Here is a 286,730-nt window from a genome sequence, read left to right as displayed (position 1 = left end):
ACTTCTCCTCCCAGAGCGAGTTGCAAACTCCAGGAGCAACTTCTCCACGCTGCCTTCTGCAAAGTTACGGAAAGGCCGCGGGGCCGCGCGGAGGATGCGCGCGCCGGGGCGGGCGCGGGCACGACAACGGAGCCTCGCGGCAGCGGCGGCCTGCGGCGCGCGCGCGCACGTCCTCGTCACCCCCCACCCCCGACCCGGCCGGCGCGGCGCAAGCTCCGTGGCGCGCCCGTGACCCCGGCGTGCGCGGTCCGCGACCCCGCAGGCGCCAACGGCCGCGGCGCCGGGGGCGCGCCCTCCCCGCCCGCGCGCCGCCCCGGCGCTCTCCCCGCCCGCGCGGGGCCGGGCCGCGGCCGGGCCGCCCTCACGCCCACCCTTGCCCGCGGCGCCGCCTCTTCCGCCGGGCCCGCCGGGCGTCCTTCCCGCGCCGCTGCGGCTGTGCGTCAGCGCCGCCGGCCCGCCCTCCGCCCCGCCCGCCCGCCGAGCGGCAGCCTCAGCCTCGGCCTCGGAGCGGCGGCAGCGGCGGCGGCGGCAGATCCCTCCCCAGACGCGGCCCTGGGAGGCAGCCGCACATGGCGGCCATGAGCGCGCCCCCGACGCGCCCCAGCCCCCCCTAGAGCGCCGCCGCCCGCGCGCCCCGGCCCTCGCCCGCCGCCGCCGCCGCCCCGGCCTCCGCGCCCCCCACCGCCGCCGCCGCCGCCGCCGCCCGCCGGGCCGCGGAGAGCCGAGCGCCACGGGCCCGCCGCCGCCTTGGGCCCGCCCGCCTCCCGCCGCCGCCAGCGCCGCCGCCGCCATGGGCGTGCAGGGCTTCCAGGACTACATCGAGAAACACTGCCCGAGCGCCGTGGTGCCGGTGGAGCTGCAGAAGCTGGCCCGGGGCAGCCTGGTGGGCGGCGGGCGGCAGCGGCCCCCGCAGACGCCGTTGCGCCTGCTCGTCGACGCCGACAACTGCCTGCACCGCCTCTACGGCGGCTTCTACACGGACTGGGTGAGCGGCGGCCAGTGGAACCACATGCTCGGCTACCTGGCGGCGCTGGCCAAGGCCTGCTTCCACGGCAACATCGAGCTCTTCGTTTTCTTCAACGGCGCTCTGGAGAAGGCCCGGCTGCACGAGTGGGTCAAGCGGCAGGGCAACGAGCGCCAGACGGCGCAGCAGATCGTCAGCCATGTCCAGAACAAGGGCACGCCGCCGCCCAAGGTCTGGTTCCTGCCGCCCGTCTGCATGGCCCACTGCATCCGCCTGGCGCTCATCCGCTTCCACATCAAGGTAGGGCCCTGGCCCGGGGGTCTCCGCCGTGCGCAGGACGCGGCGAGGGACGAGGGGAGAGGGGGCAGCCCGCGGGCGCGCCCGCCAACTCCTTTTGCTCTTTCCACTCTTGGAAGTGGGGTGGTGGAGCTCCCCGACGGAAAAGTTTCCCCTAGGCCTTCAGGGGCCCCGAGAAGGATGGAGGACACCTTGGCCGGGGTCCCCCCCCGCCACCTCCCCCGAGGACCTCGGGGCCGGCAGCCTTGCAAGTTTTCTCTCGTGGTCTTTTGTGCTCGGTGGGTCAACAGGTTTCCCTGGGAGCGCCCGCGGGTTGGTAAATAAGCCCCCAGGTCAAAACGTGGGGAAGGCAGGGTCATGGTCTCTAATAAACCGGAGGGTCCACCTTGCGCCCCGAGGCGGCCGCGTTGGCCAAGCTGCAGCTGCAAGGAAACGTATGTGCGGAATTTCGCACTTTTTTCTGTCTCAGCAACAGGTTTGTTGGTTGGAGCGAGAGGTACATAGTCCTAGGCAGGGCGGACTCCCCTAGGCCGGCGGCGAGAAGCTGGATCCCGTGCGGGAGAGCTGCTGCGTTCCCGGACGGCCTCAGCGTGGGTGACAGCGAAACTCGCACAAGGGTCAGTGGGTTATTCTCATCATCGCAGGGCTGTAGAGAGTCTCTGCGATTTCATGTTCGAGCTGAAGAATTGATAGAATGTTGTGAATTCTGGGGCTTAGAGGCTGTTTGAGAAGAGGGGGAAAAAGAGCCCTTTAAAAATGTTTCGGTTTTGTGGAGTTAATGTGACAGAAGTAGTTGGTAATCAGAAGCTAAGAGACCATGAATTTGGAGACGTTTGCACCAGGAGAGGCAGGCACGAATTTGCAGGACTTCTTTTCCTTGTGCCTGGTAAATGCTCAGTGACCTTCAGTAATCAGAGCTTAACGTTATCAGGCTCTCTGCTGTCCTTCTGGCAGAGGGCCCCTCAGCTGAAACCGGGCCAAAGGAGAACTTTAGGACCCAGGAGTGACTGGAAAGTTACATGTAGATCAGTGAGCTCTTGACTTCAGGTTTTGATTGCTTTCTCCTCTGCAGTGTTTTGTTTAGAAAACAGTTTTGGGGGGCTGTTTGGGGTTTCCAACTTTGGCCACTCTGTGCCTTCCAGCTTGTTTGTCTTTCTTTTATTTCTGCCTGAGAGTGTGGCTGAGCTCAAAGTTTAATGAGATTTTTTGCTCTCCATGATTGCCTCTGCTGGAGATGATATGGTAGTAGTTGAGCCTAAAATGAAAGCGGAAGTCCCACCCTGGAGCCTGTTGCAATTGGTGAGTGGATTTTAAGTCTGTGGGTCGAGGCGCCCGGGAGAGTAGTGATTGGCCTATGAGCATGGCAGCCACCCAGCCTTGCCGATCCTCCAGGCAAGTCGGGATGGCAGGGAGGGTTGTCCGGGTGGGATTGTGTTTGCTGAATTTGAGCCTGTCTCCCAGAAATAAGAAGTAAGGCAGGGTCATTTATCAGAGGTGATACACCTCCAGGAGATAGAGAAGCACTTCTAATTTCCTCGTGTTCATGGCTGAATACTTAAAAGACACGGTGAGCTTCAGTTATTTTGCTTTTGCTAATACGCTGCCTGTCGCCTTCCCTTAGTCAAGGGACATTCAGAGGAGCAGTGTAATACTACTTATGATCAGAGTCAGTGTCTACGTGGCCACTGTATGTTTTTAAAGAACTGTTGAATAATTTCTAATTGTCAAGTTGTGTTTTATTTATCTTTGTGCCCCTTAGAATGTCTCGTAGACCAAGTAAATACTTGGAATTTTGACCAGTGTGTGAATAAGTGTTTGGAAACTAAGTTTAAGAGAATCTCTTAGACTTAGGTTTTGGGATACAATCTTATTTTGTCTATAAGTGTTTTGCATTTCATCAACTCTTAACACCTGGTCTAGAATCACTGTGTAGTGTTCCTTATCCAGATTAATTTAGTAGTGACCCACTTACCTGGCATGCTTACCTTTTTGGAAAACACTTAAGATATTTAACTGCTAGAAATTTCTCAGCAGCCAAATGAGAGGTCAGAAAGTTTAGGTACAAGGACCAAGAAAAAAGTAAAAAAAAGTTCGCTTTCCTGGTTGAAGAATCCTTTAAAGTTCTCTCCCTCAGAGACTGCACAGAGAGAGAGAGAGAAAGAGAAAGAGAGAAAGAAAGAAAGAAAAGCGATAAAAAGCCGACATAATTCTGGGGCTATTTTAGAAAAAAGGAAACCCGCCCTGTGTACTTCAGCAGCCCCCAAGGGTGGTGCAGTGTTTATTCTCTAAGGATGGTCTTGAGTCAGTTAGAAAACTTTGTCTTGAGGTCTCTGTTGAAGGGCCTGAAGCAGCGGGTGCTGTTAAAAGCTGCCTATTGCCAGTGGATATGGCCCTGCTGCTGACCCTTGTCAGGTAGCACTGGACAAGGTTGGAGCTGGGTGCCCAGGCCTCTGGGCCCATGGAAAGGGCTTGTGGTGTTTCCTGCTTATTCATTAACTGGTGGCCACACTGGAAGCCTCCTCCCTACTGCCTCCAGGCTGGGGCCGCGGGGCCTGTCGGGAAGAGCCAGGCCTCCACCAACAGGGTGACTTGGCAACTCTGGTCTGTTTTGCTTTGTTTGCTGGGTTCCCCCCCACCCTGCCCCGCCTGCCCTAGTAGAACCCACTTTATTCTTATTTGTTGGATATCAAATGTGAAAACAGGGGAAGCTCTAAAAAAGGATGCCCATTAAGTGGACGAGATCTCACTACACACTGAGGAGAATGGCTAAGGTTAAAACTACTGTCAATACCAAGTGCTAGCGAGGATGTGGAGTTAGAATTCTCTCACACAGTGCTGAGAGGAATGCAAAGAGGCACAGCTGCTATGCAGCACAGGATAAAGTGAAACACTCATTTCCCACATCATCTGGCAGCGTCCCTCTGAGAGATCTGCCCAGTGAAGACTTCTCTTCCCTCCAAAAGGACACTTGAATGTTGTCATCAGCTGCTTTGGTGGGTGCCTGGTTAAACCGTGGTACGTTGCAACTGTGGAATACGCCTCAGCCATAAGAAGGATGGCCAACTGATCCATGCAGCAACTCACACGGACCTTTAAGGCTTCATGCTGCGGGAAAGAAGCTAGGCTCAACAGGTTACATACTGTAGGAGTCTGTCTGTGTGACTTTCTCCTAAAGATGGAGCTGTGGTGATGGAGACCAGAGGATGCAGTTATCTGTCTCTGCCAGAGGCTGGGTAGGAGGAGAGGACGCCTTTGAAAGGATGGCAGGAGGAGGTTTTGGGGGTGATGACACTGTTCTGTATCCTGATTGTCATGGTAGTAACTTGTATTAAAGTTCATAGAGCTACATACCAAAAGTAAACAAATTTACTTTTACTGTATGAAGATATATATATATATATATATACACACACACACACACACACACACACACACACACACATATATGCACACTTTTTTTTTTACCAATAAAATGAAATTTAAAATTTGGCAAAGGAATGGACCTTTACCCCTCACTATACATAATGTTGGGTAAATGGGACATTCCTGTTAACGAAAATGTACCCTCCTACTGCCTTTCTCTAGTGTTTTGTAAATTGGCAGAAAGACCTGACTTCCTGTCACCTTTGCTTACAGAAATCTCTTTTTGATTTGGAAGACTGTTTCTTGGAAAGAATAATAATTGTTTTTTTTTTTTCTGTAGAGTAATAATTTTATTTTTTTATTAGAAATTGGCCTGCACGTCAGCTAATTTGGTTTCTGTCACTCAACAGCATAACCTCGGTTTGGCTTTTGCTAGTTACTGGAAGAGACTCTCCTTGTGCTTTAAGCAGTCAAAACCTTTGCAACTTTGGTGAGTGACTTCTGTTTATTTAAACATCTTGGTGGCATTGGATCACCGGAGCCTGCGTCCACTTTCCTGCTGCAGGACTTGGGGTGTCGATGTGGGGTCACGGCGTAGCCCTCTGCTTCTTGTCCTGAATTTGCTTCTGGGGGAGGTAGGTGAAGTCAGTACTCTGGTGGCTCTGTTTAGATTTTAAATAAAGCCGAGTTCATTTTTCAAGTCAGCGGAAGAATGTGAGATTGGACTATGGTGTAAGAGTTTCACGGTTAGCATGTATGTTTGGGGATGACAGTCTCTTTACTCGTGTACTTGGTGGGAAAGGAGGAACTTGTGTGGTACCAGGTCCTTCCCAGTCCTCCTTCATGCACGTCTGCTCATTTACTCCTCATAGCACCATGGGACCCCATTTTACAGGGGAGAGAAAAAGGGGTTCTGCACATCAAGCGATATCTGGACACAGGAACTAGAAACCTTCAAGAGGGAAGTGCGACACGAGTCAAAGTTCAGTGTCATTATGTAAGCATACTCGGGAGGCTTGCCGCCCACAGTTCACCCCCAGGTCAGTGCCAAAAGCGGAACACTCTACAGGTTTTCCATTGGAGTGGGAAAGCACCCCTCAGTCAACACCGAAACTGACAGCACCTTAAAGACCTTTAATCCCCCAGGGAGTTCTTGAGGTTCACAGGTGACAATATTATAACTCCATCTAATCATCCAGTTAGTGTATTTCATTTATTTCCCCCACTCTACCAGTTTTAACACACATAAGGTCAACAAATGCATATTTGTACAACTGCATTTTTTTAGGCAGTTTGGATGAAACACTTGTTGAGTCCTGCCTGACTACTTCAGAACCCAAAGTAAAGAAAAAAGTAGCAAGGAAACTGCATTGTTATTACAAAATTTTAGTATTCGCTATTCAAAATTTGTTTCTCCCAATGGAGAATCTGATTTCTTTATTCATAAATAACCACTGGGAATAGTTTGGTTGTAGATCTTTCCATATCTTTTCCAATATATGTTTTATACATTATATTTTACCAAAAATATAGTTCTAATTTTAACATTGGGATCACACTACACATTATTCAGTAGTTTCTACCTGTGTGTAAAAAAAAAAAAAATCGGTCCGTGTTTATATGTATTGTTCTAATTTTTTTTGAAAGCCTGCACAGTGTTCCATAAGTTAGCCAACCTCTGTGCTTGGTGTACAGGCATGCACACACATTTGGTAGATCCAAGGGTGTGCATGTTTTAAAAGACATACAGGACTATTGAGCCAGTATTGCCAGGCTTTCAGATTTTTCAAGAAAGATTCAGATTATTATTTGAAATCATCCCATTTTAAGAATATTGTTGGAGCTGAACAAAACAGGGCTCCGGGCTGGAGTCAGTTTGGGGGCCACTAATTCTGTGATTTCAGCACTAATCTTTATCCACGGTTATGCTAGTTAAAATTCCCCAAGTTAAAAGTAGACTTAATCAAATCCCACTCTGTCTCTTCCCACCTGCCTCTTTGAACCCTTTTCTGTTATCCAAACACTCCAATTTCCTGGGATGACTGAAATACGACTTTCCATAAGTGTCATGATTCTCTTGGCCTTCTCTATTATACATTGTTCCTTCTCATAGTCCTTTTGAGGGTGATACCACCTAATAGAAGTTGATTTTATTCAGCAGCTAACAGCTTCTCACTGTTTCCACAACTTTACTACCTTCAGCAAGCTTAGAAAGAAAGTTTCCCCCAGGTCCCATTCTCCCTAACAAACTGACAGTTCTCCTCCCTGATCTGGCCTCCAGATTCCTTAACTCCAGCCACTGTTTTAGTTTCACTTTAGCTGTCCCACAGTTTAGACCCTATAATTAGATTTTAAAAAGACACCACCTGTAAGACCTCCAAACTCAAAATCCCCTTCTGTTTCCTGTATCTCTTCTAATCTTACCCATACTGAGTTACTCTTCATTCTCTTTTTTGCTTTTCACCATCCTCCACTCACCCCATCTGTTTTGATTTCACTTTCAGCCCTTGCCCTTCTGAACGTAGTGGTCCCCCACTTCAGAGTTACCCCACATTCACCCTTGGCGTTTCATCACCCCATCCGGCCAGTCCGTAGAATAACGGCAAGTCCACCTCAGTTCGTTCTGCCTCACTAGTCTCTCCCTCCTCATTCTGTTCCTCATTTCTGATATCCTCGACATACAAACTTAGCGGGTTTACCAAAATGGTCTCACAAATATTTTGCAAACCCACTGGTGGGTCACGAAATCAAAGTATTGAGTGTATACCAGCATTCTTTTTTTCTTTAATGATATAGAATAAAATAGAACAGAAAATAGAGTGCAAAACATATAGTAAGAGTAAATACCATTTCATGAAACGTTTTTCTTACTGTGGGTAGCAGTCAAAATTGCCGCTGGAGCCCCCAGGTCTCCCCACTTCCTGTGTCCCCACCAGTCAGACTCATCTTATACACCGTTATCAGTGTGACCTGCCAACTCTTCAGTTAGGTCACTCTCCTGCTCAGAAGCTTTGGACAGATTCTGTAAGTCCAAACTTATTCTGGCTTTTAGGGCCCTCCTACCATCTGACCCCATCCTACCTTCCTTTCTGCCTCACAGTTCCTCTCCTTTACCAACCAAACTGCCACTAGGTCCCCAAGAAATGTCCGGCTTCCCACCTTTTGGTTATGCCATTTCGTCTTGCCTGTCAAAATTCTACTCGTACTTCAAAGCCCATCTCAAATGCCATCTTCCCACAGGGAGTCTCTTCTGATACTCCAAAAAGTGGGCCAGAAGCAACTGTAAAGCACCACCTATATTTGCGATGGGACTTCACTGTGGTCTGTGTACCCCTACCTACCCGTGCGTGGATCTCCCCGTAACTACGCAAGGCCACTGGGTATTTTGACAGTGAAGGCCGGTGAGTGGTTCTCAGCGGGGGGTGATTTTTGCCCTCCAGGGGACATTTGACAATGTCTGCAGACATTCTTAGTGGTCACGACTGAGGGGTGCCCCTGGCATCTGGTGGGTCGAGGCCAGGGGTGCTGCTGAACACCTTTAGTGCACAGGGTAAACCCCACAGCAGAGAATCAACCAGCCCCAAATGCCAACAGTGCTGAGGTTAGCAACCCTGTGTTACTGACCCAAGGATCCTAAACTTAACGCCCTTGTAAAGCCATGTAAATGTTTGAAATAGGGATTTTTAAGCCCACTAGGAAAAGAAGTAATCAAAATCACAACTTAGTTTCCTGAATTAAAATACTAATTTTACACACCCTATCTTTGGCTCCAGATTATTCTTCATTTTGTTTTCTGAAACGTGTACTGAAGGAAAGAAACTTACACTAATGGAAACATGTATTCCAGCCTTTGACCCTAGGAATAAATGTCAAATACCATGTAATATGGAAAGAAGTTATTTCAAATTTTGAAAAATTAGACTTATTTTCTAATGGATTTATAGATCAAAACTTCTAAATAAAGCAATTAAACATATAATTGAATCAGTTCAGGTAAAAAAAGTATTATACAATTCTCCGGACATCTCATGATATAGCTGGTCTCATTTCATTTTTACTTCTTTTCCTGTTTTCTCTAGAAAATAAGTCCCTTGAAGACTTTGCCTGTGAATCTGCCTCTTAAAACAATACCTGATGTATGATAGGTGTTCAAAAAATATTTGGTGAATGGATGAATAAGTCAATTCCAGACTCAATTGTTACGGTCCTCCTGTGCAAGGCAACATAATGACAGAGAGATTAAATTTTCCAATCCACAGAGTCAGAGTCAATTCTAAAGATAAGTTAGTAGTCTTAGCTTGGCCACTTGGTGCAGCTGTTTTATCTTTGATTAACCTTTTTATGCTTCTTAATTTAGGAGCTATGTGGGAGCCATAAAAGGGGCGACAGCTTAGGGAGATTGGCTGCATGTAGCCATCTTTTCTCATTATACCTGGCTGTATCAAACATTGTTTCTAGGCTTCTTAGCAACAGTATAGAGTTGAACTTGACACCCTGAATTATCTGCCAAGATGGTAAGTTTATATTTCAATGTGGATGATAAATCTGCATATATATCATCTCTGTATAATCCATACTGGAGTCATTAAGGAACTGCGATTTAGAAACATTGCTTCTGTGCCCCACTCATTTGGCATTTCCCAGTTGTGTCTGGAATGGATTAACTTCCTTGGACTGAATGAACTTATCTTATTGGTATTTTACCTGTGGGGTGGAGGGCTGACTTCTTATAGGTCTGGGGTGAATTGCTCATCGTTCAAGGCAGAACATCTCAGCGAGCTGTGGCCACAAGCCAGTGCAGGCTGTGGGTTGGACAGTCCCTTGTCCACTGACTACGTGGTGCTCGGTGCCACTGCATTCTGTCTCCTGTACCTAGATTAGCCAGAAAATGCTCCAGTAAGGAGTTGGCAGGTGTCACCACCTTGAAATAAATGGTGTCATTGTGAGGTTCAACTTCCTAAAGTCTGTAATTTAAGTTTTCATGTCATAGTGTGTTCTGGAATTAAGTTTTGGACAAGAATACTATCATTGGGATTCAGCTGAGTCCTTAGGAGATCAGTACAGTAGGCTAAATAGATACCAAATAGAAATGATATGTTCATTCCCTTTTGCTCTCCTTTTGTCATTTTATTTATTTTCAAAGCTTGTAATGTCTAATACACATTTCTCTTATGACATCCATTCCTTTATTTGAAAAGATATTATTTTTCCTTGCTTTTAAGACCAACGTAACCAATTCTTACAGAATAAATGAAAGATATGTAAGATAAGCTTGTTCAGCTATGATTTCAGTTTTCCTGAGGGGGAGATATTTCTTACGTAGAGACGTTGCTAACGTATGCCGTAATGTTTAAATTGACCTTGTAAAATAAACAAAAATCTTCCACCAAATTAGAGTTGACTTTTATGTTCTCACTGTTCAGCTGGATTAGGATAGACAGTAAGTAGTCTGAGAGTAAGTTTTACCTTCCTAATACCTGTTGATTAGAATTTAGCTGTATGTTGGATAAAGATCAAAGCCTGAGATTTTTTAACAAAGTAATTTAGGTTGACTCATTGTCTTATGTTCAGTTTGACTTTTTTTTTTAATTGTTATTTGTTTATTCATTTTTTAAATTTTGAAATAAATTCAAAGTTATAGGAACAGTTGCAAAAACAATGCTAACCCCATACAAAGAATTCCATCATACCCTGACCCCCCTCCCCCGATAGCTCAATCCACCAACCTTAACATGCTGTCACATCGCTATTTCTTTCCCTCCCTCCCTGTCTGTCATCCATCATCATTGCTCTGTCTTCTGAACATATGAGAGCTAGCCACAAACATCCTTGAACATACACTATAATTCACGTATCCACTTCCCATGAACAAGAACATTCTTTTATGCAATCCCATTAAGCGTAGCTATGAAGTACAAGAGATTCAACAATGATACAAAGCTTACATTCTATATTTCCTTTACCTTATGTCTCAACTGTGTCCCTTTGGGCCACCTGTCCTCTATCCTCCAATCTCATCCAATTTCATCCTTGGCATTCAGTCATCATCTATTTAGACTGTCTTTTTTAAATTTTTATTTATTTATTTATTTTTTCAGCTGTGGAAACATATATACAGCCTAAATCTTCCCATTCCACCCCCTCCCTAGCCTTCCATTAGTGGGATTAATCACCTTTAGAATGTTATAATGCTCTTTCCCACCATCTATTACTAGAAATTTCCCTTCACCTCAAACAGCAACTCCACCCTCATTTCTTAACTTTCCATTGCCCCTTCCCCCATTTCTCTTAACCCAAACTCTACATTTCATCTCTATGGTTATATTCTCTGGTAATTTCTTTGTGTTTGCTGTGGGGGTTAAAATTAACCTCTTAAATCCATATCAATCTTTTTTTTCTTTGATACCACCTTCATTTCAATAGGACACATAAACTATGTTCCTGTACTCTTCCATTCCCCCACCTTTATATAGTGGTCTAAAATTACATATTTTACATTGAGTTCAAAACCACTGATTTGTCATTAGAGTTTGTGTAATTTATATCATGTAGGAAGTAAATAGTGGAGTTACAGTTCAAAAATTATTGACTTCTATTTGTATTCCATTGTGGTTAGAGAATGTGCTTTGAGAATATTCTTTTTTTTTTTTTTTTTTCCTTAAATTTCTTGAGGCTTGTTTTATGTCCCAGCTTATGGTCCCTTCTGGAGAAAGATCCGTGACCACTAGAGAAAAATGAGTCTCCTGGTGCTTTGGGATGTAAGGTACTATATATTTCTCTTAAAATTCTCTATATCTCTTTCTCCTTTCTGTTGTTTCTCTGTCGGTAGGGCTCCCTTTAGAATCTGAAGTAGGGCAGGTCTTTTATTGGCAAAGTCTCTCAGCATTTGTTTGTCTGTGAAAAATTTAAGCTCTCCCTCAAATTTGAAGGAGAGTTTTGCTGGATAAAGTATTCTTGGTTGGAAATTTTTCTCTCTCAGAATTTTAAATATGTCATGCCACTGCCTTCTCGCCTCCATGGTGGCCGCTGAGTAGTCACAACTTAGTCTTATGTTGTTTCCTTTGTATGTGGTGAATTGCTTTTCTCTTGCTGCTTTCAGAACTTGCTCCTTCTCTTCAGTATTTGAGAGTCTGATCGAAATATGTCTCAGAGTGGGTTTATTTGGATTTATTCTATTTGGAGTTCGCTGGGCATTTTTGCTTTGTGTATTTATATTGTGTAGAAGGTTGGGGAAGTTTTCCCCAACAATTTCTTTGAATACTCTTTCTAGACCTTTACCCTTCTCTTCCTTTTTTGGGACACCAATGAGTCTTAAGTTTGGACGTTTTATTTTATCTGTTGTTTCCCTGAGATCCATTTCAATTTTTTCAATTTTTTTCTCCATTCTTTCTTTTGTTCTTTCATTTTCTGTTCTGTGGACTTCTAGGACACTGAGACATTGTTCAGCTTCCTCTAGTCTTGTATTGTGAATATCCAGAGTCTTTTTAATTTGGCCAACAGTTTCTTTTATTTCCATGAGATCTTCTATTTTTTTATTTACTCTTGCAATGTCTTCTTTATGCTCTTCTAGGGTCTTCTTTATGTCACTTATATCTTGGGCCATGGTCTTCTTGATGTCCTTTAAATCCTTTGCCATGTTTTCATTTCTCGATTGTATTTCTTTGATTAATTCTGCGAGGAACTTTGTTTCTTCTGATAAGTTGATTTGTGTGTTTGGAGTTGGATTCTCCGTATAGTCTGGTTTTATCATATGCACTGAGATTTTCTGTTGTTTTTGGCCTCTTGGCATTTGCTCTGCTCGACAGGGTTCTTTCAATTTGTAAAAAAAAAAAGACCTATCTAATTTTTCAGAAACACAGTTTGGTGACGTACACTTTCTCTAACTAACCAGCAGATGGCATCTGTGAGTCACCTATACCTCTCAAGTCATTCTCCACCTTGTCCCTGCAGTGTGTGGGGAAATGATTCTTGTGGGGTCCAGCCGGAGAACTCAGCCTGGGTGTGTTGCTGGAGCCGTCCTCCCTGAATGCGGGGCACTTGTATGGGTGGCCAGGGAGGAAGGACAGCCTCAATATTCAAATCCCCCCGGTTCCCGGAGATTCAAGGCCACCACGAGAGTCCAAGCCTTCATTTCATTTCAGCCCCAGCCCCTCTCTCTTGCTGTCCCACAAACCACCGGACTTGGCGTAGTGTCCCTGGGTTCTTCGAGCGGGTCCCCCCGCCCAGACATGATCCTCCAGGACCTCTGCCGAGGGAATGCCATGCTACGTCACCAGTGCGCGCTGTCCGTCAAGGGAAGCCCCAGGCCGCCGGGCCGAGCCGGCTCGCTTTCAGCCTGATGCAAAAATGGCCGAACGGGGCATCTCCACACCCCCCTCCTCTCATAGTTCCTCCTTCCCAGATCTGGGACAACTGGCGGGGCTCTGGGCTGTGGGCACGGTCCCAGGCAGGAGTTTATCCAGTCCTCCTAGGAGCGAGCTGCTAGCCACGGGGTTTCTTTCAGCTTCTGGCTCTCCCCTCCGTTCCCCCCGGCCCCAGGGATATCTGCAGCAGGCTATCTTCCAGGCCAGACACCGAAAGGCCGGCCCAGCCCCCTCTTGCTGTGTTTTACTGCGTGGTTCCCACAATCGCAGCTGCAGCCGCTTCTGGGTTTTTCCCTTTTATTTTTTTTTTTTTATTAAAAGAGCCCGTCAGTCTCCAGACGCCAAACCCTGGCTTCCCCAGATCACTGCGCGGCTGCGGGACTTCCAGCCAGATTACTCACTCGTTTCAGAATGCAGGCTCCCAGTTTCACCAAGTATACAGCCCCTGGGAACTAGCAGATCTCGTCCAGCTGGCGCATCGCTGTAACCGGTCTTCTGGGTCACTCTCTGGTCCTTATCTAGTGTTTCTCACAGAGATGTTCCTTCGTCCTGTCTCACCTAGCCGCCATCTTAGTTTCTCTCGTTCAGTTTGACTTTTATTTTATAAATCTGGTTAGCTGGCTAGAGGGTATGTCATGTTATTCCTGAGCTGGTGTAAAATTATTCTAAAGAAAAACTGCATTCAGTATTTTGCTTTATGTCTTTATGTCACACAACCCATAGTGTTTCAAATCCTTTGTGAAAAATGTGAAGAGGCAGATCCTTTTTCATATAAGCTTGCTTGAAAATAAATTTATCTGACGTTTACACGGTGCTTACCATTCGTGAATGATTCTGAGCTGTGTGGGAGACACTCCTAAACCATCAATGCACACTATGAGTTGGGGGAATACTGTTATTTTTGCAGGTGAAGAAATGGAGGTGCAGAAAGGAAGTAAGCCTTGGAGTTGTTCATCCTTCTGGTGCCAGAGGCATAAAAACTTCATTGTAGGAATGTTTCTTCACTGAAGATTAGGAGTAAGAAAGAGTGTTAGGCTTTAGTTCTGATTGTCCTCATAGCTGCTTTTCAAAGCATTAATAAATAATTGGACTTGGAAAGTAAGTGTGAGAAATTTCAGGCATTATTTCTGCTAAAAGTACTGAGCTTTGGTATATCTTCTTTTTTCATGATGAAACAAAGCTACTGAGGTTTTGAGAAAGATTTACCTAGAATTCTGTGGCAAATTTGCAGTAGCGTAAAATTATCATTATGAGATACTTCATTGGGACCAAAAACAGGACGGTTTTGCCAGCCGCATGAGGTTTTCTACACATGTTGCCTCTGTCCTGTTTCCAGAGAGGGTAAAGCTGAGGGGCTTCGTGACTCCTACACACCCCCGTACCTGTCTGGGGTGTTGGGTTGGATCGCAGCTCCCTCATCCCCTACGAGGTGGTGCTCCGTATCGTTTACATAAGGAGTTTTATTAGCACGTCACTTCCTTAATCGAAAGCTTGCACTTTGATACAGTGGTAATGGCAGCCATAAGAAAAATTCATCCGAGCACATGCTTTTAGAATGCCATAGAGTCTCCACAGTTATAGCCTGGGATGGAGGTTCCACAGTCAGGCAGCTCGTAATTCAAATTCTGGTTCGCATTATGGTTTTACCCTCTTCTGAGGGCTACCTATAAGTAAGTAGTTTCTGGCCTTCATTTTTTAAAGTTTCTTTACACTTTTTGGGAGTTCAGAATGAAAATTTTCTCAACTTTATCTTTAATAAGCTTTACTTCTAAAATTAAAGAACTCGAAATACGAACTTCATTGTATTATGGCAGTCAGAGCCAGGAGTTGGAAGGCCTGGAAGAGGAGAAACATAAATAAGTGTGCGAGTAGAATGACACTGGAGGGGACGGGAGGGTGAAGGACATTCGGAAGGACAAGAGAAAGACCAACTTGTCAGACCCTGACTCCCCAGATCTTAGGCCTTTTTTTTTTTTTTTTTATCATCATTTTATTGAGATATATTCACATACCACGCAGTCATACAAAACAAATTGTACTTTCGACTGTTTACAGTAACATTACATAGTTGTACATTCATCACCTAAATCAATCCCTGACACCTTCATTAGCACACACACAAAAATAACAAGAATAATAATTAGAGTGAAAAAGAGCAACTGAAGTAAAAAAGAACACTGGGTACCTTTGTCTGTTTGTTTCCTTCCCCTACTTTTTTTTTTTTTTTTTTTAATCATCATTTTATTGAGATATATTCACATACCACGCAGTCATACAAAACAAATCGTACTTTCGATTGTTTACAGTACCATTACATAGTTGTACATTCATCACCTAAATCAATCCCTGACACCTTCATTAGCACACACACAAAAATAACAAGAATAATAATTAGAGTGAAAAAGAGCAATTGAAGTAAAAAAGAACACTGGGTACCTTTGTCTGTTTGTTTCCTTCCCCTACTTTTTTACACATCCATCTATAAACTAGACAAAGTGGAGTTTGGTCCTTATGGCTTTCCCAATCCCATTGTCACCCCTCATAAGCTACATTTTTATACAACTGTCTTCGAGATTCCTGGGTTCTGGGTTGTAGTTTGATAGTTCCAGGTATCCACCACCAGCTACCCCAATTCTTTAGAACCTAAAAAGGGTTGTCTAAAGTGTGCGTAAGAGTGCCCACCAGAGTGATCTCTCGGCTCGTTTTGGAATCTCTCTGCCACTGAAGCTTATTTCATTTCCTTTCACATCCCCCTTTTGGTCAAGAAGATGTTCTCCGTCCCACGATGCCGGGTCTACATTCCTCCCCGGGAGTCATATTCCACGTTGCCAGGGAGATTCACTCCCCTGGGTGTCTGATCCCACGTAGGGGGGAGGGCAGTGATTTCACCTTTCAAGTTGGCTTAGCCAGAGAGAGAGGGCCACATCTGAGCAACAAAGAGGCATTCAGGAGGAGACTCTTAGGCACAAATATAGGGAGGCCTAGCCTCTCCTTTGCAGCAACCGTCTTCCCAAGGGTAAAACTTATGGTAGAGGGCTCAACCCATCCAACCACCAGTCCCCTATGTCTGTGGTCATGTTAGCAACCATCGAGGTGGGGTAGGCAAATACCCCTGCATTCTCCACAGGCTCCTCAAGGGGGCACTACATCTTTTTTTTTTTTCCTTGTTTTTCTTTTTTTTTTTTTTTTTAACTTTCCCTTCTTTTTTAAATCAACTGTATGAAAAAAAAAGTTAAAAAGAAAACAAACATACAATAAAAGAACATTTCAAAGAGACCATAACAAGGGAGTAAGAAAAAGACAACTAACCTAAGATAACTGCTTAACTTCCAACATGTTCCTACTTTACCCCAAGAAAGTTACATAATATAGCAACATTTCTGTGAACTTGTTCCTACTATATCCATCAGAAATTAACAGACCATAGTCATTTCTGGGCATCCCCAGAACGTTAAATAGCTTATCTGTTCTTTTTGGATTATTGTTCCCCCTTCCTTAATTGCTCTGTAATGCTAGTTCCCCTACATTCTACATTATAAACCATTTGTTTTACATTTTTCAAAGTTCACATTAGTGGTAGCATATAATATTTCTCTTTTTGTGCCTGGCTTATTTCGCTCAGCATTATGTCTTCAAGGTTCATCCATGTTGTCATATGTTTCACCAGATCGTTCCTTCTTACTGCCGCGTAGTATTCCATCGTGTGTATATACCACATTTTATTTATCCACTCATCTGTTGAAGGACATTTGGGTTGTTTCCATCTCTTGGCAATTGTGAATAATGCTGCTATGAACATTGGCGTGCAGATATCTGTTCGTGTCACTGCTTTCCGATCTTCCGGGTATATCCCGAGAAGTGCAATCGCTGGATCGAATGGTAACTCTATATCTAGTTTTCTAAGGAACTGCCAGACTGACTTCCAGAGTGGCTGAACCATTATACAGTCCCACCAACAATGAATAAGAGTTCCAATTTCTCCACATCCCCTCCAGCATTTGTAGTTTCCTGTTTGATTAATGGCAGCCATTCTAACCGGTGTTAGATGGTATCTCATTGTGGTCTTAATTTGCATCTCTCTAATAGCTAGTGAAGCTGAACATTTTTTCATGTGTTTCTTGGCCATTTGTATTTCCTCTTCAGAGAACTGTCTTTTCATATCTTTTGCCCATTTTATAATTGGGCCGTCTGTACTATTGTCATTGAGTTGTAGGATTTCTTTGTATATGCAAGATATCAGTCTTTTGTCAGATACATGGTTTCCAAAAATTTTTTCCCATTGAGTTGGCTGCCTCTTTACCTTTTTGAGAAATTCCTTTGAGGTGCAGAAACTTCTAAGCTTGAGGAGTTCCCATTTATCTATTTTCTCTTTTGTTGCTTGTGCTTTGGGTGTACAGTCTAGGAAGTGGCCGCCTAATACAAGGTCTTGAAGATGTTTTCCTACATTATCTTCTAGGAGTTTTATGGTACTTTCTTTTATATTGAGATCTTTGGTCCATTTTGAGTTAATTTTTGTGTAGGGGGTGAGGTAGGGGTCCTCTTTCATTCTTTTGGAGATGGATATCCAACTCTCCCAGCCCCATTTGTTGAAAAGACCATTATGGCTCAGTTCAGTGACTTTGGGGGCCTTATCAAAGATCAGTCGGCCATAGATCTGAGGGTCTATCTCTGAATTCTCAATTTGATTCCATTGATCTATATGTCTATATCTGTGCCAGTACCATGCTGTTTTGGCAACTGTGGCTTTATAATAAGCTTCAAAGTCAGGGAGTGTAAGTCCTCCCACTTCGTTTTCTTTTTTAGAGTGTCTTTAGCAATTCGAGGCATCTTCCCTTTCCAAATAAATTTGATAACTAGCTTTTCCAAGTCTGCAAAGTAGGTTGTTGGAATTTTGATTGGGATTGCATTGAATCTGTAGATGAGTTTGGGTAGAGTTGACATCTTAATGACATTTAGCCTTCCTATCCATGAACATGGAATATTTTTCCATCTTTTAAGGTCCCCTTCTATTTCTTTTAGTAGAGTTATGTAGTTTTCTTTGTATAGGTCTTTTACATCTTTGGTTAAGTTTATTCCTAGGTACTTGATTTTTTTAGTTGCTATTGAAAATGGTATCTTTTTCTTGAGTGTCTCTTCAGTTTGTTCATTTCTAGCATATAGAAACATTACTGACTTATGTGCATTAACCTTGTATCCCGCTACTTTGCTAAATTTGTTTATTAGCTCTAGTAGGTGTATCGTCGATTTCTCAGGGTTTTCTAGATATAAGATCATATCATCTGCAAACAATGACAGTTTTACTTCTTCTTTTCCAATTTGGATGCCTTTTATTTCTTTGTCTTGCCGGATTGCCCTGGCTAGCACTTCCAGCACAATGTTGAATAACAGTGGTGACAGCAGGCATCCTTGTCTTGTTCCTGATCTTAGAGGGAAGGCTTTCAGTCTCTCACCATTGAGTACTGTGCTGGCTATGGGTTTTTCATATATGCTCTTTATCATGTTGAGGAAGTTTCCTTCAATTCCTACCTTTTGAAGTGTTTTTATCAAAAAGGGATGTTGGATTTTGTCAAATGCTTTTTCAGCATCTATTGAGATGATCAATTGATTTTTCCCTTTCGAGTTTTTAATGTGTTGTAATACATTGATTGATTTTCTTATGTTGAACCATCCTTGCATGCCTGGAATGAACCCCACTTGGTCATGGTGTATGATTTTTTTAATGTGTCTTTGGATTCGATTTGCAAGTATTTTGTTGAGGATTTTTGCATCTATATTCATTAGGGAGATTGGCCGGTAGTTTTCCTTTTTTGTAGCATCTTTGCCTGGTTTTGGTATTAGATTGATGTTAGCTTCATAAAATGAGTTAGGTAGTGTTCCATTTTCTTCAATGTTTTGAAAGAGTTTGAGTAAGATTGGTGTCAGTTCTTTCTGGAAAGTTTGGTAGAATTCCCCTGTGAAGCCATCTGGCCCTGGGCATTTATTTGTGGGAAGATTTTTGATGACTGATTGGATCTCTTTGCTTGTGATGGGTTGGTTGAGGTCTTCTATTTCTTCTCTGGTCAGCCTAGGTTGTTCATATGTTTCCAGGAAATTGTCCATTTCTTCTACATTATCCAGTTTGTTGCCATACAGTTGTTCATAATATCCTCTTATAATTTTTTTAATTTCTTCAGGATCTGCAGTTATGTCACCTTTTTTATTCATTATTTTGTTTATATGGGTCTTCTCTCTTTTTGATTTTGTCAGTCTAGCTAGGGGCTTGTCAATCTTGTTGATCTTCTCAAAGAACCAACTTTTGGTGATATTTATCCTTTCTATTGTTTTTTTGTTCTCTATGACATTTATTTCTGCTTTAATCCTTGTTATTTCTTTTCTTGTACTTGGTTTAGGATTGGTTTGCTGTTCATTTTCTAGCTTCTTCAGTTGATCCATTAGTTCTTTGATTTTGGCTCTTTCTTCCTTTTTAATATATGCGTTTAGTGCTATAAATTTCCCCCTTAGCACTGCTTTTGCTGCATCCCATAGGTTTTGGTATGTTGTGTTCTCATTTTCATTCGTCTCTATATATTTAGCAATTTCTCTTGCTATTTCTTCGTTAACCCACTGATTGTTTAGGAGTGTGTTGTTTAACCTCCAGGTATTTGTGAATTTTCTAAGTCTCTGATGGTTATTGACTTCTAATTGTATTCCATTGTGGTCATAGAATGTGCTTTGAATAATTTCAATCTTTTTAAATTTATTGAGCCTTGTTTTATGTCCCAGCATATGATCTATTCTGGAAAAAGTTCCATGAGCACTAGAACAGTATGTGTATCCTGGTGATTTGGGATGTAATGTCCTGTATATGTCTGTTAAATCTAATTCATTTATCAGATTGTTTAGGTTTTCAATTTCCTTATTGGTCTTCTGTCTGGTTGATCTATCTATAGGAGAGAGTGATGTGTTGAAGTCTCCCACAATTATTGTGGAAACATCAATTGCTTCCTTTAGTTTTGCCAGTGTTTCTCTCATGTATTTTGTGGCACCTTGATTGGGTGCATAGACATTTACGATTGTTATTTCTTCTTGCTGAATTGCCCCTTTTATTAGTATGTAGTGGCCTTCTTTGTCTCTCAAAACATCCCTGCATTTGAAGTCTATTTTATCTGAGATTAATATTGCTACACCTGCTTTCTTTTGGCTGTAGCTTGCATGAAATATTTTTTCCATCCTTTCACTTTCAGTTTCTTTGTGTCCCTGTGTCTAAGATGAGTCTCTTGTATGCAACATATTGATGGTTCATTTTTTTTTGATCCATTCTGCGAATCTATATGTTTTAATTGGGGAGTTTAATCCATTTACATTCAACGTTAAAACCGTGAAGGCATTTCTTGAATCGGCCATCTTATCCTTTGGTTTATGTTTGCCATATTTTTCTCTCTCTCTATTAATATCCTTTATTGTACCCATACCGAATCTCTTTAGTACTGAACCTTTCTCCAAGTCTCTCTGTCCTGTCTTTGTTTCTCTGTCTGTAGGGCTCCCTTTAGTATCTCCAGTAGGGCAGGTCTCTTGTTAGCAAATTCTCTCAGCATTTGTTTGTCTGTGAAAAATTTAAGCTCTCCCTCAAATTTGAAGGAGAGCTTTGCTGGATAAAGTATTCTTGGCTGGAAATTTTTCTCACTCAGAATTTTAAATATATCGTGCCACTGCCTTCTTGCCTCCATGGTGGCTGCTGAGTAGTCACTACTTAGTCTTATGCTGTTTCCTTTGTATGTGGTGAATTGCTTTTCTCTTGCTGCTTTCAGAACTTGCTCCTTCTCTTCTGTGTTTGACAGTGTGATCAGTATATGTCTCGGAGTGGGTTTATTTGGATTTATTCTATTTGGAGTTCGCTGAGCATTTATGATTTGTGTATTTATGTTGTTTAGAAGATTTGGGAAGTTTTCCCCAACAATTTCTTTGAATACTCTTCCTAGACCTTTACCCTTTTCTTCCCCTTCTGGGACACCAATGAGTCTTATATTTGGACGTTTCATGTTATCTATCATATCCCTGAGGTCCGTTTCGATTTTTTCAATTTTTTTCCCCATTCTTTCTTTTATGCTTTCATTTTCCATTCTGTCATCTTCCAGGTCACTGATTCGTTGTTCAACTTCCTCTAGTCTTGTACTATGAGTGTCCAGAATCTTTTTAATTTGGTCAACAGTTTCTTTAATTTCCATAAGATCATCCATTTTTTTATTTAGTCTTGCAATGTCTTCTTTATGCTCTTCTAGAGTCTTCTTGATTTCCTTCATATCCCGTACTATGGTCTCATTGTTCATCTTTAGTTCTTTGAGTAGCTGCTCTAGGTGCTGTGTCTCTTCTGGTCTTTTGATTTGGGTGCTTGGGCTTGGGTTATCCATATCGTCTGGTTTTTTCATATGCTTTATAATTTTCTGTTGTTTTTGGCCTCGTGGCATTTGCTGAACTTGATAGGGTTCTTTTAGGGTTTGTAGACCTATTGAAGTCCTTATCTCTAATTTATCAGATCTACAGCTTCGTGGAGTACACTTTCTCTAACTAACCAGCAGGTGGTATCCACGAGCCACCTGTTCTCCACGAGCCAGTTCTCCCCTGCTTAGTCTTTTTGGTGAGTGGGGGAGTGAGTCTTGTGGGGTCCAATTGGTGTACCAAGCTTGCGTGTGTAGTTGGTGTTGCCTGCCCTGTATGTGGGGTGTGTTTCTTGGCAGTCGGGGAGGGGGGGTGGCCCTAACAATCAAATCTCCCTGGTGATCCTAGAGTTTTAAAGCTGCTGCAATAGTCTAATCCTTCAGTTCAGTCCTGCCAGAGTTTGTCTCTGCCACTGACCCACAAGTCTTTGGTATTGGCGTATGGCTCCTGAGACTTGCAAGTGGGCCCCTCTTCCAGGCTGTGCACCCCGGGTCCTCTGTTGAGGGATGACTGTGCTATGTCACAGGTGAGTGCCGTCCCCCCAGGGCAGTTCTGGGCTGCTGGGCTGTGTAGGGAGGCTCCCAGTCTGCTGAAATGATGGCTGAATGGGGCTTTGTTAATTCACACTGCTCCACCTTCCCAGCTCTGGGACAATCAGCTGAGGTTGCAGGGAAGGCTAATGTCCACGCCCAGCTTTGTGGTGTGTGCCTGTTATTTGAAGCACTTCCGTCACACTGGGTTGTCTGGGGCAGCTCTGGGGTATGGGGCTGGCGATGGGCAGGAGTGTTTCCTGTCCACCAGGATGGTGGCTGTGAGTGGACACCCCGCTTTTCTTGGGAAGTTGTGGTGTTTAGTGAATTTTCTCAGCCACTGGATTATTGCCTTTTGTCTCAGAGCTCTCCTAGTTCTGCTCTTGACTTGACGTGCCCAAATTGCAGTTGTTTGAAGCTTTCTGTATTGGGCTTCTTAGAGTAATTGTTTTAGAAAAAGAAAAAAGTATTAAAAAAAAAAAAAAAAAAAAAGGGCCCTCCTCAGAGATCTAATGGGTTATTGAAATGCTAATAGACAAAGCAACCAGGGCCATTAAGGAAAGGTCCACAGGGCAGAGAGATCAGCTTTTCTTCAGGATTTGCATATGCGCCTCAAGGCCTGAGCTCCGCCCTTCCCCTTTCTGTGTTCACCAGAACTCCAAAAATCCTCTGCTTTTATTTTGGAGTTTTTCGTGTTATTTTTTTTTTTTTCTATGCCTGTCTCCTCTCTGCTGGGCTGGCAGCTCTCAGATTCTCTGGTGTCTGGTCTCAGTCTATCTATGGTTGGAGTATGGATCAGTAGAATGAGTTTCCGAGAAGGGCTACCACTGCAGTTCTCCCTTCTCCTTCCCGGAGCTGGCAGCCCCTCCTCCCGCGGGACTGAGCCTGGCAGGAAGGGGCGCTGGTCCCCTGGCCGCAAAAACTTACAGATTTCGCTGATCTCAGCAGTTCGACATTTTCATGAGTGTTGTATGAAGTATGCCCAAAGACAGATTGCTCTGTGGTGTCCAGTCCACGCAGTTCCTGGCTTTTTACCTACTTTCCTGGAGGAGTAACTAAAACTTACAGCTCACCAGTCCTCCATCTTGCCCCGCCAAGGATCTTAGGCCTTTTAAGTCTTGTTTTGACGGCATAATTCAGAGTCTTTTTTTAATCCCCATCCAAACCTTACATCCTATGATCTTTCCATCCCCAAGCAAATCCTCTGTATCAGGTTTTTTATCCAGCTTTCCTTGATTTAAATTGTAAAGGAATTATTTATGTGGTCTCTAGTAGTCTTTGTTGTTGGACTCCATTTCATTCGTTCATTCATAAATTTATGATTGACCTAATTTTAAATTTATACCTAATCTGCCATGCATGGTAGGCTTCCCTGTTTTGCTCAGTTGGACTCTCTGGAAGCATTTGTGTTTTCATGTAATCAGCTGTTTGCCTTTAGGCTGGGGTTCTTTTTTGGGTGTCTGTTAGTAGTTTGTTCATCTAATGAAGTGATTTAAAATAGTCTTTTAGGTGGTCACTTGTGTACTATGGACTTTTTAAAAAATAAAATTTAAATTTTGGAATAATTGTAGATTTATAGAAGAATTGCAGAGGCAGTAGAGAGGGTTCTCTGACATCCTTGTTACTCTCTGTGAAAGCTGACCTCATACATGGCTATAGTCTGGTTATCAGAACTATGAAACGGACATCGGTGCAGTACCACTAGCTGTGTTACGAGCTTGATTCAGTTACGGTGGTTGTCCTGTCCCTTAGTCTCCCATGGGCTGGACGGGTTTTCTGTGCTTCCTTCTCTCGCTATCTGGGCCCCCTTGAGGAGTCCTGGCCAGCTGTTTTGCAGACTGTCCCTAGTCTGGGTTTGCGTGGTGCTTTCTCATGATTCAATCCAGGTTGTGCATTTGGGGGAGAGGACCCTGGAGGTGAGGTGCCCTTTGCTCCACATGGGCAGGGGGTGGGTGCTGCCAGTGCGAGTGCAGGGGACCTTGACCTGCATCTCTTGATAATTGGGGTCTGCAGGGGACCTTGACCTGCATCTCTTGATAATTGGGGTCTGCCAGGTCTCTGCTCTGGGAGCGCCTGTTTTCCCTTGGCTTCTGCGTAGGGGCCTGATGTCCAGCCACACTCGGGGAGAGGGGTGTGGAGGGGGAGTATCTGTATATATTTTTTGGAATTCTTCTGTACTGAAAAGTTGCTACTCCCCACCCCCCTTATTTATTCAATTGTTTGTTTATATCAGTATGGACTCATGTATTTATTTTCTACTTCGGGTTATAATCCAGTCTGTTATTTATTTTGTTGTGCTGATAGTTCAGCTTTGGCCATTGGGTGCTTTTTCATATTGGTTCCTGTCTTTGTGACCTTTGGTCACACCTCCTTTTTGTTTGTTTGCTTTCTGAATACTTCCTTACTTTCCAGCACCACAAGATGCTTCAGGCTCAGCTTGTATTTTCCCTGCCCAAGAATTGGCCGCTGCTCCCGAGAGCCCTGGCACTTTGTAGCGGAGAATGGTATCTAAAAACCCAGATTTGGAGGCAGTTATTACTCCTTGTCTCAGGGCTGTCACTGCTTCTAGGCTGTTTCAGCAGAGAGAGCTGGGAAATATGCCTGTGTAGTAACCTGCGTGTGCATACACATGCATACACATGCATCTGTCGGGTGTGTTTCAGACTGAACCCCAGTTCTTACTGCCATCTACCTTGCTGACCCAGGGCCCAGGGGCTTGTGCCAGCCCTCTCTGGGGGCTTGTTTGTCACTTCTTTCTGACTTTGAGAAGCCTCTCTCTCACCCTCTGTTGACTTCAACTTTAGTATACATGTGAAGTAGTTTCAGAATTGCTAACTCATACCCCCGTGAGAAACAAATTTACCAAGTAGAGTACAGTGTTTATGTACAGTTATTTTTATCTTTAACCTTAACAGTTTCCAGTCAAAACATCCTTTTCCAAAGTTACTTAGGTCAGCTCCTTTTGTCCCCACCTGCTTCAGTGAGGTTGCTTCATATATTTTGTAATACAATTAGATTCATTTGTTAGTGTTGAATGATTTTTAAAAATCATTCTGAATGATTTTTAAAAATTTGTGTACAATTTAAGTTCCTTCTTGTTCTTCGTGAGGTACAGTTGTGTGGGTTTTAACAAATGTGTAAGGGTTGGGTGTCCAGCACCCCTAGACTGGACTGTGAACTTGTAGATCTTTTCATTCAGTTTTTTGTTGTTTTGACCCCTGCCCCCAAGTGAATAACTGCTGAACCACACTCCTTTACTCAGCTATGAAAAAGGATACTGTCTCTGTTCCCTCGTGGTTGTCATGCCATTTTGCACTCCCTCGGATAAAGGCCTAATGGGTTTTAACAGTGGGGGAAGACTGCTAGAATTTTAGAAATGGAAGGGCCCTGAAAGATACATCTAGTCTGACTTTTCCTGCTGGGCAGGTTGGTCTCAGCAGGTCAGCCGTCAAGCCAGAGCTGGGATCCGGATGAGTCTCATGTGTCCGTGCCTGTGACTCAGGTCGGGGGGCTCGGGGTAGGAACAGGGCCATGGTCAGGACACAGCCTCCCCCACTTTGCCCTGGGTGTGAAGCCTAGCCTTTGTGGTGGGGTTCTTTGACCCCTTGCTTCAGGAGATCAGTTCTAGGAGCCAGCTGTTTGCTTTCCGCCCTGTGTGCTTTTGGAGAGGGCGAGGTATCAGTGATCACTGGCAGTGAGTGTTGCTGTGAGATGTGAGAAGTTGGTTTGCTTTGCTTTTTCATGCCAGTCTGAAGTCACATGTTCTGATGAGCAGAGGTGAACTCCACATCCCACTGTGCAGTCAGGTGACGGGTGGTGGAACAAAGCGTGTCTGGTTCTGCTGGGTGTTGGTGTCATTTTAGTCTTTATAAGTTCCTTAAGGGGTCTTTGGGGACCCGTGGAGTGGGATCCCCCAGTGGTGGTCACTTTCAGAGCTTCCTGTGTGCCGGGCACCAGCCGAGACCCTCCATGCAAGGGTGAGTGGGCTGTCCTTGTCCGTCACAGAGCAGGGAGAGAGAAACAGCTCGTGGCCCGAGCACAGGTATGACTTTATAAAAGTATTTCTCTAGCATTTTCCTCGATTTCCTTTTAAAGGTTTTTTTGTAAAGCATTATTGAACCACCCTGGCACCACCATATTTCCCTTCCAGTCTTTTTCCACACAGTTTTACATAGCTCTATGTGTAGGGTATTGCATCCTAAAATGTTTTGTTTAATATTTTATCATGAACCTTTCCCAGGTTTCTCCCGTCTTACCAACACCGTATAGCTGCGGTATTCACCCATCTCCTTAATGTGGATTTATCTTTTTCCCCTGTAGATTAGTGTTCTCTGACCCTGTTTATGCTTCTAATGTTTTTTTATTTGGCAGATTGCTTTCTTAGGGGATATTTCCCAGAGTACGATTACTGGGTCAAAGAGTATTAACGTTTTGCCGCTCTTGAAATACATTGCCTATTGTTTCACAGGGCTAACAGTGTTCTTTGAAACCCTGCCAGATTAGATCTGATCCTGGCCTACTCTGGTTTTATTTTGACCGTTTTCCCCCTTGATCACCCTGACCCGATGGCTTTGGTGTTTGCCCCGGCTGCAGACATTCCCGCCTTGCCGCTGACTCTTTGCTCCTGGCTTTTCCTCTGCTGGCTCTTGGAAATCTTCCTATGGCTGGCCTGTCTGGGGCCTGGTGGGAAAGCCCCCTTATGAAGGGCCTGCCTGGGCCACGCTGGCTAAAGCAGTGCCACCATTGACCCAGCGTCTTTACCCTAGGGGTGGTGGTGAGGATCAGTGAGGTGGCAGGGCTGTTGGAAGCACGCAGCACAGTGGCTGGACAGAGCACGCATGCGGTCATCTCCGTGGCCACGTGTGAGCGTGGGGCTGGGGAGATGGGCAGGGCAAGGGTCTGCACTGAACAGGGTCATAGGCTGTCTCACGGTGTGGATGACATCAGTAGATGCAAGTGTCGAGTGTGCCCTGCTCACCCCACTGTGTTTAATCCTTGATCACCTCCGCGGGGCATATGGATCTTGGGAAACAGGTGGTCGTGCCGTGCTGTCTCGTCCAGAGCTCCTTCAAGGGGTGATGGAGGGGCGGGCAGGGAAGGGCACGGTGCCTACCCCCTTTCGTTTAAAGATCTCTGAATAAATTTCATACTTACTATTAAAGACGTCTGGAAAAAAGCCAATAATGTCTAGCGATTTGAAATGCTTTAAAACATCACTGTAAATATAAAGTTCTACATAGTAAAATGACTTGAGGTAAAGAACTTGAGCTGTTTACGGTTCAGGAATGTGAGAGGATGAATGAAGATGGCCTAGTTTTAGAATTTTTTGTTTAACTATTCTATTTTAGTTTAAGGTACAGTGTTTTCAATTAAGAAATAAAGCAGCATCCTCTTAAGAAATAGAGCATTATTTGACTAATTAGATGTCATTGTTTTGTTTTTTCTTATAAAGTACTTCTTGAAATATTTATGAATAGAAGTCTTTCTTTAAATATGCCTCTTTAACAGGTTGCGTTGCCTCCAAGTGAGATTTCCTTATAGCTAACTTTCCAACAAAATTTGGTAAACCCCGTTACTGTGGAAGCTGATGAGAAATGGGGTGACTCGATGGTGGTGCCGGTAGAACTTTCCGCTGTGCTGGAGGTTGTCTGTGTGTGTCCAGTCACACTCTCCCTAGCCACGCTTGAAAGGTGACCAATACAACCACGGAATATCATATTCGGTTTTATTTAATTTTAGTGTAAATTCAGTATCGCTGCACATTGCACTTCTACTGTTCTAGAAACTTAAGTTTTAAGGGCACGTGTTTTTCTCTTTTCAGACTGTAGAGTATTTGTTTTCTGTAATTGACAACACTTGATCTAGCTTAAAATTCTATTCTCTGAAGTGCCTTATCGCAGAAATGAAACACTTGACAAAATTTTAGTTGAATGAATGAGTGTGAAAAATAGCAGGGGAGAAATAGGTTGTCTTTGGGAAGGATTGACTGAATATTTTCAGAAAATATTTTCTTCATTGCTTTTTGGAGTAGAGAGATTGCGGTGAGTTTATACTTTTTTAGAGATCTTGTTCCTTGGCTTCCTTAGCATGTCATAGAAATCTGAGATAGTATTGACATTTTGTAATGTGAGATTAAATAGAAGTAAAGAAGCTTTAACTTATTTTTTAATCACTAAAAAAAAGGCAGTAAATGTAGACTAGTTTAAAGGTAGTCCTAAGTTTTCTATTATGCACATGGGAGAATTATTTTTAAGGTAAATGTGTTCATTCTTATTATCCCTGGGTGTATGGTAGTAGGTGGTGAGGTGATGGGCAGCACTCAGCTTTTATTTTTTGATATCCTTCTGATTATTTCCAAAACCAATTTGACACAGTTATTCTAATTTGAAGAAATTTAAAATTATTTTGGTTTCCTTGAGGGTGTGTGGCTTCTCTGCCTTGCTCCTCCGATTCTTATTTTCCGCTCACCTCTCTTCCTTCCACATACTCTTACAAGGGTTGCCGGGGACTGTGTCTTTTCAAGCAGGTGATCTTTGAACCTGACGAGAAATCGTAAGTGAAATTGCTGTGTGGCTGAATTCATAAGTCACTGACCAGAAGAGAATTGTAAAAAATCTGTTTTCCCACAGAGATTTCATATGTGAGCAACATGCTGCACACTTTATCATGGTACTTTTTGGCTGTCTGGCTTTTGTGGATATTTTTAATGTCATAATTTTTCATGTCCTCTGTAAGCATGCCATGCTTGCCCCAGTTTTACACTGCATTAGATGAAGTTTTCTTTCTCATTTGTGTAGGTTGCACAGAGCATCGAGGATCATCATCAGGAAGTCATTGGTTTCTGCAGAGAGAACGGCTTCCACGGCCTGGTTGCCTATGACTCTGATTATGCGTTGTGCAACATCCCCTACTATTTCAGTGCCCATGCCCTAAAACTGAGCCGAAACGGGAAGAGTCTCACGACAAGCCAATACCTGATGCATGAGGTTGCCAAGCAACTAGACCTGAACCCAAATCGCTTTCCTATTTTTGCTGCTCTATTAGGTAGGTGGAGTCATGTGAAAAGTCTGTTTTATGAAGGAGTTGCTATGCTATGACCATAAAGACCATTTTATAAAATTTCTGTGCTTGAATGTTTTGGATTTATATTTTAGATTTAAAAGAACCAAGAAATGGGCTTTTCCTTAGCATTTCTTGCTTAGTATTGTTTGATGTCATAACTTGCTGCTTAGCTAATAATGTGTTCCTTTGTTCTAAAATGTTTGTGTATTCTCTCTGAGCTGAAAAACTTATTCTGTGAATAAACCCACTTAAAGTTTTGGAAAAATAACGTTTTTAAACCACAGATGTTAACGCAGTCTCACTATGAAAATTAGGCATTGAAACCTTTGGCATTAATTATGCTTATTACAGAAAATAATAGGCTTTAAAGTTAGCGCTGCCATGTTTTCCCCTTGTTTCTGGGACATTTCCTGTCATTTTCAGGATACTTACTGCTTTAAAAGAAGAACAGCAAAAATAACCTATCTTCCCTTTTTATCAACACCTGCATTTGATATAGATTTCTTATAAAATTCCGTTGGAGGAATTCCTTGTGCTGAATACATAGAAAGGCAATCTTGTTTAACTAAAGCTTTATATATTAATTTATTTTACTTAAAAATAATTTTCCAGTAGGTAGTATATTCATCTGTCTTTGTATCTACACTTTATAGTTATTTTCTGTGTTTTCTCTTCTGCCAGCTACCCTTTCTTGTGCTTGCAATGTGCACGTATGTCTCTAGCTACTTTAATATCCAGCTCTAATTTGCCAAGATTTTGTAAGAATTGTGTCCAAAATATAAATAAATATGTTCTGAGTGAGGACCCGAGGACTCCTGTGATTAAAATACATGACTTGTAGTGATCGAATTCCGTGCTGTTTCGAAAGACATGTGATCTCAAGATAAGTGTGATGTTATTGTACTATCTTTCACCTTGTGTTTTATATAGGTTTGCAGCCCAGTTGAATTGTGCTTAAGAGGGGAGTTACTGTGTATATTATTTTTAGAAATTACTAGTCATAAGAAAGATTTTTGTAAACATTCCTCCCCAAATTTTGCACTATTAGAAATTATAGTGAGGGAATCACCGTTTTTTTATTTAGCATTTTGTGGTGGCGCTTCAAATGTTATTGTATAACTGCCAACCAACCAGCCGGCCAATTAGCAAAATCCTGATTTCACAAATTGTCTTTCAATATTTGGATCTAATCTCAAATAATGTATATTTAAGTTAGTACTGGTTTCCATCTGATTTCTTAGGGCGCTCTTGTGACTTGGGGTTCAGAGGATTAGAACTAATCTTATTTTCAAAATTACTGCTATTTTCAAAAATTTAAATATCAAAGGATGTTTCCTTCGATATTAAAAATGCTTATATGGATGGACACAGGTGAAAAGTTTCATTTTTGTTTATATGTTAGGCAAAGTGACTTGGACATATTAATGACTTTAAATGAGTTGGAAAATTGCATGTTTTTAGAATATGTAAGTCTTAGCAAATTTGAAAGGTGGAAGAATATTTGTTTATCTTATTTAAGAAACATTGGATATGTTTCTTGGGAGAGAACAGCTTCTCAGACTTTTTTTAGTTATTTTGTGAAATTTTGAAATCAATGAAAAACAAATAGTACAGTTCCATGGAATTAATTTAGGGCCTGGAATTTCTTCAAAAATTTAGGCAAGTTATAGATAAACTCTTAATTGAGTGAGCTTTTTTTATTCTGGATTTTGTAAAAGCTTCAGTGTCCTCAAATGAGAAAGTTTAGTTTTCTTTACCTCTTTTGTAACAGAAAAGCTATATAAGTTTTGTTTCTGGGGGGTTGGGTGGAATTCCATGTAAGTATTTGGTATAAAACCTATGTCTTTTTTTTTTTTAACTAATGCTTTCTGCCCAAGTTTTAACTTGACTTTATATTTTTCCAAATGTAAGCTTCAAAGTTACTTCATTCTTTTTTCTTATAAAATTCTGTGTGATACATTAACGGGAAAATATTACAAAGCTGGATAGACAGTAAACCTGGCAGTTATGACTTAACTTTTCCCGTCTGGACATTACAGTAGCTCACTATTTCCCTGTTCTGTGTGTATGTGTTTAGAATATTATGATAAAGCAATATCACAAACGAACCCACCTTGTTTTGCTCTCTGTTAGCAGCTAATTCGTGAATCTGGCATCTTAGTGTGGAGGTGATTAAATCATGTTAGGAAAATCACAGAGTTATTTAAAATTACTGCTTTAAAAATTGCATTAAAATAGCTAGCACATTAAAGTTGCTGGTGTATCAGGCATTCAGTGAATGTAAAGTATTCACCAAAAAGTGTAATTTATCAGCTGAATACAGTTCTTATTTATAGACAGCTGCAGATAGGCTTTAACTCTTAATGGCCCACAGCAGTCTTGTCCTAGTATGTTCCTTGTCTTGCATATTCGTGGGTTTTGGTGGAAATTACTAGGGGGTTGGGAGGCTGTTGATCCACGTTATAATCGGTAACAACAATTGTCATTTAATTTTGCTTAGAAAGATTTTATCACTGCTCAGATTCCATATTTGGCGGTTGAACCTAGTTCACACAGTACAGTTTGAACCATAGCTCTTTTATGAACCAGTGAAACCTTATATCTGGTCAATATTTGGCATCCTGGCATTACCAGGCTGACCTTTTGCAAACTGGTATTTAGCTTTTATTATTAGTCTGGGAAGTCTCTTAGATTTTTATGTAATACTTAGTTTGAATGCTGTTAGAGCTTTGCTAGAAATTCATGTCTTACTTGAGGCGCTGGAAGGAGCTTGCCTGCTGTATTTTGCTTTCTATTAAAAGTTTAAAAAGTAGTCTCAGTTTCTCAGTTGTGAAGTTTTCTGTGGTTTATCAAATGAGGTAGTCTTGGAGAAGTCATATTGTAAAATCTAAAACAAACAAAGGTAATCTAGTACAGATAATGAAATAACTGATTTTAAAAGTTTCCCTTGTGTCACTTATGATTGTTGGCTTTTATGTTATATGCGTGTTGTGTGTTCTAGGTAATCACATTCTACCCGATGAAGATTTGGCTTCTTTTCATTGGAGTTTACTCGGTCCAGAACATCCATTAGCCTCACTTAAGGTACAAACTTCATTTCATTTCCAGCATCTGTAATAATCACCTGTTTATTTTTGCTCTACTTTAATGATATAAGTGATGTCCCTTTGTTGTAGAAGGAAATATGCTATAAAGTTAGCAATAAAATGTTTCCCCCTAATTCAGGATACTCATTGCCTTCAGAAAAGAAAAAAAGTAGAAAACGACCCTGACCTATTTGCCTGTTGCCCAATACCTATATTTTAGATGAATTTATAAATGTCCTTAAAATTCTGTTAGAGGAATTCTTCATGCCGAGTATCTAGATGGAAGGAAAACTTCTTTTACCTGAAGTTTTTATAAATTTTCTTACTTAAAAATATTAAATTTTACAATAGGTATATATTCTCATCAGTCACTTCAATCTACATCTTTTAGCATAGTTGGAAAATTTTCTTACTAATTTGCTACAATTATCAAATGGTTTATAATTTAGGCTTTAATGATTTTTCAATAACAGGAGAGACTCAAAATTCATTAGCAAAATGGCCCACTTACACTATTTTATTAATGCAGAGGATTTTCTTATTTTTCTCTCTTTTCAATTCCTTTCTTGTAATGAACATCAAAGAAAAGGCATTTAATTTTGATTTTCTAAAATGGGAAGTTTTAAGGATTTGATTTAAGCAAAATAACGATGAGCGAAATTGTATAAGCCACTAAGACACTTCAGCTTGTACTTTTTAGTGATTTCTGTGATTTCTGAATTCAGTTTGCTTGGTGAATTTGCTCAGGTGCTCTCCGCTGTTGATGTTTGGCCTTAGTTAGCATTAACGTTAAGGTACACGTGTCTTTGAAGACTCTGAGAATTGGGAAGACCGTGGGACTTGGAATTTTTTCTGAGCTTCTAGCTCCATACCAGCTGATTGGTGGCTGAGGCCTTGTTTCCTCATAGCAAAGGGAGAAGGTTAAATCGAGTGGTTTCTGAAGTCACTTTGTCTTGTGAAATGCTGAATTCTGTCAGAATTACCCTTTCTCTATAAACAGTTTTGATCGGTGGTTAGTTTTAAATTGGAATTTTCCTTTCTCCATTTTAACTTAATGTTAACTTTGTGTGATACTTGAAAGTTCAAATGGAATTCCTTTCCTGCTTCATTCGTGTTGTTCTTTGCCATTTAAAAGCCTTCTTTTTCATCTCGTGCTGATATGCTGTAAAATATTCTCTGTGATTCATTTCTTGATGTGGGCTGTTTTCAACTTCTGTTCAAAAGTCAGTTTCTCTCTTCTTACTAGAAATTACCTGTTTTTTTTTGCTTTTTTGTCCTTGAAGCACAACTTTCTATTTGCTATTAACCAAAAGAGTTCTTCATATGTGTTTTCATTTATGAAGTGATACAATTTGTGTTTTTGGTCATAAGCTCCTAGTGATACCATGTTTGAAATTCAGACTGGGAAAAATAAAGTCTGTAATTATGGTGGACTTAAAAATATTGCACTTTTCTCCTTTGGGTGTTAGGTATTCTGCTTATAAGTTGAGACACAAATGAAGTTTCCTTTCTTACAAGATTATATAGTTTTGAGTTCAGGGGCAAAAAGCTTCCAGGATCTCAGACCACATGTGTATGTCTAGCCAGCCTGTTTCATGTGTCAGAGAGTTAGAAGTGAGGAGCTGTTTGAAGAATTATTGGGTTATCAACTCACTCTATTGATAGGTCAATAATATCATTATCGTGGGTTTTCCCCAACATTTTTAATGAAAAATTGTAAGTATTCACAAAGTAGAAAAAAAAAAATTTTGCCACACTGCATATCCTACAAAATGTATATATGTATATGCACGTGGATTGTTTTTTTTTTAACCTAACCCTATGTGGGAGTTGCAGGATTCAAGACACTTCATCCATGAATGCTTCAGCTTGCATCACCGTCACCTAAAAATAAGGACGTTTTCTCACGTAATCATGTTGCCGTTATCATTCATAACACCAAAGGGTGGATATTGTGTGTTGAGGCTTGCATGAAATAGCTAGGGTATGCACATGCATAGAGACAGAGTAGAATACAGGTTACTGGGTGCTGGGGGTGGGGTGTGGAGTTACTACGTGGTGGGTGTAGAGCTTCTCTTTAGGGGGATGGAGAGTGCTGGTCATGGATGGGGGAGAGTTATGCTTGGAGTGTTGAGACGGGGAAGTTTACATTGTATATGAGTTTCTATAATTTTTTTGAAAAAAGAGCAGTTTAAGAGACAGCAGCAATTCAGTGGAATACATGATCCTGGACTGATCCTGGACTTCATCTTATGATGGGGGGAGAAAAGGCCCTAACAGATGTTGGGACATATGAAAAAAAAATGGAATATAGACTGTAAGCTATATATCAGTGTTAAAGTTCTTGAACTTAGTAACTGTTCTTAAGGTCAAATTCTCAGGACATGTACATGAGGGTATTACATGTTCAAGGATCCTGATGTATACAACCTACTCTCAAATGTTTAGAAAACTGATAGATGGATTGGTGGATAGAATTATCAAATGTGGCAGAAGGTGAAAATTTGTGGAACCTCGCTATTGGGGTGAGGGACATATATTGGAGTTCACTGTGTGGGTTTTGTATTGTTTTTGCAACTGTCCTGTAAGTTTGCAACTATTTCAAAATAAAAAGTTTTAAGAAAAAAAATTAGCTGGGTATTTTTATAGGGAAGTAATCCAAAATAATTTTTCCACAACTTTATAAGTTGTAGAATTTTTAAAAGTCACATCCTCAAATGTAAGCGCATCTGACTTCAAGTTCAAAAATTATATTTATTGGTCACATTTTTGTTTTCACCGTTTATATACATATAATCATTTTCTCTGCAGTCATATTTTAGTCATCTTAACATCGATGGAGGATTATTGGATGTCAGTTTTTTTTCCATGGACATTACTGATGTATGGAGTTGTATGTATCCTGCTTTTTTAACCCCTTTCTTTATCCCAGTTATAAAACTTAACTATATCTTTTGAAAATTTAGATAGTTGCTTATCTCCATAATACTCTTAGTTTTGTTTTCTCATATACTCTTAGTGTTTTGTATTAAGCTAGAATGTCGAGAGGGTTAAGATTACAGTATTGCTTGTTAAGGGGTGCTTTGAATTGATTGGAAGATAATTTCATATAACACCAACTCTATGAATAATAAACAGTCGATTTGACTTTGGTGAAATGCTACAGATGTAGTGTGATAAACGGAATGGGCGAAGGAAGACTTGAACTTGAGGATGGATGCGAAATCAGATATCCTAAAAAGCTGCCTCTCCATTATTACGATTTTAAAAAGGAACTAAAAAATCATGAGACGGTTTCATTTTTTCACCAGCTAATGAAACCCACCAAAGGAAGCAACACTGGATAGGAAGTCATCAGTCCCCGTAATTTATGTAGTAACAAATCCGCGGTGTGTTGGCAGCACTGAGAATGTTTACCCCCTCGACTGATACCCGGCCACGTGTGTCAGTTGGGGACACGCGTCGTCCTTCCTGTACCAGCTCTGGCTGCACTGCAAGGCCAGCGGCCTGGCGGAGGGGCTCTGGGGCTTACGGTGCACAAGAAGAGCACTAAATGGCGAGGGGAGAGATAGCTGAGGTGATGAAATCGTGGGATAATATCTGGAAAGAAACAGTTTTTTACTTTGATGAAGGCTGGGAAGGGAATAAAATTCTGCTTTGTGCTGCCTTATTAATCAGTAAGTCATGTTTACTAGACTACAAATGCGGTGCTGGATATACTTGGAGCTTTGATTTGCGTGAGGTCAATAGAAAATAAAAAGAAGGTGGCAAGTCAAGTTTTAAGTTCTTTAATACATCAGTGTCAGTACTCAGAGCGACTAATAAAGTGGGTATCAACTTTCTTAGATTTGGAAGTAAAGAGCATTTCATTTATGTTTGGGACAACGGGAGACCATTTCATGTAGTGTGCAGTATTCTAGAACCTGGGGTGATGGTAGCTTCGAATGTAGCTTCAAAGGTGCAGTCAGCTCCACAGTGAGAGGATGAAGACGGGGACCTGGTTGCTGAGGTCCTGAGCTGAAGTCTGAAGATGTTCACGCTGCCAGATTGAATGAGGCTGCTCTACTCCTTTGGATTGTTGTGATGTGGCCAGGGGGCATACAAGAGAAGCATGGGCTGGGCCCTGGAGGAGCTTGCAGCTCCTCGTGGCCGCCCGTGTCTGCCTCTCCTGTGGACCCGGGGAGGTGTCCGGCCGCTCGGTGCAGCCCCAGGACTAGTGAGCCTGTGGGGTACTGTAAGGATGAAATGAGGTCACTAGAGAAAGCGGAGCAGGCCAGCACGTGTGAAGCGCTCCACTGGGATGGAAGACGGCGGTGACGCCGTGTCGGCCTCTGTGGGGGCATCCGGAGGCAGCTGGGTGCCACCCAGTGCCAGCTGGGGCTGCTGGCTTTTTTGTTTATTGTCCATCGTCCATATATGTGCCGTGCTTCCCTGGAACCCTTTCCCTGCTCCCCTCTGCTACTCTGCTTTCCATGCCTTGTCCTCTTTGTTCTCCTCATTTGGGGGAAGGGGGTGTTTGTTTGGGTTTTGGGTCTTAAGTGTCTTTTCCTAGCTTGACTTTTTGGTCACAACCAGTCGGTCGGTGAGTGCCTCTTCTGATGGGTTAACTGATATTAAACTTGAGTTTTCAGCATCATTTGCTGTGTTTTGTCTTTTCTTCCTTGCTATCCATTGGCGTCGCTTTCCCTCCCTGTCCTGATGAATGAATGGGGGGGCAGAGCCAAAATGTTTCCATGTGGGGTTGTGGGAAAGAGGAAACTTGGGTTCTACTGGATTTGGGAGGTACTGTAAGCTTTTGTTTCTTTTTATGTGCTTTTTGAAAAATTGTTTGATGATTTTGTGTCCTAATCAGTTGTGGGAATTTTCAATTTTGTGTAGACATTTAGTTGTCTTAATTAAAAACGGAACAACACTTTATACCTGTTTGCTGGGTTTAATTTTTTTTTAATGCGATTTTCTCATTGCCTTCTGATGTTCTTGAATCTAGATTCTCCAGAATGCTTTATAGGATGCTTTTCTTAACATAGTTGTTCTACTGACTTCCGATTTGGGTAAAATGACGTTTAAGTTGGACCATTGGTCACGGGTCATTGTGTTCATTTCAATGTTGTTTATGTTCCTAAACTTCATTTTCTGTTCAGTGTACATCAGGCTTTCATCCCTGTCAGTCCTTCCTGGTCCCCTGGTTTGTTAAACAAAGAATGCAAACAAATATTGACCATGGCTGTTATATGTAACACACAGGAACGGCTTTTAACAGAAATTCATTGACACCCCCCAACTTTTTTTTGTTGTAAATACAGGTAACAAAACAATTCTGAACGTATTTTTGATACTACTAGTAGTCAATGCTTCAAAATTTAATACAATTTGCAACAATATTCATTGTACCTGCTACTTTAAACAATTTAAATTGCAGATCTTTCACTAAGCAAGTAGATAAAACATGCCATTTATGTTTTTCCTTCTTGAAATTGGTTTTCAGACACACATATCCTTCCACAGCAGTCTGACACTTCTTGACATGCTTTTGCCTTGTAAACCTGAATTCTACTTTGAATACTCCAGGATTGTGCTTAAAGTACAGGGCCTTGGTAAGAGAAAAAAGAATTGTGCTGCATTTTTCCTCCTGTTACCTGACGATATAGTAGGTGTACATATATTAAATATATTCTTACAAATGTCCGGGTCATGTTTACCAGCTAGAATTCTTTTACTTAATGTGTGGATATTCTGCATTGTGATACTTAATCAAGACACTAACATGAGTAGAAGGTTGTTGATTTAAGACAAGTTTGAGATCCACTAAAATTAATTATTGTATGTTTGTCCTTCTGGTGGCTGTGGAAGCTTCATATTTTCTTTGGACATCATTAGACGTCTTAGCTCTTGAAGTACAACTTTAATGCTATATGAATTTTGCCATTTTGCTAACACTGGTATGCCCCATGCATCCACCATTCCACTGGAATTATTTATTCCATTCATATTAATTTTTGTTGCAAATCTAACTGATGGAGGAGCTTCCAGGTATTTAGGTCCACGTTTTACTTTCAGGCCAAATATTCTGTTTTCGTAATTTGTCCTTGGGGGCCTAATAATCATGCCTATCCACCTTGTCAGTGTCATATCTTCATCATCTTCAAGGCCCCAGCTAACAGTACCATCGCCTACCCCTTTTTGTCCTCCTTCAAGTTCTTCCAACAATCGAAAATTACAAGGAACTTTAACTCCTGTGGAGACCGCCATCTTCCCTGCAGCCCAGCGCAGCTGCGTGTGTCTTCTTTATACTGTGCATTTTATGCTGACTTTTCCATTCCTAGGACTTTGCTATAAGTGGTTATTCTACTTGGTAGTTATCTAAGTCTGTATTTTACTCTTTATGTCTCTGTTCTCAATCTTTTTTAAAACTCCTGCCTCCTTGTGATAAACATAAAATGAAGACTGTCCCCAGAGACACACTTATCCTCATCAACCTCAGATCTGTTGAACCAGCCAGCCAAGGTAGGCTTTTTCCTTTTCTCTTTCCCTCACTCCCTTCCTCCCTCCCCCTCCTCTTTCTGACTTTTTGTTTTGAACTATTGTCAGATTATAGGACAGATACAAAAATAATACAAGCCCCATATAGAGAACTCCAATACACCCCTACCCCAGATACCCATATCTACTAATTTTAACATTTGCCACATTTGCCATATCATTCTTGCTACCCATCAGTCTGTCAATCCATCTCTCTCTCCATCTGTCTGTTTTTTTTAACTGTCTATTTTCTGAATGCTTGAATGGAGGTTGTAGACATCATGCTCCTTGAACACTTAATTTACATGTACATTTCCTGAGAACAGTATTCATTTATGTAACCACCTTTAGTGCAGTTATCAAGTTTAAGAAATTTAACATTATACGAAGCTTACAGTCGATATTCCAGTTTTCCCATATGTCCCAATAATGTCTCCTTTTGCCTTTTCTGCTCCCTTGCAACATCCCGTCGATGATCACGTATGGCATTTAATTGTCACTGTCTCTTGAGTTGCTCTTTTTTTTTTTTTTTTTTTTTAGTTGGGGGAATGTATATACAACATAAATTTTCCCAACTCAGCCACTCCTAAGCATACTGTTCAATGGGATTAATCATGTTCACAAAATTGTGGTACCTTCCATTACTAAAACTTTCACATCTCCTCAAACCAGAAACCCTACATCTACTGTACATTAATTACCCATTTTCTTTCCCCCTGCCCCTGGGAACCTGTATTCTTTTCTGTCTCTGTGAGTTTGCACGTTTTCCAGTATTTTCTTTGTAGTTACCATGAGTCTTAAATGTAACATCCTAAATCTATAACGGTCTCTACTTTAATACCAACTTAACATCAATAGTTTGCACAAACTATGCGCCTGTACCCCCATCCCCCACCTTTATGTAGTTCCTGTCACAGATACATGTTCACACATGATGAGTCCAAAACCACTGGTTTATCATTACACTTTATGCATTTGCCTTTTAGATCCTGTCGGAAGTAAAAAGTGGAGACACAAACCAAAGCTGCAATAGTACTGGCATTTGTAATTACCCACGTTACCCTCACCTGAGACCTCTGTTTCTTTCTGTTCCCCTCTCCTTTCAGCCTGCAGAGCTCCCTTTAGCATCTCTCCTAGGACGGGTCCAGAGGTGTTAACTCCCTCAGGTTTTGTTTATCTGGGAATGGTCTTCATCTTGCCCTCATTTTTGAAAGGCAGTTTTGCCAGATATAGAATTCTTGATTGGCTGAAAGTTTCAGCACTTTAGTATGTCATCCCACTGCCTTCTTGCCTCCATGGTTTCCAGTGAGAACTCGGCACTCAGTCTTGTTGAGGCTCCTTGTACGTGACACTGCTTTTCTCTTGTGGCTTTCAGAATTGGTTCTTTACCTTTGGCATTCGACGGTTTAATTATGATGTGGCATGGTTCATTGAGAGCCTTTGAATGTCTGTATACCTGGCTTTCATTAAATTTGGGATGTTTTCAACCATATTTTTTTGAATATTCTCTCTTCTTTCTCTCATTCTCTGGCACTGCCATGGTTTATATATTGGTGCTTGATGGTGTCCCACAGGCTCCTTGGGCTTTGTTCACTCTTTTAAATTTGTTGTTTATTAGAGAAGTTGTAGGTTTCTGTTCACTTCAATTGTCTTGTCTTCAAGTTCACTGATGCTTCTTCTGCCAGCTCCAATCTGCTATGCAACCCTGTAGAGAATTTTTAATTTCTATTACTGTGAAATTCAGCTCTGGTTCCTTTTCATAATTTGCATCTCTCTACTGTTATTCTCTTAGTGTCCATTTACCATTTTCCTGTTTTCCTTTAATTCTGTGTCTATTTTCCCTTAGTTCTTTCATACTTAAGACCATATTTTAAAAGTCTTTGTCTGGAATGTCCCAGGTGATGGTTTGTCATGCTTTAATCTTCTCCTTTGTCTGGGCCATTGCTTCCTGTTTCTTTGAATGTCTTATAATCTTTTTTGGAAACCTGGCGTTTTGATAGCTCAGTGTGTTATTGCTGGGATTTAGACTCATGCATCTGCCCCTTAAGCTCATAGCCAGCTAGTGGTAAGACAGAACTTTCCTTGAATGCCAGGAGTTAACAGAAAAAAAAAAAAGAAGAAGAAGAAGAAAGAAAAGGAAAGAAAACGCCTCTCCCAGCCTTTGCAGAATGCTCTCCTTCAGGGCTTACACACACGTGGGCTGAGAGACAAGCTCTGTGGCTGGAGGAGGGGGATTGATTTCCCTCAGCACATGTAGCCAATGCCATGGGAAAAAGTGACCTGGTCTTTCCTCGGAAATGGGCAGCACAATTTCAGACACTTTGAGAGGTTTTATTGTCTATCAAGTGTACTTAGTATGTAACCTTATTGGAAGGTGGCGATCAGATGGCTTTATGCTTCTGAAATCCCTTTTGAAAGTAAGTTGGGTAAAGATAAGTAAATATAAGATGGACTTCGTTTATTTCTGAGTTTCACTTTTACCTCATAGCAAGAGGTGGCAGTTTTGGCACTGTGTATTAGTAGTAACAGAAGTTAAATTAATGTATTCCCTTCCCAATAAGTAAGACTCTGGATTAGTATTCTTAGTAACAGCTAAGAAGTCCTTCCTAAAACCTAAGGACTCCTTGGCTCTCTAGAAAACAATGTTAGGGGCCTGGAAGGCTAACGTCTTAAACTTTCTAAGGAAACTTTCTAAGGAAAACTTATATAGCCTGAATATGCAAAAAATTAGGGAGAGAGAAGATGAGATGGTTTGACTAAAGCTTCTGATTTTGTCAGTCTTTGTAGTTTTCATATCTGTTTTCCTTTTTCATGTTTTAAAAACATCTTTTTCTTTTCAGATTACAAAAATAATGTTAAAAAATTCAAGCAGTACAGATACATATGTAATGTGGAAAATAAAAGTTAGTTATAATCCCATTCCTGAGAGAGAACCACTTTTAACAGATTGATATTTGGTCCTGCAGAATTTCTTTTAAATGTACATCCTACTAATATTCATCATTAATACAGTTATCATCTTCATCATATGCATTAACTATATGTTCTTAATGTTTTATGCAAACCTTCAGTATACAGATTTACTTTACTGGGCTTTTAAGCTTTTAAGTCTTGGATATCTGCATTTAGTGAGAAATTTTATTCTTTGCGTGTTCTAAATTTATATAAATTTATACCTGGAATCATTCAATGGGATAATTTTAAATACAAGACTGAATGCCAAAGACTTTTGCTTATTGATATCTTCCAATCAGAGTTGGTTCTTTGTTCCTTGTTTATTTGAAAATAAAAGTGGAAACCTTGACATTCCTGGATGTCTTTGGAATCCGCTGAAATCTGGAATCTGTAGTTTATAGGTTAGGCTTGGAGCTGAAGTCGCATTGCTGGGAGAAGACGGACACAGTCCTGGGAAGTAGTTTGTTCTCATTACTTGTTACAGGGTTGCTTTCGGTTTGGCTCCTCCCAAAGAGTGACTGGTGACTGCCAAGCAAATTACTCCTTAGTGACGTGGAATGCGCTGCCCTGCCAGAAGGAGCTAGAATGGAGGCCAGAAAGGGGAAGAGGAGCCGTTGTATTAGGGAAGACTTACCCAATCTGAACAGGAACTGAAAGACAAGTCGCATGGGAAGGGCCCATGCTTCTGATGACTTCTGGAGAGGACGGGGGTTAAAGGAGACGGAAAGGGAGGATCTGTGTTGGTAACTTTGCTATCTGTGTTTCTTCTGAGGACTTGGAAGTTTCTAGTTTTATTTTAAATATGCACCATAATCTAAGTCTTGAAAATAAGTGTGTAAAAATTTCTTCACTCATTTTCTACCCTTTGGGTCCATAATCTTGACACTGTTCATAACACGTCTGTCCCTTCCTAATCAGAGCCCTCACCTTTATGCTGAACAGGAAAAGCTTCTGTTTTCTGCTGCTTCCTGAGTGCAGTTCTTTGCTGCCCCCTTAGCCTCAGGCAGGCGATACCAGACATGTGTGGAACTACAGAGATTGACTGCGACACTGAACTCTCATAGGCGGCTCTTAGCCAGAGCAATGTCCACATACTGCCTGGGACACATCCCCCCCGCTGCCACCCCCCGCCAAATCCGGTATCCAAATGACTGATGACAAAGTGGAGATGTTCAGACCAGTTACTTCCCAATAATTCTTGGTCGGAAAACAGGGCTCGCAGCCACCAATCCCTGTTATGTAGCCACCATCTTGTTTTCTTTATCTGACTCTCCCTCGCTAGCTGGTTTCATCCACAGTTGACTTTTGAATCCCCTTTGCTGTGTCTTTGAGACTCCAGCTCCACTATTAACTTCCCTCCACCTCTTTTCATCCTACCTGAGACCTGTCTCCTGAGGACAGCGTTTCCTTTGCGGCTGCCTCAGTGAGTCCCTGCATTCTCCTGCTTTAGCAGTCACGTGGCATGTGTGTTAGGCTGGTTCCCACTGCCACTCTAGAGAAATCCTCCTCCCTCTTTTTTTTCTTAATAACAGCTTTATTGAGATCTAATTCTCATGCCATTAAATTGGCCACTATAATGTATACAATTAGGTAGTGTAGTCACAGAATTGTGCAAACATTACCACCACCATCTCACAGAGAAACCTCATACTCATAGCAGTCACTCTGCATTTCACCCTTCCCCCACCCCCTGGCCACCACTAATCTGCTTTCTACTATGGATTTGCCTATACTGGATATTTCATATAAATGGAATCATAGAATATATGACTTATTTCTTTCGGTGAGCGTAATGTTTTCAGAAAAGTTTCATACATTTTGCAGCCTATATTAGTACATCATCCCTTTTTATGGTGGAGTAATAGTCATTGTGTGGGTGTGCTGTATTTTGTTTATCCACTCATCAGTCAATGGACCTTGGGTTGTTTCCACCTTTTGGTTCTTAAGAGTGATGCTGTGGTAAACATTCATGCACAAGTTTTTGTGTGAATAGGTGTTTTCCTTGCTCTTGGGTGTGTACCGAAGAGTGGAATTGCTGGGCGATAGGGTAACTATGCTTAACTTTTTGAGGAACTGCCAAACTGGTTTCTTTAGTGGCTATACCATTTTACATTCCTGCCAACAATGTGCAAGAGTGCCAATTTCTCCACTTCCTTGTCAACACTAATTACTGTCCGTCATTCAGTGCATGTGATATGGTTTTTTACTGTGGTTTTGATTTGCATTTCCCTGATGACCGGTGACAATGAGCCTCTTTTCCTGTGCTTATTGGCCATTTCTGTGCTTTTAAATTTAAACGTATACTCACCCTAAGACCCAGTAATCTTACTCCTAGGTATTTACCCAAAAGAAACAAAAGCATATGTGTACACAAAAACTTGTACCTGAATGTTCATTGTACCATTGTTCATTACAGCCTCAAACTAGAAACAACCCATATGTCTCAAACCTGGTGACCAGAGAAAAAATTGTGCTATATTCATACACTGTATTCATACAGTGAAGTACTAATAACTGAATGGAGCAAACAATTTATCTTGCAATATATATGACCCTCAAAAGCATTATCTTTGGTGAACTGTCAAGAGCAAAATAAATAAATAAATAAATGATTCTATTTGTATAAAGTTCTAGAGAAGGCAAGGCCATCACTAGAGGAAGCAGATTGGTGGTTGCCTGGGGCAGGGCTGGGAAGGGGCACAAGGGAGCTGTTTGGAGCAGTGGGCCTGTTTTATTTCACAGTTGTGGTGGTGGTTACACTACTGTATATGTTTGTCAGAACTTATTCAACTGTGTGCTTAAAATTGATTAATTTTATTGTATGTAAAATACCTCAATATAATTGAATAAAAAAATTACGGTCTCCACCTTCAGCCAGGCTATTAGTGTCAGAGAGTAATCCTTTTATACTTCTTAATGGTTATCTCAAGCATTCATCATTTCTTCCAGACCTCTATTCAAACTCCCACTGCTTTCTCTTAGCAGATACTTGGCTTCCTTTATCAAAGATATTGGACCCATCTGGCATGATCTTCCTAAACTTCTCTTTCCCCATCTATGCATTTATCTTCATCCACACTCTTTTACTTTTTTCCAGCCTAAGAATTGTGTATCCTTTGACACTTTTTGAGCCTTTGCCATTGAACACATCTGGTAGACCCTTGCATCACCTTATTCTAATGGATTTCCCCCGCACCGTGGCTCTTGTGTAAGCTCTCCCTCACGACTGGCTCTTGGCCCTTAGTTGTAACTGTGTTCACCTTTCCGTGTTCTCCTTCTGCCACCTGTTCCTGTCTGCCCTTCTCATCCCCATATCTTCCAAGTATAGCCCTCTTGAATGTCACCCACATCTTGATCTCCACTCACTCGAGTTGAGCCCACCTCTGCCAGCCTTTGTTCTTAAGGTGCTGGAATTGCTTTTGCCAAGGTCATTGTTGACTCAGGTGGCTAATTTAGTGAACCCTTTCCAGCCCTAATCTTAAGAGACCTCTCTGTGGCATTTGACACAGCCACTTATTCTCTTCTCCTCACACCTTACCTATTACCTGGCCTTCCATGACATCAACTGTCACTCTGCGTTCCTTATTTTCTAATGTCTCCTTATCTGCCGTGTGTGTTCGTCTTCCTCTGATTGCCTGTTGGGTGTTCCAGTTCCCTTGGGTTCCATCTCTGACTCCCCGCTTTTCTTGTACTTTGTTTCTGAGAAGTCTCCTCCATTCTTAGGATTTTAGCCACATCTCTGTAATGATGACTCCCAAATTTATTTCTCTAACCCAGACTCCTTCCCTGCACGGCACAGTCATGTTCACCTGTCTACCAAGTCCCCTCTGCTGGGATGTTCCACATGCACATCAACTTGACATTTCTAACTTTAATGTGTTGTCCTAACTTTAATGGTTTATCCACCTGTGCTTTATTTCTCAGTTCACAATGACACTATCCCTGCCCTCCCTGTATCTGCTCTCACATTTCCAGGATCATTTCCCCTGCTCCGTTCCCTTCGACTTTTCTTACTGCTCTCTTGGATTTATGCAGGAGCCGTGTTAATTTCTCTCTTTTTTGGCCTTAGGCCCTTCGTATTCATCCTTCACATAGTTAAGAAAATTATCTGTCTAAACCTCAGGCCCAATTTCATAAGTCCCCTGTTTTTAACATCTTTCATTGGCTCCCTTTGATCTTCAGCAGTGGCTTGGATTTCATGGACCTGTGTTTTGTTGTCGTCGTTTGTTTTTAAAAAAGGGTTGGGAGAACTGCGGTAGTATTGGCAACTTGTAATTTTTCTAAATAAAACTCTTAGAAGACAAAGGAATCCACTATCTACCGTCATTTTATAAAAATTTCAGCCCCAGAAAAGGGGCGTAGTTTTGGATGGAAGATCAAGGAGGAGAGTGCAGAGTGGTTCAGTGTGCAGGGTCTGGGGGCACTGTGCTGTGTTCCGAGGTGACTCGGCCACTCCCCTGCCGGGTGCCTTCGGCAGTGCACTCACCTCTTAGGGGTACCTCTGTAGGGGTCCTGTGGAATGGGGTGTCAGCAGGCCCACCCCATAGCACTGTGTAATCAGAGCACGGCACCGACACCCAAGCTTGGACCAGTCACGACAGCCCTTCCCCGGGGAAGGAAAGGTGACCACGTCTCGCCACAATGTGCTCCTTGACCTTGGGGACGCGTCTTCTTCAGCAGACCCTGTTCCGCAGCATGGAGCCCAGGTCCTCACGGGGAGGGAACAGCCGCCAGGTCCTGCGCATCTGCTGCCCTGTGATCTGGGCTTGTTGGTTTCCGTGGACCGTGAAAACGTGGACAAAGACTTTAATCCTTCAAGTTTAAATCCTTCCGGTACTTCAGTATGTCTGCATAGCAGTTTATATCTGCAGAGCTTTATGATCCCAGGATTATTTGTGATTAATTGCCTCTTGATGGCCGCCTTATAGCTTTATTTAGGCAAATTTATAGAAGATAGTTATGTCATAACTTATCAAGCATTTAGAAGGAGTGACCACTGGCAGTTATCTGATAATTATAGCGGTTAAATAGGTTTCATTCTCTTGACTGCTGTAGTAGAGAACATTAGGCCTTGAGGGTCTGTTGGGCGATTTCAGCTGTGGGCCTGCGGCAGAGCCTCCTGGAGGGCTTGTTAGGACAGGCTGCCGGGCCTGCGTGGGGGTGCCCGCTGCTGCCAGGGATTGAGGAGGCATCTCGCCCTGCCTGGCCCGGGCTGCCGAGACAGCTCCAGTGTGTTCTCTTGGGGGCTCTGTTGGAAATTGGCCTTTTTGTCTTCAATCAGAAAGTGAGCTTGAAGACAGGAAACCTGGGCAGTTGTCCCGTGAATGTTGAATGGGTTTGGTTTCTAGTTTAATTTCTTGAAATGGTGAACTTTGTGGATACAAAGTATTAGGATCGTTGCACTTTGCTGCTTTCCAAATGATAATGAAGCGGATCTTGTTCTGCTTGAGAAAGAACGTCACAGAAAACTTGCATTTACACTGACTTGGCTTGAAATGAGATGCTTTGGGAGCATGGTCTCAGCAATATCAAGATTATTTTATCACAGTTTGTATGGTGTGTATGATTAGCTTATTCATTCCATAACGGCATGTGAGGGCCCTGCAGATGCGTTGACCTAGTGGGTTTTGTACACTGAGCTGGATGTACTTCGGCTGATTGACACCTGGAAGACGGAGAGAGATTATGGTATTTGGCTTTGGAATATGTGCAGTGATTGTTGTTCCAATAATTGATTTAAAAGTGGTGTGTACTCTGGTTTGCTCATGACTTCACGTTAAGGAGTTGATCTTTAGATGATGACAAAAACGGGCACAGTCACGGCTTTGGGCAAAAATGCAGCTTATGAGACGTTGGGCACAAGCTCAGCAGGAGTCACAAGGGGCGTTTCTGCTCCTGCTTTCTCATAGGTGAAGATTTATTTCAATGCATAAAGACATTCAGACTAATCAATAAAGTAGCACTGCGTTTTTTAAATATATAGATATTTAATATAAAACTTTTGAAAAACGTAGACACTGTTGACTAATGCCGAAACAATACACTCTGAGATTTTCAAAAGCAAAATAAAATGCCAGAGAACTTTTGCATACTTATGAGGACATAATTAACAGCAAGAGAATTGATATTAAACCACAGGACTATTTAAACAAAACAAACACGAATCTGTTCTTACACTTTGCTTATTTTGAACCTTGCTTTAGTTTTCATGTATTTGGTTTTCTAGCATTGAGTGAGGTTTCCTAAAACATTCTATAAAGAAGAAATTTTAAAGTCATGGAACGCATCATTTTCCGTAAATTAACATGCCAATGAAGTAAAACATAGTTCACCTAAATTCATCCATGTTTCCCCTCCTTTAACATCAGTTTAGACATTTTTCTATTACTTACAAATAATTTTTACTGAAGTCAGATCTCTATCTCACGTATGCACTTTGGGGAAAACTGATTTGTAATGTATTCTTGTCCCCTTTAAAATTTCCTTCTGTGTATCTCATCCACTCATATCCCTCTACCCCACCCCAAAATCTGATGCTGAAGTGAGTGATGATGTAATTTACTATTTCAGGGACTCAAACAGTTTGTGATTTTAATTTCCTAAACACCTAAGGATTTCGAATTTCTACCTATATAAAGAAAAAGAGTCAAGTGGCAAAAGTCATATATGTTCTGTAGGAAACAAAAAATGCATAGGATGAAATGGATAAGGAGTGAGTACAACCGGTTTTATGCCTTTTCCCGAATTATAACCACTAGTGCGACTCATTAAATTACATTGTGTGCACATATGTACATTGGTTTCATTGGCTCTTAGTGTGTGTGTGTGTGTGTATTGTGTATACATGTTTGTATATATAGTTTTGATATATATAAGTATCAACAGTACTGAGTCTGGAGTTTTCCCCTTAAGTCTATAATAGACCGCCCAGTTGTTTGATGCATTTACTGCTCCAGCACTTGCTGTAAAAGCCCATACATGCTGGACTTGACCGTGAGAGTGGCACTTCTCATCTCTGGAAAGGAACTCCCCTTTCCTGGGTAGTGTATGTGTTTTATTTCCGTGGCATGAATGTTAAGACCTTGTCAGATAATACTTTCTAGGGGTACATGTTAGAAAGCTAAAAAAGGATTTTTAATCATATTACATTAAAAAGAATTGTGAATTTTAAGTGATCTTTTTAGTAATGAAGCGGGATGGGTTTAATGTTACATGGTCTCCCTTTGTACAGTTAAGTGTAATGTGGTTAATGACATTGTGCTGTTTATTTAAATAAATGCACAGCTCTAGAAAAATACCCAATTTTTAAAATATAACCAAGAATGAGCCTGCAGAATTATAAGCTGCGAAATATTAGAAACCAGTGAAAAATGAATGGTTTATTTTGCTTTTAGGAATTTGGAAGAGGTTATTTCCTTTGTGTTGCACATGTTTTGCAATGTCATTGTTTTTCAGTGCCCCCTGAACTGCCAAAATAGTTGACTTTCGAGGATGTACGAGAGGTGTGGCCGAGGCCTTCCTCATGCCCTTGTGGGATGGCACCATCCCGTGCCAGCCCTGGCCCACAGCATGGTGGCTGAGCCAGCGGCTTCGGCCTGTCCGGGGCATTAGCCACGGAGACGTCCGCCGCTTCGCGACGTGGCCAGAGCCCCCCTCCATTGGCTGCAGCAGAGCTGCTGCGGGGTCCTGTGGTGCTGTCCCTATGGGGCTTGGGAGTGGTGGGGGGCAGGCTAAACCCCCAGCCAGCGGAGGGGGCGTGACGTGCCCCTGCAGAAGGAAATGCAAATTGAAAGCTGTCGAGAGTGGCAGAAGCAGAGTGCATAGGAGGTTGTCGCAAATAACAAACAGGGGACACCTGCTGGTTCTGTGTTTTTGACAAGCAAAAGTGAAATAAAACTCACATCGCTGCAAAACAGTTCTTGCACAGCCAGCTTTGCTCAAGCTCCTGGTGTCTACCCCATTCATTAAACACCTTTCACAGTATGCCCTTGTGCCAGGGATGTTTAGAAGATGCAGTGCAGTTTTTCGGTAGGAAACTGGTTAAGAAATTAGGAGAAAGATGATACTAAAAGTGATAAGACAGTCATTCACATTAGAGGATGTTTTTGTGCTGAGGCGATTTTCATCCATTTCCACTGAAATGTTATCTATTTAATTATGCAGCCTGGAAGTAAGGGGGTGGCCTAAACAGTCTTTTGAAAGTCTTTCCCTGCCCTACATTTTTCTTTACATGCAAAGCAAGTGCGTAACAATTAGCGAAATTGCTACAAAGTGCCAAAAATAAAGGCAAATTGATCCATAAAAATTTGCTTTTTAGAATTTACTTTCTGTCCTTTGTGATAGAAAGTACATGTTTCTCTCTTTAATTTTGATATGTTGGAATTGTTTTTACTTTTGTTTTTTTCCTATCATTAAACTTTCGGGCAAAAATAAAAATAAAACTCTCAAAGAAAAAAAGTGAAAGAAATGGTGTTTTCATTAAAGTATTTTGAAGCCGGTCTTTAAGCAGAGAATACTTGTCTTATTTGGTTTGAATATTAATTTTGTTTTTATGAATAGGCAAGAACAAATTGTTTTAACCCTCCTGTAGTTACTGCTGTAATGGAGTGAACCAAATCCTGTTTTAGAGCTCCTTTGGGACGATTTAGCAACATAAGGTAATGACGCTTTGTGGATAAAAGGTCTTGACATGCTTTTTTCCCAGTTGAAAGTATGTAAATAAATACCTTTGTGTATATGATATTAATGTATATAATATATAATACATGCATATATTTTAAGGCACAGTCATATTTAAGGTGGCCTGGAATTTTAGGGAATTTTTCTTTCCCCATTTAGTTGGTTCTCTGGGCTCTAATTTTTCCAGACAATAGGAATGCTTGATTGCCCCATGCGTGCCCTCCCCTTACCCCCAGGGCAGCAGGGTATTGGAGAAAGGGCTCTGAGCAGGGTGAGAGAGGAATTCCTCTAACGGGGAAAGGCCTCCCTGCCTTTCTTCCCTTACAGGGCTCTTGTGCGATCACACGAAGATGATGAAAGCAGTTGGATTATAAGGGCCTGTTATTATTTCAACATCTGATGCTGTCCACTGGTTTAAATAACTGGAGAAATGCAGACAGTTTGCCTCTTCTGTGACTGCTGTTTCGTCACCAGAGTTCATGTGGCTTTCATTTTGTACTTGGTTCCTGAAAAGTTTAATGAAATGGATGTCTAAGGGTACCAGGGAGTCTTGCTACTCAAAGGAATTCTACGATAAATCTCCGAAAGCTGCATTATCTCTTGTTAAATTTTTTTGAGGTAAAAAACTGAACTAGGAGTTTTAGAAGTTCTCTTGTGTGCTGTTAAGTTTAGAACATCTCCTGCACGGTCACGTCCTGCCCCGGTATGCCCTGGGTGCTCCCCTTCTGTCACTGGCTCCTTTCCTCGTGGGCGAGGGTGGGCGTGGGGCCAAGTGGGAAATGGGAGTGGAGGCAGGCTGGTTCTCCGGCCCGCCTCCCCGGGGGTGCCTGGCGAGCAGGTGTGGCTGTCCCCAGCTCCTGGGCAGCCACGCGCCTGGAGTCCTCGCCAGGGGTGGGACGCCAGGGGCAGCAGCCCTGCACACCGCGACGCACAGCTGGCAGCCAGGCCCAGTGGTCCTGTTCCCAAACGCAGCCCGCGCAACTCTTCAGGGCACATTGCTAGGACACTGAAGTGTTTCCCATGAAGGGCAAAAGTTGTCGGAAGTAATTATTGCACCAAGCATTGTTTGAGAGGTGTATAGAGGGGAGAGATGAAAATGGTTAAAAACTCTGCCCCCACGTTGTAGGAGGAAAGGTGGAAATAAAAACGGCTAGGTAGTGTGTGAGCATGAGGAAGGCGGCTGGGAGCAGGAGAGGCTGGCGGTCGGGTGGCACGCGCCCAGCCCTGGCGTGCCCACAGCCACCACGCCCTCTGCCCTGCTCCTGGAGGATGCCTGGGGCCTTCCCACTCCAGACTGGCAGGTCTGTATTTGCAAGTTGGATTTTGGATTATATTTTCCCAGAGAAGTTGATATTTTATCTTTTTTTATGTTAACTTTATATGGGATTTATAGTATAATTTGGGGAGCTAACTGGGTTCTGTGGCATTGCTTTCACCAAGCTGACAACCTGAAGACTTCTGTAACGTGAACTTTTAAAATATTGGATGTTGTCAGTTGTGCAGAATGAATTAACAGGGTACGGCACTGTTACGAAGGTGCCTGAAAGTCTCTGTCGGAGGGTTGAGCCTGAAATGTAGGAGGCTGATGTCAGTATTTCTGGAAGCAGAGTTAATTACAGTAAGGGTTGGATAACACAAGAATGACAGCAAATAACGATAATCCTATTGAACAAAACCCAGGCTAAAAGATCGTATTTTGGCAAATATTTTTGTTAAAGTTCATATGTAATATAAATTCTGAAAACATCGGTGTTTTGTAGTAATCAAATTTTTTAAACTGTTCTGTGTTTATGTTTTAATTTTTTCTGACATTTTATTGGCATTTTCAAACATGCAAGAAATGGAAAGAATTATGCAATGAGTGGACACCACCTCGATTCTGCCAGTAGCAAGTTTGTACTTTATCATATGTGACCGCCATTTAGCTAGCTGTATACATCTGTCAGTCCGTTTTATTTTCTGTTGTGTATCAAACTTCAGAAGTCAGGACCCTTCCCCCTAAATACTTCAACTTTTACATATCATTAACTTAAATTTGGGGGGAGGGGCTAAAAATTATAGTGAAATACAGAAATCTTAAGTGTCATTTTAATGAGTTTTGACAACTGTGTTTATTTTTCTGTAGTCTGTTTATGAAAAGAATATCCTCTGAACCATGGTCTCCTGGGCAACCAAGTTTATTCTGTAACTTCTGGGTATATGGTGCTTCTCGTGAAATAAAGTCTCTGTTTAAACCAGTGTGTAAGTTACCTATGAATATGTAACTTACATATTACAACAAACAGCTTTGGTGGTTATTTGTTTTTGAAAGCCTGCCCTACTGTGCTGGGGACATTTTCTAAACCAATTTTTTTTTAAGGCTTAAAATAGCAGGCATGTCTTGAGTTTTTTAAGTGTTATTTCCATCTACAATGCGCACTGTCACATAAAAAGTCAATTGTAGTAAAGATGGTTCCCAGATCCTGGTCAGAGCGGTAGAGCACCAGCCACCTTGAGCCCAGGGGCTGCTCTTCCACCAATGCCGTGTGATCTGGGGGTGAGACGGGTGGTGGTGGGCTTCCTGGCCGCCTTCCCTGGGGGTCCCCCATCCACCTGGAGCCCAGCTCGCGCCCTCCAGTCCCCATAACAACTCTAGCCGCCTTAGACGTTCTCACAGTTCTCGCTAACCTCCTCTTTTCTCAACTCACATTATCTTTAAAATAAAATAGTATCCATTTATGGTAGTGAGTTGTAAAAGTGTAACTACTTTATGAATAGAGAAAGTTAAAGCAGCAGTTGTTGGAAAGGCGTATTCCTTGCAGCCTTGTATTTGAACGGCTGCAGGCAGCTCCATTTGGTTCCTTTTTCCTCATTCTCCTGAAGCTGATTTCACCTCCTTGAAGCCCTGTGATCCCTCACACAGAAATGCCTGGGGCCTCCTCAAAGGAAAGGCTTTCTTCTTGGCAGTGACTCGGCTCACAGACTGGACGAGGTTTAGTATAGATTATACAGAAAGTAATAACTGTATCCTCTAACAGAAAATTTCAGGGTCTTCAAGTAATCGTGCCCTGTGATAAGTTTTTGATTTTCTGTTAGTTTTTGTTTATTTCTAACTGTTTAGTCTTTTTGTTTGCATAGCTAATGCACATACTTATTTAAAACCATAAGATGCTAGATGCTGGATCAACCCCCAGCTCACGACTGCTCTGTGCTCAATGTCCTCAGTATCTCCTTTACCCATTCACCCTCGAGGGATGGAAACCTAGTAGACTATTCCATCCACTTATCTCCATTTTAGCAATTAGCTTTTAAGGAACAGATGGAGAAAGTAGAGAAGTTTAAATGGCAGCCAAGGGGGAGAAGGTGGGAAGAGGGGTGGAAGCCACTATCTTATCAGTGTCCTGCCTTCCCGGTCCAGGATAAATTTTGATAATTTGCCACAACCTTTTTTTTTGGGGGGGGGGGGGGGGCGGTTCTTAAGGAAGTGTGTGTGTATGTTTATTGTTGCTTTATTAATATAAAGACAATATCACAGTATTAATTGGATTTTTAAATTATTTGAATGCCAAAACCCAGTCATGATCTTACCACCTTATTAGAATTCTAGTTCTGTCTTTGCATAATACTTTGCAATCACTTTTGTATAGTTTTTTTAATAACCTTAATCTCTTTTCCGTTGTTCTCATATATTTAAGTGGCAGCATAATATTGATAATAATGAGATTTAGCGAATCTGTAGAAAGGCCTTTGACTTCGGAGTCTATGATTAGTCCATGATTCTGTAACTTACTCAAGGATAGTTCCTGAAACACTCAAATTAGGACATTTAGACCTTTTGAAACCTCCCCCTCCCCTTTTTTCTTTTAGAGAAGTTATGGGTTTACAGAGCAACCATGCATGAAGCACTGGATTCCCCCACCCCACCCCGTCACCACACCTTGCACTGCTGTGCAGCATTTGCTACAATTGGTGATAGCACACTTTATAATTGTACTATTTTTGAAAAAAATTTTAATGTCTTAAAATATTCTTTATTGGACTTACAGTGGATCACGTTTTAACTATACCTGATAGAAAAAATTGAACATTTGATTTTAAAAACGGATTAATTTTAGGAAGAATGACTTTAGTTGGGAGTGGAACCTCAGTACTTGGCTTATTTTTATTCTTGTTATTATGGCACAGGGCACTTCACAGAGCAAGTTTTACCAACACTGCTGCCTTTTAGCGCTTTAAGATATTTATGTTTGTTTGTTTGTCTTGTCATTTCATCATTTTATTTATTTACCCTTTAGATACTTTTTTGAAAAACCATAGTTAGATCCAAGAAGAAAAAGTAGTCATTTTAGATGATTCACTGGAAAGTAAAGTAGAGAGAATGATCTAATCTTAATCTTAAAAATTATGGAGGATTTTTTTCTCCTGAAAATAACATTAAACTAACTGCTTTAGTTAGGTGGAAATGAGTGTAACATTTTCTACATTGTAGATAGTTAAACCATGAAATAAGGTGTCAGGAAAATTGTCTTTTTTGTGCTGCAAGATTTTAGTCATTTTTAATAGCGTGATCGGGCTTGTAGATGGGGGAATGACCTGCCTCTCAGAGCTGGCCAGCTCTCCCAGCCCATGATTTCTTGGTTTCTTGTAAGCTTGCTGCGCATTGGCCTCCTGCTGTGCTGGGCATACATTGAGTAGGGGGTAGCTTCTGCTTCACCGAGTTTCCTGGTCTCTGGTGTAAACGGGGTGTTGAGGGTGGCGGAGGAGATCCTAGAGCCAATCCTGGACTGAACGTAGAAGGCCAGCGTAGTCAGTGCTCTTCTTACCATGTTAATTGTTTGCTTTGTACATTTAATCTCTCCAAAGTGGCTGGCATTTCTGATACTCTAGGCAGCATCGCTGAGGTGATCAAAGACATTTAGGGAGGTACAGTGGCGAGGGCTTTGAGGGATCAGCTAGTCCAAAAAGGGAGGCCCACAGAGGGCTTGTCCTAGCCCTCGCCTTTGGCAGATGGCTGCCCCTGACGTCAGTTACAGGGGAGACTTCCTCGTCCCTGTCCCCACCGCCCTGCCCCTGCCAGGGGGAATGCCGCAGTGTGTGCTTTGCCCCCAGAGACATGGCACTAACTTGAGAGCCATCTCAGTGGCATTTAGTACAACTCAACTTTTCTGTTGTGGTTTCCCGTTGCTCAGTCCTGCCACCAGTTGACCCTCTTCCCCTGTTATATTGTCTGGTTGTTTAAAAAAATTCCATATAGCTGAAACCCTCAGAAGGTGGGAAGGGTGTGCATTACCATTTTTACTATATCAGATTTAATGCATTTTTGTTTCACTGTGGCGCATTTGCACATCATAGATTTTCAGTTCCTACAGAGGAGTTGTTGGATATCTAGGAATATACTTTGGATGTATGTCAACCAACATTTTAGTAGTACTCTGGAGTTCAATATAGTGGAATTTTACCTTCACCAATTACTGACGACCAAAACAAGAAGAAAATGCTTTCCTGGGAAGTGAAAAGCAACTATTCAAATGCAGGGAAAAATTGTTTTTAACATCAGATATACTGCTTTTTTTAAAAAAAGGAAGTTTAATGTGCTCTTGTGCATCTGTAAATTTATACGATAACTTAAAGGTGCATATGTTTTTCCCAAGTGTTTTTTCATTTCATTTGCTTAAGATGTGTTTTCTTAAATGTCTTAGTTTTTGTTTTGTTTTATTTTGTTTTGTTTTTTTTTTAAATCTGAAAGGGAAGTGCCGTCCTTTAGCTCCAGAGTGTGAGAGACTGAGAGAACCGTTCAGGGCTGAGCTCTCATAGCTAGGTCCCCTTCAAGGGTAACACAGTATTTTGGGTTTCTGGGCCCTGAATATGGAATTGGCTTGGCTTTAGGACTCACTGACCCACTTGCTTACATGTGCATTTATTTCCTCAGGTACGGGCTCACCAGCTAGTTTTACCACCTTGCGATGTAGTGATCAAAGCTGTCGCTGACTACGTCCGTAATATTCAGGACACCACTGATTTGGATGCCATAGCTAAAGATGTTTTTCAGCATTCGCAGGTAAAAAAAAACAAAAACGAACAGGTTGACAAGACGAGACTGCATGCTGCTGTCTGCCGGTGTTGGAGTGGGGAGGCACGAGCTGATGGTGTGTGGTCCTGGCCAGACCACAGTGCAGACGCCTCGGGCCGCGGGGGACGGGGTCTTGGGGTACCCTGGCTGCACTGCTGGGTAGCCTGGCAGCCTCAGCCCTCCTTGGGCTGCCCCAGCCTTGCTTCTGGCCTGAGCACAGCGAGGGGGGCTGAGGGGTGAAGCCAAGGTCTCTGCTGCTTCTAGATTCTTTACCATAATTTCATAGCGTCTGTGCTTCTGAATTTCCACTAAGAAGACAAACTGCCTCAAGTAGATCAAGTGGAATTGTGGATCTCTGATTTGTCTGTGTCCTTCAAATGATGGTCAGAGATTTTCTTTTTCTTCTTCTTGTTTTAGGAAAGTAAGGGTTGCAGACAAGTCATTATGAGTAGTATTAGGTGAGGTTTTGTGACTTCCTGTTCCCTCTTTAAAGAGCTACAGCCACTGGGTAGGCCTGTCCCATTTGCAAGATGTGGATATAAAACCTCCAGGCAGGCCAGAGACCCAGAGAAGCTGGATTCAAAGTTCCAAGTCATAGAATCACATCCCAAAACACAGGTCTCCTGGCTGCCAGTTCAGAATTCTATGTTAACTACATTGCTTAAAAAGAATTAATGTTTGATTTGGTTCTTCCATAATAATCTGATGATTTTTCTTCAGGATTTTAATGTCATTTTAAACTCTTTTCTAACTTGAGCTAGATTATTATACATGTGCTGAATTATTAAAAAATGTTAATACCCATGACCAGTGCCATACTAATTTACAAAGGTTTTCCTACATTTATTTCAGTCTAGAACAGATGACAAAGTTATTCGGTTTAAGAGAGCAATTGGATATTATTCAGCGACTAGTAAGCCTATGTCATTTCATCCACCACATTACTTCGGTAAGTAAATGAAGGCCTCTCTGTGATAGATTTGACCATGCAGTAAGCCAAAGAGATTTACATATTCACCCTGTGTATAATATTGTAGGTTTATTCTTTTGAAACAGGATTTTCTACAGTTATGCAGATAGGTGTAGCCACAGTTCATGGGCACATTTAGTAGGAACCCCGGCCGTACTGAGGAGCAGAAGACTTGCAGACTTCTGAAAGTGGAGGGGGAGAAGCGGCCGCTAAGACCAAGGCTGCTGGGCAGTAGGGGATTGGACACTGTGTTGAAATCTGTGTCTCTGCAGTTTCCTCTTAAACACAGGATTCCCTGAGGACATCAGGGTCCTCTAGACTTACAAATGACTTCATAGATGGAGCAGATTTGTATCTCCTTTTCTGTTGCCTTTTTTTGTAAAAGGCCACATATAATTCAGAGATCTGAATTTGGGGAATCTAATGTTTATAAACTGTAGGCCTGTTTATAAGCTGCTTGCAGAGTGAGTATCTCGTGGGTGGTTGTCAAGCACTAAACCATAAGTACCTTCCTCAATCAGATTTACCTCTCTGAGGGTCCAGAGCAGTGCAACCAGGAGAAAATAGTGCAGCCAGCTGTTGTTTAAGTTGCATTGTTTGCTTCCTCTAATCTGTTAACAAAAGGTGTGTTCATGAGATTGTTAGGGCACCTTTATTGGTTCCAGAAGATTAATTCCAGGGTTGAAAATCTCCCCCGCAGTTGTCCTTTACGTGATGGCATTCATCATTTATCCAGACATCTGGTGCCCCTGGTGCTGGGCACTGGGGAGACAGGGGGTGGGGTGAAAGGCAGGGTGCCAGCCTCGGGGGGGGGGGTGGCAAGCAAACATCAGTAATATTGACACAGCACGATAAGATGCTGTGAATCACAGAAGGGGAGACAGGCAGGGCCACTTCCTAAAGAAGCGACTGAGCTAAGTCTTGAAGTACAAATAAAAATTAGGTAGATGAGTGTGGGGAAACGGCATGCCAGAAGGTAGCCAGGAAAGCAGTGGTCTTCAGTGGCTGGCAGTTTGATAAAGGAAGACAGGGACGGCGAGATGGGCCTGTGTGGAGGAGGCAGGGCCTACGGGCCGTCGTCCCCTTCAGCTGCCCCATCCCAGCATGGTTGCAGGGTACTGCAGCAGCTCCTGATAGGGCTCGCCTCTCCTCTCCTGCTCACAACAGCCCTATTAATGTTCTATAAATGTAAATCAGACTGTGCCACCCCCTCACTGGCCCTCTGTTGGCTTCACCCCGCCTGCTCCCCACACTTGCTCCTGCCTGGGCTCTCACCCCTGCTGCCACAGACAGAGCTCTCTTTCCCCCGACTCTGGGTGTTTGGGTGATTTTGACCCCCGAGGTCCCTCCTGGCTTGACTGCTTCTCCTCTGAGGCCCCTCTTGAGCTGCCGGTCTGAATCAGCCAGGGAGCCGTTCTCCAGCACGTCAGCTCCTTCCATCCTCTGCCCTTGTTGGTGACTTCTCTTCACGCCCACCCCTCCTGCCCCCAGGAATATGAGGCCTGAAAGAACAGGACCTTTTCTGTGACGTCACCCTTGTATCCCCGGCGGGTAAATATTTGACTCGATGAATTAATACACCACAGATGTAGTGTATGGGAGTGGATGAGTAGAAGTGTTTAGGATTCCTCTCGGAGAGGGGGAATGAGCTGAGGTGAGAGGTGGGGGCCTGGACCTCGATGTGTCCCCTTGTACCATGAGACATTCGGCATGTGTGTGTTGAGAGGTAAGGGTGTATGCTTGGAAGTCAGGCGGGTGCAGACTCGTCAGCCTCGTGGGTCTTCCTTTATTAAAGTAGGATAATTACATGAAACTTAAAAGAGAGTATATGTCACGTGCCTTCATTGAGTACTTGTTAAGTGGCAGACGCTATGGTTGTTCTTGCAGAAGAATAGCTGGGAAAGGCAGTGAATGATTAAGTGTTGAGAGGAGTTGTCAGAAAGCCTGAAGGAGTTCACGGAAGGTAGTACTTGGCTTCCTTGTGCATCTTTATTGACATTTTGATCCTCATGTAATAATCTTGGTGGCAGTTGTAGTTTAAACATTCTTAATTACAGTGTACTCGGGGAAGGAACCTTTATTCAAGAGATGAGAAATGGAAAATAAGATTATTGAGAAAGACACCAGACTTAAGATTTGGCATTGGTCTGGGGCTACCAAGAACAATTTTGGAGGTATTTTCAAGAGACAAGGTGAGTTTTTGATCAAGTCTGAAGTTTGAGGTAGAGGTGCGAGTGTCTCACATGTAATGGCTCTAGAAAGGGCTTTCGTGTTCTGTTAAATCCTCAGGTGCTCCTGGGGGTGAGTGTTTCCTAGACAGTGTTGAGACTCTTTGAATTCAGTTTCACTTTCACTTTGCCTCCTCAGTGGTTCAGGGAGAGCAGGAGTTTGATTGGTAAAACATTTGGGCTGTTGGAAGGGTTTTCAGGAAGGTTAATGTAGGGCTAGCTCCCTTCTAAGTCCTTTCTCTTAGAAAGCATTTCCTGTGCTTCTAACTGTTGCAGGGAGCTGAACTGCATGACATGGGGACTGACGAAAGTCCAGGCAGAGAAGGGCTAGAGGCGGGAGGTTTGGGAGCAACAGGGGGCTTCAGAAGGCCCATGTGCAGCCAGGAAGGGCTGGGGTGAGCCTGGGGAGAGCCTGAGGCCCGGTGGGGAAGGAAGCTTTATTTCAAGCTACACTCACGATTCGGAACCTCAGATGTGGATTCTTTTAAAAATCACTTTTGTGTTGTGTTGTGTTTTGTTTTCCTAATTAAGATATTAACACTTGCATGCATGGAAAATTCTGATAAGGACAAAGAAACAAAAATAATGTAGAGAGAGCTGTCAGTGATTTCAGCTATCCTTACTACTGGGATGTGTAAACTCAGAAATCTAGAAGAAGCAGTGTGGAGTTGAACATTTAACTTGGCATCCCAAGTTAGAACCCAAAACATGTTTTCCACAAAAATATTTTTATATGTGGCAGCTAAGTGGTAGGTAGTCTTTTGTTCCATGATCTGTCCTGAAGTCCACCTATAATTTAATATTTTATTCTTCAGGAAAATACATTCAGAATTTGGAACAACCAACCTGGACATATAACTTGTTCAATAGAACTTGTGTCTATTGATCATTTTAGAAATTAGAGTCTGTGTAGAGTTGTGAAGGAATTTTGAGAGAATCACACTAGAAGTGCAGAGGCTAGCTATTGGGAATAAAATCGGGTGAGTTTGACCTTAAGCGAAGATTCTGCACCTGGCTGGAATTTTACATTCCGTGCAGGAAGTGTTTTATCAGATCTTCAGTGGTCGTCGAGAGCCTGTATTCTCAAGAAACAGTTTTCTGTTGGTTCGTCCACAGTTGGACTGGCATTTGGGAGTCACTGCTCCCAAATTGGAGAGTCGCCCGCTGGGTTTTACAGGCCCTCCTGGGAGAAGATGGAGTGAGCTCAGTAACTTGTTCCCTCCCTCCCAGGACCCATGTGCCCACCAGCACCGGATGGTGTGGAAATATAGCAGACAGGCGGTGCCCTTGCCCTTACGGAGTGCTGCTGGGCAGGTGGGGAGCACAGACTCTGGGTGACTGAGGAACGCCTAAACAGGAGCCCGAGGGTTAGATTAGGGTATCTGGGCTGATAACTTAATGTTTACGGTGAGAGGCGGTTTAAAGGTTGAGGAGGGCTTTGGTGAGATGATGATATGGGAGGCAGTTCATCCCTGTGGAGGAGAGAGGCGCGCAATGTCCTGAGGTAAGAGGACATGGTGAGGAAGAAAAAGAACTGGCTGGACACAGGCTGCAAGAGGGGACTGGCAGGTGGCGCTTGAGAGGCTGGCATTGGAGTGTCCACGCACAGCGTTGGGTTGGACTTTTCGGACAACAAGAACTCGCTGAGTTAACGTTAAATGATGTTGTGAACTGTTGTACACACAGAGTATTTGTCCAGTTAATGATACAAACCCCAGCAGAGATTACTCGTATGATAGTTGTCTTCTGTTTCTCGCTGGTTGCATCCCCTACCCTGGATCTGTACTGATCATTACCTCACTTTTCTTTATAATTTTGGCCATCCTTATCCCTGACTACTATGTAATTGCATTTTGTCTGATATTTATGGAATCGAATGGCAAGTGTTGTGTTTTAGCCCACCACTCATATTGTTGGGATTCACTCGTGTTGATGTAGGTAGCGGTAGTTCATTTTTACTGCTCTCTAGCATTCCATTGTGTTATTATGTATTGATCCATTCTACTGATGGAAAATCAGGCTGTTTCCAGACTTTTGCCATTACAGACTCTTATATGCAATCTGATACACAAGCAGAAGAGTTTCTCAAAAATAAGTAACTGGGAGTGGGATTTCAGGTGGAGTTGTAGAATATGTCCTGCTAGTGCCATGCCGCTTTCCATTGTGGACATGCCGGTTTTTCTTTCCCACCAGAAGTGGGTGGGCACTCTTTTCTTTTGTCTGGTTGTTATGACATCGTATCCCAAATGGTTTTAATTTTCATTCCCTCATTACTAGTGTTTCCTCCAGGGTAAAATGCCCCTTCATGTGGTTTGCCTGGTTTTCTACTGGGTGGTTTGCCTTTTTTATATTGATTCATAGGAGTGCTTTATGCATGTTGGATGCTAATCTTTCCTCAGTCATACGGCTGCAAATACTTTCTCCCACTTTGTGGCCTTCTTTCTCTATATATGATGTTCTTTGATCTAGAGTTCTTACTTTTAATTTCAGATACATAGATTTTTTCCTTTATTGTTTGCACCATTAAGTCCTGTGTGTATGGATGAAACGAGTATCCTGTCCGATGCGTACTTGAAAACACCAGAGTGGAAGGAGGGAGGGAGGGTGGGGTGGGGGTGAGTCAGGGTGGGACGGCCTGAAGGGGCCGGTGGGCTCGCTGGGCATTTCCCTGCACCTTGTGTGTGTTTACCGTGCCCATAAAAGGAAGCATTCTCCCCTAGTCTGAGGTGATACACCCATCTTATATTTTCTTCTGACAGTTTTCTTTGTGGTTTGGCCTTTCCTGTATAATTCTAAGTCTCCCTGGGATTGAATTCTGTGTCTGGAGGGAGTAGGCATCCAGTGTCCTGTTTGCCTGCGTGGACAGTCTGTTTACTGAATGGGTTTGTCCTCGGCACCCACTTCTCCATCATCCCGTTCTGTCGTGAAACAAGTCTCTAGCTGTGGGTCTGTTTCTGAACTGCTCTGTTGGATTTCTGATGATCCTTGTGCCGGTTTCACATGTAATTACTATAGCCCAGTAGTAATGCTGGTATCTGGTCGGACACATCTTCCACCTGGTGTTTCTTCAAGGGATCTCTGCTATTCTTGGCCCCTTTAACTCTTCTTGTAAATTTTAGAATCCTTGTTGGGGTTTTTATAGGAATTGCACTGAAGCTATAGGTCAGTTTGGAGAGACTAGATATCTTTAATATTAAGTGTATTCAAGAACATATTTTTTTCCTCTATTAATCTCAGTTGTCTGTAATGTCTTTTAATAAACTTTACTGATTTTCTGCATATATTGCTAAGTAGTTAATGAGGGCTCCTTTCAAGTACAGGCAGTTCATTTTATTGCACGTCACAGATATTACTTTTTTTTTTTTTAAACAGATTGAAGGTTTGTGGCAGCCCTGTGTCAAGCACGGCTATTGGTGCTCTATTTCCACAGCCTCTGCTCGCTGCATGTCTGGCACACTTTAATTAAGGTGTACATGTTTTTTTTAGACGTAATGCAAATACACACTTAGTGGACTGCAGTCTAGTGTGAACACAATTTTATATACACTGGGAAACCAAAAAATTCGTGTGAGTTGCTTTATTGCGATACTCTTGTTATTGGGATGTTCTGGAACTGAACCCACAGTATCTCTGGGATACGTCTGTAGCATCTTTTCTTAAATTATATTTTCAAACTGCTTGTGTTCAGAACCCATATGACTTTTGCAAAGTAATTTTATATGAAACAGCTTTGCTCAATTCTTGGTAATTTTCATAATTGACTGTAAAGTCCTTTGTATTTTGTAATAGGTGGTTAAATCTGTACTTTTGTATCTTCCTTTTCAGTCCTCATGACTTACTGACCTGGCTCTGACTCAACACAGAATTTAATAGGAGACTGTGGTGGTAGAGATTCTAGTCTAGTTCTTTATCTTGAGGGGAAAGCTTTTTCAACCCTTCACCGGTGTTTCTAGTGTTATTTCCCCATTTCCACATTTAAGGAAGTGTCCTCGTTAAAGAGCTCTGATCCGGGGAGTGGGGTGCGCAGAGGTGCGTCCTGTCTCCTCCGGCTGTGAAGTGCAGAGTGGACGTAGGAAAGTGGGACAGGATGCCCTGGCAGCGGTCCAGGCAGGGGGGCTGTGGGTGTGGACGGTGGAGTGCATTGGACAGACTGGGGGTTGGGTAGAGTGACTGATGTTTAGGGGCAGCTGAGCGGAGAGAGAGATCTGGAATGGTGACAGCGTGGGTAATGGTGCCATTAGGGAGATGAGAATATGGGAGGACAGTCTGGGGCCCTGGTGGAGGTGTGAAAAGAGCAGCTGGATCTGCAGGTCAGGAGCCGAGTGGAGGCCCTCAGCTGGAATCAGATTCGTGCTTCCTTGGTGAGTCGGTGTTGCTTGGAACTGGGCGGTGGGTGGGGATGGAAGGAGTATCCCAGGTAGGGGAAGTGAAGCCGGCAGAGTAGGGGAACCTAGGAGACAGTGTGCGGTGTGGCGAGAGCCAAGGGGAGATGGTGTTTGGGGAGCAGAGCCGTCTCCGTGTGGGCTTCTGCTGAGAGTTGGGCAGGTGTGGGCCGCAAGTTGTGAGACTGAGTGTTGGTGAGAGAGCAGAAGTAAGGCCTCCGTGACTCCTCCCTCTCCCAGTTTTCTGCGGGTGGGTGGTTGATCCTCAGGCAGCAGATCACAGAAAAAATAGCTGTCAGCTTTCCCCTTGTTCAGTACAGAAAGTACAGAAGAAGATAGGCCGGGTGGCAAGTACGCCCGTCCTCAGGCCATAGAGGAAACTGACAGGTTCAGGTTCGCCTGGAAGGCGGATGCTGGGAGGGAGAGGTCAGGCAGACAGAAGTGGGGTGACCGCGGCCCACAGCCCCCAGGAGGTGGAAGCGAGTGGGCCTGTGCCCTTGTGGTGGCTGCAGAGGGCTGGGGGGCCTCTCCGCATAACAGAGGCCCACAGGCCGAGGTCGGGCCAGAAAGGCTCTCGTCCAGCCCCGGTGGTCCCCCGCTCACCCGTGAGCAGTCTGGGCAGAACCAGGTCAGCAAGCACAGGCCCGGGGGTGGCAGCGTGGTGGGAAAATCACCTGGGCAGGTGAGGGAGAGCTTCTGCAGAGGGCTGAGTGGAGGTGCGCAGGGAGCAGACTCCACAGTGAGGACCTCCGGGCCGCAGGGGCTCAAGGAGCATGTCGCCTTGGCGGGCTGGTCCTGGGTCGGGGGGTGGGATCAGTGTTGGGGAGGCTGCCTGTAAGAGGAAAGCATGCATGGTTCGTGGGCCTTAGCTCTGGACTGTGCTCATGGGTAGAATTATCCCTGCTTTGCTCTAGGGCATCATCCCTCTCTAACGCCAGAAAAAGCACTCGTGTTGCTGGGTATGGCAGTTAGGTTTGGATAGAGTGCACAGTAAATAAATACTGCACAGTGCTCACAAATGTCTTCTTTTATATGGACCAGGCAGCGTCTTTTATATCTCACCAAAACCTAGGTCTCTCTGTGACTCTGTTTGCTTTAGATGGCTGTTAGCACTTTTCTTGTGGGTGAAATATAGCTGCTCCTCAACAGCCTGGCCACAAGAACATGGGGGGAGGCGTAGAGGGTTCACCCTCTGAAGAGGCGGCGCGTGTGTCCAGTATGGTATCAGCTACCTGCAGATGCAGCTCCCCTCCCGGAGAAACCGGGGTGAGCTCCTCCAGGACCCAGATCAGAACCACGCCTGTCCAGGGGGCCGGGGCCGACTCTGGGAAGCAGGGCAGGGGCGACGCCATCGGAAAGAACCCATTGCGCAGTCTGCCCGGACGGGGGTGCTGTTCTAACCCAAGGGTGGCATGCACGCTGGGAACAATGTGAAGGTGAGAGAGAACTGTATGTGCAGTGCCACCCAGGGTGGGGCGGCTCGTTTGGCAAGGCTCAGGAGCACCCAGGGCCACGCAGATGGTTGTCGCTCGCTGTCCAGCCGCTTCAGACTCCTCTGTGGCTGCCCTTGTCCCTGGGCTCCTGGGGTTGCAGATGCGAGCAGGTGCAGGGAAGTACCTCAGCTCCTCTCCATCTGATGGCAGGTGAGGAGGCGCCCCTGGGTTCGATCCTGCACCCCCTGCTCTCCTCCCACTTCCAAGGGCCAACTCGCCATACTTCTGGGTCTTTCGTAAATGGGGTCCTGTTGTCCACACTACTTAGAAACGGGCCTTTTTGCCACCCAACAGTACACCTTGGAGGATTTTCCATGTCACTTCATGTGGGTTTGCCTTATTTCTTTCCGACTGCCTGATATTCCCCAGTGTGGATATACCAAAATGCATTTAACCATGTCCCTCTTTTCTTCTTCTAGAAGATTTTGAAGCTATAATTTTTTTGCTGTTATAATGATCACTTTTTAAACATTTTATTGTCACCAAGTATTTGATACAGTACTGTTGCTGTAATTTTACTAATAATTGTTTTAAAATTGACATTGTTTTAAAATTTATGTTCAAAAGGGGGAGAAGAAAAGTAACAGAATAAGGTTACAGTGGCTAAGAGATGTCATATAGAGTTGAGAGGCTGTCCTGGAGGTTATGCAAGCTCCAGCCAGACATCCCAAAAGCCCACAGTAGGCCAAGCCCTGACCATCAGTAGTCCTGAAATACCTCAGTACCTGTCTGAGACACTATGAAAGTTTCACTTATTGAGTTCATCTCAGAAACTTAAATCCTCCAGAGTGTTCCTCTGCCAGACAAGTCCTAAACCCAGAGGCAATAGCCTCTTTAAGAGCAACAACCAGATGCAGCCCCCTCCCTAATGTCGACACCCCTTTTCAATCTGAGCAAGTTAGGGTGGTCACTGCCTAGACATCCCTGAAGATCAAGACAGTGATTAAATGAAAAGAAAGGGTAGCAACAGACAAGGCAGGATTTAACAAAGGATACAGATACTGAATCTTTATATAAATATTTTTTTTAAATGCTAGCGTATTAGAATAGCTAGAAGGAAATAACAGAAATGGTGGAACTGTAACCCATAACATTCTTTGGAATTTGCTCTATAGCTATTCATTAAATTGTTCTTTGAAAGTTATCACCTTTCTGTATACATCTTATATTTCCCAATAAGGAAAGAACTGAAACTGTGGAACTGTAACCCATAAAATTCTTTGAAATTACCCTTATAGCTACTTGTTAAATTGTATTTGAAAGTTATCAGCTTTCTGTATATATATTTCACAGTAAGGAAATAACTGGAATTGTGAAACTGTAACCCATAACATTCTTTGAAATTTGCTCTCTACCTACTTGTTAAATTGTGTTTTGAAAGTTATTGCTGTTATGTATGTATGTTAAATTTCACAATAAAAAAATTTTTTTAATTTTATGTAGTATTCTGTTTTCACACTATCTTGTAGTTTTTCTTACTATACATACCCTTTTCAAACTTTTATAATTAGGAAAAGCCTTAAATGTAGTTAAAAAATACAGAGTAGTATAATGAATAATAGTGTACCCATTCACTGAACAAGTTTAACAAACAATAATACTTGCTTCAGATTCTTTAAGATGAAAATCTTTTACTTTTAGGGTACCCTAGAAGTTATATACTGTATATACCCCTCGAACATGTTTTTATGTTTTTTTACTTCATGTATGGGATAATAAAAAGTATTTTGATTCTTCTAATTGCTCCATCACTGCGCTTGCTTTTTCTGAGATGCACCCATGTTCATCTTTTTCAGTTTTTATCCTTTTAAAGCAAATGCAAATGGCATTGATATCACCACTGTCAGGTGTTAGAACAGATGCTGCCGAAGAGAAAGCTAAGGTGTTGTGTGTGTTGAATGGAAAGTGCATTTATCTTTCCTCCTCAGAAGATAATAGGATTCTCTCGAACCTGTCAGCAGCTTTGCTTCTCCATCTATTCCTGTGACCTTTCATTCAGCTTACAGCAAGTTTGTTTTGGTTATGTGGTATGAAAGGGATGTGGGCCGTCTGGGCTTGTGGCTTTTTGGAAGACCAGGTAAAAAAAATTCAAACTTGGTCATTTTGGAAGAACTGAAAATATGTACTCCATTCAGCTGTTGTCTGGTTTAAAAGACAAATGCATCTTTAAACGATGGATGGATATGCTGTATGCATTTTGTGTTTGTCATCATGTTTGTTAATGGTGTTGTGGAGTATTAGGTAACAGGAGGAATGTCAGCTTAATTTACCTATTACTTCAGAATAGAGGTCTGTTAGACTTTTCTTTTAGGTTGTGCTTTTCTAAAATCCACAGTTTAGAAACTACTGTATCTGATTTTGCCATAGACTTACACAGCAACGTAGGTGGGTAAATGCGCTCTAGTGTTCATTCTCTGTTTCCTTGAACCTTACGCTGTCAGTTCAAGCACAAGAATCCTTTGCTATCTGAACTCGAACAGCTCTGGCTGAGTAGGTGGACTCAGGAACTGAACAGATTTGGATATGATTTCAGTCACCTGGTCTCCTTTGACGTCCACACTCGCTCTGTCCAAATTCAGGGGCAGAAGGGAATCCGGCCAACAGGCTGGACTACCGAGGGGTGTTGTCGTGTGGAGAAGCCAGGCAGTCGGCAAGGTGACCTGTCAGCGGGGAGCTGCTGTGGTGCTTGGAAAGCCTCATCCCCACTGATCTGGAGTAGGCTTCCCTGGTCTCATCTGTCCCCATTGTCCGTAATTCTTCTTAAGGAGCCATCCAGGACATGCCTACTCACTTCGTTCCTAACCTCGCTTCTCCGAGCTGGTCACCCCTTGTTTTTTCTGCCTTTCTTTGAAATCGGGTCTGCTCATGGACAGTGACCTCTGGCTCTTCTCCGTGGGCCATGGGCGGGTGTCTTCTCTCCCCCAGCTGTTAGCACCGCGGAGTTGGTGCTCACCAGAACCACTGCTGTTTTTCCCTATAAAATCCAACCCTCTGAAGGCATGGGGCCGACTCACGGCTTCTCTTGCTCAGAGGCTTCCAGCGAGGCCCTGGCCGTCACCTTCTGGCTCAGCCTGCCTTACTCTCCAGTCACCCTGTCCCCTTCTGTGCGGCCTCTGGCCAAACGGTCTGCTGTGTGTTCCACTCGTGCTCCCCTGCTCCCTTCCTGCCTTTTTCCAAACTGTTTTCCTAGAATATAACGGGAACAAATTACATGACGTTTTCCTTCATATAGTTTTGTGTCTTAACTTGTGTAGAAGGTTGATGTTTAGCAAATGTGTCCATTTAAACATGTTTAAAATAGTTGGGAATTTTTGCCTTGGATTTCTACAAGCATTGAAAACTAGTGTGAAATTACATTACTTCATCTTTGAATCTAATTTTTGAAGCTACATATTTTTGTGTAATACCTTAAAAATGAGCATATCAGCTCTCATGCGTCATTGAATTTTTTTTAAATGTGCTTTGTTTCATTTGATGTAATATCTAAGTAACAGTATGCCAAGTAATAGCTAAGCATTTGTTAGGCTGAGCCAGGGATGGAGATTGGGGTAGCGCTGACTGTAGTTCTACAGAGGTTCTGGCTTAACACCGTTCTTTTTTTTAATCTCCTATAGTTTAATTTAGAGCAAAAGATGGACAGCGTGGTCTAGGCCTAGAAACTCACTCAAGGAAAGATATGACCGTAATAATGTAAGGTCATCTGGGTGCTTCTGTAAGGACGCAGGGGGCGTTTCTTTCCCCTTCCTTCTTAAAGAAGACTTTCGTATGTTTTAAACATTTTTAAAACCATGAAACTATTTTTCATATAGTCATTAAACTTTTCTCCCCTGCATTGTTGCCCTTTGTCCACAACTCTCCAGTAAGCGTTTCTGCGAGGGGAGATGCCACGCTGGTGGGGTCCTCCCCTCGTGGTCCGGTGTCTGTCTGGAGAGCAACCGTTGTCATGAGGAGACAGACGGTGGTTCTGCTCGCGGCACCTTGGCCTTGGGAACAAGGACCAATGTCAGAAGCCGTGCAGCCACAGAGGCCCGCCCTGCCCGGACCATTATGCACTTCAGTAGCCGTAAGAGACGCAGATGAGTCAGTTCACTGATTGAGCTAGGTTATGGTGGGATAGTGACAAGCTTTGTGGATTTTCAAAAGTTTATTTAGGGTCGATGGTTGCAGTTACGAGTTTAGAAAATATTCTTTCCCTGGCAGTCTTTGGTTTTAGCAGTAGTATAGTTTTTTGTTTGCCTTGTTTTGTTTTAAGGAAAATTTATGCTTTCCAGGAGGTTTCTGGAATATGAAGGCCAAAACTAGAATGGAACAGAAACGATTGACTTCACTTGAGTGCTGCTGCTACGTAAGGAAAGAGCCCAGCCTCTCGTTTGTTTCATTCTGGAGTCAGGTGCGGAAGGGCGGCCAGAGGAGGCCGTGAGCTGGAAATGTGTTTAAAGTGTTTTAAAGTGAAATGTTAGTGCTTGAGTGGATTTCATGATGCTGTTTGGTCCAAAATATGGACATAATTGAGGACCACCTGAGAATGGGTCTTTAGGAACACAGGATCTTATATCTCACCACAGAGATCCAGATTTAGTAGATTTGTTGTTTGGTCAAGTGTCCCCTTGTGTGTGTGTGCATGAGCATGTGAGTGTGTGCATGCACCTGTGTGGCCAGTTTTGCCATGGTTCGCTGCTTGTGCTCCGTGTTGTTCTTTGTTTGGTATACGGGTAGAAGTCGTGCCAAGATTTCCTCTTAGTAAGAGCCAGGATCAGTGAAAGCTGTGGCACTTCAGAGCTGGGATATGGAGGGCCCACGGGCATCAGGCCTACGGTATCATCTGGAGACAATGGGGAGAGTGAGGTGCTCCAGGCTCTGAGTCGATGACTTTGTTCCCAGCTTTCGTGGCCTGGCCCTGGGCTCGTGCAGCGCCCATATGGTCCTGACGCCGGGGTGGGCTGTAGCTGTGCTCACCAGGCTGTGTCGGCACTCCCGCTGTCGGCACGACTCAGCAGTTCACTTAGGAAGCTTGTTAATTCACCGGTGGAAGTCTTTTTTCAGAGAATGACATGGAGACTTTGGGGGAGGTTTTAAATTTTTGTATTTTTAATTGAATTAATGTGTTTATTTATTTGTTATGATAAATAGGCGGTGTGCGAGATAGTGGCTGGTGGGTTGTATTTTTCTGGCCAAGTGCTGCTCAGATTCAGAGGTTGGAGAAACACTCGTAATGGTTAAAGAAGGAGATTGAAGGTCAGGAATCTCTAGGTTTGGTTTTGTTCCATTTTTAAAGGAGACCAAGGAAGAAGTGATAACAGCCATGAGGGCACCAGTGGTGTCTTTGTTTTGTGTCTGCACAGTTTCTGTATTTTCTCGGCATCACCCTGCAGTCTGAAAGTCCTTTGATGACACTCTGGGGTCTGTCTCTTTGCATCCCGGCTGGAACTTGCAGCCTGACTTGTGGTGGGCACCCAGTACCAGCTTGTCTAGGGGGTGAAGGAAGCTTTGAGGAGTCTACTTAACACTTTTACTTCTGGGCTGTTTCGCGCTGTTTTTAACAGTAGGGCTGCACTCAGTCCTGTGTCACTGCGTGTCCTGTATTTCCCATAGAGACCTGAATTGCGGTTTGAATGAAACATGATTGGCTTACTAGTTCAACTGATGTCACCTGACTTGGACTCCTGAACTTCCACCTGTCCTTAGGTTGCCAAAGGCAAATTAAAGTGTCTTAGATATTGAGGCTCCCTGGCTCTGCTTGACTGATAGTTGTTTTCCGTAATTTCTTAAAGCTGAGTTAGTACCTACTCCTGAAGCCATTTTTCTTCAAGGTTTTCTCCTTAGTCTTTGCTTTTACAAGCTAGCATGAAAATAATGAATAGCAAGCAACAATGCATGTCAGAATAGTTTTATAAAATAGTGTCTTAAAAGAGCACAGAATCCCATATTACTGATCCTGTAATGCACGTTAAAATGTGTAGTCAAATTAAATGATTTTGCTTAACAGTTAAAAACAAAATATTATAAGCAGCAACTCTTTATTATTTTTAAAATTTATTTAAAAGCTTGCTAGTTAGCTAACAACCTAATTTTAAATGTAAAATGGTTTTAATAGAAAAGTTCTGTTGCTTTACAAATGTAAAGAAAATTGTTCTGCCCCTGTTTTCTTCCTTTAATGGCTAGAATAGTATCAGGCCATCTGCTTTTGCTGAGATTTCAGGTTAAAAGAAGCAGGAAGCAGCAGCAAGAAGTGGGAGACACTGAATTACAGAGCACGCCCCTAAAGAGGACAGCAGAGACAAATGAGACATGAGGAAATGGACTAAAAACAAAAGCAAGAGTTAAAATCCTGGCCCCAGTGTTTAAGTTATCACTATAAAATTAAATATTTCTTTAAATGTTAAACACCAATTTTTAACTATTAGTGAGAAGTGGGGCCAGTGGCAGAGTCAGCACAAGTAGGTGTACGACACTTGGGAAATAGGCTAGCCATGAAGCATGTTGTGCGGTCTGGGGTGCTTCTATTCATGGTTGTTGTGTTATTTTCTTTCCATGTTGATGAAACAGCCAGACCAAATCAGTTTGGAATGCCTGGGATAGTGCCACCATATGTTCCGCCTCAGATGCTCAACATTCCACAGACCTCGCTGCAAGCAAAACCTGTGGTAAGGGTGTTTGCCGTCTCTGGGCAGCTGCCGGGCCTGAATCTGTCAGGGACGGTGATCTTTCAGGCTACGTATATGTCACGTTTTAACGAGTGCTGGAATAATGTCTTGCTGTCTTGAATGGCCATGTGAAACAGATTCCAGTACTTGTGGAATTAACCGTAAACCGAGGAAGGGAAGTAACTGATTGAAACCTGGGGTCCCTGTATGCGGTAATGAGTGCCTTTCCTTCTACCCCACAGGTGCCAGGCCCAGGGGGTGCTCCGGGCCAGGGGCCATACCCGTACGGCCTCCCTGAGCCAGCTCTCGCTTTGGAAAGTGGAAAGAATTTGACTGAGCAGAACAGCTACAGCAACATTCCTCACGAAGGAAAGCACACTCCGTTGTATGAACGGTCCTCTCCGATCAACCCGGCTCCAAGTGGCAGCCCCAATCACGTGGACTCAGCTTACTTTCCTGGTTCTTCTACGTCGTCCTCTTCGGACAATGATGAAGGCAGTGGAGGAGCTACAAAGTGAGTAGCATGCAAAGTGGTTGAACCCTTCCCAAATATGTCAGGCGGGTGTAGGCTTGCTTTACCGTCCTCCGGCCCCTTCGGGAGCTGATCTGCTGGCCGGCCTTGCGGGCAGAGCGTTTTGCTCACGGACACATTGGGTTGCAGATATTTCATGGTGGTTGTCCTGTATTTGGACTGGGGCTACTTGGATGTTGAGGAAAGGAAGTATAAGTTTTTCCTCAGGGCACAGTTTTGTAAGGTTTCCAGGATTTAAAATTTGTGCTATCCCAGCCCCATAGCTCAGAGCTGTGGAAACTGGGGCTACTCCTTTTCTGGGAAGGAGTTTTGGAATAATTGATTTGTGTGACGACCAAAATGTGTGATACACTTGATTTGATTTGGTGTCTCTGACCCTTATTCTCTTTTGGGGTATGATTTCCCCCCCACCGCTACCCCACCCACCCACTCACCCGAAAAAGGTATGGCGTTAGTTTAGAAATCTTCGGATTTTCATGTCTTGGCGCTTAGATCAGGGGAACTCCAAATTCCCTCTCCTCCCAAATTCAGCAGTTCAAATCCCAAGTCAATAACTGATGACCATTCTTAAAATAACACTGTCCAGGCAAAATTATAGAAAGCTATCCTAGACCCAGGCTGGAATTCTTCCTACAGAGAAGTGTTTAAACAACCTGGGTCCCTTAATTAATGAATTCACAAATACACATTTAGAATCTGATCAAGGAGATCTTAAATGTATATATACCTCTTCCCTGATTCAAACAGATTCCCTTTAAATCTGGATCGTGTTTTCCTTAGTTTGAACTCTAGTTTTAAGTGTAGCTAACAAGTTAATCTGACATTGATTTTTAGCATAAGAGGTATGAGAGACTTGGTTTCCAGCCTTAGTATTAGGTGTTGTTACCTGAGGCGAGTTATTTCACCTCTTTTGTCTCTGTTTCTTTATTCGTAAATGGAAAATATTGTGTACTTACCTCAGGGTGGCAGTTACGGAGAATTTTATTACCACATATTGTTTGTAGAAAAGCTTAACAACGCATAAATGTTTGTTTGCTGTGCGTGCAATCCTAAAATTCTAAAATGAAGTAAAAAGTTGTGATTTAGCATTCAAAATTTTAAATTAATCTTCTAGCACAGATATATATTTGTATATATATTTAAGACCTACTGAATCAGAATCTCTAGGTTGACCCCAGAGACCTGCATTTTGAATCAGCGCCCAAGTGAATCTTCAGCACACTGAAGTTTGAGAATCACCCATAGATGTGTTAGAAGTCCTTCCAAGCTAGAATTCGAGGCACTGTGAGTTTCCTTTTAAAAATTGACTCATGTCAGCAAGATTAGAGTATCTGTTCAATATTGGTTCATCCTAATACGAACTATTCTTTCTGGACTCTGAGGCATAGCTAGACATTAGACAAAAAACAAAAGGAGTATACTTTATGACTCAGAGAATTATGTGCTACTGACAGAAGTATAGAAATCAGGTAGAAGAGCCCGTCTGGGGATATTTGGCGGTGACATGGAACATCTGAGTTGAGTATGTTCTCTTCCTTAGGAATTCGGGAGAAGGCGAGTTGCCCATTACGTTTGGCAGGTGTCCTCATTAGGCTGGAAGTTGAACTTGGAATAAGATGCTTGGGAATAATTTCTCTGTTCTGTATATGCAGCCCTTACTGGTTTGTAAGGGTTGTGATCAGTGTTGGCTCTCCAAGGGCTTTTCCTTGTTTGTAGCCGTCTATTCCACCTCTGAGCTCCTGGGGCATTTACTGTCTTTACCCTCTGCCTGCTATGTTTATCGCGTTTCCTGGCAGCATGTCTGACTTCTGCCACTGAAATCTGTGCTCCTCAGCGTAGGGGCAGCACCTATGGTTTGCACTCACTGTGGTGTGAGGCGTCATGGAGTAGAGGGCACACACCACCCAGATTCCAGAGGGAGGGTTCATGTTGCGTGAGTTAACGGCTGAGCTTCCTTAAATCTGCCTCCATGCTTGTAATAAATAAGAGTCAGACGTGTTAAAACAGAGATGAAGGAAGAAAGGGGAGGTAAGGGTGCTTGTGCTTGAAGGCCTCCATTTCATCAGTTAGTACAGTTCTGGGTCAAATCCTTGATGATGGGCACCCTTGGCCTAGCAGGTCCAGTGTACAACTTTGGTTTATGTATGTGGCAGGGTGCTGAAAAGGGATGGTGTTCAGAATTTCCCAAAGAGGGTCCAGCGTGTTGAGGGAGTTGTAGGTGGTGTGTTACGTGCAGCCTGAGGCTATGCAGAGCAGAAGAGATTGTTTTGGTAGTTAAAAAAAAATATTCAGTGGGAGTAATAAATCAGGATTTGGTTTACCTTTAGTTTGGACTCAAATTGGAATCCCTGGACTTACCTGTCCAGTCAGCCAAGAACCGTCTGGGCGCTTACTGTCTTCCAGTAAACGTGGAGGTGAGCCGGGCGACAGCGTTCTGTGGAAGGGTCTGTGACGGAGCACGCAGGAGGCATGAACTGTGGGGGAGGCACCGCAGGGGAAGCTCTTTAGGTGCAGCGTCAGGAAGGGCCTTTCCAGAGAGGCGAGAGCTGTGCCATGGCCTCATGGCACCAAGACCTGGGGAGTCTGGGAGGGCAAAGGAGGCTGATTTGGCGGAGGGTCGTGGGCCTGCCGGAGAGTAGTACACACGCGGGGATAGATTGGCCGCGGTGTAGAGCTTGAATTTTATTCTATCAGTCTTCTGAAAAGAGCTCTCTCTTCAGAGGTGGGATCATGAAGGCTTTTCTGTATTATGTTTTCTATTTGTTGAATTCTCTAACTTTGTATTGAGACTGTAACCAGAAAAAAAGATACAAAACAAGGAACTGAAAACATCACATCAGCGACCTCAAGTTTGATTCAAATTCTAAAAGCCCAAATGAGTCCATGAAAGTAATATGATAAACATCTCCACAAGGATTCAACTGTAATTCTTAATTTAAACAAAATGGAATTGCAAAGATCTGACATAGGCCAGTAAGAGGAAAAACAAAGACGTTGCTTAAAATTTTTAAAATATGCCACAGTATTTACAATAGTGAGGTCTTATCTTGAGGACTGCAGCTTGCCTGTTTCCATTTTCTTTCTTTTTAAATAAGTAATAAAGTAAAACAGGAATGTATTATTTGTACCTCTAAGTGTATATATGTACATAAATACTTAATATTGCTTCAGTGTTTCTGCACGTCAATACTGATAGTTTTAAAAGTCCTGTGCGGAGATAAGGAAACTTACTTTTTCTCACACCGTGACTTTATTTGTGATAGATTTGTTTCGTTTTCTTATATGTTTATATACATATTTTGCTTGGGAAGGAAAGCCCAATGTAATGGTGTCTTTCAATATTTATTATTTATTTCAAGGTGTAGTGCTAGGTGGCATCCGTTGAGTACTTCGCAGCCTCTCCCCCGACTGGTTTGTGACGGCAGCATGTGGCCCTGCGGGACCACGTCTGGACAATGCGAGACGAGCCAGACAGTGAGGCAGGGAGCGGCACCATGGCACCGCGGGCTTCCCTCACGAGCACCAAGAACCGGCGGTGTCACGACCAGTTCTTAAGAAGTCTCTTGGTTATTCTTTCTAGTTTGGGGTTGCCATTTGTAGTTGTGTCATCTAAAGCTTGCTAAACCCCAGTGCACTCAAATGTGTGTGAGAGCTTTGTTGTTTTGTGGATTAAGTGAGCTGAGAGTAAACTCCATATATGTCACTATTATTCAGAAATCCTTGGTGCAATTAAAAAAAAAAAAAAAAACTGAGACATTGATTTGATTTTTAATGTAAAATAGCTAAAGAATTTCATTCAGTTTCCCTTGATCTGGTATCCCAGAAAAAAAAAGCTCCTAATACTTCTTTTTTTCCTTTAAGGGGTTATTGATGTTTTTCTTTCACTTTGAATCCTTGTCAGATTCCGTTTCCAATAAAAACCTCGAGAGTCACAAAAGAGAATTGCGTATTGCTCTTCTCCTAGGGTACTGAATCACGGAGAGGCTAGAAGCTGAGTGAATGGTTTAGGTACAGCTGTGGTTTTTTCTTTCATATTGTTATGCTTTTGCACCAGATATTTTTACATTGATATTTTGACTTTTCAATGAGTTGCAATTTTTTTCTATCCTCTGATAAAAACAATTCTGAATTACTTTTATGTGTTGACAAAAAGTTGACACACGCCTTCACAGAGACAGGATCTGTATGTGTCCCAGCATCTGCTGACCCGTCGAGACGTCTTCTGTTGCCCTTATCACAGCAGGTGTGAGTCCTAGGTGTGTGCGTCTGAACCCCATGCCCAGTCCTTCTGGGGACAACCCCATGGCCAGACAAGTCTGCAGCATCTGCAGGGTCTGCTCCGGTACCCGCTCCTCCAGCCGAAGCAAGGGGTCACCGAGAGCTTGTGGAAGCAGCACATGCTGTAGTATCACAAACCAAGCGCTTTCTCTGTTTCTGACTTTTTTAATGCCCGCCCATTGTACAAAAGAAACTGAATGTGTGGCATTGGCTTAATTTAGGGGATAAGGAGAATGTACCCCCCAGCATGTTTATATGCTTAAATCTTGCCATGCTAAACAGCAACGTCCCTTGTCGGGGAACTCATGTAATTTTGTTTCAGTAGTCCTGGGGTTCCTGGCTCAGTGCTCATCCCTTAGAACTCGGTGAGTGCTTCCTTGTTGGGTGAGGATCTGCCTTACACTGAGCCCTTCCCCTCCATTCCACTGTACCACCGTTAATTCATGTCCTTATTTCTTATGTTGACGTCGAAGCCTCCCAGTTGTTTTTTTTCTCAGCCCTGTTTATTTGTGGAATAGACAGTATGAAAACTTGACACATGCTTGTTGAGAATTGGGTTCCACTTAGTTTGTGTGTGTGTCTTTACGCACATGTTATTTCTGCCGTGGATCCTCTTTTATGCTCCTTTGCAGCCTAGCTCTTCCACTCTGATGTCTTTGGCTCTGCTCTTGCTTTCCTCTGAACTGTACGTTGGCCTTTAGTCACTCAGGGTGAGCGGACCCTGCCCCGTGTCCCTGCTGGCATCGCCCTCGCTGGCTAGAGAAGTGTGGAGAAGGGAACATCGTGGTTAGATGGACAAGCGTTGGTGCCCTGTGGTGTGCAGTGCTGCGTTTATCCCATATCACGATGACCGATTTCTGAGAATGTCTTCCTGTTGATCGCTTGTGGCATTCTTTAAGCATATGTGCAAAACCCACCCTGAGACTAGGTCTTTCCTGTAACAGAAGGCGGCTGTTAGTGTGGAATCGTGGCTTTGGCTTTGTATCCAGTTGTTTTCTCATGATGGTGATTGGCGCCCTTCTCCCCCAGCCTGGGTTCTGTCATCTCTGAGACGGGAAGGCGTGTGCCATAGGCTGTGGATGAGAATTCAGTGTGACGGCACATTATCTACTGACAGTGCCGGCTCCTGTGCATCCCCTTCCCTGTGCCCCGGCTGAGGCGGGCACTCCTCAACATTTGTAGGTCAGTGACGCGCCTGATTTGCTTAAATTGTTCTTTCAGGTACAATCGGTTGTGAAAAATGAAGCATAATTGTATATAGAAGTATTCTGAAATCTCAGAATATCCATCTGTCCTTCAAAGCAAGGCATTTGTCATATTCGGGTTTTTTGTTTTAAGTTGTAGAGTAACATAGTTTATCCTATTGAAATATACTGGACATGTTTTTAATTGGCTCTTTTCAAGATATTGTCTGCTTCTCAGACAGAATTTTAGATATTAAAGTATAATTGCTAGAAAGTCACGTGAGTATCTAGATTATGACAGTATTTTTAATTTGATGATCTATATAGAATAAAACTAATATTTATAAATAGAGGTTCTTCAGTATTTTTTTCTAAGTGATCCTAAATAGAACAAGTAATGGTGCCTCAGATTTTCACTTTTAATGCAGAGGTAAGCTATCCTTTATTGAAGCTTTCCCTGAAATTATGGTCTTTCTTTGTCACCATGTCCTGGAGTGCTTGTCTAGTAATTCTGATCTGCCCCAGAGATGCTGAATCAAATCTTTAGGGATGCTGTGCTTGGGGATCTGCTTATTTAACAAGCATTCCAGGTGAGTTTTACATGTAACAATTTGAGAACCTTTGTTGTACTTTTTCGTATCAAAGATAGGTGAGACTTATACCAGCGTTGCTGAATACTTTTAGCTGTGAGTGCATAGTTTATTTCTGCATTCAGCAGTTGAGCATCTGTCCCCCTGCCAGACTCTGTGGTTGATGTAGGATACACAGTGACGGTGACTAGCAATTTTTATCTTCATGGAGTTTTTAGTTTAGCTGTGAAAACAGAGAACAGATTAAACAGTGTAGTTAACTAAAGTTGTGATAAATGCTCTGAAGGAAGCAGTCCTGAGAGTGGCGGGGTGGGGGCGAGGGCTGATCAGGGAAGGCTGTGCTGAAGCCATGCTGGAACCAAGACCTGAGAGGCAAGGGGTCACGTTAAGCCAGCAGAATATGGAGGTGTTTCTACCACATGTTCACACAGAGCACTCATATCCAGAGCTCAGGATGACCTCCTCTGAGTTGTCAGAGAAAGGCTGACCGATAGGAAAATGTACAAAATGTTTGAACAGACCCTCCACTCAAGAAGATAGCCAGATGGCGAGCGCATGTATGAAGAGGGGCTCTTCTTCGTTATTATCAGATAATTGCAGACTTAAGCCGTGCTGAGACACCACCACGTGCTCTCCAAAATGGCTGGCTTAACACAGCAAAAGAGACTAAGTTTCGCAAGGATGTGGCACATCTGGGACACTTGTGCATGGTACGGGCTGCCTTAGAAAGCAGCTTGACGGTGTCTGCTCAGGCTGAACACCGGCGTGCCATGCCAGCATGCCCACAGAAGTGCGCAGGTGTTGACCAAACGGCATTTACGCAGTTGTCCTCAGCAGCCCTGCTGGTAATGGCCCTGAGCCTGTGCGGTGGAATAGGGAAACAGATTGCCGTGTGGTCACTCAGTGGCAGAGTGAGCTTGAAGTCGCGCCAATATGCCATCAGGTTGCAGAATCTCACAAGCCCAGTGCTGAGCAAAACCAGAGGTCTGGAAAAGGTTACAGATTGTGGGAATCCATGTGTAGGATGTTCAAGACCCAGGGTCACCCACGTTTGCTGTTGGAAGTTGGCGTAGCTGTCACCCTCAAGGAAGGAAGTCCTGGAGCTCAGAAAGGGGCGCTCGTCTCGGGCTTCAGTGCCATTGCTGGGTATATGGGTGTGTTCAGTTTGTTTGGAAATTCATGAAGCCACACACTTAGGACTTTGGTATTTTTTTGTGGATATATTTTATTTAAATGGTTAAGAATTGTGAGTAGTAGATGTATCTCTTTATGAAACTTTTAGAGTATCCAAGTGATGAGTTATAAAATGTCACTGAATCAGTGTCACCGGCCTTTTCAAGGAAATGTACGTAAGCAGCTCTCTGTATACCATATTTTAGAAAACGTCAGAGCTGCCAACTGTTAGCACTCTGTTTCTTGGAATATTTGCATTGGGTATGTGTGCAACAAGAACAGCAGGTTTGCCGATTCCTATCCTGGTCAGTGTAGGCGCCATAAAAAATCAACTCCCCAGGGTTGTCTCCTGAACCAATCCACAGCTTCTCGAAGCGCTCACCTTCTATAGCTGCCATTCTCTTTGCTTCTAGCCTGAAGGGGTTGGTCCAGTCTTAGGCCCCGCACTCATGGTGGAGGCTCCTGGGCTTCCGGTGCTCCCCTTCTCCCGGACAGTGCAGGCCATGCTCGACCCGAGAAGCGGACGTGGGGCTTTCCTGAGCTCCCCACAATCTCAGGGCCCTGAGTGCCAGATCCCAAGGCCGCTGAACCCCTCCCTTTCCACGTGGCAGGTGTCTCAGGCACCCCTGCCTGGAGGCTCCCAGAGGCTCCCACCCACATGGCATGGCCTGAGACAGGATTCTTGGTGGAGGAGCGAAAAGGAGGTAGTTTAGAGAACAGAAGAATGCATGGGTCCTGGAAGGCGCTCTCCTGTCGTTGGAGTCGGTTAGGAAGGCAGGACAGGTGAAAGTGTCGGGGGCACGGGGCAGGGCTGGGAGCCACCCAGCCATCCTCCCATACTGTCCATCTGTCTCCACGGCAGCTTTGTCTGCCCTGCCGCGGCGCCTCAGGATTCTCTGCTCCTTACAGGGTCGTGGTTCCCACAGCTTCACCTGGGCCCAGAATAAACTGTTCATTTTACCTTGTGACAACTTCATGAAGTGACACTTGCTCATAACACATTCACCACGTTCTGGTCTCTTCCGTTTCACTGTTTAAAAAATGCTGACTGGGGCCCACTAATTTTTCCCCAGCCTATGAATGGGTCACGCCCTACAGTTTAAAACTGCCAATTTAAATACCTCATCCCTGCACTTGAGGTACCCTGTAATCTTCCCCATCATTTCCCCCCACCCTGTGTTTTACTACTTGGCTAAATAAAGCCAACCTTAAATATGTTCCAGTGAAGCGTCTGCTCCCTGAACCAAGGACGTTGGCTCCGTCTCCTGTGCCTGGGATGCACTGCCCCCGCCTGTCTGGTGTTTCGGTTGAGTCATCCTCAGCCTAGGCCTCCATGTCCCCTTTCCATGAGCAGTCCGGAGGCCCCATGGTGACTGTCCCTCGGCTCACCACACCTCTCGTTTCCTGATTAGCTACGTGTAAGAGTGGATCCAGGTAGCATTGAATCTACTGCCTCATAACTGTTGATTGAGTGACATGTTCTCCATCTTGTTTCCCTTTATGCTTGGACGTTCCTCAAACGAGGGCCTCTGTGTGTCTCTCAGGCATCCTGGTGTAAGCAACTCGCAGGCGTTCTCGTTGTTGCCTGGTGACTTACAAGCTAGGCTCTGGGTGCTCTCTTGTCTGTAGGAAGTGGTCCTTCCCACCCGGCTGAAGTGGGAGGAGCATGGTCTCACGGTGGGACTAAGGCTGGAGACGGTTTTTGGAGGAGGTGGGGAAATTGGTAAAGCTGGATGTGTTATTGTTGTGAGTCTGCGATGCAGTTCAGGACACTTTTCCCGTGAGTTTGGGAAAGATGTCAACAGTAATCGTCTTCATTTTGTATTCAGCCATATCAGTGGGAACAAAATTGGCTGGGAGAAGACAGGAAGCCACTCGGAGCCTCAAGCACGTGGAGACCCAGGAGACCAAACAAAGGTAGCGGGGCCGTGCCTCCCTTCCCTTTAGTAGTAATACTCAGTTACAGTTCTTCAAATCAGTCACCAGTACTACATGCTTAAAAAAATTCTCTTTTCTAAGGCATGTTGTCACCAATACAGAAATTTACAAAGGGGACGAGAGTTGAGGACCTCCTTTCTCTTCTTGTTTCATCCGGGTTGTGATGCCACAACTGGCCCTTCTTTTAACGTGGGGGAGGGGAGAGCCTGGTCAGAATCCGCGTCTGTTTGCTGGCTGCCTCATCTCCGCCAGGGTACCTAAAACCTCTCTGAGACCTCATTTGTTTCTTGTAGGAACTTTGTGAGGATTAAGTGAGAAAGATCTGGGGTGTACATATTAAAAATGAAAATAAGATAGATCCGCCCTCCCTCCATTTCTTCCCATTAATACTGTTCTCCAGAACTGTCTTTTTAATTTGCAGAGCTGTGTCTCTTACACTTGACCACTAATAAGGAGCAGGTTTGGTGGAAGGTTTATTTGTATACAAGGTTGACCTGAATATCAAAAATTCTTTTCAAAACTTATCATGAAAATGAGCAGCAAAAATGCTTTGTGGATATGAGTTATTTGCAAAGGGCCTTCCAACGCATTTTCACACTTGCTTTATGTCCTCATTCTTGTGGAAGAGAGAGTATAGAGAACATTAGTGAATTATCCAGGAATTCTTCTTCTTAAGACTAATTTTGGCACTTTAATGTTTTACAAGATAAAATTAAGCACCTATTTACATACCATTATAAAGAATGCATTTTGTTTTGAAACAAAATGTATATGTCTTTAGGATAGCACTAAATCAAGCAGTAAGCATTTATTCCCAACATTTATTTTCAGAGAGAAAAAAAAGTTATCGTGAAAATAAGTACTCCTCTTGATAACCAATTTGCACTATGCTAAAGTTTATAAAGAATAGACTAAAAGTCCCCCTTCTTCCTCTTTTCTCAGTCCCACTGTCTCACAGTAAGCAATCACTATGTTTATAATTTAGAGTTAGAACTCTTTCCTATTTATATATACATACATTCAACATTTGGGTGCTTGATTGTTAAATGAATGGGTAGTTTTCGCTAACAATATATCATGCGCATCTTTCTGTGAGAGTACATATAGATTTGTACCATTTTTTATGAGGTTAGTTTTGTTTTTTGCTTTAAGATTTGTTAAACAGTTCCCCACACATGTATTAATTTGTGGCTTTATTATAACTAGAGAGAATACTTGAATTTAGGTTTTCTGTTTATTTGCATACATGGTTAAGAGCAAGATTGATCAGGCCTTGATTTAAATCACAAATTACATGACATCTCTGAGCTTTAATTTTCCCAACTGTGGAGAAGAATGATACCTACCTGGTACTAGCCAGCACCTGAGGAGGAAAACAGACACCATTCTCGGCCCATAGAGCAGAGGACTCTGTTGCACAGGTGTTGAAAGACAGACTGGAGAGGGAGGCTACCAGCGACAAAGCCAAGAGGGGCTTTCACCCTAGGCTGGAGGCCAGAGGGGGAAGACAGCCTCCCCGGGGCCTGTGTCCCTCACAGAACCCGAGGCTGAGGCCTGCAGGCACCCAGCTGAAGGCAGGGTCTGCAGGGTCTGCAGGGCTGGTGGGCCACCCCCGGGGAGGGCAGGGAGCCGGTGGGAGGACACAGGCTCCAGCCAGCACGCTGCTGCCAGGGTTCTTTGAAAAATGGTTCCCATGGGCAAGGCCCTCAGCCAGGGCCCACCTCCGCTTGTCAGGTGAGAGGGGGCTTGGGGCACCCTCCCTGCTGTCCTGAGGGTGGTCTGTCCCCTCCAGGCAGCAGGGCTCTCATCCTTCCTACTGGGAGTGGGAGTGGGAGAGTATGCGAAATAAACTCTCGTTCCCTCCTTCTTGCCCTTGGTGCCGCAGGCAGAAGGTTCGTCCACTGCCTCTTCCGGGAGCCAGGTGGCGGAAGGAAGAGGAAGCCAGGTGGCCGCAGCGCAGCCAATCCCCTGCCTCCTGTCCATGCCCACCCGGAGCCACATGGATATCACCACACCCCCGCTGCCCCCGGTTGCGCCCGAGGTGCTGAGAGTGGCAGAGCACAGGCACAAGAAGGGGCTCATGTACCCCTACATCTTCCACATCCTTACCAAGGTATCGTCTGGGTGGCCAGCTGGGCCTGCGCTCCTTGGGGGCCTCTGTCTCAGGACATGTCTCTGTCCTCCTGAACTCTTTGAACACAGTTCATTTTCCTCTTTCTAAACATGAGCAAAGGATGAGAATTTATACTTGTAAATACAATTTAAAAAAATAACTTGTGAAAAGTCTCACTTCTCCCTTCACTTAGTATAAAATATTTTTGAAATTTCTCATTAAATAATTTTATTCTTTTTACTTCCAATTTCAAAATTTCTTACATCATACTTGTACCATCATGTCAGTTTTAATTCTGATATTAGTTTTTACAATATCTGATTTGTTTATGATTTCTCTTTAGAAAATAATGTCTCCCCTTTTGAGTGGCTAGTAGTACTAAAATGTATTTTGACTTGCTCATCTACCTCATTGAGTGCAATTTTTGTAGTGTTTAATGGCAAAAAATGGAGTACAGGATACTGTGACATGTGCATAGTCAGAAAATGCAGTGACCTTTCTGCACAGTGTCATGACAGCCCTCTGTGATGCTCTACCAGACGCACGCTTACAAACACCCGGAGTGTGGCAGGACTTGTTTCTGAGTCTTGGTGTCTTGAATACCAGTGTCTGTATCTGAATTTCCTCAATGATTTGTGGCCTTTATGTTGGCATTATCATCACAGACTCATAACTTTTGAGATGACCTTGATGACCGACATCTGCAGAATTGGTTTATCAGGACTGTGTCTCAGCACTTTTCATCAGTATCTGTGCCGTCACATATAATCAGACCTTTTTCCTCTTGATTTTCTGCAGTCCACCTGTGTTTTGTAAAACGGAGTCAGCAAATGTAAAAGGTGCTCCTAACTCACAATTCTCCCCAGGTGGACTTCTTCAGGTGTTAATGGACTGATGTAGACAGTGCTTATTTCTGTAAACTAAAGGAAATGAAACTGTTTCAACCAGTCCTATTTACTCAGCTCCTCTAATTTATTCCTTTAATTGTAATTGCCTCCAGGTTCTTATATTATTTGATGTGGGTATGCATGTGTAGCATCCCTTTTCAGATTATGGTTGTAAGATAAGCATTTTATTTTTCAGGTTCAACATAAATTATAAAGGGTAAGTGACAAATTACTGTTGCGGGAAAAAGATTTTGCTAAGTTTAAAGGGACCAAAGTTTTGGGAGGACGTCTTTCAAAATAACGTCTAGGGAGGCTGCAGACTCTCCGGCCGGGCTGTTTCCGATACAGGGTCCCCCGGACTGACTTGCTGTGTTAGAGTGGTCAGTTCTGTGCCGTGGACACACGGGTGCATCTGTTGCAGGGACGGTCGAGTGATAGAGCGCTGTCCTGCTAGGCTTCTTCAGTACTCACGAATTTCAGAAGCAAATATTGACGTAATGCCTGCCATCGAGAAAAGTAAACATGACTGTCTTCAGAGTAAGAGTTTTTTCCAATGTGTTAGAGGAAAGTTTAGATGATAAAGCATAGTTACTGTTTCCTGTGAGCCTCGGGTATTAAGTTGCCCAGGCGGAGATGCTTGCAGTGAGAGGGAGCCTCGTGGTGCTGCACAGAGTTGTCACGGCGTGTAACACTGACCCTCACTGTCCCCTGCATGAGTGTTATAACTTATTAATAGCAACAAACAGGAGAGTACTTTGGTGGCAGAATGAATGATCTGTTAGCGTAAACATTAGGTATGTCATTAGGGTCTAAATCAATAAATTTAATAGACATTGAAGATCACAAATGTCCTTTCATGTTATCAAGGTACATAAATGAAATTCCTAGAAATATACCTCGATACCATAAAACACCCTGGACAAGTGACCGCAGAACTTTGCAGCAGTCGCAGTTGCAGAAGGCCACAGCTGGCCATTTGTCTCTCGGTGGCAGTGTTCTTGAGCCAGAGTGAAAGCCTTGCTGTGCTGGCAGCAGACCGTGGACAGACGGGACCCCTGTCCTTTTGCACCCCCGGGGCTGGCCATGCCGGGCCTGCTGTCCCCGTGTACCTGCTACCTGTGGAAATGAAACAACATTTTAAGAGTTCTCTTAGGCAGGCTATTTTTAATATGTGATCATTTTTTTAGGGAAGAGGGCAAAGAAAATTTGACCATTTTGTTTTCAAGATACCCAGTTCCTTGGATTTCATGTAGGTCATTGAAAAATATAAATTTTATTCCATGACCATCTTGCTCAATAAACAAAATTTGCAAGTTCTCAGCTTTTCCTATTCTATGAGTTGTCTGGTGTCATCCGTCTAGTTGCTTCAAAGACTTTGGGATCATCTACATGGTTTCCTTTTGTTCTTGGTTTCAAACTAAAAACAAAACAACGTAGTTTTCTTTTTACTGTTTGAGCATATGTTTTGACCACAACCTACCGAATGAACTCTTTCTAAACATCACAGTGTAGGCAAGTTTTTAAATGATTCCTCTGGATTAGAATTGTAATGTCCTTAAGTGGCGATGATACAGTATGTTTCTGAGTTTGTTGTAAATTCAGCATGAAAAATGTGCACTGTTATTCTGCTTTCTTCCATGCAAAGGGTGAAATCAAAATTGCTGTTTCTATTGAAGATGAAGCCAACAAAGACCTGCCTCCGGCTGCCGTGCTCTATAGGCCAGTCCGCCAGTGTGTTTACGGAGTCCTGTTTAGTTTGGCAGAAAGCAGAAAGAAAACTGAGAGACTTGCTTTTAGAAAGAACAGACTTCCACCAGAATGTATGTACTGTAAAAACCCCTTGTTTGTTTTCTTCAGTACCTCGTAATCTCTTGTGCATTTTCTAAGGCCTTAGAAGAACCGTTGCTGAGTTAACCCAAGTGCCTCGGGTAAAGGAAACGGACCTCTCACCACGGGCAGGAGGGCCACGTAGAGGCTTCTAGAAAAGAAGTCACAATTGTTTTTTCCTCAGTAACTTTCCAATAGTGGTGTTTATTCTGCAAAATAATAAAATAGGAGGTTTATGCTTAAAACTCGGCATGGATCTGAAAGCCACCCTGGTAATTGCCATCACTTTTGGTAACGAGCGTATCTTGCAGAGGGGGCATCTGTCCTCTGGTTGTTAGGAGACACACGTCCACCCTCTGAAGGCCCGCGGGGCCGGATTCCCTGGTGGATGTCTGTGTGCTGTTGGGGTGCCGCGTGTGCAGCCCTGAAGCCGCGGCAGCTGGGATGTGGTGTTTCACCACAAAGCTGTCGTAGTGTGCCTCTGAGTCCCCGTCTCTGCTCTGTCTGGTTTCAGCTGGTGAACTCGGGGCAGGTGGGGGGACAGAAAAATTGGTAAGAGTTGAGGTCAAAACAGTTTCCACCTTCAGTAGGTTCGTGTGATCTTTTGGGGGAAAATGCCCGTCTATCCTAGATAATTTTGTCTAGTAATATAAGGAAAGTAAACTCAGTAAATATTTAGCAGGAAATAGAAGTTTCCCAAAACATACAGTCTAAAATAAGCAAATTATGAATGGTAAAAATTGTAAATTACTAAATCACTCTGTAAACCAAGGATATTTTGTCTGTTACAAATTATATACAAAGGATCTGCTGAGTTTGTGGTATGTCAGTGTGGGTATTGTTAGATGAGTGAAGCTGATTTTCACAAAGTATATGAGTGTCTTAGCTTTGGAATCTTAAACTAGAGAGATTGTAGCAATTCTACAAATTAAGCTCAGTAGATTCTGAAATTTCCTGTTTCCTTCACAGTACACTTATAACGAAGTTTAGTATTCCTGAACCTTTCATTTATAGGACAAAATTGTGAATTTGTAAGCCTTTAACTTTAAGCATCTGTCACTTCCCTTCCTTGTACTGAGATAATTGTTTTGAGAGTGTGTGCTGAGCTGAAAGGAAAAGGTAAAGCTAGTTCTATGGGGCCTCCTATAATTCACCCTTCTATTTCCTTCATGGCTGGAGATAACATTTGAAGTCCCTAGTATGGCAAATAGACGTTCTTTTCAAAGGTATGTTCTTAAATATATATATATTATGGTTCTTTCCTCACACTGCATGGTTCATTTTGCCCCCAAAAGAATGACGTTTTTTGATTTTCCTGTGCTGGCGGCCACAGTGCTGCCACATGCCACCAAAGCCAGGACTGTGTGCCGTCCTCGTTTGCCTCACTGTGCTCCCAGGCTCGTTCACCCACCTCAGTTCTCTGTTCCCGAGGGTTCCTGCTGTTCCCTGCTTTTCCAGCATGCTGCCCTGCAGGACTCCCTGTGCTTCCATTTCCTTTAGCTCCCGTTCTCGGGGCCACAGCATTGCGATGGCTTTCAGGGTGAAAGACTGCTTTCCATCTCATTTATTCCCTTATGGGTTCCAAAGACGTAATTACTTTTATGTAGTCAACTCCTCAAGGAATTCTCATGGTCCTAACCTGGAGAACAGAAGGTGACTTCCAAGGCTGACATGCCGTTGTGCTGTCCACTCATGGCCGTGCCTGAAATTGCCCCGTGGTGTCCGTACCCGTGACTCCTGTCACAAAGTTGATGAGTGCAATGTGGGAGGCTGGATCTCCTCTGCCCTCCTGCTGTTCTGTGGTCCGGTTCTAAAGCTGTGCTTTCGTTCTCCACGTTGAAGTCTACCAAAACTTTGCAGAACATGTGGTTGGCAGAACTTGGAAGGCTGCTTCTGTAGCCATTTGTTTTGCACCTGAGTTGTGCCAGGCATTGGAGAGACCGTCCTGTTGGCAGACAGCAGGGGAAGGCTGGAAGGGCAGTCAGCCGAATGCACCAGCATCTTCTGAGCAAAACAGCTGTAGCATTGCTTCTTCAGAGAAAGGCAGATGGTTCCGAAGGCTGAAGCATTCAGGGCATGTGAGGGGCAGAGGGGGCCACTGGAAGTCAGGCAAGGGCCGTGTCATCAGATGTGCTTAATCTGTCCTTTGTTTTAAGCAGAGAAATGGTGAGGCCACATTTGCCTTGTCAGAGACCACCTCTGGCTGGTGGTTGGAGGACGTTGGAGGACATAGGCAGGAAGCAGGGAAGACAAGGAAAGAAGGGTTGGTGAGATCTAAGATGATGCACACAGGCTCTGCATTAGATGGCAGTGCGTCCTCAGCCCCGAGGAAGTGAATTCTGCACCAGGTAGACTTGGGCATGTCAGTGTAGACAGTGGGGGTGTTTCTTGGGCGGTCGGAAACGAGGGCGTAGGCAGCAATTGGGGCTGCAGTGCAGGCAATGAGGGCAGGGGCCCTGGAAGCTGTTGGCTCGCTTGTGGGGTCAGAAGCCAAGAAACAAAGCAGGGTCATGGGGAGGCCAGAGTGTCACAGAAGGAGGGGGTGAGGAAGGGGGTACAGGTTTCCAGATTTGACTGAGGTGGATTGAACAGGATATAGCTTCAGAGAATCGAGCAGGAACCATCTCCTTTCCCTTTCCCCTGGTTCTCCCCTCGGCCTCTCCTCTTCCTCTTTCTAAGAATGGGAGATGGGATGGTTGATCAGTGTTGTGTTCTTCCTTTGACCAGTGGGAAGGATTCAGTAGAGAGAGAGAAGGTGAATGTATTAGAGAGAATGGGAAGAAGTTGTGAGGCTCTGGAGAAGGAGTGGTTAGACAGGTTAGTTGTGCTGAGTGGGAGGGAAGAGAAGGACCCCTTTCTGGGTGAAGGCAGATTAAAGGGGTTGGGGGTAAAGATTTGATTTGGGAAAGGGAAGCCACCCAGAAAGAAGGAAAAGGATTCAGGCCTGGCTGGGGCTCATGGAGAGTATGGGTGTTAACTCCCGCTGAGTCGGAGGAATGGAGGCTACAATTTTTGCCAAGTACAGTCTAAACTTTTAAAACGGTAGATAGGGTCTTAAAAGTGATTTCATGAACGTTTATTTCTGTTTCTGTTATTTTGTGTGTTCCCTTAGTTGATGCCTAGCATTCAGTAAAAAACAGAATGAATCATTAATGTAGACACATGGCTTATGGGAAGTAAAGATCTCGAGTTTGGAGTGTGAGAAAATTCTGTGGCACTTGTGTGGGTGTGCTGGTGAATGCCAAGGTCCTTGGAGAGGTCAGCACTGGGCAGTCATGGTCTTTTCTGCCCAGGTTATCTGTGAGCTGGTGTTGACTGTGTTGTTGGCGAGGGGGACAAGGGAAGGTGAGAAAGATGGGTGGTTGGATGGGGACGTAGGGGCTGAGCTGAAAGAGTCTCCACCTGCAAATGGGATAGAAAGGGTGGATTCGAATGACCATTGACTGGAAAAGTTTAAACTGAACGTCTGGAATTTAAATGCTTATATGAAGTAATGTGTTCATAATGTGCTTTTAAAAATACATATTGGGCCTCTGAGTTCAAAGGTGGAGGAGCTTGGTGGGCGGCTTTTTTATCAGCAGCTTTGGAGCCTGCATCCTTTGGGTCTTTGTGAGGAGCTGATGAAACGGAACTTGCTCATGTGTTCATGACGTTGATGAGGGGAAACAAGCTTCTAATTGTCTTTAACATCAGTTAACGTGTCTCCACCGCGCGTCGCTTTGGCTGCAGGGCCGCGTCTGCAGGGCGGGACCTCGTCCTGGGCGTCTCTGAAGCTCGGGCAGCCCTCGTTGGCAGGGCCTGCACCAGCTGCTTCCTGGTGGCCTGGCCCACAGGTTCAGCTGACGCCATGCCAACTGTGGGCTTGCCGTTCACTTAGGGGTCGTTACCTGAAATAGCTATTAGTTGGCTACCTATTTGAGCATCCTGAAGGAGAAAACGCTGTTGTTTCTTGAGGCTCTTTGAGCACAGTAAATGGCTGCACCAGTTGGCTCAAGTGGCTGTGAAGTTGATCCCTAAAGGTTTCTCAGAGAGCTCTTGGTTGATGAGATCTGAAAGAAAAATGCATTGAAATCTTGTTTCCATCGGCTGTCTGGTGCCCAGAACCTCCTTCTGAGGCCTCAGAGGGAACCTGCCCACCAATAGTGATGGGGATGTTTCCGAATGTCGTTGTCGTTGATTTTTAATTTAAAATGGCTTCAGTCTTGGGTCGTTCTGTGTACACAGATGTTCTGTTAACTGCCACATTGGCGATGATTCCCGAGACGCGTTATTTTCAGCAGAGGCTGTTCAACGGGAATGTCAGAGTCTAAGACGTTATTTTTAAAATATTTGACCCTCACGAGATTTAAGACATGTATCCACTTGGAAATCTAGCCTCTTGATCAAGGCATGCGAAAAGGTGCTCATAATTTACAATTAATGTGACTTGGCAGTGTTTTTTTTTTTTTTTAAGTCATTTATATGATTAAAGTAGGACACCTGATCCTAAGAAAGCTTCCAGCGTTTTAAAAGTCATGTTGAATTACACACTTGCAGTTGATTTTCCACTCCCAGGTTCTGTAATTTTGCTTTTAAGAAATTGATCAGTATCTGTTCATTATTGCAATGTGCTATTGAAGGCCACGGTGTGGAGTGCTCGGTCCTGCCAGTGGGGCACGCTGAAGAGAATGTTCACATCCGGGCACGAGACGCGTCTTGGATGGCGGGTGGAGACCGTGGCACCTCCCAGAAAGCTGCTGCTGCTGAGCTCACAGCTGGGCCCGGAGACGGCCCCCGGCTCACGGTGTGGACGAAGATGCCCAGCGTGCTCTGTCAGACCCCTTCCTTGGTGGTCACTCCTGCAGTGAGGGCAGTTTTGGGGCTGCATCTTCTCACCTTCGCACAGAGCCCCTTCTCTGGCCGCACCTGCCCCAGCCACCCCACCCCGGGAATTGCTGATGATGGCCAGTGGCTGGTACCCTCTTGCCAGGGTTCGTGCTCCAGGTGCTAAAATGCCCAAACTACAATGAGTAGCCTCAGCTGTAACTGAATACTTAAAATTCAGAAAGTAAAGCTCAGTGGTTGTGCACATTTAAAAATTAGCACCATCCACTTAATAAATTGACCTTCATCTTCTTGCTTCCCGTTGCTTATAACAAGTCTTTCTATTGCCTCAAAATTAAGTAAAAGAAACATGATTATAAAAAGTAGGTGGACACAAATTATAGATACATGAGGAAGCGAGTGTATGTACGATGAATACTACTTTTATAAAGGACTTGCCTGTATGTATTCTTGTATTTTTTTTTTTTTTAATTATCAAGAAGAGCCAAAAGGAATACTGATTTTTCCTGGTCTGATTTGCTTTAGAAATGTGTTTGTGCTAAATAAGTGTGACTGCTTATTTAAAAATAAGCTAAGTTTGTTCACTGTGAAATGGAATACCTTAACATGATCAGTTAGTGTGGTTTAATGTGGGTGAAAATTGGTTTTTCCCATGATTTTGATGGAGGCTGTTTATATATTAATCTAAATATCTTTATTCTACAAAGCTCTCCAGGAGTAGCATTAATGAACCGTTTTATTCTGTTGCTGTTTTCAGTTTTTCTTATGGAACTTTGAGTAGATCTTCAGCACAGGAAAAGCTAAAGCAAGCAGCGTTTTATGACAGGGCAAGCTCTGATGTTACATTGTGCTGTGGGGTTGATATTTATTTCATAGGTCCTTGTGAATAACAGACGTGGGGGAAATGAGAAAGATCAATAGCATCTGACTACATATCTATAATACCATGTTCTTCAACATATTCTGTGTCCTGTTAAGCATTTTTATTTTTGTGGACAAGGGGCTGCCTCCAGCCTCAGATATCCAAGGTTTAAGAAAAAAATCTCACAGCCGTTTACTTTTGAGAGATGGAGGATGCTGGCAGGTATGTCAGAACCAATTGGAGTCCTCTGGCACTTATACACTGATGCCATTCAGAAGTTAATGCACACTTTTCCTGTGTAAAAGAAACAGAAGGCTTCAGTGCTACATTTTTTATAACTGCCCTTTTAAACAGCTGGGGTCTTGTTTCTGTTTGTTTGTGTGTTTGTTTTTTGTTTTTCTTAATGACCCCAGGAAACTTCAGCAAGTAAAACAGCAGCTGCTCCCCAAATGCACCACATGTGTACACAGAAGTAGCGAGTCCAGAGGGCTGTACACTAGAGAAATCATCCATTGCTCTCATCTTCTCACCCCTGCGTCTGTTGCCTGCTTGCTGTGACCCCTTCCTAAGCCCTCAGCGGGCCTTGCTGACCAGTCCAAGAGGCTCTTGGCACCAAGCTTAGTGGCAGAAGTTTATAATCAGATGTCATAGGCACAGCCACTACCAGTACGTGGACTTGGCATACAAGGTGAAATGCATTTATTATCCTGGGCTGGAATGGATCCCAGCATCAGCACTAAAACAGATTTCCAAGGTATCACGTGTCGTGTGTTTAAGTATGACACTAGAAGAAGATGACTGACTTCTGACTGAAATACAAGTGTAAATGTTTTATGTCCTAAAATTATATTTTGAAGTGGTATTTTCTGAAAAGAAAATCGTTGTATATTTAGCGTCTGGTAACATAGAAAACTGATGCCCTCACGTTGTTTTTGCCAACAGAAAAATTTGGTTTAGTGTAAGATAAGGAAGACAATCTCATATGTAGTCTTTCAGAAGCAGGCTATTCCTCAAAATAGCAAATTTCCCTGACAGTAGGAAAGACTAGATAAGTGTTTGCTGTGGCGATACACAGATGAATTCATCCAGGCAGCAGTTGGAGTAGCTGACCTCTGGGATTCTGTTATTCTTCTATTTTAAAAGGGCAGCATGAACATATCTTTCTAAAATAGTACCATTGCAGAGATAATTTTATACCTTGATGCCCTTTGCTGATTCCAGCTAACGTTCCCCTTAGGGAGTTCTGGTAGTCAATTGCCTTGACACTGTTTGGGTGATCCATATATGACCACAGATTTTGCAATTCCTGCCAGAAGCCCAGATTACTTGCTGTAGGAGGATACTTCATCTACAAAATGCTGTTTTTCAGTTAATTTAACATAATCTCTAAAAGGTTGATCTCACAAAATTCTAACCGCATCACTCTTTGGGGTGCGGGTGCCTTCTCCTTATTCGTTGTCGGTTGTTACCCCAGCCTGCCTCGCTCGCCTCCCCCGGCCCTGCCCTGCCTCCTTCCCTGAGCCACCCAAGGGTGCGGAGCTCCCAGAGTTAGGTTGTTTCAAAACAAACAAACTTTAAAACTAAAGACAGTAGCTGCTGTGCTTTTGGGGAGCAAAGCTTTGGAATTGGCATCTGTTTTCTCCCATGAAGACATGCATTTCCTAAATTAGATTTGAGCCATTCTTGTCATGAAGATGGGAGTTCTCAGCAAAAACGCTGAGAACTGAGAGAGGAAATGAACCATCATTTCTCCTAGCTCCGCTGTCTGTGGGCGTCCCTGCCCTTCCCCAGCCCAGGCCTGAGTGACTGCCCTGGTCGTGTCCTGCTCAGTCTTGCCCTCATCCCAGGCTGGTTAGCAGGAACCAGGAGGCCACTCCTGGTGGTGTCTCGTGAGTAGCGGCTCTGGGTTTTCTAGAACCTGTGCATAGGCATCGTGTCGGGTCACTCTGGGCAGGCTCTGAGACTCTAAAGCTGGCATAGGCTCACCAAGGTGGGGAGGCCACCTGGAGTCAGGGCTGGTGCAGACCGCGGTCTCCGTTTCACCTGAATGTCGCACCTCACAAAAATAAGATACGGAGGACTGAGGGTTCTGAATTTCAGAATGAAAACCCTCTAGTGAATGAAAATGAGAACACAACATACCAAAACCTATGGGATGCAGCAAAAGCAGTGCTAAGGGGGAAATTTATAGCACTAAACGCATATATTAAAAAGGAAGAAAGAGCCAAAATCAAAGAACTAATGGATCAACTGAAGAAGCTAGAAAATGAACAGCAAACCAATCCTAAACCAAGTACAAGAAAAGAAATAACAAGGATTAAAGCAGAAATAAATGACATAGAGAGCAAAAAAAACAATAGAAAGGATAAATATCACCAAAAGTTGGTTCTTTGAGAAGATCAACAAGATTGACAAGCCCCTAGCTAGACTGACAAAATCAAAAAGAGAGAAGACCCATATAAACAAAATAATGAATGAAAAAGGTGACATAACTGCAGATCCTGAAGAATTAAAAAAATTATAAGAGGATATTATGAACAACTGTATGGCAACAAACTGGATAATGTAGAAGAAATGGACAATTTCCTGGAAACATATGAACAACCTAGACTGACCAGAGAAGAAATAGAAGACCTCAACCAACCCATCACAAGCAAAGAGATCCAATCAGTCATCAAAAATCTTCCCACAAATAAATGCCCAGGGCCAGATGGCTTCACAGGGGAATTCTACCAAACTTTCCAGAAAGAACTGACACCAATCTTACTCAAACTCTTTCAAAACATTGAAAAAAATGGAACACTACCTAATTCATTTTATGAAGCTAACATCAATCTAATACCAAAACCAGGCAAAGATGCTACAAAAAAGGAAAACTACCGGCCAATCTCCCTAATGAATATAGATGCAAAAATCCTCAACAAAATACTTGCAAATCGAATCCAAAGACACATTAAAAAAAATCATACACCATGACCAAGTGGGGTTCATTCCAGGCATGCAAGGATGGTTCAACATAAGAAAAACAATCAATGTATTACAACACATTAAAAACTCGAAAGGGAAAAATCAATTGATCATCTCAATAGATGCTGAAAAAGCATTTGACAAAATCCAACATCCCTTTTTGATAAAAACACTTCAAAAGGTAGGAATTGAAGGAAACTTCCTCAACATGATAAAGAGCATATATGAAAAACCCACAGCCAGCATAGTACTCAATGGTGAGAGACTGAAAGCCTTCCCTCTAAGATCAGGAACAAGACAAGGATGCCCGCTGTCACCACTGTTATTCAACATTGTGCTGGAAGTGCTAGCCAGGGCAATCCGGCAAGACAAAGAAATAAAAGGCATCCAAATTGGAAAAGAAGAAGTAAAACTGTCATTGTTTGCAGATGATATGATCTTATATCTAGAAAACCCTGAGAAATCAACGATACACCTACTAGAGCTAATAAACAAATTTAGCAAAGTAGCGGGATACAAGATTAATGCACATAAGTCAGTAATGTTTCTATATGCTAGAAATGAAGAAACGGAAGAGACACTCAAGAAAAAGATACCATTTTCAATAGCAACTAAAAAAATCAAGTACCTAGGAATAAACTTAACCAAAGATGTAAAAGACCTATACAAAGAAAACTATATAACTCTACTAAAAGAAATAGAAGGGGACCTTAAAAGATGGAAAAATATTCCATGTTCATGGATAGGAAGGCTAAATGTCATTAAGATGTCAATTCTACCCAAACTCATCTACAGATTCAATGCAATCCCAATCAAAATTCCAACAACCTACTTTGCAGACTTGGAAAAGCTAGTTATCAAATTTATTTGGAAAGGGAAGATGCCTCGAATTGCTAAAGACACTTTAAAAAAGAAAAACGAAGTGGGAGGACTTACACTCCCTGACTTTGAAGCTTATTATAAAGCCACAGTTGCCAAAACAGCATGGTACTGGCACAAAGATAGACATATAGATCAATGGAATCGAATTGAGAATTCAGAGATAGACCCTCAGATCTATGGCCGACTGATCTTTGATAAGGCCCCCAAAGTCACCGAACTGAGCCATAATGGTCTTTTCAACAAATGGGGCTGGGAGAGTTGGATATCCATATCCAAAAGAATGAAAGAGGACCCCTACCTCACCCCCTACACAAAAATTAACTCAAAATGGACCAAAGATCTCAATATAAAAGAAAGTACCATTAAACTCCTAGAAGATAATGTAGGAAAACATCTTCAAGACCTTGTATTAGGAGGCCACTTCCTAGACTTTACACCCAAAGCACAAGCAACAAAAGAGAAAATAGATAAATGGGAACTCCTCAATCTTAGAAGTTTCTGCACCTCAAAGGAATTTCTCAAAAAGGTAAAGAGGCAGCCAACTCAATGGGAAAAAATTTTTGGAAACCATGTATCTGACAAAAGACTGATATCTTGCATATACAAAGAAATCCTACAACTCAATAACAATAGTACAGACAGCCCAATTATAAAATGGGCAAAAGATATGAAAAGACAGTTCTCTGAAGAGGAAACACAAATGGCCAAGAAACACATGAAAAAATGTTCAGCTTCACTAGCTATTAGAGAGATGCAAATTAAGACCACAATGAGATACCATCTAACACCGGTTAGAATGGCTGCCATTAAACAAACAGGAAACTACAAATGCTGGAGGGGATGTGGAGAAATTGGAACTCTTATTCATTGTTGGTGGGACTGTATAATGGTTCAGCCACTCTGGAAGTCAGTCTGGCAGTTCCTTAGAAAACTAGAGATAGAGCTACCATTCGATCCAGCGATTGCACTTCTCGGGATATACCCGGAAGATCGGAAAGCAGTGACACGAACAGATATCTGCACGCCAATGTTCATAGCAGCATTATTCACAATTGCCAAGAGATGGAAACAACCCAAATGTCCATCAACAGATGAGTGGATAAATAAAATGTGGTATATACACACGATGGAATACTACGCGGCAGTAAGAAGGAATGATCTGGTGAAACATATGACAACATGGATGAACCTTGAAGACATAATGCTGAGCGAAATAAGCCAGGCACAAAAAGAGAAATATTATATGCTACCACTAATGTGAACTTTGAAAAATGTAAAACAAATGGTTTATAATGTAGAATGTAGGGGAACTAGCAGTAGAGAGCAATTAAGGAAGGGGGGAACAATAATCCAAGAAGAACAGATAAGCTATTTAACGTTCTGGGGATGCCCAGAAATGACTATGGTCTGTTAATTTCTGATGGATGTAGTAGGAACAAGTTCACTGAAATGTTGCTATAGTATGTAACTTTCTTGGGGTAAAGTAGGAACATGTTGGAAGTTAAGCAGTTATCTTAGGTTAGTTGTCTTTTTCTTACTCCCTTGCTATGGTCTCTTTGAAATGTTCTTTTATTGTATGTTTGTTTTCTTTTTAACTTTTTTTTCATACAGTTGATTTGAAAAAAAGAAGGGAAAGTTAAAAAAAAAAAAAAGAAAAAAGACAAACAAGGAAAAAAAAAAAAAAAAAAAAAAAAAAAACGATGTAGTGCCCCCTTGAGGAGCCTGTGGAGAATGTAGGGGTATTCGCCTACCCCACCTCCATGGTTGCTAACATGACCACAGACATAGGGGACTGGTGGTTTGATGGGTTGAGCCCTCTACCATAAGTTTTACCCTTGGGAAGACGGTTGCTGCAAAGGAGAGGCTAGGCCTCCCTGTATTTGTGCCTAAGAGTCTCCTCCTGAATGCCTCTTTGTTGCTCAGATGTGGCCCTCTCTCTCTGGCTAAGCCAACTTGAAAGGTGAAATCACTGCCCTCCCCCCTACGTGGGATCAGACACCCAGGGAAGTGAATCTCCCTGGCAACGTGGAATATGACTCCCGGGGAGGAATGTAGACCCGGCATCGTGGGATGGAGAACATCTTCTTGACCAAAAGGGGGATGTGAAAGGAAATGAAATAAGCTTCAGTGGCAGAGAGATTCCAAAACGAGCCGAGAGATCACTCTGGTGGGCACTCTTACGCACACTTTAGACAACCTTTTTTAGGTTCTAAAGAATTGGGGTAGCTGGTGGTGGATACCTGAAACTATTAAACTACAACCCAGAACCCATGAATCTCGAAGACAGTTGTATAAAAATGTAGCTTATGAGGGGTGACAGTGGGATTGGGAATGCCATAAGGACCAAACTCCACTTTGTCTAGTTTATGGATCGATGTGTAGAAAAGTAGGGGAAGCAAACAAACAGACAAAGGTACCTAGTGTTCTTTTTTACTTCAATTGCTCTTTTTCACTCTAATTATTATTCTTGTTATTTTTGTGTGTGTGCTAATGAAGGTGTCAGGGATTGATTTAGGTGATGAATGTACAACTATGTAATGGTACTGTAAACAATCGAAAGTACAATTTGTTTTGTATGACTGCGTGGTATGTGAATATATCTCAATAAAATGATGATTAAAAAAAAAAAAAAAAACCCTCTAGTGACCATTTATTTCTAGAGTGAAAACAAAATACCATAAAATCATTGTTAAAAGTGGTTTGAGAGAGGTGAGAACAGAGCCAAATAAGAGGAAGGAAATTGGTGGACTGAGGTAAAGATAGATGCGGTTGAAAAGGCCCCTCTTGAGGAAACACAAAGGGGACACCCAGCATATATAGTCTGTGCTTTTTAATGTGCAGTAGACTCACGGATGTGTGTGTGTGTGTGTGTTCCTGGATGTCAGCTTTGGGAGCAGAAAACACGAGACAAGCTAGATTATTCCTACAACCAAAGGTAAAATATATTTGGTTCCCTTAAATAAATTGTTTGCCACCCAAACGAAGATATTGCACAGGAAAAAAATTGATTTGCACATTGGTCCTTCTTTATGGCATGAAATGAATTCTGTGGAGTAGTCTAATGATGAAAATGCGGCATGTTGGTTAGCAGCTCCTCACGTAGCCGCCCTTTGCCATGTCTCGCCTTGGGGTCAGTGGCGGTGGCAGCCTCCTGAGATCTTGTGGGATCGAAGGGGGGCAGTGTCTGGCACTGCACGCCGAGCAGGTGATGCCCCTCAGTACCCGGGGCTGCCGCAGTTGACTGGAAACTGTTCAGTGACACAGCTCAGGAAAATCGTGGTGGTCTTAGATTGTGAGCCCAAAGGACAGGGTCTGTCTAATGGAGTTGAGTTCATTGGTTTTATATCTGGCACTTCTGAATACTGAATTAAATACAAATAAGCATGTGTTTATATATTGTGTGTACCTGTGTTTTGACTTGATGGATTTAAAACAAACATTTTAAGTGTTCCAAATTTGAAGTTGACGATATTCACCTATCAGTGAAAGGAATGTTCCAAATGACAAGAAGAACTTCTTTGTAAAAGGGGAATTTTCAGTAACTGTCTTGACTTGTACACCTGCTCACCCCCCTTGCAGCCTGGTCACACGGTGCCCCCGACACTGCCTCGTCCCTAAAGCAGCCTGGCCCATGGGACCCCAAAATGTGTTTAAACAGTTTTCTCATGACAGGCAATGTACATCCAAGTATGAACCCTTGGCGTTGTTGATTACATTTGGGGAGACCACTGTGTTGCAGTCGTATTTGGGCGAGGGGTGGAGCTGGAGGAGAGCCAGCCAGCTCCTCGTCTGACAGGCCCTCTGCTGAGACTTTGTCCCTTGGGATCTCCCAGGGCCGTAGGCATTACTTGGGGGAAATGGGGCCCAGGTGGAGTAACGTCACCTGGACGGAATTTATGGGTTGATGATGAAATGAGAGTTCCTGGCGCCAGTGTGGTTCCCGGGCCCAGCTGTGTGTGCCCGTTGGGATTCTGACATTTCTGGAAGTAACGTGGGCTCTTTGCTGTTCGTGAGGAGCAGACGCCGATTCAGTCAGGTTGTAAAATCAATGCCATTCATGAGAAGTGTTAACATACCAATGTGTGGTTTGGATTGTCTTCTTTGTAATTTCCCCGTCATAGATTGTTCCTTAATTTATTTGGAAATTATGTGGGAAAATGTGCATGTCTGTGTGTTTGTGAATTTCTTGACTATCGTAGTGGTAAAACAATTGTGGGTGTGAGGGCATGGTTTTTGTATTATATCAACTTAAAACTTCTTACCTTTTCTGAGGTGAAATGTTAGTCTTAAGTTTTGCTGAATGTGATTACTGTCTGCCGCCATTATCTGGGATTTCAGAACTTTGAATGTTGCTCCTACGTATTTTTGGATCTCATTTCATGGTGGTTAGTCCTTGCCAACCTTTCAGACAGAGTTTAACAGCTATGTTTGTTAAAGTGGGAGGTACTTGAGTGAAGTAGCTACCAAATGCACGTTATTTCTCACATCTAATTAACAAAAGAATTCATCTGTGTAGAAAAAGAGATTAGCTACCTAAACTGAGTTTTTCATGTTACAGTAATCACATACTTCTGAGAATTACACCAATTGTCATTATTGAAGCTATTGATGGACTTTACGTATTACAACAAATTTTGTCTAATATCCTTGATTTGTATATGTTGGTTCATTATAGGGGGAAATCAAGTCATGTTTTGGTGGAGAAGAAACTGTTTCCTAACCGAAACTTGAACTGGTGCATTATTAAATGTAGAGTAGAGGGACATACAAAAAGTGTTAAACTTGAGGACTTTGTGACCAGTCAGTGACTTGCTAACCGGATAAGGCGTTATTATGTGAGAAGTGAAATTTTCAGGCTGTAATTGTTAGAGCTGTTTATTTTTGTTAAGGCGGGGTGGCGAGTTTGGTTCCTAATGTGTTCTCTCTGTTTTTTTCCTGTCTAGTTTCACCAGTGATAATTAAGGAGTGGGCAGCATACAAAGGAAAGTCCCCTCAGACGCCAGAACTGGTGGAAGCGCTCACCTTCAGAGAGTGGACCTGCCCCAACCTGAAGAGGCTGTGGCTGGGGAAGGCCGTGGAGGACAAGAACCGCAGGATGAGGGCCTTCCTGGCCTGCATGAGGGCAGACACCCCCGCCATGCTCAACCCAGCCAGCGTGCCCACCCACCTCGTGGTGCTCTGCTGTGTCCTCCGGTAGGTGGCCTCCTCATGGCTGGGCACGGCCAGCATGGCCTTCCCAGGGAGTGCTGCTTGCACTGCCTACCAAAGTTATTCTAATCCCATGTTTGTGTGTATTATAGAAAGAATCAGCCCTTAACATAGCTCTGCAAGCTTAACTGTATCCTGTTGATGGTGTAGGAGAAAGTCCTTTCCTGCAAACCACATGGCCTCCCAGTGAGCAGTGTGTATCCCCTGGTTTCTAAAGCAGCACAGATGTCTCCTTTCCTTCCAGATCAGGATGTGGCCTGCTCTTTGTGACACTTGCGCCTGTCCCAGAGCCCCTTTCCGGGTGCTCTGCAGCTCCCCTGCCTATCCTTGGGGAGCCACGAGCAGAGTCTGCAGCTTCTCCGTGTCTCTGCCTCGTTCCTGAATTGGGGCTAACCCAAGGGTCGCGGTGCAGATGAGTCCACGAGGAGCATTCTGAGTGGGGCAGGCAGCCAGGAGGCCACAGAGTTTGCACTACTTGTTCTCATTGTTACATTTGTGTCGTATGTTATTTCAACTACATCTTTGGTTGTCTCTGAGCATGAGAAATATAGCTTGGCTCTGTTTCTTATTTTTAAAAAGTAAATAAGCTCTATCACCATTAATAGGCCACTGTATGTGTACTGCGTATGTGTATGGAAATGGATAAATGAAGTGCTGATTCGGTGTACAAACGCATGTGCCAACACCGGTGAAGTTTTTTTTTCCAGTTTTTTTATTTTGAAAGAATTTAGATGTACACAGCCCTTGCCAAAATCATGGAGTCCCCTAATGTTGTTCATGCATTTGTGTGAATGTTCACATCCTGCATAGCTACAGTACCAGTTATCAAAACCAAGGAATGATCATTGTATAAAAGTTGCAAAACTTCTGCAATTACTACCTTAACTCAGCTCAATTCAATTCAGCTCTGACTCAGGCCAGACCCCTTGGGTTCAGGACCAGCCTCCACAAGATGGTCCCTTACCCCTTTGGCCCCCCATCGCCAGCTCAGAGACCCAGGCCACCCACACTTCTGACCAACTGGCCACAGACTTGGGGGTTCCCACCACTCCCTTTGGACTTTGGAATTCACTAGAATGACTTGCAGATCTCAGTGGAAGTGCGCTGTACCTAGGATTGCAGTTTCATTGTGGTAAAGGCACACAGATTGGAAGCCAAGAGGTTGAGGCCTGGGGGTCTCAAAGGCAAGCTTCCCACGGGGATGTGTGATATCAGTCATGGCCACTCACTGGGGTTTCCCTGGGTAGATGGGTGAGTCAGTCAGTGCCCATATGGTTGAGCTCTGTCTGCTATGAGGGCTCACAGCCCCAAGCCCTCATCCCACAGTTGGCCTTTTTGGTGTGGCCGTCCCCTCCCTGCTGGGGTCCTGGGCCCACCATGGAAAACAGGACACTCGTGGGGAATTACAGGGATTCAGAGGTTCCCTCCCCAGGGAGCTGTTTGCAGACTGTCCCTGGTCTGGGTTTGCGTGGTGCTTTCTCGTGATTCGATCCAGGTTGTGCATTTGGGGGAGAGGACCCTGAAGGTGAGGTGCCCTTTGCTCCACACAGGCAGAGGGTGGGTGCTGCCGGCGCAACTGCAGGGGACCTTGACCTGCATCTCTTGGTAATTTGGGTCTGCCAGGTCTCTGCTCTGGGAGCGCCTGTTTTCCCTTGGCTTCTGTGTAGGAGCCTGACATCCAACCACACTTGGGGAGGGGGTTGTGGAGAGGGGAGTATCTGCATATATTTTTTTGAAATTATTCTGTACTGAAAAGTTGCTGCCACCACCACCCCCCCATTTATTCAGCCTTTTATTTATATGCGATTTGACACGTGTATTTATTTTATTCTTTGTCATTATTTATTTTGTTCTTCAAATTGTTCCAGCTCTTACCCTTGGGAGCTCTTGTGGCTCCAGCGTCCTCTTAAAAGACCCCGTCGTCCCCCGCGGCATTTCCTCACTTCCTGGCTCACCATGTGTTTTTCCTGCCCTGCCCTGGAGTCTTCTCTGAGGCTTCTTTTCACTGGAGTGGCCCTTAGAGACCATTCGATCCAGCACTGGGTGTGCCCACCACGGCTGGGATACCCTCCTGCAGACAGCTACAAATGTCTGTACACACTGTGGAAGTTTTGGTGTTAGTTTGAGTTGGCATGCATACCTGAATGTTCACTAGTTTTTTTAGGTTTTTGCTTTTTGCTTTTTAAACAATTTGAAACTTAGAGAGGAGTGACAAGTAAAACACAAAGAGCTTTCTTGTCTGAACCATTCGAGCTTGCTAACTTGGTGCCCCATCGTCCCCAAACACTTGAGTGTGCTTTCCAACAAACAAGGGCATTCTCCTGTGGAACCACAGTGCAGCCATCAGAATCAGTTCACACTGATCTACTCTTCAGAACCCATTTCTCCCCGTGTCCTAGCAACATCAGACGTTGCCGGAGGGTGCGGCTGGGCGTCCTCTGCACACTCGGGCATCAGGCCCCTTTGGTCTCTGCCCATCAGGACCATCCCTCTGTCTTCCCTGACTCTTGGACACCCCTGGGGAGGACAGGCCAGTTATTTGGGGACTGTCCCTCAGTTTGAGTTTGTCCATCCTTTCTCAGTGATTAGACGCGGGAGCTTCCTGGGAGAGGAGCTGTGTTCTCCCCGCATCCCACCTCGGGCACTGGGCCTCGGTGGAGGGAGAGTCGCCCTCACCCTCACCTTCTCTGACTGTTCAGTCTTTTATGAGAGGTCTTTGAAACTATGTAAACACTCCATGCCTTCAGTGCAATCATTTAGGTACTTGTGTCAGCATGAATCATGGTCCTATTCTGTTGAATGTTTGTTACTGCCATTATTTATTTTGATCCTTGAATTATCACCTGTTAGGCCAGTGGGAATCTTGTCACCCTGCTTCCCTGAGCACTTGTTTACTTTGCTGCAGAGGATGTCCTAGGCTTCTCTTGTGCCTTCCCTCCCCGGGAGTCACCGTTTCTCGGAGCAGGCCAGTCCCGTGCAGCGGCCAGGGCCTCAAGGTGGCGGCCTGTTGTGTGGCCGCTCCCCGGTGCTCGTGGCGTTCCGATGCATCCATACCTACCCTTGCATACACCCGGGCTCCTGCTTCTCACCGAGATGGTGAGTTCACACTGCTGCCCCCAGTCTGGCACCACAGGTGTCGTTCTGGTTGTCCGTTTTTCCATTTTGGTAGCCTCCGCCTCTGACGGTGACGGCTTGGGTCTGCTTACCCTTCACGGACTGACCTGTTTGCTCATGTTCCCTGAGTGTGCTCTGGTCTCCCGTGTCTGCCTTCCGTTTGGGTGCGCCCTCACCCTGCTTAGCTGCCCTCCCCTTGGGTGCACCCTCGCCTCATGTTGGCGGCTTTCCTCCGCAGGCACCGCATACCTCCTCTCTGGGCCTCGCGGCTTCCCCACCCCCAGGGGCCTTGTCTCCTCAGCTGTGGGAAGGAGGACAGAGGTTTACTCAGGTCTTTTCTCTGAAAGATAACTTATTCAAGAAGACTTTCCTTAAGTGAGGTTGTTGTGTCCATTTCTTAATCCCATTGAATATTAGCTAATGAAAGAGAGGAGGGTTTTTGCTTTTGTTTCAGAATCTTCTGGTTTCCTCTATTAAACTCTATAAAGCATTCCATGGTGTTAAATTCACTTAAAAAAAGTATGTTTTTTTAATCAGTAAAAACCTGTGTTAGCCAGAACTTTAAGGTGAAGGCTTTGGGTGCCCTATGATCACATACACTGTACAAATCCAGTTACCTTACTGTATTTCCCTCTTCTAAGTTCAGAGTGATGGTTGTTGGCCTTTACTCACACGGAACATCTGGCTGGCAGTCACGTAACTGACCTAAAAATGACACTCTTTGTTGGTGAGGACAGACATGTGCCGTGGGGGTCCGGGGCTGGAACAGCAGGCATGGGCCCCAGGCAGTGACCACTGAGCTGCTGGCACAGGGTGGGGGTGGGGGATTGGATCCGTTCACGTTCGTTTGCTTAGAAACGTTGAATTCCGTGTTCCTATTCACAGTCTTCGGCGTGGTGGGACACAGTGGTCCCACCTTCGTTCTTCTCTTACTACTGCCCCTTGTTGGTTTATTCACCAGGTGCTTGTCTGGCACACACCGTCTGGGGCTCTGCATGCCAGGTCTTGGGTGAGGCGCTGGCCATACTGCGGGCAGAGAGGGCCGGTGGGCCCGTCCTGTGCAGGGACAGCTGTGCCCAGCGCCCTCGCGTGCCATCTCCCTGTTTCAGTGTCCGCTCTCTAGTTTGCTTGTCGTGTTCATTCTGTCCCATCCGCCTGGAGCAAGCTCGTGCACAGCTCAGCTCGTCGCCTTCATGGCCTCGTCCCAGATTTCAGTAGTTGTCCCATTCCTCCATTTCTAAGATTATCTTTATTGTTGATTCTGCTGTTTTTAAACAAAGACTCATTTTAGACCTTTTGGAAAACACTAAAGAGTGAAAAGTGTAAAGACTAATAGGTATCACTCATTCAGCTCAGAAACCAGTAAGTGCATTCACATTTGAATTAATTTCTTCATGTCCTTTTTTCTGTCGCATTTGTGGGACTTAGCACTCAAGACGCTGGTATTGAGTGCCCTTAAAAGTTTGAGCTGAATAGTTGGGTGGAAGCCAGGTCACATTTTTGGTTGTGAAGAGATTGGGTTGTGGTGTGCTGGGGCTGAGACACGTGGAGTCAAGGGAGAGCTTGCAGTTTGGAAAGACTTTGTTTTTAGACTCACTGAGGCTAAGTTGGATGGGAAGAGATTTGGGAGAAAGGGCGAATGACTAACAGGACAGGGTCCCAGGAAAGTAGGGGGGTGGAGTCATGACTCAAATCATGGGTTGACCCCTCCACGCAGATGTTTCTCACACTCCAGTAAGAGGACACGTTTCCACCTTCTGCACTCCGGGCCGCTTCGACAAGCCAGTGAAGGAGGCCATCCGTCATGGCCTCTGTTATTGACATGGTAGGAAGCACATCACCTGCTAAGAATACTGTGGACAGACGGAGTAGGGGGTCTGAAGTTTCACGGTCGATGAGCTGTTGAGGGGAACGGGAGAGGGGGCTGAGCAAGGACAAGTCAATGGGGACAGTGACTGTGGGATGAAATTTGATGGCAACAACTCAGTGCTCCCTGAGTAAGAGTGGATTTGTCGGTTTATTGATCCATAATTGTAGTTAGAGCAGACCAGTGTGATGAGAGGGCGCCAGACAACTACAGGTGCTGGGGGGGGGGAGTTTAGATCGGGTCTAGACCAGGGGTGGGGAGGGACTAGGAAATGAGAGACCTGAGGGACTGTAGGCATGTGGTGCTGCAGAGCAGGGCCTTGGGGAGGTGGTCTCGGAGGGAAAGTGGGGTCTGAGGAGGAGCGTGGGAGGGGAAGGGGTTGGATGTGATGGAAGTACTGGTCTGCCCCTTGGGTGGGAAGTAAGCTCTGGAATTTTGTGGCCTATTTTAGACTTAAAAGAAAATTTATAAGATTAATACAAAAAGTTTTTGCTTGTCCTTTACCCATGTTCCCCTGAGTAAAATGTTAACATTCTACCACAATTGCTTTATCCGTTTTCTTTCTCCTTGTGTGTGGGTGTTGAATTCCTTGAATGTAAGTTGCAGACATGATGCTTCTTTACCCCTAAGCACTTCAGTTTGTATTTCCTAAAAAACAAGGACATTAGCAATATCAGAAAATTAATGTTGGTACATCTGATTTCTAGGTCTTACTCGGATTTTGCCCATTCTCCCAGGAATGTCCTTTATAGCCAATGAGACTCTTGGACAATGCTTTGCATGTTCAGTTGTCATGTCATCTTTAATCTGGAACAGTTTCTCAGTCCTTCTTTGAGTTTTGTGATGTATTTTTGGAGAGTAAAGGCTGGTGGTTTTGTGAACCAGGGAGGGCTTGGGCTTCTGTTGGAACAGCCCCTCTGGGGGGCCATTCTCAACATAGATGTGCCAGGGTGTTTTTTATGCGATTTTGGCAGCAACACCGCTGAAGTGGTGTGGTTTTAGTGCGTCCTGAGGCACTAAATGGCATTAACGTGACTGATTTGGTGGTGGCCGCACTGGCTATCACATGCGTAAAGGTTGGATTGTGGCAGCAGCTGCGGTGGACTGGGGGAGAATGGCCGCCTCACTCCTAGAATCTGTGGTAGCAGCCACCAGGAGGAGTCGAGCCAGCGCCGAGGGTGCTGTGTAAGAAGAGTAGGTTCCCTGGGAGGCAGGAGCAGATTATACAGAATGGGGCGGGGGGGGGTTGGCTCTTTATTGGGGGTGCAACTGAATAAAACAGGCAAGGTCTGTATCCAAAAAGAGCTTACGTTGTTGCAGCGTGATAGTAGACAGATAGACATACAAATATAGATAGGTTGGGTTAAGTCCTGGAAGGATGTAAATGGTGGGGGCAAGGGGCTGTGATAACTAAAATGACAGGGCTGGAGGACCTGTGGCTACTTCAGGTCAGGACGTCCCGTCCCGGGAGCTTGCCTTTGAGCTGGGATTCACGGGGTGAGGAGAGTAGGGGAAGAGCCCTCACGTGCCTGCCCACCCCAGCAGGAGCGGAGGTGCAGGGGCTCCCAGCTCCGGTCCCCCCGGGGCTACCAGTGCTCCCCTGGAGCCAGTGCTTGGTGAGAAGGGGTGTGTGGCCCTGAGATGAGCTGGAGGCAGGCAGGGGCCAGCCAGGAGCCCTGGCTTCTCCCCCTGCCTGTGCTCACAGATTCCCCTGTGGCGCCCTGGACTGCGGGGGGTCCCCTTGGCACGTGTGGCTTTTCCTTGTGACGTCAGTCCCGTGAATTTTAACCTAGGACCTGCCTCCTGACTAACCTGTCTCATAAATTAAGATAAATAAGTGATGTAAGTTGATGTTTATAATGTACTTTCAGGGTTTAAAAACAGCATGACAATGAAATGATACCAAAAATCACTGACCAGATATTTTCAGTGTTAACAATTTAGCTTGCTAGTTTTAATTACTCTAAAGTAAGATGTTAGAGTCGGCCCCAGTGATGATTAAGTTTCTATTTGTGCTTGGTTAATAAAATGAAGAGACGGGAGCTGGGCGAGAAACCCTGCTGGGGCTTCTGTGCTGAGTATCCCTAATTTATCTGGAACTGGAACGCCGGTGCTCCCGTATAGATGTGACCCCTTTCTGCTCCTCCAGGTACATGGTGCAGTGGCCAGGAGTACGGATTCTGCGGCGCCAGGAGCTCGATGCCTTCCTGGCCCAGGCGCTGTCCCCCAAGCTCTATGAGCCGGATCAGCTGCAGGAGCTCAAGGTAATCGCAGGCCTGGCCCTCCCACCTGGGGAGCAGGCTTGGGCTCGGGTGCGCGGCATTGGCGTGCGCGGTGTCGGCGGCGGGCAGTGCTCTGTGCCAGCTGGAGGCTTCCCCTGCTTGTCAGCGGGTGTCTGTTCTTGTTTTGCACATCAGGAAATAAACTGACCTTTTCTATTTTAGGAGGCGGTTTCAAATCCTGGGGGCCTTGCGCTTAACTAACATCTCACCAGGATTCTTTTTCTTATTTCGTTCTATTGTTCCTAATTACAACATTAGTTGTATCTAAAAATTATCCTTTGCCCTTCTAGCATTGTAAACCTCTTTTAAAAAGATACACTTGAAGAACAGTCCCTGTGCCCCTTTTAGTTAGCATTTAACATCATGCACCTTTTAATTTTCCCTTCTAGTTAATTGTTTTTGTTCCTTAATTATTTTGACAATATTAATTTTCTCCAAGTTGTTACCTAATTTTTAGCATGCATATCTTTCTCATACACGTTAATGAATTGCTGTGTTTGTACAGTTGTAATTGTTTTCTGATTTCTATACCAAAATTTAGAAGGTGAAGACTTTTTCAAAGTGTGCTCAATTAGTGGATCTGCCTTTTCTTTTTAATGTATTCCAGGTTTTTGGTTTTGTTCTTTCCTTTTCTCATTTGCCATCAGTTATTTATTTACTTATTAATTTTTTTTTCTAAATTTAATTTGTAGTCAGATAACCTCTTTTGGCAAAATTGCCTTCGCCTTTAGATCTTTTTGCTGTTCTTCATGAAGGCATTCTTCCCCTGCCAGAGGAGCGCTAGGCTCGCTTTACAGGTTTCCCGTGTTCTACAGTTGGTGCTCAATAAATTCCTGGTTTTCCCTGAATTATTTTGTTAAACTGAGCAATTTGGTGAGTGAACCTCTTCAGCCGGGTTTGTGTAAGCCATGTGCAGTTGCCATAGGCTTCCTGAGAACTTGGAAACAAGCTAAGTTTAAAAAACAAAAACAAACAGAATAAAACTTGGGGGAGAATTCGCCCCAAATTGTATTCCCTGTTTTCTAGATCAACCTTTTCTGTTGGTTAGGGAGAAAATTTTCTTTGTTTTGAATTTAAATTTTTGCTTGTTTTAGAATGGTTGGTCAGAACCCCCCCCCCCAACCAGTGCCCCAATACCGAGCCCAGGCGCCACTCCCTGTGCCCTAACCAGGAGGTCGCCACCTCGTCTCCATCCCGAGAGGCTTCAGGGCGCGTAGGTGCTTCTGCGACAGTGCCGGCCATCCCTCTACCTCTGCTTCCTGTTTCTCTCATAGAGATTTTTACATCAGTATTGGCATCCCCGTTCTGAAAATCAGACCGCCAGGCGTCAGGTATGCCCGCTCTGCCTCACTTGTCATCAAGTTCCTTTTACTCAAGTTCATCTTACGTCCCATATTCTTTTCATTTTTGGATCGACGCACAGGGTGTAACTTGTGAAAGAGAATCACATTCTAAGCTTTCATTTTGGTTCTTTTGAGATCTTAGTACTTTCATGGTTTTCTCCAGGCTCTTCATCTAAAGCCAGACGTTTCTAGAGATAAAGGGTACATGTCATGTGCAGTTAACTTCAATCTCGCTCATCGTTTCTTTGTGTCTTGCTTGTCTGGAGACCGAAGGTTCGTTCCCTTTAATAAGGACCGAGTTTATTTTCATTGTCAGTGTAAACCCAGACAGAGCTATAAGGAAAAACACCCACGAGTGGGAAAGTTGTCGTTTATGTAGTTTTTCTTTTTCTTTCTTTCTTTCTTTCTTTCTTTCTTTCTTTCTTTCTTTCTTTCTTTCTTTCTTTCTTTCTTTCTTTCTTTCTTTCTTTAAAGTTTGAAAATCCCCTCTGCTATCAGATTGAGCATTGTTGGAATAAACATTATTTAAGTGCTACAAAAATTCCTCTGCAGGGCTGAGGGTTCCAAAATTCAGTGCTAGAAAATTGGATTTTGAAATTGCTTTTTCACTAAACCATTACATTTTTGTTTTTTTATATCATAAAGGCAATGATGATGCTTTTCTATAATATACCATTTCACTATTTATATATGATATAGTCAACTCCTGATTGTTGTTGTTTTAGGGGCCCATTACCCAGTTTGTGGTTTGCCCAGGCCCCCTTTTTCTTCTCCCATCCGTTCACCATGTGCTTGCGCACTCTGCCATCGGAGGGGAGCTGCGGAGGAAAAGGCCCAGCTCTGCCAGCGTAGCCTCATGGGCAAGCTTCTCTGATGGGAGGTGTGGTGGGGAAAGGTGTCGCAGCCATTAGCAAAGGTGAACTTTTAGGGATTTAATTTCATCCGAGCTTTCTCCGCCACCCATTTCCCCGAGTGGCTGAGGCTATGGCAGAGATCGCCAGCTATCCCTGATTTATGCTCTAAGAGCTCCTGGGTTACCGACAGGAGTATGATGACTAAAGGTAAAACTAGTGCTGCGACCCTGTGCTTGAGGAGGGTGGTAAAGGCTGAGGAGAAGGACCTTGGTGCAGTTACAGTATTTGCCCACTTTTTTCCCTCCCTTGCTCTTGATAATTGCCTTAAATTCTTTTAACAGTTTCACATGCTAAGTGCAGAATATAAAAGATGGAAAATGAAGAGCTTTAAAGACAGCATTAGGGGTATGCAACATGTCTGTGGCACCTGTTAGAATTATTTTGCATTTAGGTGAATACGACAGATTCAAGTAAGAGTCTGCTGCCCAGTAATTAGAAGTTGAACAAAGTAACCTCACTAAAATCTGGTTTTTTAGCTAATTGAGCAGAGATTAAATTCTACACTTGTCTTTCTGATAAAGCACTTTTTATCTTTTGTTTCTCCAGCTGGGGAGCGTTGGTAAATGTTGACTATGGTATAAGAGAACGAGGTGAGGATGTGAATACAGCAGCTGTCTCTGTGATTGGAGACGCAGGTTCTGGTTCTGTCAGTAACCAGCTTGGTGTCCCTGCGCTCCTGGGGTTGTTCACTTTCTCCGTCAGTAGCTGGGATGCTGTTGATAGAGCCCGTGTCGCAGGCTTGTGGAGGGAAGTGAGTCAGAGGATGCTTGTACACTTAGAGCAGTGTCTGCGCATTTATGAATGCTCCATAAATATTAGATATTATTATTTATATAATTAACACTTAGGGGAAAATACAAAAAAATTACAAAACACTATGTAATGTAACTTTAAAAATTCTAGAATGAGGAAAAATGCACACATCAGTTGAGATTCTTTTTTTCACATTGTTTAAAACTGCTTTTATTGTGAGGAACTTTCTCTGTTAAATTAGTGATGGTCTTCACCACTAAAATTGCAAATTGTCTCAAACCTGTAAGCATTGTTTTTAAAATTCCATAAAAACACAGTTCCTCAACTAATGTTGACGTCATTTAAAAATGTGTGTGTGTTGTATTTGTGTGGATAATCTAGAATTTTTCCCTGCCTCCTGTCAGCACATTTGGAGAACAATGGCTCTCACTAAGGTGCTTCTGTGTTCTAATGCAGCTGCTTTTGTTTCTTAAACTTAGCACACAAAGAGCTGTTTGCCCAGAAAATGGTTTTGAGTTGTATTAATCAAATACGTGTTTGAGTATGAATATGACAAACAACAAACAGTTACTAAGAATAAACAGCAGGATGATGCTTCGTGTGTTTTCATAGGAGATTTGGGGCATTTTCATGTACACTTGAATAGCAGCATCTTTAGAGAGCACAGATCCAGTCGTTGGCTTTCCTAAACCCCTGACCCAGACTCTCCACTCTGTGGCGGAGGGGACAGTGGGGCCAGGAGAGCAGGCTCAGGCCCTGCGGCCCCGGCGAGATGAATGAGGGAGAATCACTGACTGGAAGGGGTGATTCTGCAGAGACAGGGTCCAGGGGCAGACTGCAGAACGCCATCGCTTCCCCAGCCCAGGAGGGAAGCAGTGCCCGTCGTGGGAACCCGGGGGCTCCTGAGCTAGCGTTTGTGCTCTGCCGCCTTATAAGCAGGCATTGGAAAGGGGAGAGGGCAGCTTTGGGGAGTGCGTTTCTGCCTGAAGAATATTCTAGGAGAAGAGAATTCCTTCATCCTGCAGCTCAGAGAAAGGAATCTAAATTAAATCAAGGTGGATTTCTTTTTTCCTTCTGTTCCAGCTAGACCCTCTCTTTCTCCACTTTCTGCTCTTAAATATAAAAATGCATCTAATTCTGTCACCGCAACCCCCATCTGCCCTCCACTGAACATGTTTTTAGCCAGCTTTCCCAACAACTGCTTGGGAAAAATAGTATCCAGTGATGAGGTAATAGGATTGGGAGGTACAGATAAACAGAGTTTATAAATTTGTGAACAGATTTTTCCACTTTTGGGAAGTTGTTACCTGATAACAAATGGGGACTGCTGACACAGAGTGCACGAAACAGCAGATAATCCTGAGTTCATTCATATTTGGCACTGGGGTGATCTTTTTTCTTGTTAATGAAAAGCCACTTTATCTACTATGGTTACTTATTGCTTTGAATTTTGAATACAATTGCTATGCATAAAGATAGCATTCTTGAGAAGCTGTCATCTTAGAAAATAGGCCCACAAAGTGGGAAGACAGAAACCAGAGTTTAGACTTTGTCCTGGGTGATCCACAAACTCGGTCCTCCACATACAGATAATCAAGAGTTGACTGTATTTCTGTTAGCACTTACTGCCCTGCCCATCACATGCCAGCCGAGAGAGTCGTGTAAAAGGAAGGCACCTAGCGCTGATTGCTGAGCAAAAAACAACCGCAGAATAAAATTTTATGCTGGGTTACAATATTATGCATGGTTCAGGTACAGTATTTTTGTTGTTGTGTTCTTTCATTTATAAGCTATTCCATTTCTTCTAAAACATTTGGCAGTCTCATTAGTAAGTTGCTGTTTAAAACATTAATACATGAGATAATGTAAATATAAAGTATAAATTTATTTTCGTATGAAATTATATCAAGTAATCTTTTAAATATGACTACTTGAACATTGTAAAATCTTAATAGAGTGTTCCTTTTTACCGCTTTTGTGTTAATATATATATTATCAGTGTTTAGAATCTGAAGTCAGTGTTTATGATTTTATTCCATTGGTGAATTGTAGAATTCTTACCTGCTGAAGGAGACCATTAATGATTTATTACTTTGTCATGTGTCAACCTTAAGTACAATATTATTTTTTACTCGTGCAATACTTTACGTTCCAAACTGAAATGTTTCAATGTTTCTATAAAACGTTCTCTTAAATTTAAATTTGTTAAAAAGCACAACCAGAATTTCCATTTTCCTGAGGCTAGCTCGATGTCAGGTAGTGATAGGAGCCCTTGGTGGTGCTGTCTTGTATGGGAGTATTCTCTATTAACCTTGGGGAGTTTTAATGGAAAATCAGAAGTATTAAAAACTGCAGTACTCTTACTCCATAGAAATTGCTCTTTTCAATTTAAAGATTGAGAACCTCGATCCCCGAGGAATCCAGCTGTCGGCTCTGTTCATGAGTGGGGTGGACATGGCGCTGTTTGCCAACGACGCCTGCGGGCAGCCGATCCCCTGGGAGCACTGCTGTCCCTGGATGTACTTTGACGGCAAGCTCTTCCAGTCCAAGCTCCTCAGAGCCAGCCGGGAAAAGACCCCTCTCATCGACCTCTGTGACGGTCAGGTATGGTCTCAGTCCCTGAGCGGAGTGGGGAGGGGAGGGCAGGGGGCCACCTGCTTTCATGCTTCTCCTGAGGAGGAGGAGAGCTCGCGGTGAAGTCTGCCCTCTCATTCCACATTGGCACTGGGATTCTGTGACAAGCGTGCTGTTTTAGATCGGGCCCGGCCACATGTGTAACTAAATCACTTGAGAGCTCACAAGCAGCCAGGCTCTGAATATAAGATTTTTTTTAATCCTAGTTTAAAAATAAACTGAAGTAGGTTCTGTTGTCCCCATTGTATAAAGGAGGCTCACATCTACTTGAGTTTTTAAACCTTAGACTCTGACTACAAAACATGCTTTCTTCTCTCCAGTCCAGCGTGTTCCTAAGTAAAACTCAGTCTGAGGATATATCTCGCTTTGTGAGCAGACACTCAAATTCTCACCAGCCTTCTCTGTCTCTGGCGCATGTATTTATTAATAAGACACTCTGGTTGAATGTTCTCACAGTGGAAATTGGCATACACAAATTTTATCATTCACATTAATTTATGCAACATGTATTTCTTTACCTGCTGGAACCATATGTCAAGGACTGAATGGCTATGGCGTTGCAGAGGCAGCCTGCAGACGTGGGTTGGCATTTAGTCCCTCTGACGAGATCTCCAGGCTTTCCTGAGTCCCTTAAACAGCATTTGATGTCTCTGTGCTGTTTCCTCATTTGCAGAATGCAATGAATACCTGACCTACAAACTTATTAGAACTGATAGGAAAACAAAATTTTAAAATGTGGCATATGTATTGACAGTAAAATACTCATCCAAATATAAGGTGTGTTAGAGGCATGAAGGCTGCAGAGTTTGATCCGTCTGGACTCAGCCGTTAATTTTCTTTTTTTCCAGTGTGTTTTTTGTTTGTTTGTTTTCTTTATTAGAGAAGTTGTGGGTTTACAGATTAGCCAGTAATTTCTGAGAACCAAATACACATTTTCGTTAAATAAACCTTTATATTAATAAGTGGTTCTCACCTAAAAATACCCTGAGAAATTGGGAAAATTTAGCTTCATATTTGCTTATGACATTAATAGATATCTGTTCATTTTCTTGGGTTTTTGGTTTTGTGGTCATTTTTGAGATCTGTACACAAGTGTCACTACAGAGATTATGACTGTATTATTTATGGATAAATAAGTATATCATCTGCATGCAAGCAGTTGATCTACCGTATCCCTTTAGTGTTTGTTCCGATTAGAATATTATGAATCAGAAAATAGTTGCAAATCCTGTATCTGATAAGGGTTGAAGAACTCCTGCAACTCAGCAACAAAAAAGACCACCCAGTTAAATGGGCCGGGGGCTCACATAGGCCTTTCTCCAGAGAACGGTTAGAAATGGGCAATAAGCCCATGGAAAGATGCTGGGCATTGGTGCCCACCAGGCGGGTGCGAACCCAAACCACAGTGAGATGCTTCTCCAAACCCGTTACGGTGGCTGTGCTTTAAAAAGCAGACGGTAGCAGAATTGGCAGGGATGCGGGGTAATGACAACCCCTGTGCGTTGCCATTGAGAGTGTACAATGGTGCAGCCCCTGTGGAAGACAGTTTGCCAGTCCTTCAGAAACACAGAATTACTGTAGGATCCCACCTCTAGGTGTAGACCCCAAAAAATTGAAAACAGGGACTCGAACAGATACTTGCACAGCAGTGTTCCTAGCAGCGTTAATTCATATATAGACAGATTGTGGTACTACATGCAATGGAGTATTATTCAACCATGAGAAGGAATGAAGCTCTGATACATGCCTCTACATGGATAAACTTGGAAAACATGCTGAATGCAATAAGCCAGTGCAAAAGTGCAAATATTGTATGATTCCACTTACTTGAAAATTCTTAGAGACAGAAAGCAGATAAGCGGTTACCAGGGGCCAGGGGGCAGGAGAGTGGGGAGTTGTTGTTTAACGGGTACAGTTTCTGTTTGGATGATGCGAAAGTTTCCGTCATGGATGGTTGTGGTGGTAGTACAACATTGTGAATGTAATTAACACCACTGAATTATACACTTAAAAGGATTAAAATGGCAAATTTTATGTTATAATATGTTACCACAATTTACAAAAAAACAAAACAAACATTATGAACCATGTTTTTTTATCTACTGGGTCCTTGATTTCTAGGCCGAGCAAGCTGCCAAGGTAGAAAAGATGCGCCAGAGCATTCTAGAGGGGCTGAACTTCTCCCGGCAGAACCATCCACTCCCTTTCCCCCCACCTCCCTCACTGCCCTTCTACCCAGCCTCCATGTATCCTCGACACTTTGGGCCAGTCCCACCAACTCAGGGCAGGGGCAGAGGTTTTGCAGGTAAGTTGTGTCAGTAACTGTACTGAACTGTTAACGTGGGGAAAATAGATGCTTAAAATTAGTTTGCAGTCCTTTTTAGTTGGCCATTTCGCTGTGTCAGGACCTTGTAATTGTCAGTCTTAGTTATGAAGTTTGCATCAGCCAGTTCTTCAAATTCAAAAGGAGCAATATGCGAAAAGGAGAGACGAATCTACAAAAGCTGTGGCAGAGCCTAGGTTTTTTTTACTCCATCAGTACAGTCTCTGCTTGCTCTTTTGGTTTGAGATGTCTTTCTCGTGTTTGAGGGAAAACAAGGCCTTCGAGGTCAGAGAATCCTCTTGCAGGGCCCGTGGTTGACCCGTACACCTGGCAGTGCCCTGTTGAAATGCCCTGTTGCACGGAAGCTCCTTCCCTGGCCGTGTTGGTCCGTCAGTGCAGTGAGGTGGCGAGTGGGGCCCGGGGGCCACCTCCTGGATGGAGGTGACAGCCGGGAGGCCGCACGGGCCCCTCCGCCCTGAGGCTCAGCAGTGACTCCTCAGGAGGGACGCACCCCTGCGCACGGCCCCTCACGGCCTCTCCCTGTCTCTCCCCTGGGTCTCACAGGAGCCTGTGGCTTTGGAGGCCCTTATGGGGACGCTGTAGCAACAGGCGCGTACCGTGCCTTCCGGGTGGCCGCAGCAGCAGGACCCGCCAGAGCCTTCTCGGGCAGCGACAGCAGCAGGACTAGCAAGTTACAGGGCGGTAATTATACCCAACCCTCTCCCCAGAGCTTCTGCCCGCAGCTGCCTTTGCTCCATAGTCTGGCTCCCGACTGACTTCCCGGCTCTTTCCTCCTTAACGTCTTCACAAGCCACGTGTTCCAATAAATACCCTTTCTTCTTGCCCTGCTCTGACGGCCACTGCTCCCCCTAACCCTGCCTGCCCTCGGCCTCGTGGCAGCCCTGCCTTCCATGCCAAGAGGCGAGCGCCCTTCTGCGGGCTGGTGGCTCACCCCGCTCACCCCAGCACCAGAGCAAGCTGCCCGGTAACCTTAGTGGCGTTTCCTTCCAGCCGCCTTCTCCAGTAGCTGTGCTTGGTAAAGATTATTATGATTGTACGGAAGATTTTAATGTCAGGGGAGAATTGCTAGCATGAAAAGAATATTTTCATCACAGTTCTTTTGTAGAAGCGTTTTTTTAAAAGAAAGTTCTATCAGATAAATAAATGAGTTCATTTTCAGTCTCATTGCCTCTCTCCTCATTTGTAATGGGCTTGCAAGGGAGGAAGAAAGTCTAACTTTTAGCTTACAGAACAGTGCTGAATGATTCTGCTGTAATTCAAAGCCTTTAACTTGTGGTTTTACCATAATCCAGCATTTTGGAGCTGCAGATCTAAAACTGGTCATCAAGTCCATGTTATAGGGGTTATTCAAATAAAATTCAGAGTCACTCTGAGGATAGGCAAGCTGTACTGTGATCAGGAATGTTCTAAGTCAGCCACTCGAGACGCTTGGGAGAAAGAAGACTGCAGCCCTCAGTCCTCAGTCGACAGGCACAGAGGTTGCCCCTCCTTTCCCTTCTGCATGTCTCTTCTCGCCTGTCACTTGTTCTGCCACCCAGCCTCCTGCGGGGATGCTTTTCTCACCTGTTAATGTTGGTTGTGCAACATTGGTTGGCAGCAACGTATTCTCTTTGTTCTGGTTACCCTTAGTGTCTTGCCTTGATGCTAAAGCCCGTCTGTAGTTGGGATAAAGACCGGGAGGGGGATTTTCGGACAGATGGTTGAAGACAAGAGGGGATGTGTTGCTTAGACCGAAATGGCAAGAGGAGCTCACTTCCCAGCTTGACTTTCCTAAAATTGTTTCTGAAACTGAAACCAGTGCTGCCCACTGTAGAAGCCCCAGACCACGGTGGCTGTTAAACACGCTTGCCCTGTGACTAGTGTGGACAGAGATGTGCTGTAAGTGGGAAACACACACCAGTGTTTAAAGTCCTAGAATGGGGGAAAAATGTGAAGTATCTCAGGACTGGTTTTTCATCTTGATTACATGTTGTAATACATATTTGGGATATATTGGGTTAAATAGAATATTATTAAAATTTATTTCATCTGTTTCTTTTTACTTTTTTTAACGTGGCTACTAGAAAATGTGAGGTTTGTTGTGTAATTCTTGGACAGCGCAGAAGCAGATGCTGCAGGGGCTAACATCAGGATAAGGCAGAGTTTATTAATAATCCATTCCACTTGCAAAAAACAAAGATGCCTGGGGGGTTGTCTTGTTTTCAGTCAGACGTTTATTGCTGTCAGTTAATTATTTGAGAGTTTTCTTAGGTAAGTCAGAAAATGTAGATAGTAAGACTACCAGTAATTGATAGAAATAAATAAATACAGTGGGAGACCCTGCTTAGGGAAATTCTGAGTTATAAAAACAGTAAGAAATAACTAGCTAGATTTGTTCATTTCTATCAAATTTGGATAAGGTGGTGAACTTGGAAGAATTTTACCCAAAGAGGAAAGAATGCTGAGTTTGCAGGGTCACGTCTTGTTGGGACGGGAGATGTGCCACACGACCAGTGGTGGCCCTCGATTAAATCTCTCCTCCTGGACAGCCTGGGGCACATGTGTCAGCTGTCACCTTGTTCTGCTGTCGTGGGTTCTTTGACTCGCCAGCACGTTTTCTTACTTTCACAACTATTTTTCACAGCAGTTTAAAATCAAGCAGCAGGCACCCAGACATTGCACACACAGAATGGAGCCTTCAGAACACAGACCAGAGAGGCTTTGCAGGAAATGTGGGCCCAGCAGGGACGTGCTTGCTTCTTTCTCTTTGCTGTTCTAATTCCGTGGTTGTAAAGATGTGTGTTTTCCTCATGTGTTTTATGCAGGAGTCCAGCCTATCCCTTCTCAGGGTGGGAAGCTGGAAATCGCCGGCACTGTGGTGGGCCACTGGGCCGGGAGCCGGCGTGGCCGGGGCGGCCGGGGGCCCTTCCCGCTGCAGGTGGTCTCCGTGGGGGGCCCAGCCCGGGGGTAAGTGCCCGTAGAAAGCGATGGCAGTGTTCAGTGAACCAGGGCCTTTTAGAAATACTAGGGAGTGTACCATTTCTAAAGTGTACCTTTTTCAAATCAAATGCATTGGAATGGAACTCTAAAAATAAATAAGGTTAACTCCTGGAAATAAGCCATTGGTACGACCATTATTTAATAAGCACACTTCTTCCTGTGGCATGAGACAGCGTGTGATTATCTCTATTGCTGTCTGTAAAAGATTTAAGCATGTCTGATGTTGTCCTTGTTTCCTTTTGTAGACGTCCTAGAGGAGTTATCTCCACCCCGGTGATTAGAACGTTCGGAAGAGGCGGAAGGTACTACGGGAGAGGTTATAAAACCCAGGGGACAATCCAGGTAATCATACACAGGCGGACTTTGCCGGGTCACCCTTAGATGCCCCCCCCATCTGCGCCGACCCTTGTAACAAGTGTTCAGACATGTTCCCTTAGGTGTCAGGCACCCAGCCTGCTCAGCACATGTCAGCTCCCTCAAACCCGAACTCAGCCATCTCAGTGCCTTCCTCCTTAACCATGACTGTATGCACAGAATGCGGCCTCGTTTTCAAACACCGCAACTAGAAATTTCCCTGAGAAGAACCCAGATGCTTTGAAAGTTTATATTATAAACCATTAATTTAAATGGAGAGCATTTAGGGTTTAAAAGGGAATTTGTGACTTTAATCTGTGGGGTTTTTTCTCCCTCTCTGGGCCATTTCGACCATCTCTTTTCTGAAAAAGTCAACCCATGAGGAAACAAAGGCACGTTCCTCTCTTAATTAAATGGCGTGAGCTCTCTCCAGCTTGGGGTGTGCCATTAGAGGTCTGGATCCTGATGGATTCCCTCTTGAGAAGATTTTTAAAGTACTGGTCGGTCTTAACACTTCAGTATATTGTCTCACTTTCCAAATAACCATAGATTTTTTTTCCCTGTGCTCCACACATAAAACATTAAGAGGTGTATGCTCCCATAGCTCTTAAATTGATATCCTCTATTTGGGGACTTAATTGGCAAAGAGAAAATAAAAATTCCACCCTTGCCAGGTGATCTTAGTGTCCTGGTCATCTTTAATGAAATGTGTCAGACCAGTCAAGTGCCCATACCAGGCAGCGTCCTTGAAGGCAAGGACTGGGTTTTGTTTTCTTTGTACAGTGTGGCTCGTGAGTAGTAAAGTAGTAGGGTTCAGTAATTTCCTGCCTTTCTGTGAGCTCTGCCCTGAAACTCCTGGCTCTGCAGAGACCTCCTTTAAGGCAAAGGCACCACAGCCCCATGCCAGGTTTACAGGGGGACGAGAACTCCGATCCTACCATCCCTCCAGCTAAAGCCCTTTCCCTGCGGTGCCGGCCCCATCTCACTGCACCACGACCTGCGATGGGCACAGGGGCCTTCCCTGAGCCGGCATGGGGAATACGCGTGTCCACGTTGCTTTCAAACGTTTATCATTTAAAATATAAAGCATAGTGAAAAACCACTTAAAACAAACGTGTAGCTTAACTTGATGTCTTTAATTGTTGTCTTAGTCTGCAGGTTTCCCTCCTTGCTTCTCCTTTCTGTTTATCTGTTGAAGGACTCAGGCCATTTCACCCACTGATGTCCACATGGTGTGATTTTGCCAGTTGCATACTCAGGGTGCTCTCAGTCTGTCACTCTCTCTGCATTGCTTGTAGGGTGCTAGCCACATCCTGGTAACACTCTGGACCCCAGGTTCAGTCCCTTCTGTGACACTGTCAGTGGCAATATGTTCCTTCATCCAGAGGTGCCTGGCATCCAGGGGTCTCGTGTTACATGCTCACACCTAAGCAACGCCCATTAGTTCATCCAGGAGTGCAGAGGGCTCTGAGCCCCTCATTTCTTGTTCTTTGACTCAGTGAGATATTTTTGTAAAGAGACACTTCCCATCACCCACCCTGTGGTCTCCCAGTTACAGTTCCTGTCAGCGTGGCAGGATAAATGCTGGAGCTGGTTTCTGGCCGCTGGGCATCTTTTCCCTTCGACGTGACCTGGCGGCCTCTCTGTCTGCCCTGATGAGGCCGTCGTGCCGTTCCCCAGAAAGCCCTGGCTCCTTTCAGTGGGAGGGGCATTTCCAGACCCCATCTGGGCACCCAGGAAGACTTAATCCAGTACTGCTTCTGGTGTCCTTCTGTGGACAGACATGGCCAAGTTGTTTCCTCACACATAAATGTACACGTGCAACACACACACCTTTTTTTTTTTTTAAGATAAAATAACTCACAAATTCGTATCATATTGATGCTTCCAATTCAAATTGAGGGCTTTTATTTTACCTCTTCTGAAGTACATCCATGTGGCCTTTCTCCTGCACTGCATCAGTATTTGTAGACTCTGGACAGTCATGGAGGAGGGGTGTAAACACACTCACATATTATGCACATGTGTATACACACCCACTCAGCATATACATATATGCTTCTTTTTACAAATAAAATATCTGAAGTCCATACTGATTCCAATTCAAGTTTAGGACCTCAGGATTTTAATTTAACCTCTGCTGTGTTGTATCTGTATGTCCTATCCTGAGACTATAGGTTCTTAATGATCCAAGGGATAATTTAATTAGAATATCCCATAATTAATCATTTACTTTATCCCATATTGCCCACAAAACAAGCTCGGAATAATCACTAATACTACCGTCTCAATATAATCATGAGAACAAAAGAAAATTTTTGTGTATATTCTCCCCATTCTCGGCCACCTTTCTTGAATTTTTAAAAACAGTTGTATTATGATCTGTATTATCTGAGTGTGGATAATTTTAGTTCTCTAAGTAACTTAGTTTAATGCCCACTGCTTGACCTGGTGTCATGTCTCTGCATGTTGGCTTTCTGAGGCTCTTTCTTTAGTAAATCCTTCAGGAAGGGCTCCAGAGGAAGGATGTAGGAGCACAGTATCATCAACTCACTTTTTCAACCCTGAGTATCTTAAATATGTCATTTCATTTTCTCCTGTCATAGAACATTGCTGTCAAAGGCTGACAATAATCTAATTTTCTTTCCTTTTGAAATCACTTGATGATTTGGCTTAATGCCCAAAGTTTTTTTTTGGTTTTTCCTTAAAAGTTTAGCAGTTTTACTCGATTGTGCCTGGGTGTTTGTCGTTCCATTCCAGAGAGTTTTCTTGAATTAATAGGTTTTTTGGCATTTGTTCTCTCCTTTGCTAGGCTCCTGTCCCCTCATGTTGGTTCTTCAGTATTTGCCATGTTCTTTTGATTCCCCTTTTTAAAAAAAGTTACTTTTTAATCTTTTATTAGAGCAATTGTAACTTTAAAGAAAAATTCGCTTCATTTTTTTTTGAGATATAACTCACATACTATAAAATATGCCTGTTTAGTGTCCAGTGGCTGTAGTATACTCACAAGGTTGTCCAGCCATCGTCACCAAGTCGAGAAGATTTTATCCTCCACAAAAAGAAATGCTGTGCCCCTTGGCAGCCACTCCCCAGCCGCCCCCAGCCCCGGGCACCCCTCACGCACCGTCTGCCCCATGGGTGATTCATGTCGGTGGAGTCACACGGTCTGTGGCCTTTCGTGTCTGGCTTCAATGTGTCCAGGGCACAACGTGTCCAGGGCTCGTCCAGGTTGTGGCATCAGAACGTGGACAAGTGGTGCTCCCTTGTGTGGCTGTGTTCTACATTTTATCTGTTCATCCAGTGATAGATGTTTGGTTTTGTTTGGGTTCATTTTTCCTGTCTTTGGCTGTCGTGAATAATGTTGTTACAAACATTTAACTTTTTGAGAAACCGATTTTTAAAACTTATCTTCCCTGTCACATTCTTTGGGTATTAAGGAGTTTATTTGTTTATGTGTTCCTTCCTGTTTAATTTTCATTTCTGGAATGATTTCTTCTTTTTATTTTGAATTCTTTCCTGAATTCTTTTACCTAATTTTCTAGTTCTTAGTTTGATATATGTTATTCTTTCTGATTTTATCTCATTTTAATAGCTCAAACTCATTTTGAGATCAGAGAAAGCCATCTTTGTCTTTTTTATGGACATGTCTTTCTGGTGTGCTTTCATTGTGTTAGGGATGTTACTCTATTCCTTATTTTCCTTTTCCTTGTAATAACTGTGTATGTGATTTGACCTTAGTCCTTTGTGAGGCTCTTTATTATGAAATTAGTTATCTTACGCTTTTGGAAGGAAGCATGTTGGGGGCGGTTTTGCTGATTTCACAGAGCTCCTCCTTCTAGCTTTCATTTCATATTGTATTCACAAAGAGGCTGGCTTCCTGAGGCTGCCCAGCCCACTCTGCTCATACCCTCCTCTTCCGTTGTCCCTGTGGTCCTCTCCTGTTTTCATCCCACTCCCAGCACTTTCGCATCAGGGCAGGGCACTGGCCTGGCAGGTCGGAGACTCCCTGAGGATGAGTCCCCACCGGTGCCGGCCACTGTTCCCAGACCAGGGCACATCTGCCCGCTGTCTGGGGCCCTTGGCGTCCAGTGCTTCTCGTGTGTGGCTGCCGGTGCATCTGGGTTTGGGTGAGGGCTGGTCCTCCGCGGCTCCTGTATTAGGGTTCAGAGGGACTCCTTGGCATCTAGTTTCTTGATAAATATCGTCCGTGTGTTTCTGGTTTTGCCATCCAGCTGCCCCAGCTATCTGTGTGTGAGGCTCCGGCCTCCCGCCTGCCCTTCTCCCAGCCAGTCCTTCAGGCCCTGTCTCCAGTGCGTGCTCTTTGGCCCATCACAGCTGTGCCGACGGCTCTGCCACCTCTCCTCTGGTTCACATGGGTCCCATGGCCTCTCTAAGCAGTCTCCCTTCGTCAGCCAGGAGACCCCCACACATCCCAGGCCCTTTAGCCACCGATGGGCACCTCCACTGGCGTGTCCTGCCTCTGCTGTGCATGCGGCACCTTCTCTGGGCCCTCATACTTACACAGCGTGTTTCTTTCAGTGGGGTCGCTACCCTTCCATTTCCCTCTCCTCCCTTGTTTCACACAGTGTGTCCCCGGTGCTGCCATCAGCCTTGCCCCGTTGCTAGGGCCCCACACTCACCCTTGCCTCCCGGCTCTGCCTGGTCGGGCTCAGCGTGCATGTCCCTGCTGAAGGCTGGCTGTGCCACTGCCTTCCCCAAGCAAGAACCAACAGCGTATTTGTGTTATGAGTAAGGATATATAGAAACTATGGTGCTGGAACTCATAACACTTCTGGAAATTTCCTCTACTTGTTAAATCATACTTTAAATATATTCTTTCTGCATACGTTATATTTCACAATAAGGAAATAACTGAAACTGTGGACCTGTAACCCATAATATTCTTTGAAATTTGTTCCCGAACTACTTGTTAAATTGCACTTGGAAAGTTATCACTTGTATGTATATAGGTTATATTCTTCAATTTAAAAATATAATTTTAAAACAAAAACAACAGCAGTAGGCTCCCTAGCATATAAATCTAACTCCTGAACTGCCTGGAGACTAGATATTGATACAGTCGCTTTGCCCACCGCCCCCCCGAAAGCAGAACAGCTCTAGCTGTAGAGCTCTGATTCCAATTCTTACATTGGACATCTAGGTACGGCTGCTTTCTACCCTGTTGAAATAGGGAGATTTAACATTTGCATGGCACTCATTCCCGTGAGGGGCTGGGTGGAGGGCTTCTGCACACGTGGTCCATCTGTCTGTCCTTGCAGTCTGGGGTCAAAGGCTTTGCCATTTTCAGGAATGAGGACCCGAGGCCCAGTGAGGCCACTGGCCCTGGGAGCCCAGTGGACTCGAGACCTGGCTTTGCGTGCGCTCACCCTGGCCTGCCGCCCCTCACGAGACACCGCTGTAGCAACAGGCATAGAGCAGACGGCAGCCTCCCTGCATCCGTGCCTGCGGGTGTATGTAGAGGTGGTGGAAGGGGCTGGCTTGCACCAGCAATAGGGCGAGGGGACGTCTGTCTCCAAGCAGGTGGCGGCTGCCTTTCCTTCTCGCCCGTCTTGCATCCTAGTGTGTGTGACGTGGTCTTGTCCAGGCAGTGCCTGTAGAGGGGCTTCCCCAGAGTCCTCACCGTGAGGCAGCTCTAAGCACTTAATTAGTCCCGGTTGACTTCCCTTTGTGGCTGAAATCTTCAATATTATTTGTCTCCCTTTCTTGGCCCTGTTATATTAATTATTTTTCTCAAAATTCCAAGAAAATTTTGATAGCACTGCCTTCTGAATGCGTGTCCCTGAGTGTCTCTGAACACTAGGGCTGGAAACAGTGGGGAGACCCCGTGGGGTGGAGACCGAGGGGAGAAGGCCTCACCCGGGCTGCATGGCTGCGCTTGTTTCCAGCAGGGCCTGTGTCCTGGTTTTCAGAGTAAGGCCCAGAAGATGCTAGGGGCACACGTGTCATGTTGAAAGGGGGACGTGACAAGCAGTCAGAAACCTGTCACTGTCTTTACTTTTCTGGGCCTCAGTCTTCTCATCTGGAAAATGACACTTGGGAGGTGAAAATCACTAAGGTTTGGTTCCGGGCGAGTCAGTCTGACGATGGCTGTCAACGTCACAGTGACCCTCCTGCGGCCCAGGCCAGTCTCCTCGGCAGAGGCATATTGGGAGGGGCGGGGGGGAGGGGGGGAGGCATCCAGAAAGGAGATGGTCAGTGTAGGTAGGTGGTTTGTGAGGCTGCCCAAGGAAGATTTGGCTCTCATTTAATTCCCCATTTGAAATGCGGCACATGTCTGCTGTGGGTTATGAGCAGGTAGCATAGAGGGTCTTCGTTTTCAGAGCTGGGGCAGGGGATGGGGGATTGATCTGAAATTTCAGAGTCGACTGGTTAAGAGGAATTCGTTATTTTAAATGATTTGGTGCCTTATCAAGAGAGTAGCTGGAGCTCTGAAGTAGGGGTCTCCCTCCTGGTACATGGTTTGCATTTTCAGGAGATGAACTGCATGGAAGCTGAGGGAAGGGGCAGCAGAAAGGAACTAACTGAAATAGAAGCTCCTGTCGGTGGAGGGTCAGTCAGAGACAAAATGAGTGCGAGTCGGAGTTTGTAGCGACATGGCCATCGGTTTCCGGGTCCCCTGTGTATGTTCTTGAATCCGCAGGTGCAGCATGGGGTTCCCTGTCTCCCACCATTTAACCCAAGCCGTCTTCTCGTCTGTTCTCCTCTGCTTTGAACAGGGCAAACCTCCTTATGCTGCTTCAGCAGAAGAAGTGGCCAAAGAACTGAAGTTGAAGTCTGGGGAGTCGAAGGCCTCTGCCGTGGCCCCGGAGGGTGCCCTGGCTGAGAATGGGGTAGCGGCGGAGGAGAAGCCGGCTCCCCACATGAACGGGAGCGCAGGAGACGCCAGGGCTTCTGACCAGTCTGAAAGTGCCTTGAACAAGGACTCTAAAATGTGCAATACAAATCCTCACTTAAATGCACTAACTGCAGACAGTGTTTGCCATAAAGAGGACACTCTTGAGGCGGCTGTCTTAAATAAAGAAGAGTAAACTTATTTTTTATAGAGGGTGAAGGATGTTGGAAGGGTAAGGATTTAGAAATATCTGGAAAGAGAGAGAGCCTACAGTTACGTACATTTTTTCCTTTCCGTAAGAGAAAAATGAGGACTTTGGAAATTCGGATCCCTCTTTGATATCAGAGATTTAAACAACACATTTTTAGTTTTAACCAGTTGTAGTCAAAATGCTACAATAAAACAAAAAAGAGAAAGAAAATGAAGAGCATTTGACTCCCGCACTTAAAATGAAGTACACATAAAGTTTAAACTGGTTATGACAAAAGCCTATAGCTGTATTTCTTGAACTATAAAGAAAACAAATTTTGGCAGTCTTTAAGTATAGATAGCTTAAAATATAATTTTTAGCATTTGGCACCATATGTATGCCATTATATTTGATTTTGCATTACTGTTTCACAATAAAGCTTTGTTTAAGGCTTTTATGATTATGAAGAAAATAAGGCACAACCACAGTTTTTCTTTCTTACTTAAATTTCATCACTGTTGATGTGGTTCTTTTGTGTTTAAAAAAAAAGTGCAACTATCGAAACGAAAAAAATTATAGAGTAATATTGCCGTTCTGCTGATTTTAAATATACAGTACATCATACATACTTTACAAGCAAGTTAAATGGAGATAAAGTTGAAATCATAGAAGATGCAAATGACCTTTCAAAATCAACACAATGTGTTCTGAAACTTGTCGTGACTAATACCATGCACCTGTGATCAATGAACTATGTGGTTTTGATCGGACGTAGGCCATTAGTATTACTACCTGAGCTAAACTTCTGCATGGTTCATAATTTTTAAAGTGTGTAGTTAATATTATGCATGTTATTGTCCTTTCTTCCATTCTTACAAGTATGTGCCCATTTGCAAAACAAGAAAAAAGCTAATAATCAGTAATAGTCCTATAAAAGATGTTAACTATGTTTAGTCATTGACTGATCTTGCTCTAACCTTAAAATTTTGTGATTATTGACCTCTGTTGCATTTATTCTAAAACCCCTCCAAAAATTATCTAGCCGTTTTAAATATCAACATTACCCTGGTGTATTCACTGCTGTATGCATTCTTGTTCTTTGTTGCTGTTTTATGCCTTCATATTAGCAAAATATGAAATTCTGTGAAAAACAAAAAAAACCCTTTGATCTTAAAAAAAAAAAAAACCCTCCCCCCCTTCTGTAGCAGGAAACAAATTGCTTGTTCTTGAGAACTTTCCCATCAAGAATTTAGTAGAAGCAGGTATACTTATATCATTTTGATGTTTCTGTTAATGTTTCCAAACAATGTACTTTGAAATCAGAATCCCTTCTTATTCGTTTTCTTATAATTGTCCTGATGCTCTTCATCACACATTAGTGATCAGAAAGGAGGTGTAATTCCCCAGCCCCTGCCCGCCAGAGCTAAGTAGGATCTTCCTGTAAGTTGAGGGGAGTTTCGCCCTAACTCATGGACTGTGCAAGAATGAACTGCTGTTGGGTTTGATTGATCGTAGATGGACTGTGGTGTGGTGTATTTGAAGGCTATTGAATGCAACTTACAATGCTTAATAAAAATCTTTATTCTTTTAGTATAAAGTACAGTGTGGCTTTTAAATTTTACTCACAGAAACATACATGTTATTGAGGTTTAATACTCATTGAAACGGCTGCTTGAGGAATTGGTCAAATAAGCAAAATCTCGAAATATTTTGCTCTTTCAAAGTAATTCCAGGATCCAGCTCTAAAAGAAGCATTAATGCATGGTTAATGTGAAAATTATACCGACACGGTGTCGTAGTTAAGTTTAATGCAAAGGGCTGGGAAAAAAAAAAAAAAAAACCTCCTGTCTTGTAAAGCAGGCATACAACAGAATGACAAAAGCAAAGCAGAAAGCCCCAGGGGATAAAGAAGCTTCATGAATCTCGAGGCACCCTCGGGTTTTGAAAGTCACGGTTCCTGGCGCAGCGGGTCTTCCTGGCCGCCGCTTCCCCTGGAGTCCGCTCCGCCTGCGGCTCGTGAAGCCGCTCCCCGCGTGGCCCGGGTGGCTGAGGGCGCGCTGGGGTGCGGCGGGAGGAGGCGGGCGGGGCCGCAGTCGCCGGGACCCGCGTTGCGGGCACTGCGCCTGCGCACGCACTCGAGGCGGGCGCGCCCCGCCCCGCCCCGCCCGGCCGCGCGCGGAAGGGGTCCCGGGGGCGGGGCGCGCCCGCCTCGAGTGCGCGCGCAGCCGGGCCAGGGAGCCCCGCCCCGCCTGGGGGAGCTGGCCAATGGCTGCCCGGAGCCAGCTCTGCGTCACTCGGAGGGCGCCGGGCGCGCTTCCGCCTCCCTGGCTACCGCGCGGAAGCCGGAGCAGCCAGTGGATTTTCTTCACCCGCGGGGCTCCGGGCATCGGTAAGGCCGGCAGGTGGTGCGTTTATTCCGAGCCGGGCAAGCGGAGACAGACCTGGGGCGGTACCTGGCTCAGGGCCGCGCAGGTAGGAAGCAGCAGCCGGCGCGTCGCGAGCCAGACCCGAGGCCCGGGGGTCCCGGAGACCCTCTCAGGGTTCGCAGGGTCAGAGTCGTTTGCATTATTTGCATTATGCTAGACATCAGCTGCATCTTTCGCTCCCACTCGCCCAGGAGTGTCCAGTGGGGTTCTCTAGGGGGTACCCGACAACTGGCTGCAGGAGCAGACACAGAACCCAGCTGTCTTCTTCAAGCCGGACATTTAAGGCGATTTGGAAAAAAAAAAGAAGAGAAAAAACCTGGACATCCATGCCATTCTTTACACTATTTTTTGTAGTTGTTCTGGAAAAGTTATTTTTCATTAAAAAAATGTTATTTATGTTAGCTTGTAATGGTTTTTTTATTATTTAAAAATGGATTTAAAGATAAATATTAAAAAAAAATAAACCCACCTGAGGGCCTGATTTGCTTCACAAGAGTGGAGAGTGTTCCTGTCAACTCCATGTTATCTTGGTGAAGATAAACACTGCGGGGTCTTGCCCCTGGCCGCCTCTTTTGCAGGCTGAATGCCCCCTTCAGCCCCCACTGCTTCCCTGGCTCAAAGTCCTCTGAAAGGTAGGCTCTGGGACAGGGGGCTGGGCCACACCCTTCACTCTGCACATTTTATTGAAGATGGTCGCTGTCATTGTCAAAGGACCTAATGACAAGATCAATTTTATTGACATATATTCACAAACCATACATCTCCCATGTACAATCAGTTGTTTACAGTACCATTATACACTTGTGCATTCATCACCACATTCAATTTTTTGAACATTTTCATTACCATACACAAAAAAGCATAAGAATAAAAGTTAAAGTGAAAAAGAACACACAAGCTTCCCATACTCCCCATTCCTCCCTATGATTCATTTACTTTTTGTCCTCATTTTTCTATCCATCTGTCCATACATTGTATAAAGACAGTGGGAGCCATAAGGTTTTCACAATCACACTGTCACCACTTGTCAACTATATTGTTATACAATCGTCTTCAAGAGTCAAGACTGCTGGGTTGCAGTTTGCTAGTTTCAGGTATTTACTTCTAGCTATTCCAATGCATTAAAACCTAAGAAGTGTTATCTATATAGTGCATGAGAATGTCCACCAGAGTGACCTCTTGACTCCTTTTGAAATCTCTCAGCCACTGAAGCTTTATTTTGTTTCATTTTGCAGGTGCAAATAATGAAGTGGATTTTTTTTAAATTCAGTTTTATTGAGATATATTCACATACCATACAATCATCCATGTTATACAGTCAACTGTTCAGAGTATGATCATATAGTTGTGCATTCACCACAATCTATTTCTGAACATTTTCCTTACATCAGAAAGAATCAGAAAAAGAATAAAAAATAAAAGTAAAAAAGAACACCCAAAACATCCCCCCCATCCCACCCTATTTTTCATTCAGTCTTTGTCCCCATTTTTCTACTCATCCATTCATACACTGTATAAAGGGAGTGGGTTTTTACAATCACACAGTTACACCACGAACGCTACATAGTTTTTACAATCACACAGTTACACCATGAATGCTACATAGTTACACAATCATCTACAAGAATCAAGGATACTTGGTTGCAGTTCGACAGTTTCAGGTATTTCCTTCTAGCTCTTCCAATACACTAAAAACCAAGGATGGATGTTCTTGGCCCTGGGCTAGGCACCCCACCCAAGGCCATTTCTTAATCCTGAAAGCAGAGATGATCCCACTTTAATGCTGAACAAGCTTTTAGCTTCTGGAAGAGCTAAGCCTCAGCTGAGGCCACAGCCTGGTGGGGTCACCTCCACGTCCAGCCAGGCCCTTTCCTAGCCCTGAAGGGTGGGTGCGTACTGACCCAGGGCTTGCTTGGAGGCACAGGTGATTGCCGTGTGACTCTTTAAAGCTTTCCCACATCTGTCCTGCCTGGAAACACAAAACAAACACCTTTAAACCTTCCACTTCCATAGGATACAGTTTTAGACTTTAAAAAACCCCGAATCTTCCCTAGTAAATCACTTCAACCCCCAGCCATCTTTCAGTGCCATGGGGTTCAAGGCCCCTTGGCAGTCCTGGTCTCCCTGGAGCCAGTGCCCGCAGGCTGGGACGCCACTGTGGGAGAGCCCTAAGGACCACTGAGCCCCACCAGCCTCAGGGGCACTAAGCCCAGCACGTACCTGGTGGGAACGCAGCGAAAGCCAGGCCATGGTGTACGTCTTACAGAAACCACAATTCCAGGAAGGACTGGTTAAGAAGTACCGCTTTTTGCAAAAGGAGCAAGCTTCATCCAATACGCAACTCTGACACCTGTGACAGCGTTCCCAGCAGGCCAGTTCTTGGGAGACGACTGTGTTTTTGGCACCGGTGGCCTCTGCCTACTAGATGCCAGTGAAAACCCAAATTCCCCAGGCCTGCAGCTCCAGGTGCACCCTACCTGAGAACCAGCAAGCTGACCTGAACAGCCCTCTGGCTTGGAGAGGGAAGAAGGAAGGAACTTCTGCAGACTCCAGCCCTGGCACGGTGGAAGGCAGTCGTCTCCAATATGCTGGAGGCTGCCTCTGTTGCGCCCTCTTGAAAATCTCCTTCCTTTGGGCCCCTCCAGCCCCGGGGCTTGGCCTCCAGCTGCTCCTGATGCCCCATGAGGGGCAGGCCTGGTTGGAGGGGTAGAGGGGGAGCAGGAGGGTGCCCCAAGGGGCTGGACAAGAGCACACTTCCATGGCAACACTTCACCCTTCTTTCCAGATGACCACAATTTCAGGGCAAGACCAGAGTGGTGATCTGGAGATAAACTGAGGCCGGGTGGCTGTGTGCAGACCCTACCCTGATGCTAGCTTGACCACACACACACCCCTGACCCTCTGCCTGTCCTCTGCTGTGCTCTACCTCCTCCCTCGCCCCACTGCTCTGTGCCCTCAGACAAGCCACTACCCTTCCAGGCTATCTGCTTCTTTTCTTCCTTTTGAAAGATAGCTTTGTATTTGATTTTTTTTTTTTCTTATTTTGAAATGGATATGTGTTTATTGTGGTAAGTTTAAAAATATAGACAAGCAGAAAGGAAAAGAAAAATCACTGGTGATTCCATCTATCCCAAGACAGCTGTTGTCAACATTTATTTGGCCTTTATCTTTCCCTCTTTGAACACAGAAACACACACACGTTTTTTCTTTTACAGAAAATTATCGTGCTGTACGTACATATTTTGTCACCCTTCTTTTTTTGTGTAGCATCATTTTATGAATGTCATTCATTCTCTGGCATTGCGTATTCAGCTGTAGCTACGTAGACTTCATTGTGTATCTACCATAATTTATTTATCCACCCACTCTTGTTGGACATTTAGATTTAGTCTGCTATTTCAACAAGTACTCATTGATTTGTCTACTCCCTGTCAGGCCCATTTTAGGCCCATGGGAAAGACAGAAAGGAGCAGACAGCAAGACCCTGCCTTCGTGGCCTTTGCGCTTTAGTAGGAGAAGAAGACAACACACATAAGAACACTTCAGACAAGAAAATGCAGGAAATGAAACAGGGATGTGATGGCTAATTGCCTGCATCTGCTTGGCTAAGTTGTGGTGTCCAGTTGTTGGGTCAAGCAAGCACTGGCTTGACTGTTACCATGAGAGTATTTCATGGTTGGACTTGCATCTACAGTCATTCGATAGCGTCTACATTCAACAAAAGCCATTGCCTTCAGCATTGAGGGGTGTCTCCTCATCCAATCAGTGGGAGGTCTCAGAAGTCAGAGAGAAGAATGCCTGCCTCTACTTCATTCAGCCTGCTTCTCGTGGGGCATTCAACCTCACCTTCATTGGAGTTTCCAGCTTGTGGCCTGCCCTGTCGAATTTGGACTAGCCAATCCCCATGGTTGCATGAGCCAATTCCTATAATAAATCTCTTGATATTTACATTTATATATACTATGTTTCCGTTTTTCTGGAAAATTCTGACTGCACAGGTGATGGGAGGGAGGGATGGGATGCATAGTCAGGGAACCTGCCCCCCACCCACCGGCCACAAATGAAGGGTCTGAACTGCACCTCTGCATGCTTGTCACCATTTGAAGGATCTGCTTTATGGATTCCTAAACTCACTGCCCTGTCAAGGGAGAGGGGCTGCAGGTAGTCTCTGTCTTTCACACAGCTAGGAGGGGACATGCATCCATAGGGGAGTTTTTGCAAACATCTGTTGCAGGTAAGTCTGATTGGCATTTCAGGAGAGTGGCTTCCCTAGAAGGAGAAGTCCTGGTGTTAAGGACGGGGAACCCAGTCTCCTCCTACCCACGCTGATGGGGCGGGCTCTGAGGGAATCTTGGCAGGTAAAGATGAGTTTCTCACTTTAATTTCCATCATTTTGATTTCTAGTGAGGGTGAACATTCACCCTCTGCTTAATTTGCTCTTGATTTCTTTCTCTGTCAAATTTACAGAGAATTTCTAATGCCCCTCTTGGCTCTTTTACAATTTCAAAAACGATCAGACCAAAGGCAAATTTTTTAAAGAACTTTTTATTTTGAAATAATTTCAAGCTTACAAGAAGTGGCAGAAAATAATATAAAAACAATACAGAGAACTCCAACATGTCCCCCCCACAAACACAGATTTACCAACTTTTAGCATTTTGCCACATTTGTTATATCATTTCTTTCTATCTATCTATCTCCTAAACCTTTGACGGTAGGTTGTCTACATCATTCTCCTCCAACACTTAACACTTCCATGTACATTTCCTGAGATCAAGGGCACTCACTTATGTAACCACTTTCTATCCTGTATCCACCCATTCACCCACTCACATACTCTCCCCACCCACCCCTCCATCCATCCATCCACCCACTCATCCATCCATCTGTCCCTCTATCCACATTTCCACTCACCACATCCATCCATCCATCCACCCACTCATCCCATCCATTCATCCATCCACCCATCCACTCATCCACTCACTCACCCCATTCATCCATCCACCCACTCTCCTCATCCATCCATCTGTACACCCACCCACCCCTCTATCCATCCACTCATCTCTCCATCCACCCTCCCCATCCACCCACCCATCCACTCATCTATCCATTCAATCATCCATCCATCCATCCATCCACCCATCCTTCTTTCCTTCATTCCACCCACCTACCCCATCTATCCATCCATCCATCCATTCAATCATCCATCCATCTACCCACCTATTCATCCATCTATCCACTCACCCACCCCATATCCATATCCATCCACCCTCCCATCCATCCATTCATCCATCCATCCACCCAATCTTCAATTCCTTCCTCACAGAGTCTACATGGACTTGGAGCTGTGCTTGGTGCTGAGGACAGAGTCAAGAACAAATGAGAGTCCCTCCCTGCATATATAGGACATTCAAGTAAAAATACAGACAAGAAAAAGTAAGTCCAAGTTAAAGTGCAGTGGCAATTATCATAAGTTTTATGAAGGAAAAACGCTGAGGAGATGGAACAATTCAAATGCAGGGGGTGGCGGGTGGAGGGAAAGTGTCAAAAGTTTCTCTGAAAAGTGACATTAAACCTGAGACCTGAAAGATGGGCATGAATTATCCAAGCACAGAGGGAGAGGTGTTCAGCATGGGGTGCCCGGGCCAGCCTTGGCCGCTCTTGGTCCCCGCAACAGCCCTGCCCTCATCTCGAGGGCAGGCCCGTCCACCCCTGCAGGCCTTCGGGACCCTTCAGCATGGGCTACAGGGTAGGCATCTCATCCCACCTTGCCCAGGAGAGTCCCAGCTAGCCCCTGTTCTGGGGCTTTACTCTTGAAAGTGTCCCAGTTTGGGAAAATTATATGCTCACCCAGCTGTGATGCTTTTGCCCGCAAACTAACTTATGCAAACATCAGAAACAACCAACAAGAATGGCACACTTTCGTGTCCATCAGAAAAAAACCCAGGTGGCTTAAAAAATAATAGAAGTTCCCAAGGGACACGGTACATTTTGATGGGTCTGGGTCATATCGGCTTGGTCCAGGCACCCCAAAAAGGGACCCACTCTTAGAATTCTCTTTGCACCCACCAAATGGATTCATCTGTCACAAAGCCACTGTAATGACATGGATTAAGGTTCTCCAGAGAATGGAATCAGCAGGAAAACATTTATCTTGAGGAAGTGGCTCGTGCAATGGTGGGGGAAGTCTGAACTCCGTAAGGCAAGTGATGAAGGTGATGCTGAAGTCCTTTGACTGAATTCACCCGGGGAAGCTGGTTGGCTGGAAATTGCAGCAAGAGCCAAAGTTGAAGTTGAGTCCCTATTCCTCTTCTGATCTCCGAAACCCTCAGTTCTGGCTTTAAGGCCTGCAACTGATTGGATGAGGAGATTCCCCACATTGCCGAAGGCAACCTCCTTTGTTGATTGTAGATGCAATCAACTGATTGTAGATGCAATCATCTGACTATAGTTGCAAATCCATCTACCAAAATACCCTCACAGTAATAATCAGGCCAGTGCTTGCTTGACCAAACAACTGGACACCATAGCCAGGCCAAGTTGACACATGAACTTAACCCATCACACCACACCATGAACAATTTCCCCTTTCTGACATCTCCCACCACCAAGACCATCGGACACCGCTGCTTCAGACTGCTCAGTCTTTATCTTATATCCTCACCATCTTGACCCAGGATGATCTGTCTCCTTCCAGCTGTGCATTTTACTACCACCACTGTCTGGCCCTACCACACACCCTGTCACTCCCACAGCGAGTGCTCACCACGGGGAGTGCCATGTAGCCTTTCTGCAAAAAGACTAAAGCCAGCTGCAAGGGCAAGACAAGGAAATGGCCCTCCTCTTTCCGTATGGGACCCAGTGTGGTGGGTGACACCTGTCATTTCCAGGCAGCCCTTCCAGAAAGAAATAAACAAGCAAAGCAAGACACGTGGCAGCTTGAGGTGCTCAGTTCCCATCTCGTCAATGACAACGTCCTGCCTCCTACCTGGTCTTTCCATTTTGTCATCACCCCTCTGCTTTCCCGACCCTCCCTTGCATTCAGAAGCAGCCTTGGCTAGGCTGAGACACTGGGGAGGCCCCGGGCACTGCTGCTCCTGTCTTCACCCTTTATCAGCTCATGGGATGCAGATTCATTTATTTATTCATTCTCCTTTTAAGGCGCTTTGGTTTTGTTCATCAAATCAGGCTGGCCTTGACCTTCCCATCTCCCCCATGTCCACTCCACTGCATGCTTCCTCCAGTATGCTTTGATTTTCCCTGCAGCCTCTGTCATCCTCTTAAAGTCTATTATTGGGTCACCCATCCTCTGCTCTGGCATGAGAGCTCTACAGAAATCGGAATGGGTCTCCCGTGTTCACCACCATTCAACCTGCATCCAGGACACTGTTGAATGAATGAGCGAAGGAATGAAGGTCTGGAGGAGCATTATGGGGACACACTCACAGCCAGAGTGTGCACGTGCTGCATGTCACTGTCATAGGAGCTCTAGGGCTGAGGGCAGCTTGGGGGAGCCCCGATGCTTGCAGAGACAAGAGGCCGAGTTTGGGATCCATGATAGACATGTAGCTTCTTTTATTCTGGTAGAAGCAGAACAGGGAAGGGTCCCAGTACAGGCAGAGCTGCAGATAGAGAGACTGGTCAGGAGGGCAGAGGTGGAGGGGAGTGGAGCAGGGTGGCAGAGCGACTTCTGTCTTGGGGTGGGAGGGGGGCTTTCCCTGGCCTTTTTATTCTTGGGGCACCCTGGGTGGGAGCCGGGGTGCACAGGCTCAGGCCTTAGAGAAGTGTGAGTGCCTCACTCACTCCTCTCCCCAGCTAGCTCACCTCCTTGGGCTAGACATTTAAGTGCTTTAAGCCTCAGTTTTCGCTTCTGTAAAATGGCACCGATAATACAAACCCAAGTGCATCAGTGTGAGTATGGTGTGGTATGTAATCATCACTGCCAGGTAACAGGCTCAGTGCTTCACAGACATCTGGGTTAAGGCCTGGGAATCCTTGTGAAGAACTGAGGGCTGCACAGGGTGCCTGGCAAGCCCTGGGCAAATGTTGAGTAACCACGGCCCTTATTTATAGACAAGAACGTGGAAGATTTCAGAGCCCAAGGACTGCCCAAGGCGACCCAGCTGTTAAACAGCAGAGGCTCCACTCAAAATCCAGCACCACAAGACCTCCAGAAGATTCTAGCTTCAGTAACTGAAGGACAGAAAAATCTGTGGGCCGTACACCCTGCTCATTTAATTGCTTTGGTCTCGCTGTAAGGGGAGAGGTGAGGTGTGTATTTGAGGCGGGCAGCAGTGCCCTCTGGACCTCCTTTCAGACTCTAAAGTTAACCCCGCTGGTTTTTGGTAGAGCACTATTTATCTGCACTAATTCACACTAAGGTGTTAATGGTTGACAATGGCTTAATATCTTATTCCTTTTCCCAGAAACTTTGTATTTAAAGAACCATCCGGGTTTTCACTCTGGAGGAAGAGTGCAGAGGGTGACAAGTGAAATTAAGCCTGGGAGGCCTTCTCTGCCCTGGTGTGAGACGTGTGTGTGGGAGGGGAGCTTATCTTCCCTCTTCCCTCTCTGCCCCCATTCCCCTATCTCCAGCTTCTTTTTCCCACCCTCACCTTCCTCTTGCTTCCCCTGTCAGGTAAGACCCTGTGGGTGGCTCTGCCCTGAGCCTGTTGGGGAGGGGTCACCTTTGGGGGTGGGTAGCCGAATATGTGATGGCAGACTCAGATGCAATAAGGGAGCAGACTGTCCCTGAGTTGCCTGGAGTGGAACAAATGGCTCCCTTTGGGGAAGGCAGCTGCAAGGAAGCTGTGGGTAGGGGTGACTACTCCCGCCCCGAGAGCCTGGCTACCTGCACCTCCAGCTTGATGCAGATCTGATGGTGGAGGACGGGGAAAGTTGGGACGGGGGGTGAGAGAGTGCCCCTCAGCCCTTACTAGGCGAAGTTCCTGCTCTGGGTCCCTGGAGAGCCTCTGCAGCTGTGACCCCCTCAGCACACTCCCAAACCCACCCCTCCAAAGGCCGGCGGGAGGAGCGCCGTCAGCGAAGCCTGCGGGCAACACTGTAGCACCCCTCGCCTCTCCCTGCCCCTCTCGCGCCCTTACTACCACCAGCCGGGACTCAGCTCCCTGGGAGACGGAATGCGAGGTCCGGGGGCCTCCCTTCTCGTCCCCATCCCCGTAGGTCGCCACGGCCGGGGTGGGGGGGGTGGGCTGGGGGGCTCTACCCAGGGTTCCCGCTCGGACCCCGGGAGCTCTGCAGAGACTCCAATTCCAGGTAACCGCTCCCGAGGTCTACAAATCTCACGCGGCGCTCACGCGCTCCTCGGGGGCCCCCCGCTTCTCTGTTTGTCCGGGGCCCCCTTTGGGCAGGGATCCAAGGAGGAAGGGGGGCCGTCTGCGACCCGGCATGCAAGAGGGAAAAAGGGGGAAGCCGTAGCCGAACCCGACACCAGCTGGGGGGAAAGGCGGGATGCCAGGGAGGCGCGGGAAGACGAGGCAGCGCCCCTCGCCATCCCCGGCCCGGGGGAAAAAGTTGGGGCGGCGGAGCGGCGCGCGCGGGCGCGGCCCAGGCCCGGGGCGCGGGCGGGCGGCGGGGGCGGCGCCTCCCGGGGCGGCTGACGTAGAGGCCGCGCGGCGGCCGGGGGCGCCCTTCGGTGGGGGCCGCGGCTCCCCGCCGCCCGCCCGCCCGCCCGCGCCCCGGCCCCGCCGCCCCCGCGCGCGCCCATCTCCCCTTTGTGTCCCCGAGCCCCGGAGCCTCGCTCGGCGCCGGCCGGGCCCCGCGGCCTCCGCGCGCGGCCGATCGCGCGGGCGGCATTGTGTGGCCGGGCCCGGCGGCCGGGGCGCGCAGGCGGCGCCCGCGCCCTCCCCCTCCCGCGGCGGCGGAGGCGGCGCCCGGGCCCTCTTCCCGCCCGCCGCGGCCCGAGCGGGCCCCGAGTCCCGCGGCCAGCGGGCTCGAGCGCAGCGGCGGGCGGCCGGAGCGCGGGGAGGCGGCGCGGGGAGGCGGCGGCGCGGCGAACATGGCGACGGTGCCTGTGTACTGCGTCTGCCGGCTCCCCTACGACGTGACCCGCTTCATGATCGAGTGCGACGCCTGCAAGGACTGGTTCCACGGCAGGTGAGCGCGCCGCGCCGCCGCATTGTCCGCCGGGGCCCGGAGGCCTCGGCTGCGGAGGGCCGGCGGGGCCGCGCACCCTTTTGTGCCGCGCGGGGCCGGGACGCACAAAAGCCGAGGCCCGGCGGGGCAGGGCGGCGGGTGGTGGCGGCCGCTCCGCGCCCAGGGTTCCGCCCGGGCTGCGCGCCCGGGACTGCTGCGCGGGGAAGGCGCCCCGGGGGGCGCAGTTGGTGGCGCCGCGGGCCGGGCGCGCAGGCTGCGGGAGGCCCGGGCGGTCCAGGCCCGGCGCCCCCCCCCCCCCACTGCGAAGTTGCAGGAACTTTCCCCGCGCGAATCCCCGGGGAGGCGCGGGCCGCGGTGGCGGGGGCCTGGGCGCGCCCACCGGAGCTCCCGGGACCTGTACCCCGCTCGCTCCCTCCCCCGTGCTCCTCGGGTCTGCGCGTCCCGGGACAGGGGCGTCGGTGACGGAACAGTGTGTGTCGCGCGCGGGAAGGGCGGGGGGGGTGTTGTGGATTTGCCTTCATTTTCCTTGAGACTTGTGTCTGTTCCAGAAAGGGACACCGCGGTGTTGACACGATCTTTTCTCGCTGAGGGGGTTGGGGCAGGGGAGGCAGGTCAGGCTTGGAGAGACTGGGCGTCCCCGGCCCCCTTGGCCTTGCTGGTGGCAGTGACTTGGCCCTGGGCCTCCCGTCCAAAGGCCCCAGCCCCTTCCCACCCAGAAGGAAACGGAGGAGGAGGAAGGGGAGGTGACACCGTGGGCAAACTGCTCCGACAGGTTCTCAAGCGTCTGACTTTGCCTGTGGGATGTTTGGGCTGGGAGGACACGGGGACAGGGGCTGGGGGTGCTGGCTGGGGCTGGGTGCCTTCTGGGGCCTCTGACTGGCCCAGTGCCATGCCAAGGGGAAGAGGGGTTGGTGGGGTGGTGGGTAGCCCTGAGCCTGCGGAGAGGACAACTTCCCACTGGCTTTAACATCGGTTTGTGGGATTGGCTAGTGCCGTGGCCTCAAGTCCCACCCCACCAGCTCCCACGTGGGGATGTCCCCTCCAGCTCCAGTGGTCAGTGCCAGTGCCTGGCAGGGGCACACCTGTGATGTGGGCGGGGCCAGCCTTACCTGAGAATCAGACCCTCCCCAGCTACCTTCCTGGGGGTGCACACTATCATGGGGTCCCCCCAGAGCGGTGGACACCAAGTGACACCCCGAAAAGGTGCCCCTGTGCACAGCACCTGGCATGCACCGCAAAGACGTTTCTGACCCCTCTGCCCAGGGTAAGAAACTTCATTTGGTCCTTTAGGGCTGCTCGTTCCTGAGGATGCTGAGCAGCTGGCTCCAGTAGCCCCGAAAGTAGGGGGAGCCCCTCCTTTCCCACCTCTTCCCACCCTGGGGCTCGGGCTGGTGAGCAGGCTGCAGAGCTTCCCTGGGGGTTCTGGGCCTGAGGGCCCCGGCCGCTGGGGAAGGCGGCAGGTTGGGAAGCCCTTTGTCTTGCTCCTCTCTGCAGAGTTGGGACAGGAAGGCCAGGTCTGAGCTGTATCACCCCAGGCTGGACTTGGAGGCAGGGGGACCCCAGAACTGAGAGCTGGGGGAGAGGTTGATTTCATTTGCTTGCTGGACCAAGAAGACTTGCGGTCGGGGCCAGGGAGTGTCAGTGACCCCTGACGCCTTATAGGTAATGTTATCTCCTCCTTTTTTATTTATTCGGGGTCTTTGCTTTGATCCGATTCAGGTTCAGGGCCGGGAGAAGAAGGGGTCAGGGGCTAGGACCCTGTGGGTGAGGCCGGGCCCTGCTACTTATAGCCCTCACCACCCCAGGGCAAATCCTTTTACCCCCCGCCCCCACGGCACCCTTTTCCCCTCCTGTGTGGAAGGAGGGTGTGGGAGCAGAGTGGTGTGATCCTAAATCCTTAGCTGTTGTTAAAATGCCTCTGTGATTTTTTGCCAGATCTGCATACCACCTGTATTGATATGTACTCTGTATATTTTAACATTTCTACTCATTTCTTACATGTTTGAATTTAAAAAATAATAATAAACTATTTTTAGAGCAGTTTTAGGTTTGTAGAAAAATTGAACAGGACACACAGAATCCTTTATCCGCCCCCTTCCCCTGCACCATGTACACACACAGTTCTCCCTCTTATTACCATATTTTATTAGTGTGGTACATTTGTTACAATTGATGAACCAATACTGAAATGTTTTTAGTGTCCACAGATACACATTATGACTCACTTTTCGTGTGTACAGATGCATGTACAGTTCTGTGGGTTTCGACAAATGTGTACCATCATGTATCTGCCAATATGGGTTTTGGTTTTTTTTTTTTTTTAATTTGGGGATAATTTTAGACTGACAGAAGGGTTAACAAAAATAGTGCCATTTCCACCATAGGTTGTGAAGGATTTCCTTCACCCTGCTTCACCAAATGCTGGCACTTACATAACTGTGGAGGTTGTCAAAGCTAAGAAATTAACGGTGGTGCACTACTATTAATTAAACTCCAGACTTCCTTCAGGTTTATTTACCCAGTTTCCCCCATTAATGTCCTTTTCTGCTCCAGAATCCCACATTGCATTCAGTCGTCCTGTCTTCTAATTCTCACAAGTGTGTTTTTTTCTAAAAGGAAACTTCCTAACATTTCTGAAGTAGAAAATTAGTTTAACTTGTCACAGACAGTAGCTGTAAAGGAAACACAGCACAACTGTTACAGAAAAACCACCTTTTTCTCCGGCACACCCCACTTTAGGGAGAATCGGAAGAGGTGATCTTGGGGATCACCCACTGTCACAGTGCCCAAGTTGTTGCCAGCCAAGAACTTGGTGAGAACGGCCCCTTTCTTGGGGCCGAGTTTGTCTTTGGAAGCAGTTGGCCTTGGCGGGAAGCCCTGAGTGCCCAGGGCCCCTGCACCCCATGTTTTCTGTGGGAGCCCCTCTGAGGGGCTGGGTTGAGGCAGGTGGGTCAGGAGCAGCGGTCACTGTGGGGCAGGTGGGAGCATTGCCCCCCATTGTGGGGACTGCTCGTACTGCCTTCTGTGACGTGACATGGGCACAGCCAAGGTTTGCCAAACCTCGGCTGCCTCATTGCCAAGTCCACGCAAAGCTCTTCCCCAAACCCCATCTTGGCCGGCCACTCTGGGGTCCAGGGCACATGTCAACCCAGCCGGCCTTTGCTCCGGAATGTGGGGCTGATTGGGAAGGGGCAGTTTCTGCAGCAGGAGGCTGGAGGGGCCCTTCCGAGGTGCCTCGACTGCCCTGTTTGGTTGGGACATGCAGCACGAGCCACGTTTCGGGGCCATTCTGGCACAGAGCCACTGGGGCTGAACAGCGGTCACTTCTTCGGCCTTGCCATTCCCCCTGGATGATGGAGGCCCGGCCTGCTCTCTCCAGCCGGCAGAGGTGATGACCTGGGTGCTCACCTTGTCTCCAACTTAACTGGAAGAAATTTCTGACTCTGGGAAATAGGAGTGATTCAATTAAAGTCTCAGACATCCTTAGATCACAGCTCCGTGGTTCTCTTTCAGGCACTAGTTCTGTTGGGCTTCCGGGGTTTTTGGAGGCATAATCAGTAAAATCGATTTTAAGGCGCTTGGAAGCTGAAGTGGCCGTGCAGGTTATTTCTGTGACATACGTTTAGCTTATTCCTCAGCGGATACTCACTGAGATCCTCTTCCGCGTGAGGCCCCTGCCGGCTGCGGAGGTTCTGGGGGTGACAGAGCAGAGTGCTTGCCTTTTTCCAGGCTTCTTTTATGGGGTGTCGAACGTATGCATTGTTTCCCATTGGTATGAGTCCTGGTTTTGAGATGCGATTTTGTACCGTGGGAGCAAGCAAGAAAGCGGGGGGTGGGGGAGGTAGGGTCCTTGCAGGGTCTCGGGCTTCTCCCCGCGGGCGGTGGGAGTCGTGGAAGGTTCTGGGCAGAGGAGGGATATGACCTGACTGAGGTTTTGCAGGGTCCCTCTAGCCTCCCTGGGGATGCTCAGGGACGAGAGTGCATTCAGGGAGGCCTGCCTGGAGGCGGCTGCATGGCCCAGGCAGGAGGCGAGGGTCTTGGACCCTGGAGGGTGGGCTGGGGGGCAGAGGAGGGGTTGGATTCTGGACCTGCCTGGCACGGAGCCCTCCGATGGCTGTGAGTCTGTCTGGGCATGGCTGGCCACCTCCCGAGGCTTGTCTGTATGTCCATCTCTCACAGTGGGCAGCACCCCCAGACCGAGCTGGCCTTTGTGTGCTTTCACTGTGCCCCCACTGTAAGCTCCTTGGGGCTGTTTAAACGAGGACTTTCACCATTTGCCAACGAAAGAATGTGCGCAGTTAAGTTCAGCAGTGTGGGGTATGTGCTGCCTGCCCCTCCTGGGGGGACGTAGGAGTCCCCTGTCCCCCAATCCTTGCCAAATCACAAGTGTGTTTTGGAGTAAGCTATCTGGTGCAAGGCTCATCTTGGTTGCCAGGATGTTCAGTGTTTTTACTGAAAATATTTGGCCTGAAACACACTCAGGGTGAAACCTCTGGAACCCGAAGCACATATTTGTTTGGGGCCATTCAGGCATCAAGCGAGCTTCCAGATGTTTCCAGCTCGCTGTCTTGCCCGAAATCTGGGCAAAGGGGCTTGTGCCGTGGACTTTAGCCCTGGGCTCCGCCCCCTCCCCGGCTGTCCGTCGTTTCTTGGTGCTCGGTTCATGTTCCAAAAGAACGAGAGAATTGCAGCGAGCAATGAGCATCAGCCAGAAAATAATGTTGCACGATGGGGTGTGTTGGAAGACTCCAGCTCCTAAAATCTGAGGTGTAAGTGGAACAAAGTCCATCAGCTCATGGCGACTGGCAGTGTCACACTGGGGTTAACCTTCGTGTAGCACTTTACAGCTGTAAAAGTCACTGCACACGTGTCATCTTGTTGGCTTCCCACACTGACCGAGGACAGTCGATGGGGCAGGCCAGGCCCTTGTGTCCGTTTCACAGGCACAGGCAGGGACGCAGAGAGCTGGGATCACAAGGCCTCATCAGGACAGGAGATTTCCTGTCTGCAGGACACACACCGTGGCTACCAACAGGTGGACGCAGCCACCTCCACCAGGTGCAGGTGCACAGGTGGCATTCGCTTTAAATTCTTCTGGACCAAGTGCCTGAACAAAGAGCAGGCACTGATAAGTCACCTGTGTCCAGGGTTGTAAAAATGCGATGCTGGTTTAATAACTCGCGGCGGCAGTAAGGCCAGAGTGGCACCAGGTGATGCATAGCCCCCTCTCCATGCGGCCTGTGCGGTGCAGCTCTGTCCTGCATCTCAGGGAGCTGGGGCGCTGTGTCACTTGTCTCTCAGGTGCAGGGCCTGCCTCCCTCTTTCCCGTGTGTGCCTCCATCTCTGCATCGCTTGGTCTTGGCCTCTCCAGCTTCATTGCTGTCACTTCTTTCATCGTTGGCTCTTGGCCTTTTTGGCCTGGTGGTGGGTGTGCATCATCCCAGCCGGGGGCGCTTCAGAAGAGGGCTCAGCCCCCCAGGCTTTAGAGTGCAGAGTCTGCACCACCCAGTATGCTGGATCATCCACGGAAAAGCATATTTAGAATTTTAGCCAGGGACTGGCTTTGACCTCGAAGCATAAGAACTCAAGGCCTTTGTGGTATTTGGCCTGGCAAACAGAGAAACCAGCCTTTTGTTATGATTTCTTTTTTAATTTGAAGTGACGTTCACCTAACATAAAATGAGCCATTTTTAAAGTGTACATTGCAGTGGCATTTAGTACATTGACAAAGTTCTGCAGTCATCACTAGCATCACCCCCCAAAAAAACCCCACACCTGTTAGGCAGCCACTCCCCCTTCCCCTGGCCTCCCGGCAACCACCAGTCTGCTCTGTGTCTCTATGGACTTACCTGTTCTGGATGTTTCATTTAAATGGAATCAAACAATATGTGACTTTTTGTGTCTGGCTTCTTTCACTTAGCATACATGATGTTTTGGGGTTTGTCCACCTTGTAGCATGTTTCAATACTCCATTCCTTTTTGTGGCTGTAATAATATTGCATTGTATGGACGTGCCACATTTTGTTTATCCATTCACCTGTCTATGGACACTTGGGTTGCTTTCACCTCTTGGCAATTGTGAGTAATGCTACTATGAACATTGGTGTGCAAATACCCATGTGAGTCCCTGCTTTCAATTCTTTGTGTGTGTGTGTGTGTGTGTGTGTGCATGCCTAGGAGTGAAGTTGTTGAGTCATATGGTAATCCTATGTTTAACTTTTTGAGGAACCGCCAAATTGTTTTCCAGAGTGACTGCACCATTTGACATTCTCAGCAGCAATGCATGAGAGTTCCAGTCCCTTCACATCCTTGCCAACACTTGTTATTTTCTATTTTTTAAATAATAGGCATCCTGATGGGTATGAAATGGCATCTCATTTTGGTTTTGATTTGCATTACATTGATGCTTAAAGATGTTGAGCATCCTTTCATGTGCTTGTTGGCCATTTGTATATATATGAGCTCTTTGCTCATCTTTATATTGGATTGTTTGTCTTTTTGTTGTTGAGTTGTAGGAGTTCTGTATGTATTCTGGGTCTCTAACCCTTATCAGATATATGATTTGCAACTGTTTTTCTCCCATTCTGTGGGTATTTTCACTTCCTTGATCTTGTCCTTTGATGCTCTAAAGTTTTAAATTTGAAGTTCAGATCATCTGTTTTTTCTTTTGTTACCCATGCTTTTGGTGTAGAGTCTAAGAACCCATTGCTTAATACAACATCATCAAGTCACCTCTGTATTTTCTTCGAAAACTTTTATGGTTTTAGCTCTTGTATTTAGGTTGTTGAATCATTTTGAGTTAATTTTTGTATATGGTGTGACATAGGGGTCCAGCTTTATTCTTTTGCCCATGCGTATCAGTTGTCTCAGCACCATTTGTCAAGAGACTGTTCTTTCCCCATTGAATATTCTTGGCCCTTGTTGAGAATTTCTTGGCCATGGATGCATGGGTTTATTTCTGAACTGTCAATTCTATTCCTTTAGTCTATACGTCTCTCCATATGCCATTGGGGTTTTTGTAGCTTTGTCGTTCCTGATTCCAAATCTGCTCTTCCTTTTCAATGTTGTTCTGGCTTTTTGGGGCCCCTTGCAATTCCGTATGAATCTGAGGATTGGCTTTTCCATTTCGGCAAAAATCAAATCAATGGGGATTACATTGAATCTGTAAATTGCATTGAGTAGTATTGACATCGTAATGGTATGAAGTCTTCCATGATCAGAGGATATCTTTCCATGTATTTAGGTCTTTTAATTCTTTCAGCAGTGTTATGTAGTTTTCAATGTATGCTTTCACCTCCTTGGTTAAATTTACTCCTAGGTATTTTATTCCTCGGGTGCTGTTCTAAATGAAATTGTTTTCTTAATTTCCTTTTTGGGTTGTTCATGGCCAATGCTTTTATCTTTTTTTTTTTTTTTTAAATCTCTTTTTAACTTCTGTTAACACTGAATCTCCAGAACCACACACAAGCAGGGCACACTGCCAGGTCACCCAACATGCTCATGGGTGTTTGCACACGTGTTAGAGCAGATGTGTGTGCCCAGGGTGGGCTTGCACACCAAGGAGGTGACGTTGCTATTTTCCGGTTGTGGCCAGGCATTTTCCGTTCTTGTACTGCATGTGGCCTGTCCTTCCTGCAGGTCTCCATTCCCCAGACCCTGATGGCAGACCCCAGGGGAGGCGCCTCATGGCCCCACCTGCCGACGAAGCCATGGTGGGACAGGCTGTGGTCCGGTGTGGGGGGTGGAACAGCAGGTGCACCTGCTTTGCAGCACGGGGACTGTGCCTCCCTGACTTTACACAGGCCCTGAGGACGTGTTGGGCCACACTCCCACTGGATGGAGGTGGACACCGAGGCTTGGAGAGATGAGCTGGCCACGGTCAGCACAGCAAGGCCACGAGACTAGGACGCACAGCCTCATCCGTTTGTCTCTCCGAGCACCGGACACCTGATGAGGCATCTCCCCAGGACAGGGGGCTCCGGGGCTGGCCAGGGGGTCCCCCTGTGTCCGTATGTCTTGGGTGGGAGACCTGGAGCTGGAGCACGGTGGTCGGGGAGGATGATATCCAGAAATCACTTTTATTTCTGAGGAGCAACCAAGGCACCTGACGAGGAGCTGGGCCTGGGAGTGGGGGCTTCTCCTTCGACCAGGAATCAGGTTGCCTCTAGGGAGGCTGAGGAGGGGTGTGCCAAGCCACAGGCCGGGCAATGGGCCCACGCCCTTTCCCACCCCTTCCACCGTCCCCTGAGGGTACAGACCAGGAGTGAGGCTGGAGAGGGGAGGTGACTGGCCCACACCAACCTGTCCCTGTAGGAATCCCTGTCTGGGCCCCTTCTGCCTGGCTCCCTGGGAAGCAGGGGCAGAACAGGGAAGGGTGGCTGGAGCGCTTCCCAGGAGGGCCCGGCTCCCCGTCTCCCCTGCCCCTGGCTGCAGAAAGAGCATAGTCCCATACGGAGGTGCAGGCCCCATTTTCCCAAGGGAGGGGTAGGAACCTGGAGCCCCGGTGCAGGGTGATCCTGGGTGTTGGAAAGATCCAGAAGCTGCAGCCTGATCCAGTCTGCCTTCCAGAAAGCCAAGGCCTGGGGCAGTGGCATGGGGGGGGGCTCTGTGAGAACTTTCTAGACTCTTTGGGAGAAGGCACAAAGTCACACACACAGGCAGGCTCGGGTCTGAAAGAGGAGTTGGGTTGTCACCAAGGCTTGGTAAACGTGAGAATTAGTTGCCCTTGGTGCAGGGGAAAGTTCTCTCCCTGAAAGTCCAGCTGATCTGTCACCTGTCGTTTTGGAGTTGCAGTGTGTTTAAAAAAAAGATGCTGGGTGGATGTGTTTAAATCCGAGGACACTGGGGGAGGCAGGCAGAGCTTCCCACTGTCGTGCTGCAGGTGTCATCCTGCTCCATCCGACCGCAGACTCACTGGATCTGCATCCGAGAGGGAGAGCAGCCAGCCCAGGAGCACACAGCTGGCATCCCAGCAGGTGTAGGGGGCTGGAAACGGGAGCCATCTGCTGCTCATTTTTTTTTAATGCAATTTTATTGAGATAGGACCACATAACATACAGTCATTCGAAGTGTACAATCAGTTGTTCACAGTATCGTCATATAGTTGTGCATGCATCACTACAAACTTTGAACATTTTCAATACCCAAAAAATAAAATACATATTAAAATAAAAAAGAATGTCCAAAACATCCCATTCACTTCCTCTCCCCCATTGTTCATTTACCTTTTTGAATACAGTTTAATTGAGATATATCCACATACCCTACAGTCATCCACAGTGAACAATTATTCACAGCACCATCATTCATTTGTGCGTTCACCACCAGAATCAATTTTTGAACCTTTTCCTATGCCAAAATAAAAGTAAAAGCAAAAAGAAACATCCAAAAGTTTCCATCCCCTCCATCCCACCCTATTCTTCATCTAATTTTTGTCCCCATTTGTCCACTCATCCATCCATACACTGGATAAAGGAAGTGCGAGCCATAAGGTTTTCACAATCACACAGTCTTATTTTGCAATCTACAGGGTTATACAATCGTCTTCAAGAATCAAGGTCATTGGCTTGCAGTTTAACAGCTTCAGGTGTTTACTTCTAGCTATTCCAATACACTAAAGACTAATGGTTGATGTCTGTATAGTGCCTAAGAATGTCCACCAGAGTGACCTCTCGACTCCATTGAAATCTCTCAGCCACTGGAACCTTATTTTGTCTCATCTCTTCTCCCCCTTTTGATCAAGATGTTCTCAATCCCATGATGCTGCGTCCACATTCCTCCCCGGGAGTCATATCCTGCATTGCCAGGGGTATTCACACCCCTGGGATTCAGGTCCCACGTAGGGGGGAGGGCAGTGAGTTCACCTCCCAAGTTGGCTTAGCTAGAGAGAGAGGCCACATCTGAGCAACAAAGAGGCACTCAGGGGAGACTCTTAGGCACAATTATAAGTGGGCTTAACCTCTCCCTTGCAGCAGCCAGCCTCACAGGAGTCAGCTTGAGCCCAGATTGAGGGCTGGGCCTACTAAATTGATTTGCCGTCCCTTTTGAAAGCCTTTGTGATGTCCCTGGCCGTGATTGGAGGCTCTCTGTGCCACACACAGGGCCTGGGCAATCTTGGAGGGATGGGGGTGTGTCGCAGAGCTTCAGAACTGGCAGGGCCTGGGTGTCGCTGAGGGCATGGTGTGGGGGTCCTGTCCTACCTCTCCGGCCTGGCAGTCTAGACAAAGGGCGAGCTCTGGACTCACAGTGCTGGCCATGTCCACTTTGCCAGCTTTGATTCCTGGTGCATGTACCTGTGTGGACCCCCTGCCTCCTGGGTGGGGGCTGGGCCCATGGGCATTTGTGGGTTGGGGAGTCTGAGCACAGATGTCACCCTCTCTGAGCCAGAGCTCTGGAGGCCTTCTTACCCCAGAGATGGGTGGCTGGCTGTCACCTCACATGCCTGGGCCCAGCACTTTCCCCCGGCTGGGAAGTCCTGGGAGGACCCCTGGGACCGCCAGACAGGAGCCTGTGGCCTCAGCCCGGCTCTGCTCCATGTCAGCTGTGTGGCTGGGGACGGACCCCTTGCTCTCATCATCGTCTCTCACTTTCCTCTGCCTGGTGAGTCACAAGTTAAGAGGAGGACACTGCTGTGTGCCTTTGAGTCAGCAGAGGTGGGAGCTGGGGAAATGTGCATCTTACTCTGCCTGAGCCTCCATGACAAATACCACACAATGGGTCAGCTTAAACAGTGGCAACTTAGGGGCCCATGGTTTTGAGGCCAGAAGTCCAAAATCTCAGTATCAGCTGGGCTTGTGTTCTCTTGCAAGACTGTGGCATCCTGGTGCTGGCTGCCAGCAGCCCTTGGGGTTCCTTGGCTTTCCTGTTGCACGGCCGTACCCTCTCCTTTCCGTTCTGGGTCCCGTTGATTTCTGGCTTTTGGCTTCTCCCTGGGTCTTGCTCCTTATTAGGCCTCCTATAATTGGAAGTGAGACCCACCCTCATTCATTCCAACTAGAAATAACATCCTTGGTGCCCTGTTTACAATGGGAGTGCAGAGGAAGATGAAGAACGAGTCTGAATTGGGGTGCACAGGTCAATGCACCACAATATGGGCCTCCTATTTTTGGAACCAGTTCCCTGGGCCGTAAGGAATCATTCTGAAAGCGGAACATGTAGGAAGGACGATGGCTCCCTGTGGATGTCAGACTGAGGCTCAGAGCCTACCTTCAGCAGAGCAGCTCTGAGGCCTCGGACACCTGAATGTCCGATGAGCTGCTCTGCTGCAGACCCCTCCTGTCCCGTTCCCCCCAGCCTGCCTGCACCCCTGCAAACTGGACCCATGGGGTGGGGTTTATGTTGAGGAGCATCCTTCTTGGGGGACAGAGAAGGGGAAGTCCTGGAGGCAGTGGGATGGGAAGCCACTTGGTAGCAGCCCACAGACCCCTGCTCTTGGGGACGACATGGCTTTTGTCAAATGACTCAGTTCCATTTCCTTTCTCTGGTTCTCAAGTGCACATGGTTTTGGCATCCCTTTTCCCCCAGACACCGCGGCCCTCTAACATAGAATGTGTATATTCCTAGAGGACCTGGGGAACACAAACCAGTTGTGCCTTGGATTCAACCCAGGGAGGCTTTCTGGAAGCATAGCCTGCCCCTCACTGACTTCCATCCCCAAAACAAGCATCCCAGCCTCAGAGGTTGGGAAATGAACGAAGTGCTCACTTAGGACTTGGGAGAAGGAAACTTGAGAAGCAGATGGATTTGGGTTCAGTTGAAGAAGAAACTTTCTAATAGTTGAAACTGGCCGGAAGTGGACACTGTCAGGGAAACCATTTATGCTAGAGCAGGGCTTCACATCCTTCCCCTTTGACACTTTGATCGGATATTTCTTTGCTGTGGGCCCGTCTTGTGCATTTAGGATGTTAGCAGCATCCCTGCTCTCCACCCACCCTCCTGTTGTGACGACTAAAAATGTCTCCATCCATTGTTGATCGACCCCTGGGGACCAAACTTGCATCCAATTGAGGAATTTTAGAAGCTGTGTTAGAAGCCGCAGGCAGACCTTCTGCAAAATACATTGTGCTGTTTTCAGGGGGAAAATTGAGCTCCATGACCTTTCTTTTCTTCTATTTATGTTGATAAGGAATAACTGTGTCTATTCGTTAAGAAATTTTTAATTGGATTATTTTGCAAATGGCACACTAGCACATTTAAAAAAAAAAAGACTGAAAGAATATGTAGTGAGTGAAAAGCATGTTTTATACCTTCTCCTACTTGGACGCAGCTCGATTCCAATTCCTTAGGAAAACTCCCAGAGATGGTTCATGTTTATACAACATTACTGCATCTATTTTCATTTTCCGAACATGAACCGTCATATCCCTCAGATGCTGTTCGGCATGTGATGCCTTGGGCTCCCCCTCGGCTGCTTTTCTGCCGGCGAGGGCTCCTCATTTGGAGTCCCTGGGATGCACTTTGCCCGTGTCCCCTTGCTTGGCTTTCGGCTTGTCTCTCATCGGAGCTAGTCGCCTTGCACAGTGCACTTCCTGGTGTGCATGTTCTGATGCATGCAGATGTATCTGTTGGATAAATTCCAGGAAGCAAAGCTGCTGGGTCTCAGGGTACAGTATTTCAGATTTTAAAGTCACCCAGTTAGGTTGTACGGATTTCTGTCCACGTTGGGCAACAGTTTTTTTTTTTTTGTTTTTTTTTTTTAATACGCTTTTCAGTCTTTGTCATTCTGGAAGGTGAACAAACAGTGGTCTCTCACTGTAGTTTTGGTTTGCATTTAGCTAATTATTGCACTCACTTTCTTTTTGATTCTTTTCCTCCCCCATGATTGTAGGATTTTTTAAACAGCCCCTGTGGTTTCTAATGAAGACAGAAAGCTCAGGCTAAATCTGAGGAGTCAGGTGAGGCAGGGGTTGAAGATGGGCCTGCTCCTGTCCCCTGTCTGTCCCTGCTCTAGCATAAATGGTTTCCCTGACAGTGTCTGCTTCCAGCCAATTTCAACTATTAGAAAGTTTTCTCTTCACCTGAACCCAAATCCGTCTGCTTCCAATGCTGGAAACTTCCTCACCTCCTGCCCCATCCAGCACCCCTGGTACACAGGTTCTGCAGAAGTTGAAAGCTCACCTGTTTGCTAAATATCTCTCTCTCTCCCTAAATTTTTTTTTTCCTAAAAACTTTTCATTGTAGTAACATACAAAGCAAAATTTCCCATGTTAGCCTCTTTCAATTGTACAATTCATCAGTATTAATTGCATTCACACTATTGTGCTTCCGTCACCAACATGCATTTCCCAAACTTATTCGTCACTTCCGACAGGGACTCCGCACCTGTAAGAATTAACTCCCAATCCGGTCCCCTCTTGCTGCTACCCCCAGCCCCTGGTAACCTGTGGTTCTATTTTGTCTCTATGAATTTGCTTATTCTAGGTCTTTCATATAAGTGAGATCATATAATATTTGTCCTTTTGTGGCTGGCTTATTTCCCTCAGCTTGATGTCTTCAGAGTTCATCCATGTTGTCATGTGCTTCAGGACTTCATTCCTTTTTATAGCTGAATAAAATCCTGTTGTGTGTATACACCATGTCTTGTTTATGCATTCATCAGTTGATGGACCACTTGGGTTGCTTCCACCTTTTGGTGATCGTTAATGATGCTGCTGTGAACATTGGTGTGCAAGTATCTGTTTGAGTCCCTGTTTTAGTCCTTTGGGGTGTATATCTAGAAGTGGGATTGGCTGGTTATATGGTAATTGTGTGTTCAATTTTCTGAGGAACCACCAAACTGATTTCCATAGCGGCTGCACTGTTTTACGTCCCATCAGCAACGGATAAGAGTTGTGATTTCTCCACATCCACGCCGGCACTTGTATTTTCTTTTTCTTTTTTAAATAATAGCCACCCGAGTGGGTGTGAAGTGGTACCTCACTGTGATCTTGCTTTGTATTTCCCTGACATACCCTACCCCCCCTTTTTAGTTCTATCTGTGAGGTCAAGCCCCGTTTGCTTTTTCCCCCAACAAACTTTTAATTTTAGAATTTTTAGATGTGCATAAAAATTGCAATAAATGAATAAATAGGGAGAGTGCCTGCAGGCTCCTTGTGCAGTTCCCCTGATGATGAACATCCTCTGTTGCCATCCTACATCACCACGGTCTGTTTGCACCTTGTCCCCGCACCCCCAGCTCCCCCTGCAGCGCCCTTTCTCTGTCCAGACTCTCCAGAGACCACATCACACGCAGCGGCCACTCACCCAGCCTCCGCGGTCCTTGGGCAGCTGCTCCCACTTCCCTCTGTCCGGGATGACCCCGCCAGGCTGAGGCGTCCTCACATGCACTGAATATGCCTGTTTGGTTTGTTTCTCTCTGAGGAACCATGTCTCAGCCGCGCGCCCCTTTCTCCCCACACACCGTGACATACCCTGGGGGCCTCTCCCCAGCGGTGGGCACAGCCCAAGGGCGATGTCCCCAGCAGCTCCCGGGGCTCGCGGGCCTGGCTGGGGGCAGACATCTGCCCGTGGGCAAGACCCTCACTGGGCACGGAGATGGGGGCTGGGTGGGCGAGCCCATCCGTCAGGTCCCCACCGTTTCGGGGATAGCCGGTGCCTGTGCAGCTCTCCATGTTCTGTCTGGTCCTGAGAATGGCCTGATGGAAAGAACAGCCACTTATGACCACTGTGGCCTTTTCTGGTCACACTTTCTTCCAGATCTTAAACATGTATTCGTTTATCAACTTGTAAACCCCTCTCTGGAAAGGAAAGATTTAGCAAATTTGGTCTTTTGAATCTCAGCTCTTTTATTTTTATTTTTTTATTTACTTTATTTACTTTATTTTTATTTTATTTTATTTACTTTATTTTATTTTACTTTTTATGTTATTTTATTTTATTTTCAGCTCTTTTAAAAGCCAACTTTTTTCCCCTTTTACTTTTTTTAATGCAATTTTATTGAGATATGATCACATAACATACAACCATTCAAAGTGTACAAATCAGTTGTTCACAGTATCATCATATAGTTGTGCATTCATCATCACAGTCAAACTGAACATTTTCATTACCCTCCAAAATAAAATTAAAATTAAAATAAAAAAGAACATCCAAAACATCCCATTCCCTCCTTCCCCATTGTACTTTTTTAAAATACAGTTTAATTGAGATACTTTCTTACACCCTACAGTCGTCCACAGTGTACAATCAGTCATTCACAGCCCCATCATACAGTTGTACTTTCATCACCAGAATCAATTTTTGAACCTTTTCCTTAGTCCAAAAGAAAAATAAAAACAAAAAAGAACACCTAGATCTTTCCGTCCCCTCCATCCCACGCTATTCTTCATCTAATTTTTGTCTCCCTAAAAGCCGACTTTCAGCAAACCCGTTTGGGATGCAGCTCGCCTCTGTTTCAGGTGCTGATTTAATATGGCATTACTTCAAATGACTGCTGCCCGCTGTGCATGTCATCTGAGTGGGATGGGGGAGCTGACCCAAGCCCCTATTTCTACAGATGAGGAAACTGAGGCTGCACCACATACCAGGGCAGAGCAGGGACCAGTGTCCCCCGTCTCCTGTCTCAGCCTAATTCTCTTTGAATCCTGTTTTTCTCTGAAGGAAATTATTTGAACAAAATTCAGTTTGAGGAGGGTGCTTGCTTCTCTCCTGAGGAGTGCTGACGCCTGCACAGGGTCCCTGTGGGTGGGGTCCCTGGGAGTCTTCAGTGAGCCCGACCCTTCCCTGGGGAAGACACTGGTTGCCCAAGTCCCGAACAAGACACAGCTGCATGCCCGACAAACCCCCCTCTGCCTTCCGTGACCTTGGTGGGTAGTGGCCACAGGTCACACTGGGGGTTCACAGCCGGGGATTGGACCCAGCGTTGCCAGGAGCTCAGAGCGTGCCTGAAACCCCGGGGAGATACCTCATGCCCCTCCAGACCACCGGCTGTGCCCATGGCCCGCTTCTGTCTCGCTCGGATGCCATGCAGGGCCAGTGAGCCATGAGACAGACGTGTGGGGGGCCTTGGCGGCTTTGGGACCCCCAGGTGCAGCTCCTTCTCTGGGGTGCCAGGCGGAGGCTCAGCTCTTGGGGATGAAGCCGCCAGCCAAGGGCCCTTCTCTCGGCCCCCCTCTTTCTCTGCCCCTCTTGCCTTTTGCACTTGGCTCTTTACCTAACTCTCGTTTGAATTCTTTGCACCGACTGTTTCTGCAAGAACAGCGCTGTTGCCCCATTCTCTTATGCTCTAAGTCTGGTTACCTCCGCTGAAATTCTGGGTCATGGGAGTAACCCATGGGTGTCCAGTGTTCCCTGCAAGGTGGTCTCTGGAGGCATCTGTTGGGTGAGAGGAGACAGGGCTCTAGATGGGGCTCCCTTGACCTCGGGGGCTGCAGCTTCCCACCTCCTGACCAGAGCTGGCTTGTCTCCAAAGGCCCACGCTTCCCAGTCTAACACTCTCAAATTCTGGGAACCCGGGGTTTTACTTCTTAAACTTGTGGGGTGGCCCCTGTGGAGACAGGTGCCTCTCCCTAGTTGCAAAATGAGGGGCTTGGGCCAGCTCCCCCATCCCACTCAGATGACATGCATGGAGGGTGGCAGTCATCTGAAGCGACACCAGGCACGGGAGTGCGGGGTGCCTCTGAGTTTTCACTTCACGCCTGTGGCAGAGTCCAGCAGCCCACCTGCCGACCACTCACTGTGTCAATCACTTGCATGTGCTGCTCAATTTGTTAAGGAATAGGTTCTTGGATGAAGTTGGCAACACTTGGCAGCCTGCAGTTTTTACCAGTTGCCTGGTAAGAGAGTTCCTGCAATTCTGGCTGCAGAGCGGAGTGTTATTAATGAGACAATACTGTGGCTACTTTGTGAGGTTCTGTCTGTAAGCCTAGAATACTGGAGGCCCTTTCCAGAGAAATGACATGCTGCAGCACACATGGATTATCCGCCGATGTACAAAGAGAGCTCATCACTTGGGTGCTTGGAGGCGGAAACAGAGGGCATGGAGAGGCTGGGTATCCCATGCTTCGTGTGTGTTGTATCCCATTTCACCCTCATTGCCACCCTGGGAGGCAGGGGGTGTTCCCATTTTAGAAGAAGGAACACTGAGGCTCAGCACTGTCCAGTGAGACTTGGCTGGGCAAATTCCAGAACGTTCCAGTGGCATGGGACCTCAGAGCTCACCTGCTGCTCCTCCCTCAGACACAGCGGTGCAGCGGCAGTGGGGGCCCGAGCCTGAGCCGAGATGCCGAGAGAGGGCTCCTGGTGGCTCCCTGTCCGTTCCCGGCCTGCCCTTGGAGGGCTGCAGAGTAAGCCTTTCCTCTCTTGGCGTGGCAGCCACCCAGGGGCTTTCCATCTTCTGGCCACAGTCTATTCACAGCCAGTCCCCAGACCTCCCCCATCTCCCCAAAGCCCCTTTTGGGTTGCTGTGCTCCAAGCAGAGCTCCTCACCTCCCTGGGCTGGAGTCCGTATCTCTGTTAATATGACCCTGGCTACAAATATGTCTTCACGGCCACCCATCCATTCTCCGTTCTCCCAGGGCTTTACCCAGACAGAAGGCTGTAATTTCCAGAGCCTCCTTTACCCCATCCTTACGTCCTTCCGAGTAGGATTGGTTTCCTTAGAAACCACTGGAGCAGACTCCTAAACCCGTTAGGGTTCTTAAAGGGACCGTACGCTTTATCTAGAATGTCTTAAAAATCCATGGCAACAGGCTTTAAAAAGTAGACATGAAGAGACCTTTTGAATATTCATTTAGTATATATAAAGAATCCTAGCCTCTTAGATAATAGAGTTACTGGGATGATTAAGTAAATTGTAATGTAGTCACAAAATAGGAAATTAAGCAGACATCCACAGCAACGTTTACCATGAGGCTTTAATGATACAGGAAAATGTTTATAATGCTCAGTGAAAAAAAAAAAAAAAGAGCGAGATTCAGCTTTGTGTCTATAGTATAATGGATAGTGTGAATTAATTGAACCAGAAAAGAGACTGGAAGGAAATAAGCAAAAATGTTCCCAGAATAACATATATATGTATTTTTCCTACTGCTTTTATACTTCTCTGCACTTTGCAACTTGTGTTCTGGGAGCATAATGTTACTTGTGTAATCAGAAATAAAACCAGTGAGAAAGTGAGATGGTCAGAGTTTGGAGAGCATGCTGTCCTGGCATTCTGTACTGCGTGGGGTTCATAGGTGTTGTAGGGTTTGGGTGACTCTTTCCCAAACCGCACGGCTCCCTGGTGGAGAGGTGGGGGCTGTGGTGCTGGCTCCACCTCTGAAGGCCAGGCTGCTGCTGGGGGAGTCTGCTGTCATCTGCCAGCCTGGGGTGAGGGCTGCCCAGGGAGTCCCACCGGGCAGGCGGTTGGAGCTTTGCCCGATTCAGATGCCCCTTCCGTTCTGACCAGAGTTCCCATCCCCAGTTCCTGCACCCCTCAGGCTGCAGGGTCCCCACTCCAGGCAGAATGGAGCTGCCCGCTGCACTTAGGAGCTAGACTGGCCGCCGGGCTGACCTCAGCCACGCCCTGCTGTCTGTCCTGCTTTGCACCAAGCTCCCCAATGTGCTTGCTCTTTCTTTGTGCAGATCAGCAGCCAAGTTTTCAGTTATGCTCAGGGTTCTGGTGGCTGGCAGCTCTGGGTGAGGAGAGTAAGTTGGGTCCTTGGGACCTAGGACCTGGGGGGTGGAAGCCCAGTGGACACCGGGCTCTCCGTCAGGTTGTGTGGCACAGGGACAGCATGGGTTTGTCCAGGGGGCGGGGAAGCTGCACGAGTTCCTTCAAGGGGCAGTTCCTCCGTGCAGGTTTAAACGATGTCTTCCACATCCCCATGGATACTTAGAGATACTTAACGGTTAAGTAGATACTCAGATACTTACTGAAATGAAAAGATTACTTACAGATACTCAGATGCTAAATCATTACTTGCAGATATTTGGATACTCACTTGATACTAAATAATTACATGGACTTGGATACTTACAGTTATTAAAACTTACAGGTACTCAGATACTAATACTAAACAATTTATATGCTTGTTTACTCACTAATACTAAATGGTTACTTACAGGTATTTGGATACTTATGGATAGTAAAAAATCTCCTACAGAAATTCTAAGTAGGGTAACCTAAAGTCAAAATATGAGGACCCACTTTCAGTTGGATCTACTTTAGGAATGCCAGTAAATAATTTCTCAAAGTCTAATACGAGCCTTTAGAAATTTAGGATTTGGAGTCACAGAAAATATTTTCTTTTAAAAAATGCTAGTGGTAACAATATCCATAACATGAAATTCACCACTTTAACCATCCAGGGGTATTAATTAAATTCATCGTGTTGTGCTACCATCACCACTATCCATTACTAAAATTTTTTCATCACCCAAAATAGAAACTCCTCAACCATTAAGCCACAACTTCCCATTCCCCCCTGCCCCGACCCTACTATCCTCTAATCTACTTTCTGTTTCTATGAATTTGCTTATTCTAGATATTTCATGAAAGTGTCTGGGTTATTTCACACAACATGTCTTCAGGGTTCATCCATGATGTTACATGTATCACCACTTCATTCTTTTTTTATGGTTCAAAAATATTCCATTGTATTCCTATTGCATTGCATTCCACTTTCTGTTTATCCACTCCTCTGTTGATGGACACTTGCACTGTTTCCACCTTTTGGTTGTTGTGAATGATAGCTGCTGTGAACATTGATTTGCAAATATCTGTTTGAGTCCCTGCTTTCAGTTCTTTGGGGATATGTATCTAATAGTGGCATTGTTGGATCTTATGGCAATTCTATATTTAATTTTCTGAGGAACCGCCACAGTTTTCTGCAGCGGCTGCACCATTTAACTTTCCCAACAGTTATGCACAAAGATTCCAAATTATTTCTCCATATCCTCTCCAACACTTGCTATTTTCTGTGTTTTAAATAATAGCCATCCTTGTGGGTGTGAAGTGGTATCTCATTTTGGTTTTGATTTGCATTTGCCTGATGCCTAAAGATGTTTTGCTTCCTTCCATTTACTTATTGACCATCTATATATGTTTTTGAAGGAATATCTACTCAAGTCTTTTGCTCATTTTTAAGTTAGGTTGCTTGTCTTTTTGTTGTTGAGTTGTAGGAGTTCTTGATATATTCTGGGACTCTAACCCTTAACAGATAGATGATTTGCAGCTGTTTTCTCCCATTCTGTGGTTTGTCTTTTCACTTCCTTGCTCATGTCCTTTGATGCACTGAAGTTTTAAATTTGAAGTTCAGTTTATCTGCTTTTTTCCTTTTGTTATCTTTGCTTTTGGTGTAGAGTCTAAGAATCCATTGCCTAATACAAGGTCATCAAAAGTCACCTCTATGTTTTGTTCTAAAAGTTTTATGGTTTTAGCTCTTATATTTAGATTATTGATCCATTTTGGGTTAATTTTTGAATATGGTGTGACCTAGGGGTCTAACTTCGTTCTTTTGCATGTGGATACCTGGTTTTCCCCGAGGAAGATAGACCTGGGTTTCTTTTTTTTTTTTTTAATTAAATTCAGTTTTACTGAGATATATTCACATACCATGCAGTCATCCGTGGTGTACAATCATCTGTTCACAGTACCATCATATAGTTATGCATTCATCACCCCAATATATTTTTTAATTAAATTCAGTTTCATGGAGATATGTTCATATATAATGCAGTCATCCATGGTGTACAATCAGCTGTTCACAGCACCATCGTATAGTTGTGTATTCATCACCCCAGTCTATTTTTGAACATTTTTTTTACACCAGAAAGAATAAGAATAAGAATAAAAAATAAAAGTAAAAAAGAACACCCAAATCATCCCCCCATCCCACCCGATTTTTCATTTAGTTTTTGTCCTCATTTTTCTCCTCATCTGTCAATACACTGGACAAAGGGAGTGTGATCCACAAGGTTTTCAGAATCACATTGTCACCCTTTGTGAGCTACATTGTTATACAGTTGTCTTCAAAAGTCCAGGCTTAACTGGCTTGGAGTTTGATAGTTTCAGGTATTTACTTCTAGCTATTCCAATACATTAAAACCTAAGAGGTGTTATCTATATGGTGCATAAGAATGTCCACCAGAGTGACCTCTCGACTCCATTTGACATCTCTCAGCCACTGAAGCTTTATTTCATTTCATTTCGCCTCCCCCTTTTGGTCAAGAACCATTCTCAATCTAGACCTGTGTTTCTTAAAATGGATTTCATTAGACAAAAAGCCAGCCTTCTGGTGTTGATTCAATTACTGTATTTCACCTAGCGGATTAATTCACAGGCGTGGTGCTCATGTATTAGCTTTACCCCCATCTCACAGGCTTTGGGTAATCCCGCAATATTTCAGTGTGATAGCTCATTTTTGTTTGGATTGTTATGTCCTTGGAAGCCAGCGGGATTGAACGTTGCCCCAGTTGCTTATTTGCCCACTGTATGTCCCCTTGGGTGAACCATCCGCCTTGGCTCTCACCTCTCTTGGCCTTTGTTTTTCAAACTGGCTCCTCTCCTACTTTCTGGGTCGAGGAGCTCCAGCTCCGTTTCTTTGCTAATGCAGGAGAAGGCAGACCCAGCTTGCATGGGTGCCTGGCAGGGAAGCTGACTTCAGCCCAGGATGGCTGTGTTTGCACAAGGGCTGGGGCAGGAGGGGACGCCACGGGAGGTTTTCTGCTTCTATCAGGTGCCCCTTGCCTCATGCAGGAGGGTGTAAGGTGGAGACACGGCCTGGCCAGCAGCCTGAGTGGGGTCTGGCGCTGACTGCCCTGAAAGTGGATGCCCACAGATGCACCATAAAGACTTTTTAGCCCTCGGTGGAGGTCTGCTCTGTTTCCACCTCGCCCAAACCCTGTGCTCGACCTGGTTTAGTGAAGCTTGATAAGTGCTCGCTGAACAAGTGGAAAACGACGCAGCTGTGCACGCTCACAGAGTCTGGCTGGATGTGGCCGTGGACCTTGTGCAGGATTAGACTGGGGATGCCAAGTGTTTGCCCATCCCCACATATCTGCACTCCTTTAGAGCAGGCTTATTTTCTCTGCTGGATCATGTTTTATCCTGGTGAGAGAGGCGGCCTCTAGAACCTTCCAGGGGGTGGGGTGGGGCTGGGGGAGTGGGCTGGGGCTCTTTGACCCCTCGTTTTCCTGGCAGAAGGGAGAGCCTGGGTTGCAGAGGTGCTGAGGGCTTGCATCTCCCCCTTGGTGTAGTTTTTGCTTCTCTGGGGTCTTCCAGGTACCCAGAGGCGCTTGCCCTAGCTGAGGATATTTTCCCAGAATTAGGGAAATTGTACTTTGGGCTTCAGAAGTTTTTGCTAAATCTTGAACAAAGAGAAAAGAGTCTCTGCTTCCAGGGTCTGGAGAGAAATGCAGCAGGAGTGGCAGGGGCTTGAGGACTTCTGTTTTCTTTCCTCTTTGCTCCCAGCGGCCCGGTGAGCCCTCTGGCTCTGGAAAGGTCAAGGCAGAGGCTGGTGACCCTCCCGGCCATCTGGTGGCACGACTTGGAGGGCCAGGGGATTCCCCAGCCCTGGGAGACCACCCCCCCCCCCCAGCCCTCTCTGGGCAGACCCTCCCCTGTCGGGCATGGGGATGGGGCCCGGCCACTCCCGGGGTGTCTTAGGGTATCAGCAAGTTGCTGAGTGTTTGGGGATCCAGCTCATATTCCAAGGGACCATTTGGATCTTCCCTCTCGGCTTCGTGTGGCATTTCCAGTCTCATCTTGCTGCTGAAGTGCTTTTCATCTCTTCCTCTTATTTGTGGTTTTTTTCAGCCCCCCTTTCTAGAACAGTCTGGGGAACTATCTGCTTAGCCATGTTTGGGGGATTTTTAAAGCACTCTCCTTTTCCTGGCTTTCTGCTGCTGCTTCTTTTTCTTTTTAAAATTGTTATTGTGGGAACATACATACAACATAAAAGTTCCCCTTTTAACCGTTTTCCACCGTACAGTGTCTCCACTTCTTACACCTTGGGGTCCCTTCTGCTCCCCTGGGAGCCCGGTGGCCTGGAGTTTGCACCCTCGCCTTCCTTTTTGGGGTCCTGAACGCCCCCTCTCCATGTTGCCACCCCTGGGAATGCTTGGGACACTCGTCTGTCTGTTGGCCGGGTCCCACTGGCCACCTGCCTTCTGCTATCCTCAAGGCCCCTGGTGGCTGGCACAGCTGCTTCCCCATTTCCGCTTCTGCTCCTTTTTTGGGGAGGAGGCCTGCCTTCTAAACCCCACCAGTGGGAGCCCCTCAGGAAGTCCAGGTGCCTCCGAGGGGGCAGTGAAGGAAAACCTGACCATGCTCACCCCCCAGGCAGGCAGGAGTCCAGCACATGGTGCCCTCTATTTTGACAAGTGATGGCGAGACTTACTGTTTAATTATGATAGTGCTTAACCCCAGGCAGAGAGCGTGGCAGGAGGCTTTGCAGGGCCTGGCAGACTAACTAGTGCTCCCTGAGGCTCGGCTTCCGGGATGCTGTGAGGAGGGTGCTGGGGCTGTGTTTCTATTTCCAGAAGGGGCAGTCAGGAGAAAGTACAGCCGGCAGCCCCAGACCCGCAGCCCACCATGTCCACGCAGCCTTGCTGCTCTGCGGCTTCGGCGCACCCGCTGGAGGCCTTGGCAGGTGCCTGTTCAGGAGGGGGCTCTTCCCCGGGCATGGCCCCCTCAGCCCTCTGCTCGCTGGGCTGTCCTCCCCAGGATGGAGCAAAGCGCAGCTTGGGTGTCCAGTGCTGGCAGTGAGCCTGATGGACTCAGCCCTCCTTGTTCCGCCTTGTTCTGTTGGGGACATCCTGTGGCTGAGGGTGGATGCAGCACAGCACATGTGCAGAGCCAGGTGCCTGCAGGTGCTTGGCCAGCTGCACTCCTGCTCCTTGGAGAGTTGAGGCCGGGCTGGGCTGGGCCAACCTGGGTCCACCTAGCAGTGGGGCAGGCCTGGCCAGCCTCACCCCAGAGCCCTCCCTTCTTATTAAACTTTTAATTTTTTTAAGTGGAACAGGAATGCATTTCTCTTAACAATAAACATCCCAGCATCCTGTCCACACCTGCTCCTCCATCCCTGCCGCCATGGTCAGGGGTTCCATCTGGAGCCCCCCCAACCTCTTTCTGTGGCTTTGTGCAGATGCGAGTGCCCACAGAGAGAGAGCGCGCTGTTTTGTATTGCGTGTGTGTTTCTTGTGTGGCATTCTGCAGCCTGCTTGACAAATCTCATGGCCTGGTTGGCTTAGATGACAGCAATTTATTGGCTCACGGTTTTGGAGGCCGGAAGTCTAAAATCCTGGTCTTGACAGGCCGGGCTTTCTCCAAAGTCTGCTGCTGACATGTCAGCACTCCTTGGGGTCCTTTGGCTTGCTTCCGTCTCTTGGCACTCCCTTCCTCCTCCTCTGGCTCCCGTGTCCCATTTCCTCTGTTATAAAGGCCTCTGGGCACACATAACTAGCAACATCTCAAAGGTCTGATTTGTAAATGGTTTCACACACCCGGCACCAGGGGTTGGGACTTGGATGTGTCTTTTTGGGGGACACGGTTCAGTCCCCAACATGCCTCTTCCATGCAGCCTGGGACTTAGGGAGCAGCCTCTGTCCATGTGGAGCCCTCGTCATCATGGGGACCCCCCAGGGCAGGGCTGAGGGCTGTGCTCAGCCCCTCTGCTGCGTGTGCACGCTGAGGCAGGCGAACTTTCTCCTGTGGTCAGGCAGAGGCTCTCGAGGGTGGGCCTCGAACAGGACAGTTGTAAAACAATTCAAACCCCACCCAGATACCCAGATCCGGCAACTTTTAAAGTTTTGCCACATTTGCCTTGTTGTTCCTTCCCCCTCCTTTCTGTTTATCCATTTTCTGAGCACTTGCATATAAGTTGCACACGTCACTCCTTGAACACTTAATACTATTGTGTACGTGTCCTAAGAACAAGGATTTTCCCTTATGTAAACACCTTCAGTGCAGTTATCAAGTTCATGAAATTTATCATGGATATAAAGCTTACTGTGTATGTTCCAGTTTTTTAAATATGTCCCAATAATGTCTCTTTTGGGCCTTCTCTCCTCCGTTATTAGATCCAGGCTGGGATCAAGTATTGCCTTTAGTTGTTATTGTCTCTTTAATCTTGTCAAGTGTCTTTTGACTTCCATGTGACAATAACAAGGCGGAGGTTAGGTGGCATTGGACTGGGCCAGGGAGGGGATGTATTTGCACTTTGGGAGCAGGTGCAACCTCTCTGGGCTGGGAGGAGTATTCCCCGTCCAGCCACACCGGGATGCCCACCACACCTGCTGGGTCAGCCCTTCTGTCCAGCACGTCCAAAAAGTGGGGCAGCTGCTTCTTGAGCAGCCCAGTGGAACAGAAGGAGCACATTTCAGACAAGTACTGAGCAAATCATAGCAGAGGCAGCAGGTGGAGACTGTCAAAATTGCGATGGGAACTGTGAAGTTTGAAAACAACAGTTAAAAAAAAAAGCAATTCAAAGAGGTTCCTACATTCCTTGCCTGAATGCCATTATTTCAAAAACATGAGCAGATTCCATTAAAGCAGCTTGTTGGTGAACCATCCAACTGCTTGGGAACATTTGCTGATTGCCTATGATGTCCACCTTTCTTGGAATTAGCTCTGGAAAGACGTAAAAGGTGACAGCCAGGACTGATCCGACCTGATGCCTTGTCTTACTGATGAAGCTCTTGCATGTAGCATCCAGAGCTGAAGGAACATAGAGAGGCAGGAGCTCAAACACAGGGCACCCAGATGAGTTTGAATTTCTCCATATTTGAGATTCAAATTTAACTGGGCATCCAGTGTTTTTATTTGCTCCTCTGGTCACCCTTGGTGTAGACCAGCCCTTTCACTTCATCGATGACATGGAGGCTGCAAGAAGTGAGGACTTCCCAGGGTCCCACCTTGGAGCACATTGAGTTACGCACCCTGGAAAAAAACGTGCTTTTGATCTTGATCCATTCCTGTGGGTGCAAGCCCGATGTAAATAGGACCTTCTGAGGATATTGTTTTTAGCTCAGTCATGGCCTGCTGGATCCAGATGGTTCTTTTTCCTATCCTGGAGCCTTTATAAAGAGAAAGTCATGGGAAGGGCAGGAACCTGGAAGTCGGTGGAACCTGGAAGAGAAAGGAGAGGACATTGCATGTGGCCAGAAAACCGAGGAACCCATGGATGGCCAGCCAGCCAGCACGCTACCCACCCCGTGAGGAAGCCAGTCTTCCAGACTCGGAACCTGCGAGCCAACAGGTTGCTGTTTCTTCAGCCAACTCATGGCATGGTATTTGTTGTAGCAGCTGGGAAACTAAGACACACCACTTCCCAGGGGTGGGATCTCGCCATTGGATCCCCCGTGCCCTGAGCTCTGTACTCCCCACTTTGTGCTGGCAGGAAACTCGCAGTGTGTGTGTGAGTGTGTGTGTGAGTGGGTGGGGTGTGTTGGGGGAGGAGGGCTGGACCAGGGGCCCGGGCAGTGCCGCAGCCACCCGAGGCCTGGGTGTGTGGTCAGGGCTGCAGGGAAGCTGAGCTCTGGTGGTGTTGGGTGAGCTGCGGACGTCCTGCAGCCCAGCCTGGCAGGATTCTCTGCCTTTTGGGGACGGGGTACCCCTCTCTTCCTGCTGCCTCTGCTATCATTCGTTTAGTACTTGTCTGAAATGCACTCCTTTGGTTACACTGGGCTGCCCAAGAATCCGTCGCCCCCCTTCTTGGACTGAGGGGCTGACCCAGCAGGCGCAGTGGACATCCCAGTGTGACTGGATGGGGGAATCACCTCCCAGCCCAGAGAGGCTGCAGCTGCTCCAAAAGTGCAAACACATCCCCTCTTTGGCCCAGTCCAATGCCGCCTAACCTCTGCCTTGTTCTTGTCACATGGCGTCAAAAGGACCCTTCAAGCTGCTCATCGAGGGGCCTGGGGTTGTTGGCCCACCGAGGAGGGAGGGATGTAGTGGAGCCTGTTGCCCCAGCTCTGGTCCTCCCTGGCACCAGGGAGCCACTGCTGGCAACAGTGATTGGGACCTGGGACACCAACCATCACACCCAGCAGATAACTCTCCTGCCCAAATGCCAAGAAACACAGAGCAGTCCAAATGTTGACTTTTGCCCACAGTTGGCTACGTTCTCCTCTTTCCTTTACCAAATAAAGGCAATGAAAGGAAAAACACTGGGCTCTGTTTGGTTTTGGTCATTCCAGTCAGAATCTATCTGCAGATGTTGGCTAACATCTCAGATGCTACTGTGATATCCTTATATTCTTTCCTTCTCTCGGGCCTGAGCAAAACCTACTGTTTTATGCAGCAAATTTACTTGCAATGTTCCCAAATGGGGTGATGGGGCCAGGGGACCTCAAGCGGCCCTCCATCCCACCCCCCACCCCAGCATGGGGTCCCTGGGCTAGAATTGTGCAACAGCCAACCCCAGGGCAGGCCCTTGCAGACATGGCCACATTCTATATGCACCTGAGTGTAACTGTTCAGGGGCAGGATGAAGAACATTTTGCCAGCAGTGGCTCCCTGGTGCTAGGGAGGACCAGAATGCAGCTCCTTCCCCCAGCAGGGATGAGTCAGTGTCCAGGGAGAGCCTAAGGGTTCTCGGAAAAGTGTTCCAAGCCCAGGGACATGGAAAGTTCACCCCTGTACTCAGATATGAAGGGACGGTTTCAGGCTCTCTGGGTGCCCAGCGTCCCTGGGTAGATTGATGGCAGTACTGGTTTTGGTGAGCAGAGATGAGGGGATGGGAGGGAGTCATGGAGAATAAGCAGGAGGACTCTGGTCAGGGCAGGGAAGTCTTCTCTTGAAGGCTTGCACGGTGGTGATGAAACTAAGAGAATACCCCACTCCTGGTACCAAAATCTGTTCCAGTTTGCTAATGCTGCCATTGTGCAAAATAACAGAAATGGACTAGCTTTTATAAAGGGGGTTTATTTGGTTGCAAAGTTACAGTCTGAAGGCCATGAAAATGTCCAAATGAAGGCATCAACATGAGTGTACCTTCACCGAAGGAAGGCCAATGGCGTCCGGAAAACCTCTATTAGCTGGGAAGGCACGTGGCTGGCATCTGCTGATCCCAGGTTGCATTTCAAAATGGCATTCTCCCAGGAAGTTTATCTCTAGGCATCTTGGGGTCTTCTTTTAGTTTCTCCCAGGCAAATTCTGGACTAGCAAAATTCTACTTACAATGGCTGTCTTCAAAATGTCTGTCTCTGCTGCAGCTCTGAGGTTCTTCTGTTTGTGAGTCCCTTTATAAGACTCCAGTGAACTAATCAAGGCCCACACTGAATGGGTGGGGCCACACCTCCATGGAAACATTCAATTGGAGGTCACACCATAACCAAAGATGTCACTCACAGTTGGGTGGGTCACATCTCCATGGAAATACTCAATGAGAAGGTTCTAACCTAATCAACACTAACACATCTGCCCCCCACAAGATTGCATTAAAGAACGTGGCATTTCAGGGGGCATAATACATCTAAACTGGCACACAAGGGATGTGCTTTTCCAGCTGTTTGTAATCCATCCCACCTGGGACTTGTGCTTTGGCGAGCTGAGGAGTCGGGCCTTTCATCAGTTAGGAACAACCCTTAGCCATCACCTCTTGGCCATTCTTCCAGTGTCTCTCTGCCCTCACCTCCAGAACCCTTTTTACTTGTGTTGGACCTTCCCATTCACTTTTCTGGCTTTTACTTTGTCTCTCACCTTGACCTATCTCTTTATCTCTTAGTGTTACATTTTTTTAAAATCCAGTTTTATTGAGATATATTCACATACCATACAGTCATCCATGACGTACAATCAGCTGTTCACAGTACCATCATATAGTTGGCATTCATCACCCCAGTCTAGTTTTGAACATTTTTCTTATACCAGAAAAAGTGAAAATAAAAATAAAAAATAAAAGTAAAAAAGAACACCCAAATCATCTCCCCCATCCCACCCTATTTTTCATTACCTTTTGTCCCCATTTTTCTACTCATCCATCCATACACTGGATAAAGGGAGTGTGATCCACAAGGTTTTCACAGTCACACTGTCACCCCTTGTAATCTACATTGTTATACAATCTTCTTTAAGAGTCAAGGCTACTGGGTTGGAGTTCGGTAGTTTCAGGTATTTGCTTGTAGCTATTCCAATGCATTAAAGCCTAAAAAGTGTTATCTATATAGTGCATAAGAATGTCCACCAGAGTGACCTCTCAACTCCATTTGGAATCTCTCAGCCACTGAAGCTTTATTTTGTTTCATTTCTCTTCTCCCTTTTTGGTCAAGAAGATTTTCTCAATCCCACGATGTCAGGTCCAGATTCATTCTCTCGGTGTTATATTTTAGGAGATTTCTTCAGGTCTTTCTTCCCCTTCACCAATTCTCCAAACTAGTTGGAAGTATTCGACAATGCATCTTATATGTTGTTTGAACTATTCTCTGAGTTTTACATTCTAATGCCATTTTTCATTTCTAGAAGTTCTTGTTTGTTTTTCAAATCTGTCTCATTTTTTTTCTAGTGTATATGAGTGTGTGTTTCACATTTCTGAGTCTTTTTTTCTTCAGTCATTTTAAACCGATTTTATATCCTCTATTATGTTTTGTTTCCAGGTTAGTGCCAGCTGGGGACAACTTTTTAAATTGCTTTTAAACCTACGGGTTCCTGGACTAGTGGATGGTGCTGATTTGTGCCCTTCCTCCCTGAAGGGTAGATTTCGGGTTGCGAATTCTCAAGGGAGACTTTTCCCACTTGAAGCTTGGGCCTGGCAGGCAAGCTTCCCTGCCGTCTCCCGAGTGGAATTATCACCGAGGGCACAGTCCTTTGAACATTCTGGCCTCGCCGTGTGGTGGTTCTGGAGGCCTTGCTGTACTCCCTGCCTCTTCTTCTGACATGTTCATCCCCACCCCAAGCCACCCCGCCCTGCACACTGGAAGCCCCCACGGTGGGTGCCATGCTTCCAGCCCCGTGTGCCCTGAGGCCCTGGGGATGACGGTCCCTGGGGTCGGGGTATTTGCTTCTTTGACACCAAGGGCTGAGTGGTGGCAAGTGTTCTTTTTTTTTTTTATGTTTTTATTTTGAAATAATTTCAAACTTTCAGGACAGTTGCAAAAATAATAAAAAACTCATACAGAGAACTCCAACGGAGCCCCACCCAGCTGTGGCCGTTTGCCTGGTGGGGTGACGTACATCTCCATTCCTGAAGGATCTGGGCCATGGGGGGTCCTGCCTGGATTTGGAGGTGGTGGGTAGTAGTTTTCCACTGGCTTTGATCACAGGGCAGGGACGTAGCGAGAGATGCTGTAAGGGATCGCCTGTGTTCTGGATGCACTCCTTCCCTGCCTCCATTGTGTGGTAGCGGTTCAGTTTCCCCTTGGCTGTCAGGATCCATCACCCCAGCCAGGACAGTAGCTCCCTTCTTTGCCTGCTGATTTGGGGGACATGGGGGGCCCGAGTGGCCGGGTGGCCGTCTCAGCTTGCAGGTCAGTGGAATTGTAGTGTCTCCTGGTGGAAGCTCCTCCCTCTGGAGCTAAGACCTGCAGAGCAGCAGAGCACACGGTAGCGGGGACAGGAGTGGACACTGTGCTTGTGGATCGCCAGGGGGAAGACTGAGCGTGGCAGTGGCAGGCTTTCAAAAGAGGCCATGGGTGATTGAAACAGCTCCACCACCTTGCAGTCGGAGGTGATTGCTCGGTGGCACTTGCACACAGTCCCATCACCCAACACGACTCTTTCAGCTACCAGGGCCCCTTTCAGTTGGCTTTGTAGGGAAGGTGCCATTTTTACATAGCTGGAAACACTCCTAACGTGTCGTGACCATTTCCCCTAAATTTTTTTAATTAAATTCATTTTTTGGGGGATATATTCACATACCATACAGTCATCCATGGTATACAATCAACTGTTCACAGCACCATCATATAGTTGTGCTTTCATCACCCCAATCTAGTTTTGAACATTTTCCTTATACTAGAAAGAATCAGAATCAGAATAAAAAGTAAAAGTAAAAAAAGAACACCCAAATTGTCTCCCCTCCCACCCTATTTTTCATTTAGTTTTGTCCCCATTTATCTACCCCTCCATCCATACGCTGGATAAAGGGAGTGTGATCCACAAGGCTTTCACAATCACACTGTCACCCCTTGTAAGCTACATTGTTATACAATCGTCTTCAAGAGTCAAGGCTACTGGGTTGCAGTTTGATAGTTTCAGGTATTCACTTCTAGCTATTCCAATACATTAAAACCTAAGAGGTGTTATCTATATAGTGCATAAGAATGTCCACCAGAGTGACGTCTCGACTCCTTTTGAAATCTCTCAGCCACTGAAAGTATTTCATCTCATTTTGCATCCCCCTTTTGGTCAGGAAGATATTCTCAGTCCCACCATGCTGGGTCCAGATTCATCCCCAGGAGTCATATCCTGCGTTGCCAGGGAGATTTACACCCCTGGAGTCAGGTCCCACATAGGGCAGTGAGGTCACCTGCCGAAGTGGCTTAGTTACAGAGAGAGAGGCCGCATCTGAGCAACAAAGAGGCACTCAGGGCATTTCCCCATACTTTTTTATGGCTTCTGATGACTTCTGGCACCCTAACTGCATGGCACCCCCCCACCCAGGCCTCCCCGCTGGGGAGGGAGCGGCTTTTTCTCTTCTTTTGAATCAGTTCTTCAGGGAGGATTTCTAGGGGTGCAGTTATCCAGTCCCAGGGTGAGAGTGTAGCCTTATGGCCCATTTATTGTGGTATCTCCCCTCTAAGGATCACTTAGTGTGGCTTCAGCACTAAGATAGGCTGGTGAGGCCACGGGCAGGGGGACAGCTGGGGTGGCCGGCCCCATACCACAGCACCACAGGTACAGCCTGCCCTTCCCCCCTCCCATCCTCTCCTTAGCATCTGAACCTGCAGGTGTGATCTTGGGCCCATTGTAAATATCACAGGAAATTCCAGAGATCCAGAGGTTGCTTCCCAGCACCTGCAGACAGAAACCAGCCGTGTCCTTTATTGCAGCGCCCTGCCTTCAGATCACCCCATTAGGTGGGGGGCCTGGCTGACCCCTCCCTGAGCTCCCCAGCCTCAGGAGCAGCCCGGCATGTGCTTGCTGGACTCTGTCTGTCCGTCCACAGATGGCCAGGCAGCCCACCAGCAGGGGGTGGAATCCCCCCAGGTCCTGCAGAGCCCTGGGTGCAGAGGGGAGGGGTCTCCTCTAAGCTGGAGAAAGGCAGGGTGGGCACCCAGGATGCAGCCCAAGAGATGAGAGGTGGCTGGAGGCTGTCCAGGCCGGGGCAGGGACTGGAGCCCGGGGAGGTCCCTAGCCTGGGGTTCCCAGAGCTCGAGGCTTGTCCCTGCACGGAGGAGTGAGCCGCAGGAGTAAGGGGGCCTTGCTTTAAATTTAGAGGGGCCATAATGCTCTATGTTTGTATAGGATTGTAAAATTAAATAGCAGGCTTCATCACTCATGACCCAATAAATCAGTCTGTCTTTCATTCCAGTCCTTGTCTGTTTGTTTGCTCATTGTTTACTTATTTTCAGGAGCAGCTGCTGTAGAAAGTTTTCGCTTAGTTCCCGTTTGCCCAGCCGATGGTCCCCGCTGACCCCACATTTCTCTCCAGGATCTCAGTCTGTGAGCTGGTGGATACACACTCAGAACTTTTCCTTTGCAATTTGTTTTTCAGAACTTGGGGTTACCGTACGTTTCTTCCTGCAGTTTGCTTCTTGTATTTAAGAATACGTCATGGTCATTTTGTTTGTTTGTTTGTTTGTTTTAGGTCAGCACAGCCTCCTCTAACACCTTCTCCCCCAGAATTTTATTACAAAAACTTTCAAACATGCAGCAAAATTGGAAGAATTTTGCAATGACCTAGATTTTACCACTAACATTTTGCTGTATTTGCTTTGTTTTCGATGCATTTCGCAGTAAATCGCACCCTTCGATGTGTTTCCCCCTAATTCCACAGAATGCATTCTTGTGCATAGCTGCAGAATATTTCCTGATATGGACGTTGAACAATTTTTTTCAGTCATTCCACTCTTGGTGGGATTTCAATGGTTTCCAGTTTTTGCCGCTACAAATAAAGTTGAAGTGAGCAACCACGTATGTGAATTGTGCGTACCAGCGCTTTTCTTTTTATTCGATAGATTCCCAGGAATGGATCAAAAGGTGTGTGTGTGTGTATAGATAGATCCTTAAATTCTTGCACTGACTTCAAGCCACTTTCTCTGAAAGTTCCAAATATAACAACCCTCTATTTCAACTTGTGTTCTGTACGGACTTAGTTTTGAGAGTTAGAAGAGGAAGTCTTTTTTTCCTTAGAGGAGTATTTTTTAAAGGTTGACTGTAAATATTCTTAAATCCAAATAGCTCTGATTTAAGTCAAATCAGTTTAATGGGATGAAAATATTAAAAAAAATTTTGGGGTGGGGCAGTAGGAAAAAATTCAACAGTCAAAAGCTTGCCCGGTGAAAAACCTGTTGCTGACCCTTCTTCAGCCCTCCCAGAGGCAGCCATGGGATCAGGTTTCAGCGTGTCTTTCTAGAACATTCTTTTGAGCACACAGGAGCATATTGATGCACTTTCTTCAACAGCTCTCTGCACTGTTTTGTCACTTGTTTTCTTCATTGAACCATATGTCCTGGAGATTGTTCCAGATCAGAGAGTATAGAGTTTGGATTCTCCTTGGCATTCCAAACTTCATTTAACTCGTCTCTCATGGATAGACACTGGTGTTGGCTCTGATCTTTTGCTGCTGCAGTAAATACCTAACACACACAGGTGCTAGCGTATCCACAGGCGGATTCTTAGACGAAGACTGCGTAAAAGAGCGTATGTGTTTTAAATATCAGGAGGTTGCCCTGTGCCAATTTATGTTTCTGCCAAGAATATATGAGGATGCTTGTTTGTCTACAGCATCGCCAACACAAAGTACTCTGCAAACTTTTTTGATCTTTGCCAGTCTGATAAGTGAAAAATCTTTTTGCGGTTTTAGTTTGCGTTTCTTATTAAGAGTGACGCTGGACATCTTTATGTTTAGGAGCCGTTCATGTACCCTTTTCTTAAAGTCATGGTTTAAATCACGGGTCAAAAGTAATTTTATTTTTTTCCCCCTACAAAAAGTGTCTTTTAATTGTTTGCAGCACTTTTTATGTACATTTCAGAAAGAGAGTGGGATTGCCCTTTAGGTATATAGGACTCTTTGGAAAGCAGTTGTTTATCTTGATATTTGGTGTATTTTTCAGATTACTCTCAAGTCATTTTAGGTGTTGGGTTCACAAGCCTGGCTGCAGCAGATGCTCACGGGGCCTTGTGGAAGGACAGCCCCTCTTTGTCCCCCTCTCCGTGGTGGACGTGGGGGGGCCCACCACAGACCCGGGTGTGTCTTGGTTTACCTAGAGTGACAAGCCCTTGCACACTGCTTCTTTCTCCTCTCCAACAACCCCTGTGTTAAATAGGCCTGCAGAAGTCATTTTGTGCTTTGCAGTCCTTTAGAAGTAAGATTTTTAAAAGAGATCCTTTAGCAGTGCATTGTTTCAGCTCAGACCGCATAAGAAACTCAAAGCATTGGGCTGTACCTCCCTTTGGGTCTCCACCTTTCTTTTCCTGGTTGCTCACTTCTCCCCTGTCACGTCCCACATGTGTCCCTCCTCTGGAGTGACTGTGGCTGCCAGATAGCCTTGGAGGTCCCTGGTTCTGGGAGGGGGGCAGCTGGTGCTCGCAGCCTTCAGGTTTCTCGGGTATAAATTTTAGCACTGCCGGGGACTTTTGAGACGTGGCAGTCGCAGCCCTTCATTTTAGAGCTGGGTAAACCCGGGCTCTTGAAAGATAAGATCCTGGGCTCTGGAGTTCAGGCCCCTCCAGTCTTGACGTGCTTTCCTGTGTTCATGCTTGGGACTGTCTTTTAAGATCTCCTCCAGCAAATATATTCTAGGAATGGATTGAGAAATGACTGTCTGGATGAATGTGTCAGAACCACACCCAAGCACAGACTCTGGTCAAGTGCCAAGGCTCCTGGCAAGAAAGCAAGTTTGGGACTTTGGCTACAGAAAGAATCTGTGGGCCTCCTCGTAGAAACTGCAGCCCCTCACTGGTGACACAGGATCCTGGGCAAGAGGTGAAGGCATTTAGGCCTTGTGCCAGTTTGAATGTATTATGTCCCCCAAAAGCCATTATCTTTGATGTAATCTTTTGTGGGCAGACCTATCAGTGTTAATTAGATTGTAATTCTTTGAATGTTTCCATGGAAACGCGCCCCTCCCAACTGTGGATGATGACTCTGATTGGATAGTTTCCATGGAGGTGTGGCCCCGCCCATTCAGGGTGGGTCTGAATTAAATTACTGGAGAACTATATAAGCTCAGACAGAAGGAGCGAGCTTGCTACAGCCAAGAGAGACACTTTGAAGAATGCACAGGAGCTGAGAGAGTTGCTGCAGATGAGAGACAGTTTGAAGACAACCGTTGAAAGCAGACTCTTGCTCTGTAGAAAGCTGAGAGAGGACAAATATCCCAAGTGCAACTAAGAGTGACATTTTTGAGGAACTGCAGCCTAGAGAGGAACGTCCTGGAAGAAAGCCATTTTGAAACCAGAACTTTGGAGCAGACACCAGCCACATGCCTTCCCAGCTAACAGAGGTTTTCCGGACACCATTGGCCATCCTCCAGTGAAGGTACCCTATTATTGATGCCTTACCTTGGACACTTTATGTCCTTAAGACTGTAACTGTGTAACCAAATAAACCCCTTTTATAAAAGCCAATCCATTTCTGGTGTTTTGCATTCCAGCAGCATTAGCAAACTAGACCAGGCCTGGCTCAATCCCACAGGCCAAGGACCCTGGGAAGTCACCTACCCCCAGCTCTGGGTTTACCTAAAACATGCCATGTAGCAGGTCCCAGCCTGGCCGGGCCTTGGAGAGAGACACGTCGAGTCCAGGGTGGCTCTTGGGGCCCGAATTTCACCGCTCACCAGGAGTCTCTTTGAACTGACCTGGAGAGGCTGTGAAAACCTGTTGCTGCATGAGAAGCCCAGGGTATATTAGCAGCAGGGTTGCCACTGGACACCGCAGCACCCAATGCAGGTCAGAGGCTGTTGGGGAGCAGGAGTGGGGCTGCAGACCTTGCAGAGTCACTTGCTTCCCTGGTGGTGGGCAGGCCTGGTGGACACACCATAGCCAGACCAGGTCTCCCATGGAGGGGCACCCCGATGTCCCTGCTCCTGAGGAATGGCCGGGGCTGGGGTTCAGAGTGCTGTCCACACAGGATTTGGGTCAGAACGATCAGGATGAAAGACCTTACACATGTGCACAAGGGATCTGAGCCCTCGGATCAATGCCACGAAGGACAAAGAGCCCATCCCAGTGTGAAGGAACCGATGCCATCTGACTGCTAAGAGCTTGGCGTGATCATGCGTATCAATGGCTAAAAAGGTCATTGCTGGGACAACTAGGAGCATTTGCATATGTGTGTTTGTGTGTCCATATATACATGTGTACACATTATGGAGACATCATGCGTATCGTATATACATCAGAGAACCCTTTGCAAGTGTTTGCCTTGTTGCATTTTTGTGTTTGGGATGGAGAATGTCCTTGTTTTTAGGAGTTACAGGCTGATGTTTTAGGGGGAAGAGTCCTGGGTATCTGTGACTCATTTGCAGATCTTTCAGAAAAAAATTACTGAGAGAGTGAGCTTATGAGGCAAAAATGGTAGCACTTGGAGAACATGAGTGAAAAGAATAGAGATGTTCCTTATACTAATCTTTTAACATTTCTGTGGGTGGGTGGAAAGCAGTCACCTGTCCTAGAGCCTCTGCCTGTTCTGCCTCTGCACCCCTCACACCGTGCTGGTGTCAGCGCCTGGGGTCCTGTCTTTCGCACTTGGCATCTGCCCAACTTGGGACACTTTCCCGTTGTCCCCTGGCCCACCCATGGCCCTGTTCCCGGGATGGGGTGTAGGGCTGTGGAGGTGTCTGGGTTCAAGCCCAGGCTCTGCTGCAGCCTTGCACGTCCCACTCCTTTCTGGACGTCAGATGGGGAAACAGCCTGCCCCGGGGCTGGCGAGAGGATTCAGGGAAAGCAGGGACGTGTCACATCGTGCTTGGCGTGTTGCTTCCTGCAGGTATCACGGGATGCTCAACCCGAGGTCTGAGCAGATGACCTTCCAGTCCAGGGTCATGGAGAGGCCAAGAAGAGGGGCAGACGGGCCAGGCTCCTGGGGAGTTGCGAGTCCCAGGGTTCTGATGGGGCGCCCCTTGTCGCTCTTCGCTGTGGGCCCCCAAGCCTGGGCTGGCCTCCCTGTCCTCGCGGCCACTGGACTGAGTACTCCAAGTCCCTTCCTCATTGGCGTGATCGTCACGGCCACCTCCTGCTACCTCCTTTGCAGATGAAGACAGACTGGGTTTGTGTGTCTCTCGTCTCCGGTCCTCCATCAGCAGATGCTGTACCTCCACCCACGTGTGTCCAGACTCTTGGCTGTGACCCTTAGTGTGTGCTGTGACATCAGTTTATAGCGTCAAGACCAGACTTGCTTAAAAAGTTAGAGTAGAAGAAAATAGAAAATGCCTTGTGCATCTCAGGTGTGCTTTTATAAACTTCTGCTTTGACTATATGCTTGGATGTCTGCACCGGGCAACGTGGAAAGTGGGTTTCTTATTGTGGATTGGGATGAACTGAAAGCTGAACAAGTGCGAGCTCGGCTCAGCAGTGTGGTGATTCCCTCGAGGGATAGTCTCAGGGCTAACCTGGAGGATGGTGGAGGGCTCCCCACCAGCCTGCCTGCCCACGGCATCTTCTTCTGCCCTGGCTGCCCTGTCTTGCTAAAGGGGAGGAATCAGCCCAGGGAGGAAGACATTTTGGGCAAAATGGAGGTGGGGCTCAGCCTGGTCAGAGGCATGGTTCCCTGGTGCTTCCATTTTCTCCTTGGACACAGAAGGGGCTGGGCTGGAGCCCGTTCAGCTAGAGTCCTGGAGGAGTGGGAATACTGGAAAGATGGAAGATATGTCGGCATTCCCTCCCACGCAGACTCTAGCTTTCCCTTCTGGAGTTCTGCTCTTTCTCAGCAGATGCTTGCTGATGGAAGTGAAAGCCAGTAGGATGGTCTCTCAGCCCAGCAGGAAAAAACGATGATGATGGTGGTGGTGATGGTGGTGATGATGGTGATAGTGAAGATGATGATGTGGTGGTGATGGTGGTGATGATGGTGATGGTGATGATGATGGTGGTGATGATGGTGGTGATGATGGTGATAGTGACGATGATGATGTGGTGGTGGTGGTGATGATGGTGATGGTGACGATGTGGTGGTGATGGTGGTGATGGTGGTGGTGGTTGTGGTGGTGATAGTGATAATAGTAATGATGGTGATGATGGTGGTGATAGTGATAATGGTGAGGTTGATAATGGTGGTGGTGATGATGAGGATAGTGGTGGTGACGGTGATTATAGTGGTGGAGATTGTGGTGATGGTGATAATGGTGACGAAGGTGATGGTGATTGTGATGGTGGTGGTAATAGTGATAATGGTGATGGAGATGGCGATGGTGATGGTGATGATGGTGATGATGGACATGGTGATGGTGGTGATAGTGATAACAATGATGTAGATGATGGTGGTGGTGGTGGTGACAGCGATAACAGTGATGGAGATGGCGATGGTGATGGTGATGGTGGTGATGGACATGATGGTGGTGATAGTGATAACAGTGATGGAGATGGTGGTGGTGGTGGTGGTGGTGATAGTGATAACAGTGATGGTGGTGATAGTGATAACAGTGATGGTGGTGATGGACATGATGGTGGTGATAGTGATAATGGTGAGGTTGATGATGATGGTGATGATGATGAGGGTAGTGGTGGTGGTGGTGATAATGGTGGTGGTGGTGATTATGGTGGTGGTTTTAGTTTCCTTGGCTGTTCAAGCAAATACCATGAGATGGGTTGTGTTAAACAATGGGAATTTATTTGCTCATGGTTTGAGGGTGGAAAAAGTCCAAATCAAGGCTTCATTAAGGCAATACTTTCTTCCTGAAGACTGGTGTTCTGGGGCTGGCTTCTGGCAATCTGGTCCTTTGCTTGTCACATGGCAAGGCACATGGTGGTGTCTCCTGGTCTCTCCCTTCTCTTCCTTGTTCCATTGAATTTCAGCTTCTGGCTGCTCCATCTGTGGCTTTCTCTCTCTTTGTCTGAATTTCATCCTCTCATCAAGGGCTCTAGTAATAGGATTACGATCCATCCTGAATGAGGTGGGCTTCATCTTATCTGAAGTAGCCTCATTCAAAGATCCTGCTTACAATGGGTTCATAGGAATGGGTTAAGTTTAAAAACATGTTCTTCTGGAGTAAAACAGTTCCAGACCTTCACAGTAGTGATGATGATGGTGGTGGTGAGGATGGTTATGATGATAGTGGTAGTCATGATGGTGATGGTGGTGATGGTGATGGTGGTGACTCTGATAATGGTGGTGATAATGTTGATGGTTGTTCTAGTTTGCTAATGCTGCCAGAATGCAAAACACCAGAAATTGGATTGGCTTTTATAAAAGGGGGTTTATTTGGTTACACAGTTACAGTCTTAAGGCCATAAAGTGTCCAAGGTAACAAACACATCAGCAATCGGGTACCTTCACTGGAGGATGGCTAAAGGTGTCCGGAAAACATCTGTTAGCTGGGAAGGCACATAACTGGCGTCTGCTCCAAGTTCTGGTTTCAAAATGTCTTTCTTCCAGGACGTTCCTCTCTAGGCTGCAGCTCCTCGAAAATGTCACTCTTAGTTGCTATTGGGTTGTTTGTCCTCTCTTAGCTTCTCCGGAGCAAGAGTCTACTTTCAATGGCCATCTTCAGACTGTCTCTCATCTGCAGCTACTCTCTCAGCTTCTGTGCATTCTTCAAAGTGTCCCTCTTGGCTGTAGCTCCTCTTCAAAATGTCACTCTCAGTTGCACTGAGTTCCTTCTGTTTGTCAGCTCATTTATATGGCTCCAGTGATTTAATTTATACCCACCCTGAATGGGTGAGGTAACACCTCCATGGAAATTATCCAATCAGAGTTATCACCCACAGTTTGGTGGGGCGTGTTTCCATGGAAACACTCAAAGAATTACAATCTAATCAGCACTGATACATCTGCTCACACAAGATTATATCAAAGAAAATGGCATTTTTGGGGACATAACACGTTCAAACTAGCACAATGGTGATGATTATATGGTGATGATGGTGATGCTGATAATGGTGGTGGTGATTATGATGGTGGTGGTGGTGATGGTGAAGATGATGACAAGCAGGGACAGAGTAGAGGCCCCTGCTGTGTGCTAGGCACTGCACATACAACTTTCCCTTAATTCTCTCATCAGCCTTCTGGTGGGTATTCTGATCCCATTTTGCAGAGGAGTCTGGAACTCGCTACCTCCCGCAGTCACACAGTCGTAGCGGAAGTCAGAGCCCAACTGTCTCCACTGCACTATGGCTGGGTGGGAGCTCTAGGGTCGAGACGGCTGGGGCTCCCTGCACTCACACCAGCTCTCCTGTGGCGTGGGGACGCCCCTTGTCAGGGATGGGCAGATGACAGCAATTGTACCCAGACAATTTTCATTTATTTAATGTGTCCAGGGGAAAATACGACCAGCTGAGAGCACCTGCCTCTGTGGCTGGCGTCAGTGGCAGGGGCGTGTGTAGGAACTGTCTTCATCTCCCAACACTGGTTGGAATAAGTAATGGGAATTTATCCTTATAATTTTGGAGGCTACAAGTCCAAAATCACCATCTTGACAGGCTGTCCCTTCTCCCAGAGCCTGTGATGGTCTGGAGCTGGCTTGCCACACCCTAGAGTCCCTTGGCTTGCCTCTCTGTATCTGTCACATGGCCATCTGCCTCATTCTCTGGCTTCTTCTGACTTCTCCTTCTGTGTCCAATTTCCTCTGCTTATAAGGACTTTAGCCATGCGGACTACGGCCCATCCTGATTCAGTCTGGGGACACTTTAACACTTAACACCATCTTCCGAGGTCCTTCTCACACACCTGTACACACCCCGAGGAATGCACAGTAAGGCTTGGACATGTCTTTTGTGGGGGACAGGATTCAGTCCCCAACAGGAGCCCACTGTGCAGCCCCCTCCTGCAGTCTGAGTGCCCTGGAAGTCCTGGGTCGGCGTCTGGACCCCACGGGCTGTCAGTGGCACACACAGGGTTCACCATGGCTGGAGAGGGCTGTCACCCATTGGGTACACCCCCCACTGGCCTTGGCACACACTCAGAGTCAGGTGTCACCCTGGCTGGAGAGGGCTGTCACCCACTGGCCTTTGGGGCTGGGCTCCAATGCGGAGGGTCTGTGGAGCATGGTGTCTGTGTTCACAGGTGCTTCTATTGCAAATAAAACTCATGTCTATTTTAGGGGTGCTTGTCCCTGAGCTGTGGGTGCAAATGACAGGATGGGGGAAGCATCACGTTCCATGGCTGGAGGTCATCCAGCACCCCTCAGTGACTCTGCCTCACCTCCTCCCACGGAGAGTCGGATGCCCACAGGCTCGGTTTCCCACTGCTGACCGTGAGCCCAGGGCCCCCCCAGTGTGTGCAGGGCTGAAGGGCAGATGGCACCCCTGACCCGGATGCAGAGATGCCAGCTCCGGCTGCCCACTTCCCTTCCAGAGCACCACGCTCCTGGGCCCTCGGCCCATCCCTGCTGCCTGGCTGAGACCCCACAGAGGGTTCTGCCTGCTGCTGAATCCTACTCAGCCCAGCAAGCGGGCCGAGCCCACCTGCTGAGCCCCATGCAGAGGGGCCCAGGGGCCATGGCGCAGGTGGGGAGGGCTGGACCGTGTATTCCCGCTGGGCAAGCTAGGTCCCCCCAGAGCACAAGGCCTGGCACTGGGAAGTGTAACAGCCCCGGGTGAGTCGACAGGTGTCTCTCCAGGGAAAGCAGGAGAAGGATTTTGTGTCCTTCCCCAACTGGGAGTCCCAGCCTCTGTTTTCTCTCTGTGAAATGGGGGCAGGAGTGATTCTCAGGGCTCCTGCCAGCAAGAGACAGCCACATGTGGGGTGCAAGGACACATCCTCAATCGGCGTCCCGGCCAGGCCTGCGGTCTTGGGGTTGCCTGTTCCGAGCATTCAGTTTCTCATCATAGACCCTGCTCCCTGGGGCTGTTGGGGGACTCACTCCAGGCTTGGTGCCATGTTTTTCCGCTCACGGACCTGTGCCTTGGGCAGGGCTGGGCAGATGGTCCATGACCTCCCAGGCCCTCAGGGGTGCACCTGGGCTCCCCAACTAGAGGGCCGGGGGACTTGGGGAACCCAGGGGTCTCAGCTCCCTGCACTGAGCACCACTGGTGGCTCACCTCCCAGAAGCAAAGCCTCGGACTCCCCCACGTGGAGGAGTGACGGAGAATCTGAACCTCACTGCGCAGCATCCCATCCCCCTGCTGCACGTACTTGGGGGTCACCCCATCACCTCCCCGGCCAGGCTCGCCCTTGGCTAGGCCTCATACCGCTACTTCCTCTTTCCACTCTCCAGGCTCTTGGGCCTCCTCCCAAGGTGTGGGGCTCTGCTGCTGTTCGGTCTGATCCCCTTGGGAGGTAGGAGAGCTCCCCACCCTCCCTGGGCCTGTTCCCTGCACCCTGCAGGCCTGGGGCTCCTCTGCTGACCCTGGAGGGTCTGCTTGGTCCCCTCCATGCCTCACCCAGCCCAGCAGGGGGTTTCCAGAACAGGAGAAGGAAGCCAGGGTGCCTGGTGCGGGTTGGCATTGGCGTGGGAGGTGAGGAGGGGGTTTGCAAAGAGCCTCTAGGCCCTGCCTCCAGCTGCCCTGCACCCCGGCCTCTGGAAGCCTGGGTTCCCTGCTCCAGCACATGCCTGGGGCTCTTCGGTGGAAACCCTGGAAGCTGGAATGAAAGCACATGCTTCATCCTCTCCCTGTGTCGGGCGGCTCGGTGCAGGGTGCCAGCTGCAGTGAGCAGGGGCTGGTGCACCCAGCCTGGGATATGCCCCCTCTTGTGACCTTGGGGACGCCCCTTCACGTCCCTGTGCTTCGTTTGCTCATTGGCACGTTGGGGCCATCACGGTGGCGAGATCAGTGGGTGAGCCTGGGCGGTGGGTGCCCTGGGTGTTTTGGCGATTCTCATTACTGTTAGAATCTCAAAAACCACCTTAGGGTTGGTATGGCCAGTGATCATGTCAAAGCAAGATGGTGACAGGTCTGCAGGCTCCGTGGCCATGCGTATGGCAGTGTCTCCAGTAACCGGTTTCAGGGCAACTTCTGGGGAGCAGGGGTGTGGAGGAGATGTCTCAGCAGGTGTGGCCCCAAGGGAGCCAGCTTGAAGGCGGGGCGAGTTTGCTGTGGGGAAGAGGGCAGACCTGGGGAGACCCGTGGGAGGTGGTGGTCTCCCCACCTCGTGCCTGGCCCATCCTCGCCCTGGACTGGGGCCAGGGTGGCTGGAGTGACTTTCAGCTCCTTCCCCCATCACCTGCTTGCCTCCTGGGTTCCCCGGGCAGCTGAGATTGCCCTGTAGGCTCCCCAGTCTCACTGCAATCCCTTCCACCATCCTGGCAGTGCATCCTCACTTCACCTCTCCCCCTTCCCCACCGAGGCCCCTTGTGGGGCACCTGGCACCCCAAACGGCTGGAGCAGTGGACTCACGGGCAGGGCTTGCGGGCAGCACCAACAGCTTGGGAACCTGTCTCCCACTGGAGAGAGAGGGACCTGGCCAGGTTCTCTCTTTTTAAAATTTATATTTTGATTAAAAAAATTTTTAGAGGATTTACAGGTTTATAGAAAAATCACACAGGGAGTACAGAGTCCCCATATACCCCCTTCATGCACACATGCGCGCACACACACACACACACACACACACACACTTTCCCTAATGTTAACATCTTGCATTTGTGTGGTAACTTTGTTGCAATTGATGAAACAATGTAACAATTATTAACAGAAGTCCACAGTTCACAATAGGGTTCACTCTTTGTGTTGTATTGTTCTATGGGTTTAAAAAAATTTTTTTTATGGTGGTGACATAAAACATTTCCCATTTTATCCACCTTTGAGAATGTTATACGGTGGTATTAGTCACATCCCACCAGGCTGAGTTGTCTGGCTCAGGAGGACGGGCTCACCCCCAGCCCCCTGGACAGCAGGACCCAGAGAAGTGGCAGGAGAGGAGCTGGGGCAGTGTCATCTGAAGGGTGACTGTCAGAGCCACTCCAGCCCCCCAAACCAAGTGGGGTTCATTTGTCTGCTACAAGAGGAATGCATGTTCTTTTAGGTGCTTTATGTGAGTACAGAGAAGCGTAAAGGAAAAAATGCCCACAGCCCATTACCCTAGCCCCAGAGATGACGCTTTCAAGATTCGGTGCATCTTCTCCCAAGCTTTGGTTTTTCAGTGCATGCATTGATCTTAAACTTAGAAACCCAGAAACTCACAAAACATCCAGTTTTAATGTGCTGCATAATTTTCCGTCATGTGAGTGTGGCCTAATCCAGTTAACCAGCCCCCGATTGTTGGGGTGTGTGCAGCTCCCAGTTGTTTGCTGCTTTAAATCATCCTGTGGGGAACTGCCTTACATGTAGATATCTGTGCACTTATCTGCCAGTTGTAGTTGTGGAGTTAGTGGCCCAATGGGTAAAAATATCTTTAAAAGCTCTTGACCCAGAGAGCTGGGCTCAGAGTCTCTCAATGGAGATGTCTCTCCATGATGTGTGAGAGAGAGCGCCGTCTGCTGCAGCCTCACCTGCACAGAGGATTGTTCTTATTATATTTAATTTAAAAAAAGCCCCTCTGTCCAGGAACTTGCCTGGTAACAGCAGCTGCCCTCAAATACACACTGCTTCCCCTACTGCCATCACATCATGCAACTCACAAATCGACAATTCCGGATTCGATGAGCCAAAGGGAAGTTGGGGTGAGTGGCAGGGGGGTGTCCAGTGCAGTGGACAGACCCCTAGTGCCCTGCACCCTGCGACCTCAGTGAGCTCTGCCTTCTCTTTCCTTCCACGTCACCCTTGAGCCGTACCACCACGTCACAGAGGAGAAAACTGCTGGGAGCCGCCGCGGGGATCACTGCTTGGGGTCAGCCTCCGTCTCAGTTTGCCAGAGCTGCTATAACAAATACCAAAGGCCGAGATCACTGGCTCACATTTTGGAGGCTAGAAGTCCCCCATCTGGGTATCGGCAGGCCGTGCCTTCTCCCCGATGTCTGCAGGCCTTGGTGGTGGCTCCGTGTGTCCTTCCGTCAGGGGTCATCTGTGAACTTCTGTCTCCTTTCTCCTACTGCTTGTAAGGCTCCGGTTATGTTAGAGAAAGGCACACCCTGGTGCAGTGGGACCTCATCCTAAGAGAATTTTCGGAGCTCCTGTGTGCAAATGTGTTCCCCGAACCCCTGTCCGGTGCTAAACCTTGAACGCGTCTTCTGGGGAACACAATTCCCTGACAGCCTTGGAGATCATGTCCTCTCTCTCTTGCCGTCCGTGCCAGGAGGGTCTTAGGAGATTAAGTTTTTTATATGCAAAGGAGAGGGCCTCTGCTTTCTAGGAAGCAGGTCACCTTCCTTGAAAGCAGATGGGCTTCTGGAGAAATGGTGAGTGGGGTCTTTCATCTCTGCTGCTGGAAGTGTCTGAAACTGGCCCTTTCCTCTTCAACCCCTTTCAGTTTCCATTTCCTTTGGCCATTTTCCCTGGTGTCTCATCTGCCCCCACCCCCTGCTGTGTGTTTGGAAATTCTCTTATCTTTCTTTTCCCTAGCCTTTGGGCCCTGAGTCAATGTTCACCTTGTTTGGAGTTGACTCAGTTTGGGGGTGCCGGGTCTCGGTTGCCTCAGGCCAGTCCAGTCTCCGCGTTCTGTCTCCCTGTGCGTGCAGATCTGCGGAGATGCCCATGAAGCTACCTGGCATAGAACGGAGCTCGACAAGGCCCAAGCCTCCTTCCCGCCTTTTCACTCTACTGGGGCTTCTTCAGCTCCAGACGCGGAGACCCAAGCCAGTGGTCTGCACATGATGTTCCCAGGAGCCAGAGGGTGGGGGGTAAGGAGTGTCTGTGCAGATGCATAGGGACTGTTTAGGGGTACAAAGGGGAGGCCCTGTGGGATCCCCAGGTCTGCTCAGCTCTGCAGTTGCCTGGTGCATTTGTTGAGGGTTCTGCTGGTACAGCCTGATGGCAGTCAGTCGACGGGGAACTCCCCGCAACAGCCCTGCACCCAGCTCTGTCCGCTGGGGACCCTTCTGCTGCTAGCCTCAGCCCACCCCATAGAGAACCCTCCCCCAGCACTTGCTCGGGCCCCTTGTGGACACCACCAGGCCCTGCTCACAACTCGGCTGGATGGACAAGGGCTGGGATCCCTGCTGATGCCACTTCCCCACAGCTTCTCCCTGGTTGGGGGCCACGGTCAATATTCCTTCTAAAATACCTTTGTTGACTTTCAAAAGTTAGAGAAAGAATAGTTGGTTGATATAGTGAATTCAGACAATATAGACATGCAGATGGTGAACCCCGCTTCAGTTCCTGTGCTCTGACAGGTTGCATGACTGCATACGTACGAACACATGCACATGCATACACACGTGCATGCAATTTTGTTTCAGGTTTTCAACCCAAAGGAACTACATCAACACTTTCTCCTATAACCTGCTTTTTTCACCCCACAGCATATTGTGAACATCTTTCCTTTTTATTTTTTAAGTTAATTTAACCTGGAATGCTACGAGAGCATCTGTATTTGTCTGCCTGTGTGTGTGCCCGTAGTGCCTGTGAAAATCTGTCCTGCACGTCAGTTTTTGGTTTTCACTTGGCTCAGTTCTGAGTTACCTTTAGAGCAGCCAGCTGCTCTCCCTGTCACTTGTCGCCTGGGGTTTCCTCATGTGGCCACGTCGCATTGTATTTGCCTGGCGGATGAAGAGTTAGGGGTTCACTACCTGCTCAGAGCTGCACCGGACCACCTTGCACACACGCCTTGCACACGCACCCCTCACACCCATTTCGCCCGTCGTCACCCTGGCCGGCACAGTGTGGCCTCTGCTTCCTCCAGGGGCCCTGGGGGGCTCATGGGGCGAGATGACAACCCGGAGGCCTGGGAGTTGGTGGGCCCGTCCCTCTTCTTGTTCGAGCCTGTCTCCTGGAAACCTGGGGTCCTGGGTGCTTGGCTCGTGGACTCAGGCAGTGTCCAAGCCCCTGTCCCCAACCTTGCCGGGGCTGCAATTCGGCCACCCACCCACCCACCACCTGGGGAGGGGGGGGGCCCTGCTGAGGCCGAGGGGCCTGGATTTGGGCCCTGGAGTTTGCTCTGTGGCCAAGGAAGCGCCCATTCTCCAAGGAAGGTGTGTGGCCCCCAGGGTGTTTGGGGGAAGCCGCTGCTCTCACCCAGAGTTAAAAAAGGAAAAATGATTCGCAGTGTCCGGCCAACTCTGCCTCTCTGCTGAAGTTTCAGAAGCAGCAGTAGTGAAGGTTCTGTTTTGGAAGGCATCTCCTGGGGTGGCATCTGCACCCGCCAACGTCTGGGGGCAGCTCCCCTCCGCCTCTCCGAGCTCACGGAGAAGCACCTGTGCCACCCAGGTGTCCTCGGCTTCGGGTCAGCCACACACAGACAGGCCCGCAGGACCAGGGCGCCCCATCCCCACCCCAGCCCCTGGCCCCTCCGCCTTGGCTGCCTCCGCTCTCCTCTGCCGTCCCGTCCCCAGGGAGCACACCTGCCAGGCCTGGTGAATTCCGTGGCAGCACGCCCTCAAACCCACAGTTTCCTCTTCAGGACAGCTGAGGCGCCTGCCCCCGCCAGCCACCTGCCTCCTGCCCTTGGCTCATCCCGCACCTGCAGCCCACAGCCAACGGATGCTGCAGCCCCTCGGACTTCTGCTGGGCCGCTCTGTCCCCGCAGCCTTTCGCAGACTACCACCAGGGTGGTGCATGCAGACCCAGAAGGGTCTCGGCTGTGTGCATGACCTGGCTCGCAGCCGATGCTCCTTGTTCCACCCCAGACCTTTGAACTTACCTCACGTGGCCCTGGAGCCTGTGGCGGGGTCTGTCCCCGGAGGAAAACACCTGCCTCCTCCCTGCTCTGCGCCTCTGGGGCTGGAGGAGCTTTGTCTCCTGCAGCCACGGGGCTGGGTGAGCAGCAGGCCAGTGTCTGTCCCCGAGCTCTGTTCTTTCCTGAGCTAGTGTTGCCTCCTTGGGGAGGCGACCTTAAAAAGCATTGCAGTCTGGCCGTGTGCACTGCAGGTGGCTCTCTGCAGGTTTCCAGGTACTTTCTCTTCTGAGTGAGAGAGGGAACAGAAGATACGCAGGGGGCACCTCTCCCTGGGGTGGGAGAGGGTGGGGACACAGGCTGGGGGCCACCGTGGTTCTCAAGCAGAGCTTCCCTGAGTCACAGGTCCATGGCAAGTGGACACTTAGGCTTTCCGGCAGACGCCCACCCTGTAACCATTTGCCTGCTTGCCTTAGCGAGGGCACAGTGGGGTTGATTTTATGTCAAGGCACACCCCTCTTCTTTGGCTCTAAAATAATGAATTGCCATGGCAGATTGCAGCTGCATTGGAGTTTTCTTCCTTTCTCAGTTTCCAGCCACTCCTTATATGACTTGCTCACCAAGGACGCAGTGTCCTGTAGTTAAACATCTTCCTCACATCAGTGGCTTTAAGAAAGGACACTGATTCCCACTTCTCTGTGGCCATCGTGCTCTGCTCAGTTGTTTTAGATAATTACTTGGGGAATTTCTAAGGAGGCACTCCAGAACCCTGAGCTTCGGGACTCCAGACTAAAAGCTCCTTTTGCAGTCAGCCAAGGGGGTGGCTGAGAGTGCACGTGGCCCCAGGCCCCCTGCTGAGCCCACGAAAGCTAGGTTGCTGGGTCCTTCCACCAAACCCCACAGTCGGGGCTGCTCCTGTTCCAGTTTGCTAATGCTGCCAGGATGCAAAACACCAGAGATGGATTGGCTTTTATAAAGGGGGTTCATCTGGTTACATAGTTACAGTCTTAAGGCCATAAAGTGTCCAAGGTAACGCATCAACAATCAGGTACCTTCACTGGAGGATGGCAATGGCATCTGGAAAACCTCTGTTAGCTGGGAAGGCACGTGGCTGGTGTCTGCTACAGAGTTCTGGTTTCAAAATGGCTTTCTCCAAGGATGTTCCTCTCCAGGCTGCAGTTCCTCAAAAATGTCACTCTTGGTTGCTCTTGGGGTGTTTGTCCTCTCTTAGCTTCTCTGGAGCGAAAGTCTGCTTTCAAAGACCATCTCCAAAATGTCTCTGTAAGCTGCAGCTCCTCTCTCAGCTCCTGTGCATTCTTCAAAGTGTCCCTCTTGGCTGTAGCAAGCTTGCTTCTTCTGTCTGAGCTTATATAGTGCTCTAGTAAACTAATCAAGGCCCATGCTGAATGGGCAGGGCCACACCTCCAAGGAAATTATCCAGTCAGAGTTATCACCCACAGTTGGGTGAGTCACATCTCCATGGACACAAAGAGTTACAATCTAATCAACACTAATACGTCTGCCCCCATAAGATTGCATCAGAGATAATGGCATTTAGGGGACGTAATACATTCAAACTGGCACAGGCCCCAAGGGGCAGAGAGGGGAGGGGAGGCCCAGCTCTCTGGTTCCAGCCTGCCAGGTGGCTGGGGTCGGGGGTGGTGACTGGGCAGTCGGGGCTGGGCAGGGGCTTGGCTGCCTTTGGGGGCACTGCTGCCTATTTCCAAGGTCACCATCCTGTCCCCTGCCATGGTCAAGGCCTGGCTTTCCCTGGAGCCAGGGGCAGTGCTGGGCGGCCCGAAAAACCCCCTTCTGTTCTGAGCTCGGCACCCTCTGCCCCTGCCGCCTCCTGGGTTCACTCTGAGTCCCCCTCGCCACACCACGGCCTCATCCCAGGCTGCGATGTGGCGCCTCGCATCCCCTGCGCCAAACAGTTTAATTCGCAGAACGTGGAGTGAGGCACGGCGCCTTAGTCTGCCGGGGCTGCCGTGACAAGTGCTACACAGCTGGTCGGCTTGAACCACAGGAATTTCTTGGCTCCCGGTTTTGGAGGCTGGAGCTGACTTCCCCTGGGGTTGGGAGCATGCTGGCTGCCGGCGACCCTTGAGTTCCTTGGCTTTCCCGCTGCATGGCAAAGCCCTCTCCTTTCTCTTCCAGATTTCTGCTGACTTCCGGCTCCTCTCCATGGCTTTCTCTCCAAAAGGCCTCCAGTAATATGAGTTAAGACCCAGCCTTCTGTTGGCCACACCTTCGCGCAAACTACCATCTCCCAAAGGTCCTGTCTTCAGTGGGTTCACACCTGCAGGAGTGGGGTTACGATTAAGAACGTGTGTGTGCGCATGCATGTGTGTTTACCGGGTACTAATCCAGCAGCCACATAGTGTGATTTTTTGCAGACGAGAAAACCCACAGGGTGCAGCACGGTCTCCCGGATAGTAGGGTGCAGACACCATGTACCTGGGGTTTGCCTGGTGTGCCAGTTTGTATATATTATGTCCCCCAGAAAAAGCCATGTTCTTTGATGGAATCTTGTGTGGGCAGACTTATTAGTGTTGATTAGGTTGTAATTCTTTGTGTCCATGGAGATGTGACCCACCCAACTGTGGGTGATAACTCTGATTGGATAATTTCCATGGAGGTGCGGCCCCGCACATTTCGCGTGGGCCTTGATTAGTTCATTGGAGCTCTATATAAGCTCAGACAGAAGGAGCGAGCTTGATACAGCCAAGAGGGACACTTTGAAGAATGCACAGGAGCTGAGAGAGGAGCTGCAGATGAGAGACAGTTTGAAGACAGCCTTTAAAAGCAGACTCTTGCTCCAGAGAAGCTAAGAGAGGACAAATGCCCCAAGAGCAACTGAGCGAGACATTGTGGAGAGAAGCTGCAGCCTAGAGAGGAACGTCCTGGGAGAAAGCCATTTTGAAACCAGAACTTCAGAGCAGACGCCAGCCATGTGGCTTCCCAGCTAACAGAGGTTTTCCAGACACCATTGGCCATCCTCCAGTGAAGGTACCCGATTGCTGATGTGTTACCTTGGACGCTTTATGTCCTTAAGACTGTAACTGTGTAACCAAATAAACCCCCTTTATAGAAGCCAATCCATCTCGGGTGTTTTGCTTCCTGGCCGCATTAGCAAACTAGAACACCCAGGTCCCTGTGCTCTCGGGTCCTCTCCCTACCCAGCCGAGCTGCCAGGGCAGTGCCTTCTGCACTGTTACTCAACCAAAGGAATTGAAGAAACATCCCAGACCACGGCTGGGTGGGTGAGGGTGGCACACTCTGCCATGAGCACTTGCCAGGGGCACTGCAGCGGGTGGCGGGTGCATGTGCCTTCATTGTTTTTTGTTAACGTTGTATCATGGTAACGCCTACAACTCAGTATTTCCCATTTTAACCACTTTCAAGTGTACATTTCACAATTTTTGTGCTTCCACCATCCGTCACCCAACCTTTTTCATCACCTGATACAGAAACTCTGCACTCATTAAGTAAGAATCCCCCTTCCCTTCGCGCCTCCCACCCCAGCCCCTAGTAACCTGTACTCTACTCTCTGGCTCTATGAGTTTGCTTATTCTAGATATTCCATATTGAGGAGATCATACAGCATCCATCACTTCTGCTTCTGGCTTATTTCACGCAGTGTGGTGTGTGCACATACTCTGCATTCTTTGAGCCTCAGTTTCCCTGCCAGTGCGGTGGGGATAATGCCGTCTGGCTTATGTGGTGGGGGTTCAGGGACAGACTGGACAATCGGGGTGCTGAGCATGGGGTGGGAGCTTGGTCGTCCCACCTTCTCCCTAGCACCCGCTCCTTGTCCGGGGTGGAGTGAGGTGGTGGTTATGCTAGATAAGAACATATTGATTTCCATCCTTGTCAAGTGACCTGAAAAGAAGGCTCCCCTGCAGCCTCTGGACAGGCCTGGGGCCCTGGGGTCTCGTGGATGCACAGCCTGGAGCCCCTCCATGGTGCACTCATGCCTCTGACTCTCTGGATGAGAGTGGCACAGCGCCCGCTACTGGGGGCCCAGAGGAGAGCCAGGGACCTTGCAGCAGCTTGCAGGAGTTTCAAAGAGCTACCCAGGATGCCTTTAGGGAACAGAGGGCAAACCTTTCCATCTTTTTTTTGGCTTAAAGACAGGTATTTGTTGGCTCATGTTTGGGGGCTGGAAGTCCATCATCAGGGTCTTGGCAGGCTGTGCTTCCTCCTAGAGTCTGTGGGATATGGTGCCCCATCTCTGCATACCTGCATCTCCTCCGGCTTTGGCTTGTGAAACACCTCACCTCCTGGTTATGGTCTCACCACGATTTGTATTATGGAGCAGCCCCGACTCTGGGGTTGGGGGGCAGGGGACCCCCTCCCAGCCTCTGTTTTCTCTCTGCAGGTGCTGGAGGGGTGCAGGGAGCCCTGAGGGCCTGGAGGAGGGTGCTGGGGTCAGGGGTGAGCCTCTGGGCCTGGCACCGGGCCGTGGGGCGGACGTGCACACCTTGGGGTTTGGGCAGGGGCAGGCACTGGCTGTGGTGGAGGAGCCTCCAGGGACAGCTGCCCACTCTCCCTGCTTGGCCGCCACGGCCTTGCTGCCCTGCAGGTGTGGGATGGGGCCAGGCCACCGTGACCCAGGTGTCGGAACCTCCTCTGCTGTGGGTTTGCACTGGGGCCCTGGCCGTGCCTGCTGCCTGGAGAACCTGCTGCAGAGGCCACCGGGGTCACCCCACTAGTCCCCTTGGCTCACTTGGCCCATCGCCACAGGGTGTCCCTGGCTCCACATGGGCAGCCGAGCCCTCCCATACCCTCCTTACCTTCCGGCAGCCCCCTCTGCACGTGGGCCTGCCTGCCCTAGGGAGGCTGGGAACAGGGTGGTAACCCATGCAGCCAGGGCACTGGCACTCCTAGTGCCCGCTAGTCTGTGTCTGACAGGACACGGCAGTGGGAGGGGGTTGTCTGTGCAACTCTCTGCCCTTCTTCCTGGACCCCTCTGGAGGTCTCACCTCAGTCCTTTGGAACATGGGGGTCCCCTCTGGGTCCCCCTCTCTCCCCTCTGGGTCCCCCTCTCTTCCCTCTGGGGGTCCCCCTGCATTCTCAGGCTCCCAGCAGTGCTTGCTTTCTCAGCCTTGAGGTTCTCCCCACCATCCGTCCTGTCCTAGCTTGGGCAGCTCCAGAACTGGCTGGCTGAGTGCCGGCTCCTGGTGCCATCACTGCCCCATGCCGTGGGGTGTGAGAGTGAGGGGCAAGGCCTGGCATGCCGGGAGGAGGCAGCTGGGGGGCGCTGAGCTCCTTTACACACTTGAGGCTGACGGCACCCCTGGGGCCTCCTGCAGGACTTGGTTTTGGGGTCTTTACGGGGCCCTATCCAGCCCTTCACAGGCGGAGCCCAGGGTCACCTTGGAAGCTTTGCTCGGACTCTGTGGTCTGTACCATTTGGTCCCCAGAGTTGCCTGAGCCCTGGTCCCTTGTCCCTGCATCCGGGACACCGAGAGCTGCTGTCTGGGGGCTCTTGGCTCTGTGAGCTGAGCGTCCAGCCCTCAGCCCGGCCTTGGGTCTGTCTGTGTCACAGCCGGGTTCTGGGGTCCCAACGTGACTCCTGCCCTGCCCCACTGTCTGCCAGCAAGTGGGGACCCCACAGCCAGGCCCCCCTGCAGCTGGCCGTGCCCGCATTCCTGAGTGTGGCCCCCTCTGAGAGCAGCTCATGGGAGGGGGACTGCCCTGTGTGCCCCGTCTGCTACCAGGCGTGCGTGCAGGCTTCCCACAGCCTGTGGCCCAGAGGCTTCAGGGCTCGGGGTGAGTAGCGTGTGGCACCCCGAGCACCGCTGGGCACCAGTAACTGCTGTCACCCGTTCCCTGGGGACCCTGTCATCATGGTGCTGTCCCCACAGCCACTCACAAGCTCCTAAGCAGCCAGTGCAGACGTCCCAGAGCTAACACAGGGCTGGTGTCCTCAGTGACACCTCAGTGCCAAGGAGGGCCCCTGCCCTTCCAGAACTCGAGTGTGAGGCATTTTCTGATCATGCAGCCAGCCAGCCAGATGTCCAGCAGCCTCACCTGCCTGCCTGCCCACTCTACCCTGGGGAGTGCAGAGAGGGATGCCCAGGGAGGCCGCAGTGATGGAGAGAAAACTGGAGCAGGGGCCACACTTTGGGACAGGGGGTGGTGGCCCAGCACCCAGCACTGAGTGTTGGCACCGGGCGAGGACTCTGACGTTGGCCAGCACTGAATTCCCAGGAGCCAACAGCCCTGGAGGGCAGTTCTCGCCGGCAAGACAGATGCCTCATTTGAGTCAGCAGGTGCTGTTAGAAGAGCTCCTTGAGGCAGGGGCATGCATGACTTGGTTTCCCCACACGTTAGCACAGCGCTGGCTCGTACAGGGAGATGTACGTGCATTCCTGCGTTCATATATTCCATGAATATCCGTGCAGTGCTGTCTGGAACCTCAGCCCCTTGGCACCAGGGAGCCTCGGGCATTGCCGGCTCTTCCAGGGTCTAATGTTTGGACCCAGCAGTTCCTGGGCTGATGATGTGTCCCTCTCCCTTGTGTCTGGGGGGTGTGGGTGAGTATAGGCTGGAATGGGAGGGGGAGAGGAGGGACTTGTCACCTCTGCGGTCTCTCAGTGGAGGCCCACACACCTGTACCTGCTGGCAAGGGATGGAGGAACTTCTCTTGCTTCCACAGCAGGCAGGCGGGCAGTCAGCTCTCCCTGCAGGGTGGACTCAGGGTGCACTGGTGTTGTCAGTGATGACGCTGACTATCAAGGACCGTTCTGAGCTCGCCCCTCACTTAGTCCCACAAAATCCCTAAGGATGTGGCTAAAAGGCCTTTTCACCGACGATGATACCGAGGTTCAGAGTGGTGCTCTAACCTACCCAAGTCCGTGCTGCACGTCCACCCTCTGTCTCACCCTCTGGCTGTGCTTCTTGTCTGCTCGCCCTCCTCTGTGTCCTCACTGAGTCACTCGATGGACTGGGTGCCCGGTGGGGGGTGGGGGGCAGGGGAGATTCAGACCCCTCCCCACCACCCCAGGATGAGTGAAGTTAGGTGATCAGAGCCAGCAGGGACCCTGCCGGGACAGACAGTGAGGCTGTCTGTATCCCCCGGGGCACAGCTGGGACTGCCCCATGTGGGTCCGAGGGGGCCCTGGACACAAACCTGAGGGTCATGTGGGGTCAGTAAAGGCCTTGCCCCAACAGGATCTTTCTTCCTTGATTTGGAGAGACCCCAGCCCCCTGCAGCCACTCTGAGTACAAGGGAGGGAGGTAAGCTAGGGTCCCTCCCACCCTCCCAGAACATGCTCCTATAGCAGAGGGGCAGGAGGGGGCACAGTGTCCGAACCCCTGCCCATGGCCAGGCAGAGGCTGCGTGTGCTCACAGGGACCTCCCCCTTTTTTTGTTGTTTGTTTTTATTCAGTTTTACTGAGATATATTCACATACCATACAGTCATCCATGGTGTACAATGAACTGTTCAGAGTACCATCATATAGTTGTACATTCATCACCCCAATCTATTTTCGAACATTTTCCTTATACCAGAAAGGATCAGAATAAGAATAAAAGATAAAAGTAAAAAGGAACACCCAAATCATCACCCCCATCCCACCCCATTTTTCATTTAGTTTTTGTCCCCATTTTTCTACTCATCCATCCATACACTGGATAAAGGGAGTGTGATCCACAAAGTTTTCACAATCACACACTGTCACCCCTTGTAAGCTACATTGTTATACAATTGTCTTCAAGAGTCAAGGCTACTGGGTTGGAGTTTGGTAGTTTCAGGTATTTACTTCTAGCTATTCCAATACATTAAAACCTAAAAAGTGTTGTCTATATAGTGCGTAAGAGTGTCCACCAGAGTGACCTCGACTCCATTTGAAATCTCTCAGCCACTGAAGCTTTATTTTGTTTCATTTCACATCCCCCTTTTGGTCAAGAAGATGTTCTCAATCCCACGATGCTGGGTCCAGGTTCATCTCCGGGAGTCATGTCCTGTGTTGCCAGGGGGACCCTCCCATTTTGTAAGGGAGAAGGCAGGTGTTCCAGTTTCGTAGAGCTGCCATTTTGCAAAACACCAGAAATGGATTGGCTTTTATAAAGGGGGTTTATTTGGTTACAAAGCTACAGTCTGAAGGTCACGAAAATGTCCAAATTAAGGCATCAACATGAGTGTACCTTCACCTAAGGAAGGCTAATGGCGTCCGGAAAACCTCTGTTAGCCAGAAAGGCACGTGACCAGCGTCTGCTGATCCCGGGTTGAGTTCTAGCTCTTTTCTCAGTTCCTGTGCATTCTTCAAAGTGTCCCTCTTAGCTGTGGCTCCTTCTGTCCATAACCACTTTTATAGGACTCCAGTGATTCAATTAAGACCCACCCTGAATGGGTGGGGTAACACCTCCATGGGAATCATCCAAAGTCTCACCCACAGTTGATGAAGTCACATATCCTTGGAAACACCCAATCAATAGGTTCCAGCCTAATTAACACTAATACATCTTCCCCCACAAGATTGCATCAAATAACATGGCATTTTGGGGACGTCATACATCTAAACCGGCACAGCAGGCGATGCTCTGCTTCGAAATCGGAGGGGCTGGGACGGGCCCCAGGTCTTCTCTTCCCCTCCTCCTGCAGCCTTGGTGCCTCATCAGAGCCAGAGGGGACTCGGGGAAGACAGCGCCCCTGTTTGCTTTGAGAATCCCCGGTCTCTGAGCTGCACGTTTTTAAAAGCCCCATGCTTTTGCTCCCGCGTTTATTTGTACTGTGGCGTTACTTTAAGGGGCCGTGAGAGAGGCCATCAGTTGAGGGCCCCTGATTGGGCTCATGGTTTCCTGGGGGCCGTGCATGTGCTGCCACGTCCCTCGGGCTGGGGCAGACCCTGACGCTGGGGTCTGAGGCTGGGCCCCTCTGGGATGGGCATGGTGGCCCCTGCTGTGCAGAAGGCTTGTAAATAAAACTGAGGCCCAGCCAGCGGGAGGCTGCGGAACACTCCTGCAGAAAGGCGGGCCTGGGGCGCAACTGTGTGGGGGACGAGGCCCCACTCTGCCCCTGCTGGGCTCCCGGGCATGCCTACCTTCCTCTTGTCCTTGGTGCACATCCAGGAGGGAAGGAGGTACAAGTTCGGTTGTAAGTTTCCTGTATTTTTATTTCTTCTTCTTGTTCCTTCCGGTGTGAAAAGCCCAACTGGGGAGTGAACTGGAGTGAGTGGGAGACAGGCATTGCAAACCCAGTCTCCAGAGGCGAAGTTAGAGGGCTAAGGGTGGGCTGGTCATCCCCGTGCCGAGCGGGTCCCCAGGGAGGACAGCCCACGGCCAGGGCATTCGGCTGGACACTGGGTGTCTGCAGGTGTGACAGGCCCGGGCTCCCGTCGGGGGCACCCCCTCTCCCTCCCGGCCCCTTGCCCCTCACCTGCAGAATGGGGAGCTGGAGGGGGACGGGTTGTCCTGGGCGGGGCCCCTGCTGGGCTGGGGGTCAGCTGAGCTGTGACCACGCGACCCTCCAGGGCTCGGCTCCTTTTCGTCGAGGGCAGGTAGCATCACAGTGTTTTGTTTTCTTTGTAAACTTTTGATTTTGAAATAATTTCAAATTTGCAGGAAAGTTGCAAAAATGATATAGAAACGACACACAGAACCCCAACATACCCCCAACCCAGAAACTCAGATTCACCAACGGTTAGCGTTTTGCCTTATTTGTTATATCATCTTACCCCTCTGCTTATCTGTCTATTCTTCTATTATTTATCTATCCATCATCTAGCCATCTTATCTATATCATCTACATCTATCCTTTTCTATCTACCTAATCCTTTCTTTTCTTTCTTTTTCTTTTTTCTTTCTTTCTTTTTCTTTCTTTCTTTTTCTTTCTTTCTCTTTCTCTTTCTTTCTATTCATCTTTCTACCCATCTTTTCTATCTACCTATCTACCTATCTTCTATCCATCTATCTAACCTATAGTCTCTATCATCTATTTATCTGTCTAATATCTATCTACTTATCTATCTATCCACTTCTCTGCCTATCTATTTATCCTCTATCTAATATCTGTTTGTCTAATCCATAGTCTATCTATGTAATATCTATGTATCTATCTATCCATCTATCTTTAACTATGTATCTATCTAATGTCTATCTATCTAATCTATCAGTCTATCTATCATCTATCTAATATCTATCCATCTATCTACCTCTCTCCCTATCTATATATTCTGTCTATATCTAATATCTATCTACTTTATCTATCTATCTACCTCTCTGCCTATTTATCTGTTTATCCTCTATTATCTATTTATCTATAGTCCATCATCTATTTATCTACCTATCTACCTATCTATAAATCTATCTAACCTATAGTCTATCATCTATTTATCTATCTACTCATCTATCCATGTATCCACCTCTCTGCCTGTCTATCCTCTATCATCTATTTATCTAATCTATAGTCCATCTATCATCTATCTATCTACTGTCTAATATCTATCTCTTTATCTATTATCCATCTATCCACTTCTCTGCCTATCTATCTGTTTATCGTCTATCTATCTATCTGTCTTTGTCTCTTCTAAATGTTTGGACTAGGCTGCATACATCTTGCTTCTCTAACACTTACCCTCCCACAGTGCTTGTTTTTCTCATTACCACCTCTTTATCTCTGGTGGAACCGAATGTCCAATTGGTTGCAATCAACTTCTCCTTCAAACTAGATGCATTTAGGTTTTAACTAGGGAGACGCTGTAAAGATGAACGTTGAGCAAGTGATGGTTCGGGATGCACAGGGCCAGCGGTCCCAGGTGCCTGGAGTGGGGACTGTGGGGCCACTGCCACCCAGGCCTCTGCCTGGCTCCAGGGCCCTTGGGGTGCCGGTGAGCAAATGATAAGTCTCTGTTTGGTCCCTTTCAGCTGTGTTGGGGTGGAAGAGGACGAGGCGCCAGACATCGACATATACCACTGCCCGAACTGTGAGAAAACCCACGGGAAGTCCACTCGTAAGTACAGCCCCCCACGCCGCCGCCTCTGCCTCTCCCAGCAGCCCCCTTTCCACCCAGGCCGAGGGCTGGCCCGGCCCAACGCTGAGCTCTGCCCAGGGAGGGCGGAGATTGCATCTGTCAGTGGAATCCCTGCTCACTCACTTTTTTTATTTTCCAATTTTTAAAAAATTTAAATTTTTAAAAAACTTCGAATTTTGAAATCAATTTCCAGCTTACAGGCAGGACAGTTGCAAAAACAATACAAAACCAATACAGAGAACTGCAGTGCACTCCTTCCCCAGATGACCAGATTTACCAACTCTTAAGATTTTGCCACGGGTGGTATCTGTCTGTATCTGTCATCCATTGTCTGTCATCATCTACCCACCATCTGTCTGTCTTTCTACCATCTATCTATTTTCTAAACATTTGAGGGTGGTTTGGAGACATCATGCTCCTTGAACACTTCAAACCTCCATGCACATTTCCCAAGAACAAGGACATTCTCTTAGGTTAACTGCCTTACGTACAGTTAGCAAGATCAAGAAATTCAACACTGATATAAAGTTTTTTTTCCAGCTGTCCCAATAATGTCCCTTTGGGCATTTTCTCCCTATTGTCAGCCCCTTTTCCAGTTGCTACCAGTCTCCACCTCTCCGGGGACTCTAAAGTGTTGCTCGCTGTTTCCGTACTGCCCGTCCTTTGGGCTGGGGCGGTCAGGTCTTTATTTCCATTCCTATTTCCTCTGACAGGCCCCTCAGCTCAGTGGGGGCACAGGGGTCCTGCAGGGCTGTTCGAGGGGCTCGTGGTCACAGCTGGACGGGGGGTGGCATGCTGCTCGTGGTGCCCCAAAGATGATGGGAGGGATTCCGGTCTGGGGAGACGACGGGGGCGGGGGGCATGGGCTGGGGGTTCAGCTGGTCTCTGGTTCCCAGGTTTTCCAGCCTGGGGTGGGGATGGTCGTGGCACCTTATGGCAGCAGGCCCAGATGGAGGACACTGCAACAGGTGGAGCCCCCCTGGCAGCGTCCCTGTCCAGTGGGCCGAGGGATAACTGGGCGCCCAGCCTAGTAGCTCACAGAGCTTGTCACTAGAGTTTTGGGGAGGTATCCTGTCACTTTGGGGACCTCACCACTCTTTCTTGGCCTCCTCTCAGGGCCTGTGAACTTTTTACCTGGTTTTGTGCCTCGTCCCATCACTAGATGGATGGTGGGGGCTGCGTTTGTTTCTGTTCTGGTGCCCCTGCCCTTAACACCTAGCGGCTCCCTGTAAAATGCCGCCAAATAATGAGTGGGTGAAGAAGAAGAGAATGCCAGGCGGCTCCCCCAGAACTCTCCAGGCCAAGGTGGTCTGCCCTGGTAGGAGTTCTCAGAGTCCTAAGTTTCCTTGGTTTCCATTACCTCCCAATAGTTGGAGCATTTATGCAGAAGGCACCTGCTTCGTGGCACATTAACAGATCATTCTGGTTATTGCTTTAAAGCAGGTTAAAGAGGGTTTGACTATATCCAGAAGTTTCACCGGGCCATCAGGAACACTCAGGACCCATTTGTCTCTAGAACCTGGAGGAGATGGCATGTCTCCTATGCCTTCTGGAAGGCTGTGACTGCTGACAGCCCCGCTTGGCCTGGAGGGCAGGTGGTTTGGTGCTGGGGAAGAGCAGGCTGCTGGGACTCGGGGGCCAGTGCCCTTGCCGGGGGACAACTCCCTGTGGCCATTGGGTGGAGTGGGCACCCCGAGGAGCGTGCTGAACGGACAATGCCGCTTTGATCTGCTTTACGTGTTGCAGATACAGCAAAATCCCATTTGGAAAAAAGGAGTCGGAAACTCCTGGCCAGGTGGCCTCTCACTCTGACAGTCAAGTGTGTTCTGGGAGCTCTGGTTTGAGGGTTCCCACCCCGTACTCCAAAGCCCAGTGTGAGTCTGGCCCTCTAGATGTAGGTGGGGAAAGGAGGACAGGCCTCCACGTGACTTGTGGCAGGGTGGGCTCCCTGCCTGCCCTGAGGTTCTCTGCGTGGTCACTCCCCCCGTTTCCTCTCTCTAACAGTGAAAAAGAAGCGGAACTGGCACAAACACGACCCGGGGCAGACGCCAGATGTCAAGCCGGTGCAGAATGGCAGCCAGCTCTTCATCAAGGAGCTGCGGAGCCGGACCTTTCCCAGGTGGGCCATCTCCACGCGGGTCCCACCCTCCCCTCCTCCCTCAAGCTGCACCCCGAACAAGTGGGCACCAGCACCAAGATGCTCACCCCGAGGCCGACGAGCTGAGGGCTGAGCTGAAGTGGGGTTTCCCCATCCTTGTCAGGTGCCCGAGAGGCCCAGGAGGACCTTGCCCATGAGGCCAGTGGAGAGCAGGAGGGGATGGCACTCCTTGGGCAGGCCTGTGTGTGCCCAGCACCTGCCCAGGTGCTCTCCTGCTCTCTCTGGCTGAATCTTCCCTTCATCCAGAGGAGAGGCCCTGTCCTCATTTTACAGACAAGACCTTACCTCTAGTTCCTAGCAGGTCCTGGCCGTCACCCCCCCCCCCCCCGGGCCTTCCTCCTGCATGACAGGAGTGTTCCCGAAGGGCCTAGTGGAGTGCCCTTAAGTCTTCTTCCTTGAGAGGCTTTGTCACCTGCACCCTCCTTCTGTGTGAATCCAGAGGACAAAATTAGGGCCGCCTGGAGGACGTGGCAGGTGATGCCCTGTTAGAGAATCACCTGCTCTGGGCAGCCCGTAGTCTGGGCATAGGCTGGGAGACGTGTGACATGGGTGCTTCAGGGAGGGCGCTGTGCTGGCCTCTGATGGCCCTTCCTTATTCTGGCTTTTTCCTTTGGAAAGTCATCAATTATCAATTTGACTCTTTTAATAGATATAGGACTGTTTGTGCTTTCTGTTTCTCCTTGCATAAGTTTTGCTGCTCTGCTTCTTTCCAGGAATTGGTTCATTTCACCCGAGTTATCAGATTTGTGGGCACAGAGTTGCTCATAATATTCCTTTATTAGCCTGTTAAGATTTTTCCATGGGATCAATTGTAATGGCCCCTCTTTCTTTTATGATATTGGTAATTTGTGCCTTCTCTCTTTTTCTTGGTTAGCCTGGCTAGAGGTTTAGTAATTGTATCAATTTCAAAGAACCAGCTTTTGGTATTATTGATTTTCTCTATTGATTTCCTGTTTTCAATATCATTGAGTTCTCCTCTAATTTTTATTATTTATTTTATTTTATTTTAATTTTTATTTATTTATTTATTTTTGCTTTAGGCTTACATTGTTCTTCTCGTTCTAGTTTTCGAAACTCATACCCATTAAGCAGTAATGGCTCATTCTTCTCTTTCCCCAGCCCCTAGTAACCACAATTCTGCTTTCTGTCTCTGTAATTTGTTTATTTTAATTACTTCATATAAGAGATATCATACAATCTTTGTCCCTCTGTGTCCAGCTTATTTCACTCATCATTTGTCTTCAAGGTTCATCCATGTTGTAGCATGTAGCAGAACTGCATTCCTTTCTGTGGCTGAATAATATTCCATTGTATGGCTATATCACATTTTGTTTGTTCAATCATGTGTTGATAGATACTTGGGTTGCCATCTTTTGGCTGTTTTACTTTTGCTAGATGTAGAATTCTAGGTTGGTGGGTTTTTTTTTCTTCCAACACTTTAAATATTTCACTCCACTCTCTTCTTACTGGCATGATTTGCAAAGAGACTTCCAGTGTAATTTTTTTTTAAACATACAAATTTAACTTTATTTCATCATTGTCATTTAAAGCTTCATTTTATAATACACAAGACATTTTTAAGAAGCATTCTGTATCACAGGAAACTAAACAGTAGAAATATCCATGCTTTCAGAGATACAAGTTATATAAATTAAAATCAAATTATTGAAAATTTTTTCCACATGGAATCTCTACAGCGAAATAAATGGCAAAAGGACCTAATAGAACAATGTTCCATTACTGGTGTTATGTTAGTTACTTTCAGGATCTGAACAAAGATTCTGAATATTCAGGCATCTTTGGCTGCATTTTACATTTAAATATCTCCTTATCTATATTCTGACTCAAGCTACTTGACCAAAATGCATGACTTAGGAAGTGCGTTAGCTTTTTAGCATAAGTTTTCCCATCTATGGTTACCATATTCAAAGAAATGCTGACAAAATCTGCTGGTTCCCTTTTGAACAATGTGCAATATACATTTCTGTTAATCTATTTAGCTAAACACATTAGCAAGGGAACAAATACCTCACTCTCCTCTAATTCACGATGCTAACCCCATGGAAAGTTAGATGAGTATTAAAAAATGGAACAGTCATGCACAGTTCAGTAAAGCATGTTGGTTTCCCCTATCTAAAAAATAACCAACAAAATAAAACCTATCAACTAGAGTTGATTGAGCTTCAGGAAAACCATGTTTAAGAATTACAAGTACATCATTTTTCTCATCTCATCCCTTGCTCATTGACCAGTGTTTGGTAGGCCACTGTGAATCGTAGTAGTAAATGAACGAAGACGGACTTCGTCAGAATTGGTATTGAACTGTGATCCTGACTCTTCCCATTTTCAAATGTAACCAAATCTTTGTATAAATTGGATCATACGACCAAGACACTTACAATAGTGGTAAAAATGTTCCTGTAGCTGTGATCTGTCTGATCACTGAACGAATTTCATCTTGCATAGCTTTCTGAGCCTTTTCTCTGGGTGCACTCTCATCTTTTGCAGTCTTGTCACAGTCCATATCAAATTGCCATCTTTCAAAGATTTCACCACTGTCAATATCTGAGATGACTACCACCAGGTTTTTTTTTTTTTTTTTTCATTTTATTGAGATATATTCACTTACCACGCACTCATACAAAACAAATCGTACATTCGATTGTTCACAGTACCGTTACATAGTTGTACATTCATCACCTAAACCAATCCCTGACACCTTCATTAGCACACACACAAAAATAACAAGAATAATAATTAAAATGAAAAAGAACAATTAAAGTAAAAAAGAACACTGGGTACCTTTGTCTGTTTGTTTGTTCCCTTCCCCTATTTTTCTACTCATCCATCCATAAACTAGACAAAGTACCACCAGGTTTTGAACCGAACACGCGTATAGCCAATCTTTTAGCTGTTCCATCACATTATTTAGCTATTTTATGAGCTCAGGATCAGTAGTTACAAGCAAGGTGAGCCCATATTTCCACACTCGAGTAAAGACCTCAGCTGGCTATATGCCGTGCTAATATAAAATGCTACTTATTGATGCCAAAAAAGAAGTCCGCCAGGCTTTCGGCGTTCCGGCACAGGGCAATGCCCTGCTCTCGCCAGCGCTGCCGCGCCAAGTTCGGGCGCAAAGAAGCGTTTGCCCCCGCCGAGCTGCAAGCGCAGCGACGCCACAGCAGTTCCCCGCCAAAAGTAACCGCGTAGCATGCCGTGAAGCCCTCTGCGCTTGCGCGACGAGCCTCTTGGTTCCGCCTCCCGCAGCGGGGATCTGCTTTCTTTTGCTCCCCCTTCCGCTTCCGCCACTCTTTTCAGAAGTAGCGACGTAGTACGCCGTGGAGCCCTCTACGCAGGCGCGACGAGCCTCTTGGCCACGTCTCACGCAGCCGGAAGCGGCTTTCCTCCCACTTCCGCTCTCTTCGGATCCGGGCTCCGGGTGGGTGAGGCGTTTTTCATCTCTGGCATTTCTCTTTTCTTTTTTCTTTTTTACAGCTTTTTTAAGGTATAATTCACATGCCTTTCAGTTCACCCCCTCAAAGTGTACCATCCAGTGGTTTTTAGTGTATTCGCGAGTGTGTGCAGCCATCCCCACAGCCAGTCGTAGAACAGTGTCGTCACCTCAGAAGGAAGCCCTTTACCTCTTTCCCTATCCCCACTCCTCCAGCCCTAAAAAATCTTCTGTCTTTATAGATTTCCCGATTCTGGGCTTGCATGTGCATGGAATCATATAATATGCGGTCATCTGTGATTGGCTTCTTCCGTTTAGCATAATGTTTTCAAGGATCAGCCATGTTGTAGCACTGTATTGGTATTTCATTTCTTTTTTGGCTTTTTTTTTTCAATTAAAAAACTTATAGGTTTACAGAAAGATCATGAATAAAATACAGCATTCCCATATACCACCTTATTATTAACACCTTGCGTTAGTGTGGTGCATTTGCAACGTTTTTATAATTGTACTATTAACTCTAGTCCATGTTTTGCAATAGGGTTCATTGTTTGTGTTGTAACGTCCTATGTATTTTTTAAAGTTTTTATTCTAGTGACATATGTAAACCTAAAATTTCCCCTTTTTAACTACATATAAATGTGTAATTCAGTGCTGTTAATTATGTTCACAACATTGTGCTACCATCGCCACCATCCATAACCAAAACTTTATGATCAACCACAATAGAAACTCTACAATTTAAGCATCAACTCTTCATTCCCCACCCTGCCTCATCTCCTGGTAATCTAAATTCTAGATTCCCACTCTCAGAGTTTGCTTATTCTAATTATTTCATATCTGTGAGGTCCTACAATATTTGTTCTTTTAAGTCTGACTTATTTCACACAACATGATGTCTTCAAGGTTCATCCATGTTGTAGCAGGTACCAGGTCGTCACTTCTTTCTATGGCGTAATAATATTCTATTATATGGCCATACCACATTTTGTTTCTCCACTCCTCTTGATGGATACTTGGGTTGCTTCCACCTTTTGTTATTGTGAATAATGCTGCCATGAACATAGGACATAAAAATATCTGCCCATGTCCCTGTTTTCAGTTTTTTGGGTATATACCTAGGAACAGAATTGCTGGGTCATATGGTAATTCTGTTTATTTTTGAGAAACTGTCAGAATGTTTTACAAAGCAGCTACACTCCTTAACATTCCCATCAACAGTGAAGGGGGGTTCCAGTTTCTCCATATCGTCGTCAGCACTTGTTATTTGACTTTTTGATTCTAGCCATCCTAGTGTGCATAAAGTGGTATTGCTTTGTGGTTTTGATTTGTATTTCCCTAATGACTAAAGATGTTGGACATCTTTCCATGTGCTTATTGGCCATTTGTTTACCTCGTTTGGAGAAACCTATTCAAGTCCTTGCCCATTTTTAAATTGGATTGGTCGTCTTTTTGTTGTTGATTGTAAGAGTACTAGAGACCAGACCCTTATCCAATGTATGATTTGCAAATATTTTCTGCCATTTTCTTAAGCTGTCTTTCACTTTGATGGTGTCCAGTTTATCTCTTTTTGCTTTGGTTGCTTACTTAAGAATCATTTGGTGTCATATTTTAGAATCATTTGTTAAATCAAGGTCATGAGGTTTCAACCCTATCTTTTGTTCTAAGCATTTTATAGTTTTAACACTTACATTTAAGTCTTTGACCTATTTTGAGTTAATTTCTCTATGTGTTGTGAGGTAAGGGTCCATCTTCACTGTTTTGCGTGTAAGTACACAGTTGTCCCAGCACCATTTGTTGAAAAGACTATTCTTGGCATCCTTGTTGAAAATCAGTTGACCATAGATGTATGGGTTTACTTCTGGTCTCTTGATTTTTTTGAATTGATCTGTAAGTCTATCCTTGTGTCAGCACTGCAGTGTTTTGATTACCAATGTTTTATAGTAAGTTTTTTTTTTTTTTTTTTTTTCCTGAAAGGAAGGTTTTATTTTGAAAAGAATCATGCTATACCTACTTAAATTACATAAAATGAAATCTCAATAAGATCTAGTACATCAGGCACTAAACATTTTGCAACTTGGTAAGTACAATGAAAGACTCAGAGAAACTACATGAAACAGGAGGAAGGAGGCTTTCTATAACAGGATAGAAGGTAATGTAAAAAGGATAGGCAAGGAAAATAAATCCTAATCACCAAAATACATAGCATTGTTTTCTGTGGTACCTAAGTGAAAACATTTAAAGCTGTCAAGGTATGTCAGAAGTTTGCAGGAAATGAGCCCGTAGTAAGTTTCTTTTTTTTTTTTTTTTTTTAATCATTTTATTGAGATATATTCACATACCACGCAGTTATACACAACAAATCGTACTTTCGATTGTTTACAGTACCATTACATAGTTGTACATTCATCACCTAAATCAATCCCTGACACCTTCATTAGCACACACACAAAAATAACAAGAATAATAATTAGAGTGAAAAGAGCAATTGAAGTAAAAAGAACACTGGGTACCTTTGTCTGTTTGTTTCCTTCCCCTATTTTTCTACTCATCCATCCATAAACTAGACAAAGTGGAGTGTGGTCCTTATGGCTTTCCCAATCCCATTGTCACCCCTCATAAGCTACATTTTTATACAACTGTCTTCGAGATTCATGGGTTCTGTGTTGTAGTTTAATAGTTTCAGGTATCCACCACCAGCTACCCCAATTCTTTAGAACCTAAAAAGGGTTGTCTAAAGTGTGCGTAAGAGTGCCCACCAGAGTGACCTCTCGGCTCGTTTTGGAATCTCTCTGCCACTGAAGCTTATTTCATTTCCTTTCACATCCCCCTTTTGCTCAAGAAGATGTTCTCCGTCCCACGATGCCGGGTCTACATTCCTCCCCGGGAGTCATATTCTACGTTGCCAGGGAGATTCACTCCCCTGGATGTCTGATCCCACGTAGGGGGGAGGGCAGTGATTTCACCTTTCAAGTTGGCTTAGCCAGAGAGAGAGGGCCACATCTGAGCAACAAAGAGGCATTCAGGAGGAGACTCTTAGGCACAAATATAGGGAGGCCTAGCCTCTCCTTTGCAGCAACCGTCTTCCCAAGGGTAAAACTTAAGGTAGAGGGCTCAACCCATCAAACCTCCAGTCCCCTATGTCTGTGGTCATGTTAGCAACCATCGAGGTGGGGTAGGCGAATACCCCTGCATTCTCCACAGGCTCCTCAAGGGGGCACTACATCTTTTTTTTTTTTCCTTGTTTTTCTTTATTTTTATTTTTTTTTTTAACTTTCCCTTCTTTTTTAAATCAACTGTATGAAAAAAAAAGTTAAAAAGAAAACAAACATACAATAAAAGAACATTTCAAAGAGACCATAACAAGGGAGTAGGAAAAAGACAACTAACCTAAGATAACTGCTTAACTTCCAACATGTTCCTACTTTACCCCAAGAAAGTTACATAATATAGCAACATTTCTGTGAGCTTGTTCCTACTATATCCATCAGAAATTAACAGACCATAGTCATTTCTGGGCATCCCCAGAACGTTAAATAGCTTATCTGTTCTTCTTGGATTATTGTTCCCCCTTCCTTAATTGCTCTCTACTGCTAGTTCCCCTACATTCTACATTATAAACCATTTGTTTTACATTTTTCAAAGTTCACATTAGTGGTAGCATATAATATTTCTCTTTTTGTGCCTGGCTTATTTCGCTCAGCATTATGTCTTCAAGGTTCATCCATGTTGTCATATGTTTCACAAGATCGTTCCTTCTTACTGCCGTGTAGTATTCCATCGTGTGTATATACCACATTTTATTTATCCACTCATCTGTTGAAGGACATTTGGGTTGTTTCCATCTCTTGGCAATTGTGAATAATGCTGCTATGAACATTGGCGTGCAGATATCTGTTCGTGTCACTGCTTTCCGATCTTCCGGGTATATACCGAGAAGTGCAATCGCTGGATCGAATGGTAGCTCTATATCTAGTTTTCTAAGGAACTGCCAGACTGACTTCCAGAGTGGCTGAACCATTATACAGTCCCACCAACAATGAATAAGAGTTCCAATTTCTCCACATCCCCTCCAGCATTTGTAGTTTCCTGTTTGTTTAATGGCAGCCATTCTAACCGGTGTTAGATGGTATCTCATTGTGGTTTTAATTTGCATCTCTCTAATAGCTAGTGAAGCTGAACATTTTTTCATGTGTTTCTTGGCCATTTGTATTTCCTCTTCAGAGAACTGTCTTTTCATATCTTTTGCCCATTTTATAATTGGGCCGTCTGTACTATTGTCATTGAGTTGTAGGATTTCTTTGTATATGCAAGATATCACTCTTTTCTCAGATACATGGTTTCCAAAAATTTTTTCCCATTGAGTTGGCTGCCTCTTTACCTTTTTGAGAAATTCCTTTGAGGTGCAGAAACTTCTAAGCTTGAGGAGTTCCCATTTATCTATTTTCTCTTTTGTTGCTTGTGCTTTGGGTGTAAAGTCTAGGAAGTGGCCGCCTAATACAAGGTCTTGAAGATGTTTTCCTACATTATCTTCTAGAAGTTTTATGGTACTTTCTTTTATATTGAGATCTTTGGTCCATTTTGAGTTAATTTTTGTGTAGGGGGTGAGGTAGGGGTCCTCTCATTCTTTTGGATATGGATATCCAACTCTCCCAGCCCCATTTGTTGAAAAGACCATTATGGCTCAGTTCAGTGACTTTGGGGGCCTTATCAAAGATCAGTCGGCCATAGATCTGAGGGTCTGTCTCTGAATTCTCAATTCGATTCCATTGATCTATATGTCTATCTTTGTGCCAGTACCATGCTGTTTTGGCAACTGTGGCTTTATAATAAGCTTCAAAGTCCGGGAGTGTAAGTCCTCCCACTTCGTTTTTCTTTTTTAGAGTGTCTTTAGCAATTCGAGGCATCGTCCCTTTCCAAATAAATTTGATAACTAGCTTTTCCAAGTCTGCAAAGTAGGTTGTTGGAATTTTGATTGGGATTGCATTGAATCTGTAGATGAGTTTGGGTAGAATTGACATCTTAATGACATTTAGCCTTCCTATCCATGAACATGGAATATTTTTCCATCTTTTAAGGTTCCTTTCTATTTCTTTTAGTAGGGTTATGTAGTTTTCTTTGTATAGGTCTTTTACATCTTTGGTTAAGTTTATTCCTAGGTACTTGATTTTTTTAGTTGCTATTGAAAATGGTATCTTTTTCTTGAGTGTCTCTTCAGTTTGTTCATTTCTAGCATATAGAAACATTACTGACTTATGTGCATTAATCTTGTATCCCGCTACTTTGCTAAATTTGTTTATTAGCTCTAGTAGGTGTATCGTCGATTTCTCAGGGTTTTCTAGATATAAGATCATATCATCTGCAAACAATGACAGTTTTACTTCTTCTTTTCCAATTTGGATGCCTTTTATTTCTTTGTCTTGCCGGATTGCCCTGGCTAGCACTTCCAGCACAATGTTGAATAACAGTGGTGACAGCGGGCATCCTTGTCTTGTTCCTGATCTTAGAGGGAAGGCTTTCAGTCTCTCACCATTGAGTACTATGCTGGCTGTGGGTTTTTCGTATATGCTCTTTATCACATTGAGGAAGTTTCCTTCAATTCCTACCTTTTGAAGTGTTTTTAATCAAAAAGGGATGTTGGATTTTGTCAAATGCTTTTTCAGCATCTATTGAGATGATCAATTGATTTTTCCCTTTTGAGTTTTTAATGTGTTGTAATACATTGATTGTTTTTCTTATGTTGAACCATCCTTGCATGCCTGGAATGAACCCCACTTGGTCATGGTGTATGATTTTTTTAATGTGTCTTTGGATTCGATTTGCAAGTATTTTGTTGAGGATTTTTGCATCTATATTCATTAGGGAGATTGGCCGGTAGTTTTCCTTTTTTGTAGCATCTTTGCCTGGTTTTGGTATTAGATTGATGTTGGCTTCATAAAATGAGTTAGGTAGTGTTCCATTTTCTTCAATGTTTTGAAAGAGTTTGAGTAAGATTGGTGTCAGTTCTTTCTGGAAAGTTTGGTAGAATTCCCCTGTGAAGCCATCTGGCCCTGGGCATTTATTTGTGGGAAGATTTTTGATGACTGATTGGATCTCTTTGCTTGTGATGGGTTGGTTGAGGTCTTCTATTTCTTCTCTGGTCAGTCTAGGTTGTTCATATGTTTCCAGGAAATTGTCCATTTCTTCTACATTATCCAGTTTGTTGCCATACAGTTGTTCATAATATCCTGTTATAATTTTTTTAATTTCTTCAGGATCTGCAGTTATGTCACCTTTTTCATTCATTATTTTGTTTATATGGGTCTTCTCTCTTTTTGATTTTGTCAGTCTAGCTAGGGGCTTGTCGATCTTGTTGATCTTCTCAAAGAACCAACTTTTGGTGATATTTATCCTCTCTATTGTTTTTTTTGTTTTCTATGTCATTTATTTCTGCTTTAATCCTTGTTATTTCTTTTCTTCTACTTGGTTTAGGATTGGTTTGCTGTTCATTTTCTAGCTTCTTCAGTTGATCCATTAGTTCTTTGATTTTGGCTCTTTCTTTCTTTTTAATATATGTGTTTAGTGCTATAAATTTCCCCCTTAGCACTGCTTTTGCTGCATCCCATAGGTTTTGGTATGTTGTGTTCTCATTTTCATTCGTCTCTATATATTTAGCAATTTCTCTTGCTATTTCTTCTTTAACCCACTGATTGTTTAGGAGTGTGTTGTTTAACCTCCAGGTATTTGTGAATTTTCTAAGTCTCTGATGGTTATTGACTTCTAATTGTATTCCATTGTGGTCAGAGAATGTGCTTTGAATAATTTCAATCTTTTTAAATTTATTGAGGCTTGTTTTATGTCCCAGCATATGATCTATTCTGGAGAAAGTTCCGTGAGCACTAGAGAAGTATGTGTATCCTGGTGATTTGGGATGTAATGTCCTGTATATGTCTGTTAAATCTAATTCATTTATCAGATTGTTTAGGTTTTCAATTTCCTTATTGGTCTTCTGTCTGGTTGATCTATCTATAGGAGAGAGTGATGTGTTGAAGTCTCCCCCAATTATTGTGGAAACATCAACTGCTTCCTTTAGTTTTGCCAGTGTTTCTCTCATGTATTTTGTGGCACCTTGATTGGGTGCATAGACATTTACGATTGTTATTTCTTCTTGCTGAATTGCCCGTTTTATTAGTATGTAGTGGCCTTCTTTGTCTCTCAAAACATCCCTGCATTTGAAGTCTATTTTATCTGAGATTAATATTGCTACACCTGCTTTCTTTTGGCTGTAGCTTGCATGAAATATTTTTTTCCATCCTTTCACTTTCAGTTTCTTTGTGTCCCTGTGTCTAAGATGAGTCTCTTGTATGCAGCATATTGATGGTTCATTTTTTTTGATCCATTCTGCGAATCTATATCTTTTAATTGGGGAGTTTAATCCATTTACATTCAACGTTATAACCGTGAAGGCATTTCGTGAATCGGCCATCTTATCCTTTGGTTTATGTTTGCCATATTTTTCCCTCTGTCTATTAATATCCTTTATTGTACCCATACCGAATCTCTTTAGTACTGAACCTTTCTCCAAGTCTCTCTGTCCTGTCTTTCTTTCTCTGTCTGTAGGGCTCCCTTTAGTATCTCCAGTAGGGCAGGTCTCTTGTTAGCAAATTCTCTCAGCATTTGTTTGTCTGTGAAAAATTTAAGCTCTCCCTCAAATTTGAAGGAGAGCTTTGCTGGATAAAGTATTCTTGGCTGGAAATGTTTCTCACTCAGAATTTTAAATATATCGTGCCACTGCCTTCTTGCCTCCATGGTGGCTGCTGAGTAGTCACTACTTAGTCTTATGCTGTTTCCTTTGTATGTGGTGAATTGCTTTTCTCTTGCTGCTTTCAGAACTTGCTCCTTCTCTTCTGTGTTTGACAGTGTGATCAGTATATGTCTCGGAGTGGGTTTATTTGGATTTATTCTATTTGGAGTTCGCTGAGCATTTATGATTTGTGTATTTATGTTGTTTAGAAGATTTGGGAAGTTTTCCCCAACAATTTCTTTGAATACTCTTCCTAGACCTTTACCCTTTTCTTCCCCTTCTGGGACACCAATGAGTCTTATATTTGGACGTTTCATATTATCTATCATATCCCTGAGGTCCATTTCGATTTTTTCAATTTTTTTCCCCATTCTTTCTTTTATGCTTTCATTTTCCATTCTGTCATCTTCGAGGTCACTGATTCGTTGTTCAACTTCCTCTAGTCTTGTACTGTGAGTGTCCAGAATCTTTTTAATTTGGTCAACAGTTTCTTTAATTTTCATAAGATCATCCATTTTTTTATTTAGTCTTGCAATGTCTTCTTTATGCTCTTCTAGAGTCTTCTTGATTTCCTTTATCTCCCGTACTGTGGTCTCATTGTTCATCTTTAGTTCTTTGAGTAGCTGCTCTAGGTGCTGTGTCTCTTCTGGTCTTTTGATTTGGGTGCTTGGGCTTGGGTTATCCATATCGTCTGGTTTTTTCATATGCTTTATAATTTTCTGTTGTTTTTGGCCTCGTGGCATTTGCTGAACTTGATAGGGTTCTTTTAGGATGAGTAGACCAATTGAAGTCCTTATCTCTGATTTATCAGATCTGCAGCTTCGTGGAGTACACTTTCTCTAACTAACCAGCAGGTGGCATCCACGAGCCACCTGTGCTCCACAAGCCAGTTCTCCCCTGCTTAGCCTTTTTGGTGAGTGGGGGAGTGAGTCTTGTGGGACCCAATTGGTGTACCAAGGTTGCGTGTGTAGTTGGTGTTGCCTGCCCTGTATGTGGGGCGTGTTTCTGGGCAGTCGGGGAGGGGGGGTGGCCCTAACAATCAAATCTCCCTGGTGATCCTAGAGTTTTAAAGCTGCTGCAATAGTCTAATCCTTCAGTTCAGTCCTGCCAGAGTTTGTCTCTGCCACTGACCCACAAGTCTTTGGTATTGGCGTATGGCTCCTGAGACTTGCAAGTGGGCCCCTCTTCCAGGCTGTGCACCCCGGGTCCTCTGTTGAGGGATGACTGTGCTATGTCACAGGTGAGTGCCGTCCTCCCAGGGCAGTTCTGGGCTGCTGGGCTGTGTAGGGAGGCTCCCAGTCTGCTCAAATGATGGCTGAATGGGGCTTTGTTAATTCACACTGCTTCACCTTCCCAACTCTGGGACAGTCAGCTGAGGTTGCAGGGAAGGCTAATGTCCACGCCCAGTTTTGTGGTGTGTGCCTGTTATTTGAAGCACTTCCATCACACTGGGTTGTCTGGGGCAGCTCTGGGCTATGGGGCTGGTGATGGGCAGGAGTGTTTCCTGTCCACCAGGATGGTGGCTGTGAGCGGACACCCCCCTTTTCTTGGGAAGTTGTGGTGTTTAGTGAATTTTCTCAGCCACTGGATTATTGCCTTTTGTCTCAGAGCTCTCTTAGTTCTGCTCTTGACTTGACGTGCCCAAATTGAAAGTCTTTGAAGCTTTCTGTATTGGGCTTCTTAGAGTAATTGTTTTAGAAAATGAGAAAAGGATTTAAAAAAAAAAAAAAAAAAAGGGCCCTCCTCAGAGATCTAATGGGTTATTGAAATGCTAATAGACAAAGCAACCTGGGCCATTAAGGAAAGGTCCACAGGGCAGAGAGATCAGCTTTTCTTTGGGATTTGCATATGCGCCTCAAGGCCTGAGCTCCGCCCTTCCCCTTTCTGTGTTCACCAGAACTCCAAAAATCCTCTGCTTTTATTTTGGAGTTTTTCGTGTTGTTTTCTTTTTTCTATGCCTGTTTCCTCTCTGCTGGGCTGGCTGCTCTCAGATTCTCTGGTGTCTGGTCTCAGTCTTTCTATGGTTGGAGTTTGGATCAGTAGAATGAGTTTCCGATAAGGGCTGCCACTGCAGTTCTCCCTTCTCCTTCCCGGAGCTGACAGCCCCTCCTCCCACGGGACTGAGCCTGCCCGGGAGGGGCGCAGGTCCCCTGGCTGCAAAAACTTACAGATTTCGCTGATCTCAGCAGTTTGACATTTTCATGAGTGTTGTATGAAGTATGCCCAAAGACAGATTGCTCTGTGGTGTCCAGTCCACGCAGTTCCTGGCTTTCTACCTACTTTCCTGGAGGAGTAACTAAAATATACAGCTCACCAGTCTGCCATCTTGCCCCGCCTCCTCTGTAGTAAGTTTTGAAATCAGGAATTATGAGTCCTCTGACTTTGTTCTTCCTTTTACAAGATTGTTTTGGGCATTCCAGGTTCCTTGCAATTCCATACGAGTTTTAGAATCAGCTTGTAATTTGCACAAAGAAGTCAACTGGGCTTCTGATAGGGATTGCTTTAAATCTATAGATTAATTGGGGAGTATTGGCTTCTTAACAGTATTAAGTCTTCCTACTCATGAACATGATATGTCTTTCCATTTATTTAGAGTTTTAAAAATTCCTTTGGACAGTGTTTTGTAACTTTCAGAGTATAAGTTTTGTACTTTTTTTTTGTTATATTTATTCCTAGGTATTTCATTCTTTTGATGCTATTGGAAATGGAATTGTTTCCTTAATTTCATTTTCAGATTGTTCATTGCAAGTACATAAAGAACAATTAACTTTTATTGATTGATCTTGAGTCCTGAAACCTTGCTGAACTAGTTTATGAGTTGTAATAGTCTTTTAGTGGATTCTTTAGGATATTGTATAAAAGATTATGCCATCTCAAATTGAGATAGTTTTACTTCTTTTCCAATCCTGATGCCTTTTATTTCTTTTACTTGCCTGATTGCCCTGGCTAGAACCTCCAAGACAGTGTTGAATAGAAATGGTGAGAGTAGACATCCTTGTTTTGTTCCTGATATTAGGGAGAAAGCACCCAGTCTTTCACCATTAAGTATAATATTAGCTGTAAATTTTTCTGAGATGCATATTATCAGGCTGAGAAAGTTTGTCTTCTATTCCTAGTTCATTGAGTGTTTTTTTTTTTCATGAGAGGATGCTGGACTTTGTCAAATGTTTTTCTTTGTCTATTGAGATGATCGTGTGATTTTTGTTTTTTATTGAATTGATACAATGTTACATTAATTGAATTTCAGATATTAAGCCAACATTGCATCACTGCAATAAATTCCGCTTGGTCATAATGTATAATTCTTTTATACGGTTTGCTAATATATTCTTGAGGGTTTTTGTGTCCATATCCGTTAGAGACATTGATCTATGGTTTTCTTGTGCTGTCTTTGTCTGGTTTCGGTATGAGGGTAATACTGGCCTCATAAAATGAGTTGAGAAGTGTTCCCTCCCTGAATGTATTGTGTCCCCCAAACGCCATTATCTTTGATGTAATTTTGTGTGGGCAGACTTTATCAGTGTTGATTAGATTGTAATTCTTTGAGTGTTTCTTTGGAATGTGCCCCACCCAGCTGTGGGCGATGACTCTGATTGGATAATTTCCATGGAGGTGTTGCTCCGCCCATTCGGTATGGGTCTAAGTTGATCAGTGGAGCCATATAAATGAGCTGACATAACAGAAGGAGCTCAGTGCAGCTGAGAGTGAACTTTTGAAGAGGAGCTACAGCCAAGAGGGACACTTTGAAGAAAGCACAGGATCTGCAGATGAGAGACAGTTTGAAGACAGCCGTTGAAAGCAGACTCGTGCTCTGGAGAAGCTGAGAGAGGACAAATATCCCAAGTGCAGCTAAGAGTGACATTTTTGAGGAACTGCAGCCTAGAGAGGAACGTCCTGGGAGAAAGCCATTTTGAAACCAGAACTTTGGAGCAGATGCTAGCCAAGTGCCTTCCCAGCTAACAGGTTTTCTGGACACCATTGACCATCCTCCAGTGAAGGTACCCGATTGCTGATGTGTTACCTTGGGCACTTTATGGCCTGAAGACTGTAACTGTGTAATCAAATAAACCCCCTTTTATAAAAGCCAATCCATCTCCGGTGTTTTGCATTCCGGCAGCATTGGCAAACTAGAACACTCCTCTTCTGTTCTTTGGAAGAGTTAGTGACAAATTGAGTCATGTGGTAATTCTGGGTAATTGTTTGAGAATTGCCAGGCTGTTTTCCAAAATGGCTGTACTCTTCTTTAGATGTTTGATGTAATTCAGCAGTGATGCCATCTGGGTCTGAGCTTTTCTTTATTTGCAGTTTTCAGTCTGTTCATTTGTTAAAGGTTTATTCAGGTTGTCTACTACTTCTTCTTGAGTCAGTTTCAGTAGTTTGTGTCTTTGTAGGAGTTTGTGTCTTTCATCTGATTTGTTGGTGTAAAGTTGTTCATAATGTTACTTTAAAAACTTTTTTTTACTCTGTAAAGTCAGTAGTAACGTCTTCTCTTTTAGTATTGATGATAGTAATTTGAGTCGTTTTATTGCTCTAACAAAAGATTCATCATTTTTATTGTTCTTTTCAAAGAACCAGTTTTTGGTTTCATTGATTTTCTCTATTGTTTTCCTGTTCTCTATTTCATTAATTTCTTCTCTAATCTTTATTATTTCTTTCTTTCTGCTTGCCCTAGGTTTAGTTTGCTCTTTTGTACCCCCAGTGTGTTAAGGTGGAAAGTTAGGTTTTTAATTGAGATCTTTCTTCTTTCTTAATACAGGCATTTATAGCCATACATTTCTAAGCAGCACTTTAAATGCATCCCTTATTTACTCTCGCAATTTCTTTTTTATGCTCTTTTCGTGTCCTTTATATCCTGTGCCATGCTCTTGTTGTTTGTCTTTAGTTCTTTGATTAATTGCTCCAAGTACTGTGTCTCCTCTGATCTTTTGATTTGGTTGTTTGGGTTTAGGTTATCCATATTGTCTGGTTTTATCATATGCTTTAAAATTTTCTGTTGTTTTTGGCCTCTTGGCATTTGCTTTACTTGATAGGGTTCTTTTAGGATATGTAGTTTTATTCAAAGACGAACCTCTAATTTGTCAGATCTACAGCTTGGTGGCATACACTTTCTCTAACCAGCAGATGGCATCCGCAAGTCACCTATTCCCCTCAAGTCAGTTCTTCCCAACTTTGTCTTTGTGGTGTGTGGGTGTCTGATTCTTGTGGGATCCAGTTGGTGCACCAAGTTTGGGTGTCTTGTTGGTGCTGTCTGCCCTGAATGTGGGGCGTGTGTCTGAGTGGTTAGGGAGGGAGGGCAGCTTTAATAATCAAACCTCCCAGGTGTTCCTGGAGATTTAAGGCTGTTCCAAGAGTCTAAACCTTCAGTTCAGTCTTGCTACAAATTGTCTCTGCCGCTGACCCACAGGTTTTTGGTATTGGTGTAGGGTCCCTGGGATTTCCAAGTGGGTCCCTCTTCCCGGCCGTGCCCTTCTTAGGGCCTCTGCTGAGGGCCGGCTGTGCTGCATCACAAGTGGGTGGCGTCTCTCAAGGGAAGTTATGGGCCGCTGGGCCATGTAGGTGTGTTCCCAGCCTGCTGTAAGGATGGCTGTATGGGGCATGCCAATTTCCCCCTTTTTGCACAGTTCTGCCTTCCCAGCTCTGGGACAACTAGCTTGGGTGCTATTGTTCACGCCTGAAAATCTGGCATGTGCACATGCCGCTGGAAACATCCCCCCATCACAGTGGGTTTCTTGGCGCAGCTCTGGGCTGAGGACCCGGTGCCGGGCAGGAGCCCGCTGGGAAGATGGCTGCAAGGAGCGTGTTTTTTTCCCCCTTTTGGCTAACCTCTGCCTTTTTCACTCTGAGACAGTTAGCAGCGGGTGGGCAAAAGGCTATCTTCCGTGCCAGGTATTGAGGTGTTCGCACAGCCCATTCCTGCCGTGCTTCACTGTGTGGTTCTCACTGCTGTTTCTGCAGCTGCTTTTGGGTTTTTTGAAAAAAGAATTAGTCCGCCTCCAAACGCCAACCCTCGGTTACCCCACACCAAAGTGTGGCTGCCATATATTCAGTAGCTTACTCACTCGTTTCAGAACGCAGACTCCTGATTTCACCAAGTGCATGGTCCCTGTGGATTTAGCAGACCTTGTCCAGATGGTGCATCGCTGCAACTGGTGCTCTGGGTCACTTTCTGGCTTTTATCTAGTATTTTTCACAGCGGTGTTTTTTTGCCCTGTCTCGCTTATCCGCTATCTTAGGTTCTCCTAGATGCATCCCTTAACTTTGAGTATTTTGTGTCTTCATTTCCCTTCATCTCAAAGCATTTTCTGATTTCCCTTTTGATTTCTTCTTTGACCTGTTGTTTATTTAGGAGTTAATTTCCTAATTCCTAAATATGTTTAATATCCATATATTTATGAGTTTCTTCCATTTTTTTCCTATTAATATTTGATTTCATTCTATTGTGGTCAGATGATATACTTTGTATTATTTCTATCCTTTGAAATTTATTGAGGGTTGTTTTATGACATTGCATATGGTCTCCCCTGGATAATGTTGCGTGTGGACTTGAGAAGAATGTGTATTCTGTGGTTGCTGGGTGGAGTGTTCTATCAATGTCTGTTAAATCTAGTTGGTTTATAGTGTTCAAGTCTTCTGTATCCTTGCTGATCTTCTGTTGAGTTGTTCTGTCCATTATTGAAAGTAAAGTATTGAAGTTCCCTACTGTCATTGTTGAATTGTCTATTTCTCCTTTCATTTCTGACAGTTTTTTGCTTCATGCTCTATTACTGGGTGCATATATTTTTATAATTGCTCTATCTTCCTGATGAATTGACCCTTTTATCATTATAAAATGTCCATCTTGATCTTTTTTTTTATCTTCATTTTATTGAGATATATAATCTTGATCTTTTGTAACTCTTTTTTTGTTTTAAAGTCTGTTTTGTCTGATATTAAGATAGCCTCTCCAGCTTTCCTATGGTTGCTGTTTGCATGATGTATCTTTGTCATTCTTTCACTTTCAGTCTCTTTGTATCTTTGAATCTAAAGCATGCCTCCCGCAGGCAGCCTATAGTAGATCATGTGTTTTATCCAGTCTGACAATCTCTGCCTTTCTCTTTTGAATCCATTGTTTAATCCATTCACATTTAATATAATTGTGATGTAGTTTTATTTATGTCTTTCATTTTACCTGTCATTTTTTATGTCATATATTTTTTGTTCCTCTCTTTCTCCTGTACTCTTTTCTTTTGTGTTAAGTGAATATTTTCTAATGTAGCATTATTTTTTAATGATCTTTTCACTACTTTTCTAGTTTTTCTTTAACATTGCTCTAGGGTTTACTATGTACTTCTTAGCTTACCAGAATCAGCTTCAGATTTCTATTAGTTTAATTCCAGTGATATATGGAAACATTATTCCCATGTAACTGTTGTTTCCCTGCTTTTTGTGGTATTCTTATGCATATTATATCTATTAATGTTATAAAGCCAGTGATAATGTTGTTATAATTCTGTAGTCATTATACCGCTTGGCTTCAGACTGCCTTACTGCTAGTATTGGCAATAATATTGCACATATATTACTTTTCTGTGTCTTGTATGTCCAGTAATACATTGACTATATATTATTTTATACAGTTGCTTTTTTGTTGTTAGCAAGGTCATTTTGTTGATCACTTAAGACTGTCTTCCAATATAGGTTTTTTTAAAATTAAATTCAGTTTTATTGAAATATATCCACATACCATGCAGTCATCCATGGTGTACAATCAGCTGTTCACAGCACTGCCATATAGTCATGCATTCATCACCCCAGTCTATTTTTGAACATTTTCCTTACATCAGAAAAAATCAGAGTAAGAATAAAAAATAAAAGTAAAAAAAGAACACCCAAATCATCCCCTCCATCCCACCCTATTTTTCATCCAGTTTTTGTCCCCATTTTTGTACTCATCTATCCATACACTAGATAAAGGGACTGCGATCCACAAGGTTTTCACAATCACACTGTCACCCCTCGTAAGCTACATTGTTATACAATTGTCTTCAAGAGTCCAGATGCTGGGTTGTGGTTTGATAGTTTCAGGTATTTACTTCTAGCTATTCCAATACATTAAAACCTAAGAGGTGTTATCTATATAGTGCATAAGAATGTCAACCAGAGTGAACTCTCAACTCCATTGGAAGTCTCTCAGCCACTGAAAGTTTATTTCGTTTCATTTCGCCTCCCCCTTTTGGTCAAGAAGATATAGAATTGCTTTTTAAAATCTGTTAATAGAAGAAAGGAAAATACGCGTTCCTACTATCTTCTATAACATAATTACCTTTACCAGTGCTCTTTATTTTTTCATATGGATTCAGATTACCATCTGGGATCACTTGCTTTCAGTCTGAAGAAGTTCCTTTAGTATTTCTTGTAAGGTGGATTTGATAGCGACAGTTTCTCTCAGCTTTTTTTAAATCTTGTAAAGTCTATTTTGCCTTTGATTCTGAAAGACAGTTTTGCTGGAAAGATGCTTTGTTGACATTTTTTTTCTTTGAGCATTTTGATTATGTTATCCCACTGCCTTATGGCCTCCATAGTTTCTTCTGAGCAGTTGGATGTTTATCTTGATGGGTTTCCCTTTTAAGTGATGTATTGTTTTTCTTATGCTGCTTTCAGTATTTTTCTGCTTGTCTTTGACTTTCAGCATTTTTACTATGATGTATCTATTTGAGAATCTCATTGTGTTTATCCTACTTGGAGTTTGTTGAGCTTCCTTGGTGTTCCCATTTGCTAAAGCTGGCGGAATGCAAAATACCAGAAGGGATTGGCTTTTACAGTGGGGGTTTATTAGTTCACAGATTTACAGTTCTGAGGCCATGAAAATGTCCCAATTAGGGCATCAACGAAACGTTACCTTCTCTGAAGAAAGGCCAATGACATCTGGGGTTTCTCTGTCACATGGGAAGGCACATGGCCAGAATCTGCTGGGCCTCTCCTGGGCTTAGTGTTTCATTTCCATTGCTTTCTCCAAAACGTCTCTGGGCTTCTGTCTTAGCTTCTCTCTTTCAGCTCCTGTGCATCCTTGTTTGTTTCTCCCAGGGCATTTCTCTCTAAGTGTCGGGGGTCCTCTCTTAGCTTCTCCGGGGCAAACTCTGGACCTCATCTCTTAGCTTCTCTCCTGGTTTCAGTGTTCTGTCCTTTCAAATTATTCTGGTTTCAGTGACTGTCTCCAAAATACCTCTCTGTATCTCCAAGCATCTGGGTCTGTGTCAGCTCTCTGCTCTTTCTCTCTCCTGAGCTTTCTTAAGGACTCCAGTAAACTAATTAAGACTCACTTGAATGGGTGAGGTCATATCTCCATGGAAATACTATAATCAAAAGGTCCCACTCACAGTTGGGTGGGTCACATCTCCATGGAAACAACCTAATCAAATGATCCCATCCACATAAGTCTGTACCCACAGGATTGGATTAAAAGAACGTGGCTTTTGTGGGGGACAAGTAGGTTCAAACCAGCACACTTAGATGTGTAGGTTTGTTTTTCAATAATATGGAAAATTTTCATCCATTATTTCCTTTAGTATTTTGTATGCTCCTTTCTCCTCTCTTTGCCTTCTGGTATCCCCATTACATGTGTTTAGTGCTGACCTGCACTTCTCTGAGGTACTGTTCATTTTTTTCATTCTTTTTTCTTTGGATTGCGTAATCTCTCTCGATCTGTCTTCAAGTTTGCGAATTCTTTTTTCTTCTGGTTCAGATATGCTCTTGAGCCATCTAGTGAGTTTTTCATTTCAGTTTTTGTACTTTTAAACTCCAGGATTTCCATTTGGTTCATTTAAAAAATTAATTTCTCTTTATTGATAGTCTGTTTGCTATAGTATTGTCATCATATCTTTCTTTACCTCTTTAAACATGCTTTCCTTTAGTTCTCTGAGTACATTATGATGGCTACTTTGAAGTCTTTTCCTGTTAAATCCAACATCTGGTCACTCTCATAAGCAGTTTGCCTTGCCTGCTTTTTCTCTGGTGTGAGGGTCATGCTTTCCTGTTTCTTTACATGCCTCATAATTTTCTGTTGGAAGCAGAACATTTTAGATAATCTAATCTAGGAACTCTGGGTACTGCCCACACCCCCACCCCACCCCTGCCACCCCTTCCTGGGGCTTCTATTTTTTTTTGCTTGTTTATTTGCTTGGTAACTGACTGGATTATTTTAGGGAACTCTGTAAGCCCTTGATGTTGATGGTCAGAGAAGGGCAGGCTTGGGCAGGCCCACAGTCACCCTGGAATAAGAAGCCGTGGTATTGGCAGGGTTCTCTTGCTCTTTGCCTGACCACACCCAGCTGTGACATGCCTCTCATTGCTGGCTCTTTGCTCCATTGTTGTCAACAATGCCCTGGGCCATAAATTGTTCTAGACACTGATCCAATCATATTGTGGCTCCTTTGAAGGCATAATTTCTGAGGTCAGTGTTTGATATCTGTCCTCCTCTCAGCTCTCCTGTTCTCCTGCTCTCCCCTGCAATCTAGCGAGCTTAATCTTGGCTGATTCTTCATTAAATCCACGAACCTCTTCCCAATTGCTTTTCACCCCAGTCTCCACTGTACTGGATAGCATCCTGCAGCTTGACCCTCACGCTCTGTTTCAAATGAAGTCAGTTCCTTTGGGAAGACATTAGGAGCTATCTGTTTTATTGGCCTGCCTCTCTCCTTGGACAAAGTCTCTGACAATGGCAAGCTTCTCTTTTGGGTACAGCCGTACTCTGGTTGCTGAGTGCTCAATGGAAGGGTGAGCATCAGCCGGAGGGCCTCTTGGCTTGCCTCTCTGGGCTGGAATCAACACCTCAGGGGTCTGGGCAAACATGACAGGACCTCAGAATTCTCGGTGCACTGCAGCCAAGGTAGAGCCTCCATTCCACAAGTTGGGGTGGGGTGGAAAAAGGGCACCCCAGCCTCTCACTCGCACTTGTCCAGGAATTAGCCGCAGTAATATGGGTGGCAGTAGAATGAGAAATGCTAAAGTCTGCCTTCTCCTAGGAAGAAAATCCTCTGACTGGGAGCAGACAGGAGAAGGAGCCCTGTTTTCCTGGCCAAAGCCGTCTGGAGAGGAATCTCCACTTCACTGAGCTAGAAAGGGGAAGGGAATGAGTAGTTTTTGTTCAAATATCATAGACCTTTCTAATTGAATTTTCATGTATTTTCTTGGATAGTTATTTCAGCATTGGTTGTTGGCCCTTAGAACATTTCCAGGGATTAAATTTAAAAAAAAAAAATAATTTTCAGCAGTGTCACTGGGTATTGGCTCTGCAGAGCTACTCCTGTTATGCTGGAAGTTGATATCTCTCCTCAGGCTTCTTTCAAGATATTCTCTTTGTTTTTGGTTTTCTGCATTTTGAATATAATATACCTAGGTGTTGATTTTTTTGGTTTTCTCTTTGGTGTTCTCTGCTTTCTGGATCTGTGATTTGGTGTCTGTCATTATTTTTGGAAAACTTATTATTATTTCACTTCTTTTGTTCCTTTTCTTTTGTTATCCTCACTATACACATTATAGCTTTTTTAATTGTCCTACAATATTCTTGGATATTCTTTTCTGTTTTTCTCTTTTGTTTTGTTTTGTCTAATTCTATTCTCTCTTTTGCATTTCAGTTTGGGAGGTTTCTGTTGATATTTTTTCAGGCTCCCTGATTCTTTCCTCAACCATGTCTGGTCTACTGATGAGCCTGTCAAAGACATTTTTCATTTCTGTTGCATGTTTTTGATTTTTTGCATTTTCTTTTGGTTCTTTTTTCTCTGTTTACATTACACGCTTATCCTTGTAAGTTAACTTCTTTTCCCGTTAGAGCCCCTAACATATTAATCATAGTTATTTTGAATTGCCTATCTAATAATTCCAAACTGTGTGTTATACTTGAAACAGGTTCAGACCATGATTTTTCTTGCATTTCAGCATGTTTTGTAATTTTTTGTCGAAAGCCAGGCACGATATATTGGTAATTAGGTTTTTAGCATGAGGTTTTGCGTTTATTTGGCTAAGACCTAGGCTGTGTGTATTTGATGTAGCTGAAGGTGCCAGAGGCTGCTGTTTCCTCTGCCTTCCTTGTTTTCCTGTTTTGTTTTGTTTTCCCTCTTCCAGTTGTCTATGGGTTTCTCTAAGAACTCCTTAAATAGAGTCTGCATCTTGCTGCTCTCTCAGTTGTAATCCACTGTTATCCTGAATCCCTGTGTTATGGTGGTAAGGTGTTGGGTAGGGGAAGTGTTCAATAATCTAATGGGTAACTCTCAGTTTTTTAGGGGGTCTGAGTCTCTGGGTGATGCCCTTCAGAAACATTTATTAGCCGTCTCCCCCTTCTCTTACCTAAAACAGAAAGGCTAATTGCCCTTTCCCCTGGAGGTCAGACTTTTGTTACAGAGAACACTCTGGAAATATATATATAAAATGACCAATCTCCCTCCTCCTGTTTCCCTACCTCCCCCCAAACTGAAGCATGAGGAGTTCTTCACTTTGAGAACTTCGCATAGTCCCTGGAGGTGAAACCCATGGAAATGTGGGTTTCCTCTGTAAGGTGGACCCCAGGAATGCTTAGCTCCCAGGCTGATCCACAGTGCACTGCAAGCAATAATGAAAATTACCATTTCAGTGTTCCTGCCAGTGACTGGGCCCAGCAGCTTCTGCTTCAGGTGAACTCATCTCAGTTATAATTCTCTGTGTTTCCCCATCTCTCCAGATTTCAAGGTGCCTGTTTGCCTGGTGACCTCATTTACCTGATGAATCTAAGAAACATTGTTGGTTTTTCGGTTTGTTCAGCTTTTTTCTTATTTTGAGGATGGGAATTGCAACTTCCAAACTCCTTACATGATGGAGCTGAAGCTGGAAGTCCAGTTCCATATTTTCACTCATTAAATGTATGTGCTGGTTTGAATCTGTTACGTACTCTATAAAAAACTATGTTCTTTTAATCCACTGTTGTGGTGCAGATATACTGTGGGTGGGATCTTCTGATTAGGTTGTTTCCATGGTGATGTGACCCACCCAACTGTGGGTGGGACCTTTGATTAGATTATTTCCATCGAGATGTGATCCTCCCCATTCAAAGTAGGTCTTAATTGGTTTATTGGAGTCCTTAAGAGAGCTCGGGGAGAGAGAGCCCAAAGCTGACACAGACCCAGATGCTTGGAGATGCAGACAGGGAGAAATTTTGGAGACAGTTATTGAAAGCAGAATTAGGAAAGAGGCTAACAGATGAAGACCAGAGTTTGCCCTGGAGAAGCTAACAGAGGGCCCCCAGATGCTTAGAGAGAAATGCCCCAGGAGAAACAATTAAGGATACCAGTAAACTCCAGCCATGTGCCTTCCCATGTAACACAGGAACCTCATATGTCATCGGCCTTTCTTCAGAGAAGATACCGTGCTATTAATGCCTTAATTGGGACGTTTTCATGGCCTTAGAACTGTGAATTTGTGAATCAAAAACCCCCATTGAAAAAGCCAATCTATTTCTAGTATATTGCATTTTGGCAGCTTTAGTAAACCAGAAGAGATTTTGGTACCAAAATGTCTTTTGGTTGCAAATACCAAACATGTTGGAACAGCTTTTTAAATGGATAAAGGGAAGATTCTGGAAGAATTGTGAGGAGCTTGATAGAAAAAGCCTAGATTGCTTTGAAGAGACTATTGGTAGATATATGGATTCTAAAGATACTTCTGATGAGATCTTAGACAGAAATGATGAATTTGTCATTGCAAACTGAAAGGAAGATGATCCTTGTTTTAAAGTGGCAGATAATTTGGCAAAATTGAGTCCTGGTGTCAGATGGAAGGCAGGATTTGAAAGTGATGAGCTGGGATACTTACTGAAGAGATTTCCAAACTAAATGTGGAAAATGCAGCCTGGCTTCTCCTTGCAGCTTATAGTAAAATATGAGAAGAAAGAGATTAGCCGAAAAGTGAACTCTTGGGTACAAAGAAATCAGAAATTGATGGTCTGGAAAATTGTGGGCTTCCAGAAAGTGGACCCCAGGGGATAGTGCCCCATATGAGGATTTAATGAAACCTGGAACCACCAACCATTTCGGTACAAGCCAGGATTGTATCCAATAGGAAGGATTTCTGGAAGTCTTATAGTCTGACGGTTTTGACTGCTGTATGCTGCATGCCAAAGTCAACAGATTTTTGGTGAGATCTGTATAAATGGAACCACTTCTGGTCTGGACTAAAAGGACGGATTGAAGGAAAAATTTCTTCAAAAGCAGAACCATGGAAGCTGAGGTCTGGAGCCAGGAAACCTCAGGCCAAGAGACCGGACCCACCCACGCATGTGGAAAGAGTGATTTTGCCCTGGAGTTCCAAGAGGATGGAGTACATTTCCTGGGCTTCCCCAAGGAAAGCCTAGTCATCTCCCCACTGTTCTGAAGGGGTTGAGCAGTGCCCAGGAGATGGCAGAGAATCAGGGTGCCACCCAGATGCTTGAGGAGAGTGGAGCCGAGAACAAGGTGGTCTCCCCAGTACTTAGATTTGTTGGAGCACTTGCCCCAGTGTTTGGAGAGAAAAGGGCCACTGCATGAAAGCCCTTGGAAAGGGTGGGACTGCTGCTCTTGCAAACCCTGAGTAAACAACATCGTTTGGTAAATGACTCTCAGACTTTGAAATCTAATGAAGTTTGCCCTGTGGGTTTTAGGAATTGCTTTGGTCCCATGACCCCTGTTTTCCTTTCAGTTTCTCCCTCTGGCAATGGGAATGTTTAGCCTATGACTGTCCTTCCTTTGTATATTGGAAGCAGATAACTACTTCAAAGTTTCTGATGTCCACAATCAGAGAGGAATTTTGCCTTAGGACAAACCATGCCTGTAACTAATTTTGATAATACTTTGTACTTAATATTGTTACTGAAATGATTTAAACTTTTGTGTTATTATGATGGAATGAATGTATTTTGCAGATGGAACGAACATGTCTTTTTGAGGTCCAGAGGGTGGAATGTGCTAGTTTGAATCTGTTATGTACCCCATAAAAGACTATGTTCCATTAATCCAGTCTTGTGGGTGCAGATGTATTTTGGGTGGGATCTTTTGATTTGATTATTTCCATGGAGATGTGACCCTGCCCATTCAGGGTGGGTCTTAATTAGTTTACTGGAGTCCTTAAGAGAGCTCAGGGAGAGAGAGAGAGCTCAGAGCCGACACAGACCCAGATGCTTGGAGATGCAGACAGAAAGACATTTGGAGATGGTAAGCTAAGAGATGAAGCTCAGGGTTTGCCCTGGAGAAGCTAAGAGAAGACCCCCAGATGCTTAGAGAGAAATGCCCTGGGAGAAACAAACAAGGATGCACGGTAGCTGAGAGAGAGAAGCTAAGACAAAAGCCCAGAGACATTTTGGAGAAAGCCACAGAAACCAGAAGCTAAACCAGGAGAGGCCCGGCAGACTCCAGCCAGGTGCCTTCCCATGTGACAGAGGAACCCCAGTTGCCATTGGCCTTTTTTCAGAGAAGGTGTCATCCTATTGATGCTTTAATTGGGACATTTTCTTGGGTGTAGAACTGTGAATTTGGAACCAGTAAACCCCCATTGTAAAAGCCAATCCATTTCTGGTATATTGCATTTTGGCAGCTTTAGCAAACCGGAACAATGGGTTATTTGCATTTTTATTATTGCATTGTAAGAATTCTTTACATGTTCTGGATAATAGCCATTTATCAGACATTTTCTCCCATTCCATGGGTTGTATTTTCACTTCTTTGATATTGTCCTGTGAAGTACAAAAGTTTTTAAATTTGGTGAAGTCCAATCTATTCTTTCTTTGATTGCTTGTGCTTTTGGTATATCTAAGAAATCATTGCCAATTCCAAGATCATGAAGATTTATGCCTATGTTTTATACTAAGTGTTTTATAGTTTTAGCTACCCATTTTGAGTTTATTTTTGTTTATTGTGTGAGGCAGGGGTCCATCTTCATCCTTTTACATGTGGCAGTCTAGTTATGCCAGTGCCAGTTGTTGAAAAGACTTCTCTTTCCCCCACCGAATGGTCTTGGCACCCCTTTTGAAAATCGGTTGGCCTGGATATGAAGGTTTGTTTCTGAACTCTCAGTTCTGTTTCACTGATCTCTATGTCTGTCCTTATGCCAGTACCACACAGTTGATTACTGTATCTTTGTAGTCGGTTTTGAAATTGGGAAGTGTGCGTTGTTTTACTTTGTTCTTTTTCAAGATCGTTTTGCCCATTCTGGCTCCCTTGCATTTCCATATTAATTTTAAGCACAACTTGTTCATTTTTACAAAGAAGTCAGTTGGGATTCGATAGGGATTGTGTTGAATCTGTAGATTAGTTTTCCATTGTTTCTTGTATCCACTTTTTCCTTCTAGGTTTGATTTTCTTCTTGCTGAAGTACATCCTTTAGTAGTTCTTTCAGCAAAGAACTATAATAAGTATACTCTAGGTGTCTGGAAATGTTTTCATTTCACATTTACTCTTGAGTGATTGTAAAATGGATCCAAAATTCTAGAGTGAAAGTTATTTTTCTTTAATTCTTTGGCGATATTTTATTTTCTTTGGACATCTAGTGTTGTTGATGAGATGTCTCTTGACAGCCTTATTGCTGGTTTTTGTTTTTGTTTTTCTTCTTTTTATAAATAACCTGTTTTTCTCTGAAAACTTTTAAGATTGTCTGTCTTTGGTGTACTTCAATTATACTATAAAGCCTGTAAATGTGCTTTTGTTTTTATTTATCCTGCTCAAGACTCAATAAGGTCCTTTAGTTCAAGGAGTCAGACCTTATCTCAATTCTGTAAAGTATTCTATTTCCTCTTTTAATAACACTTCTTCCCTATTGTCTGTATTTTTTAAGTCTTTCACCAAATTCACTGTTTTTTTTTCCGGCTAAAAATGGCACAGTTACCATTTAACATGTGGTAAGTGGTACTATTACCATTTAATGTATCCATTGACTTTTAAATTTCATTCTTATATTTTTCATTTTTAGAATTTCTATTGAGGTCCTTTTCAAGGTTTCTGGTTATTTTTTCATCCTGCTCTGTTCTTTGCTTACTCCTTCTATTATGCCCTCCTATTTTGATAGTTAATTAGCTTATAATTGTGAAAATACACATAACATAAAAATCATATAAACCATTTTAAGTGGACAATTATTTGGCATTAAGTACATTGACAAGACTGTGTAACTTTCACAACTGTTTTCAGGCTATTTTCAGCATTCCAAACCAAAATTCATACTCATTTAGCAATAACTTCCCATTCCCCCCTCCTACCACCCCTAGTAACCACTATTCTGCTATTCTGTCCCCATATTCTGAATACTTAATTCTAAGTTTTTCATATAAGAGAAATCACATAATATTTTCTGATTGTATCTGGCTTATTTCACTTAACATGATGTCTTCAGAGTTCATCCATGTTGTAGCATGTGCCAGCACTTCCCTTCTTTATATGGCTGAATAATATTCTGCTGTATGGATATGCCATAGTTTGTTTATCCATTCATCTGTTGGTGGACATTGGGGTTGCTTCCACTTTTTGGTTTTTGTGAATGATTCTGCGATGAACATGGGTGTACAAATATCTGTCTGGGTCTGTGCTTTAAATTCTTTTGGTTATATACTCGGGAGTGGAATTGCTGTGTCATATGGTAATTCTATGTTTAACTTTCTGAGGAACCCACAAACTGTTTTCCATAGTGGCTACACCATTTTACATTCACACCAAGACACTCTTTGGCTAATAGTTCCAATGTGTGATCTTCCTCAATGATGGTTTCTGGAAAATTCTTTTTTTCTTGTGAATGGACCAAACTTTCCTGTTTCTTCATGTGTTTTGTAAATTTTTTGTTGAAAACTGGAGTTCTGAGTGTTATGTTGTATAACTGGGAATCTAGTTCTCCCTCTCCTCAGAGACTGCTAATTTTTGTTGTTGCTGTTGTTGAGGGCTGAAGTTATCAACTTGTGACTTTTCCAAACTATTTTTGATCCCAACTGGGGAACAGAAAGAGAAAAGGGGGGAGGGGGTGTACAACCTCCTTAAGACCCCTCTGCCACTTTTCCCTGAGGGTTGGAACAGAGCCAGCCCCCTGGCGATCTGAGGTGGCTGGTCAGAAGCAGTGATCAGGCCACACAGCCTTGGACTGTGGAGGGCCTGGTCCTTCTAGCCCAGCCCGGTCTGATGAGCCGCCCCTGGAGCCTGGACTGCGGTTTCCGCTGCCGCCTGCCATGCGGCCGGGTCATGAGGGCTGGTGGCTGCTGCACATAGGGTGCAGTTCTCCGATATTTACCACAACTTACCAGCCTCTTCCTCCATCTCTTCCCTGGGTGCAGCCCAGTGTCCACCAGACTCCAGAGTTTGAAGCAACTGATTTAGACAGTTCCTGCCAGTTTAGTAGCTGCCTGGTGGAGGGACGGACTCCCAGAGCTCCCTATGGTCTCCATCCTACTTCTTTTAAGTTGCCTTTTTCTTGGATTGACACTCGCCCTGCCAGTTCTGGCTGGTTGCTCAAAGCTTCTGGAGGGGTGTGGAGCCCTGAAGCTTCCCATCCTGCCCTCTTCACCAGGGCAGTGCTCTATTACCATGTGGTCAAACCCAGTGAACGCTCATCGGTCCTATCTTGATGGACCTCTTGGTATAATTTGACACTGCAGCTCTCCGCCCTTGTCGTCCTCTCCTTTCTTGGAGATTGTTGCTAGGTTCTCATGTGTCAGGCCTTCTCCCCTGCTGAGTGCTTGCCCTGAGCGCTTACCGGGACTCGGCCCTTGCCCACCATCCACAGAGTTCCTGTGGCGCCTGTTTGCCACCTGCTCCTCAGCTTCTCCTTCCAGACCCTGGTTCTGAGCTCCTAACCTGGATGTCCGTCTGGTCAGCTGAGAATCTGACATGTGTCTCAGGTGGAACAGCTCCCACCCACAGCTCCTTGTTCCCCAGTGCCAGCTCTTTCCTCAGCCCTCTTTAAATGGACCAGCCCCTCGCTTGCTCCCACAGCACACTCGTCCATCACCCTTGCCTCCTCCTCTTCTTTCACCCCCATCTGGTATCGCCAAGACCTGTTGAGCCCTCCCCTAGAAGATCTCTTGAACCCACTTCTCTACTGCTCCCTCCTTGTCCCGGCACCTGCATGGTGAAGGGCCTTCTCCTGGTCTCTCAGCCCCCTCTCCAGCACCATTAGAACCATTCTCCATGTGGCGGCCAGACCAAATGTGAGGTAGTCTGTGTCCCTGCCCTGCTGCGGCTGCCCAGGGGCTTCCCGGTGCTCTAGGTATGCAGTGTGAGCCCTGTCCCTTCTCTGGACCCACCTCACCTCCCTGTCCACCAGGCTCCACTCACCTCACCCTTCATCCTTCCCATCTCCCACCCTCTGTCCTCCACATCACCCATCCTCTGCCCTCCCCCTGGGTGCGGCCCAGTGTCCCACCCTGCCCTTTGTCCTCCCCACCTCCTGCCCTCTGTCCTCTCCACCCCTGTCCTCTGTCTTTCCCACCTCCTGCCTTCTATGCTGGGACCCTGCCCCACCCCTTGCCCTCCGGCCACCCTGACTCCCTTTCATTTCTCAAACTTACCAAATTCTCTGCCACCTCAAAGGCCTTTACATGCCCACTTTCTCCCCCATTCCTTCTGCCTGGAGCACTCTTCTTCCTATTCCTCATCCTCCTTGAGACTTGGCTTAGCCTCCTCAGCAAGCCCTCCCTGACCATTTAGTGGAGGGAGGTGCTTACTTACTGTTCCCTGCTCGTTTCCTCCACAGCCCTGGCCACAGCTGGGGTCTGTGTCCTTGTAGGCTGTTCCCACTGGGAACCATTCCTGCCACCCAGCAGGTATATGGGAGCTGGGAAGGAGGGAGGGAGGCTCTGGGTGCTGCCGCACAGGCCGTCCTTTCCAGCAAGAGGCAGCCAGTGCCTCGGCAGGCCTGGGGAGCCATCGGCCATTGGCCTGGGACCCACCCTGCCCTTTGGGCCCCACTTCCCTCGTGATTTCTAAGAAAGGACGATGCGCCTCGACATCCATTTGTCTCCTTTTCGGCGGGTCCCTCTCATCTGCCTCTGCCCCTGTGGTGGCGGCAATGGCCTATAGAGGATGGCCAGGGCTGGTGTACAGGGTCCCCTGTCCTGCATGCTTGCTAGGGAACAGACCCTGCAGCTGTCTACCTTCCCCTTCAGCCTCTTCCCTCTGGAGCAGGAACCGGAGACCAGCAGGGCTGGGCAGGGCTGTCTGCTCTGTGTCATCTGCGGGAGGAAAGGGAGCCTCAGTCCTTGCCCCTGCCCTGTCCGCTGGCCCCAGGCCTCCAGTTCCCTCATGAAAGGGGGGCCATGGATTCAGGGGTCCTGGTGGCTCTTCCCGCCAGGAGCTCCTCTTCCGCAGCTGCTCTCCCTCTGAGAGTCAGCCGTGGCCGGGGGTCACTGTCCTCCAGCTGGACCCTCAGTGATCCCCATTGTTTTGATGGGGACACTGAGTCCCAGAAGGGGTGAGGGAGGGTCCTGCCTGGGTCCATGGGGGCCGAGGTGGGGCACGTACCGGGACTCCGGGTGCAATGTCCGGGGCCCAGGGCATGGAAGTGGGAGGCGGCTCTGAGTCCCTTCTTCGTCCTGCTGTGGTACCTCAGTCGAGCTTAGCCTCTGCACCTGTAAACTGGAGAGAATCCATCCTTCCTGATGGCATCGTGTTCAGGGGTCCCGGGCACGGGGAGCTGGCTCACCCCAACCTTGGGCTCAATCCTGCTTGGCTCGTGCTCTTTTTATGCCCTCGTGGGCTCTATGCTTGTCCTGTACCAGCCAGCTGGGGGATCCTTTTTGAGGAGAGTGACCACCTCTGCTGCATCCTGACTCCCCGAGCACCCGCTGGGTGTGGGCTAGGTCTGCACCCCAGGCCCAGGAGGAATCCTTCATGGCCTGTTTGTTAGGTTGGGGCTGGGCAGGTAGGAAGTGGTAGGAAGAATGGGAAGCAAGTAGTCTCCCTAGCACTTCCCCCCACCCCTCCGTCTCTCTCTCTCTCTCTCTCTGTCCCTCTTGTCTGTGCTGTACTGTGGGAAGGACGGGTGAGGGGTGCAGAGAGCTGCAGCTGAGTCTTGCTCCATTCCTGACTCACTGCAGGCCTCGGTCCGGCACCTTGGCCTCCCTGGACCCCGACGTTCCATCTGTAAACTAGTTTACTGGGTGCTGGGCTGTGGGCATCTTGGGTTCAGGCTGCTCTTGTCACTTCCTGGCTGAACTCTGGACTCCTGCAGCCCTCGGTGGCCACTGGGGACGAGGGACACGGGCAGGATCTGCTTCTGCATTGGGAGGTCTTTGGTCAGTGGCATGGGTTCAGGCATGTCCCTATACTGGTTGTCACACCCACCCTCTCCCTGCTTCTGTCCCGTGTCTGTGCAGGGCGCTGTCCCAGTGGCTGCCCCAGGGAGCGCGGCAGGCCATCTGTCTGTCAGCGCTGGCTCTGCCGTGCCTCTAACCTGCACTTCCCCCACAGTGCGGAAGACGTGGTGGTCCGTGTGCCAGGCAGTCAGCTCACACTGGGCTACCTGGAGGAGCATGGCTTCACCGAGCCCATCCTCGTCCCCAAGAAAGATGGGCTGGGCCTGGCTGTCCCGGCCCCCACCTTCTACGTCAGCGACGTTGAGAACTATGTGGGTAAGTACCTTCTCTCGGCTGTGGGGGCCCAGGGCCTGTTTTTAGACCCCCAGGCTAGGGTGGACTTGGGGACACAGCCCCAGAACGCTCTGCCTGCCTCCAAGGTTAGGGTGGGCGTGGCAGTCACTGCATTTGGGTTTCAGGGAGCAGAGCTAGGTATAATGGTCTGTGAAAGGTTCTCAGCCATGCTCAGGTCATGCTGAGAATTATACATGGCCTCCTGTCAAAATACTGTGTGACTGTGGCCAGCCCCTTCCCCTTTCAGGTCCTCTGGCTGCAGGCTGAGGTCTTGTCTTAGAGGTCTCTTGATTCTGCTAGCCATAAATAAATTCCACCACTGTTGGGTGTCCTACGACCCCTCATGCCCAGGGAGTCCTGGAGGCCTGTTCCCTCTTCCCCGAAGTTGGTGCCCATGTCCTGGCTGCCTCCAACTGGCATGTTCTGGAGCCTCCTGGCCCCTCAGCCTCTTAGCCCAGGGCCTGCCTTCTCTGGAGCTTAGTCATTCTGCATTTGTCTCGGTTCTACAAGCAAGTGATGCCTTTGGCAGTTCCCCATCTCGTGTCCCATTTCCAGCTGCTAGTGCTTTGGACACGCAAGATATTTCTAGGGTGTGTTAGGGGGTGGTCAGCAAGGCAGCCTGTCATGGAGAGAGACAGTGGCCAGATAGCCTGTGCTATGGTGCCCTCACTGTTGCTGGGGCTCCTCGTGCTCATGGGAGATGTCTGCACAGCCAGTGGGGGAGGAGGTAAAATCCTGAAAAGGAAAACATTCCGTCCAGCCCTGTGTTGCTTGTCTGACAGGTGAAGACACAGCTCTGGGTCCCTGCAGGCTTTGGCAAGGTGATTTACCAATCTAAGTTTGACTTTCTTCATCTGTCAACCCCATGCTGGGATGTGTTGATATTAAGAGTCTAGATAAGCTACTGGGCAAACAGTAGGCAGTCTGCACAGGAGCCATGAGTGTTCCAGAGACCCATCACTGTTGCCATCCCCATTTCAGCTGTAGATGGGTCCCCACCCCTTCTCTGGTGTGATTTGTCCTCCTCCAAAAACAGCTCTGGAGCAGAACAGAGCAGGGTTATCGACTTGCTGCAACAAGGGAGAGCAACACCACGGGGGATATAGGGCGTCTCAGATGAGGTGTTAGAAAGGGCTTTTCAAATACAGCTATTTTAGGTTATTTGTTTTTCTTAATCCTTTTTTTTGGTTTGAAATGTGGTTTTTTTGTTCTTTGTTTTTAAATTTTCCGATATATAAGGTTTAACAAAAAGAAAAAGAACAACTTGTTGCAGGATCTGGGCTGGAGTTAGGTGATTTGGGGGGCCTCTGAGGAAGTGAGGCTGTGCTCTCTCTTGGATGCCCTCAGCAAGTGGGGTAATTCTGTGTTTGGGTATCATAATGATGCTCATCCAGCAGGAAGGAAAGCTTGAGTGTGGTTCCAGCCATGGTTGGTAAAGAAGCAGTGGCCATGCACGTGAGCCATGATGGGGATGCTGGGTCCTTTGTTTGGCTTGTATAGTCCTTGCGTGGTCTGTTTTCAGATATGATAATGGAGGGTCTTTTTTTTGTCTTTCTCCATTGTGGTGGTCACAGACTGGCCTTGTCTAAGTTGGGGTCTGTGAGATGGCTGTCAGCAAGAAAACATGGAGGTCAGGCCCTGGCTGTCAGGGCTGCTTCTCCCTTTCTCACAGTAAGACTCACTTTTTCAGCTGGGCAGATGCCCATGTCCCCCAGGCCTGTGGCAGTAATGATGATGGCTAATATTTCTAGGAGACCTGTGAAGCACCTGGCAGTTTCCTGAGCTCTTCACACATGCAAACTGATGTCATCTTGGTCACAGACCTGGGGGTTGGGTCCCTGCTCTGCCCCTGAGGCTCTAGGCCCTGCAGCCACCAATGGCTGGGCCAGGTTGGCACGTGCTCCCCCCATCTCCACTACAGCTGGCTCTACGGTAGAGGGGAAGTCCTTACATCAGGGAAGAAGCGACTTGAGACTTTCAATTTTTACTTTCTTTTTCCTCTTAATTTTACTTTTTATTATGGAACTTTTCAAACAAGAAGGAGAGAAATAGGCAGTGAACCCCTTTGCACCCTCACCAGGAGCTGAGACCACTAGTTTCCTGCCATTTTGCTGCCTCCCCCACCTTTTATTTTCCCTTGGAGTATTTTAAAGCAGATCTCAGGTGCATACATCATTTCACCCATAAAAAATCTGGTACATATCTGTAGCAGACAGTTTTTAAAAAATATAATCACAATTCCATTATCACACTCTATGACATAATGATAATTTCATAATGTCATGTGAGTCCCAGCGTAATTCTTCCCAAGTGCCTCAAAAATATCTTTTTTGCATTTGGTTGTTTGAATCGGAATCCAAAGAAGAGCCACACATGCATTTGGACTTTATCTTTCTTAAGTCTCTTTTACTTACTGAACACCCCACTTTATTTTTAAAATACATATTTTTTTTAGAGTGGTTTTAGATTTACAGCAAAACTGCTCAGAAAGAACAGAGGGTCCCCAAATATCCCCCCTCCAACCCCTTCCCTCCCCCAATTATTAAACAGTCTCCTGTTATTAAGGTCTTGCATTAGTGGGGTGTATTCGTTACAATCGATGATCCAACATTGAGAAGTTATTAGTAACTAAAGCCCATAGTTTACGGTAGGGCTCACTCTTTGCACGTGTGGGTCTGTCGTTTTGACAGATGCCAAACGTCATGATCTAACATTGCGATTTCATGCAGAATAGTTTCACTGCCCTAAAAATGCCCTGTGTTCCCCTTCTCTTCCCTTTCCCTTTTTCCCTAAGCCCAGGGTAATATCTGATCTTTTTACCATATCCCACCTGCCCTTCTTCATTCCATTGATTCTTGGGAAAACAGGGTTTTCATTCCCACAGAATTTCTAACACTCCGGATTTGGTTCACGGCTTCCTTGTGGTGTCCTGGTATTTCTTGCAAACAGGCAGTTAGTGGCTTGGTTGGATTCATGTTCATTTTTTCAGGAAGAATTCCGTCACAGGGGTTGGGTGCTTCCTTCCACCAGGAGGCCCACAGGACCCTACCACCCTCTCTCAGTGATGTCAAGATGGGTCCCTGGGCCAGTGGCCCAGCCTCCCCTGTCCGCAGAGTCCCCATCAACCTTTCAGGTATCAGATAGAGCAGCCGTCAAGGATCCTTGCCAAAGGAGTGTCCTCTTCTAACATTCTTCTTATAAAAAGAACTTTCCCTCCTCTGTTACTCGGCTATTCTGAGCTTTCTGTCCTCAGTAGTTTTTACCCTGAACTTGTTTTCATCAGCTGCAGAAAATGCAAGATAAGTGCTTTTTCCTTTATTTACTAGTTTATCCCTTTTCAGAATAATGGGTAGGTGCCCTAGAATTACAGGGCTTTTATTTTTTTGAAAAATTTTAAGTGCATGACCCATGCATTATTTGGGACATACTTCATACCAAAAAAAACTGTTTGTTGTTGAGCTGAAATTCAAATTTATTGGACATCCTGGGTTTTTATTTGGTCATCTGGGGCCCCTACCTGAGGCCCAGTCTCATCACTGTACCTACATCAGGGGTTCTTGTGACAGTCGGAGGGAGGGAGGGTGTAAAATGCTTTGTCAGTGGAGAGAGCTGGAAGGTGGGACCCGGAGCCTGGGAGCCCAGCGGCTGCGAGTGTGCTCGCCCTGCCCGTGCGCACCTGCTCTCTGTGGTTGTCTGCGCACGTGACTGCCCCTTGGGCGGCCCCAGTGAGCTTGTACCGGGTGCAGCTCAGCGTCTCCCGCTGGCTTCCCCAGGACCCGAGCGCAGCGTGGACGTGACAGATGTCACCAAGCAGAAGGATTGCAAGATGAAGCTGAAGGAGTTTGTGGACTATTACTACAGCACCAACCGGAAGCGGGTCCTCAACGTCACCAACCTCGAGTTCTCTGACACCAGGTGAGTAGCTGTCCTCTGACCCTCAGGGTCCAGGCTGGTGGGGGGACCATGGGGTGCGGGGTGAATGGGGAGCAGGGCTGCTGTCGGGCTGCATCTGTCCTTGAGGAAACACATGCCAGGGGTCTCGGGGCGTGTCGAGGACTGCACAGGGGTACAGATTTATTTCTGCTGGTTCTCTTTTAAAGTGTAAACATTGTGATACATTGTGAAAAATTCAAAGAAAAATAAGGAGCATAAAACCGAATCCTCCTCTGGCCTGTTCCCCTAGCCGCTCCCCAGACAGGACCATCGTTAACAGAGCAGTCTGGTTTCTTCTAGAATTACACACACTAACACCCACTCACCAGTGCACTCACTGACACACTCACATCACTCTGTCTCACTCACACTTACCAACACACCCATGATACCAACAAACTCACTGACATGTTCATGACACATTCAGACACTGACTCATCACACTCACACCTTCATGGACCTGTCATATGACACACTGACACACATTTACAGAGACACTTACAAACATTCACACTCAGACACACCTATGGCAATACTCACCGACATATTCCCATATACTCCCACTCACTCTGACACATTCACCAACACACAAGTGCCACACTAAACACATTGAGACACTTAACATTCACACTCACTGGCATGCATATTTACAAACACAACAACATATCCATGGCACGTACACTCTGACACATTCACCAACACATTCATACTCACCGACATATTCACAGACTCCAGCACTCACGGCACATACTGATACACTCACTGACACATGACACTCCTACAAACTCCCACTCACTGACACTAACACACTAATTGACACATACTGGCACACTAGTACATTCACACACACGCACACGTACCCACATGACACACTCAGTGATGCACTTGCATGCTCACATGTCATTCTCACTGACACTGCCACCTTCACACACTCATGCAGACATTTACATACACATAATCACATTTACACATGCACAAGGCATACACACTCCCACACACCCCTATATCATATTGACACACATACTTAGGTGTGTACACTTATACACTTGCTAACACCCATACACACATTCCCACTCTCAAACTTACATGCACTCACTCACAGACAGACCTAAACACACTCAAACTCAAACTTTTAAGTTGTACCTTTAAGAAATGGGATTCATACCACATCATACCAGTTTCTTTGCAATCAACTTTTTGCCACTTCCCAGACTTGAGCCTCTTTCCTCTGGTTCAGGCCATCTGCACTGTTCACTCATGGAATTCAGGCTGTGTGGTCTCCTGGTCTTGGTTTATTTAGTCCTTGTTATCAGCACTGGTTAATTCTGAAAAGAAAAGGGTTGCTTTTTGGTATCAGCATCATGGTCCCTGCTGTTAGTAGGGCGTGTGGCCCTTCTGTGTCAAAGGTCAGTCAGATGTCAGGTTCTTATCCCCCTGATGAGGATATGTGCCTTGCTGTCACCAGCTTGGTGGTTTGCCCCTGGTACTGCTCTCTGCTTCCCCAGGACAACAGGCTCTGCCCTCATTACCTCTCACCTTTGACCTGCCCCTGCAACCTGCCCCAGCCCCAGGCCCCTCTTGCCCTGTCTCCGTCAATCCTTGCTGTACTCTGCTGATCGCTTGATAAAAGCCAGAGACACTCAATGGCTGGCAGTGATCCTTTCCACCTTGCATACTTCCCACAAGCACTTGACATAACAAAAAAGTTCCTGTGCAAAAGGGCAGGGAGGCAAAAAATAAGAGAGCTATCAAAACCCACAGTGAGTCACAACGAGATAATATACCTGGACATGGATTTTGTTTGAATGTCCTGGTAGTGATGGCAAAAAGGGAGATGGGATGAATTGTGGTGTTGGATGAGCTGCAAGCCTGTTGGCATGTTGGTGAGATGGATTTTCTCCAAGGCTGAGTTCTTAGGATTAACACGTGTTGCTTTGATACCAAAGAGCAGACTGGATCATGTCACCATGAATTTTATATGCTATGTTGCCTGGGAGAGGCAGATGTTTTAATGAAGAGGGGCTGTACCTGAGGCTGCTGGGGTTGGAGGGGACCAGGACCTGGGTTTTGATTTCTCACCATTTTGCCCGAGCTGACATGGTTTATGACCAATGATGGCTGTGATTTCTGGTGAGGAGGCTGAGATTTGCCAGTGTCCTTTTTGCATGAGGACGCTGAGACCTGATGACTTGGTCTCTCCACAGGTGTTGCTGACTCAGATGTTTTTAATGCAGTACTTGAGATTTTATCCAAGACAGTGGCATTTCATTGAATTAAAGATCCTTGGAGGTGGATTGGTGATTTGAGAGTGAATGGAGGTGGTAGTTGTGTACACCTTGCCGTGTGCTCTGGGGAGCAGCAGCTTTTGCTCCAGAGATGCTGGGAGGTGCTTGTGTTGTGCAGGAGAAACAGTATTCTCTTTCAGTGCAAATTGCCCCATCACAATCATGGAGGACAGCCTGGAAATGGCTGCTTTCTGCTTTACCTAGAAAGGATACATTCACTCTGGGGTGGCTTTTTACTCTTCTGAGCCCAGAGCCAGGCTCTCTAGGCTTCTCCTCACCTGATGTTCTATGCTCAGTAACCAGTGGCCAGCAGCCAGTGCTGTGGCCTGGCTCACTCCTTCCCTCCCGGAACCTCAGTCTCTTCATCTGTAAAGTAGGAGCAATGGCACCTGCTTCCCAGGCAGTGAAGTAAAGTGCAGAAAGGACTTCATAGAGTACTCTTCACATCCCGGGGCTTCCAAAACAGTGGTAACAGTTCCTGTCACCACTGACCATTGTCCCTCTCCCCACCACCAGAATGTCCAGCTTCGTGGAACCCCCTGACATTGTGAAAAAACTGTCTTGGGTAGAAAACTACTGGCCTGATGATGCTTTGCTGGCTAAGCCCAAAGTGACCAAGTACTGCCTGATCTGTGTGAAGGACAGCTACACCGACTTCCACATCGATTCAGGAGGTGCCTCTGCCTGGTACCATGTGCTCAAGGTGAGCCTCGGGACCTTGGGGCCTGCCCGGGCCCTCAGCAAGCCCATAGTCCAAGCACTAGATGTTCTGAAGAGCACATGTAATCTAAATGTCGTGGACCCTACAAGATGTTACCCCACAGGAGGGACTGGGTGGCATTTCGGGCACTGGGGAAGCCGGGGAGACCTTTCTGGGTGGAGGGGTGGAGGTGCCTCCCCAGATTGGAGAGGAACATGCCATGTTTCCTTTGTCTAGTGAGACAGAGGCACCCGAGATGATTTACCCTCTTGAGTAATGGCCAAGTGCCCAGTGGCTTGTACAGCTGGAGTCCAGGGAAGGGGGGAGGGTATTGGGCAGACTTCCTGGAAGTGGGGACAAGGTTTTATTCCCCCCTGGGGCATGCAAGAGTCACAGCCAGGAAGTGTGGGGTGGGGGCTAGAGGAGCCAGCCAGTTGGGGATGCTGGGGACATTTGAGAGTCAGGGGAGAGCTGGGAGGCTCATCACTGGGGCAAAAGTAGGGAGGCCAGAAGAAAAAACGTGATGTAAATAGCAATAGGGTGGAAAAAAACTGGGGGGGGAGCCAAAGTCGGGGGTTCAACCAGCCCCAAACTGGTTTTCTCCAGAATAGATTGTGCATGAGCTGGGGGCTCGGTTTCTGATCCTGGCTCTGCAAGGCTCTGAGCAGGTCACTGTGGCCACCCTCTGGGGCCCGTCTCACTGGGTGATGTCTCATTGTTGTGAGGCTGTAGAGCCTGCTGGGTCCTGGCACATGCTGCCTGGGAAGCAGTGACCATCCTTAACCCAGACCAAGATCCAATAGTTTCAAAGAGTGGGGCTGCTTTTAACTCCCTTAGTTACATTCTTCATTTACCCCTTTGGGACACATGTCCATTTGGAGTGCTGCAGAAATGTGGGTATGTGTTATTATGGGGTGTTTCCCAGTTCCTGCTGGGAGGGTCACGTATACCTAGAATCCTTCTAGCATCCACACTTCTGAATTCCAAAGCACAAGGGGGTACAAGGTTGCAGGAAAGGGATGATGGGCCTGGACTGGGACTATTTTTCAAGCCAGGACCCATCATCAGTTACCTCCCCAGCATCCCCAGGATGTGGGCTGGGTGGTTGGGGCTTTGCCCCTCCCAACATCCCTGAGACATGGGGGCTCTACCCTCACAGCATCCCCAGGCCATGGGGGACTCTGCCTCTCCCAGCATCCCCGGGACGCGGGCACTGCTAATGGCCTCTTGTTGGTAGGGCGAGAAGATCTTCTATCTCATCAAGCCAGCCTCGGCCAACATCTCCCTGTATGAACGCTGGCAATCAGCCTCCAACCACAGTGAGATGTTCTTTGCCGACCAGGTGGACAAATGCTACAAGTGCACCATCAAACAGGGCCAGACGCTCTTCATCCCGTCAGGTGAGCCTGGGTGACCCCAGGGGCCCCAGGGCCCGGGTGTCCTGCCTCACAGTCCTGTGCTGCTCCTGGGAGGTGAAGCCAGCAGGAGGGAGCCCTGTGGAGGAGGGGAAGGTGGGGCCACTGCCAAGAGCAAACCCAGAGAGCTCCCTGATGGCCATGGGAGCAGCACCCAGAGCTACTGGCAGGGCCTTTGCCACTTCCCCACCCCAGATTATGTTGAAGTAAATTCTAGACATATTGTTTCATCTATAAATATTTCACTTTCCATCTCTAAAATACTTTCTTTAAGTAACACAATTATAATACTGTTGTCACCCTTTTAAAAAGTTAATAATAATCCTTTTGTATCATCAAATATCCAGTCGATGTTCAGATTTTCTAATTGGAATCATATGGACATGTAATTTTTGTGTTTTAAATTAGATCCAAATGAGGTCCTCACATTTGGATTGATTTATGTGCCTCAGATTCATTCATAATCCTTAGACTCCCTCTCTCCTCTCTCTCTTCCTCCCTCCTTGCTTCCCCCCTTTCCTTCCTCCCTCTGTTTCTCTTCCTTTTTCTACCTCACTCCTTCCTTCCCTCCCTCCCTCCCACCCTTTCTTCCCTCACAATCACAGTCTATTTCTTGAGGACCTGTGGGTGGGAGGGGGGTGGTTCCTGAGTCTGGGCTCCAGGTTCCTTCTCTGAGGATAACCATGGACTGAGTCTCAGCACTCCTGGGAGATGGAGTAGCCTTGCCTTGTTTTCCTTCCTCCCCCTGTGTGTGGAGACCAGGGATGTCAGGCTCTCAGTGCTGTCTTCCTGTGTCTTTGAACAAGTCCCCTCACCTCTCTGGGTCTCAGTTTCCTGTCTGTACCATACAGGGCCTGGATTTAACTGTCCATGCCTATTCAGGCACAGCCTCTCCTTCCTAGAGGGCCATCCCACCCACTTTACAGGGCAGGGACCCCCAGGAGCATTCTGGGCAGCAGGTGCAGTAGCAGGGGCAGGTAAAGTCCTCGAAGCCCCGGGCTGGAGGTGCTCTGTGCCCACCAGTCTGCTGGAGGTGCTGGGTCTGCTCCTGAGCCAGAGTTGGTGTTGGTGGGGAGCGACCTGTCCTGGGCTCTGTCACTACCAGGCCCTCAGGACCTTCCCATGGGACCTTCCCTGGTGCCCATGCTGCAGGGTGTGCTCAGGCTGCCTGGGGTCATAGTGAAGGGCTAGCTACATCTCTGTTTGTCTCTCCCAGGCTGGATCTACGCCACACTCACCCCTGTGGACTGCCTGGCCTTTGCAGGACATTTCCTCCACAGCCTGAGCGTGGAGATGCAGATGAGGTATGGCCCCTCCACACAGCACCACCCCTGGGCTCAGTGGGCAGGGCTTCCCAGGCTGTGCTGTGCCTTTCCCTGTCCCCGGGCTCTGCAGGCAGGGTCTCCTCCTCTGTGTTGTGCCATCCCAGGCTCTGAGAGCAGGGTTTCAGTTTTCTCATACTGTGCAGTGCCATCCTGGTCTTGGAGAGCAGAGTTTCCCACACTGTGCTGTGCCATCCTGGGGCTGTGCAGGCAGAGTTTCCCACATTATGCTGTGCCATCCCTTGGCTTTGCAGGCAAGGTTTACCATGCTGTGCCATCCTGATCTCTGAGACCAGGCTTTCCCACACTGTGTTGTGCCATCCTGGGTTCGGAGAGCAGGATTTCCCACATTGTGCTGTGCCTTTCCCAGGCTCTGAGAGCAGGATTTCCTACACTGTGCTGTGCCTTTCCCGGGCTCTGAGAGCAGGATTTCCCACACGTGCTGTGCCATCCCGGGCTCTGAGAGCAGGCTTTCCCACACTGTGCTGTGCCTTTCTGATCTCTGAGAGCAGGCTTTCCCACACTATGCTGTGCCATCCCGGGCTCTGAGAGCAGGCTTTCCCACACTGTACTGTTCCATCCCGGGGCTCTGCAGGCAGTTTCCTGCACTGTACTGTGCCATCCTGGTCTCTGAGAGCAGGGTTTCCCACACTGTGCTGTGCCTTTCCCAGGCTCTGAGAGCAGGATTTCCCACACTGTGCTGTGCCATCCTGGGGCTCTGCAGGCAGAGTTTCCCACATTGTGCTGTGCCATCCCTGGGCTTTGCAGGCAAGATTTCCCATGCTGTGCCATCCTGATCTCTGAGAGCAGGGTTTCCCACACTGTGCTGTGCCGTCCTGGTCTCTTGAGGGCAGGGTTTCCCACACTGTGCTGTGCCATCCCTGTGCTCTGCAGGCAGGGTTTCTCATGCTGTGCTTTGCCGTCCTGGTCTCTGAGAGCAGGGTTTCCCACACTGTGCCGTGCCATCCTGGGCTCTGTGGGCAGTTTCCCATTGTGTGCTGTGCCATCCCTGGGCTCTCCAGGCAGGGTCTACCTACACCATGCTGCACCATCACTGGGCTCTTTGAGGGCCTTTCCCCCCATGGGTCAGTATGATGATACTTTCACCTACATCCCAGCTCTGCCCACTTTTGGGGGGGCCTTGGGTGAGGCCTGTTGAACTCACTGGGTCTCAGTGGCCATGTAGATGAAAGGTGGAGTCTCCATGAGCCTAAGGCCTGTCTTGGCCATTTTGATAGGAATGGAGGCTGGGAAACAGGTGACCCTTTGGTGGATTTTGGGTACATTAGAGGAGGGCACATCCTTTTTCCTTGCCACTAACCCTTCTTCTCTAGTGACCACGGTCGTGGTCTTGTGTGAGCCTGAAGCAGGCAGCTCCTGCCAACGTCCAGCTTCACCCCCCAGGACAGTCTCGCTGCTGTGGACCCTGGTCCACCTCTGCAGGACCCCAGTGGGGGAGCCCGGGGTCAAGTGGCCTTGAGGTGGGTTACTCTCTGCACACTACTGGCCCTCATTGCACTAAAGTGTTCTCTCCTGTGGCTTACAGAGCTTATGAAGTGGAAAGAAGGTTGAAACTTGGCAGCCTGACTCAGTTTCCAAACTTCGAAACGGCCTGTTGGTACATGGGGAAGCATCTGCTCGAGGCATTCAGAGGTACCGGTTGCCCTATATGTGATGGTCTGAGCCCATGGTTCTCCATTGGGAGTAGGGGCTGGGGGGCTGTTTCCTTCAGGTGAAAGCCAGGGATGCCAGGGCACCCGGGCAGTGGGATGGGGACACATCCCCTTGGTCTGAGGCTGCCTTCATGTGACCTTGAACAGGCCCCCTCACCTCCCAGAGCCTCAGTTTCCCTATCTGTATGATGCAAGGGCTGGATTGAATCAGCTGTGACTGCTCAAGCATGGCCCGGAGGCCTACCTGGAGGGGCCATTTGGTAGTTTAGGAAGAGCATTGGGCTGAATGATAAGAGAGGCAAGTGTGAATTCTTCTTTGTGCCTGTGGCCTTGATGCAATTATTCATAAACCCCGTGCACTCCCAAAATGCCTCTGAAGATAGTGAGAGATTTTGGATCTGCCCTGATTCTGTATCAGCCAGCCAAGTGACCCTCTCGCTGACCCCACCATGAAGTGGGAGTGTATGTGCATGTACATGCGTATGGCATGTGTGTGTGTGTATTTGTGTATGTGTGCGTATCTAGGTATGCAAGTGTGTGTGTGTGTGTGTGCACTTGTGTGGTTGTGTATATAAGTGTGAGCACGTGTCCATGTGTGCATGTATTTGGGCATGTGTTTGCGTCAGTGCATCTGTGTACATATAAGTATGTGTGTATGGTGCATCTGTGTGCAAGTGCATATGTGAGTGTGTGACTTGTCTGTGCATGTGCACACCTGGGCACATGTGAGTCTCTGTGTGAGAGTCTGGGACTCCCTGTGGCTAGCAGGGGAGGAGGTGGCAAGTGGGATGTGGGCTCCTTGCTTTGTCCTGCCCCCTTGGGCACCCCCTGGCCAGCCTCTTGGCTGCGTCCCAGCCCCATGCCCTGCTGAGCACTCTTTTGGGGACCAGAGCACTTGCCAAACTTCCAGGGTCCTTATGAGGGAATCTGGCTAGAGGATTTTTGCTTTTCTTTATCATTTCTTTCTTTGTAGTGTTGGCCTTCCCAGGAAGTTGCTTCCTTTCTGATAAAAGTCGCAAAGGGATAATTTTATTAGGAACCTTTTGCGCTTTGGCTATAGTTTGAGCTGAGAAGGCTGAAAACATTGTTTCATCTCTGCTAACCGGGTTTCAATTAAATTCATTAACTGCCCCCCAGAATGAGAAGCCCCAAGTCAGGCCCTGGCAGAGGGAGTGAGAGCCCAGGAGGGGGGCTGGCACTGCCTGGGGGTGCCCATGCCCAGCAGTGGTCAGGGGTATGGGACTGGGCAGCTGGGCAGAGGGTCAAGGTCCCACTGTGGAGTTGAATCCCATGGTGACGACAGTCTGGCTGGGCCGACCCCCTGGGCCTGGGCCCCTCCTTGGCAGGGGGCATGACACTAGTTCCTGCTTCGAAGGCCACAGGGGTGCCCCGAGCTGCTGTCCTCTCCATGGATGGCTGCTGGGCACAGCAGGCCACAGGCATGTCCTGGGTTGGACCCTCCCAGATTCCATGAGGAACCGTTGGCAGTTGGGGAGGCTGCTGCTGGCAGAGGCCCCTGGAAGTTCCTGAACACTGGGGGATGCCCCCTGGGCTAGGGGTTGGCTGCTCAGCTAGGGCTATGCGGCTGGCAGGGCCCCCCTGAGCTAATCCTCTCCTTCCCCACCCGCTCCAGGTTCTCACAAATCTGGGAAGCAGCTGCCGCCTCATTTAGTCCAAGGAGCTAAAATTCTCAATGGTGCTTTCAGATCATGGACTAAAAAACAGGTGGGAAAGGATCTCGTGCAGGATCGTGGGGCCAAGAACGGGGTGACCAGGTGGGAAAGAAAATGCCAGAGTCTGGAGGAGGGAATGTCTGAGGGCTTGTTTTCTTGCCCATGAGGAATGTCACGGGGTGCAGGCAAGTGTCACCTGGCATGAGCTGGGCCAGAATGTGACCCAGCCTAAGTCAGACATCTGCCTCAGTGCTACCCTATCATCCTGCCACTGACCTGCCCTGAGGGATTGTCGGACACAGACGAGAGCGCCCTCCCTCCCAGGGCAGCGGGCTGAGAGGGTGGAAGCAGGTGAACACCCCAGGGTGGCTGCAGGAGTTGGGGAAGGAAGGTGAGCCAGCATGAGGCCAGGAGGGAGGAAGCCTGATCCGAAGGTGGGGGAAAGACTGCCAGGTGTGGACACAGAAAGGCCTGGAGAGGCCAGGGAGATGGTAGTGTGGGACTCTGTGGGAGTGTACCTAGTGACTGGATCCTTGGACAGGGCCAGCTGGGAGCTGCCCTTGGCCCCAGGCCTTGGCTTGCAGCAGCTCAAAGGTTGCTTGCTGTGACCCTGAGCAGGCCCTTCCCTGTCTGTTCTGTCTTCTCCCACTCACTGATGTCCCTTCTCCCTTAGCCACAGAGCCATCCTTGGGGCACGCAGAAGCTGCTTTTCCTATGGGACAGCCTCTGGGGACGCAGGCTTTTTATTTTCTTTAGCCTTGGTTTTGGGTCGTTGCTACCAGAGCAGGGACACAGGGGCTCTCAGCCTTGGCTCCCTCTGGGACAGTGTTCCATGCCCTAGGGGGCTGGCCTCCAGGTATGGGGACCTCACACACGGAAATGCCCGGCTGCCATTTCTGCCTCTCAGAAGTGTTGTTGTGGGGAGTTGGGGAGAGGCAGGTGTCCTCTCAGGGACCCTAGGGAGGCCCCCATTTCTCTCCCAGTCCTGGGGCCTGGAGCGGGCCAGGGTGACCCTCCATCTCATCTCGGCCCTGTGGCTGGGGAAGTTGAGCTGGTGCCCAGGAAGAGAGACGGGACCTAAATCCCCCTGGGCAGACTCAGGTGGTGGCCTCAGGCAAGGCTCGTCCCCTCTGGGACTCAGTTTCTCTGCCTGGAGAGTCGGGATCACATAGTACCCTCTAGGGAACATTGTCTGGCTGGAGAGGGGTAACTGCCCCCAGCCTTGAGCCTGTCTTCATGGCCTGTGAGTCCTGGGTCAGCTGAGCTGGGACACAGGCAGGTGTTCATGTTGTTCCAGCCTTGGGGGGATGCCAGGGAGTTAGGAACCCCTGGGCCAGAGCCTGAGCAGCCGACTGTATGGCAGAAGTGAGGCTGTGGGGTGGAGGTGGTGGGGTAGGCCCAGGAGAGGGCTAGGCTGAGCCCCTGAGCAAACTCTGAGCTCCTCTGTGCAGGGCCCCACTCTGACTGGGAGGGCCCAGGAGCACCCAGGCTCCGGTCCAGCCCCCCTCACCAGCAGTGTGAGCGCTCTTCCCCAGAGAACATGGGGAGGGGCTCGGCAGGGGTCAGTGTGTCCGAGGGCTCCACCCCTGCCTTGAGAAGGAGGATCCAGCCGCGGTGAGCTCAACCCAGCCTTGGCCCGACTGCAGCCCCCACAGGACCAGTGTCCAAGGCCCTGCAGCCTGGGTGCCTGCTAAAGGGTGGCTGAGAACACAGGTCCTGGGCCAGATCCCACCAGGGGGATCCCAGCAGCCCCCTCACCGGCTGCATGACCTCGGCAAGTCACACAGCCTTTCTGTGCCTCCACTCTCTCATGCGCCAAGCGTGAAAGGAGACTCCACTCATAGGGCAGTTTGAGGGTACATGGGTGTGTGCTGGGAGGCCTCAGGACGGGGCCTGGTCATCAGGATGTGTTGGCCACTTCACAAGGGTTCCCATGGTAGGCAGGTGTGCCAGAGTCCATGGGGCGCTACCCCATGGGCCGGACAGAAGAAAACCAAAGGTCAGGGCCCAAGCTTCATGGAGGGATCCCCAGCCCTGTCAGTGGGGGGAGGGAGTGTGTGGCCAGGGCTCCCTGACCCCACACCCACTCCCTGACCCCTCACCATTCAACCCCACACCCTTGTCTTGATCCCGTGCCCTCTCACTGACCCCACACCCACTCCCTGACCCCTCACCGTTCAACTCCACACCCTTGCCTTGACCCCATGCCCTCTCCCTGACCTTGCACCCAGTTGCTGACCATGTACCGATTATGCAACCACTCACCAACCCCTTGCTGCTCCCTGATCCTCACCCACTTGCTGACCCTGTGTCCACTCCCTGACCCCTTGCTTGCTTGCTGTGTTTCAGGCTTTGGCAGAGCACGAGGATGAGCTCCCGGAGCACTTCAAGCCTGCACAGCTCATCAAAGACCTTGCCAAAGAGATCAGGCTCAGCGAGGTGGGCCCTTCGCCCAGGGCAGCCTGGTCCCCAGGCTGGAAGGGAGTCTGTCTGTCTGTCTTTCTCTGGGCCTGTCCCAAAGCTCCTGGGAATGCCCACAGTTTCCCCGCACTCCTGGCAGGGTGGGCGGGTTGGGTCTTTGTCTGCTGGCCTCTTGTCTATTTGGCATGGGCACTGAGGGTTGAAGGTGGACAGGGGTCTCCTCTTCAGCATCTGTGTGTGGGGAGGGCCCAGATTTTAGATCCTCAAGCCCCTCTGCCTGTGACGAGGCCCCTCCGGGCCGTGGTGGGGCCCAGCGGTGGACGGATGTGAAGGGACAGGTGTGGATGGGGCCAGGGAGTACAAGGGCTGGGCAGGTGTTGGGGCCAGAGGTGCCAACCACTACCGTCCTCACCCAGAACGCCTCTAAGGCCGTCCGGCCAGATGTGAGTGCAGCCGTGTCCTCCGACGAGATCTGTGATGTGGACAGGGAGCGGGAAGAGCCTCCCTCGCCCCTCGAAGCCACCCCGCCTCGGTCTGTCCTGGAAAAGGTGTCTAAAAAAAAGACCCCCAAAACTGTGAAGATGCCCAAGCCATCTAAAATTCCCAAGCCCCCCAAGCCCCCGAAACCCCCCAAAACGCTGAAGATCAAGGACGGGGGCAAGAAGAAAGGGAAGAAGTACAAGGAGACGGCCTCGCCCACCATCCCCAACCTGGACCTGCTCGAGGCCCACACGAAGGAGGCGCTGACCAAAATGGAGACGCCCAAGAAGGGCAAGGTGGGTGCCAGGCCCCCCCCCCCCACCTCCCCCTTCCCTTCCTCCCTTCTTCAGCCTTCAGTGCTCATTGGTACCTCCCTGCTGCCCGGCCTATGGGGACAGAGCTGAGAGGCCGTGACCTTGTCCTCCAGCTCATGCTGGACGGGGTAGGGGCCCCTGGGGCAGCTCTCTGGAGCACAGGCTGTGGGGTGGGGGGTCCTAGGGGAGGGCTGCAGGGCAGTCTGCCCAGCAAACACACTTTGCTGCCTTCTGCGGCCACAGTCGTGCTGTGTTGAGGCCCAGGCCGGGGGTGGCCATCTCTGTTCCCAGTGAGCTTGCAGTGCAGCGGGCAGCTGTGGGTGGAGGGCATGTGGGGACTCCAGCCCAGCGTGGCCATGGCATGGTCAAGACAGAGCAGGCAGGGCAGCCTTCAGGGGACACACCAACTGGGTCTTCACAGCCAGCTAGGAGGAAGCAGGGGGCAAAAACCCATGTGTCTGCAGAAGAGGCACTGAGCTGAGACCAGACGGGAGGGCCAGAGGCCCTAGGCAGAGAGGGCTGGGAGTGTGCGGGGCAGGCAGCGGGGCAGGCAGGAGAGCGGCCTGTGGGGCGGGGTCCTCTCCTCTGGGCAGGGGACAGCCTTCTGTTGGGATTGGCACACCAGAGCTAGCCCTTGGGGTAGTAAAAGGTGGGGCCTGGCCCTGAGGAGCCAGCCTGTGAGTGCAGGTTCTTAAATCTGGGCTTTGGAGTCATGGAGCCCCTCAGACTAAGCCCCGTTGACTGTGAGCTCCAGTCAGAGGGGCTGTGACCCACTCCCCAGCAGCCGGTGACCCACCCAGAAAAGCCTGGAGAACTACCAGAGGTGATGAAAGAATGCATGTGGACATGCATGAACAGATGAAGTGCACACCTCTGTGTTGGGGGAGGCCAGTGTGGCCGGGGGCTCCCTGTCCTGTGGGTCATAGATGGCTCAGATGGTGCTGACGAGATCCCCTCCCTCCCCGGGTCTCGGCTCTGGCTCACAGCTGCTTGTCTTCTAGGCTCCAAAGAGCGTTCTGAGCATGCCCAATAAGGACCCGGTTAATAAGCAAAACGACGTGGAGAGGCTGGAAATCCGCGAGCAAACCAAGAGCAAGTCAGAGGCCAAGTGGAAGTACAAGGTGAGGTTTGCATGTGCATGTATGTGCACATGTGTGCATGAATGTGTATGTGTGCACGGAGGAGCCCACACTGGTGAATGGGGTGCATTTGTGAGACAGGACAGGTGTGTATGGGTGCGTGGGTGTTTAAGGGTGACTTCGTGAATGGATGTTTGTGGGGCTGAGTGTGAGAGGCAGTGTGCACCTAGGATGTTAGGTGTGTGTACAAGTGGGGGGGTGGGTGTGTAAGCTGGTACGTGTGCATGTGCCAAGGGCCCCATGGGGTGGTGCGGCTTGCCTGTGGGGGTCTGTGAGTGTGGGCAGAGTGTGAGGTGGGGGTGCTGGGGGCCCTCAGGGCCACCCTCCTGTTTCTGTCCTCTGGTGGGGGCGGCCTGAGCACAGCACACTTTAAGAACATCCGCGAGTGGCGCTGCTTTTAAGTTGATGGCAGTTCTTAAACCTCTGCCTCCTGGGGGCTGTTTTGGACACTGGGCCAGTGCAGAGGTGCACTGCCCAGGCAGGGGTGCACGTGTCAGCCCCCTGGAGCTGTGGGTGCCTTTCCCAAGGCGTGCTCTGGCCAGCTGAGGTCCGAGGAGGGAGGCTGACCACAGCAGGACCCTGTGAGGTTCCCCAGCCCAGCGCCTCTGCCCTCCGACAGTGACTTCCTGCTCTCCCCTGAGCCCCAACCCGGCCCCCACCCCAGCTCTCTTCTGTGTGGGGCTTGTGATGCTCCTGGTTTTGATTCTCAGAACAGCAAACCGGACTCCTTACTGAAAATGGAGGAGGAGCAGAAGTTGGAAAAGTCTCCGCTGTCAGGAAACAAGGACAACAAATTTTCATTTTCCTTCTCTAACAAGAAACTCTTGGGGTATGTAAATGCTTGTGCTAGGAAGGGTTGATGCACACAGCACACACACACTACACTGTATACACACCACGCCACACACCCCACCACCACATCACATCAGACACACCACACCACACCACATGCCACACTGTATATAGCAAACCCTCACACCCATGGGTAGCATCCCTGGCTGATACTTCCCTAAGGAGAAGCTTTCTGAATGAGCACCCCCACTCTGTACCAGCACACAGTCCCTGGATGTCAGCCCTGTGCTGGGCACATGTATCCTCCTGGGGCCACAGATCGAGGCCGACACGTCCCCTGCCCTCAAAAAAACCGAGTCCGAGAGGTATGGACACATGGAAGCAGACGGGCTGCAGTGGGAGTCTGTAGGGAAGTGGTGGGTGTTCCCTGGTTCCCGCTGACTTCTGCCTTATTCTGGTTTCTGGCTTCCGGCTGAGCCTGAATTTCCTTTGCTTACAATGATTCTAGTCACACGGAGTAAGACCTGCTTTGATTCAATTTTTTTTTTTTTCATGTAAAAACTTCCGTGTATTTGTACAGTTAACCACCGTGATCAACCACTCTAGGTTTTGCTGAGTTACGCAGTCCCATGACATACATGACCTTAGTCTTTCTCTTTCAACCATACTCACACTCATCTTTGTTAATTGCACTTACGTTATTGTGTTCCCATCACCTAGTATTGTGCTGTCCATTTCCAAAGTGGGTTTAAATTTTAATTATCTATTCATAACTGGACTTTGGTCAAGTTACTTCTCTGAGCCTCAATTTTTTTTTTTTTTTTTTTTTAAATTTGGAATTGTGCCCAAATTTTTGTGAAGTTAAACCAAATGGTATATGTGGTGGGCAAACACACTGTATGCATTCAATCAGTTTTAACTATTTTCAACAGTGATGAGCTCTCCCTATTTCATCTCTGGTCTTCTCTTGTCTTAGAGTGTCTGATAATGGTATTAATTAAATATTTAATGATACAGTTCTTTTGTTTCTTGTCCTTGTAAACAGTTGGCTTGGAGATATCACTGTTGATTTAGAGAGATTTCCCCAGCCCTGGTTGGCCCTTTAAGCTCTAGTTGGAGGAGTTTTGCTGGAGTCTGAGGGTGGTAAGAGTAGTGAAATAGTGGTGTGCTATACATATAGACCCATGGATTGAATAATCATCTCTATATTCCAGGGACTATATTAGGAGCTGAGCATATACCCATAACATCAACATGGTCTTGCCTCTTTTTTTTTTTTTTTTTTTTTTTAATTAAATTCAGTTTTATTGAAATACATTCACACACCATACAATCATCCGTGATATACAATCCACTGTCCACAGTATGATAACATAGTTATGCGTTCATCACCACAATCTATCTCTGAACATTTTCCTTACATCAGAAAGAACCAGAACAAGAATAAAAAATAAAAGTGAAAAAAGAACACCCAAATCATCCCCCCATCCCACCCCATTTGTCCTTTAGTTTTTATCCCCATTCCTCCATTCATCCATACACTAGATAAAGGGGGTGTGATCCACAAGGACTTCACAATCACACTGTCACCCCTTGTAATCTACATTATTATATAATTGTCTTCAGGAGTCCAGACTGCTGGGTTGGAGTTTGGTAGTTTCAGGTATTTACTTCTAGCTGTTCCAATACATTAAAGCCTAAGAGGTGTTATTTATATAGTGCATAAGAATGTCCACCAGAGTGACCTCTCGACTCCATTTGAAATCTCTCAGCCACTGAAACTATTTTGTCTCATTTTGCATCCCCCTTTTGGTCAAGAAGATACTCTCAGTCCCACGATGCTGGGTCCGCATTCATCCCCGGGAGTCATACTCTGCATTGCCAGGGAGATTTACACCCCTGGGAGTTGGGTCCCACGTAGAGGGGAGGGCAGCGAGTTCACCTGTTGAGATGGCTCAGTTAGAGAGAGAGAGGGCCACATCTGAGCAACAAAGAGGTACTCAGGGGGAGACTCTTAGGCACCATTACATACAACTTTAGACTCTCCTTTGTGGTAATGAGCTTCATAAGGGCAAGTCCCATGCTCAAGGGCACAGCACATCAAACCGCCAGTCCCAATGTTTGTGACAACATCAACACCAGTCCAGGTGAGGATGTCCAACACATCCGTACCTTCCCCCAGATCCTCGGGGCTGGGAAGGGGGAGGCTGTAAATATATTTTTTATTATCTGCCCAAATTACTCTAGGATGTGTCACTATTTCACTCCAGCCTATACTAACCTACCGTATGTCACTTCCTATTCAAAGTTCATGCAATTGTGGTGTTTGAACAAATTGACTGTAGAGTTGTACCGTTTAGAAAATTTAGATCCTGTACCAAATAGATATCTATTCCCTTGGTCTTATGTGAAAGTTGAAGTTTTAAAACGCAATCAGTTTCAACCTTTACCCTTTGGCCTGGCTTGCCCTGGTCTTAACCACACCTGCTTCATTCATATCACTAATTGAAGTCTGCGCTCTTTTTCAGCTTTTTTTTTTGACAGTGGCTGTGTGCACTAATACTGACATTCATATCTGCCGAGCTCTAGCTCTGAGTTTCAGGTGTCTCAGAGATATGCATTGTTCCAGAGACCAATCAGGTTATATGCTAGGGGATCAGCATCTCAAAGTTTAGAGATAGGCCTTATAATTCACGGATAGAGTTAACTGCTGTAAGAGCTTACAATCTAGGGACTATTACAATTATTGTGTCCACGTTAGGCTATGTTCTAAGATTCAGTTCTGAGTTTACACATTGTAGTTAGTCCATATTGATGAGGCATCATCCATCTCACCATGTTTTCTCCAGCACTTTTACTTCTATATATATATTTTCCTACAATTTTATAGAGTTATGTTCACATACCATACATTTATCCACAGTGTATGATCAGTTGTTCATAGTATCATCATAAAGTTGTACATTTATCACCACAATCAGCACTTGAACATATTGATTACTACAAGAAAAATTGTTTTTTTTTTTTTTTTAGCAATAAGAAAAAATGATAAAAAGAAAAATAACATGTCATACAATACAATATACTACTAAGGACAGCAAATAACACCACTGCCAAGAATCCCATATTACTCCCCTATATCCCCCTCTCATATACATTTAGCATTGGCATATTGCCTTTGTTACATTTAATGGAGGTATATTACAGTGTTACTGTTGACCATAGACTCCAGTTTGCTTTGATTATGTTTTTTCCTGAATACCATCCCTTTTTCAAATTTCTACATGGTTGACATTCATTTGCTTTCCCACATGCAAAAACATTTTTATATTTATATATTTAGTAACAGTCATTGACCACTCCAGTTTGCTTTGATTCAATTTTACCTCACCTAAATAGTATCTTCAGAGGTTTCCTTCACAAATGAGTGCACCCCTTAACTGTCAACATCTTCAGAGCTCCTGTTTACAGATGGGCTCACACCCATGGGAACATGGAATAAGACTTGGATTTTCGTGGGAGGCAGGGTTCAGTCCCCAACAGTCAGCGCAAGGCTGAGGCAGGGGATGTGTGGGTAGCACCCAGCCCTCCCCCTTCCTCTAAGAACCCCCTGCCTGGTGGTGGAGGTGGGGGGTGCCGTCAGTGCAGCACCCCCCACCCACCCTGCTGACCCTGTTGACCCCACTTACTTTGGCTGCTGTAGCTCCAAGACTCTCAAGCCCCAGGCGAGCCCTGGTGTGTTCGGGGCCTTGCACAACTTCAAGGAGGACAAACCCAAGCCGGTGCGGGATGAATACGAATACGTGTCAGATGACGGGGAGCTTAAGATCGATGAGTTTCCCATCAGGAGAAAGAAAAACACATCAAAAAGGGATTTATCTTGTGAGTTGTTTGTCTGTCCTGGGCCCTGTGGCGAGGGAGGGCATGTGTGTCTCAGCCCAGGGAGCTCTCGGGAATGGGCACGGGGTCTGGGTGCCGGGTGGCCATGGTTGCAGGTGGCAAACTGGCCAGATCCCCGAGGACCGGGTAGTGTTTCCAGAGTGTGCGGCTAGATCCATTTGCTCCTGCTTTCAGTCTTGTTGGATAAGAAAGAGATTCTCCACACGCCGGTCAAGAAGCCCAAGCTTGATTCAGTGTTATACAAGGTGAGTTGCCATATCTTTCTGGTACCCAGCGGTTGTCAGGGACATCCGTGTGGACCCCTGCCCAGGTCACCAGGAAGGCGAGGCACGACTGTCCTTGGGCGTCCACGACCCCCTACAGCTCTGACAGTCTCTGCTGTGCCTTTCTCACACCGCCCTACACTTCCTTTTCTCTGATGGTTTCAACAGGGAAAGGACCAGGGGCTAGGGTCTAGATTTGGGGGTTGTCAGTCCCCTACGCCCCCTTTTGTTTCCGGCTAACATGATCCCTGGTGCACCGATACTGGCCTGGTGTCCCATTCCTGAGGGGTGGTCATGTCCAAGCTCTGCAGCCACCATGCCGAGAGTAGCTGAGGAGGCATGGTGGGGTTTGCAGACCTGGAGGCATCGCCCACAGCTGCCCCGGTCCAGCGGGGCGTCACCAGGGGCACAGAGGACCTGCCTTGAGGGTGGTGAATGCACCCAGGAAGGCTGCCCACGGTCCGGGAGCCAGGGCAGCAGGGTCAGGCTCCCCCACTTCCCAGGAAGCTAGCAGGGAGGTCTTTCAGGCAGAGCCCTTTTGCTTTAGTTTGCTGGCTGCTAAAACAATACCATGCATTGGGTTGGCTTACACTACTGGAATTTATTGGCTCTTGGTTTCAAGGCCAGGAGAAGTCCAAAACTGAGTCCTCAGCAGGGTGCTTCTTTCTCCCCAAAGGCTGTGGCATTCCAGGGCTGCCTGCTGGTCCTTGGTCCTGGGCTTTTCTGTCACATGGTAAAGCTCATGGCGGCCTCTCCTGGCTTCTCTCTCCATCTGACTCACTCTGCTGTAAGGGCTCTAGTAATCCAGATGAGAGCCAGATCTGATTGAGTGGGGCCACACCTCAACCAAATAACACCTGAAGGTCTTATTTCCAATGGGCCCACACCCACCAGCATGTGGACAGGACCAAGCATACCTCCAAATGGGGGTCGGGATTCAGTCCACCACACCGCCTGCGGGCTGGAGAGGCATGGAGCTCTGGGCAGGAGATTATTAGATCACAGTTTGGTCCACTGGGTTCCTTGTAATGTGGATTAGTCAGGGGACTCCAGGGATGTGCTCTCCCCTCCCCGTTTAACCACACCAGCATCTGCTTTGTTGGTTTAAACTTTGGGGCTCTGGTGTCAGTGGGTCTTTGAACCAAGGTCCCACTGCTAAAAAAACAATTCCAGATGTGAAGACAACTTGGTCCTTTCTGGTCTTGGGGTCCTGGGATCCTGGAGCAAACCTCTGGCCTGCTCCCCTGCGACCCACTGCTGTCTGTACCACCCACCCTTGCAAGGCAGCCCGGGCCAGCCCCACCTCAGCCCCAGTGGCTTAGGAATCTGAACCCAGCAGGGTTTATTAGAGCTGAAAGCATCATTTCCCCCTCTGGAGGGAGAATCTACCCACCTTGTCCCAAACCCTCTCTCTGGGTTGGCGCCATCTGACCTGGGGGTCTTGTCCCTTTGCGGTTGTCCCCCCCACCGCCGGCGGTCCCCGCAGCCCAGTGACGACTCCTCTGATGAGGGGTCCCTGCACATTGACACGGATGCCAAGCCCAGCCGCAACGCCAAAGTCAAGAAGGAGAGCGGGAGCTCGGCGGCAGGGATCCTGGACCTGCTCCAGGCCAGTGAAGAGGTCGGCGCACTTGAGTATAACCCCAACAGGTGGGTCCTCTGACTCCATCGCGAGCTGCCCTTACTCCTCCTTGGGCCCCACGTTCACCTTCAAACAGATGCCCGCCCTGGAGCCTGCCTCTCCCACGGCACAGCTGAGCCAGGGCTTTGCAGTGTCGGGGGACCCTCCTAACTGTGCAGAGGGTGGGGGTGGACAGCCCAGGGCTGGAGTGTAGCCAATTCCTGGGTGAAGGAGGAGTGGATGTGAAGGAGCTGGGGCACGTCAGGGGCAGGGAGACTGGGTGCCAGCAGCCAGCAGGGGGCTTCCCCATGTGGGGCTGTGTCTAGGGGCATGGGGCTCCTGCCAGGCAGAGCACAGGGCTGGGGCTGAGGGACCCAACCTCTGCTTTCCGTGTGAGTGAACCTGAGCCATGGGGCTGAGGTTGCAGGGCCGAGGGCATCGGGCCTGGGTAGATTGGGGGGTTTAGGAAGAGTGATCTTGAAAGCTCTTTTTAATGAAAACTTTTCTAAAATTGACAAACACTCTCTAACCTCCAGACAACTCCCCCCAGACCTTGGTAATAACCTCAGATCTACTTTCTGTCTCTACAGTCCTCCATTTCTAGATATTTTCTATGATTGAATTACACGTTGTTTGTCCTTGTGCCTCCCTGCTTCACCCAGCGTGATGTCTTCAAGGTGCATCCACTTTGTTGCGTGGATCAGCACCACATTTCTTCTTATGATGAAATAACAGTCCGTTGTATGGATTGCTACATTTGTTTATCCGCTCGTCAGTTGGTGGGCACTTGGGTTGCTTCTGCCTTTCGGCTCTTGTGAGTAGCCCTGAGATGAACGTGGGTGTGCATGTTCCAATCCCTGCTTTGGGTTCTTTGCAGTATATGCCTAGCAGTGGGATTGTTAGGTCACATGGTAATTCTAGGTTTAATTTTGTGAGAAACCGCTGAACAGGTTTCCAGAGTGGCTGTACCATTTTACATTCCCATGGTCCAGCTCCTTCATCAGAAGCGCTAGAACTGGGTTAGAGAGAGACATGTGATCATTCCTCGTTGCCTCTGCGAGGGGCTCGCTCTTGGTGCAGGGTCCATGGGTGGGAGACAGATGTGCCAAGATGGGGAAGCTGGGGGTGGACGGTGCTTCTGCAGAGGGAGGCCCAAGCATGGGAGGAGTCCCGGGGGGCTTAGCGCCCTTCCTGGGCGGGGGGCTGGTGCCAGGCTTTGGGGGTGGCAGTGTTTGCCCCGTGGTGAGGCCACCCTCCAGTGGCAGTGTGCAGGTATGAGGGGACAGAAGGCTGCGTCACAGTCTGGGCGGTGGGACTGGGGAGGTCAGGCCGGCTGAGCTAGATCTGGCCGAGGTGGTGCAGGTGAACAGGGAGGAGATCGGGGGCTGACTGTGGGTTCTGGAGCCCAGCCGAGGTGGGTCTGTTGGGAAGGTGGCGAAGTCGCTGGATGTGGGTGCGGAGTGTGTGAGAGCAGACACTCCCCAGAAGTGGTCTCGGGGCACCAAGTAATGGGATTCCAGGTTGGGGGTCTATGGGCGGGAGGTTCGGGCTACTGCCATGCTGGGGCGAGCACAGCGCGGCAGTAGCGCTGGGCAGTGGCCCCTGGCAGGTGTTGGGGGGGCTTTTCCAAGCCAGGAGGTCCATTCGTTTCCTGAATGCTTCCAAAACAAAATACAGACAATCCCATGTGTGCCCCCAGGTTCTGGGTCAGGGGCATTTGATTGCAGTGGAATGTGTGGTGCCGGTGAGCCACGTGGGGCTCAGAGCCGCTCTGGGACCCGAAAGGTTGCTTCCGTGCAGAGCCTGTCACCTGCTAGCACAGACAGTGGCGTCAGAACTCAGAGCCGTGCAGAGCTCACGCCTTGGGAAGAGGCACTAGATTGGGGGTGGGGTGGGGGGGCGGGTTTCCAGATCGCCGCCGCAATCCAGATACCCAGCCAGACCGTACCTGGTGGGGAAGGCCCCATTGCCGTCTCGGTCTGTCAGGGCTGGAGTACATGTAGCACAGGATGCGGCTGTCTTGCAACTTTGGAGGCTGGAAGCCTGACATGGAGGTGTTGGTAGGGCCGTAGCACTCTGGTGGTGGCTGCCGGCCCCCATCACCCCACCTCTGCCTCTGCAGCCCCCATCACCCCACCTCTGCCTCTGCACATGCCGTCTCGCTCCCACTCTTGCATCCAGGGGTAAGCTTGGGCAGGCCTTTGTGGGAGGCGTGACTCAGTTCCTAACGCTGGCCCTCAAAGAGCCTTGTTATGTTGGCTCTCCACGCGTGAGTATCCAACAACCCCAGCGAGACGGACACAAAACCTAACTGCAGTGAATGGTGTAATTATAATAATAATGTTTCATCAGTTATAAAGTTCCCATGTAATGTAGGAGAACAGTGAGATGGGCTGTGGAGGAACTCTTACCTTCTGCATGATTTTTTTCTGTAAACCTACAACTGCTCTAGTGAAACAACAGCTCAATCCCAGCCACGGTCAGAGCGTGGGGAAAAAGGGCTCAGTGCCAACATGAGGTGGGCATAGCCTGCAGCCTTGGCATGCTTAGTCCATGCGGTGGTGGGCCTGTCCCTGCACACTGAATTTCCCCAGAGACTGTATAAATAGAGGCAGCATGCCCTGCGTTAGAGGGTGATGGTCCTGTCCTGCCATGTGTCCGTCTGGCTTCACGTGGAACGTGCAGTGTCCAGGGGAGGTGGCCAGGATGTGAGACTGTGACGCCAGCCCTGGGGCCACTCCAGGACCCTCTTGGGCATGTGCTTGCTGTTTGTGACTGAGACCCTGGGATTCTGGATCTGAGTAGGGGGTGTGTGTGGCTCAGGACGCGTGTCCCTCCTTTCCCTCCTGGCCCCAGTCATCCAGTTAGAGAATGGCTTAATCCCACTTGGGCTTTGCTCTTGAAGGCCTGGGGCTCTTTCCTCTGGTGTTGGTTAAATTTAGAGTTAAATTCTCTAAATCACAGGTTTTCAGTTGTGATTTTAGGCAGTGGAACTGTTTTCTTTTCAAGTGGAAACCCTGTATGGATCTCCACGTGCAGACCTGCTCCCTGCCCCCATCCTCTCCCGCCCTGTCTGTCCGTTGCTCTGACCCCACAGAGCCCACCTGGGGGGACAGCAGCCACCCATGGGAGTGACGTATCCCCTTAAGGCTCTCCTGCCACAGTCCCCCGGGGCAGCTGCAGAGATGGGGACAGCCAGGTGCAGAGCGCAGAGGTAAGCAGCCCGAGAGGCTGTGCAGCTGGAGGCAGGAGCAGAGCGTCTGCATGTCCAAGGCTGAGCCGCCGGCCAGGGGCGGGTGACCCCTCAGGCCAGTCCTTACAGGGGGCTTCCTAAGGGAAGTCACGAAGGCTGGGCGGGAGGGCAGGAGACCAGGAGGGCGGGCTTCCTGGGAGAGGCCATGCTGGTGGGGAGGTGGGGGGGGTGACTGCCAGGCCAGGCTGGCTCCAGAGGGCCAGGGCTGTTCTGTGTTTGAAACCCTCCCTGAGAGGGGCCCGGGGCGTAATGGGGTCGGGGCTGGGGGCACTAACAAGGCCCGGCCCGCGCCACGCCGTGGTACCCGCACCTGTGTGCCTGCCCAGGTCGGGGGCAGGGCCTGGGCCCAGGTGGCGGGGTTCCAGCTCAGCCCCGGGCTGGCTGTGTGCCGCCGCAGGCAGCAATTTCTCCGCCTTTTCCACAGACGGTCAGCTTTTGATGGTCCACTGACACTGTTTTAAGTATTCACGGTTTGGGGGCAAGAAAACGGCTAAAAGAAGCGGAGGAAAATGTGCTGACTTCGTGTGGCGGTGTGCTCGGTGCTTTGCTGCTGGGTGGGGCGGGAGGAGGGGTTACTAGTGGGGGTAGGGTCTTGCCCGGCGCTGGGTTAGATGGCGCTCACTGAGGGTACGGCGGTCCTGGGGCCAGGCTGCGTGGTCTGGAGCCCACCGGGTGGGGGCGGGGGCGAGCAGAAACAGGCTTGACGCTCCCTGTACCTCCTCTGCAGCGGCCTGGGGGCGCATCGCAGGATGTCGCTGGCCCCACCCTGCACCCTGGCGGCGTGGGGGGGAGCCTCCCCCCCGCAGTGGGTGGGGTGCGCGGGGTCTCCTGGTTTCTGCGGCTGGTTCCTTGGGCTGCTGAGGAGGCCCCCAGTTCGTCTGTTTTCACCTGGCAGCTGGAACCAGAGTGCCCTGCACCACCACCACCACCACACCCCCCACCCCCGTCTCCTCCCCTAGCGAGTTTCCGCCTCTGATCTGCTTGGCCCTGGAGGCTGGAGCAGGAGTGGCTGCCCTGGGGAGGGACAGAGCGAGGAGTCAGCTGCCCAAGGCACTTCCTGCAGTGGGCTGCAGCGCTGGACTTCTGGGACTGGGATGGGCGCTGGAGGGCGGAACGTCTGTCCCTGCTCAGAGAACTTATACAGTGAGAGTAGCAAGGACAAAATCACTGGCTGCTCGAATGGCATGGCCTCCCCGTGTGCCACAGGCTGGGAGCCTTCTGCACCACGCACAGCTCATACCCAGACTGGGGCAGACCTGCAGGGCCCTGCTTTACCAGGCGTTGATGCCAGGCAGGGGCCCGGGGACCCCTTCTCAGGAACTTTCCCAGCCAGGTACCTAACACTGACACTGTTACCTGACTTCATAAACCCAATGCCCACTGGGTCTGATTGTAACCCGCAGATGCCCTGTCACCCACCTGGGCCTGATCCAGGGGGCTGCCTGGAGAGCCAGGTCCCTTTCCCTCCAGGTTCCGGCCGGGTCCCTCTGAGTTAAGCTGGACCTTGGAGAGCCCACGGCCGAGTGTCCCTCACAAGATGCTTTTTGCCCAGCCTCATGTGGTGGGACCCCAGACTGTGCAGGGACGCCCTTCCGCATCCGGGGCAGCTCCCTGGGGTGCCGGTTCCACCTCTCAGTGCTCCTCTGCCCCACTCCATCCCCTTCTCAGGGAGAACTCCCTAGGGATGTCATCCTCTGGCCTCAGCCTCAGGGAGCCTTTTATTTCAGAGCAGGTGGCTTGTGTGACCTCGTGGACACCCCACCCTGGTTCCCTGGTTCCCTGGTTGGGTTTGGCGCCTGTGGGAAAGCCAGGTGGGGACTGAGCACCTGTATCTGGGAATGGGGAAGGCACTGTGCTCATGTGGCCTGGGTTTCCCATGTGGGACCTCCCTCTGCTTCTGTGTTCGTACCTGTTTGAACGTGCATGGTCTCACTGTCCTGGACGTTCCTTTGAAACTTTTGGGAGCAAGGTCGGGTATACATACACGAACTCACGCAAACCTGCGAAGCCAATGGATACACCCAGCAGAGTGGTAGATCTGGGGGCAGGCGAAGCATGGGGCGGGCATGGAGATGGCACAAGCAGGGCCTGTGGCACCCAGACTCCCAGGTTCCCCCATGCAACTCTGATTCAGGAGGCAGAGGTGGGTGCCGAGTCTCCAGTGAGCACATCCCCCAGTGAGCTGTTCAGCTGCCGCCTCCTACCGGATGGGGTCCCGCACAACTTGCATCATTCATTCAGGTGTTCACCGAACGCTGGCTGTGCCAGGGGCCTTGGTCAGCTGTGGGGGTGCAGAGGTGCGACCAAGGCCTGCCCTGAGGGAACTCCCCCTATTAGGAGGATGTGGGGATCCATGGCCAGGTGGGGCGGGGAGGGAGTAGGCGAGGAGGTGAGAGCCTCTGGGGTGGGGGCAGGGGTGAAGGCTGGTTCCTGGGTGGCCTGGGCGCAAACCTCCTGACCCACGAGCAGCCTTTCCATTTATGTGGGTCGTCTGTAACAATTTGTAATTTGCCGTGTATGAGTCCTTTACATCCTTGGTTATATTTGTTACTAGACATTTGATTCTCTTAGTTGATGCAGTTGTTTTCTTGCTGTGTTGATCTTGTATCCTGCCAGTTTGCAGAATTCATGTATTAGCTCTAGGAATTTTCCTGTGGATTCTGAAGGATTTCTTGAGTGTGAGTCTGCCGTGTGCCCCGGGCACCTCCCCTCTCTGGGCCCCTGTGTCTTCCTCTGTGAAGCGAGGGCAGGGCAGCTCCATCCTCAGTGGAGGGAGGCTGCAGGAAGGCGGGGATTCTGCGGCCAGCAACGCCACGCTCTTGTTTTCAACTTCTCCGTGTTGATCTCACTAGAGGGATTCACCTCTAGCGGGAATCTCATTTTAGTGGTCTTACTAAAAGAGCTTTGCCTTGGCTTGCCAGGGGCTGTTATGACAAATACCACCCAGCGGATTGGCTTGAACAATGGGAATTTCTTGGCTCCTGGTTTCAGAGGCTAGAAGTCGGCTTCCTCCTGGGGTTGGTAGCTGTTCAGTTTTCTAAAGCTGCCAGAAAGCAAAATACCTGAAATGGATTGGGTTTTTTAATGGGGGTTATTAGTTCACAAATTCACAGTTCTAAGGCCATGAAAATGTCCCAGTTAAGGCATTGATAAGATGATACCTTCTCTGAAGAAAGGCCAATGGCAAAGGTACATGGCCAGAGTCTGCTGGGCCTCTCCTGGGTTTAGCTTCTGGTTTCCATTGTTTCCTACAGAATGTCTCTGGGCTTCTGTCTCTCTTAGCTTCTGTCTCTCAGCTCCTGTGCGTCCTTGTTAGTTCTCCCAGGGCGTTTCCCTCTAAGAGTCTCGTGGTTCTCTCTCAGTTCCTCCGGGGCACACCCTGGACTTCAAATCTTAGCTTCTCTCTTGGTTCTGGCTTCAATGGCTGTCTCCAAAACATCTCTGGGCGTTGTCTCAGTGTGTTTCGACTCTCAGCTCTCTTAAAGCCTTCAGTAAACTAATTAAGACCCACCTTGAATGGGCAGGGTCATATCTCCATGGAAACAACCTAATCAAAAGGTCCCACCCACATTAAGTCTCCCCCACAAGAGTGGGTTAAAAGAACTTGGCTTTTGTGGGGTACATAACAGATTCAAACCAGCACAGCGGCATTCTGACTGCCAGCAGTCCTTGGGGTTCCTTGGCTTTCCTCCCATGTAGAGGTGTCCTCTCCTTTCCCTTCCGGGTTCCTGCTAGCTCCTCCCTGTGGATTTCTCGAGGGGTCCTGTTAACAGGGGGTTCACACCCATGGCATGGGATCACAAGTAAGAACATGTTTTTTTTTTTCCTGGGGCACTTAACTCGATCCACCACAGGTTTCAAGTACTCCTTGGAAGCAGGGGGAAGCCAGGAGAGGGGGGAAGGGTAGAGGATTGGGACAGCATGAAAGGGGTCAGTGTAGAGGGTCACTTTTGGAGACCCCCCAGCGGTTTGAGGCCTACGTGGACTGGTTCCTCTGCCCCACATGCCCGGTGCAGCCTGGGGAGGGGCCGCCCACTGGGTGAGGGCATCCTCGGGGGTCACATCACAGGGGAGAGAGGGCTCTGCCTGTCTGTGAAATGGGGGGAACCAGCAGGGGCTGTCATGAGCTTTGGGTCTCAGGCCTGTATTAGGGCTACGTATTAGTCCAGAGACGTAGAAATGACGGGATGTATGTGTGTGTGTTATATGTAGATACTAAGGAATTTTAGGATTAGCAAGTCCATATTCCACAGGGCAGGTCATAAATCAGAAACTCTGGTGAAGGTGATGTTGAATTCCCCAGGTGAAACTGGCTGGTTGAAGTGGAGCTAGAAATTGTTCTTTTTACCTTCTGAAATCCTTAGTTCTTGCTTTGAAAGGCCTCCAGCTGATTGGATGGGGAGACTCCCCTCATTCCTGAGAGCAGTCTCCGTGGTTGATTGTATATGCAGTCAGCAGTAGATGCAATCAGCTAACTATAGGTGCAAATCCTTCCATCTTCTCAGTATCTTTACAGTGACAGGCCAGTGCTTGCTTGACCAAACCACTGGGCCCCATTACCTGGCCAAGTTGACCCATGAAGTTAGCCATTCTGGGGCTCCAGGTGAGGTTTAGGATCAGAACGAGATTTTCCTTGTGGGAAAATGCCATGAGTATGTGAGCAGAGCAGGGCTCTCAGTCCTGGCTGCACGGGAGCATCTCCATCTTTGGGGGAGACCCATTGGAGCAGGCTCTCCTGGGTGGGGCCTGGGCCTTGGCATGTTTTCAGAGCTGCCCAGGCGGTGCAGATGTGCAGTTGGGGTTGAGCTGTCCTGACTGCAGGGCAGGCGTAGGCTGGAGCAGGGACAGGGAGGGAGGGGGTGTTGGGGAGGTGCATGAGGGAGTCCCTCCTGGAGTTGGAGTGCGGGGAGCAGGTGAGGCATTTGCGCAGTGTGGGAGGCATTGGATGGCAGAGCGAGTGTGGCGGTGCCGTGTGCATGTGCGGGAGGAGCAGGCCAGCTCACCAGGTGTTCTGGGCGGCAGGCACAGCACCTGACTGCTCTCCAGGGGAAGGGAGGGGAGGCACAGGTCCTGGGTGGGTGCAGGGTTGGGTGTGAGGTGCCTCCTGGCAGTATGCTGGCAGAGGAGACCAGGGCTGAACCAGAGTGAGGTCTGCGGGGAAGGTGCAGGGTCACCTGGGAGAGAGTCCGCGGAGGAGGTGGGGAAGGAGCCGCCCCGGCTGGGCCAAGGGCCGCAGGGCCAGGGCTGGAGAGGCCAGGTGAAAGCGGAGGGGCACGGGCCTGGAGTGGACGTGCCCTCCCTCCGCGCGGCCACCCTCCCGCCCCCTCCGCTGCCTCCCGGGGTGCGCGCCGCGGGCTGAGCCTTCTCTCTGTGCCCCCAGCCAGCCCCCGGCCTCCCCCAGCACGCAGGAAGCAATTCAGGGGATGCTGTCCATGGCCAACCTGCGGGCCTCCGACTCCTGCCCGCAGGCCGCCTGGGGCGCTGGCCAGGCCCGGGCCAGCTCCCTGGCCGCCCACGGCCCCAGGAAGAGTGCGGGGAGGCGGCTGCTGAAGAGGACCAGGAGCAGCGAGGCCCCGGATCCCTACGAGGAGGAGCAGGACCACCTGGGCGCCTGCTTCAAGGACTCGGACTACGGTGAGTGCCGGGTGCTGGCCAGAGCGGAACCGGGCTCCCACCCCCGTGCGCGTTCTCCCGGGGTGTGGGGAACAGGGCCCTTTTCCTTTCAGGCTAAACCCCCATGCAGGTAATTCCCCTATTTGCGGTGCACAAGTTGCCGTCATTGATTTTAGAAAAACTTCATTCCCATGAAAGAGACCCTGTGCCCACCAAGCGCAGTCGCTCCCCATGCCCCTTGCAACCATGCGGCAGCCCCTACTCTGCTTTCCTTCTCTGCGGATTTGTCTAGTCCGGGCATTTCCTAGAAATGGAGCCACATAGTGTGCTCTTTATGACTGGTTTCTTTCCCTCAGCATAACGTTTTCCAGTTTGTCCACACCGCAGCGTGTCAGAACCCCTTGCTTCTCAGGGTGGGGTAATATTCCATCATATGTCGTTGTGTGCATCCGTTCAGCATCTGACGGCTCGGGGTGGTTTCCTCTTGGCGGCTACTGTGGATAATGCTGCCGTGGGCCTTGGCCTCCAGTTTTTTTGTGTGTTACCCACTTGCAGTTCTTGGGCATCTGCCTGGGAACAGCAGGGTCATCTGGTGACCCCAGGCAGCCTTTGGAGGAAGCACCAGGCTGCTCTCCATGGCCGCTGCCCTGTTTCACACTCGTTGGTGCTGTTGAGGTGGCAGCATTCCCCGTGTCTGTGGGGACGGGGGAGCCGAGGCCCAGAGCAGCTCCGTGAGGCCACGCCTCGCCCCCCACCCTCTCCCCCAGAGCATCTCCTGGGGCAGGAGGACCTGCTTACTGAGTGGCCTGGAGCGGATCTGAAAGCCCCTCAGGTGCAGGAAGTGGGTGCGGCCAGCCCAGCCCGCTGCCCAGTGCTGGCACAGGCTCGCTGCGCCCCAAGCCCAGGGGCCACCGTTCAACCCCAGCTGTGAAGGCTGTGTCTCAGGGCGTGGGTGGGGACACCTCTCCCCAGTGGGCCTTTGCTGGGCCGTCTACATCTGGGGGGCAGACTTGGACTCGGCCGAGGGGCCTTCTGTGGTTCGCCAGAGAAGGAGGACTCCCATTTTCGGGGTTCCCTGTGCTGCCTCCAGGATCACGAATCCAGGAGCCGTAGGCCTGGATGGGCCCTGGAGGCTAAGGCCCCACTGCAGCCAGGCCGGGGCACTGGGCTGGGGGGTGTTGCTGCTTCAGCCAGGCCTGCCGGCAGCCTGTCTCCCCACCAGAGATCCATGGAGGTGGGGGCGGGACCCGGGGAGTGCACCCATTGCTGTGGGAATCCAACATGGTCCTTTTTTTTCCTCCCTCTTTTCTTTATTTTTCTATTTCTTTAATTTTTACAAACACTTGCAAACTCACAAACACAAACTTCTTCAAGGAGAACAAACATGCTCTTCCTTAGCAGTCTTCTTACCCATTGAAACTTTCCCTGGAACTCAGAAGTGTCTCTCCATGGGAGCCCATCTCCCCGCTCAGCCACAGCAGCCTCCGAGGCGTGGCCTCCAGGGGTCGAGGGCTCTGTGGGCCTGCAGAGCTGGTGGGAGCCCAGGGGGACAGGGGCCTGTCCCTGTGGGCAGGACAGGTGAACAGGAGCCCTGGGGGATTCAGTGGCATGTGGGGCCCTGCCCCAGGGGCATCAGAGGGCCACGGCCAAGCAGGGACTCAGGAGGGAGCGGCGCTTGGGGGGCTGACCCTCAGTGTGCTGCCAAGGCACCCGCGCCTCCCGCCTGTCTCTGGACCACTCTCTGCCTCGCTGGCAGTGGCCTCTCCAGGAGGTGACCGCACCCTGCCAGCTTCCATTTCCAATATGCGGTGGGTGCAGCCTGGGGCGGGGCAGGCGTTCAGGAAGGGTTGCCCTGCCCCTGCTGCCCCCACATCTCTCCTGTGCACCCACCAGTGCCCACATTCAGGGACCCCTCTCCTGCCCTTGCCTCCCCTCAGTCTACCCCTCTCTGGAGTCGGACGACGACAACCCTGTCTTCAAGTCCCGATCCAAGAAGAGGAAAGGCTCGGATGACGCCCCGTACAGCCCCACAGGTAGGGGACAGGCTCCCTGACCCTCCCCAGAGAGTTCTGAGTGCTGCATTCACGCTGCCCCTTCCAGCCGGGTGACGTGAGCGTAGGTCCGTGCCTGTCGGCTCCCCCTAGCAGGCAGTGTCCCGGTCCTTTGGGCACGGTGACTGTGCCTCCCAACCCCACTTTTGTAAGATGTTATCACCCAGATGTGTCTCCACGCAGGTTTCTCTGTCTGTGTTACTCCAGCGGCCGGGGATGCCTGCCTGGGGTGGGAGAGGAGCTCCAGCCCCGGGACGGCCCGGTGCTGCCCTGATGGGTGGGCCGGGGTCTCAGCCTCCCTGGCCTTCTGTCCTTCCCTGTCTTGCACCCCTCACTGTTGGGTGCCTTAAAGTCCAGGAGACCTGGGGCTTCAGGCTCACCTTGACATAGACAGTCACCAGCAGGGCCTGGGCAGGGGCACAGTGGACAGCACCTGCCCTGTGGGAGACCCTCGCCACCTCCCAGGCTTCCCGCGGCCCCACCATCCGGGGGGATGCACAGCCCTGGGCCAGAGCTTGAGATGGGCTGATCCTTCTCCTCTGCAGCAAGGCTCGGGCCGTCGGTGCCAAGGCAGGACAGGCCGGTGCGCGAGGGGACCAGGGTGGCTTCCATCGAGACGGGCCTGGCAGCCGCTGCAGCCAAACTCTCCCAGCAGGTGAGGAGGGTGGAGGTGGGGTGGGAGCTGCTGCACCTGGGGGCCGCCCCAGCAGGTGACACGGGGTATGTGGGGAGCCCCTTGGCCCCCATGCATGGACCCCCCCCGGGGCACTGACCCTCCAAGAGGAGGATCAGCTCCCCATGGGCCCTCGGGTCCCTGGGAAGGCGCCGTCTTGGGTTGCCCAGCTGCTGACAAACGGCACACACAGGAAGGTGTCGGCTCATGGTTTTGGAGCTAAAAGTCTGAAATCAAGGTCAGGACAGGTCATGTTTCCCCTGGAGCCTGCGGCACTCGGGCCAGCTCTCCGGCACTGTGCCTCGGCATCCTCCCTCTTGGCTTTTCGGGCTCAGCCACGGGCGTCTGTTCAGGTCTCCCCAGCCCGCCCTGGTTCCGTCTGGCCTCGTGCAGGCCCCTGTCCCCACGTGACTCGCCGCCTGCCCTGACTCATGGGCACCTTATGGTCCCACTCTCTGATGGGCCCACACCCAGGGCTGGCTGGGACTCCGTCCCCGGCAGGAGCTTTTCTCATTGAAAGCCATCGTGAGGGGTGGAGCCAGAGGATTCCTGGTGAGCCCTGCTTGCCCCTCGTGTGAGGACAACCCCTCCCCAGCAGCGCCCCCAGGAGGGGCTTGTCCCACCCCCGCCGTTGGCGCTCGTCCTGCGGAGCTGGCCTGAGAGATCCCATCTCGGGTGCTCCGTGTGCCTCCGTCCACTGCTCCCGGCCACTCACAGGGTCCCCAGCCATCCTTTGGAGAAGTCTTTTTGTTTGTCTTCTGTGCAGAATCTGTTGCCCAGATCCCACATCCCTCTTGCAGGGCTGCTTTTTATTTTTGTGGTACATTTCTTGCAGTAGATTTTGGAGAAACAGGATGAAAGAAGTAATTAAGTCACATGTTTAAAAGTGTCATCCCTCGCATTTGAGGGTGCTTTGAATAGGAATAGAATTCTGGGTCAGGTGTGGCTTCCCTAAGGGAATTTGGAGGCATTGCTCCATCCCAGCGACTCTAGGGGGTGTGCGACTTGGCACTTGTCCAAGTTAGAAAAGGTGGAATGTTCTAGAACTGAGGCAGCTTGGAGTGGGTGGCAGGGTCAGGCTCCGTCCTCCATGCCCCCAATGAGTCGGTCACATTGAGTGGGAGCCCCGCACAGCCGGTCCTGTTTGTCCAGAGGGCACCAGCCTGCCTGGCCCCAGTGTGGGGCAGTGCCGCGTCCGTGCACGGGGGGAGGAGCATGGCCGGGCAGGGGCCGCATGGGCCTCCCTCCTCTGAGGGTGACAGCCTCTGCCTGCTTTGTCCAAAGGAGGAGCAGAAAAGCCGGAAGAAAAAGAGCACCAAAAAGAAGCCGACTCCCACCACCTCCCCCACACCCCCGGCCTCCACGTCCTCCACGGCCTCAGCCTCCACCCCCTCAGCGGGCACCGCCTCGGCCAGCAGCCAGGCCTCTCAGGAGAGCAGCTCCCCCGAGCCGCCGCCTGAGGTGCCCAGCAGCAGCCTGGTGGACCACGAGTACACGGCCGGGCCAGGCACCTTGGCAGGGACAGTGGCCGGCCGTGCCTCCCAGCCCATGGCCCCAGGCGTCTTCCTCACGCAGAGGCGGCCCTCGGCCTCGTCTCCCAACAGCAACAGCAGCGCTGCCAAAGGTGCAGGCATCTCCACGGGCGGGTGTGGGCGAGGGTCCGGGTGCAGGGCTTAGGGCCAGGAGAGGATCCTGCAGCATGAGGTGGTCCCCCGGGGCCTCGGCTCTGCAGCCCTGTCAGCTGTCCTTGCTGTGAGTTGGGGGTGGGCTGAGGGTGCCCTGGGCCGCCTGCGGGGTGGGGGCTCCTCCACGTGACATGGGAGCTCAGACTCCAGCTGGGCCCCCCGAGCATCACCACAGCCGTCATGTCCCGCCTTTGGCTGCCCCCCACTATCTGCCCACACCCCGGCTGAGGTGCGACTGGGAGAAGCCAGCGGGTGCCTGCAGGGGCTCGGGATGGGCGGCTTTGCTGCCAGCGGGTAGAGCCCAGGCACCTCCCACCCCAGGGGAAATGCTCTCCTGCAGCCAGGCCCCGGGTTGAGGGTCCCTGGGCTCCACCGGCCGAGGGGGGTGTTTTCTGAGATGCTGAGACCTCAGAACTGAGAGCCTCAGAAGCCCATTTCACCAAGAGGGGAGGGGGCTGCCGCTCAGGCTGCCTCCCTGGTCTTCTCTCACGTCCTCTTCCCCATCTCTTCAGGAAAACGTACCAGAAAAGGCATGGCCACTGCCAAGCAGAGGCTTGGGAAAATTTTGAAAATTCATCGGAATGGGAAGCTGCTCCTTTAAAGCTTGGAAAGCCAGGATCCTCTGCTCCACTCAGGACCCCCCTGGAGCTCTGCTAAAAACATCAGCCCTGCCTCCTGGAGGACTGTGGCCTTGCTGCCTCATCCTGGGGAGGGTCTCGCTTCCTCCTGACCACCGTCCCTCCCAGACGAGGATCCGTACCTTGAGCAGGCAGTGTGCCGAGCACGGCTGTCCCTCGTTGTGAACACAGACGTCCTGCTTTCTCCAGTTGCTGAGAGCGACTGGCTCCCGAAAGGCTGCCCTGCTAGTTGGAGGACCTTGTCGGCTTCGGAACAGTCTCCAGGCCCCTCTGGAGCATGGGTGTGATTGCAGGGTTCCTGCAGCTCTGCTGGGACCACGAGTCCTTCAAGGAAGGAAGTGTGAGCCAGAGCTCACCAGGTCCAGAGTCTGAGCTGGTCATGGGCTGGTAGCCTCCAGAGGCTTAAAAAAAGGCAAAGAACACCAGAGAGAAAGAGAAAAAGAGGGGTGTTTATTTATTCCTCTTCTCTTCCAGAGTGACTCTCAGTCAAGTCCAGAGAGCATGAGGCCCCAAAAGGAGCGGGGCTTCTCCATCCCCCGGCAGGTGGGATGGCAGATGGTTGGTGGGGTTGTGACCGGAATGCACCGGTGGCAGGGGGCCGTCACGGGGTCCCCGGGGAAGGGCATGGGCTCAGCCGTGTCTCGGGTCCCCAGGACCCAGGCTAAGCCACGTGGGTGGGCCCTGTCCAGTCCGGATGGCCAGACTCCTGCAGAAGCACTTCTCAGCCGTGGCCCCCTGCCCTGGACTGGCGTGGCCAGCACAGTGACAGGGCGGCCGAGGACAAATGGCCTAGACATTTCTGTCTTTTCACATGTTAGCATTTGGTATCGAGTGCATGGAATGTACCGGAACGGTGTGTCCGCCATCGACATGGAGGGGCTGGATTTGTTTCTCAGGCAATCCTGTATTTTAATTTTAGATGTATTTCCCGAAGCATATTTTTCATAGAATGTAGCATGTAAATAGCTTTTTAAATAACTTCTTTTTTATAAGAGTAAGAGTATCTTTAGGAATTTCTTTCTATAGAGTACTTCATTAACATTTATACAAGTTTTTTGCCAAGTATGATAAATAGTTGGGTTCCAATGCTTTTTCTCTTTTCTTTTTATTATTATTATATTATTTCCTTTTAGGAACTAAGGTATTGCCTGAAAAACAAAGTGATGTGTGTGCAGCCTTACACTCTTTCGAAGCAAACAGTACACAAAAGATCTCTTTCAGACACATGTTGAAGACGAGTCTTCAACTCGAATACCAGCTCTTTGTTTTCCTTCTTGTACGATGAGGGGGTTGGGGAAGACAGTTATTTTACTAGCACCTTGTGAAGTGTTTCTGTGTTTTGTGATGATGTAATTTATTAATGTTTGTAGCTTTTTATATTTGTACATTTCTTACGAGCTTTGTTTATATACCCGTTACCTGGGTGTTACGTCCACAAGAAGAAACAGCTGTACGGAGGCCTTATCAACTCCCGTCTGTCCCATCAGGAGGACCAGGTCCCAGGGGCCAGCGGCTGGGCGGGGAGCATCTCACGGGCTCCCAGACTTCCTCAGAACAGGGGTTTTTAAAGTTTCCTCTCCCCCGTCCTCGTTGAACATTTATATAATCTAACCCGGGCATCAAGCTGTTCTCTCTCTCTCTTTCTTTTTTTATTTTATTTTATTATTATTATTTTGGCAACATGTACATTTCTAACAAAATTTATCGTGGCTATTAAAGTGTTTTATTTCCCAATTCATATTACTCTTGTATTGTCCATGAGGTCTAAGGCAACTTGGATCAAAGTTTTAAAGAAGTAAAGCTATTTCAGGTTTTGTACAGAACCATGTTTGTGTCATCCCTGCCTCATTTGCCATCGATGGCCTGGCCGGATGGGATCTGCAAACGGAGGCGGCTGGGGTGGGGAGTGGGGGGTATGACGGGGTGAGTGCAGGGAGGGTCTGTCTGGGCCCAGCCTGCTTGTGATGCGTACACTGCCTGCACCCCAGAGGGGGAATGGCCCGAGCTGGGGTGCAGGGGACCCCCAGTGGGCCCAGCTGCAGCACTGAGCACTGCTTGAACCCTCAGACCTCCCAACGTCCCCAGATGGGTGGGCTGGTTCACTTGGAGCGAGCACACAGGTGTGCCCCCAGAACGGGGCCTGGCACCCACCAAGGGCATCAGGAGGCCTGTGTAGGAGTTCAGACTAACACAGGCTTGATTTAAAACAAGCAGTGAAAACCAGTAACCCCCTTCTGGGGTTGGGGGCACTGTCCGTGACGGGCACGGGGCAGGGCTGTCGGGGGACCCGAGGCCTGGCTTCAGTTTGGAGAGGTGCAGGCTGGGGGGCTGGTCAGGTCACAGCAGGAATCACAGGGTGCATGTGCACGTGGGCCGGGGCTTCCACTCGCCCCCACCATGCCTCGAAGCCAGAGTCCCCTGTGCAGGGCCTGCCCTGGGGTTCGGGTTTGCGATGCGAGGCAGGTGTGGACAGAGGGTCAGGTGACCGCAGCTCAGGCCCCCTGTGTGCAGGTGGCGGAGCCGGGTTTGCGCCCCCGTCCTGTGCGCACCGAGCCACCCTGGAAGCAGTTTCTCCCGGATCCTCCAAGTGGGGGCCCGGCGGGGAGACCCCGAGCAGAGCGCCGGCCACGCACAGCGCCTCAGTCCCCGGGGGATCACCGCGGGTCGGGGCTGGGGCTGGGCCAAGCCCCCTCCTGCCCGGGCAGGCGGCTGCCACCAGGTGGCGCCCGGGGCCCGCGCTGGCCCTGCCTGAGCTGCTTCTCAGGCCGCTGGGGGCCCTCAGGACCCGGGTCCCCTCCCAAGTTCCCACGAGAGGTAGGTGGCCTTGCACGTCCTCCCTCCAAGACGGATGCTTTCGCCTTCCTGGGCAGCTCCGAGCACTGGGGACAGCGGCAGTCCCTGGGGCTGCTCGGCTCGGGGAGTGGCCCTCCATGCGTCCCCGTCCAGGCCGGGGCTCCCGCCCTTGTCCCCACGTCCAGCCGGGCCCGGGTCTGCAGAGCCCCTAGCCCCGCCGTGGCACTGAGGTGGAGCCCCCACCCCACTATCACTATCACTGCCAGGACCGTGGGACAGCTGAGGCCCCAGGGCCCGCGGAGCCTGACGCTTCTGGGCAGGGGTCCCTGCTCGTGCCTGTGTGTGCAAGGACCCCCGGACGCGAATCTGCGTGCACCCTAGAGGCGACGCACCGCGCGTGTGCGCACCTCTGGGGGCCGCCCCTTGGCCTCACCCTCGGCCCCGCCCCCTCCCCGGGGTGGGTGTTCCGATGCGCCCCCGCCCTCCAGGCACTGACAGGTAGCCCAGTGCCCGTGAACCGGGAGGGAGAGGGCGGAGGGACTCAGCTGCAGGCCCCTCACCGCCCCTTACCTAGCAGTTGGATAAACTGTGGCCCAGGACCTGCCCCCACAATTAAGGCCCCCCAGACCCTCACTGGGCAGGCTGGGGAGGGCCCAGCCCAGCTCGGCCTTCCCCAGTGAAAGGTCAGTCCTCAGCCCCGCATCGAGGCATCTGGGACCCCACCACAGGGCACAGGCCAGACTGGGCACCCCCAGGACCCAAACGCAGAACCCGAGCCCTGGAGGACTCACGACACTGCGGCCTTCCTTGCCCTCTCCCAAGCCCCCACCTCACCCAGCCCAGTCTGCAGGCATCTCTACACACTAAGTACCCTGACACCAAGGGAAAGCTCTGTGGTAGGGAATCGAGTGTTCCGGAAACATCACCGTCATGCCCCAGCCCCTTGGCACTGGGTCCCTTCACTCCCCTGGGTGGAGAGGGCCGGCCTGGGAGGTTTCCTGGAGCTGAGCCACAGAAGATGAAAGTGTCTCCAACAAGGGGCTGGGAGGCCACTGCAGGTAGCAGGCCCTGCAGGTGCAAAGAGCCAGAGGCAGGTGGGCTTCAAGAGGGCAGAAGACAGGGGACCCAAGGGTTGGAGCAAGCGCTGGGGCTGGAGTAGGGCCCAGGGTGGTCCACGCCAGTGGGTGGGATTCCGTGAGCCCTGGAGAGCCAAGGCAGGTTGTGAGCAGACGGAGTGGGTTCCACGGGGGGAGCAGCCTGCTGCAGGGTTAGGGGCGGCAGGGACAAGGGACTCCTGGCTCCTTCCACTCTCTCTCCCCCAGGGCGCTCCCTCTGCTTCTTGCCATCCCGTCCCCTCAGGCACAACTTCCCATCATCTCCATGACTGGCGGGGAGCTCAGCACCTCGCGCTGCCGGGTCTATTTTGCACAGTTCTGCCTGTCAAGGTGCCCAGAACCAATCCCACGGCAGAAAGAGTCCAACGAGAATGCCTGAGGGGCAATATCTGGGGCTACCACCAGGGGGCAGGAGACGGCCAGGAACCACGCGGAACCCCGGGGATCCCCGAAGGCAGCTGTGCAGACGCTCCCGGCTGGGGAAGGCCGATGTGCCTGGTGCTGCCGCTGGGGACGCGGGGGCTGTGGCCGAGAAGCGAAGTAGACGTTAACCAGGACTGTGGACGGACACGCCGGCCCCTTCAGCGCTGTGGCATGGGGTGGGGGTGCGGAGGGAGAGGTGGCGCCGGGGGCAGCACGCTGTGTGTGCGTGTGCGTGTGCGTGTCTTTGAACCCAGGGGTCTCACCCCTCCGTGCATTCACTTGCATCAGTGCTTATTTAAATATCGATTCATTTCCACCTTGCATGCCCCTTCTGTTTTGGAGGGGATCCCCTTTTTGCATGATTCACATTTTTGCAAGATTCACATTCTTTGCAGGCTGTGCTCAGCCGGAGTCGCGTTCCCAGAGCCCGCGGTCAGGGGGCACCTGGGCCGGCCGGGCGAGGCGAGCGCGCAGACAAACGGCCTCCAAGGAGGACCCAGCCTCCCGCGCGCCCTCGAGGCCCTTCCCAGGCCCGAGTCCCGCCGGCCGCCTCATCCAAACAACGCCAGGGACGCCACCTCGGCAGAAAAATGACGCTGTTCCATTAACATCTGACACGGATTTGCAGGCCCCAAACAGACGAGCGCGCGTGTAAACACTGGGCTCCGCGCTGGACCGGCGCCCGGCCCGCGAGGCCGAGTCCTCGTAATTAATGGCCGCTTGCTGGCCCCGCGTCCCGGCCGGTGTTATTTCAAAATGGGAATCCTTCTCGCCCCCTGCAAATGGTATTTACCAAACAGCGGATCTGCCTGCCGGGGGCTTTTAGGAGCAGGAAAAGAGCGGGTGGGGGTGGGGGTGCAGTGTCCAAGCAGAGAAGGGGTACCGTGTGTGTGTGTGTGTGTGTGTGTGTGTGTGTGTGTGTGTGTGTGTGTATGACCTGACTCCACCCAGCTGCAAGATCTCGGCCTCAACTTCCGTCCCTGTAAAATGGGAGCTTCAACTCCCCTTCCCATGGCAATTGGAGAATTGGATGTGACCCTGTTCTGGTTTGCTAATGCTGCTGGAATGCAAAACACCAGAAATGGACTGTCTTTTACAAAAGGGGGGTTTATTTGGTTACACAGTTACAGTCTTACAGCCATAAAATGTCCAAGGTAACACATCAGCAATCGGGTACCTTCACTGGAGGATGGCCAATGGCATCCGGAAAACCTCTGTTAGCTGGGAAGGCATGTAGATGGCATCTGCTCCAAGTTCTGGTTTCAAAATGGCTTCCTCCCAGGACGTTCCTCTTTAGGCTTCAGCTGCTCTCCAAAATGTCACTCTCAGTTGCTCTTGGGGCATTTGTCCTCTCTTAACTTCTCCAGAACAAAAATCTGCTTTCAAAAGCCGTCTCCAAAATGTCTCTGTAAGCTGCAGTTCCTCTCTCAGCTCCTGTGCGTTTTTCAAAGTGTCCCTCTTGGCTGTAGCTCCTCTTCAAAATGTCACTCTCAGTTCCCTCTGTTTGTCACCTCTCTTACATGGCCCCAGTGATCCAATTTAGACCCACCCTGAATGGGTGGGGCCACACTTCCATGGTAATCACCCAATCAGAGTCATCACCCACAGTTGGGTGGGGCACATCTCCATGGACACACTCAAGGAATTACAATCTAATCAACACTGATATGTCTGCCCACACAAGATTACATCAAAGAAAATGGCATTTTGGAGGACATAATACATTCAAACCAGCACAGACCCCCACAGTGTCCCAGCACGGACACACCTGGGCTCAGGCTGGCAAAACAGGAGTTCCATTGGGCAGGGCTAAGTACCTTGGTACCCCATTGCCATTTCTCTTGGATGATCTCTGGGTCCTCACTGCCCCCCCCCCCCCCGAGGGCCAGGTGGCAAGGACACGGGGCACTCTCAGGCCGGTGCTCACCAGCCGTCTGCTCCCACGATGCCTGCACAGCCCTCCTGGCCACCCAGAGGCTGGTGTACCTGTCTGCCCACAGCACTGCCAGCATCATGATTTATCATTTTTCACTTGTTTTCGCAATTTTATTAAGTGTGTGCGGCCACTTCAGAGTTGTTCCAATATATGTCTTTTTGCCGTGGGGAAGGAGACTTTTTACCCTGGTTCATCTAGAATCAGCAAAGCCTCTGATGGATAGCAAAACTCCATCAATGTCCTTGGTCTTCTACTCAAGGAATGATCTTCCAATGTGCACAAATCCTTCACATATTTTGCAGAGTGAGCTTTGATCTGACACATGACCACAGTTGTGTTTTCCAGTTTGTTTCTTTCCTCCCCTTTTGGGTTCATTTCTTTTAGCGTCTAGGAAATCTGTGCAGCTTTGTCTCCAGTGGGCTGTCCAGGGTCGAGGCTGCTCTGTCACCCCAGCTGGGTGGCTGTGGGCTGGGCACCATCTCCCCACATGCTGCCCCCCCCCCGCCCAGAACCCGGGTGGCTGTCTTGCCCCATCGGGGTACTGACGCAGTTAAAGAGATGAGTCACATTAGCTCAGTGACTCATCCATCCGTCCATCCATCCATCCGTCCATCCATCCATCCATCCATCCGTCCATCCATTCATCCATCCATCCATCCATCTGTCCATCTGTCCATCCATCCATCCATCTGTCTGTTCATCCATCTGTCCATCCGTCCATCCATCCATCTGTTCATCCATCTGTCTGTCCATCCGTCTGTCACAGAATTGCACACACAGTGTTTACCAGGATCATTATATTTTCTCAAAAAAAGTTATTTCACCTTTAATCTGGGAAAACACACAGTGCTACTTCCTTACTGCTTACTTTTTATGCCATTTAACTCCAAGCCACTGGAATTTATTGAGAACTGGAGTCCCCCTGATTTTATTGCCTGCCAACACCCTAGTATTTATGGCACATATCAAATAGAAATTTATTTTCCTTATTGGTGGCTCATTCCTGATGGTCATGTATCTGGCTCTTGTAAAAGTTCCAAACAATTTCTTGACTCTTTGCTCCTCCTGGGGTTTCCAGGAGCAATGGCAGGTGGTGGTGGTGGTGGTGTGTGCTTCTGTGAGAAGGAATTCCTGGGGCTCAGGAGATGTGGATGAGGACACCTGATGGAGGATTTTATCGCTTATCGTATTCTGTTTTGAACTCAGGACCATACAGTTTTCATGATGGTTGCTTTATGATTTGTTTTCTACCAACCAAATCCTTTGTGTCCTCCTCAAATTGACATGCTGCAAATCTGTGAGGCAGCTCTGAGGGCAGTTTGAGTGTCTTTGTACTCCATCTGCCATCTCTGCCCATGCAGGAAGGATATGGCCTCCATTTAAACCCTCCCTCCCTCTGTTTATCTCTCCCTCCCTCCCTCCCTCCCTTCCTTCCTTCCTTCCTTCTTTCCTTCTTTCCATTGGGACTTGGGGATTTTCTTGGAGTGGATCAAGGCCTAGTATTGGGTTATTTATAATGTTTTGATGGGTTTTGGTTGGCAGCAGTTTTGGCATTTCTACTGGATGTCATATTCCAGACACATATTCATTTGCTCATCCATCCATCTTTCTGTCTGTCCATCTGTCCATCCATCCATCCATCTGTCCACCCATCTATCTGTCCATCCACCTATCTGTCCATCTGTCCACCCAACCATCTGCCCATCCATCCATCCATCCATCTATCCAACCATCCATCCATCTGTCCATCCATCCATTTGTCTGTCCATCCATCCATCCATCCATCCATTTGTTCATCCATTGTCTTTCCATCCATCCATCCATCCATCCATCCATCCATCGATCCATCCATCTTTCCATCCACCCGTCCATACATCCATCTGTCCATACAGCCATTCATCCATCCTTCCATACGTCCATCTGTCCATCCATCCATCCATCCACCCACCTATCCATCTTTTCAACCTTGTTTAACCTGGCTCCACAGTGTGGCAGGGGACCCTGGGAAGCCTGTGATGGCACAGCCAGTGCCCACGAGAAGCAAGGACTGAGCCTGGGTGTGGCTCTGGGGCCAAGGCTGTTCCCAGTCAAGTCCTGGCCCCCGGGAGCTGTGACCCCTGAACAAATCATGCCACCTCGCCGAGCCTCAGCCTTCTCATCTTCCAAGTCCCCACTTGGAAGGATTTGGAGGATTAAATGGCACAATGCATAGAAAGCAATTGTGATGCAGTGTGACTCTTCTTATCTCAATTCAGGAGGGTGTGGACAGAGCAAGGAGGGAGAAAGAGAAGGCTTCACAGAGCAGGGTGGCATTTGAAGAGTGGAAACTTAGGGCCAGGTGTAGACACAGCACAAGCAGAGGCGCGGTGGGTGGGGTACATGGGACCCAGGGCAGGGGGGCAGGGACAATGGGGAAAGAAACAGGAGCTACAACAGGTCAGGTCTGGGGACCTGGGGGCTGGGCTTTGTAGGCACAGGGGTTCCTGGGGTGGAGGGGCAGGGGCCCCTGGAGAGGTCCAATTAAGGTCCAAGGCTGCTTCCTGGGGTCTCCCAGAGATGGATTTGGGGCCCCTCTTACTGGTTGTCATCAATTTAGGATGCCCAACCGAGATGCTCCTAGTTTTAGGAAACCCCTCCAGGAAACCCCCCTTCCTGGGGCAAACTTCGCTGCTTCCTCCTGGGCTGGGGGAGAGTCATCCTGCTCTGCCCTGTGACCCTGTCCTGGGTTTTACTTTCCCCTCCGTAAAAGGGGAGCAACAGGGAGCCTGAGTAAGCCCAGGTGCCCCCAAGGGCTTTACGTGACCCCCCACCACCACTTCCTCCCCATGCATTTCATTTACAGCCCCCCTCCTTTATCCTTGCACCCTGGGGAAGGGGTGGGCTGCCAAGGCCTCACCCTTGCCGGCTGCCCTCTGCCCCACTCCCCTCCATCTCCCCTCCCTCCTCCTCCTCCTGAATGCAGACATTCTCCAGTCTTAGCGTCCCCCTCCCCGCCACACCACGCAGCACCCCTGGGACCCCCAAAGCTCTGAACACTCCAAATCCTCAATCAAGGCTTGGACTCCAGAGGAGCCTCGGGGACCCATTCTGCCCCACATACACTTGGCCTGGCCCTGCTCTAGTTTCACCAAATCTCACCATCCTGCCTTCCCACCTTGGTTCCCCTCCCTGGGAACCCTCTCCACCCTCTCTGCCCTGTCTCTCTGATTCCCTCCTTCCCCACCACCAACTCCATCTTGGGCATTCTCCAGCTCAACCACCTTCCGTGGCTCCCCGTCACCTGTGGGATCCCAAGTTCCTGACCCTTCACCCTCTCAGGCCTCAGAAACACAGACCCTTCAGTGTGGCCAGTGGGACCCCCCTCTAGGCTCACTTCACCACTGAGGACATCCTGTAGCCCCAACTCTATGCTGGGCAGTGCTGGGGTCATGGGGGCTTGCATGCCCTACTTGTATGCCCTCATGCTGGGTGGGGTGATGTCCTATCTCTTCAGGCTCTGACTGGGAGAAATCTCTGACCTATGCAGAGCTGGGCTGGGGTCCGCCTCCCCCATGTCCAGGGCATTGACTGTGCCCTGGCCTGTGTGTCTCCAGGCCCATCCTGCTCCTGCAACCTGAGGCAGCTCTGGGGGCTTCGAGGACAGTGCCTGGGCCCCAGAGATTGCTGTTCTTGAGGCTGAGCTGCCCCAGCTCCTCCCAGAATGGGGTCTTCACCCCTCTCAGCTTTTCTGGGAGTTTCAACAGGAGTAAAATGCATGAAAAAAATAGCATAAAGGGCAGAAAGAGGGAAATAAAAGGACTGGAGTTTCTTATATTATACCTGGAGTTATTTGAAGATGGACTACAGTGACAATGTGTCAAAGACGCATATTGTAAACTCTAGAGCATCTCCTGAAAAAATAGAGCAAAACAGTAGAGCTGGGGATAAAATGGAATCATAAGATGCTTAAATCAAAAGGAGGCAAGATAAGAAGGAGAAAAAAATCAAAAGAAAAATAGAAAACAAATAGCAGCCATGTTAAACCTAACAGTACAGGTAATTACATTAAATGTAAATAGACTAAAAATTTCAATGAAAAAGGCAGATATTATCAGACTGGACAAAAATGCAAGATCCAGAAATATACTGTCTGTAAGAAATGTCCTTTATATATAAAGATGTAGACAGGTTAAAAGAAAAAGGATGAAAACAGGTATATCATGCAAACACTGATCAAGAAAACTGGAATGGCTATGTTAATTAACTTCAGGTCATCAAATATTTACCAGAAACAAAGAGGGGGCATTTCATAATATTAAAAGGGTCAATTCATCAAGAAGATGTGACAATCTTCCCTAAGTATGTACCCAATAACAGACTTTCAAAATACATGGATCAAAAATGGACAGAGCTGAAATAAGAAACAGATCCAGCTCTGTTCTGGTTTGCTAAGGCTTCCATTTGCAAAATACCAGAAATGGATTGGCTTTTATAAAGGGGGTTTATTTTGTTACAAAATTACAGTCTTAAGGCCATAAAGTGTCCAAGGTAAGTCATCAGCAATAGGGTACTTTCCCTGGAGAAAGGCCATTGGCATCTGGAAAACCTCTGTCAGCTGGGAAAGCTCGTGGCTGGCGTCTGCTTGCTCCCAGGTTGTGTTTCAAAATGGTGTTCTCCAAAATGTTGCTCGTGGGCCATTTTGTCCTCTCTTAGCTACAGCTGCTCTTCAAAATGTCACTCTTAGCTGCTCTGAGGCCCTTCTGTCAGTGAACTCCTTTATAGGACCCCAGTGATCCAATTAACACCCACCCTGAATGGGTGACGTAACACCTCTATGGAAAGTATCCAATCAAATGTTTCACTCACAGTTTATTGAGTCACATCTCCATGGAAGCACTCAAAAAATTCCAATCTAATCAACACTAATACATCTGCCCCCATAAGATTGCATCAAAGAACATGGCATTTTCTGGGGGACATAAGATCACCAAACCAGTACAAGCTCATCTCCAGGTGGAGACTTTGATGCTCCTCTCTCAGTAATTGAATGAACAAGTATACAAAATCACTTAAGGCATAAAAAACATAAATGACACTATTAATTCACTTAAAGGAACTGACACTGATAGATCACTATACCCAATAACAACAGAATAAACACTCTTTTAAAGTGTTTGTGGATTGTATCAAGATAAACTATGCTGAGCAGTAGACAAGCCTCACTGAGTTTTAAAAAATTGAAATCAGGCAGTATGATCTCTGACTACAATGGAATTAAATTAGAAAACAATATGTAAAGATATCTGAAAAATTCCCAAATATTTAAAATTAAGCAACACACTTCTACATAGCTATCAAAGAAGAAATCACAAGAGAAATTAGAAACTATTCAAATATTTTTTGAATGACAATGACAATGGAAACACAGCATAACAAAGTAGTAAGACACAGCTAAAGCAGTTGTTAGAGGGAAAGTTCATAGCTTAAAAGGTTTATAATAGAAAAGAGGAGAGGTCTCAAATCAGTAGCCTGTTGCACCTTAAGAAGCTATTAAAAAAAGAGTAAACATAAGGAAAGAAAGAATACTGATAAAAGCAGAAATCAATGAGGAAAACAGAAAAACATTAGAGAAAATTGGGGAAATAAAAAATTGGTTCTTTGAAAAGATCAATAACATTGACAAACATCTACTTAGACAGAATGAGAAAAAAATGGAGATGATGCCAATTACCAATATCACAAATGGGAGAGTGGCCATTCCTATAGATCCTGTGGATGTTACAATAATAGGGACTATTATGAGCAACTTTATGCAAATAAGTTTGATAACTTAGTTGAAATGGACAAATTCCTTGAAAGAGACAAACAACCAAAATGGATGCAGGAAGAAACAGAAAATTTGATTAGTGCATCATGTATTAAAGAAACTGAATTTGTAAGTAAAAAGCTTTCCCACAGTCAGTAAATTTCAGGACCAGGAGGCTTCAATGGTGAATTCTAGTAAGCATTTTATAAAGAAATAATACATAATTTCTTTCAGAAAATAGAGGAAGAAGCAACACTTCTCATTTTATGAGGCCGGCATTGCCCTGATATCAAAACTGGAGAAATTATAAAGAAAACCACAAAACTATATCCCTTATTGTTGGGGACTGATTACGTACCCCCACAAAAGCACACTCAGATCCCAAATTGTCTCTCATCTGCAGCTCCTCTCTCAGCTTCTGTGCATTCTTCAAAGTGTCCCTCTTGGCAGTAGCAAGCTCATTCCTTCTGTCTGAGCTTTTGTAGGGCTCCGGTGAACCCATTTGTAAATAGAACATTTATTAAGGTTAAGATGTACCCAAACAGAATGAGGGTGGGGTTTATTCCAATATAGCTGAAGTCCTTAGGATCAAAGGAAATTGGACACTGAAAGAAAAACCACATGGAACAACCAGAAGCTGGAATTCAACACAACCCAGAAGAGAAAAGAGGGCATGCTGCCATGTGATGATTGCAGATCAGCCAGAAGATACTGGGTGCTGCTATGACAAACACTAAAAATTTGGACATGGCTTTGGAATTGGATAATGGATAGAGGCTAGAACAATTGTGAGGAGCTTGAAGAAATATGGACATTAAATGTACATCTGATGAGGCCTTACCTTAGAAGGGAAAAACAAATGTGTGTTTGGAAACTGGAAGAAAAGTGATCTTTGTTGTAAAGTAGCAGAGAACTTGGTGAAATTGAGTTCTGATGTTGGTTGGAAGGCAGAACTTGAAAGCAATGAACTTGGACAGTTAACTGAGATTGCCAAGCTAAGAAGGTGCAGCCGAGTAGTAAAATGCAAGAGGAAAAGGATAAGATGAAAATTAAACTCCTAAGCACAAAGGAACCAGCGATTGATGATTTTAAAGACTCTCAGCCTATCCAGATAGCATGCTCTGAGATGAGGGCTCCATCAGGGACCTCCATGAGCTTTCAGGAAGTGAGTCCCCAGAGGACAGAGTTCCATGTGCTGAAGGAGGTGTGGCTGAATGTGGATCCAGTCAGCCATTTCAGTGGAAGTCAGGATTGGAAATGCAATTATCCAGGGAGGCTCCATGGAATGCTCTATTGTCTGATGGTTTGTACTCCCTGGAACTGCACACAAAGCCAACAAGGTTTTTGCAAAATTTCTATGAACAGAAGCAGTGCCTAAAAAGGACAGATAAGTGATTGTTCCAGTTTGCTAATGCTGCTGGAATGCAAAACACCAGAAATGGATTGGCTTTTATAAAAGGGGAGTTATTTGGTTACACAGTTACAGTCTTAAGGCCATAAAGTGTCCAAAGTAAGTCATCAAAAATCGGGTACCTTCACTGGAGGATGGCCAATGGTGTCCAGAAAACCTCTGTTAGCTGGGAACGCATGTAGCTGGCATCTGCTCCAAGTTCTGGTTTCAGAATGACTTTCTCCCAGGACGTTCCTCTCTAGGCCACAGCTCCTCTTAAAAATGTCACTCTCAGTTGCTCTTGGGGTGTTTGTCCTCTCTCAGTTTCTCTGGAGCAAGAGTCTGCTTTCAATGGCCATCTTCAAACTGTCTCTCATCTGCAGCTCCTCTCTCAGCTCTGATACATTCTTCAGTGTCCCTCTTGGCTGTAGCAAGCTCGCTCCTTCTGTCTGAACTTATATAGTGCTCTAGTAAACTAATGAAGGCCCATGCCAAATGGGTGTGGCCACACCTCCATGGAAATTATCCGATCAGAGTAATCACCTACAGTTGGGTGGGATGCATCTCCGTGGAAACACTCAAAGAATTACAACCTAATCAACACTGATATGTTTACCCACACAAGATTGTATCAAAGATAATGGCATTTTGGGGGACATAATACATTCAAACTGGCACAGTGATGAAATGAAGGAAGGCTGACTTCAAGTGCAGTACCATGGAAGCCAAGATCTAGAATGAGGACATCTCAAGCCAAGAGAGCACACATACCCATATGTATGGAAAGGTAGGTTTGCCACTGTGTTTGGAGGGAGCGAGCTATCTGTCCTGGTGTTTGGAGGGCCTTGTCTCCATTGTGCATGGAGGGTGCTACCACCCCAAAGCTCAGAGATGTGGGGTCTGTGCCCTGGTGTTCACGAGGAACCTGGTCACTGTTCCAGTGCACAGAGAGAGTGGGCTCTACACCCCAGTGTTTGGGGAGAGTACAGTTGTTGTGCAAGCACTTGGGAGAGGTGGGTCTGCTGCTCTGTCAGTCTGGAGAACAAAGAATCAAGCCACAGGTGGCTCTCAGAGCTTGAGATTTCATGGAGTTTGCCCCTCATGAGACTTGTGACCCCTGGAGAAGCAAGAAGCTGGAATCAATGGAACCTGGAAGAGAAAGGAGAAGATGCCACCATGTGCATTGCTATAGAACCCCAAAGATTGCAGGCAGCCAGAAGATACCAACCCCAGAAGGACGCAAGACTTCTGGCCTCTGAAATCATGAGCCCATGAATTACTGTTGTTAAGACAACCCATTGTACAGTATTTGTTTTAGCAGCTGAGAAACTAAAGCACTTATGAATATAGAAACAAAGATTCTCTATAAATTATTAGAAAATCAGATCCAGCAATATATAAAAATGGGTAAGTCATCATTCTTTTTTTCCATTTTTATTGAGATTGTTCAGATAACATAGAATCATCCAAAGATCCAAAGTGTACAATCACTTGCCCCTGGGTACCCTCATACAGCTGTGCATCCATCACACTTAATTTTTGTTCAGTTTTTAGAAACTTTTCATTACTCCAGACAAGAAATAAAGTGAAAGATGAAAAAAGAAAAAAAGAAAAGGAAACTCTAATCCTCCCCTATCCCTAACCAACCCCCCTCAATTGTTGACTCATAGTATTGATACAGTATATTTGTTACTGTTTATGAAAAAATGTTGAAATACTACTACTGTAGTATATAGTTTGTAATAGGTATATAGTTCACTCAGTATATTGCCCTCCAGGTTTTGTCATCAACCCATTTTTTTTTAAATATGGTTTTGTTCACTCACCATACATTCCATCCCAAGTAAATAATCGATGGTTCTCTGCATGGTCATACATTTATGTGTTCACCACCTTCACCACTATCTATATAAGGGCATCTACATTTCTTCCACCAGGCAGGAGGGAGAGTCAAAGAAGGTAGAGAGGCAAAAGAAAGAGGAAAAAAGGAAAAAAAAATGACAGCTAGGAAGCAGCAAAAGGAAAAATGACCTTAAATCAAAGTAGAATAAAGAATCAGACAATACCACCAATGTCAAGTGTCTAACATGCCTCCCCTCTCCCCCTCTCTTATCTGCATTCACCTTGGTATATCACCTTTGTTACATTAAAGGAAGCATAATAGAATGATTCTATTAGTTACAGTCTCTAGTTTATGCTGATTGAATCCCTCCC

The 286,730-nt window shown here is 47.3% G+C and overlaps 3 protein-coding genes across 6 annotated transcripts; 2 read left to right on the top strand and 1 right to left on the bottom strand.

Moving 5' to 3' along the window:
- Nucleotides 1-652: 652 nt before the first annotated feature.
- FAM120A (family with sequence similarity 120A) lies at nucleotides 653-128,488 on the top strand. 4 transcript variants are annotated; one of them, XM_037798600.1, is made up of 18 exons: nucleotides 661-1,264; nucleotides 28,730-28,976; nucleotides 31,996-32,078; nucleotides 56,142-56,270; nucleotides 57,135-57,231; nucleotides 71,902-71,999; nucleotides 72,242-72,513; nucleotides 81,586-81,673; nucleotides 83,580-83,807; nucleotides 86,340-86,514; nucleotides 101,000-101,249; nucleotides 108,395-108,509; nucleotides 113,932-114,141; nucleotides 116,293-116,476; nucleotides 117,059-117,196; nucleotides 119,320-119,461; nucleotides 119,740-119,836; nucleotides 126,586-128,488. In XM_037798600.1, exons 1-18 carry the CDS (start codon nucleotides 791-793, stop codon nucleotides 126,895-126,897), a joined length of 3,339 nt encoding a protein of 1,112 aa, XP_037654528.1. In that variant the 5' UTR covers nucleotides 661-790; the 3' UTR covers nucleotides 126,898-128,488. The 4 variants fall into 4 exon arrangements, with proteins under 4 accessions (XP_037654531.1, XP_037654529.1, XP_037654528.1 ...); XM_037798602.1 differs by lacking the exon at nucleotides 661-1,264 and adding an exon at nucleotides 2,790-2,828; XM_037798601.1 differs by lacking the exon at nucleotides 117,059-117,196 and having other exon boundaries at nucleotides 658-1,264.
- Nucleotides 37,767-38,329, bottom strand: LOC119505718 (ubiquitin-conjugating enzyme E2 variant 2-like). Its single transcript, XM_037798605.1, has one exon. It carries the CDS (start codon nucleotides 38,327-38,329, stop codon nucleotides 37,892-37,894), a length of 438 nt encoding a protein of 145 aa, XP_037654533.1. The 3' UTR covers nucleotides 37,767-37,891.
- Nucleotides 128,489-138,943: 10,455 nt separating the features above from the next.
- Nucleotides 138,944-272,897, top strand: PHF2 (PHD finger protein 2). Its single transcript, XM_037850996.1, has 22 exons — nucleotides 138,944-139,433; nucleotides 198,134-198,219; nucleotides 200,245-200,359; nucleotides 233,052-233,212; nucleotides 237,004-237,145; nucleotides 239,965-240,151; nucleotides 241,386-241,548; nucleotides 242,780-242,867; nucleotides 244,432-244,538; nucleotides 246,192-246,283; nucleotides 248,581-248,670; nucleotides 249,069-249,428; nucleotides 250,448-250,567; nucleotides 251,296-251,414; nucleotides 255,081-255,259; nucleotides 255,452-255,522; nucleotides 257,027-257,190; nucleotides 265,795-266,048; nucleotides 267,965-268,060; nucleotides 268,624-268,733; nucleotides 270,036-270,375; nucleotides 270,949-272,897. The coding sequence occupies exons 1-22, from the start codon at nucleotides 139,336-139,338 to the stop codon at nucleotides 271,035-271,037; spliced, it is 3,231 nt and encodes a 1,076-aa protein (XP_037706924.1). The 5' UTR covers nucleotides 138,944-139,335; the 3' UTR covers nucleotides 271,038-272,897.
- The last annotated feature ends 13,833 nt before the right edge of the window (nucleotides 272,898-286,730 follow it).

This window comes from Choloepus didactylus, chromosome 10 (genome assembly GCF_015220235.1).
Source record: "Choloepus didactylus isolate mChoDid1 chromosome 10, mChoDid1.pri, whole genome shotgun sequence".
Lineage (NCBI taxonomy): Eukaryota > Metazoa > Chordata > Mammalia > Pilosa > Megalonychidae > Choloepus > Choloepus didactylus.
Note: the sequence above shows the minus strand (reverse complement) of the source record. Positions and strands in the feature narration are given on the sequence as shown.

Coding starts and splice junctions, on each gene's coding strand:
- LOC119505718 (XM_037798605.1), bottom strand. CDS start 38,329: ATGGCGGTCTCCACAGGAGTTAAAGTTCCTTGTAATTTTCGATTGTTG.
- PHF2 (XM_037850996.1), top strand. CDS start 139,336: ATGGCGACGGTGCCTGTGTACTGCGTCTGCCGGCTCCCCTACGACGTG. Junction 248,671..249,068: donor AAGAGATCAGGCTCAGCGAG/GTGGGCCCTTCG, acceptor GTCCTCACCCAG/AACGCCTCTAAGGCCGTCCG. Junction 255,523..257,026: donor TTGATTCAGTGTTATACAAG/GTGAGTTGCCAT, acceptor CGGTCCCCGCAG/CCCAGTGACGACTCCTCTGA.
- FAM120A (XM_037798600.1), top strand. CDS start 791: ATGGGCGTGCAGGGCTTCCAGGACTACATCGAGAAACACTGCCCGAGC. Junction 72,000..72,241: donor CGCTGCAAGCAAAACCTGTG/GTAAGGGTGTTT, acceptor TCTACCCCACAG/GTGCCAGGCCCAGGGGGTGC. Junction 86,515..100,999: donor GAACAGACTTCCACCAGAAT/GTATGTACTGTA, acceptor TTTCCTGTCTAG/TTTCACCAGTGATAATTAAG.